Source organism: Myodes glareolus, chromosome 26 (assembly GCF_982192425.1).
Source record: "Myodes glareolus chromosome 26, mMyoGla1.1, whole genome shotgun sequence".
Lineage (NCBI taxonomy): Eukaryota > Metazoa > Chordata > Mammalia > Rodentia > Cricetidae > Myodes > Myodes glareolus.
In genome coordinates this window covers 675,715-964,072 of record NC_142051.1, presented here as the reverse complement: position 1 = coordinate 964,072, position 288,358 = coordinate 675,715, and the positions used below count along the sequence as shown (strand labels likewise).

Genomic DNA, 288,358 nt, shown 5'->3' with positions numbered 1-288,358 from the left:
GAAGTGAATGGAGTGTTGCTTCACTTTCTAAATGCTGTACTTTCAGAAATAATCACTTTCCTTTGAAAGTGCCTTAAGCTACTTACAAGCATTCACCAGCAACTCACATGAGTTTCTCTGAAAGAGAAGCAGTCTGTTCCAACACTTCAATTCACTGTGTGAAGTGAATGGAGTGTTGCTTCACTTTCTAAATCCTGTCTTTTCAGAGAAAATCACTTTCCTTTGAAAGTGCTTTAAGCAACTTACAGATATTCACCAGCAACACACATGATTTCTCTGAAAGGGAAGCAGTCTGTTCCAACAATTCTATTCACTGTGCGAAATGAAAGGAGTGTTGCTTCACTTTCTAAATGCTGTACTTTCATAGAAAAGTCACTTTCCTTTGAAAGTGCCTTAAGCTACTAACAAGCATTCACCAGAAACTCACATGCATTTCTCTGAAAGAAAAGCAGTCTGTTCCAACACTTCAATTCACTGTGCGAAGTGATTGAAGTGTTACTTCACTTTCTAAATGCTATACTTTCAGAGAAAATCACTTTCCTTTGAAAATGCCTTAAGCTACTTACAAGCATTCACCAGCAACTCACATGAGTTTCTCTGAAAGAGAAGCAGTCTGTTCCAACACTTCAATTCACTGTGCAAAGTGAATGGAGTGTTGCTTCATTTTCTAAATCCTGTAGTAAGAGAGAAAATCACTTTTTTTTGAAACTGCCTTAAGCTACTTACTAGCACTCACAAGAAACTCGAATGTGTTACTCTGAAAGAGAAGCAATCAATTGCAACACTTCAATTCACTGTGCGAAGTGAATGGAGTTTTACTTCACTTTCTAAATGCTGTAGTTCCAGAGAAAATCACTTTCCTTTGAAAGTGCCTTAAGCTACTTACAACCATTCACCAGCCACTCACATGCATTTCTCTGAAAGAGAAACAGTCTGTTCCAACACTTCAATTCCCTGTTCGAAGTGAATGGAGTGTTGCTTCACTTTCTAAATGCTGTACTTTCAGAGAAAATCACTTTCCTTTGAAAGTGCCTTAAGCTACTTACAAGCATTCACCAGCAACTCACATGCGTTTCTCTGAAAGAGAAGCAGTCTGTTCCAACATTTGAATTCACTGTCCGAAGAGAATGGAGTGTTGCTTCACTTTCTAAATGCTGTACTTTCAGAGAAATTCACTTTCCTTTGAAAGTGCCTTTAGCTACTTACAAGCATTCACAAGAAACACACATGAGTTTCTCTGAAAGAGTAGCAGTCTGTTCCAACACTTCAATTCACTGTGCGAAGTGAGTGGAGCGTTGCTTCACTTTCTAAATTCTGTAGTTACAGAGATAATCACTTTCTTTTGAAACTGCCTTAAGCTACTTACAAGCATTCACCAGCAAATCACATGTGTTTCTCTGAAAGAGAAGCAGTCTGTTCCAACACTTCAATTCACTGTGCGAAGTGAATGGAGTGTTGCGTCACTTTTTAAATGCTCTACTTTCAGAGAAAGTCATTTTCCTTTGACAGTGCCTTAAGCTACTTACAAACCTTAACAAGCATCTCACATGAGCTTCTCTGAAAGAGAACCAGTCTGTTCCAACACTTCAATTCACTTTGCGAAGTAAATGGAGTGTTCCTTCACTTTCTAAATGCTGTACTTTCAGAGAAAATCACTTTCCTTAGAAAGTGCCTTACGCTATTTACAAGAAAACACAAGAAACTCACATGCATTTCTCTGAAAGAGAAGCAGTCTGTTCCAACGCTTCCATTCACTGTGCGAAGTGAATGGAGTGTTGCTTCATTTTCTAAATGCTGTAGTTGCAGAGATAATCACTTTCTTTTGAAACTGCTTAAGCTACTTACAAGCCTTAACCAGCAACTCACATGAGTTTCTCTGAAAGAGAAGCAGTCTGTTCCAACACTTCAATTCAATGTGCTAAGTGAATGGAGTGTTGCTTCACTTTCTAAATGCTGTATTTTCAGAGATAATGACTTTCTTTTGAAACTGCTTGAAGCTACTTACAAGCATTCAAAAGAAACTCACATGCATTTCTCTGAAAGAGAACCAGTCTGTTCCAACACTTCAATTCACTGTGCGAAGTTCAAGGAGTTTTACTTCACTTTCTAAATGCTGTATATTCAGAGAAAATCATTTTCCTTTGAAAGTGCCTTACGCTAATTACAAGAAAACACAAGAAACTCACATGCATTTCTCTGAAAGAGAAGCAGTCTGTTCCAACTCTTCAATTCATTGTGCGAAGTGAATGGAGTGTTGCTTCTCTTTCTAAATGCTGTAGTTGCAGAGATCACTTTCTTTTGAAACTGCCTTAAGCTACTTACAAGCCTTAACCAGCAACTCACATGAGTTTCTCTGAAAGAGAAGCAGTCTGTTCCAACACTTCAATTCAATGTGCGAAGTGAATGGAGTGTTTCTTCACTTTCTAAATGCTGTACTTTCAGAGAAAATCACTTTCCTTTGAAAGTGCCTTAAGATAATTACAAGAAAACACAAGAAACTCACATGCATTTCTCTGAAAGAGAAGCAGTCTGTTCCAACACATCAATTCACTGTGCGAAGTGAATGAAGTGTTGCTTCACTTTCTAACTGCTGCAATTTCAGAAAAAATCACTTTCCTTTGAAAGTGCCTTAAGCTACTTACAACCATTCACCAGCAACTCACATGAGTTTCTCTGAAAGAGAAGCAGTCTGTTCCAACACTTGAATTCACTGTGCGAAGTGAGTGGAGTGTACTTCACTTTCTAAATGCTGTAGTTACAGAGAAAATCACTTTCCTTTGAAAGTGTCTTAAGCTACTTACAAGCATTCACCAGTAACACACTTGAATTTCTCTGAAAGGGAAGCATCTGTTACAACACATCAATTCACTGTGCGAAGTGAATGAAGTGTTGCTTCACTTTCTAACTGCTGCATTTTCAGAAAAAGTCACTTTCCTTTGAAAGTGCCTTAAGTTCTTACAAGCATTCACAAGAAACTCGCATGCGTTTCTCTGAAAGAGAAGCAGTCTTCCAACACGTCAATTCACTGTGCGAAGTGAATGGAGTGTATTTCACTTTCTAAATGCTGTAATTACAGAGAAAATCACTTTCCTTTGAAAGGTCCTTAAGCTTCTTACAAGCATTCACCAGCAAATCACATGAGCTTTCTGAAAGAGAAGCAGTCTGTTCCAACACTTCAATTCACTGTGCGAAGTGAATGGAATGTTGCTTCACTTTCTAAATGCTGTACTTTAAGAAAAAATCACTTTCCTTTGAAAGTGCCTTAAGCTACTTGCAAGTATTAACCAGCAATTAACATGAGTTTCTCTGAAAGAGTAGCAGTCTGTTCCAACACTTCAATTCAATGTGCGAAATGAATGGAGTGTTGCTTCACTTTCTAAATGCTGTTCTTTCAGAGAAAATCACTTTCCTTTGAGATTGCCTTAAGCAACCTACAAGCATTCACCAACAACTCACATGAGTTTCTCTGAAAGAGAAGCAGTCTGTTCCAACACTTCAATTCACTGTGCGAAGTGAATGGAGTGTTGCTTCACTTTCTAAATGCTTTACTTTCAGAGAAAATCACTTTCCTTTGAAATTGCCTTAAGCTACTTACAAGCATTCACCAGCAACTCACATGAGTTTCTCTGAAAGAGAGGCAGTCTGTTCCAACACTTAAATTCACTGTGCGAAGTGAATGGAGTGTTGCTTCACTTTCTAAATGCTGTATTTTCAGAAATAATCACTTTCCTTTGAAAGTGCCTTAAGCTACTTACAACTATTAACCAGCAATTCACATGAGTTTCTCTGAAAGAGTAGCAGTATGTTCCAACACTTCAATTCAATGTGCGAAATGAATGGAGTGTTGCTTCATTTTCTAAATGTTGTACTTTCAGAGAAAATCTCTTTCTTTGAAAGTGCCTTAAGCAACTTACAAGCATTCACCAGCAACTCACATGAGTTTCTCTGAAAGAGAAGCAGTCTGTTCCAACAGCTAAATTCACTGTGCGAAGTGAATGGAGTGTTGCTTCCCTTTCTAAATGCTGTATTTTCAGAAATAATCACTTTCTTTTGAAAGTGCCTTAAGCTACTTACAAGCATTCACCAGCAACTCACATGAGTTTCTATGAAAGAGAAGCAGTCTGTTCCAACACTTCAATTCACTGTGTGAAGTGAATGGAGTGTTGCTTCACTTTCTAAATGCTGTCTTTTCAGTGAAAATCACTTTCCTTTGAAAGTGCTTTAAGCAACTTACAAATATTCACCAGCAACACACATGCATTTCTCTGAAAGGGAAGCAGTCTGTTCCAACAATTCTATTCACTGTGCGAAATGAAAGGAGTGTTGCTTCACTTTCTAAATGCTGTACTTTCATAGAAAAATCACTTTCCTTTGAAACTGCCTTAAGCTACTAACAAGCATTCACCAGCAACTCACATGCATTTCTCTGAAAGAGAAGCAGTCTGTTCCAACACTTCAATTCACTGTGCGAAGTGATTGAAGTGTTACTTCACTTTCTAAATGCTATATTTTAAGAGAAAATCACTTTCCTTTGAAAATGCCTTAAGCTACTTACAAGCATTCACCAGCAACTCACATGAGTTTCTCTGAAAGAGAAGCAGTCTGTTCCAACACTTCAATTCACTGTGCAAAGTGAATGGAGTGTTGCTTCACTTTCTAAATCCTGTAGTAAGAGAGAAAATCACTTTTTTTTTGAAACTGCCTTAAGCTACTTACTAGCATTCACAAGAAACTCGAATGTGTTACTCTGAAAGAGAAGCAATCAATTGCAACACTTCAATTCACTGTGCGAAGTGAATGGAGTTTTACTTCACTTTCTAAATGCTGTAGTTCCAGAGAAAATCACTTTCCTTTGAAAGTGCCTTAAGCTACTTACAACCATTCACCAGCCACTCACATGCATTTCTCTGAAAGAGAAACAGTCTGTTCCAACACTTCAATTCCCTGTGTGAAGTGAATGGAGTGTTGATTCACTTTCTAAATGCTGTACTTTCAGAGAAAATCACTTTCCTTTGAAAGTGCCTTAAGCTACTTACAAGCATTCACCTGGAACTCACATGAGTTTCTCTGAGAGAAGCAGTCGGTTCCAACGCTTCAATTCAATGTGCGAAGTGAATGGAGCGTTGCTTCACTTTCTAAATGCTCTACTTTCAGAGAAAATCACATTCCTCTGAAAGTGCCTTAAGCTACTTACATGCATTCACCAGCAACTCACATGAGTTTCTCTCAAAGTGAAGCAGTCTTTTCCAACACTTCAATTCACTGTGCGAAGTGAATGGAATGTTGCTTCACTTTCTAAATGCTGTACTTTCAGAGAAAATCACTTTCCTTTGAAAGTGCCTTAAGCTACTTACAACAATTCACCAGCAACTCACATGAGTTTCTCTGAAAGAGAAGCAGTCTGTTCCGATATTTGAATTCACTGTCCGAAGAGAATGGAGTGTTGCTTCACTTTCTAAATGCTCTACTTTCAGAGAAAATTACTTTCCTTTAAAAGTGCCTTAAGCTACTTACATGCATTCACCAGCAACTCACATGCATTTCTCTGAAAGAGAAGCAGTCTGTTCCAAAATTTGAATTCACTGTCCGAAGTGAATGGAGTGTTTCTTCACTTTCTAAATGCTGTACTTTAAGAAAAAATCACTTTCCTTTGAAAGTGCCTCAAGCTAATTACAAGAAAACACAAGAAACTCACATGCATTTCTCTGAAAGAGAAGCAGTCTGTTCCAACACTTCAATTCACTGTGCGAAGTGAATGGAGTGTTGCTTAACTTTATAAATGCTGTAGTTACAGAGATAATCACTTTCTTTTGAAACTGCCTGAAGCTACTTCCAAGCGTTCACCAGCAAATCACATGTGTTTCTCTGAAAGAAAAGCAGTCTCTTCCAACACTTCAATTTGCTGCGCGAAATGAATGGAGTGTTGCTTCACTTTCAAAATGCTGTACTTTCAGAGAATATCACTTGCCTTTGAAAGTGCCTTAAGCTACTTACAAGCATTCACCAGCAACTCACATGAGATTCTCTGAAAAATAAGCAGTCTGTTCCTATTCTACAATTCACTTTGCGAAGTTAATGGAGTGTTGTTTCATTTTCTAAATGCTGTAATTTCAGAGAAAATCACTTTACTTTGAAAGTGCCTTAAGCTACTTACACACATTCACAAGAAACTCACGAGTTTCTGTGAAAGAGAGCAGTCTGTTCCAACACTTGAATTCACTGTGCGAAGTGAGTGGAGTGTACTTCACTTTCTAAATGCTGTAGTTACAGAGAAAATCACTTTCCTTTGAAAGTGTCTTAAGCTACTTACAAGCATTCACCAGTAACACACTTGCATTTCTCTGAAAGAGAAGCAGTCTGTTACAACACATCAATTCACTGTGCGTAGTGAATGAAGTGTTGCTTCACTTTCTAACTGCTGCAATTTCAGAAAAAGTCACTTTCCTTTGAAAGTGCCTTAAGTTCTTACAAGCATTCACAAGAAACTCACATGCGTTTCTCTGAAAGAGAAGCAGTCTTCCAACACGTCAATTCAGGGTGCGAAGTGAATAGAGTGTATTTCACTTTCTAAATGATGTAATTACAGAGAAAATCACTTTCCTTTGAAAGGTCCTTAAGATTCTTACAAGCATTCACCAGCAAATTACATGAGCTTTCTGAAAGAGAAGCAGTCTGTTCCAACACTTCAATTCACTGTGCGAAGTGAATGGAATGTTGCTTCACTTTCTAAATGCTGTACTTTCAGAGAAAATCACTTTCCTTTGAGATTGCCTTAAGCAACCTACAAGCATTCACCAGCAACTCACATGAGTTTCTCTGAAAGAGAAGCAGTCTGTTCCAACACTTCAATTCACTGTGCGAAGTGAATGGAGTGTATTTCACTTTCTAAATGCTTTACTTTCAGAGAAAATCACTTTCCTTTGAAAGTGCCTTAAGCTACTTACAAGCATTCACCAGCAACTCACATGAGTTTTCTGAAAGAGAAGCAGTCTGTTCCAAAACTTTAATTCACTGAGCGAAGTGAATGGAATGTTGCTTCACTTTTTAAATTTTGTACTTTAAGAAAAAATTACTTGCCTTTGAAAGTGCCTTAAGCTACTTACAACTATTAACCAGCAATTCACATGAGTTTCTCTGAAAGAGTAGCAGTCTGTTCCAACACTTCAATTCAATGTGCGAAATGAATGGAGTGTTGCTTCACTTTCTATATGTTGTACTTTCAGAGAAAATCACTTTCCTTAGAAAGTGCCTTACGCTATTTACAAGAAAACACAAGAAACTCACATGCATTTCTCTGAAAGAGAAGCAGTCTGTTCCAACACAACTATTCACTGTGCGAAGTGAATGGAGTGTTGCTTCATTTTCTAAATGCTGTAGTTGCAGAGATAATCACATTCTTTTGAAACTGCCTTAAGCTACTTACAAGCCTGAACCAGCAACTCACATGAGTTTCTCTGAAAGAGAAGCAGTCTGTTCCAACACTTCAATTCAATGTGCTAAGTGAATGGAGTGTTGCTTCACTTTCTAAATGCTGTATTTTCAGAGATAATGACTTTCTTTTGAAACTGCTTGAAGCTACTTACAAGCATTCAAAAGAAACTCACATGCATTTCTCTGAAAGAGAAGCAGTCTGTTCCAACACTTCAATTCACTGTGCGAAGTACAAGGAGTTTTGCTTCACTTTCTAAATGCTGTACTTTCAGAGAAAATCATTTTCCTTTGAAAGTGCCTTTCGCTAATTACAAGAAAACACAAGAAACTCACATGCATTTCTCTGAAAGAGAAGCAGTCTGTTCCAACTATTCAATTCACTGTGCGAAGTGAATGGAGTGTTGCTTCTCTTTCTAAATGCTGTAGTTGCAGAGATAATCACTTTCTTTTGAAACTGCCTTAAGCTACTTACAAGCCTTAACCAGCAACTCACATGAGTTTCTCTGAAAGAGAAGCAGTCTGTTCCAACACTTCAATTCAATGTGCGAAGTGAATGGAGTGTTTCTTCACTTTCTAAATGCTGTACTTTCAGAAAAAATCACTTTCCTTTGAAAGTACCTTAAGATAATTACAAGAAAACACAAGAAACTCACATGCATTTCTCAGAAAGAGAAGCAGTCTGTTCCAACACTTCAATTTACTGTGCGAAGTGAATGGAGTGTTGCGTCACTTTTTAAATGCTCTACTTTCAGAGAAAGTCATTTTCCTTTGAAAGTGCCTTAAGCTACTTACAAGCCATTACAAGCAACTCACATGAGTTTCTCTGAAAGAGAACCAGTCTGTTCCAACACTTCAATTCACTTTGCGAAGTAAATGGAGTGTTGCTTCACTTTCTAAATGCTGTACTTTCAGAGAAAATCACTTTCATTTGATAGTGACTTAAGCTACTTACAAGCATTCACCAGCAACTCACATGAGTTTCTCTGAAATATAAGCAGTCTCTTCAAGCACTTCAATTCACTGTACAAAGTGATTGGAGTGTTGCTTCACTTTCTTAATGCTGTACTTTCAGAGATAATCACTTTCCTTTGAGATTGCCTTAAGCAACCTACAAGCATTCACCAGCAACTCACATGAGTTTCTCTGAAAGAGAAGCAGTCGGTTCCAACACTTCAATTCACTGTGCGAAGTGAATGGAGTGTTGCTTCACTTTCTAAATGCTTTACTTTCAGAGAAAATCACTTTCCTTTGAAAGTGCCTTAAGCTACTTACAAGCATTCACCAGCAACTCACATGAGTTTTCTGAAAGAGAAGCAGTCTGTTCCAAAACTTCAATTCACTGTGCGAAGTGAATGGAATGTTGCTTCACTTTCTAAATTTTGTACTTTAAGAAAAAATTACTTTCCTTTGAAAGTGCCTTAAGCTACTTACAACTATTAACCAGCAATTCACATGAGTTTCTCTGAAAGAGTAGCAGTCTGTTCCAACAGTTCAATTTAATGTGCGAAATGAATGGAGTGTTGCTTCATTTTCTAAATGTTGTACTTTCAGAGAAAATCTCTTTCCTTTGAAAGTGCCTTAAGCAACTTACAAGCATTCACCAGCAACTCACATGAGTTTCTCTGAAAGAGAAGCAGTCTGTTCCAACAGTTAAATTCACTGTGCGAAGTGAATGGAGTGTTGCTTCCCTTTCTAAATGCTGTATTTTCAGAAATAATCACTTTCTTTTGAAAGTGCCTTAAGCTACTTACAAGCATTCACCAGCAACTCACATGAGTTTCTATGAAAGAGAAGCAGTCTGTTCCAACACTTCAATTCACTGTGTGAAGTGAATGGAGTGTTGCTTCACTTTCTAAATGCTGTCTTTTCAGTGAAAATCACTTTCCTTTGAAAGTGCTTTAAGCAACTTACAAATATTCACCAGCAACACACATGCATTTCTCTGAAAGGGAAGCAGTCTGTTCCAACAATTCTATTCACTGTACGAAATGAAAGGAGTGTTGCTTCACTTTCTAAATGCTGTACTTTCATAGAAAAATCACTTTTCTTTGAAAGTGCCTTAAGCTACTAACAAGCATTCACCAGCAACTCACATGCATTTCTCTGAAAGAGAAGCAGTCTGTTCCAACACTTCAATTCACTGTGCGAAGTGATTGAAGTGTTACTTCACTTTCTAAATGCTATACTTTCAGAGAAAATCACTTTCCTTTGAAAATGCCTTAAGCTACTTACAAGCATTCACCAGCAACTCACATGAGTTTCTCTGAAAGAGAAGCAGTCTGTTCCAACACTTCAATTCACTGTGCAAAGTGAATGGAGTGTTGCTTCACTTTCTAAATCCTGTAGTAAGAGAGAAAATCACTTTTTTTTGAAACTGCCTTAAGCTACTTACTAGCATTCACAAGAAACTCGAATGTGTTACTCTGAAAGAGAAGCAATCAATTGCAACACTTCAATTCACTGTGCGAAGTGAATGGAGTTTTACTTCACTTTCTAAATGCTGTAGTTCCAGAGAAAATCACTTTCCTTTGAAAGTGCCTTAAGCTACTTACAACCATTCACCAGCCACTCACATGCATTTCTCTGAAAGAGAAACAGTCTGTTCCAACACTTCAATTCCCTGTGCGAAGTGAATGGAGTGTTGCTTCACTTTCTAAATGCTGTACTTTCAGAGAAAATCACTTTCCTTTGAAAGTGCCTTAAGCTACTTACAAGCATTCACCTGCAACTCACATGAGTTTCTCTGAGAGATGCAGTCGGTTCCAACACTTCAATTCACTGTGCGAAGTGAATGGAGTGTTGCTTCACTTTCTAAATGCTGTAATTTCAGAGAAAATCACTTTCCTTTGAAAGTGCCTTAAGCTACTTACATGCATTCACCAGCAACTCACATGAGTTTCTCTCAAAGAGAAGCAGTCTTTTCCAACACTTCAATTCACTGTGCGAAGTGAATGGAGTGTTGCTTCACTTTCTAAATGCTGTAATTTCAGAGAAAATCACTTTCCTTTGAAAGTGCCTTAAGCTACTTACAACAATTCACCAGCAACTCACATGCATTTCTCTGAAAGAGAAGCAGTCTGTTCCAACATTTGAATTCACTGTCCGAAGTGAATGGAGTGTTTCTTCACTTTCTAAATGCTGTACTTTAAGAAAAAATCACTTTCCTTTGAAAGTGCCTCAAGCTAATTACAAGAAAACACAATAAACTCACATGCATTTCTCTGAAAGAGAAGCAGTCTGTTCCAACACTTCAATTCACTGTGCGAAGTGAATGGAGTGTTGCTTAACTTTATAAATGCTGTAGTTACAGAGATAATCACTTTCTTTAGAAACTGCCTGAAGCTACTTCCAAGCGTTCACCAGCAAATCACATGTGTTTCTCTGAAAGAAAAGCAGTCTCTTCCAACACTTCAATTCGCTGCGCGAAATGAATGGAGTGTTGCTTCACTTTCAAAGTGCTGTACTTTCAGAGAATATCACTTGCCTTTGAAAGTGCCTTAAGCTACTTACAAGCATTCACCAGCAACTCACATGAGATTCTCTGAAAAATAAGCAGTCTGTTTCTATTCTACAATTCACTTTGCGAAGTTAATGGAGTGTTGTTTCATTTTCTAAATGCTGTAATTTCAGAGAAAATCACTTTACTTTGAAAGTGCCTTAAGCTACTTACACACATTCACAAGAAACTCACGAGTTTCTCTGAAAGAGAGCAGTCTGTTTTAACACTTCAGTTCACTGTGCGAAGTGAATGGAGTGTTGCTTCACTTTCTAAATGATGTACTTTAGGAGAAAATCACTTTCCTTTGAAAGTGCCTTAAGCTACTTACAACCATTCACCAGCAACTCACATGAGTTTCTCTGAAAGAGAAGCAGTCTGTTCCAACACTTGAATTCACTGTGCGAAGTGAGTGGAGTGTACTTCACTTTCTAAATGCTGTAGTTACAGAGAAAATCACTTTCCTTTGAAAGTGTCTTAAGCTACTTACAAGCATTCACCAGTAACACACTTGCATTTCTCTGAAAGAGAAGCAGTGTGTTACAACACATCAATTCACTGTGCGAAGTGAATGAAGTGTTGCTTCACTTTCTAACTGCTGCAATTTCAGAAAAAACCACTTTCCTTTGAAAGTGCCTTAAGTTCTTACAAGCATTCACAAGAAACTCACATGCGTTTCTCTGAAAGAGAAGCAGTCTTCCAACACGTCAATTCAGTGTGCGAAGTGAATAGAGTGTATTTCACTTTCTAAATGATGTAATTACAGAGAAAATCACTTTCCTTTGAAAGGTCCTTAAGCTTCTTACAAGCATCCACCAGCAAATCACATGAGCTTTCTGAAAGAGAAGCAGTCTGTTCCAACACTTCAATTCACTGTGCGAAGTTAATGGAATGTTGCTTCACTTTCTAAATGCTGTACTTTAAGAAAAAATCACTTTCCTTTGAAAGTGCCTTAAGCTACTTGCAAGTATTAACCAGCAATTAACATGAGTTTCTCTGAAAGAGTAGCAGTCTGTTCCAACACTTCAATTCAATGTGCGAAATGAATGGAGTGTTGCTTCACTTTCTAAATGCTGTACTTTCAGAGAAAATCACTTTCCTTTGAGATTGCCTTAAGCAACCTACAAGCATTCACCAGCAACTCACATGAGTTTCTCTGAAAGAGAAGCAGTCTGTTCCAACACTTCAATTCACCGTGCGAAGTGAATGGAGTGTTGCTTCACTTTCTAAATGCTTTACTTTCAGAGAAAATCACTTTCCTTTGAAAGTGCCTTAAGCTACTTACAAGCATTCACCAGCAACTCACATGAGTTTTCTGAAAGAGAAGCAGTCTGTTCCAAAACTTTAATTCACTGTGCGAAGTGAATGGAATGTTGCTTCACTTTCTAAATTTTGTACTTTAAGAAAAAATTACTTTCCTTTGAATGTGCCTTAAGCTACTTACAACTATTAACCAGCAATTCACATGAGTTTCTCTGAAAGAGTAGCAGTCTGTTCCAACACTTCAATTCAATGTGCGAAATGAATGGAGTGTTGCTTCACTTTCTAAATGCTCTACTTTCAGAGAAAATCACATTCCTCTGAAAGTGCCTTAAGCTACTTACATGTATTCACCAGCAACTCACATGAGTTTCTCTCAAAGAGAAGCAGTCTGTTCCAACACATCTATTCACTGTGCGAAGTGAATGGAGTGTTGCTTCATTTTCTAAATGCTGAGGTTGCAGAGATAATCAAATTCTTTTGAAACTGCCTAAAGCTACTTACAAGCCTGAACCAGCAACTCACATGAGTTTCTCTGAAAGAGAAGCAGTCTGTTCCAACACTTCAATTCAATGTGCTAAGTGAATGGAGTGTTGCTTCACTTTCTAAATGCTGTATTTTCAGAGATAATGACTTTCTTTTAAAACTGCTTGAAGCTACTTACAAGCATTCAAAAGAAACTCACATGCATTTCTCTGAAAGAGAAGCAGTCTGTTCCAACACTTCAATTCACTGTGCGAAGTTCAAGGAGTTTTGCTTCACTTTCTAAATGCTGTACTTTCAGAGAAAATCATTTTCCTTTGAAAGTGCCTTTCGCTAATTACAAGAAAACACAAGAAACTCACATGCATTTCTCTGAAACAGAAGCAGTCTGTTCGAACTCTTCAGTTCACTGTGCGAAGTGAATGGAGTGTTGCTTCTCTTTCTAAATGCTGTAGTTGCAGAGATAATCACTTTCTTTTCAAACTGCCTTAAGCTACTTACAAGCCTTAACCAGCAACTCACATGAGTTTCTCTGAAAGAGAAGCAGTCTGTTCCAACACTTCAATTCAATGTGCGAAGTGAATGGAGTGTTTCTTCACTTTCTAAATGCTGTACTTTCAGAGAAAATCACTTTCCTTTGAAAGTACCTTAAGATAATTACAAGAAAACACAAGAAACTCACATGCATTTCTCTGAAAGAGAAGCAGTCTGTTCCAACACTTCAATTTACTGTGCGAAGTGAATGGAGTGTTGGGTCACTTTTTAAATGCTCTACTTTCAGAGAAAGTCATTTTCCTTTGAAAGTGCCTTAAGCTACTTACAAGCCATTACAAGCAACTCACATGAGTTTCTCTGAAAGAGAACCAGTCTGTTCCAACACTTCAATTCACTTTGCGAAGTAAATGGAGTGTTGCTTCACTTTCTAAATGCTGTACTTTCAGAGAAAATCACTTTTATTTGAAAGTGAATAAGCTACTTACAAGCATTCACCAGCAACTCACATGAGTTTCTCTGAAATATAAGCAGTCTCTTCAATCACTTCAATTCACTGTACAAAGTGATTGGAGTGTTGCTTCACTTTCTTAATGCTGTACTTTCAGAGAAAATCACTTTCCTTTGAAAGTGCCTTAAGCTACTTACAAGCATTCACCAGCAACTCACATGAGTTTCTCTGAGAGAAGCAGTCGGTTCCAACACTTCAATTCAATGTGCGAATTGAATGGAGCGTTGCTTCACTTTCTAAATGCTCTACTTTCAGAGAAAATCACATTCCTCTGAAAGTGCCTTAAGCTACTTACATGTATTCACCAGCAACTCACATGAGTTTCTCTCAAAGAGAAGCAGTCTTTTCCAACACTTCAATTCACTGTGCGAAGTGAATGGAATGTTGCTTCACTTTCTAAATGCTGTACTTTCAGAGAAAATCACTTTCCTTTGAATGTGCCTTAAGCTACTTACAACAATTCACCTGCAACTCACATGAGTTTCTCTGAAAGAGAAGCAGTCTGTTCCGATATTTGAATTCACTGTCCGAAGAGAATGGAGTGTTGCTTCACTTTCTAAATGCTCTACTTTCAGAGAAAATCACTTTCCTTTAAAAGTGCCTTAAGCTACTTACATGCATTCACCAGCAACTCACATGCATTTCTCTGAAAGAGAAGCAGTCTGTTCCAACATTTGAATTCACTGTCCGAAGTGAATGGAGTGTTTCTTCACTTTCTAAATGCTGTACTTTAAGAAAAAATCACTTTCCTTTGAAAGTGCCTCAAGCTAATTACAAGAAAACACAATAAACTCACATGCATTTCTCTGAAAGAGAAGCAGTCTGTTCCAACACTTCAATTCACTGTGCGAAGTGAATGGAGTGTTGCTTAACTTTATAAATGCTGTAGTTACAGAGATAATCACTTTCTTTTGAAACTGCCTGAAGCTACTTCCAAGCGTTCACCAGCAAATCACATGCGTTTCTCTGAAAGAAAAGCAGTCTCTTCCAACACTTCAATTCACTGCGCGAAATGAATGGAGTGTTGCTTCACTTTCAAAATGCTGTACTTTCAGAGAATATCACTTGCCTTTGAAAGTGCCTTAAGCTACTTACAAGCATTCACCAGCAACTCACATGAGATTCTCTGAAAAATAAGCAGTCTGTTCCTATTCTGCAATTCACTTTGCGAAGTTAATGGAGTGTTGTTTCATTTTCTAAATGCTGTAATTTCAGAGAAAATCACTTTACTTTGAAAGTGCCTTAAGCTACTTGCAAGTATTAACCAGCAATTAACATGAGTTTCTCTGAAAGAGTAGCAGTCTGTTCCAACACTTCAATTCAATGTGCGAAATGAATGGAGTGTTGCTTCTCTTTCTAAATGCTATACTTTCAGAGAAAATCACTTTCCTTTGAGAGTGCCTTAAGCAACCTACAAGCATTCACCAGCAATTCACATGAGTTTCTCTGAAAGAGAAGCAGTCTGTTCCAACACTTCAATTCACTGTGCGAAGTGAATGGAGTGTTGCTTCACTTTCTAAATGCTTTACTTTCAGAGAAAATCACTTTCCTTTGAAAGTGCCTTAAGCTACTTACAAGCATTCATCAGCAACTCACATGAGTTTCTCTGAAAGAGAAGCAGTCTGTTCCAACACTTCAATTCACTGTGCGAAGTGAATGGAGTGTTGCTTCACTTTCTAAATGCATTACTTTAGGTGAAAATCACTTTCCTTTGAAAGTGCCTTAAGCTACTTAGAAGCATTCACAAGAAACTCACATGTGTTTCTCAGAAAGAGAAGCAGAATACTCCAACACGTCAATTCACTGTGCGGAGTGAATGGAGTGTAACTTCACTTTCTAAATGCTGTACTTTCAGAGAAAATCACTTTCCTTTGAAAGTGCCTTAAGCTACTTACAAGTATTCACCAGCAACTCACATGAGTTTCTCTGAAAGGGAAGCAGTCTCTTCCAACACTTCTATTCACTGTGCGAAGTGAAAGGAGTGTTGCTTCATTTTCTAAATGCTGTACTTTCAGAGAAAAATCACTTTCCTTTGAAAGTGCCTTAAGCTACTACCAAGCATTCACCAGCAACTCACATGCATTTCTCTGAAAGAGAAGCAGTCTGTTCCAACACTTCTATTCATTCTCTGAAGTGAATGGAGTGTTGCTTCACTTTCTAAATGCTATACTTTCAGAGAAAATCACTTTCCTTTGAAAGTGCCTTAAGCTACTTACAAGCATTCACAAGAAACTCGAATGTGTTTCTCTGAAAGAGAAGCAATCAGTCCCAACACTTCAATTTACTGTGCGAAGTGAATGGAGTTTTACTTCACTTTCTAAATGCTGTAGTTCCAGAGAAAATCACTTTCCTTTGAAAGTGCCTTAAGCTACTTACAACCATTCACCAGCCGCTCACATGCATTTCTCTTAAAAGGAAGCAGTCTGTTCCAACATTTCAATTCACTGTGCGAAGTGAATTGAGTGTTGCTTCACTTTCTAAATGCTGTAGTTATAGAGAAAATCACTTTTTTTTGAAACTGCCTTAAGCTACTTAAAAGCATTCAAAAGAAACTCACACGCGTTTCTCTGAAAGAGAAGCAGTTTGTCCCAACATTTCAATTCACTGTGCGAAGTGAATGGAGTGTTGCTTCACTTTCTAAATGCTGTACTTTCAGAGAAAATCACTTTCCTTTGAAAGTGCCTTAAGGTACTTACAAGCATTCACCAGCAACTCACATGCATTTCTCATAAAAGGAAGCAGTCTGTTCCAACATTTCAATTCACTGTGCGAAGTGATTGGAGTGTTGCTTCACTTTTAAATGCTGTAGTTAGAGACAAAATCACTTTTTTTTGAAAGTGCCTTAAGGTACTTACAAGCATTCACAAGAAACTTGAATGCGTTTCTCTGAAAGAGAAGCAGTCTGTCCTAACACTTCAATTCATTGTGCGAAGTGAATGGAGTGTTGCTTCACTTTCTAAATACCGTAGTTACAGAGAAATTCACTTTCCTTTGAAAGTGCCTTAAGCTACTTAGAAGCATTCACCAGCAACTCACATGAGTTTCTGTAAAACAGAAGCAGTCTGTTCCAACACTTCAATTCACTGTGCGAAGTGAATGGAGTGTTGCTTCACTTTCTAAATGCTCTATTTTCAGAAAAAATCACTTTCCTTTGAAAGTGCCTTGAGCTACTTACAAGCATTCACCAGCAACTCACATGAGTTTCTCTGAAAGAGAAGCAGTCTGTCAAACACTTCAATTCACTGTGCGAAGTGAATGGAGTGTTGCTTCACTTTCTAAATGCTGTACTTTCAGAAATAATCACTTTCCTTTGAAAGTGCTTAAGCTACTCACAAGCATTCACCAGCAGCTCACATGAGTTTCTATGAAAGAGAAGCATTCTTTTCCGATACTTCAATTCACTGTGCGAAGTGAATGGAGTGTTGCTTCACTTTCTAAATGCTGTACTTTCAGAGAAAATCACTTTCCTTTGAAAGTGCCTTAAGCTACTTACAAGTATTCACCAGCAACACACATGCATTTCTCTGAAAGGGAAGCAGTCTGTTCCAAAAATTCTATTCACAGTTCAAATTGAAAGGAGTGTTGCTTCACTTTCTAAATGCTGTAGTTAGAGAGAAAATCACTTTTTTTGAAACTGCCTTAGGCTACTTACAAGCATTCACAAGAAACTCGAATGCGTTTCTCTGAAAGAGAAGCAATCAGTCCCAACACTTCAATTCACTGTGCGAAGTGAATGTAGTTTTACTTCAATTTCTAAATGCTGTAGTTCCAGAGAAAATCACTTTCCTTTGCAAGTGCCTTAAGCTACTTACAAGCATTCACCATCCACTCACATGCATTTCTCTGAAAGAGAAGCAGTCTGTTACAACGCTTCAATTCACTGTGCGAAGTGAATGGAGTGTTGCTTCACTTTCTAAATGCTATAATTTCAGAGAAAATCAGTTTCCTTTCAAAGTGCCATAAGCTACATTCAAGCATTCACCAGCAACTCACATGGATTTCTCTGAAAGAGAAGCAGTCTGTTCCAACATTTCAATTCACTGTGCGAAGTGAATGGAGTGTTACTTCACTTTCTAAATGCTGTAGTTAGAGACAAAATCACTTTTTTTTGAAAGTGCCTTAAGGTACTTACAAGCATTCACAAGAAACTTGAATGCGTTTCTCTGAAGGAGAAGCAGTCTGTCCTAACACTTCAATTCATTGTGCGAAGTTAATGGAGTGTTGCTTCTTTTCTAAATGCTGTAGTTACAGAGAAAATCACTTTCCTTTGAACGTGCCTTAAGCTACTTAGAAGCATTCACCAGCAACTCACATGAGTTTCTCTGAAACAGAAGCAGTCTGTTCCAACACTTCAATTCACTGTGCGAAGTGAATGGAGTTTTGCTTAACTTTCTAACTGCTGTAATTTCAGAGAAAATCACTTTCCTTTGAACGTTCCTTAAGCTACTTACAAGCATTCACCAGCAACTCACATGAGTTTCTCTGAAACAGAAGCAGTCTGTTCCAACACTTCAATTCACTGTGCGAAGTGAATGGAGTTTTGCTTCACTTTCTAAATGCTGTAGTTTCAGAGAAAATCACTTTCCTTTGAAAGTGCCTTAAGCTACTATAAGCATTCACCAGCAAATCACATGAGTTTCTCTGAAAGAGAAGCAGTCTGTCAAACACTTCAATTCACTGTGCGAAGTGAATGGAGTGTTGCTTCACTTTCTAAATGCTGTACTTTCAGAGAAAATCACTTTCCTTTGAAAGTGCCTTAAGCTACTTACAAGCATTCACAAGAAACTCACATGCATTTCTCTGAAAGGGAAGCAGTCTGTTCCAACACTTCTATTTACTGTGCGAAGTGAAAGGAGTGTTGCTTCACTTTCTAAATGCTGTATTTTCAGAAATAATCACTTTCCTTTGAAAGTGCTTAAGCTACTTACAAGCATTCACCAGCAATTCACATGCATTTCTCTTAAAAGGAAGCAGTCTGCTCCAACATTTCAATTCACTGTGCAAAGTGAATGGAGTGTTGCTTCACTTTCTAAATGCAGTAGTTATAGAGAAAATCACTTTTTTTGGATACTGCCTTAAGCTACTTACAAGCATTCAAAAGAAACTCACATTCGTTTTTCTGAAAGAGAAGCAGTCTGTCCAACACTTCAATTCATTGTGCGAAGTGAATGGGGTGTTGCTTCACTTTCTAAATGCTGTACTTTCAGAGAAAATCAGTTTCCTTTGAAAGTGCCTTAAGCTACTACAAGCATTCACCAGCAACTCACATGAGTTTCTCTGAAAGAGAAGCAGTCTGTTACAACACTTCAATTCACTGTGCGAAGTGAATGGAGTGTTGCTTCACTTTCTAAATGCTGTATTTTCAGAAATAATCACTTTCCTTTGAAAGTGCCTTAGGCTACTTGCAAGCATTCACCAGCAACTCACATGAGTTTTTCTGAAAGAGAAGCAGTCTGTCCAACACTTCAATTCATTGTGCGAAGTGAATGGAGTGTTGCAACACTTTCTAAATGCTGTATTTTCAGAAATAATCACTTTCCATTGAAAGTGCCTTAAGCTACATACAGCCAATCACCTGAAACTCACATGAGTTTTCTGAAAGAGAAGCACTCTGTTGCAACACTTCATTTCACTGTGCGAAGCGAATGGAGTGTTGCTTCACTTTCTAAATGCTGTGCTTTCAGAGAAAATCACTTTCCTTTGAAAGTGTCTTAAGCTACTTACAAGCATTCACAGGAAACTCAAATGTGTTTCTATGAAAGAGAAGCAGTCAGTTCCAACATTTCAATTCACTGTGCGAAGTGAATGGAGTGTTGCTTCACTTTCTAAATGCTGTAGTTAGGGAGAAAATCACTTTTTTTGAAACTGCCTTAAGCTACTTACAAGCATTCAAAAGAAATTCACATGCATTTCTCTGAAAGAGAAGCAGTCTGTCTCAACACGTCAATTCACTGTGCGAAGTGAATGGAGTGTTGATTCACTTTCTAAATGCTGTAGTTACAGATAAAATCACGTTCCTTTGAAAGTGCCTTAAGCTATTTTCAACCATTCACCAGCCACTCACATGCATTTCTCTGAAAGAGAAACAGTCTCTTCCAACACTTCAATTCACAGTGCGAAGTGAATGGAGTGTTGCTTCACTTTCTAAAAGCTGTAGTTATAGAGAAAATCACTTTTTTTGGAAACTGCCTTAAGCTACTTACAAGCATTCAAAAGAAACTTACACGCGTTTCTCTGAAAGAGAAGCAGTCTGTCCCAACATTTCAATTCACTGTACGAAGTGAATGGAGTGTTGCTTCACTTTCTAAATGCTGTAGTTACAGAGAAAATCACTTTCCTTTGAAAGTGCCTTAAGCTACTTACAGCCTTTCACCAGCCACCCACATGCATTTCTCTGAAAGAGAAGCAGTCTGTTCCAATACTTCAATTCACTGTAAAAAGTGAATGGAGTGTTGCTTCACTTTCTAAATGCTGTACTTTCAGAGAAAATCACTTTCCTTTGAAAGTGCCTTAAGCTACTTACAAGCATTCACCATGAACTCACATGCATTTCTCATAAAAGGAATCAGTCTGTTCCAACATTTCAATTCACTGTGCAAAGTGAATGGAGTATTGCTTCACTTTGTAAATGCTGTACTTTCATAGAAAATCACTTTCCTTTGAAAGTGCCTTAAGCTACTTACAAGTATTCACCAGCAACTCACATGCATTTCTCTGTAAGGGAAGCAGTCTGTTCCAACATTTCTATTCCCTGTGCAAAGTGAAAGGAGTGTTGCTTCACTTTTTAAATGCTGTACTTTCAGAGAAAATCACTTTCCTTTGAAAGTGCTTAAGCTACTTACAAGCATTCACCAGCAATTCACATGCATTTCTCTTAAAAGGAAGCAGTCTGTTCCAACATTTCAATTCACTGTGCGAAGTGAATGGAGTGTTGCTTCACTTTCTAAATGCGGTAGTTATAGAGAAAATCACTTTTTTTGGATACTGCCTTAAGCTACTTACAAGCATTCAAAAGAAACTCACATTCGTTTTTCTGAAAGAGAAGCAGTCTGTCCAACACTTCAATTCATTGTGCGAAGTGAATGGGGTGTTGCTTCACTTTCTAAATGCTGTACTTTCAGAGAAAATCACTTTCCTTTGAAAGTGCCTTAAGCTACTACAAGCATTCACCAGCAACTCACATGAGTTTCTCTGAAAGAGAAGCAGTCTGTTCCAACACTTCTATTTAATGTGCGAAGTGAAAGGAGTGTTGCTTCACTTCGTAAATGCTGTACTTTCAGAGAAAATCACTTTCCTTTGAAAGTGCGTTAAGCTACTTACAAGCATTCACCAGCAATTCACATGCATTTCTCTTAAAAGGAAGCAGTCTGCTCCAACATTTCAATTCACTGTGCGAAGTGAATGGAGTGTTGCTTCACTATCTAAATGCAGTAGTTATAGAGAAAATCACTTTTTTTGGATACTGCCTTAAGCTACTTACAAGCATTCAAAAGAAACTCACATTCGTTTTTCTGAAAGAGAAGCAGTCTGTCCAACACTTCAATTCATTGTGCGAAGTGAATGGGGTGTTGCTTCACTTTCTAAATGCTGTACTTTCAGAGAAAATCACTTTCCTTTGAAAGTGCCTTAAGCTACTACAAGCATTCACCAGCAACTCACATGAGTTTCTCTGAAAGAGAAGCAGTCTGTTCCAACACTTCAATTCACTGTGCGAAGTGAATGGAGTGTTGCTTCACTTTCTAAATGCTGTATTTTCAGAAATAATCACTTTCCTTTGAAAGTGCCTTAGGCTACTTGCAAGCATTCACCAGCAACTCACATGAGTTTTTCTGAAAGAGAAGCAGTCTGTCCAACACTTCAATTCATTGTGCGAAGTGAATGGAGTGTTGCATCACTTTCTAAATGCTGTATTTTCAGAAATAATCACTTTCCATTGAAAGTGCCTTAACCTACATACAGCCAATCACCTGAAACTCACATGAGTTTTCTGAAAGAGAAGCACTCTGTTCCAACACTTCAATTCACTGTGCGAAGCGAATGGAGTGTTGCTTCACTTTCTAAATGCTGTGCTTTCAGAGAAAATCACTTTCCTTTGAAAGTGTCTTAAGCTACTTACAAGCATTCACAGGAAACTCAAATGTGTTTCTATGAAAGAGAAGCAGTCAGTTCCAACACTTCAATTCACTGTGCGAAGTGAATGGAGTGTTGCTTCACTTTCTAAATGCTGTAGTTAGGGAGAAAATCACTTTTTTTGAAACTGCCTTAAGCTACTTACAAGCATTCAAAAGAAATTCACATGCGTTTCTCTGAAAGAGAAGCAGTCTGTCTCAACACGTCAATTCACTGTGCGAAGTGAATGGAGTGTTGCTTCACTTTCTAAATGCTGTAGTTACAGAGAAAATCACTTTCCTTTGAAAGTGCCTTAAGCTACTTACAGCCATTCACCAGCCACTCACATGCATTTCTCTGAAAGAGAAGCAGTCTGTTCCAATACTTCAATTCACTGTAAAAAGTGAATGGAGTGTTGCTTCACTTTCTAAATGCTGTACTTTCAGAGAAAATCACTTTCCTTTGAAAGTGCCTTAAGCTACTTACAAGCATTCACCAGGAACTCACATGCATTTCTCATAAAAGGAATCAGTCTGTTCCAACATTTCAATTCACTGTGCAAAGTGAATGGAGTATTGCTTCACTTTGTAAATGCTGTACTTTCATAGAAAATCACTTTCCTTTGAAAGTGCCTTAAGCTACTTACAAGTATTCACCAGCAACTCACATGCATTTCTCTGTAAGGGAAGCAGTCTGTTCCAACATTTCTATTCCCTGTGCAAAGTGAAAGGAGTGTTACTTCACTTTTTAAATGCTGTACTTTCAGAGAAAATCACTTTCCTTTGAAAGTGCGTTAAGCTACTTATAAGCATTCACCAGCAATTCACATGCATTTCTCTTAAAAGGAAGCCGTCTGTTCCAACATTTCAATTCACTGTGCGAAGTGAATGGAGTGTTGCTTCACTTTCTAAATGCGGTAGTTATAGAGAAAATCACTTTTTATGGATACTGCCTTAAGCTACTTACAAGCATTCAAAAGAAACTCACATTCGTTTTTCTGAAAGAGAAGCAGTCTGTCCAACACTTCAATTCATTGTGCGAAGTGAATGGGGTGTTGCTTCACTTTCTACATGCTGTACTTTTAGAGAAAATCACTTTCCTTTGAAAGTGCCTTAAGCTACTACAAGCATTCACCAGCAATTCACATGAGTTTCTCTGAAAGAGAAGCAGTCTGTTCCAACACTTCAATTCACTGTGCGAAGTGAATGGAGTGTTGCTTCACTTTCTAAATGCTGTATTTTCAGAAATAATCACTTTCCTTTGAAAGTGCCTTAAGCTACTTACAAGCATTCACCAGCAACTCACATGAGTTTCTCTGAAAGAGAAGCAGTCTGTCAAACACTTCAATTCATTGTGCGAAGTGAATGGGGTGTTGCTTAACTTTCTAAATGCTGTACTTTCAGAGAAAATCACTTTCCTTTGAAAGTGCCTTAAGTTACTTACAAGCATTCACACGAAACTCACATGCATTTCTCTGAAAGGGAATCAGTCTGTTCCAACACTTCTATTTACTGTGCGAAGTGAAAGGAATGTTGCTTCACTTTGTAAATGCTGTACTTTCAGAGAAAAATCACTTTCCTTTGAAAGTGCCTTAAGCTACTACCAAGCATTCACCAGGAACTCACATGCATTTCTCTGAAAGAGAAGCAGTCTGTTCCAACACTTCAATTCACTCTGCGAAGTGGATGGAGTGCTGCTTCACTTTCTAAATGCTGTAGTTATAGAGAAAATCACTTTTTTTTGAAACTGCCTTAAGCTACTTACAAGCATTCAAAGGAAACTCAAATGCGTTTCTCTGAAAGAGAAGCAGTCTGTCCCAACACTTCAATTCACTGTGCGAAGTGAATGGAGTGTTGCTTCACTTTCTAAATGCTGTAGTAACAGAGAAAATCACTTTCCTTTGAAAGTGCCTTAAGCTACTTACAACCATTCACCAGCCACTCACACGCATTTCTCTGAAAGAGAAGCAGTCTGTTCCAACACTTCAATTCACTGTGCGAAGTGAATGGAGTGTTGCTTCCCTTTCTAAATGCTGTACTTTGGAGAAAATCACTTTCCTTTGAACGTGCTTTAAGCTAATTACAAGCATTCACAAGAAACTCACATGCATTTCTCTGAAAGAGAAGCAGTTTGTTCCAACACGTCAATTCACTGTACGAAGTGAATGGAGTGTTGCTCCACTTTCTAAATGCTGTAGTTATAGAGAAAATCACTTTTTTTGAAACTGCCTTAAGCTACTTACAAGCATTCAAAAGAAATTCACATGCGTTTCTCTGAAAGAGAAGCAGTCTGTCTCAACACGTGAATTCACTGTGCGAAGTGAATGGAGTGTTGATTCACTTTCTAAATGCTGTAGTTACAGATAAAATCATGTTCCTTTGAAAGTGCCTTAAGCTATTTTCAACCATTCACCAGCCACTCACATGCATTTCTCTGAAAGAGAAACAGTCTCTTCCAACACTTCAATTCACAGTGCGAAGTGAATGGAGTGCTGCTTCACTTTCTAAATGCTGTAGTTATAGAGAAAATCACTTTTTTTTGAAACTGCCTTAAGATACTTACAAGCATTCAAAAGAAACTTACACGCGTTTCTCTGAAAGAGAAGCAGTCTGTCCCAACATTTCCATTCACTGTACGAAGTGAATGGAGTGTTGCTTCACTTTCTAAATGCTGTAGTTACAGAGAAAATCACTTTCCTTTGAAAGTGCCTTAAGCTTCTTACAGCCATTCACCAGCCACTCACATGCATTTCTCTGAAAGAGAAGCAGTCTGTTCCAATACTTCAATTCACTGTACAAAGTGAATGGAGTGTTGCTTCACTTTCTAAATGCTGTACTTTCAGAGAAAATCACTTTCCTTTGAAAGTGCCTTAAGCTACTTACAAGCATTCACCAGGAACTCACATGCATTTCTCATAAAAGGAATCAGTCTGTTCCAACATTTCAATTCACTGTACGAAGTGAATGGAGTGTTGCTCCACTTTCTAAATGCTGTAGTTATAGAGAAAATCACTTTTTTTGAAACTGCCTTAAGCTACTTACAAGCATTCAAAAGAAATTCACATGCGTTTCTCTGAAAGAGAAGCAGTCTGTCTCAACACGTGAATTCACTGTGCGAAGTGAATGGAGTGTTGATTCACTTTCTAAATGCTGTAGTTACAGATAAAATCATGTTCCTTTGAAAGTGCCTTAAGCTATTTTCAACCATTCACCAGCCACTCACATGCATTTCTCTGAAAGAGAAACAGTCTCTTCCAACACTTCAATTCACAGTGCGAAGTGAATGGAGTGCTGCTTCACTTTCTAAATGCTGTAGTTATAGAGAAAATCACTTTTTTTTGAAACTGCCTTAAGATACTTACAAGCATTCAAAAGAAACTTACACGCGTTTCTCTGAAAGAGAAGCAGTCTGTCCCAACATTTCCATTCACTGTACGAAGTGAATGGAGTGTTGCTTCACTTTCTAAATGCTGTAGTTACAGAGAAAATCACTTTCCTTTGAAAGTGCCTTAAGCTTCTTACAGCCATTCACCAGCCACTCACATGCATTTCTCTGAAAGAGAAGCAGTCTGTTCCAATACTTCAATTCACTGTACAAAGTGAATGGAGTGTTGCTTCACTTTCTAAATGCTGTACTTTCAGAGAAAATCACTTTCCTTTGAAAGTGCCTTAAGCTACTTACAAGCATTCACCAGGAACTCACATGCATTTCTCATAAAAGGAATCAGTCTGTTCCAACATTTCAATTCACTGTGCAAAGTGAATGGAGTATTGTTTCACTTTGTAAATGCTGTACTTTCAGAGAAAATCACTTTCCTTTGAAAGTGCCGTAAGCTACTTACAAGTATTCACCAGCAACTCACATGCATTACTCTGTAAGGGAAGCAGTCTGTTCCAACATTTCTATTCCCTGTGCAAAGTGAAAGGAGTGTTTATTCACTTTTTAAATGCTGTACTTTCAGAGAAAATCACTTTCCTTTGAAAGTGCGTTAAGCTACTTACAAGCATTCACCAGCAACTCACATGCATTTCTCTTAAAAGGAAGCAGTCTGTTCCAACATTTCAATTCACTGTGCGAGGTGAATGGAGTGTTGATTCACTTTCTAAATGCTGTAGTTAGAGAGAAAATCACTTTTTTTTAAAGTGCCTTAAGGTAATTACAAGCATTCAAAAGAAACTCAAATGCGTTTCTCTGAAAGAGAAGCAGTCTGTCCTAACACTTCAATTCACTGTGCGAAGTGAATGAAGTGTTGCTTCACTTTCTAAATGATGTACTTTCAGAGTAAATCACTTTAATTTCAAAGGGCTTATGCTACTTACAAGCATTCACCAGCAAGTCACAAGAGTTTCTCTGAAAGAGAGGCAGTCTGTTCCAACACTTCAATTCACTGTGCAAAGTGAATGAAGTGTTGCTTCCCTTTCTAAATGCTGTACTTTCAGAGAAAATCACTTTCCTTTGAAAGTGCCTTAAGCTACTTACAACCATTCACCAGCCACTCACATACATTTCTCTGAAGAGAAGCATTCTGTTGCAACACTTCAATTCACTGTTCGAAGTGAATAGAGTGTTGCTTCACTTTCTAAATGCTGTACTTTAGGAGAAAATCACTTTCCTTTGAAAGTGCCTTAAGCTACTTACAACCATTCACCAGCCACTCACATGCATTTCTCTGAAAGAGAAGCAGTCTCTTCCAACACTTCAGTTCACTGTGCGAAGTGAAAGGAGTGTTGCTTCACTTTCTAAATGCTGTACTTTCAGAGAAAAATCACTTTCCTTTGAAAGTGCCTGAAGCTACTACCAAGCATTCACCAGCAACTCACATGCATTTCTCTGAAAGAGAAGCAGTCTGTTCCAACACTTCAATTCACTCTGCGAAGTGAATGGAGTGTTGCTTCACTTTCTAAATGCTATACTTTCAGAGAAAATCACTTTCCTTTGAAGGTGCCCTAAGCTACTTACAAGCAACCACCTGCAACTCACGTGAGTTTTCTGAATGAGAAGCAGTCTGTTCCAAGACTTCAATTCACTAAGAGAAGTGAATGGAGTGTTTCTTCACTTTCTAAATGCTGTACTTTGGAGAAAATCACTTTCCTTTGAAAGTAATTTAAGCTAATTACAAGCATTCACAAGAAACTCACATGCATTTCTCTGAAAGAGAAGCAGTCTGTTCCAACACTTCAATTCACTGTACGTAGTGAATGGAGTGTTTCTTCACTTTCTAAATGCTGTAGTTACAGAGAGAATCAATTTCCTTTGAAAGTGCCTTAAGCTACTTACAGCCATTCACCAGCCACTCACATGCATTTCTCTGAAAGAGAAGCAGTCTGTTCCAATACTTCAATTCACTGTACAAAGTGAATGGAGTGTTGCTTCACTTTCTAAATGCTGTACTTTCAGAGAAAATCACTTTCCTTTGAATGTGCCTTAAGCTACTTACAAGCATTCACCAGGAACTCACATGTATTTCTCATAAAAGGAATCAGTCTGTTCCAACATTTCAATTCGCTGTGCGAAGTGAATGGAGTATTGCTTCACTTTCTAAATGCTGTACTTTCAGCGAAAATCACTTTCCTTTGAACGTGCCTTAAGCTAATTACAAGCATTCCTAAGAAAATCACATGCATTTCTCTGAAAGAGAAGCAGTCTGTTCCAACACTTCAATTCACTCTGCGAAGTGGATGGAGTGCTGCTTCACTTTCTAAATGCTGTAGTTATAGAGAAAATCACTTTTTTTTGAAACTGCCTTAAGCTACTTACAAGCATTCAAAGGAAACTCAAATGCGTTTCTCTGAAAGAGAAGCAGTCTGTCCCAACACTTCAATTCACTGTGCGAAGTGAATGGAGTGTTGCTTCACTTTCTAAATGCTGTAGTAACAGAGAAAATCACTTTCCTTTGAAAGTGCCTTAAGCTACTTACAACCATTCACCAGCCACTCACATGCATTTCTCTGAAAGAGAAGCAGTCTGTTCCAACACTTCAATTCACTGTGCGAAGTGAATGGAGTGTTGCTTCCCTTTCTAAATGCTGTACTTTGGAGAAAATCACTTTCCTTTGAACGTGCTTTAAGCTAATTACAAGCATTCACAAGAAACTCACATGCATTTCTCTGAAAGAGAAGCAGTTTGTTCCAACACGTCAATTCACTGTACGAAGTGAATGGAGTGTTGCTCCACTTTCTAAATGCTGTAGTTATAGAGAAAATCACTTTTTTTGAAACTGCCTTAAGCTACTTACAAGCATTCAAAAGAAATTCACATGCGTTTCTCTGAAAGAGAAGCAGTCTGTCCAAACACTTCAATTCACTGTGCGAAGTGAATGGAGTGTTGCTTCACTTTCTAAATGCTGTAGTTACAGAGAAAATCACTTTCCTTTGAAAGTGCCTTAAGCTACTATCAAGCATTCACCAGCAACTCACATGAGTTTTCTGAAAGAGAAGCAGTCTGTTCCAACATTTCAATTCACTGTTCAAAGTGAATGGAGTGTTGCTTCACTTTCTAAATGCTGTACTTTCAGCGAAAATCACTTTCCTTTGAACGTGCCTTAAGCTAATTACAAGCATTCACAAGAAAATCACATGCATTTCTCTGAAAGAGAAGCAGTCTGTTCCAACACTTCAATTCACTGTGCGAAGTGAATGGAGTGTTGCTTCACTTTCTAAATGCTGTAGTGATAGAGAAAATCACTTTTTTTTGAAACTGCCTTAAGCTACTTACAAGCATTCAAAGGAAACTCAAATGCGTTTCTCTGAAAGAGAAGCAGTCTGTCCCAATACTTCAATTCACTGTGCGAAGTGAATGGAGTGTTGCTTCACTTTCTAAATGCTGTAGTTACAGAGAAAATCACTTTCCTTTGAAAGTGCCTTAAGCTACTTACAACCATTCACCAGCCACTCACACGCATTTCTCTGAAAGAGAAGCATTCTGTTCCAACATTTCAATTCACTGTGCGAAGTGAATGGAGTTTTGCTTCACTTTCTAAATGCTTTACTTTCAGAGAAAATCACTTTCCTTTGAAAGTGTCTTAAGCTACTTACAAGCATTCATCAGCAACTCACATGCGTTTCTCTGAAAGAGAAGCAGTCTGTTCCAACACTTCAATTCACTGTGCTAAGTGAATGGAGTGTTGCTTCACTTTCTAAATGCTGTACTTTAGGAGAAAATCACTTTCTTTTGAAAGTGCCTTAAGCTACTTAGAAGCATTCACAAGAAACTCACATGTGTTTCTCTGAAAGAGAAGCAGTCTACTCCAACACGTCAATTCACTGTGCGAAGTGAAGGGAGTCTTGGTTCACTTTCTAAATGCTGTCCTTTCAGAGAAAATCACTTTCCTTTGAACGTGCCTTAAGCTACTTACAAGCATTCAAAAGAAACTCACACGCGTTTCTCTGAAAGAGAAGCAGTCTGTCCCAACATTTCAATTCACTCTGCGAAGTGAATGGAGTGTTGCGTCACTTTCTAAATGCTGTAGTTACAGAGAAAATCACTTTCCTTTGAAAGTGCCTTAAGGTACTTACAAGCATTCACCAGCAACTCACATGCATTTCTCATAAAAGGAAGCAGTCTGTTCCAACATTTCAATTCACTGTGCGAAGTGATTGGAGTGTTGCTTCACTTTTAAATGCTGTAGTTAGAGACAAAATCACTTTTTTTTGAAAGTGCCTTAAGGTACTTACAAGCATTCACAAGAAACTTGAATGCGTTTCTCTGAAAGAGAAGCAGTCTGTCCTAACACTTCAATTCATTGTGCGAAGTGAATGGAGTGTTGCTTCACTTTCTAAATACCGTAGTTACAGAGAAATTCACTTTCCTTTGAAAGTGCCTTAAGCTACTTAGAAGCATTCACCAGCAACTCACATGAGTTTCTGTAAAACAGAAGCAGTCTGTTCCAACACTTCAATTCACTGTGCGAAGTGAATGGAGTGTTGCTTCACTTTCTAAATGCTGTACTTTAGGAGAAAATCACTTTCTTTTGAAAGTGCCTTAAGCTTCTTAGAAGCATTCACAAGAAACTCACATGCATTTCTCTGAAAGAGAAGCAGTCTATTCCAACACGTCAATTCACTGTACGAAGTGAATGGAGTGTTGCTCCACTTTCTAAATGCTGTAGTTATAGAGAAAATCACTTTTTTTGAAACTCCCTTAAGCTACTTACAAGCATTCAAAAGAAATTCACATGCGTTTCTCTGAAAGAGAAGCAGTCTGTCCAAACACTTCAATTCACTGTGCGAAGTGAATGGAGTGTTGCTTCACTTTCTAAATGCTGTAGTTACAGAGAAAATCACTTTCCTTTGAAAGTGCCTTAAGCTACTATCAAGCATTCACCAGCAACTCACATGAGCTATCTGAAAGAGAAGCAGTCTGTTCCAACATTTCAATTCACTGTTCAAAGTGAATGGAGTGTTGCTTCACTTTCTAAATGCTGTACTTTCTGCGAAAATCACTTTCCTTTGAACGTGCCTTAAGCTAATTACAAGCATTCACAAGAAAATCACATGCATTTCTCTGAAAGAGAAGCAGTCTGTTCCAACACTTCAATTCACTGTGCGAAGTGAATGGAGTGTTGCTTCACTTTCTAAATGCTGTAGTTATAGAGAAAATCACTTTTTTTTGAAACTGCCTTAAGCTACTTACAAGCATTCAAAGGAAACTCAAATGCGTTTCTCTGAAAGAGAAGCAGTCTGTCCCAACACTTCAATTCACTGTGCGAAGTGAATGGAGTGTTGCTTCACTTTCTAAATGCTGTAGTTACAGAGAAAATCACTTTCCTTTGAAAGTGCCTTAAGCTACTTACAACCATTCACCAGCCACTCACACACATTTCTCTGAAAGAGAAGCATTCTGTTCCAACATTTCAATTCACTGTGCGAAGTGAATGGAGTGTTGCTTCACTTCCTAAATGCTTTACTTTCAGATAAAATCACTTTCCTTTGAAAGTGTCTTAAGCTACTTACAAGCATTCATCAGCAACTCACATGAGTTTCTCTGAAAGAGAAGCAGTCTGTTCCAACACTTCAATTCACTGTGCGAAGTGAATGGAGTGTTGCTTCACTTTCTAAATGCTGTACTTTAGGAGAAAATCACTTTCGTTTGAAAGTGCCTTAAGCTACTTAGAAGCATTCACAAGAAACTCACATGTGTTTCTCTGAAAGAGAAGCAGTCTACTCCAACACGTCAATTCACTGTGCGAAGTGAATGGAGTGTTGGTTCACTTTCTAAATGCTGTCCTTTCAGAGAAAATCACTTTCCTTTGAACGTGCCTTAAGCTAATTACAAGCATTCACAAGAAAATCACATGCATTTCTCTGAAAGAGAAGCAGTCTGTTCCAACACTTCAATTCACTGTGCGAAGTGAATGGAGTGTTGCTTCACTTTCTAAATGTTGTAGTTATAGCGAAAATCACTTTTTTTTTGAAACTGCCTTAAGCTACTTACAAGCAATCACCTGCAACTCACATGAGTTTTCTGAAAGAGAAGCAGTCTGTTCCAACACTTCAATTCACTGTGAGAAGTGAATGGAGTGTTGCTTCACTTTCTAAATGCTGTACTTTCAGAGAAAATCACTCTCCTTTGAAAGTGCCTTAAGCTAATTACAAGCATTCACAAGAAACTCACATGCATTTCTCTGAAAGAGAAGCAGTCTGTTCCAACACTTCAATTCACTGTACGAAGTGAATGGAGTGTTGCTTCACTTTCTAAATGCTGTAGTTATAGAGAAAATCACTTTTTTTGAAACTGCCTTAAGCTGAAGGGTCAGAGAAGCAGAGTGGCCAGACATTAGAACGTTCTTACTTCTACCAATGCTGAAAACCAAATGGGTGATCCTGTCCTCAAACTGACTGCCTCAGATTGCACTGTTCCTCAGGCTTTGTCGAGCTCCTGTCTTACAGTCTTGTCTCCACCCAGTCATATTCAACCCTCTCTCCACCTCACTAGTGCTGGGGTTAAAGGCCTGTGACCCTCAAGTGCTGGGATTAGTCAAGTGCTGGGATTACCTTTGTGTTACTTTGTGTGACATTTATACTGGATCGATTTTGTGCAACCCAGGGTAGCCTTGAACTAGCAGGGATCCATTTGTTGCCCCAAGTTCTAAGATTAAAGGTGTGTGACACCTAAGGCTCTAGTGGCTTAGGTCTGTACTCAGATCATCAGGCAAGCTTTCTTTCTTTTTTTTTGAAAATAATTTTATTAAATTTTAAAAGTTTCCATTTCCGCCCCTCTTCCCAACACCCTCCCACTCCCCCCACTCCCTCTATTCCACCCTCTCCGTCCCTTAGGGCAGTCAGGGTTTCCTGCCCTGTGGGAAGTTCAAGTTCCTCCCCCCTCCCTCCAGGTCCAGGAAGGTGAGTATCCAAACAGACTGGATCCCCAAAATCCAGTATATGCAGAGGAAACAAGTCCCAGTGTCATAGTCAATGGCTTTTCAGAAAGACTTCGGACCAGCCACATTCAGAGAATTCAGCCAAATTCCGAGAATCTGGTTAGATCACGTCCTCGTTCAGTCCCAGTCCAACTGGCCTTGGTAAACTCTCATTAGATCAGTCCCCTTGTATCAGTGGGTAATAGCATCCCTCGCAGTTCTGATTTCCTTTTTCATGTTCTTCCTCCTTCTGCTCCTCATTTGGACCTTGGGGGGCTCAGTCCAATGTGGGTCTCCGTCTGTATCGCCATCCATCGTCGGATAAAGGTTCCCTCTGATTTTGCCTTCCTTGCTCACGTTCTCTTTCCTTCTGCTCCTCATTTGGACCTTGCGGGGCTCAGTCCGTGCTCCAATGTGGGTCTCCGTCTGTATCGCCGTCCTTCGCCAGATGAAGGATCTATGGTGATAAGCAAAATATTCATCAGTATGGTTATGGGCCAAGGACGGTTCAGGCACCCTCTCCTCTGTCCAGAGAACAATCTGGGGGATCTCTTCTTGGACCTGGGATCCCATATATAATCAAGTCTCCTGTAAGCCCTAAAATGACTCCCTTAGTTGAAATATATTCTTCCCTGATCCCATATTCATCCTTCCTCCCTCCCCCCCCATCCCAGGCCACCGAGCTTTCCCCATTCCTCCCCTACTCCCTTCTCTCTAACCCTCTCCCCTTCCAACAACCCTCCCACCCCACCATGCACCCGAGGTTACCTGGGACTCTTGTCTACTTCCTACCTCCTGGCGGATAGCTAAATAATCTTCATCAGGTTCATGTTCTTATTTAGTTTCTCTAGGATCACGAATACTAGGCTCAAAGACCTTTAATTATGGTTAGAATCCACTTATGAGTGAATACATACCGTGTTCCTCTTTTTGGGTCTGGCTTACCTCACTCAGTAAAGCGTTTTCTATTTCCATCCATTTGCATGCAAAATTCAAGATGTCATTGTTTTTTACCGCTGAGTAAAACTCTAATGTGTATAGGTTCCACACCTTTTTTAACCATTCTTCTATTGAGGGGCACCTAGGCTGTTTCCAGGTTCTGGCTATTACAAATATTGCTGCTATGAACATAGTAGAACAAATGCTTTTGTAATATGTTAGGGAATCTCTAGGGTATATTCCCAAGAGTGGAATTGCTGGGTCATGAGAGAGGTTGACTCCCAGTTTCCTGAGAAACTGCCACACTGATTTCCACAGTGGCTGCACAAGTTTGCATTCCCACCAACAACGGATGAGTGTTCCCCTCACCCCACATCCTCTCCAGCATAGGCTATCATTGGTGTTTTTGAGTTTAGCTATTCTGACAGGTGTAAGATGGTATCTCAAAGTGGTTTTGATTTGCATTTTCCTGATCGCTAAGGAGGTTGAGCATGACCTTAAGTGTCTTCTCGCCATTCGAAGTTCATCTGTTGTGAATTCTCTGTTCAGTTCAGTACCCCATTTTTTAATTGGGTCAATTAGAGTTTTAGTGTCTAGATTCTTGAGTTCTTTGTGTATTTTGGAGATCACACCTTTGTCTGATGAGGGGTTGGTGAGGATCTTCTCCCAGTCAGAAGGCAGCCTTTTTGTCTTACTGACAGTGTCCTTTGCTTTACAGAAGCTTCTCAGTTTCAGTAGATCCCATTTATTCATTGTTTCTCTTATTGTCTGTGCTACTGGGGTCCTACTTGGGAAGAGGCCTCCTGTGCCTATATCTTGTAGACTACTTCCCACTTTCTCTTCTATCAGGTTCAAAGTGGACAGATTAATGTTGATGTCTTTAATCCATTTGGACTTGAGTTTTGTGCATGGTGATAGATATGAATCTACTTTCATTCTTTTACAGGTTGACATCCAGTTATGCCAGCACCATTTGTTAAAGATGCTTTCCTTCTTCCATTGTATACCTTTAGCTCCCTTGTCGAAAATTAGGTGTTCATAGGTTTTTGCATTAATATCTGGGTCTTCTATTCGATTCCATAGGTCGACTTCTCTGTTCTTATGCCAATACCAAGGTGTTTTCAATACTGTAGCTCTATAATAGAGTTTGAAGTCAGGGATGGTAATGCCTCCAGAAGTTCTTTTATTGTATAAGATTGTTTTGGCTATCCTGGGTTTTTTGTTTTGCCATATAAACTTGATTATTGTTCTCTCAAAGTCTGTGAAGAAGTTTGATGGGATTTTGATGAGGATTGCATTGAATCTATAGATTGCTTTTGGTAGAATTGCCATTTTTACTATGTTGAGTCTCCCAATCCAAGAGCAGGGGAGGTCTTTCCATTTTCTGGTATCCTCCTAATTTCTTTCTTCAAAGACTTAAAGTTCTTGTCAAATAGGTCTTTCACTTCCTTGGTTAGAGTAACCCCAAGATATTTTATGCTATTTGTGGCTATCATGAAAGGTGATGTTTCTCTGATTTCCCTCTCTGCTTATTTATCCTTTGTGTATAGGAGGGCCACTGATTTTTTGGAGTTGATCTTGTATCCTGCCACATTACTAAAGGTGTTTATCAGCTGTAGGAGTTCTTTGGTAGAGTTTTTGGGGTCACTTACGTATACTATCATATCGTCTGCAAATAACGAAAGTTTAACTTCATCCTTTCCAATACGAATCCCCTTGATCCCCTTATGTTGTCTTATTGCTATTGCTAGAACTTCAAGCACTATATTGAAGAGGTATGAAGAGAGTGGACAGACTTGTCGCATTCCTGATTTTAGTGGAAAGGCTTTGAGTTTCTCTCCATTCAGTTTGATGTTAGCTGTCGGCTTGCTGTATATTGCTTTTATTATATTTAGGTATGATCCTTGTATCCCCAGTCTCTCCAACACCTTTATCATAAATGGGTGTTGTATTTTGTCAAACGCTTTTTCAGAATCTAGTGAGATGATCATATGGTTTTTTCTTTCACTTTATTTATATGATGGATTGCATTGATATATTTGTGTATGTTGAACCAGCCCTGCATCTCTGGAATGAAGCCGACTTGATCATAATGGATAATTTTTCTAATGTGTTCTTGCATTCGGTTTGCCAGTATTTTATTGAGAATTTGCGCGTCGATGTTCATGAGCGAGATTGGCCTGTAATTCTGTTTCTTGGTTGTGCCTTTGTGTGGTTTTGGTATTAGGGTAACTGTAGCTTCATAAAAGGAGTTAGGCAATGACTCTTCTGTTTCTATATTGTGGAATACGTTAAGGAGTATAGGTATTAGCTCTTCCTGGAAGTTCTGGTAGGATTCTGCATTGAAGCCATCTGGTCCTGGGCTTTTTTTGGTAGGGAGATTTTTGATAACAGCTTCTAATTCTTCACGACTAACAGGTCTATTTAGATTGTTCACCTGTTCTTGTTTAAACTTTGGTATATGGTACTTATCTAAAAAAATGTCCATTTCTTTTACATTTTCCAACTTTGTGGCATATAAACTTTCATAGTAAGATCTAATGATTCTATGAATGTCCTCTGTGTCTGTGCTTAAGTCTCCCTTTTCATTTCTGATCTTATTAATTTGCATGTTCTCTCTCTGCCGTTTGATTAATTTGAATAGGGGTTTGTCAATCTTGTTGATTTTCTCCAAGAACCAGCTTTTTGATACAGTGATTCTTTGGATTGTTTTCTCTGTTTCTATTTTGTTTATTTCAGCTCTCAGTTTGATTATTTCCAGTCTTCTAGACCTCCTGGGTGAATCAGCTTCTTTTTTGTCTAGAGCTTTCAAGTGCACTGTTAAGTCTCCAATGTGTGCTTTCTCCACTTTCTTTAATTGGGCACTTAGTGCTATGAACTTTCCTCTTAGCACTGCTTTCATAGTGTCCCAAAGGTTTGAGTATGTTGTGTCTTTATTTTCATTAAATTCAAGGAAGAGTTTAATTTCTTTCTGTATTTCTTCCTTGACCCAGGGGTGATTTAGTAGTTGACTGTTCAACTTCCATGAGTTTGTTGGCTTCCTAGGGGAAGCATTGTTGTTGAATTCTAATTTTAGTCCCTGGTGATCTGACAAGACACAGGTGGTTATTAATATTTTTTTGTATCTGTGGAAGTTTGCTTTGTTACCGAGTATGTGGTCAATTTTCCAGAAGGTTCCATGAGCTGCAGAGAAAAAGGTATATTCTTTCCTATTTGGGTGGAGTGTTCTATAGATGTCTGTTAAGTCCATTTGATTCAATACCTCCAATAAATCTCTTAATTCTCTGTTTGGTTTCTGTCTGAATGACCTGTCCATTGGTGAGAGAGGAATGTTGAAGTCTCCTACTATTAGTGTGTGTGGTTTGATGACTGCCTTGAGTTCTAGAAGAGTTTCTTTAAATATGTGGGTGCCTTTATATTAGGAGCATAGATATTCAGGATTGAGACTTCCTCCTGATGAATTGTTCCAGTTATGAGTATGAAATGTCCATCTCCATTTCTTCTGATTGATTTTAGTTTGAAGTCGATTTTGTTAGATATTAGAATGGCCACACCCGCTTGTATCTTAGGTCCATTTGCTTGGAAAACCTTTTCCCAACCCTTTACTCTGAGTAGGTGTCTGTCTTTGTGGTTGAGGTGTGTTTCTTGTAAACAGCAGAATGTTGGATCCTGTTTTCGTATCCAATCTCTAAGTCTGTGCCTCTTTATAGGTGAATTGAGTCCATTGATATTAAGTGATATTAATGACCAGTGGTTGTTGACTCCGGTCATTTTTTTTTTTAGGTAGTAGAGTGTATGTGTTTTCCTTCTTTGATTTGTGCTTGTGAATGGTCGCTAGATGTTTGAGTTATTGTAGGCAGTGTTGGGAATGTTGGATTCCATTGATAGTGATTTTCCTTCTAATATTCTCTGTAAGGCTGGATTAGTAGCTACGTATTGTTTAAATTTGTTTTCATCCTGGAAATTTTGTTTTCTCCGTTGATAGTGAACGATAGCTTGGCTGGGTATAGTAGTCTGGGTTTGCATCCATGGTCTCTTAGTTTCTGCATTACCTCTATCCAGGATCTTCTGGCTTTCATGGTTTCCATAGAGAAGTCCAGTGTTAGCCTGATAGGTTTACCTTTATAAGTTACTTGACCTTTTTCCTTTGCAGCTCTTAAAATTTTTTCTTTAATCTGCATGTTTTGTGTTTTGATTATTATATGGCGAGGGGATTTTTTTTTCTGATCCAGTGTATTTGGTGTTCTGTATGCTTCTTGAACCTTCATAGGAATATCATTCTTTAGGTTGGGAAAGTTTTCTTCTATTATTTTGTTGAATATATTTTCTGGGCCTTTTATCTGCAGTTCTTCTCCTTCTTCAATCCCTATTATTCTTAGATTTGGTTTTTTTATTGTGTCCCAGATTTCCTGAATGTTTTGTGAAGAGAATTTGTTGGATTTGCCGTTTTCTTTGACCAGAGCATTTATTTTCTCTATGGTATCTTCAGAATCTGAGATTCGTTCTTCTATCTCTTGTATTCTATTGGTTATGCTTGATTCTGTAGTCTCTGTTCATTTACCTAGGTTTTCTATATCCAGCCGGTTCTCGGTTTGTGTTTTCTTCATTGCCTCCATTTCAGTTTTCAATTCTTGAACTGTTTCCTTTACTTGTTTGATTGGTTTTTCTTGGTTTCTCAGGGTCTCATTCACTGATTTACTTATTTTTTCAAACTTTTTGTTATATTTCTCATCGATTTCTGTACTCATTTCTTCAAACTTTTTGTTATATTTCTCATCCAATTCTTTAAGGGAGTTATTCATATCCTGTTTAAGGGACTCTATTGCTTTCATAATGGCACTTTTTTCCACTTCTTCTGGGTTAAGGTGTTCAAGTCCTTCTATTGTAGGGTCCTTGGTATCTGGTGTTTTCATGTTGTTTTTCAGATTGTTGGATGAGGTCTTGCCTTGGTGTCTGCCTATCTCTTACTTCAAATGCTCTCTATTGGAACTTCTGGTACCGGGTCAAGTTCCCTTCTTGGGCAGGGACTTCACTGACAGAATGCCCACCTTTCCTCAGGCAGGCTATTGAAGCACAGGCACTCCCTCTTTCCAGGATGCGCTTATAATGCAGGCTCAGCTTGCAAGGCAGCTGAGCTGGGGAAATTTTATGGCCCCAGGGGTAAGAGAGAGATATAGGAATTCGTACCTGGATTGGAGCTGGGATGGCAGGCGGGAGGGGGGAGCCAGTACTGCAGGGTGACCTGGGCGTCTATGGGGTCGGGGAAAGCCCAAGCTCCTCCTCACCGGGACCCTGCCACAGCCCAAAGGAAACTCACCCCTCCGATGGCCCTCTGCTAGAAGTCAGGGCCCCTGCTGGTCAGGAATGTGGCTGAGGTGGCACCTGGTCCACCTGTCCTCAGGGAGGCCTTTAAGACCCAGGAACTGCCTCCAACCGGGATGCGCCTACAGCCCAGGCCCAGCTCCCAAGGCAGCTGAGCTGGGGAAGTTTTATGGCCCCAGGGGGAAGGGAGAACTATAGGAATTCTTACCTGGATGGGAGCTGGGATGGCAGGCGGGAGGGGGTAGCCAGCACTGCAGGGCGACCTGGGCATCTATGGGGTTGGGGAACGCCCAAGCTCCTCCTCACCGGGACCCTGCCATGGCCCGAAACAAACTCACCCCTCCAATGGCCCTCTGCTCCAAGCTTTCTTTTTTTAAAAACACACACAAAATATCATGACACATCCATGCAAATTTTATTTCATTTTTTTCTTACAGCTAAAGAGTATTCCATTGTGTGTACATATCACTTGCAGTTCCTTATTCATCTGTTGACAGGACCTTCCAGACATTCTTAGAAATATGTGTGTATCATAGAATGTCATAAATTGTTCAGAAACAAGATGTGTGCCAAAAATGACTTCTCCAACGTGAAATAGTTCTCAGATACGTTACTGACACTGTGTAGACAACTATGACTTAGCCATGTTTTAAAAATTAACTTTTTTAACAACTAGGTATAAAGAATAGCAGTATAATTTAAAAAAATATATATATAGTATAATATCATTATGAATCAAGATTTAACTTGATTTCTTAAGCAAAATGTAGAAATCTTAAATTATGCTAGGCTATATGAGATTATAAGTAATAGACATTTTACAGAAAATAAAAAGTGAGAACTTTATTTCTAAGAATGCATAGCTAACTTTAATTTCAAACTAATATAAATGAAAAACACTGATAAAATTCACTATAGAAGATTGGTAATTTTGTTTGTAATTATATACAAAAGGAGAGACAAGTTGTAAATTGCAAGTATTTATTTGCTATACATGTATTAATAAAGTTGATGACTATCAAGAATGTATAAACAGTATTAATAAAGGATGAACTTTCAGTAGAAAATGGCAAAGACTGACACAGAAAGAGCACTCTAAGTGGTCAGTCTCCATGTGTACAGAGGACCTCATTGATGATAATGGGATAGCATATTTAATTCACAACTAGATATTTTTTCACCTTCACTAGACAAACACTCTAACTCAAAACCAATAATGGTATCACTTCCTGTGCATTGGAAACTGAAGAAAGAGGATTGCATGTTTGAGGCCAGCCAGGCCTATATAGTGAGACCTTGTCTCAAACAAAACAAAAAAAATGAAACAAACAAAAAGTCCACAGAAAGGAAAATCTAAAAATTCCAATATAACCAAATTCAACCAAGAGAAAAATGTATCCAAACAATGTATTTTTCAGTAAGATAGAAACTCACTATCAGTGTTGTATAGTTTACTAACACAACTACATCCTGTAAGAAGATGAAAGAAGTGTCTACTTTATGTGATTACATGAACAGTTATGTAAAACATAATGATGAATCAAAGATATCTCAGGAGATATAAAGTTCTGATTTAGTTTATGTAAACTTGAAATATCAATCAAAATAAAGCTACATGTTATTTAATAGAACACGGGGTGTGAAACTGACCACTCCCCCAAAGCAGAGGGTGTTAATAAAGCAAACCTGTATAGTCATATTAGCCCAGAAAATAGTATATTGAGAGAGAAAGTGGAATATATAGAAGGGTAGAACACCCAGGGATGTCTCTACTCAGCGACCTATGCACAGGTGCATGCTTTTATTATCCTCTCTTCTTCATGCATTTTATTAAAATAACTGTCACTGAAGAGACTGTATTTAAGTTGTTAGTTAAGTGGTCACAATTATGAAGATCTAAACATGAATTTCTGAAAGCTTAAATAACCCAATCAATTTTTAGTGGTTTATTTAGTTAAGACCCAAAAGACAACCTTGAAACAGAAATCATGGAATACTTGGAATCTTTATACAAATTGGCCAAAGAGAAGATGGTACTTTGTACCCTGCTATCTTTGGGAACACAGAAATTTCAGACCTTCTACTTCCAAATTTCTGACTGCTTAATCTAAATCAAGTTTTTGTTTCAGTGAATCATATGAAAAAACTAAGTAGCCCAGAAAATAGTATATATATAGTGCTATAGTACAGATGAGTATGGACGTGAGGGTGGACTGAGGACAAGTGTGAAGCCACCTATATGCAATACTACCCATTCTGTCTCTCTTCCTCTACTGGAATGGTTCAGAAAGCCAAAATGTTGCTTCTTGAGATTTCAAGAGCTTAGAGATAACCAGGGCTTGGAGGATTACATGGTCAGGAGAAGTGAGCAGATATGAGATCCAGCTTTCATTCAAGAATTGATCAGGGTGAACTTAGAAAATTCTTTCATCTTCACTAGATAGGTTTTAGTTTCTTTGTCACTGGATGGAATATTATTCCCATGCTTTTAGAATTTGGAACATCTTAATTAGTGTCATATGTCCTATAGACAGGATGGCAAGATTAAAACCATTTTCATGAAGCTGCTATTGAGATTTCCTGCAGACAGATCTTGTCCCATACTGTTCAAATATCTTGCATCATATAGATTGCTAAAGTAAAGCTGTATTTTACTGTAATCCTTTGTCATGTGCTCCATATAATTGAAAATGCAAAGTTATATTCTCACATTTCTCTCCCCTTTTGGGAAAGAGCAGGTTTTGAGAGAGACTAAAACACACTATCCTATTGCTTGCCACCAATCAAGGCACAACATGCTATTTCTGGGAAATATCTCTTCTGTTGTAAACTGGTGCGGGAGAATTATCTGTATTCTGTCAATCATATTTTAATAAAATGCTGATTGGCCAGGCAGGCAGTATAGGCAGGAAAGCCAGACAGGAAGTAGGGGTGGAACAAAGAGACTGGGAGTATTCTGGGAAAACAGGAAGCTCCCTCCACCAGTTCTGCCCAGACCACGGGAGAGGAAAGATGTAAGCTGCCTCGCTGGAAAAGGTACTGAGCCATGTGCTAACGTAGATAAGGATAATGGGGTAACATAAGTTATAAGTGCTAATAAGTAGCCAGACCTAATGGGCCAATCAGCTTTATAACTTACAGAGATCTCTGTGTGTTTGATTCTCTGGAACTTGCCAGTTGTGGGGTACCGGGCAGGGACAGATATCCCAACAAGCCGGCCCTCATATTATATATGGTTCCCAGATGTGGATAACTGAATCCACAGAAAGCTTGAGAAAGCTTGGAATAGAATAGAGTAAAGCATGTTTTCTTGGTAGCAGCAATTTCTTGGGTCTGCTCTGCTTGCTAGAGGCAAGCAAGGCTCTCATCTAAGAGAGGCTTCCTGACTCAGCTTTAGCTGCAAAACCCTGCAGCTCTTTTAAGAGGTCCTGCCACAAAACACTTAAATAGTGTTGATGAAAAGCTGAACTCATGCTTTTCGGTTGTCAATCGTAGCAGGAAAAAAGCTGTACCATTTTAAAATGCTGGCTTTCTGGGCTGTCCTGCCAGGGCAATCTCTGACTCATTCAGGCAGGCAGTCCAACTGAGTGTGGTCTGTGAACAGAATGCTGCAGCTTGCTTGCTGGCAAGGACCTTGAAACGCCATAGAGTTGTGGCAAGAAAAATGGCTGCAGCCGGTACCTCAGCCACGAGGCTGGAAAGCTAAAGAATGGGCTGGATCCAGCCATCAAAGCCACGGCTTTAATTCTTTCCTTAAAGGCTCATGTGGTCAGAAAAAAGGAGAGAGATACAGTAAAGAGAGATTCAAAGACAAAAAAGCCTATAAATTGTTTACTATGTGTTAAAAATATATGCAGGCTGAAGGTTAAAAGTTCCTAAAAGTAAAAAAGAAAAAAGGGAGTAGTTGGATGTGGTGGTACACACCTTTAATTGCAACACAAGGGAGGCAGAGGTAGATTGACCTCTGTGACTTCAAGGGGCAGAGGTAGATTGACCTCTGTGACCTCAAGGTGTGGTAGTACACGCCTTTAATCCCAATGCCTGGGAGTCAGAGACAGATCTCTGTGAGTTCAAGGTGTGGTAGCATGTTCCTTTAATCCCAGCACTGGGGAGGTAGAGACAGATGGATCTCTTTGAGTTCAAGGACAGACTGGTCTACAGAGTTATTCCAGGACAAAGATATACAGAGAACATGTCTGTAAAAGTAAAAATAAAAGAAATAGAGGTTGAAATAAAGATGGAAAATATACAGAGAATCTTGATACTGTATACTATTTTGCTCTCTTTGAATTGTTTGAATGCTGAGCAAGGAGCAATGTTAGCTTCCGCACTTTTCTGTGGATGCCCAGGCCTAATCCAGGAGCGCACTTTCCTGAACCAGGGCCACGAGAATGGATGACTGTCCTAAGGGTTTAAGCAGACAAAGACACAAGAGACCTGCTTGCTTGCTAGAGAGTAAAAAAGCCGCTGTTTATTAGACTCAGGTCTGGTATATATGCCAGGAGGCAAGAGGGTTCAAAAGGGCATGGCCCCCTCCCATCAGGAGCAGTAGAATAGACTGATACATTCCCAGAGCCTCAGGCAGGATCAGCTATGGGGGAGGCAGGCGTGGGAGGCGTGTAGGGCCCGCAGCTGCAACCTTGTTTACAGGTGAAATTACCATAACAAAAACAGCCTTGTTCTTTCTAAGCTACCCTCAAGCCAGTGCTAGTGCAGAATCTCCAGGGGCCAGAGGTCAAACAGCCCTGCGAAATGCCAAGGAAGAAAAGGGAAAAAGACCTGGGTACCTACAGAGCAACAGCTGCTAAAAGATATTTGCTTATAAATGCTGCTGAATTAATCCAAGATAGATATTTTGAAAATACCTTGGCTTCAAAACTGAAGTCAAAAGGTATGTTACTTTGGAGAAGAGATTTTGCTTTTGTTTCCACAGAAAATGAGAGACTGTGGATTCATTCTGAGTTAAGAAAAATCAGGTTTGAAAAAGGAAGACCACCTGAGAAATCTCCGATAGGAACAGATGGCCCAGATGACAGAGTTCTACATCCAGAACAGATTCAAGACTACTGCCTGAGATGATCAAGACTCACAGGATATTCCAGTCAGGACTTGATTATAACTCTAAATTTTCTTTAGGTCCCCATAAGATCATCAGCGCCCCCAACCAGCAGGAAGTAGCCTGAAATACTATTCCCACATTCCCAACAAATGAACTATGGGTATTTTCCTTTGTTTAAAAAAAAAAGAGGGAAATGATGCGAGAGAATTATCTGTATTCTGTCAATCATATTTTAATAAAATGTTGATTGGCCAGGCAGGCAGTATAGGCAGGAAAACCAGACAGGAAGTAGGGGTGGAGCAAAGAGACTGGGAATATTCTGGGAAAACAGGAAGCTCCCTCCACCAGTTCTGCCCAGACCACGGGAGAGGAAAGATGTAAGCTGCCTCGCTGGAAAAGGTACTGAGCCATGTGCTAACGTAGATAAGGATAATGGGGTAACATAAGTTATAAGTGCTAATAAGTAGCCAGACCTAATGGGCCAATCAGCTTTATAACTTACAGAGATCTCTGTGTGTTTGATTCTCTGGGACTTGCCGGTTGTGGGGTACCGGGCAGGGACAGATATCCCAACAAGCCAGCCCTCATATTACAGTAAACAAGTGTCTAAAAACTGATATCATAAACTGTAGATTGTAGTTTAAAATTTTGTTGTTTGGAGGAGCTACTTGTTTGTCCTGGCCACCCGGTTAGTTTAGCCCCAAAATAATCACACCGAAACTGTATTAATTAAATCACTGCTTATCCCATTAGCTCTAGCTACTTATTGGCTAACTCTTGTATCTTAATTCAATCCATTTCTTTAAATCTGTATATCACCACAAGGTCGTAGCCTACCAGCAAAGTTTCAGCACATCTATATCCGGCAGTGGATCCATGGTGTCCTTCCTCTAACTCTGCTCTTCTTCCTCCCAGCATACAGGCCAGTCTTCTCTGCATACCTAAGTTCCACCTAGCTATAGTTTGAAAGAAGTTTCTTTATTCATGAATGGTAATCACAGCACACAGAGGGGACTTCCATATCAAAATTTAAAATTCATCCATTACCTCAAATATAGACCCAGACTAAAAACAATTAGTTACTTCCCATTCTTTGTCTTAGTGAAATACTTAGATAGAAATTTTTGTGATTTATTTTTATTCTCAGGAAGTAAATAAACCTATTATTAGAATCATTTAGTAGATAATTATGACAATTGAAGGTTTATAAATTGTAAACATTAAATATCATCAAATTGGAATCTGTTGTTTGATTTAAAGTTCAGCCAAAAGACTTCTTGAATTTTTATTCTATTTAAGATCATATCTTTTAGTCATGCCATTGTTTATGAGGCTTGAGGAAAACCACTTTAGTAACTAACTACAGGCCAGTATGTTCACAACCATAGAACCCTCTGTTACAGAAAGATGCAGAGACAATATAATATGTCAGCACAAATTTCTACTTTAGCCCTAACTTGCTTTCCCCAAACACAATGAATGTGTCTCCCACAGGCATTCTGTGATGTGTCAGCAGACCCCTGTTCATGTGAAATAAAAGTAAAGTCTGAATAAGAAGAAATAAATAATGAACAACCTAGTAACTTTGTTCCATTGTGGAATTACATTATATCATACTACAGTTCTATCAATGAACAGTAACCTTTACCTCCGGACACCGTCACCTACAAATTTTCTAGGCCCCAATGTGCTGATGACCATAGTGCAGAAGGCCAAATTCAGTCTTAAAAATGGTCTACTACATAGTCTCAGGAAAACATAAGACCCACTTTTATGTACACATCATCTACAGTGGAAATCACAGTATTTTTCGCATGCAACTTGAATTAGAACAGATATTAGGACTTAAAAGTAAGGTCAACAAATGCAAATTCTAGGAAAGATGAGATCAACCTGAGTCTCAAAACAAAACAAAAGAAGACTTATATTTTATAATTGGGAAAAATTTTGAGAGTGAGTTTTATTTTTTTGACCTTCTAAAGCATTAAAATTATGAGTATTACAAGTGGGTTATCGAGGTTTATTTTGGGGTGAAGCCTATTAAACCTTTCAAGGTCCATAAAGGTTCCCTATGACAGGCAAACACCGGCTGTGGGAAAGGATTTGAGTGATAGAAAAAAATGACTGACTGGACTATATTCTTCCTACATGTTTCTTTATTCCTTGGGGAAGGAAGTAAAGAAGAAGTGAAGATGGGAAGGAAAAAAAGAGCCATTCTCCACAAAGTTTTCAGTTTATTTAGGCACACAGACAAGTTAGCAATTCCATAGGTGGTAACAATAGTATCGAGCATGCATTTTCACAGACAAAAAAAAAAGGTCGATCAGACTGGAGGTGCCTTACATCTCAGAGTGGGCGTGGCTGTGGAGCTCCCCAATGGCTGGGAATACATTGGCAAACACAGTGTCCTAAGGACTTGATTTGCATTAGCATTTAGCTGGTTGAGTTAATGAAAATCTCTTTTGCGAACTTTGCTTTTGGCTCCAGCAGGGTGCCCAAGTGAGAACTTTTCGCTCTGAAGCTAGTTTTAGCAACTCAGACCTTTTTCCTGTATTAGACAGTTAATTTCCTGGGCTATGATCTTATGCTAACTGAAACTAAGGAGAAAGGTAATACAGAATATTAGTAGCTTGTTGGGTTAGAGCAAAGACCAGTAGATTACACCTTTTAGATTACACCTTTAGAAAAGACAGTATATTTCCTCCTGTTAGGGGCTCCCTTCTCGTCAGGGAATGCTGTCAGTAAAGAAAGTTGCTGGGGATTTTGTGTTTATGCAAATTTTCTTTATGTGAATTTTGGCTATGGGAGCAAAGGTTTGATTGAGTGAGTGCTTTCAGTCCAGGGCTTCATGGTGTGGTATTCACTTGTCTTACAGGAAAAGTCAGGTTTATACAATGTTGGGATACTATAGAAGTGATAAATGACATGATTTCACAAGATTTCTACAGAACTGACAGTGGTGCCACTACAAAAGAGCATGACCTTGCTGCCTTCTCAGAAATACCAGTGTGGCAATACTCCACACATAAGAATGTCCTGATGTGAAATTTGTGATCTAGAAGAAGGGTGATATTTTCCATTGATGTCAAGGATTAAAGAAAGCCATGTTGGGGAGGCAGACTGTTGTCCTCAGTGACAGGCCTGGTGAATGCACATTCACTGCATAACAGACAGTGGCAGGGCAATCTGTCTCTAGCCAAGTTTGATGAAGTTCCTGAAAGTAAAATCTCTCTGGAGTCCTGAAGAAACCAGGTAAGAGATATGCCGATCCAGACCTGTCTGTGAATAAGTGTAACCTATAGCCCAGTTAACAAACTCAGCTGTGTCTTAGCCTTGGTACCTGACAAGAGTCATATTCACTTGTGCTTCCAATTTCAAGCAAGTAAGGTTTAAGTCCAGCTGGATAATGGAAACAACCCAAAAGGCTGTTCTAGCCCTACTCAGGCATAGCTCAGAGATAGTGCTGTCTTCCAAGTAAATGGTCAGAAAAATATTCTAGATGAATGTAATGATAACCTAAATGGAAGAAGAAAGATAATCTCATACAATATAGGTATTAAGTCAAATTCTATCAGAGTAGTCCAAGGAGGTAGCTACATAATGGTAAAGCCTAAAATCAAAAGCAGTATTCATACACTATTGAAACACCTTAATATAGAAAATAAACTTTCACAGATCTAAAGAGAACAATAAGTAGATATACAAAATAAATAATAAATAAAGAGATATCTAAAAATAAATAGCAATACAAAAAAGTAGGAAGTGTCAACACTTTCCTTAACTATAATGGATTGTTTATCCAAACAAAACAATGAAAATTGTAATTATAGTTTATCATTACCATACACAAACTGGTCATGAAGGAATTGTACTGAACACCCTTTCAGTGAGGCTGAATATTCATCTTTAATTATAGGAAACGTCTAGGACAGAGTATATACAAGATTACAGAGCAAATCTTAACAAACGTAAGATTAAATAATAGCAAGTATTCTTATTAATTAACAATTGAATAAAATTATAAATCAGTAATACATGGGAGGATTCAGAAATACTCAAAAATTATGCTCACACGCATACAATTATTCTTGATAGTTTTCAGCTTATGTTAATTATCAACAGGACAGTAGTTGATGGGCCTGTTGGGACTGTCTTGATGATTTTAACATATGTGGGAAGACCCAGTTTAATTCTGGGCAAGGCTGTTCCCTGAACTGAAATCCTGAACTCAATAGGATACGCAAAGCAAGCTGTGTACTGCATCATTGCTTTCCGTTTTCTGCTGCTGTGGATTCCCCATCATGGTGGACTAGAATTCTAAACAGGGAATCAAAATGAATCATGTCTCCCTCAAGATTATTTTGCCAAAGTATTTTCTTACAGGAATAAAAATATAAGTTAAGTCATTATCAAATTCAAAATAAAAATACAGTTTAGAAAAAAAAATCTCAGGACAAAAGAAATGAGAGTGAATAGATGTATTGAGACTTACGTGACTAGGCAAAACAATGCTAAGAGAGTAATTTACATCAACAAATACTGTAAATGAGACAAGGTAAAATGAGACCAACACAAGAATTCCCCCTTACCGTTTCATTCAGTGTAATTTTGTAAATCCTAGGCAGAACAATTAAGCAAGGGAAGGAAATCAAAGTCACAAGAATAAGAAACTGAATTGTCCTTGATTGCAGATGGAGTGATTTCACACAGACTTTGGGGGACAAAAAGCTATGCTAAATAGATTCAGTCAAGTTTCAGGACACAAAGTTAGCACAAAAATATCAATCCATTTCTAAACAGGAAGAATCATCTATTAAAAACTAAGAAGATATTCCTATTGAAAGTGCAATACTTAGAAGAAAATTTGGGCAAAATAACTTTACTCCCTAAGCCCAAGTTAAAAAACATCATGAAAGACACTTCAAGGAAACCATAAATGAAAGGGACTTCTTTATTCATGGACTATGATTAATATTAAAATATTTGTATGTCCCAAAACAATTTTCAAACTCCTGGTTATATTTATGTAAGTAGGAAAAAGTAAAAAAAAAAATATTATAATGTAAAAGGACCCAAAAGAGATAGTACTGGACCCATCATATAACCTTATCTCAAAACAAATTTTTTTAAGTAATTTTATTAAATTATAACAGTTTCCATTTCCGCCCCTCCTCCCACCACCCTCCCACTACCCCCACTCCCTCTCCTCCTCCCTCTCCATCCCTAAGAGCAGTCAGGGTTTCCTGCCCAGTGGGAAGTTCAAGTTCCTCCCACCTCCCTCCAGGTCCAGTAAGGTGAGTGTCCAGACGGACTGGATCCGCAAAATCCAGTATATGCAGAGGAAACAAGTCCCAGTGTCATTGTCAATGGCTTCTCAGAAAGACTCCGGGCCAGCCACATTCAGAGAATCCGGCCACATTCAGAGAATCTGGTTGGATTGTGTCCTCATTCAGTCCCAGTCCAACTGGCCTTGGTAAACTCTCATTCGATCAGTCCCCTTGTATCAGTGGGTGATCGCATCCCTCACAGTCCTTATTTCCTTTTTCAATTTCTTCCTCCTTCTGCTCCTCATTTGGACCTTGGGGGGGCTCAGTCCGGTGCTCCAATGTGGGTCTCCGTCTGTATCGCCATCCATCGTCGGATGAAGGTTCTCTTTGATCTTGCCTTCTTTGCTCATGTTCTCTTTCCTTCTGCTTCTCGTTTGGACCTAGGGAGTTAAGTCCAGTGTTCCGATGTGGGTCTCTGTCTCTATTTGGACAGAAGAGAGGGTGCCTGAAACGGCCTAGGCCCATAACCATACTGATGAATATTTTGCTTATCACCATAGAACCTTCATATGGCGATGGATGGAGATAGAGTCAAAACAAATTTTATAGCTGTCTAACATTGTACAAAAAAGGCATATAGATCAATGAAATAGAATTAAAGACCCAAAAATAAAAATATCTATGTATGTTCAACCATTTTCATATAGGATGTCAATATCAAGAATTGAAAAAAGAAAATAAAATTCCACTTTTAAGGAATAATACAAAAATTAAGCATGCAAGCAGACACCATATTTATAAAAGGCCACACACAAAACCCAACTTAAAATGCATTGGGTATGGGCAAACAAAAGAAAAGCCCTTAAGACAACAAAAGGGTTTGCTTCCATCCACTGGCTCATGTAATGATTTTGTAGGTCTATGCTAATTCAGAGACAAGGAGAACAAGGTAGACTACATCACACTGAAAGGTTTCGCATTGCAAAGAATTCTAATGGCAAAGTAAACTTTGCAGATGAAATACATTTTGAAAGACTAATATACTGTGTGTATGAATACATATGTAAATGACCTAAATAACTGTTGGCACGGAGCCTTAGCAGACATACTTTTAAGGAAGAAAGACTCAACAATCACAAGCAAGTATAAGAAAAGATGCTCAGTGTCTGGAATCAACACAATGATCACTGTTCATAACACTTATTTGAAGTTATTTCCCCTAGCTCTGTTTTTTTTTATGGATGACTTTGTGAAATAGTTTTCATAAACCATTGAATTTTGAAGAATTAAGCCATGGGACCATCTGGTTCTGGCCCTTTCCTTCTTGGAAGATTTTTATTTATTGTCAACTCTGTTAGTAATTTATTCACACATTCTGTTTCTTTTTGACTCAATTTTAGTATGTTATCATTTTCTAGGGATTATTTATTTCCTCTAGTTTATTGAATTTATTTATGTCATCATTCCTAATATTTCTTAATGATGCTTTTAATTTCCAGTGTGTCTCTACAATATCTCTACTCTTGATTCTGATTTTATTTGGATTTTTTTCTTTCTCTTCTCCATGTTTTGATTAAGAGTTTGTGAATTCTTACAAATAACTGTTTTTTTCTTCTCTGCCTTTAATTTAATGTATTTCTGTTCAGATAATTACTATTTCATTCCTTGTCATTAAATTTAGTTTTAGTTTGTTCTTTCTCCCAGTCTTTGAGCATAAAATTAGGTCATTTGTTCAGAATCCTTTTCTTTAAGGTAGGCAGGCATTTATTCTCTCTGTCTCTGTCTCTTTCTCTGTCTTTCTCTTTCCTATTCCTTGTCACTCTATGTGTTTAAAAATGACTTGACAAATATGTATGATATTTGTGCACTGGTGTGTGTGTGTGTGTGTGTGTGCTTGTGTACATGCGTGAATATTTGTGAAGAGGCCATGCAATGATGAGCAGTGTTCTCAGTTACTTTTAAATTTACTTTTTGTGACAATGTCTCTCATTTTATCTAGAGCTAACATATTCAAATAAACTGACTGCAACAAGAGCTTAAGGGATCATTCCCAGCTCCAGGGCTGCACACTATTACACTCACTCTTGACTTCTTACATGTGTTCCATAGATAGAACTGAGGTCTTCATGCTTGCACGGCAGGCTCTTTACTGACTGTGACATCATCCGAGACCCAATATAGGCATATCTTTTAGACTTTACTTTTAGAACTAATTTATATCACAATTATTAAAGAAGCCTATTTCCATTATATTTTGTCTTAAGATACTTCTTAATTTCTTCTTGTCTTTTGCTAGTTACAGGACCTACTAGTCTTCTCCCATTGTTATATATTTGTAAATTTTCCAACATGTCTCCAATCATGTTCTATGCTTCTTATCATTATGATTAGAAAAATTACTAGATATAGTGTCAGTAATTTTTAATGCAATAAATATTTTTGGTCTCGCATCATATCTTGATTGGAAAATTTCCATGTGCACGGGAGCACAGAGTATACATTACACTGTGGAGTGGAAAACTATGTTTTATAAGTGTAGTATATTTACAGTACAATCCAACTCTCTATATCTTCAGTTTTCTATATAGTTGGTCTATCCATTGCTCAAAATTGGCATTCTCTTATTGTACTTGTCCATGCACTCTTACTGTACATGTACTCTTATTGTACATGTCCATTAATGTTTTACATATCTATAAGTTTATTCACATATATTGGGTATCTGTGTTAGCAGCATAAATATTTACAATTGAGATTGCTTGTTTTGTCACCCCAGGGTGACAAAATGTTTTCTGTCTCTCCCAGGGATCTTGTTTTGAAGCCTGTTTCAGAACAAGACATACTGGAAATCTGACTACAAAGAGAAGAGGCACTGTGTAATGTGAACAAACATACTAGTGTCCTTTGAATCAAGCTCTGGAAACCTGGAAACAAAATGAGGAGGGACTCAAGAACTGAAAAGAAAATAGCAACAGAAAGGAATTTGTGAAGGCCCACAGAAGCGATTCTGTTCCACCTTGACTAAAGGTCAGAGAGTTCAGACTATTCTTGCTAGTTCAAGGTTATATGATAGGAAACTTGATCTAAGTTATGGCTATAAAGTATCTTGCCTAGAAAAAAGATATTTTGATCTAGGGTGTGGTTACTTGATATTTTAAGATGTGAGGAGGTAATTATATTTGTTTATTTGTTTGTTCTTTATATCATGGTAGAGAAGTCTTTGGTCTTTCCCTTTTTTAATTTGGATGTATAAGAACTTTGAGAAATAAACTTAGGGCAGATCACAGTTTTCACTGAATGGCCTCCCAATTTTATCCATTGTCTCTTGTCTATTTCTTTTCTTAATCCTCATTCTTCCCTCCAAGTATGGACAAATAAAGTGGATGGGACCTAACAGGAGGTTTTTGTTTTGTTGGTAATAAATCTATTAATATTTAGTCTTTGATGATTAGTCTTTTTCCTGTTGAATATGCCATTAAAGTATTCAATTTGAAAACTACTCTCTTTTCCCCAAAATCTTTATGCATTTTCATTTAAAATTCATACAGTGTTTTATTTTTCTCATCACATTAAAACAAAATACAAACAAAGGTTAGTCCATTAGATAGATTTCTGATATAGGCCAACATTCTCTTCCTTACCTTCCAAAACTCTGTGGAAGGCACTTAGACAGATTAAAGTGAGAAAATATTCAGAGTTAGGGTTAGGGACTTGTTGTAGGTCCTATTTATTATTGGCACTTAAACATTTATTATTTATCATGACTTATAGGTTAAGAATCAGGCAGGAAATTCTAAGTATGGTATGCTGTTATTATTCAGACATAATGCCCTCCCCTGTAATTTGGCAGTACCCTGACGAGCCTAAAGTATTAGTCTGTATGCAGGTGAAAAGGTCTCTTTGAGAGACAAGCAATGCCTACTCCTTCTCTCTGTTTTTGGTCTCTTTCCTCCCTCTCTCTCTTCCCTCTCTCTCTCTTCTCTTCCATTATCTCCCTTCCTTTTCCCCACTCCTTTTCCTTCCTCAATAAAATTCCTCACTTAAGCTCTGTTTTCATTGCATATTCTTTCACCCTCTGCAGTTTAAGTCTCACCTTCCATGGGACTTACACAAATGTCTCTCTCATGCAACACTTACCCATCATGGGACCTGCCAGGGTCTTACTCATGTCATAAACAGCAACATATGCCTCTTTTCCACTTGGTGTTTTGGAATTGGGGAGTTGTTACACTAATAGGTCATTGTTCGCATACTTGAACCTTTAGTGTCATGTGACCCAGGTAGAATTGCTTCAGACAAACCCTGAGTGTTCACCACTGAAGGTACAAGCATGATATTTTGTGATCATGCCCAAAGTAGGTCAAGATTTTAAAGGGTTTTGGCTGAAGGAGCAACTCCCCTTTTCTCTAAATAAGAGAGTTCTAAGCCTAATATAAAACTATATACAATAAGAACAAATATCAAGTATAAAAATTAGAATTATAACCAACATAAACATTATTAAGCAAAAAACATATGTTCAATGTTTCAATAGTTATCTTATTCTAAGGAGTCTAAGTCTTGTGTTAGAAATAACTTGGCTAAGTAATGAGAGGAAAGTAACTATGACTATGTAGTTTTCAACCCCATCGAAGTCCTAAGAAGGGAAATAATATTACTTGAATAAACAGGAAACACAATCAAGCAACTTCCAAAGAATGCAATAAATGAAAGACACAACCGGCTACCTGTACAATAACCCAAAGTCTCCCTTGCGATGTTGGGGCAACCAACTCTGCCTGAGGCCTAAAGTAACTGACAGAACATTTTCAGGGTCAGGAAAAAGTTGAAAACCATCTTACCCTGTCTTGTCAAGGTTTGCCTGTCTTTTTTCTTGTATCCTGCTTGCCCAATTCAGATACTGTGCATTTTTTCAGTGGTCAAGGCATGGGCAGTTGGGTTTTTTTTTTTGGTTTGTTTGTTTGTTTGTTTTGTTTGTTTTGCACAAAGGCCAGTTTTGCCAAAAAGAAAACAAGTGTAGTGTTTTCAGTGACCAATATTCTCTTGGGATTAGATCATGCTGCCAGGAACAATTGTGTCTAATATTAAGAGAAACTTAAGTTATTTGAATGCCATATTCCACAGTTTTTTGAAGTGGTTAAAAATTACCAATCTATGTGGAATACCATCTCTATGCATCTGAAGAACCTGATTAGTCTAACTATATGTATGACAAACATGGATAACTATTGACATAAAATTTTTAATATCTATATAGCTTAAAGACTAAGCCTTCATATTAGAACGCTTAAAAATCTTTTAAGAACTATGCAGCAAACAAGGACAATGACCTCTAAATCTAAACAATATATAAGTATCTCAATCACAGGTAGAAATGTATAGTACCATATGATAAATATATCCTAACATAGCATCAATATACAAAATATCTTAAACAGAACAAGAAACATGTATGCATAACTTTCTGTAGGTGTACAAACATTGTAAACAGAAATATAAGCATATTCACTATAACAAATATAATGTGAATTTGTATCAATATACAACAATGTACCATATCTATAAATAATAGTTCACAAGTATTCACTCTATTACTCCCTATTATTATTAGTGTGAGTAAGCTGACACTAATCTACATATTATTCCATCCAATTTCTTTTTTTCATTTAAATGAGATCCCTGAGCCTATATAACTTAGACCCCAATCCCAGTGTTATATGAGGAATAATCAAGTCCTAATAGATGTCCATAGCCCTGAGGAGAAACTTTATTGGAAGAAGGGAAGTCATCATCTAGTATTACATCCAGCTGTCATAGAGTGATGTTATTTCTATGGGATCAGTAAACACTAAAATGATGGTTAAGTTTCAAGATTACTGTCTGGTATAATTGCAAATAGTCTCTGAGTATTTGGTAGTGTTTTTCTGAAGTACTTTTTTTTCTTTCTTTTTAAATTTATATAACTATTAAAATTTCCACCTCCTGCCCTGCCTCTTTTCTTTCTATTCCCTCCAATTCTCCTCTCCCTCCCTCTCCAGTCCTAAGAAAAGTCAGGTTGCCCTGCCCTGTGGGAAGTCCAAGGCCCTCCTCGCTCCATCGAGGTCTAGGAAGGTGTGCATCCAAACAGACTAGTATCCCACAAAGCCAGTACATGCAGTAGAATCAAAACCCAGTACCACTATCATTGACTTCTCAGTCAGCCCCCATTGTTATATACATTCAGAGAGTCCAGTCTGATCACTTGCTCGTTCATTCCCAGTCCAGCTGGCCTTGGTGAGCTCTCATTAGATCACTCCCAACGTCTCTGTGGGTGGACACACCCCTCGCAGTCCTGACTTCCTTGCTCATGTTCTCCCTGCTTCTGCTCTCCATCTCGACCTTGGGACATGAGTCCAGTGCCATATAAATGTTCTATGGCGATATTCAAGATATTCATCAGTGTGGCTATGGGATAAGGCCAGTTCAGGCACCCTCTCCTCTGCTGCCCAAGGACCTAGCTGGGGACATCTCCTTGGACACCTGGGAACCCCTGTAGAGTCAAGTCTCTTGTCAACACTGAAATGGCTCCCTTGATTAAGATATATCCTTCCCTGCTCCCATATCCACCTTTCCTCTATCTCAACCATCACATTCCCCCAAGGTCTCCACAATCTTACCCTTCTCCCTTCTCTCTCCCCATCTCCCATTCCTCCCACCCCACCCCCACCCCCGTGCTCAAACTTTTGCCCGGCGATCTTGTATACTTCAAATATCCAGGAGGAAAAATATAAGTTTTTCTGTGGATTTACCTTCTTATTTAGCTTCTCTAGGATCACGAATTATAGGCTCAATGTCCTTTGTTTATGGCTAGAATCCACTTATGAGTGAGTACATACCACATTCATCTTTTTGGGTCTGGGTTATCTCACTCACTAAAGTGTTTTCAATTTCCATCCATTTGCATGCAAAATTCAAGATGTCATTGTTCTTTACCACTGAGTAGAGCTCTAAAGTGTATATGTGTCACACCTTCTTTATCCATTCTTCTATTGACAGGCACCTAGGTTGTATCCAGGTTCTAGCTATTACAAATAGTGCTGCTATGAACATAGTTGAACAAATGCTTTTGTAATATGATAGGGTATCTCTTGGGTATATTTCCAAGAGTGTAATTGCTGGGTCCTGAGGGAGGTTGATTCCCAGTTTCCTGAGAAACCACCACACTGATTTCCAAATTTTTTGCACAAGTTTGCATTCTGACCAGCAATGGATGAGTATTCCCCTTTCTCCACTTCCTATCCAGCATATGGTATCATTGGTGTTTTTCATTTTATCCATTCTGACAGGTGTAAGATGGTATCTCAAAGTTCTTTTGATTTGTATTTTCCTGATCACTAAGGAGGTTGAGCATGACCTTAAAAGTCTTTTGGCCATTTGAACTTCTTCTGTTAAGAATTCTTTGTTCAGTTCAGTACTCCATTTTTTAAATTGGATTAATTAGAGTTTTAATATCTAGTTTCTTGAGTTCTTATATATTTTGAAGAACAGACTTTTGTCTGACGCAGGGTTGGTGAAGATCTTCTCACATTCAGTAGGTTGCCTTTTTGTCTTAATGACAATGTCCTTTGCATTACAGAAGCTTCTCAGTTTCAGGATGTCCCATTTGTTCACTGTTTCTCTTGTTGTCTGTGCTACTGGGATTCTACATAGGAAGAGGTTTCCAGTGCCCATGTCTTGTAGACTACTTCCCACTTTCTCTTCTATCAGATTCAGTGTGGTCAGCTTAATATTGATGTCTTTAATCCATTTGGACTTGAGTTTTGTGCATGGTGATAGATATGGATCTATTGTCATTCATCTACTGGTTGACATCCAGTTATGCCAGCACCATTTGTTAAAGATGTTTTATTTCTTCCATTGCATAATTTTAGCTCCTTTGTCAAAAATCAGGTGTTCAGAAGTTTGTGGATTAATATCTGGGTCCTCGATTTGATTTCATTGGTCAACATCCCTGTTTGTATGCCAATACCAAGCAGTTTTCATTACTGTAGCTTTGTAATAGAGTTTGAAGTCAGTGATGGTAATGCCTCTGGAAGTACTTTTATTCTATGGGATTGTTTTGGCTATCCTGATTTTTTTGTTTTTCCATATAAAGTTTGATTATTGTTCTCTCAAGGTCTGTAAAGAATTTTGTTGGGATTTTGATGGGGATTGCATTGTATCTGTATTTTACTTTTGGGAGAATTGCCATTTTTCTACATTTATCCTCCCAATTCAAGAGCATGGGAGATCCTTCCATTTTCTGGTATCCTCTTCAATTTCTTTCTTCAAAGACTTAAAGTTCTTTTCAAATAGATCTTTCACTTCCTTCGTTAGAGTTACTCCAAGATGACTATATGCTATTTGTGGCTATCGTAAAAGGTGATGTTTCTCTGATTTCCCTCTCTGCTTCTTGTTCTTTGTGTATGGGAGGGCAACTGATTTTTTTTTGAGTTAATCTTGTATCCTGCGACATTGTTTAAGGTGTTTATCAGCTGTAGGAGTTCTTTGGTAGAGTTTTGGGGTCGCTTATGTACACTATCATATAACCTGTAAATAAGGTAAGTTTGATTTCTTCCTTTCCAATTCTAACCCCCTTGATCTCCTTATGTTGTCTTATCACTATTGCTACAACCTCAAGCACCATATTGAAAAGGTATGGAGAGAGTGGACAGACTTGTCTTGTTCCTAATTTTAGTGGAACGCCTTAATTTTCTCTCTATTTAATTTGATGTTAGCTGTTGGCTTGTTGTATATTGCTTTTATTATATTTGGGTATGAACTTTGCATCCCTAATGTCTCCAAGACCTTTATCATAAAGAGGTGTTGAATTTTGTCAAATGCTTTTTCAAAACCTAATGAAATGATCTTATGGGTTTTTTCATTCAGTTTATTTATTGATGGATTACATTGAGAGATTTCTGTATGTTTAACTAGCCATTCCTCTCTGGGATGAAGCCTAATTGATCATAATTGATAATATTTTGGATGTGTTCTTGGATTCAGTTTGCCAATATTTTATTGAGAATTTTTACATCGATTTTCATGAGTGAGATTTGTCTATTATTCTCTTTCTTGGTTGAGTCTTTGTGTAGATTTGGTATCATGGTAACTGTAGCTTCATAAAAGGAGTTTGACAATGACCGTTCTGTTTCTATTTTGTTAAATACATTAAGGAGAATAGTTATTAGCTCTTCTTGGAAGCTCTGTTAGAATTCTACATTGAAACCATCTGGTCCTGGGCTATTTTAGGTAGGGAGATTTTTGATGACAGCTTCTAATTACTCGCAACTTACAGGTCTCTTTAAATTGTTCACCTGATCTTTATTTAATTTTGGTATATGCTATTTATCTAAAAAAATATCCATTTCTTTCATATTTTTCAATTTTGTTGCATACAGGCTTTTGAAGTAAGATCTAATGATTCTCCAAATTTCCTCTATGTCGGTGGTTATGTCCCCCTTTTCATATCAGATTTTGTTAATTTGTGTGCTCTCTGTCTGCCATTTGATTAGTTTGGATAGGAGTTTGTCAATCTTGTTGATTTTCTCCAAGAACCAGCATTTGTTTCACTGATTTTTTTAGATTGTTTTCTGTGTTTCTATTTTGTTGATTTCAGCCCTCAGTTTGATTATTTCCAATTTTCTACTTCTCCTGAGTGAGTCTACTTTTTTTTTCTAGATCTTTCAGGTGTGTTGATAAAAATCTAATGTGAGCTTTCTCCATTTTCTTTATGTAGGCATTTAGTGCTATAACTTTCCTTTTAATATCACTTTCAAAGTTACCCACAGGTTTGGGTATGTTGTGTTTTTATTTTCATTGAATTCAAGGAAGACTTTAATTTCTTTCTTTATTTCTTCCTTGACCCAGGGGTGGTTCAGTAGCTGACTGTTCAGTTTCCCTGAGTTTGTAAGCTTCCTCGGGGTAGAATTGTTGTTGAATTCTAACTTTATTCCGTGGTGACCCGAGAGTACACAAGTGGTTCTGCAGTGAGTAGCTTCAGGCAGGCCTGCTTTTCATCCCACCTGGCTCCCGCACAGCTATCTTAGCCCCAGAAATAACAACAAACAAATTGTATTCATTTAAACACTGCCTGGCCCATTATCTCTAGAGAGTTAGTTACTAGCTAACTCTCACATCTTGATTAACCCATTTCTAATATCTGTGTAGCACCACAAGGTTTGTGGCTTACCAGGAAAGATTCAGCATATCTGACCTGGTGGCTGGCTCCATGGAGTCTGCCTCATTGCCCTCTTCCCAGCATTCTGTTCTGTTTACTCCACCTACCTAATTTTCTGTCCTATCAAAGGGCCAAGGCAGTCTCTTTATTAACCAATGAAAATAACACATAGACAGAAGGCCCACCTACCTCATGGTTCATACAATTTCTTTGTATCTGTGAATATTTGCTTTGTTACCCATTATGTGATCAATTTTTGAGAAGGTTCCATGAGATGCTGAGAAGAAGGTATATTCTTTTCTGATTGGGTGCAATGTTCTATATATATATCTGTTAAGTACATTTGGTTCATTACATCTGATAGTTTTCTTATTTCTCTGTTCAGTTTCTGTCTGGTTGATCTGTCCATTCACCAATGAGAGGTGTGTTGAAATCACCCTCTATTAGGGTGTGGGGTTTGATGTATGTTTTGACTTCTAGTAATATTTCTTTTACAAATGTGGGTGCTTTTATATTAGGGGCAGAGATATTCTGGATTGAGAATTCCTCATGATGAATTGTTCCTGTGATGAGTATAAAGTGACCTTCTCCATCTCTTCTGATTGATTTTAGTTTGAAATCTATTTTGTTCGATATTAGTATAGCCACACCTGCTTTTTTCTTTCGTTCACTTGATTGGAAAACCTTTTCCCAACCTTTTACTCTGAGGTAGTGTCTGTCTTTGAGGTTGAGGTATGTTTCATGTAAACAGCAGAATGTTGGATCCTGTTTTCATATCCATTCTCTTAACCTGTGCCTTTTTATAGGTGAATTGAGTTGATTGATATTAAGTGATATTAATGAAGAGTGGTTGTCAACTCTGGTTATTTTTATGGTGGTAGTGTTTGTGTGTTCCCCTTCTTTGAGTTGTGCTTGTGGGAGGCTTTCAGATCCTTGTGTTACTATGGGTGTTTTTGCCTTCCTTGGATTGTGTTTTTTCTTCTAGTATTTTCTGTAAGACTGGGTTTGTAGCTACATATTGCTTTTATCTAGTTTTGTTATGGAAAATCTTGTTTCTCCATCAATAGTGAATTCAAGCTTTGCTGGGTATAGTAGTCTGGGCTTGCATCCATGGTCTCTTAGAGTACAAACCATTGAACCATAGCACTAGAGAAATACTCTATCTGCTAACTTATTATGACTTTTTAACAGATTTTAATTATGTGAAACCTTTTAGATAATTTCTTAGTACTCTTTTTTTTCAAAGTTTATTAAATTAGGAAAGTTTCTATTTCTGCCCCTCCTCCCAACTCCCTCCCACTCCCTCCTCCCCCTCCTCCTTCCTCTCCATCCCTAAGAGCAGTCAGGGCTTCCAGCCCTGTGGGAAGTTCAAGTTCCTTCCCCCTTCCTCCAGGTCCAGGAAGGTGAGTATCCAAACAGACTGGATCCAAAAAATCCAGTATATGCAGAGGAAACAAGTCCCAGTGTCATTGTCAATGGCTTTTCAGAAAGGCTCTGGGCCAGCCACATTCAGAGAATCCGGCCACATTCAGAAAATCTGGTTGGATCACATGCTAATTCAGTCCCAGTCCAACTGGCCTTGGTGAACTCTCATTAGATCGATCCCCTTGTATCAGTGGGTGATCGCACCCCTCGTGGTCCTGAGTTTTTTTTTTCATGTTCTTCCTCCTTCTGCTCCTCATTTGGACCATGGGGGACTCAGTCTGGTGCTTCAATGTGGGTTTCCGTCTGTATCGCCATCCATCGTCGGATGAAGGATCTATGGTGATAAGCAAAATCTTCAACAGTATGGTTATAGGCCAAGACCGGTTCAGGCACCCTCTCTCTTCTGTCCAGAAAACAATCTGGGGATCTCTCGTCGGACCTGGGAACCCCTCTAGAATCAAGTCTCTTGTAAACCCTAAAATGACTCCCTTAGGTGAGATATATTCTTCCCTGATCCCATATCCATCCTTCCTCCCTCCCCCCATCTCAGTTCCCCGAGTTTTCCTTATTCCTCCCCCCATCTCAGTTCCCCGAGTTTTCCTTATTCCTCCCCTACTCCCTTCTCTCTAACCCTCTCCCCTTCCAACAACCCTCCCACCCACCCCCCATGCATCCGAGGTTACCTGGGACTCTTGTCTATTTCCAATCTCCAGGAGGATAAGTACATGATTTTCTTCAGGTTCACCTTCTTATTTAGCTTCTCTAGGATCTCGAATAATAGGCTCAAAGACCTTTAATTATGGCTAGAATCCACTTATGAGTGAATACATACCATATTCCTCTTTTGGGTCTGGCTTACCTCACTCAGTAAAGCATTTTCTATGTCCATCCATTTGCATGCAAAATTCAAGATGTCATTGTTTTTTACCGCTGAGTAAAACTCTAATGTATATATGTTCCACACCTTCTTTAACCATTCTTCTATTGAGGGGCGCCTAGGTTGTTTCCAGGTTCTGGCTATTACAAATAGTGCTGCTATGAACATAGCTGAACACATGCTTTTGTGGTATGATAGGGCATCTCTTGGGTATATTCCCAAGAGTGGAATTGCTGGGTCTTGAGGGAGATTGACTCCCAGTTTCCTGAGAAACCGCCACACTGATTTCCACAGTGGCTGCACAAGTTTGCATTCCCACCAACAATGGATGAGTGTTTCCCTCTCTTCACACCCTCTCCAGCATAGATTATCATTGGTGTTTTTGACTTTAGCTAATCTGACCGGTGTAAAATGGTATCTCATAGTTGTTTTGATTTGCATTTTCCTGATCACTAAGGATGTTGAGCATGACCTTAAGTGTCTTTTGGCCATTCGGAGTTCTTCTTTTGAGAATTCTCTGTTCAGATCAGCACCCCATTTTTTAATTGGGTTAATTAGAGTTTTGGTGTCTAGTTTCTTGAGTTCTTTGTATATTTTGGAGTTCAGGTCTTTATCTGATGAGGGGTTGGTGAAGATCTTCTCCCAGTCAGAAGGTTTGCTTGGAAAACCTTTTCCCAACCCTTTACTCTGAGTAGATGTCTATCTTTGTGTTTGAGGTGTGTTTTTTGTAAACAGTAGAATGTTGGATCCTGTTTTCGTATCTAATCTCTTAGTCTGTGCCTTTTTATAGGTGATTTGAGTCCATTAATATTAAGTGATATTAATGACCAGTGGTTGTTGATTCCAGTTATTACTTTGTGTGTGTGTGTGTGTGTGTGTGTGTGTGTGTGTGTAGTAGAGTTTGTGTGTTTCTCTTCTTTGAGTTGTGGTTGTGAAGGGTCGCTAAATGTCTGGGTTATTGTAGGTAGTGATGGCAATGTTGGATTTCTTGGGTTGTGATTTTCCTTCTATTACTTTCTGTAAGGCTGGATTTGATTATTATATGGTAAGGGGATAGTTATTTTTTTGATCCAGTCTATTTTGTGTGCTACAAGCTTATTGTACCTTCATAGAAATATCCTTCTTTAGATTGGGAAAGTTTTCTTCTATAATTTTGTTGAATATATTTTCTGGGCCTTTGATCTGCCGTTCTTCTCCTTCTTCAATCCCTATTATTCTTAGATTTGGTTTTTTTATTGTGTCCCACAATTCCTGAATGTTTTGTGATGAGAATTTGTTGGATTTGCTGTTTTTTTTGGTCAGAGCGTTTAATTTCTCTATGGTGTCCTCAGAGTCTGAGATTCTTTCTTCTATCTCTTGTATTCTGTTGGTTATGCTTGTTTCTGAAGTCTCTGTTCATTTACCTAGATTTTCCATAGCCAGCCGGCCCTCGATTTGTGATTTCTTCATTGACTCCATTTCAGTTTTCAAATCTTGAACTGTTTCCATTTCCTGTTTGATTGTTTTTTCTTGGTTTCCCAGAATTTCATTTACGGATTTACTCATTTCTTCAAACTTTTTGGTATATTTCTCTTCCATTTCTTCACTCATTTCCTCAATCTTTTTGTTATACTTATCTTCCATTTCTTTATGGCAGGTTTTCACCTCTTGTTTAAGTTCCTCTATTATTTTCATAGAGATCCGCTTAGAGTCGATTTCTTCTATTTCTTCTGGAGTAGGGTGTTCAATTCTTCTCATTTCATACTCCCTGGATTCTGGAGATATCATGTTGCCTTTCAGGTTGTTGGAGGAATTCTTGCATTGGCACCTGCCCATCTCCACCTCTCTGGATGAAACTCCTCCGCACTCTCTGGATAGAACTCCTCAGCAGTCTCTGGATAGAGCTCCTCAGCACTGCAGCTGGGATAGCTGGCCTTCCCAGGGCCCAGGAGACAAGAGTGCAGCGGCAGTGAGGGCAGGGAGGGGTCCGGTGAAACACAGAAGACCCTGCCTCAGAAGCTGAGGGGGGAGGGGCTGTGCTCTCTTCCCGGCTGGCCGCCCAGGCTAGCTCCCACTCACCTCTCCAGGTAGAACTCCTCGGCACTGCTACAGGGGTAGCTGGTCTTCCCAGGGCCCAGGGGACAAGAGTGCAGGCCAGTGGGGGCAGGGAGGGATCCGGTGAAACAAGGAAGACCCTGCTGCAGAAGGTGAGGGGGGAGGGGCTGTGCTCTCTTCCCGGGCTGGCTGCCCAGGCTAGCTCCCACTCACCTTTCCAGGTAGAACTCCTCCTTCTTAGTACTCTTTTGAAAAAATTTATAACCCATTGAAATGGATTATTTTTTCTGTAAAATTAATGTTATCCTTTTCAATGGTATTAAGTTTATCAGCCAACTTTTGATTTTCAATGGTATAAGCTTTTTTCAGCTATCTTTTCATATTAGTCTGTAAAGACTGTATTATTTCTAAAAGTATCTCATTCTCAACTCTGCTATCAAACCATTTCTTTAAGGATATAACATGAAGAATAAAACTAAGTCCCAGGATCATAGTAGAAACCCTATAAAATCCATGCAGAATTCCACCCATAGTTGAAATTCAAAGGTTATTAAATTCCTAGGTGGCCATACTTTCTTCCATTATAAACTTTTCAAATTTATTTATTTATTTATTTATTTATCAAATTAGCTTACCTCCATTGTAAGTTTTCAGCAAATTGTTGTAGGTACAATAATCTTTGTTGGCAAATAGATGTTGCAGATGCAAGTGTGAGACATGAAGATGCCACCAGAAGCCAATCAAACAGTCCCGCTTGGTTCCCCAGTGGCAGCAACTTAAATACTATCAAATATACTAACAAATTGAGAGCAATTAAATAAAAACCATACACAGAGAGGGTTCTTTAGTGGCCAGAACATCTAAGAACCCACAGCTCATAAGGCACAAACCAAAGTGGTAGGTTGGGAAAACTGCATGGGCAGGTGTGCTGTGGGAAATAACCGAGACACCACTGACTACAGCCAAAATATTTTCAGCTACGTGCCAAAAATGGAGCTCAGCTGCAGAGTGTTTTAAAGCCACATGGGCAGGGGTAGGAGAAGGCTGCAGATCTTTTGAGCTAGTCCCAGACTCATGCTCTACTGTATGTGGGCACTACTCTACTAATGATTATAATAAAATAAAATAATACCACACTAGCACAGAGTTGAATATGAAGAAGGTTTCTTTATTTATGGGTAGACTCACAGATCAGCACTCGTATGTGTGAGTGGAGAAAAGAAATGGAATACAGCAGACAAGGGACCACATAAACTTTTATATCATTATATATATCACATGTGACCACACTCAAAGTGGGCCCGTATCCTAAAGGCTATTTGCTGAAGGAGTTATCGGGGCATTGTTTGACCTACTTTCTAGTCCTAACTATAACTTACTTATCATTTAATGTTCTTATACTCTTATGTTTAAAGGTGATTTCTACAAAAGTAGTCGTGGATGGCCAGAATAATTAATGAAATGAGTTTCTTTTACCATAAAGAAAAAAATCTTCATAAAATTGCAAAGCTGTTAGATATAGATGACTGAGTATAGCCTTTGTATCTGATTTTCTACTGGAAAATAGTTCTTGAAATGCTCATATTTCCTGTTTACAATCTTATGCATAAAAGTATTTGATAAAATTACAAGTCAAGCTTTTGTGATCTGTGGTTACTATTAACATGTAAAGTAAAGTGTGTTGTATAGAAAAACAGTAACATCTTAATCAAAGAAGCTTGTTAGAGTCTCTTAGTACTCATATATGATAAATTCAGACTTATTTTTATTGTTTAGCAGAAACTGTTAGCACCCAGAAATACCTTGGCCCTGCCCCTTGGGAACCTGACACAGTGTGTCACCTCTCTGTACATGGCAATAAGTTTCCTGAGTGCATGCAGGTGCAAAGGTCCCTTTAAAAGGCAAGCACAACCCATTCCTTATTTCTCTTTCTTGCTGCTCTTCCCTGAAGGGACAGGCAGGAATTTTCCTATCTCTTCTTCTCTCTCTTTGTCCCTCATTCTTTCTTTAATCTTTCCCTCTTTGCCTTCCCATCCTCTAATGCCTTCCCTTCCTCCAATAAAACTTCTTGCTTAAGCTCTATCTTCCTGGCCATGTTTGTCCCTCAACCATTGTGGGATACCTTGCCAGGGTTCCACTTGTATTTGATTATGTGTATAAGTGATCAGCAGTCATTAGACTTCCACTTCTTTTCTCTAGGAAACTTCCTCCACATGATGTAAAAATGACAGACACTCTGCTAATATGTAAGGGATTGCAGGTGATATTTTTTCAATAATATAAATATTAATTATTTGACAATTCTATATAAATCAGGACAATTATGCATTGACTTAACAGTTGCTTCTCTAATATATCTTAATCACTTTCCCAGTCTGATTCAAATTGCTTTCAACACATTTTGAAAAAAAATTAACAAATATTGTAGACAGAGGCTGCTTGTTCGTTCCCAGCTTACCAGACCCAAAATAATCACACACAAGCTGTATTATTACAACACTGGTTTGCCTATTAGCTTAAGTTTCTTATTAACTATCTCTTATATCTTGAATTAACCCTTTTCTATTAATCTGTGCATCACCATGAGGTTGTGACCTTCCAAAAAGTTTCCAACAGTCTCTGTTGGCTGTCTTTCTTTTCTAGCAGTTATATGACATCTCCTTGACTTTGCCTACTTTCTCCCAGCATTCATCTTAGTTTTTCCACCTAGCTCTTGTCTATCCTGCTATAGAAACATAACAGCTTTTTTCATTAACAAAACACATTCATAGCATACAGAGGGGAATTACACATTAAACTATTAAGAAAAATAAAAAACAGAGTATTAAGTTAAAAAATATGGAAATATCTTAAACCAGTCTAAAGTATTTTCCAGACTAATATCATTGTTTTACTCACTGTCCTATTGCTGTTAAGAGATACCATGATCAAGACAACCCTTATAAAGTAAAATATTTAATTAATTAAAGTTCCAGATGTTTAGTCCATTATTATTATAACATGAAGAATATAAGCATGACACTAGATCACTAGCCAAAAGCTTTATAAAGTTTATTTACCTTATTCATAAAAAAGGCTAAGATACTGAGAGTAGGCCTGGAATGGATTTTTTGAAACTTAAGTCCATCTTCAGTAACACATGTACTCCACTGAGGCCACACCTACTCAAACAAAAGCATATCTCCTAATTTTTTTATCTGCAATTGACCAATTGGGAACCAGCCATTCAAATATATGAGACTATAGGGTCATTCTCATTTAAAACACCACAGTCATCATCTGAAATCTGATCTTTCAACATTTTTTGTCTTGATAGACAGTCTACATTTAACACATAAGGATTTCTAACATTGGGTAGAGGTCCTATCAACGATTCAGATTCAACATGCTAACTGGAATCTTACCTTAGAAACATGGAGTCTCTTCATCATTAATATGAGGACATAAGAGTTAAAGCAATAAAAAAAACAACTTTTAAATTTTCTCATCTTAACGAAAACATAATATTCCAAAGAGATTGAAACAAATACTTTAGTATATAAAAGTTAGAGAGTTTTAATCCAGTGAATTACTAGAAATTATTTAATACAACTGTATGTTTCTAACAATGTTATCTATTCAGGTACAAGTTATACAGAGACTTGGGAAAATTATGACACAAAGAGCAGAATGCAGGACTTTAAATCAACTTTAATTTATATCTGTCTCACTCAAGTGTCTTCTGCTACAACTAATGTATAATAAATCAATGATATCTAAGAATCAATTTGACTGAATAACTTAATGTTTAAATACTTTGTTCCTTCATAAAAGCCAGAGAAGTTGAGATGCATTTTACTATTTTTTTTTTTAAATTCTGGTTTGGGTTTTGGACTTTCAGCTTTTGTAATTACTTTATGATGACTGGTAGTGCTACCTAGGTTGTATTTCACATTTCTTTAAAGTACATTTCAGAATGATGAATATTTGAATGTGGGGAGTTTAAATAAAACATTCAAAAATAATTTAGTATAAACATATAATCCACCTTCAAAAATGACATTTAGTATGAAGAACTCAAGAAATTGGTCATCAAAAAACAAATAATCCAATTAGAAATGGAGTAGAGACCTAAACAGAGAACTCTCAACAGAGGAATCTAAAATGACTAAAAAACACTTAAGGAAATGCTCAATATCCTTAGTCATCAGAGAAATTCTAATCAAAACAACTCTGAGATTCCATATTAAACCTGTGAGAATGGCCAAGATCAAAAATACTGATCAAAAACTTATGCTGGAGAGGCTGTGGGGGTAAAAAGAACACTTCTGCATTGTTGTTGGGAATCCAAGCTGGTACAGCCCTTTTGGATGTCAGTGTGACAATTTCTCAGAAAATTTGGAAACAACCTTCCTCAAGACCCAGCAATAACACTTTTGGATATATATCAATCATACCACAAAGACATGTGCTCAACTATGTTCATAGCAGCATTGTTTTTCATAGCCAAACTGGAAACAACTTAAATGCGCCTCAACCAAAGAATGGATAAGGAAAATATGACACATTTACACTACGGAGTACTACACAGCAGAAAAATTAACAATATCTTGAATTTTGCAGGCAAATGAATGGAGCTAGAAAACATCGTTTTGAGTGAGGTAGACCTAGAAAGACAATGACCACATGTACTCACTCATAAGTGGTTTTCTTAAACATAAAGCAAAGAAAAACAGCCCAAAAATCACAATCCCAGAGAACCTCGACAATAAAGAGGAACCTAAAAGAGACACACATAGAACTAATCGATATGGGTACTAGAAAAAGATAAGATCTCCTGAGTAAATTGAGAGCATGGGAACCTAGGGAGAAGGCTGAAGGGGAAAGGAGAGGTAGGGAGGAGAGCAGAGAAAAAATGTAGAGCTCAATAACAAATTTTAAAAGAAAATGGAAAAATTAAATATGGGATGAACAACTTAAAAATGGCATTTAATTGCAAGCATGCCGATTTTTATTTAGCTACTTCATTATTCACGATTATTTTTATTTTTCAAAAGATCTGCTATGTAATTGCTTAACATGTGTGAAATATATATATATGATACATAAATGCCCAGAGAGGGTACTCACCCTAAATTAATTCATTTATTTAATTTAATGAGCTTTGTGGGTGGATGGCATCCTAATATTCTAACAAATACAGATTGCAGTATTATTGTATTGGTTCTGCTGTTGAAAATCACAATGATGATATTGATGCTCCTGCTGATTATGATGATGGTAATATTGATGTTGCTGCGAGTAATCATGGTGGCAGTGGTACTATGATGATGGTGATAATGATCTAATGTCAGTTCATCATCTCCTGACATAAAGTGAATTGTTTACATTTTTTCTGGAAAAATTTTAACTCATTTCTCACACAAATTACCATTTTAATTCAACTCCAATTAAGTCTGCTGGTATGGCCAATTTTATACAGAACTGGAACTGTGAATTTTAAAAATACATAAAATATGAACAAATACCCAAAGTGTCTTAGAGAAACACATATTATTTTTAATTAAAAATACAGAATCAGTTTCCCCACAAATTAAGAGACATTTATATGGCAGAACATTGAAAATGAATGTTAAGAGCCTCCTGAATGCCATTTAGAATGCATGTACAGAAATCACCATATTTAAAATCTGGATCTCTGAAAAATAATAGCAGATTGGTGCTTATGGGCATGGAAACATAGTAATGGATAAAATGACCATAAATCTTTTTTTCATGTTCTACATGTTCAGTGACACAGTTGTGAATACAGTATAGCTGTGTACTTCAGTTAAACTATTAGGAAAAAAATAAATATGAATCACCTGTAATTTAAGCTATCTTATTCCTAATCTTTTAATCAAATGATCTTATTTGATATTGATTATTATTATATCTTTCAAATATTGTACAATGTGGGCAATATAATTAAAGAAGACAAGCAGGCAGATGTTGCATATTTGGAGATTTTTTAAGTTATTTTATTTTTAACCACAAGATGAATATTTTCAAGAATACAGGTTTCAGGTTTATTTCTTCAAGAATTAATTCATTTGTTTGATACTTATGTATTACTTTTGAAAGAGATAATATTTTTTCACATTCCTTTTTTAAATTGCATGATTTTTATTGGGCTAACAGAAAGAAAATTACTTTTGGTTTAAATCTGAAATGAAACTCGACTCAAATAGCATACACTTGAGTCTGATTCCTAAAGAGTGGCTCACAGAACAGACAGCTAATGTGGGATTCCCCTTTGTATGCTATTAATACCATTGGTGAATAAACTGCCTTGGCCTGTTGTTAGGGCAAATGAGAACTAGGCAGGGAAAATTATACTGAAGGCTGGGAGAAAGGAGACAGAGTTGAAGAGAAGCCATGAAACCCTGTCAGAGACAGACATTGGATGAAACCTTGCCAGTAAGCCACATCCATGTGGTGATATGTGGGGGTGGCCGTTCCACGCCACCCACCTCCGACAAGTTCCATATTGTCCTAGGGGTTAAAACACAGGACACACACACACAGATACAGAGTTCAAGTCATCCTCAAGAAGAGAATGCCCAATTTATTCCACTTAATCCAGGGTTAAATAGTTTTGGCCCCAGTAAAGAAAAACTCCTCCCACCCAGAGGGGGCTGGGGAAACTGGCATTTGTGGGAGCTTCTCCCCAGGCAGGTGGTCCAGGGTTCAAGGCAATGTCAGACAGGTTAGATGGGCCTTGGTGCCTTGAGTTTCTTTCAGGCAGGTTGAGAAATTACCATTTTAAAGTAAAATAGACCCCTCAGGCTAATGTACCAGGCTGTAGCAGAAGCAAGCAAGAACTTAGCAGGAAGCTCAGCTGGTTAGCATAAACATTACTTGCATCCTGTGTTTTGGCCTCAAGGAACAGGGAGTACAGGGCCTCACAGTGATAAACAGATTAATAGTAATGAGTTAAATTGAGATGAAAGAAGTTAGAGCTAATGGGCCAAGCAGTGATTTAATTAATACAGTTTCTATGTGGTATATTTTGGGGTCTGAGTGACCAGTAACAAATGAGCAGCCCCCATTACAGATGACTAAAGAGTCAATTATAATTTAAAGGGTTTTTGTGATTCCATGCACTTTGGCAATGATACTTTAAATTCTTATTCTGTAGTAGAATCTCAGAGTATAATATGAGTTACGCTATTTAATTCTTCAGAGCACTAGCTCTGCAGTTTCAGTGATTATCTTCTTCATCTGTAGAGCTTGTTAAAGCAGATAATTCCACACCAGACATAGATTTTTCAGATTCATTTTCTCTGGGATGCAGTTCAAGAACCTGAGCTGTTAAACCTTTCCTGAGTGATATCCATACAACTAACACAGGGTCAAAAGACCAAAGTCTACCAACTGCAATGTAAAAATTTTCTTAAGTTTATACCTCACTATTTTGTGTTGTTATACCCCTGTAAAAAGTAGTTAAACACTACTAGTTTATTTTCTAATTGCTGATAGTAAAATACAGAAATATAATTTAATTTTCCACCTAAGCTTTGTACCAATTGGCTTTTCTAATTTTCACTTATATAATAATAATACAGTTTTTCCAAATAAGTAGTCATGACACATCTGAATAGAGTTTTTTCCCTTATTCTTTGTTTTGTGTATCATTGATGCCTCGTGGTTTTTCCCCATACACCTTAGCATGTCTTTTGTTATCCTTGCTCAGCTCACACTTAATTAGTCACATAGGAAAGAAACACAACTGGAGATCTCAAGAATGAGAGTAGAATCAATGCTTAAAAGCAGTAATATTTTTTAAAAAACTCTATTGTTTATTATTTTCAAGCTGACATTTATTATTTCAAAGTAAATAAATTGTGTTTTCAGGTAAAATAAACGGTCTTCAAGCTGAAGAGTAATAGCAACAGATAAAGCTGGAACATAAAAAGAAAAATAAAAACTTCAGGAAAGAGAAATATTTAGGAAAATATTAAATATTATTACTAAGTATGGACATAGTTTTCAATTTCACTTAAAAGTAGACACTGTTAAGAGCCTAACAACTTTAGGGCTTATAACATTTACTGAGTTAAAAATTTAAAAACTAAGTATAGATAGGCCTAATCTACCATAAGTATTTATAATTACTGTAAGAAAACTTATTAGTTGAAGGTGGACTTGATGAATAGAGAAAACATTTTATTTCCTTAAAGAAACCACAAAAAGGACTGAAGAGATGACTCAGAGTTTAAAGCACTGACTGCACGTGCACACACACAAATAACATAAAGGATGTTAGGTAAAAGATAACAAAAGACAACACAGTATGTTAAGAACATATGATTCACTTAAAAGGTAAGAGCTGGAATATGATATGGTAGATGCATAAAGCCAAAAATCAGAATGAAAGACTTAAAACTTAAAATAGCAATAATATATTGAAAATGGATTAATACATACTCTAACTCCTATATAAGACAGAAATGGTGTAACTATTAAAAGAAGGGATCCTTTCAGATATGCAGTGTAGGCAAAACTATTTTAAATTATAAGATATACAAATTGAAAATAAGAAGACAGAATGTAGTGAAGGACCCCAACTTCATTGGGGTCACAGTTAAAACTGTGGTTTTAACTTTAACCACAGTTATAATGCTCTGCAAAGGTTTTCAGATAGCAAGCTTCATTAAAGGCCGGGATGCTGAGCAAAGACACCTGAGCAAAGACAGCCTTATCTGGCTGTGAGACAGGAGATTTATGGATTGGTCATAGGAACAAAGAAAGAGAAGATTGCGAGGCCTGAGTCACGTAGAAAGCGAGGCTCGTCACGAGTTAGGGGCTGTGCGATCAGACATCTAGTCGCCAGCCAAGCTAGGAAGGCAGGAAGAGATAAGAAAAACAGGTAGGACAACCCCCTCTTTGGTATCCAGGTGGGTCTGGACAACCCCCTCCTTGGTATTTAGGTAAAAGGTCAGGAATGTGCCACTCAGCTTAGCCTTATTTGAACTGACCAATGAAATGAAAGCTTTTCTGCTTCTGTACCCGTGCTTTTGCTCCCCTATAAAAACCCCTCATCCCCAACCTGCAGGCGCGCAAATCCTCCGAGAGACTTTGCCGCCCACAGGTGCCTGTGTATCTCCAATAAACCTCTTGCAGTTTGCATCCGGCTGCGTGTTTTCGACTGATCTTTGGGGCGCAGGGGCCTCTCCCGAGGGAAGACGCCCCAGGGGAGTCTTTCATTTGGTGCATTGGCCGGGAAGTTGAGGCCCCTATCCCAGAGACCGCCGAATCACTGCTGGGAGGTGAGGTGAGCTGGCCAGAATTCTATGTTCTATGTTTTATGTTCTATGTTGTATGTCCTGCGTCGTTTGCGTCTGATTGTTGCGCTGCGAATTTGAATTTGTACGATTCAGCTGGGTCGATTTGTATTTGGCGGGCCTTGGAGAGGAGCTGACGAGCTCAGACTTTCCCCCCCGCACCCCGGGAGACGTCCCGCGGGAATTTGGGAGCTCGAATTTTCGGGCTCATTTGTCTGAACCCACGACCAGAGTTGGACTTTTGTCTGAGGTATGAGGTTCATTTGTCTGAACCCACGACCAGAGTCGGACTTTTGTCCGAGGTACGAGGTTCGTTTGGGGGGCCGAGGTGTCCGGAGCCTCTTTGTAATAGCCTCCGTTTGAGCAGTGTGTTTGATTGTCAGTCTGTTCTATTGTGCAGCATATGGTTTGTCTGTTTGTTTAAAGAATCAAAGTTAAGGTATCTGGAAGAAGGTACAAAAAGCAACGGGGAAGAAAAATCCCTTAAGTTCAGCGCAGGAGGAATTTGAAAAAACAGCAGGAAAAAATGAGGTAACTGAAGGCGGGTCTATGAGGACGATGGGGTACGGGAAACCGCGGCTTCCGTCCCCTCTGACAACTGCCTTCCCTGTTCTTAAAGAGCCACAGAGTTTTTGAGGTGATTCTCGCCTAATTTTGATGGGAGAGCTCTATGCCTGGCTCTCATATGTATGTTTGAAATACTGGGCAACCGTTGCAGTGGCTAACTGACATGGAGTTGGGCCAGGCGCGGTGGCGCACGCCTATGGTCCCGGCTGCTCGGGAGGGAGGTGCAGAACAGCACCGGAGAGTGCTGGCTCGTCCGGGAGGCGTGGCCATGCTAACCAGATGCTGGCGGGAATTTGCTGGAGTCCGCAGAGGCGTCTACAGAAAGCCAGGTCGCTGTGGCGGCTTGGGCGGGCTAAAGTGACTGACATCAGAGGCTATGTGTCCCGGCCTTCTGGCAGGGTTGCGGTTTTCGGAGGACCTTTTCTGCACCTGAGCACGGGCTGTGCGGAAAGCCGCGTTTCCATAGCAACATGGGCGGGCTCATTCAGGGTGCACAGATCGCTGGCGGAAACGAGCAAGGCCCGGGCGGGGCCATGCCTTTGTTTGAGCGCGCCACAGTGGGCCGTGCCTCAGAGGCGGAGCTGTCGAAGCCGCCGCCTTCTGCTGCTGGTTACCCGTATCCTAGGTAACAGAGGCGGACTTATCCTCAGGCAACGGATAAGATAAGATAAACAATGCTAGACTTAGAGGCTTTTTTTCATCTGAATAGCAGAGCTGAAGAGATGGCTCAGAGGTTAAGAGCACTGCCTTCCCTTCCAGAGGTTGTAAGTTCGATTCCCAGTGACTGTGTTATCTTAGGACTCCAGGCTGGGAACAGGAAAGCGGTTTTCTCATATTTTTAGAGCAATAATCTCATCTGTGCCAGATTTAAAACGGTTTAATTCTAAGGCCTGCTTTTATGGCACGGGCAAACAAGATTTGCTCTTTGAAACAGAGACTTATAGGTCTCTAAGTTCAAAACCAGCCTACTTCCAGTACTGATTGTGCTGAATTTTTACACTGAGATTTTTAATACTCTTAAATATTAATTTGGGAGGAGAGTTTTGTTTATGTTTTTCTAGGAATGCTGACATACATTTGGGTGCCAGCAAGACTGACAAGAGGAAAAAAAAAAAAAAGATGACCCAGTAGATGCTGAATGTCCTGCTTTGGAAGATTCATATGGAGGCAGCAGAGATGACCTTCAACCTCTTATCTCTTACTCTATTTTGCCTTTTCCTTCCTTAGGAATGGGTGGGAACAGAGATATTCTTGGCATGCTGTGTCTAGGTGGAAGTGCTGTATGTCTTTGATTGGTGTGCTACATGCCAGCTCAAATGAGGAGGGACAAGGTCTTTATGGCACAGGCCTTGACAGCCTTGAAATGTGTATCCTCACCCCAAGTTAGGCTCTCAGCCTTAAAGAGCTCTTTCAGATCCTATGGGTTATAACTATTATAAATATCTGTCATCATTTATAGGGGCTGGTTACAAATTATTGTCGGTTAATGTTAAAAAAAATTGCTGGTCTCAAATGTTTCGTACTGGTATGTGCTGTTCTTGTTTAAAAATTATCATTGGTTAATGTTTTATTTTTTTTAAAAAAAGAGCCTATCGCTGATCTCAAATGTTTCACACTGGTATAGGATTTTATATGCTGTTCTTGTATGCTGTTCTAGTTTAAAACATAGCCATATATCCCCACTGAGAAAAACCACAAGAAAGACTTTGGTAAGAGTTTTTATGTTGTCTAAAAGCAAGAGAAATTTTTGCTATGTTGTCTAAAAGCAAGGAAAAATTTTGGTTAAAAAAATATATAAACAGATGGGCCTTATCTAGGTCCCCATGTATAACTTAAAGCAGGTGGGGAGCAGCTGACAGTCCATCACCGCAGGGCTCTGCCATCTATGTTTCTTGAGCATTTAAAGGAGGCTTACAGGCATTATACTCCCCATTGACCCTCAGAGGTTGTCATGGCAGAAGGAGGTCAATGGTACCTATGGCCTTTATAGGACAGTCAGCATCAGATATTATGGTTAAAAAGAGTTACAGGATTTAATTAAGGAGGCAGAGAAAATGTTTCATAAGCGAAAAACTGAGAAAGAGAGAGAGAGATGGAGGCAGAAGAAAGAGGACTGGAGGGATCATAGACAAAAGGGAATTTTGGCCGCAGTGGTAGGAGAGAAAGGAAAGATAGGAACTAGACAGATAGGGAACCTGGGCAACAGAAGATCAAAGATGAACATGGACAGGCACCCCTTGGACAAAGGACGATGTGCTTATTGCAAAGAAGAAAGGAAGGGACTCTAAGGTACTGGCCCTAGAAGAAGATGATTGGAGGGGACTGGGCTCAGACACCCTCCCCTGCGCCTAGGGTAACCCTGACTATGGAGGGGACCCTTATGGATTTTCTAATGAACATAGGGGCTGAGCACTCTGTGCTATGACAACCATTGGGAAAGCTAAAGAATAGAAAGACTATAGTAATTGGAGCAACTGGACAGAAACAATATCTGTGGACCACCTTACGAACTGTAGATTTGGGGAGAGGACAAGTGACTCATTCCTTCCTGGCTATCCCCGAGCGTCCTATCTCTATTAGAAAGAGACTTGCTAACAAAGCTGAAGGCCCAACCGGGTTTACTCAAACCAGGCTGGAGATGATTAAAGCCTTTTGTTGACTGAACCAGTGACCTTCGCTCCCCCTGCTGTCCTCCATCCCGCTACCCTACTGCCTGAGACTGATGACATCTCGTCTACTCATCAATGCACTGAGAAGCTGGCACCAGAAATGATCTGAAGGATCAGCCGTGGCCTGAAAGTCCGAGCTGGTGTACGGATGACAGCTGTTTCATGATCGAAGGTAAGCGGAAGGCGGGGACAGCAGTGGTGGATGGGAAGCAAATGGCCTGGGCATAGCCTCCCTGAAGGACGTTGGCACAAAAAGCCGGACTTGCTGCTTGGATACGAATGACAGAGGGAGAAGTCTCAGCATCTACACTGGCAGCAGGTATGCTTTTGCCACTGCTCATATTCATGGAGCAATATACAGACGAAGAGGACTGTTAACATCTGCAGGAAAAGACATATACTTGTCCAAGACACCAAAAAGCTTGAGATGCTGTGGCTGAAAGAAAATCAGACGACAGACTCTCTGTCTTGGCAGAAGAAGTAGTCAAAAACTGCAAGGACTGTGCTATGATTAATGCAGGACACTCCATATATGCTCCTGGGAAGAGGCTCAGGGGCGATTGGCCTGGAGCCTATTGGAAAGTATATTTTGCAGAAATTAAGCCAGCCAGATATGGCAACAAGTACTTATTAGTTTTTATAGATACCTTTTCAGGCTGGGTAGAAGCTTTTCCTACCAGGACTGAGACAGCCAATGCGGTGGCTAAGAAGATCAAAGAAGAAATCTTCCCAAGGTTTGGGATACCCAAGGTAATTGGATCTGATAATGGACCTGCATTTGTTGCCCAGGTAAGTCAGGGACTGGCCGCCCAATTGGGGATCTATTGGAAATTACATTGTGCTTACCGACCCCAGAGTCAGGACAGATAGAAAGGATAAATAGAATTCTAAAAGAGACCTGCGGAAATGACTGGACAGCCCTCCTTCCCTTTTGCCCTGTTCCAGGTTTGGAATACCCCAGGGGCGATTTAAACTCATCCCCTATGAGATCCTATGTGGAGAACTACCACTGCTCACTGAGTTGGATAAAATGTGTAATCCTGATGTTATTCTTTCTAGACCTTTATTTTCCCTGTCTAAAGGCCCTTGAAATGGAGAGACACCAGATCTGAAAACCACTGAAAGAAGTACGCGTCTCTGCCTGGATCCACACCTCCCACATGAAGCGAGCTCCTGAACTACCCAAACTACAGTATCCGAGGCTTTTGACAACGCTACCAGTCAAAAGACTTGGGTTTAGGGGATTAATCATAGACGGACTCTTACTGAGGTTATGTAATGAGACTCTAAGGGCCCTAAGACTCCTGACACCTGGTACTTGGTTCCTGGTTTAGATAGATGATGGGTTTATAGTACAGGTTTGATGCCTTGCATGTCAATGTTAATTTTTGATGATACCAAAGATTACTGTGTGTTTGCACAACTGGTATGAATTTGATAGAGAACCCATTTCTCTGACACTAGCAGTAATCCTGGGCCTTAGAGAAGCTGCCGATGTTGGGGCAGGTACTGCTGCCCTAATACAGGCCCCTCAGTACTTCAATGTATTAAGATTTGAGGGCTTTAGAACAATCTGGTTCCAAACTCGAAGAGTCATTGACTTCCCTCTCAAAATGGTCTTACAGAAGGGGTTTAGATTTGTTATTCTTAAAGGATGGAGGATTATGCGAATAGATCTCCCTGGATGACTACTTTGATATCCTCCCTTATGGGACCACTCCTAATTTTGCTTCTGCTACTGATGTTACCTTTATTAGAAAAAGAACAAGTGCTGTTCAGATTTTGATGTTACACCCCCAATACAGTGCTTTAAGGTCAAGAAGATACTGAAATCTAGTTCTATGATTAGAACTAGGCACTAGAAAAAATGGGGGAATGAAGGACCCCAACTTCATTGGGGTCACAGTTAAAACTGTGGTTTTAACTTTAACCACAGTTATAATGCTCTGCAAAGGTTTTCAGATAGCAAGCTTCATTAAAGGCCGGGATGCTGAGCAAAGACACCTGAGCAAAGACAGCCTTATCTGGCTGTGAGACAGGAGATTTATGGATTGGTCATAGGAACAAAGAAAGAGAAGATTGCGAGGCCTGAGTCACGTAGAAAGCGAGGCTCGTCACGAGTTAGGGGCTGTGCGATCAGACATCTAGTCGCCAGCCAAGCTAGGAAGGCAGGAAGAGATAAGAAAAACAGGTAGGACAACCCCCTCTTTGGTATCCAGGTGGGTCTGGACAACCCCCTCCTTGGTATTTAGGTAAAAGGTCAGGAATGTGCCACTCAGCTTAGCCTTATTTGAACTGACCAATGAAATGAAAGCTTTTCTGCTTCTGTACCCGTGCTTTTGCTCCCCTATAAAAACCCCTCATCCCCAACCTGCAGGCGCGCAAATCCTCCGAGAGACTTTGCCGCCCACAGGTGCCTGTGTATCTCCAATAAACCTCTTGCAGTTTGCATCCGGCTGCGTGTTTTCGACTGATCTTTGGGGCGCAGGGGCCTCTCCCGAGGGAAGACGCCCCAGGGGAGTCTTTCAGTAGTATTAATACAAGAAGTGGTCATTAGTAAGCTATATTCTTTTCTGAATATTGAAAATGCAAAGAAAATTATGTATCTCTTACAATGACACATTTCATAATAAAACACCAATTCATTACAAAGATGCAGCAATAAATTTTTTTCTGTGTGTATCTGACAACATAATTTCAAAGTAAGAGAAGCAAAGTTGAAAATGAACAAATTACAAACTGCAGTTCATATTTAATTTGTTTATTTGGAAAATATAGATCAGTATGTTGTAGCACAAATTCTCATTATTCTCATTAATTAAAACCCAGTGTCAGATGTAGGGGTTAATCCTGAATATTAGGGAAGCAGAACAGCTAGCTACGAGAGAGTTCTTACCTCTACCAATACTTAGACCAAAGGAACAATTCTGTCCTCAGACTGCATCCTCATACTCCTTTATACTCATTGCCTCAGACTTCACTGTTCCTCACACTGCAATGATCTTCAATCTCTTCCCATCTTATAGCCCTCTCTCTGTCCAGCCATATCACTCCTATCTCCATCTCCCCAATGCTGAGATTACAGATGTGTAATCCTAAATGCTGATATCACCTTTTGTGAGAGCTCTGTTTCTCTTTTACCCTGGGTCAATTTTGTATAGCCCATGGTGGGCTTGAACTAACTGAGATCTGTCTGTCCCTTTAGTCCTGGGACTAAAGGTGTGTGCCACCACTATATGGCCTCTAGTGACCTAGACCTACACTCTAAACTTCTGTCAAGTTTTGTTTGCTAAAACACAAACAAAATATCACCACATTTCTCCTTTTGACTAAAATAACAATAGAAAAACTATAGCTAATATTAAAAAATATATACTATCAGTACAATAACTATATACAGGCAATAAATATATCAATAATATCTAGTACATTTGCAATTGACAATTTCAGAGAAAATACTCCATTATCTATCCTATCTTGGTGAGTCCAAAGTGTTGTACCTAATTCATTTCTCTTCAAACTTTCATTACCAACTAAAAATTATCTTTTTATGTCCCTCAAACTTATACAACTTACATTTCTTAAGTGAATTTCTTTTCTGAGTCTGGTAAATAAGGAAGACTATAACTATATAGTCTTTAACTCCCTCAAAGACCCAAGAAGGTAATTTTATTAACTGAATAAACAGGAAGTGCAAGTAAGCAATTTAAAAAAAAATGTGAGAAATGACTAAAACAGCTCACTTCTTGGACAGTTACCCAAAGTTCCTCTGCAGTATTGGGGCATCCATCTTCAGCCTATAAGACTAGAATATTCTACAGACATTTTCATGAAACAGGGTTTATGAAAAACTGTCCTTTCTTGTCTTTGCATTTTTTAATAATCACTTTCATTTGTACTGTGCTTGTCCAATTTGGACAGCATACCATCAATAATTGAGACAAGACACTTTTGTGTACAATAGTTTACTTTTGTCACAAAGAAAGTAAACTCTGTGTGGAGTTTCTTCAATGCCTGTTATCTTCTCTGTAGTAGATTGATGCTACCAGGAATAGACATGTCTCATTGTTAAAAAAAAGAACGTGAAAATATTTGAAGACAATCTGACTATCTAAAATATATCTCTCTATGACCTTGTAAACATACCTAATATGACTACAAATTTGATTGTAATAGATATCTAATTACTAACCTGTTTTTCTTAATATCCTAAATAGTTGGTAATAATAACTTTCAAAGAGTAGAAATTTGCAATACATTTTTAAATAAGCTGTATAAGTACAATACCTTGAAAAAGAGTAGAAATGTATGTACAGTATGTTCTAACAAAAATAGTCTCAACTTTGTTTCAATATACAAAAATTGTATACATTGTACAAAAATCCAATCAAATGTAAAATATTTAAAATTAGTACTTGCTTTTTAAAAGTAGATTCAATAATCTACCTTTTCATCTTCTCATATCCTTATCCTTTTTTTTTCCTCAGAGTATATTAAATAATATACCTATCACATATGTAACCCACTTTTTACTTTTCAAAATAAGAACCCTGAATCTAATCTCCTTCTTTCAGCATTTTTTCTGACCAGTACCAATAAAAACTTATAACCGATCCTCCTAACCAAAGGCAAATATCCATAAACCTAAAGATTAAAATCCACCCACCCCTGTGCTCTAAAAGTTTTTAGAAATCTAGCAAGTACCTGTTTGGTTCCTTCATGGTGTTATACCTGAAAGCTAACAAAGCTAATAGAAGGGATGTTTCTCTACAGCATTTATTTTTTATAAGTTCCACACTCCCTTGAGAGAGAGAGGGGGGATGAGGAAAGGGATAAAGATGAATGAATGCTTCCTTGACTCCTATACAACTGTATCAAACTCCATATATTAATTATCCCTGCAACTCTAAAGTTGTCTTTAAATGTTTTAAATTTAAAATTAAACTCAAATGTACTAAACATTAAAAATCTCACTCATGCTAGCTCTTGGGACTATGGGGATTGTGTTATTAAATTTACTTTATGCTGTCTGGGGCAACAACATCTCTAGGAGATCCTGAAAAGGAAAATTTGGGTTAATTGTCAAGTCCCAGGTGAAGTAACTGTATCATTTGTTGTTTAGTCTCTGCATAATGGGAAAGTGTAGGGCTGCCTAAAGTACTAGCTAGAGTAGTCTGTGAAGCTGGATCATCTCACTTAGCCACCTTGAAATTGGTCTAAGCAGTTTGTAGTCCAAAACTGATTTTTGGTGGTGTTTGTCAGCTTAGTATTTTTTATTACTTTAAAAATAATACCAATCAAAATTCCCACTTCCTCTCCTTCTCCCACTTCCCTTCCGCTCCCTCCCACACCCTCCACCTACCTTCTCCAGTCCTCAGAGAAGGCAAGGCACCCTACCTTGTGGAATGTCCAAGGCCCTCCCTCACAACATCCAGACTTAGGAAGGTATGCATCCAAATAGAATAGGATCCTAAGAAGCCAGTACTTCCAGTAGAGACAAATTCCCGTACCATTATCATTGGCTCCTGAGTCTGCCCCAATTGTCAACCACATTGAGAGGGTCCAGTTTGATCCCATGCTCCTTCATTCCCAGTCCAACTGGAGTTGGTGAGCTCCCATTAGCTCAGGCACACTGTCTCAGTAGGTAAACCATTGTTGGGAGCTGTGAACCCCTGATCCTGAATTTCTTGTAAACAAATTGTTTTCCCCTAATCTGAGTGCCTACAGCATCTCTGAGCATGAGACCTTCAAGAGTTCCCAATGGCAAAATAATGGTTTCTGGTGCATTTGGTTGAGGCATGGCTATCCCTATATAAGATGCTCCTCGACACAATAAAGGGAGCATTCTTGGGGCATTCCTGTTTCAAGGATGACCCCTGTCTCTGTGTCTCTGTCTATGTGTCTTTGTGTGTTTCAATTTCTATTCCCTTGCCCAGTTCCTGAAGTGTAAGGCAGTACATAGAGCACAGAGGGGCATGGTGCACCACAGTGGAGGTTCCACTGAGATCTGGAAGTAAAGAACTCTGAGAGGTTGCCCTTGGGAATGGTGAAGGTGAATTGGGGAGTGGAATGTGTTTTTCCATACCCAGCGACACTCTGTTGGATGCCTTTTTAAACAGGAGGCAGGAAGGTGAAGTGAAAAAACTCAAAAAGGAAAAGAATAAAAAAGAGTACAAAAAAGAGTAAAAAGAGTACAAAAAGAATAAAAGAAAAAAAGAGTAAGGTTAAAAGAGAAAAGAGTATGAGTTTTCATCCCCAGAGATGCTCTGAGGGACACCGTCTGGATAAAGAGGAGGTGGGAGTGTTGACAAATTAGGTCAGTATGATAAATAACCAGACCAGCTCAAGAAGAACAGTTATATTTTAAAAGTTGAAAAGGGGAAACTAACGCTACAAGAGTAGGAGGTCCGAAAACCAATTGGTCTAGTAGGCACCATGCAGAGAGAGAACATACCTGAATCTCCTGGTTCTTCTACCTAGGCTCCAGGTAGCCACACCCTAACTAGATGTGATTGGTTGATAGTTTCCCCATTATCTTGCCCTTTTGTCTAAACCCAATACAACTATATACAATAGGAACAAATACCAAATATAAAATTACAAACAGTAAACAATATTAAGCAAGGAACACATAACAAAAGTTTTACTAAACATTCTATTTCAAGGAGTCTAAATAATGTATTTAAATTAAGCTGGGCTAAATCATAAGGAAGGTAACTACAGTTATCTAATCTTCAACTCCATCAAATATATGAGAAGGGAAGCAATATTGCTTTAGTAAACAAGAAGTGAAATCGAGAAACTTTCAAATTGTGCACCAAATGACAGAGACAACTGACTACCTGTACAATCACCCAAAGTCTCATTTATAATGTTGAAGCAACCAACTTTGACTAAGGCCTAACATAATTGATATACCATTTTTAAAGGCAAGAAACTATTCAAAACTATCTTACCCTGTCTTGACAGGATATGGTAGTCCTGTTTTATCCATTTACGGATATTCTGTATCTCTGTCAGTGGTTGAGGTATGGACATTTCTTTGCCCAAAGGCCAATTCTTCCAAAAAGAAAGGCTCCAGGTGGAGTGTCTTTGGTGCACAACATTCTCTCTGGAATCAATCAGTGTTGCCTGGAGTGATTGTGTCTCACTACCACAGAATTCTAAGTTAGATTAAAGGCCATTTTCTACATCTAGTTGAAGAGGTTGAAAGTTATCTATCTATACTGAATATAATCTCTATATATCTAAAGAACCTGATTAGCCTAAATACAACTATGACAAACATTGATGACTATTGATCTGTAATTCTCAATACCTAGATAACTTAAAGACTAAGACAATAAACAACTCTGCAATAAATGAGAACAATGACCTTCAAATGTAAACAATGTAGAAGTATCTTGATCAGACGTAGTAATGTATACTGTAATATGATATATATATATATGTCAATACATAAACAATGTTTTAAACAGAGGTAGAAGCATACATGCATACAATATTCAATAAATTTAATTTTGTATCAATATACAAGAATCTATACTAATATAATTGTCTAAAAACAATAACTCACAAATACCAGTCTATTATCCCATCATCCAATTATTCTCCCCATTTATTTAAAAGAAGATCCCCAAGCCTAAAAAATTTCTCCCCTATTCCTCAACCATATACCAATTATAGTCAACCCATAAATGATGTCCCTGAGCCTGAGGGCAAACTTTGCTAGGAGATAGGAGATAGGACATTTTCCTCTAAAATTGCTACCAGCTATCTTAATGGCAAAAGTCTTACTCGGGAATCCTGTGAAAGTAGATGATGGTTAAATTCCAAGATTAATATTTGGTCTGGTAAAATTGCAAATAGTCTCTGAGTATTTTGTAGAGGTCTGGCCAGAATGTTGTAAAAGATGTGCACCATTTCATCTAACCAAATTGGAACCATCTTGTGCAGATGGTACCCAAAACAGGTCTCATAGTAGTGCTATCAGCCTCATGATGTCATATTAACCAGGTGAAGTTGTTGTTGTGGGGTGGCAGAGGAGGATCTGGGAAGTGGCCCGCAGTGGAGGGAGGGGATCTGGGCTAGATACAAGCATGCAGGTTGGAGGGAAGCCGAAGTGCATAACAGCAGGGTGCAGAACAGGGAGTGCCCTGAGACGCGGCTATCTATGCCCAAATGAATGCGGCATGGCCCCAACTGGCCAGAGTTATAAAGGGCTCTAAAAGCCCCACGTTGGGTGCCAAGTGTTGACGAATTAGGTCAGTACGATAAATAACCAGACCAGCTCAAGAAGAACAGTTATATTTTAATAGTTGAAAAGGGGAAACTCACACTACAAGAGTGGGAGGTCCAAAAACCAATTGGTCTGGTGGGCACCATGCAGAGAGAGAGCACACCTTGATCTCCTGGTTTTTCTACCTGGGCTCCAGGAAGTCATACACTAACTAGATGTTATTGGTTGATAGTTTCCCCATCATCAGAGGGTGAATTGAATGCCTCCAAAAGAGAGAAGGTATATAGCTCAAACAGATAAAATGTGGATGTTGTCTTTTGTGTTTGGGACTGAAAAAGACATTTGACTCTGAGAATTGCTAAAAAAGGTATTGTGAAGGATTTGATGTGAAATGTTGATGTAATATAATTATTTGATTTTATATCTCCATTTTCCAGACATCATTTTAACAGCAAATAAAGGAGAATTTGCTGAATATCTAGTGGTTTCTGTCCCAACTGTTTTAAAACCTAAAATTTATCTATTTTTAAAGATGACTTTTCAACCCATACAGGATTCTCTGTCAGTCATTTTAAAGTTAGGGCTGTTAGTGCTTTTGAAAGATCAGCAGCTGTTGTTCTCTGTCCTTTTACAACTTGAATGGTCAGTGAATGTTCTGTATAATGTCTTCTAATATTATCCCCAGAAAAATATGTTAATGTGTGGTTTGCTTCTGAGATTGGAGGAATATTAATCTGAGTATTTCATTGCTGTAACAAATCACATCCCTACAAATCCATTGCTATGTTAGACATATACAGCTTTAATTTTTCTCTTTGTCCTTTCTGACCTATACTTTCGACCCATCTCATGTTCTGTTTTACCCAAGATAAAGTTCTTATCCCTAAAACCTGAACATTAACCTCCTGAAGAAGTCAATTTGGATGACAAGATTCTGTTGCAATTATTTTTATATATCCACCTTCAATGATGCCATTTATTTGTGTTTTTAATTTTGGTCTTTGTTAATTTATAGAACCTAGACAAAATATTCACTTGATGGTTTTTTCTGAAATTTTTGTTCTGTCTTCTATAGTTGTTCTTTAATCTAGAACAGTATCTTACAATAGGCATGAGGTTCTTTAATTAATCTGGGAAGCAGTTTTCTCCACAATGACAGGAAACAACTAAACCAGATTTGGTAGGGGGCCCTGTGAGAGGCCCCTCAAGGAGTTTTCTGATGGCATAGTTTACCTTGAATATTCTTTGTTGACCCACATTTTTTAATCCAATGCCTGTCTTTGCCACACCTTCTATATAATCTAGAAGGAAGGGCTGTTTTGTTTGGACTATTCTTAGAAAAAAAAGACATTGTTTCTAGGAATACCCTGTTTATAATCTCTTTTAAGGTGACATTATTTGCCACAATAAAAATACTTGACATTTCAATTTTTCTTCAAACCTCTGAAAATAAACTCTTCTATTCAAGCATCAGCAATCATGAAATTCAATATTGACTGTGTCTTCATTAATTTTTCAAAGGTGCTCATCTTGTCTTTAATGGCCTAATTATTCAGTTGCATTGAGAGTTAGCATTTTCAAAAGTCAGAGATTAAATTATTATTTGTTTTAATTTGGTGTTATTCTATTTACTACTGAAGTCAAGATATCTTTAAAATATATACATTAGTTTAGCTTAGCAGCATTCAGAATCAAATGTCTCTCTGCAGTTGAAAATTTTAAAGAAATCACAATAATATACATAATCTAGACTCTGTGTCTAGATTCTTTCTTTACATGATTTATTTTTCTTTACTCTTTTAATCTATGATGCTGTACTCTTTTATATTGCTTTTATTGTCTCTTTAAAAACTTTGCTTTATTTTTTAAAAATGATTTACTTCTTTTTTTAAATTTTATATACTGTTTTTCTTTTCTCTCCCAAACCTATATACATTTTTAAACACACTGTGCCTCATTTAGGGGTCTTTTATGTTTGAATATGTCCTACTGTATACATATCTGAAATCATTTTCTGCTGCAAAGCATTATAAAATGGTAAGCAGTATGGTAGCAGTGGCCCTGGATACTGACTCTACCTCTGTCAGCTTTTCAATACAGCAGAGGTACCTTTACTGCCAGCTCTGGGACCACTGTGTAGGAGCCCATCCCATTACCTCAACTCTGGGAATCAGCTAGCCCATTCTGTCACCAAGTAACTTGCCGCATGTTGCCTACAAACCCCATTCAAGTGCTTGGATTTCTGAAAAAGCTTGAACTGTTCATGTAACTAGCATAAACCAGGAAACATTCCTAAGAGAGATACACAATTTTTATTGCTACTGATGATTCAGGAAGCATTCTCTTAAAAGAGTCATGACTCTGCTTGCTTCTAACAAACACAGCCCACCCAAAAATTGTTGCTATCAAAAACCATGATTACCTTTGAAGGTGTAAGCCATAAAATAATCCCACACCAGTTTGGAATTATGATTAATAAAAGGGTTATTTATTTAAGGGGAAAAACTTACAGATCAGCATCCCAGACAACAGCCCTCTGCATGATCAGGAACAAAGTTTAACAGCCAGAAGCCAGAAGCATGAGAGAGAGGGCACAGCTACTGCTGCTTTTTAAAGCAAAAGAGACCATGCCAAAGTGGGCTGGTATCTTAAAATCTATTGGCTGAAGGAGAGGAAGGAGCCCCCACTACATACGTCTGTTCTTTTGTGTCTATAATTCCATCACAAGCTCTCTCAGGTTTTATGTGAATGTTGTTACCCCTTGTTGGTGTGCCATTTTGTAGTCAAAGTCTACTCGTTCATTTCCTCACCACTCAGACCCAAATAATTACACAGAAACTATATTAACTACAACACTGCTTGTTCAATACCTTAGGCATATTCTTGGCTAATTCTTTTATCTTAAATTAACCCATTTCTATTAATCTGTGCTTCCGCATGAGGATGTGGCTTCTTGGTAAGGATCTGGAATCTCCCTGACTTCACCTTCTTTTCTCTTCCATCTCTGCTTGAAATTGCTGTCTTGCTCTTTTCTGCCCTGCCATAGGCCCAAAACAGTTTGTTTATTAAGCAATGGTAATAAAACATATTCACAGCATACAGAGGGGAATCCCACATCACCTTCCTACTGCTGGAATTAAAGACATGTAATCTCAAGTGCTGGAATCACCTTTTGTTTGAGCTCTGATTCTTCTTTAGACTGGATCAATTTTGTGTAGCTCAGTGTGGTTTTAAACTAAGATCTATATAATCCCTGAGGCCTGGGATTAAAGGTGTGTGCCAACACTCTCTGGACTCTAGTGGCTTAGGTATGCACTCTGATCTTCAGGCAAGTTTTATTTGTTAAACACAAGCAAAATGTCATAAAGCATTGCTATAATATAAGGATGATTCAGTAAAGTGGAATAGCATTTTCTATTTTTAATTGAAAATAGATTCTTTTACAATATATTCTGATTACAGTTTCTGACCCCAACTGCTCCAAGATACCCTTTCTATATAAGCCAACATCCTTCCTTTTGCCTTAGAAAAAAATAGGCATGTAAAATAAAACAGTAAAATGAAACAAAATAAGATAAACAATGAACACAAGCAGACCAGAATAGGACAACACAAAAACTGAATCCCACAAAAAAGAAAAAAGCAATATATATTTAGATGCATACACAGACACACACACACACACACACATACACACACACACACACACACATTAGTACTCACAGAATCTTAAAAAGAGACAAAACTGAAAACCATGATATATAAGGAGAAGACTTATAGGGTAAAAAACAAAAACTCAAAAAATTATGAAACTAAAAAAACAAACAAAAATGTTAGAAAGCCATTGGATTTATTTTGGTTGAACATGGGGCTTGCCCTTGATTTTTTTTATAGAAATTGGTTTATATAACCAATAAGACTCCATTAGAGAAAACATTTTATTCCTTTGTGAATGGCTATCAATTACTTTTGAATTAGAGTTGTGTCCATTTTTCCCTTTAGCAAGGAATTCCACCTCTCCCAGACCAGAAGGCCCGATGCATATTTCATACAACCTCTGTGAACTTATGTGTATATCAGTCCTATTGTGTTTAGAAGGCCTTTCTTCCTTGGTGCTTTCCAAGCACTCTGGCTTTTAGAATCTTTTTGTCTCCTCTTCCACAGAGTTCTCTGATCCTTGAAGAAAGACAAGATTTAATGGAGACATCCAATTTATGACTGAGTATTTAATGGTCTTCTACTCTCTTCATATTGTCCAGTGGGTCTTTGTGATTGTTCCCCATGTATTGAAGTAGAAAGATACTCTGATGATAGCTGAGCAATTCACCAGCTTATGACTATAGCAGAATAGTGTGAAAAGTCATTTTCCTGCTGCTACATCCACGGCTGTCACGCCAGTGTAGCAGAAATGCTGACTGGACGGACTGTTGGGGTAGGATTGAGGCTTATGCTTCACGGAGTTATTGCCCCAGACTGTCCCTTGGCAATCAGTTGTGGTCATGATGCCACCTGAAGTTGCTACCTGCACTGACTCGACCTCACTGTCCTTGGCGCCAATATGGCTGTCTTTTTCTTGTCTTTGTGATTCTTGCATATTGCCAACAGATCAGACTATTCCAGGCAGTTGCGGATACAAACAAGACTGCTGAGGACATTTTTGAGCTCTGCCCCACTATTCATTAAGCCTTTAAGGAAATAGCTAGTTCTGGAAATTGGGAGGTCATCGTTAAAATAATTCCTTAATGATGTGGAGCAAACGGAGTTGCTCTTATCAGGAGAAACCTTAGAAGCCTTCTGTAGGAAAACAGCTGCAGCAACCCCCACTAGACATTTGCCTGAAGGATACGTGCAGTTTAACAGGAGGCCTATGAAGCCTTCCTTATGGCCAGAAAAAACCTAGGCTGATTACAACATCTGACCCTGAGAGTCGGGGAGGGAGGAGAGTTGAGATTAATGGTATGAGATGAGTTTCAGACAAGTTTGAGATCATGTCTTTAAAAATTTCCTAGCAGAAAGTTTTCCCAGGAAGATAGTGGCCTTCTCCTCTCACACTCCAAGATATTCTGAACACAAGGTCACTTAGCCCAGCCAGCTGCCTTATACAAACTGAACAAAAGTCCTGTACCCAAGTCAAAGCATTTTCAAAGATTCTCTTTGTAAACTGTTTTATGCTGTTCTTTTTTTTTAATGGTCTGATGATGTATGTTTTTGCCAAGTTTTTGATTGTAAAAGAATATAAATCTTACACTGAAAAAAGTAAAGTTACAGCAGCATATTCAACCACATTGAATGTGTCTGTCTGTCATTTCCCTCGCCGATTCCTGAAATCTTCTGAGCCTTCGCCCTGATTCTCCCACGGTCTGAGTGGCTCCCCGGTCCGTGCCATACTGCTATGTTCTTTAAACAGAACAGTATAATTTGGGTTTTCTTCTAGTTCCTTGACCTATCTAGTCTCAGATTCTTGGCCAACTGAGCAGTGTCAGGTATCAATTCCAACTCATGGAGTAGTCTTTAAATCCAATCAGATATTGGTTGATTATAAACTTTTATCCTTTTTTGATGCTGGCATATTTTACAAGAAGGTTACCATTATAGATTGAAGAGTTTGTAGCTGGATAGGTGTTTACTTTGCTCCTTTGGTAGCTTGCAAAGTACATTACAGTACAAAAGACCACAGTGCATATGTGTAGGCCACTCTATGTAGGCACCAGCTTGATTTCTCTATGCTCAGTGAATTTGACAATAAGATCTTATCATCAGTTTGTCAAGATAAACCAATAGCCTTGGTAATAGCCTGAGTTGTTTAGGAGGTTTAACAAGGGGGATATTTACTCAAAAGGGAGAGAGATGAGAGAATTACTGAAGATTTAATTTTTGTGCCAGTGAAGAAACTGGATTAGTTACTAGGATAGATTATTCATTTGTAGGATCTGGTTTATAATAAGAGGAGAGAAACTGGTTGCCAGTATAATATCTGTCAGCATCACAGCAATATTTCTTTTCTATTATAATTTTGGCTATATCACATGGATATAATTTTGAGTATTATATCCCTCATAATTATTGGGAAATAATCTATCAATGGGGATTTATGTAATATTTGGAATTGAAAAGTTAAATCAAGTAAATAAAGTTAAACTAAGAAAATAGGCTTGTGGCTTCCTTGTATATTAGGGGACATACATTTCCAATTCTTCCTGAAAATTACTCACTTGACCATTGATGGACACTTGGCTTTTTTATAGTAGTTTCTAGTATTTCCCTTATTTTCCAATTTTTAAGTCATAACAGAAGTTTCCCTAACCTTCACTCAGTCAGTCCTTTTAAAACTATGCTCTGAATTGTTATCTTCTGGAAACATTTAAGGCAGATTATGTATAAACTACTATACAGAAGCCTGTCTAGCTTTTAGATGATTGAATTTGGATGGTAAATCTACAGATATATGCTGTAGATGGCTGCTATTTTCTCAACAGCTGTGCATACAAGTCGGTAAGAAAAAAAGACCATGGACTGTAGCACCTTAAACAATACTCTGGGGTTCTTTCCCATTGACTTAAAGTAAAATCTGCAAATTTGATTTTATAGATTTTTTCAGCCATACATGCCTCACAGGCAAAAATCTATGAGACAATTAGCTGTAAGGTTCAAAGAAATAAATTTTCAATATTATGTAGTCCTTCAACTTTGGAGGCATTTTAAAATTACCATTTTTTTCCTCTCTCCCTCACTTACACTCTTTGTCCCTCTCCTCCCAGAGGTCCTGATTTAATTGTTCTAGAGTGCAACCTAGCCATTTGAAAAGTTAAAGCTCTTAGACAGTGATATTTATTATAGACTTTGAGCATTCCTGAATTAAGAATCTGGCTTATTTTTGTTTCTATTCTCTTTTGTTTCTATTCTATTGTGTTTCTCATAATCTAGGTAACTAAAATATTATCTAGAGGAAACAATAAATAATGAGAAAAGCAGGTGTTGATGGATGTTTTTATCTCATTGATTTTATTTAATGGTTTCTGGAGAACTATTTTAGTGATTTAGAGTCTAAGGCAGATTAAATTTTCAGCTATGTGATTCCTTATACCTCCTTCAGAAAATGACCAGCTTATATCTCAAAGACTAAAAAAATCTTGTGAGGTGAGATCTGCCATATTAGTCAAATGTCATCTTTTGCCTTACACAGGTAAGTAGATCTACTTACACAGGTAAGTAGATCAGACTAGTTTTGTTAAATGACTAGTGATCTCCCTTATCTTCCTAAGTACAAAACCCTACTGCATTTTATTTTTCTTTCTTACAGGAAAACAAACATGTAAGAGGAGTCTCATCAATAAATGGATACTCACAGGCACTATCGCTCCTTCCTTTCTCATTGGCTTATAGTAGGGAAAAAGGTGAAGAGAATATGCTATAAAGCTGCTGAATGACAGAATAATTCTAAAGTTTTGAATCACCACTTCTCTTCAGTAGTAGCTGTTTTTAACAGTTTAAGTGACCCTTATTGTGGAGCATTATGAGTTTTTATTGGTTATGTTGTATTAAGTGGAATATTTGTACTTAGGTAAATTGTATCTATATAATTACATATTCTACCTGATTGGACTGTTATTGCTGCTAAAGGATATGATTTCATTTCGAATTTTATTTTGAAATTACAAACTAAACAAGAAAAATTATGAGGTATATCCTAGGCTATAGGTGATATCATGGTCTAGTAAGGCTCAAGATCATGGGCCCCATAATGATGCTTCTCTAGTCAAAAGTGAATATTTGAATTATTTGAAATAACATTCCAACTTAACTTTCAATAACCTCTTTTTTGTACTTTTTATGTTTTCATGCCTAGGGGAGTTTTTTTTTTCTGGTTCTGTCTATATAGTGTTATGCATGCTCCTTGCACCTTAATGGACATCTGTTTCTTTATATAGAGGAAAATTTCCCTTATGATTTTGTTAAGAAATATTGTCTGTGCTGTTGACATTAGTTTTATCTTCTTACTCTAGATCTAGTCTTCAAAGGTTTATTTCTTCATAGTGTTCCAGATATTTTGGATTATTTGTTTCTGGACATTTTTTTAATTCATTATTTCCTTTGATTGAGCTATCAATTTCTTCTACGTTGTCTTCAAGACCAAAAATTTCCCTTCCACTTAATTCATTTGTTGGTGAGGCTTTTTGTTTCACCTCCTGAATTTTACATTTTGAGTTTGATTTCAGTTTGGCTTTTCTTTTTCAATTGCATTTCTTTTTTAAATTCTGTATTTATATCTTGAATTGTTTCATTCAGCTGTGTGTATGAATGTGCATGTGTTCTCACATTACTAAGTCCTTTTTATGATCCTTGAACATATTCATCATTATTATTTTGACAATGTTTTATTGTGCTTTCAGTTAGATACATTTCTCAGGGCCTATTGTAACAGACAGGTAGGTTTCTGGAAGAAGTATATAATCTATTTGGCTCATGTCTGTATTTTTAAAATGGGATCTAAATATCTGGAGTTAAGATACTGTATTGTTCCCTTATTTAAATATTGTTATATTATCTCACCCTTATTATTATTGTTTCTTTATATTTTTGAGAATACAATATAATTGTATAATTTTTACCTTCACTATTCTCTCTATATATCCTCCAATATATACCTCCTTGCCTCTTTTAAATTCATGGTCTCTTTTTTTCAAAAAAGTTTGTTATATATGTGTATAAATATATAAATTTCTAAATACAACTGGCTCAGACAATATAATGTCACTTGTATATATGTTTTCAGGACTGATTATTTGCTGTTGTAATTGGCAACCTTTTCCAGTTTATTAGGAATGAACTTGATATTTACTTGAAATTCTTGTGTACTAGAAGGTAGAAAAGAAAACATTTTTGCATGTAAATATAAGCAAGGAATCACCTCATTTCAAGTGGGAACGCTTTTTCTCAGTCTCAGCATTCCTTAGTTGTTTTTACTTTTTTGTGAAGGTTTGAGGCCTCTGACTTTGTTAGGTGGGTTTTGGTCCTTTGATTGATATAATACCTGTTTGTGAAACTAGCAAAATGATGTTTGGTTTTCAGTCTGGAGGATACACTGGGTTGCTGATTTCAGACATGACTCATTGTCAGTACTGAAATATCAGTTGAAAATCTGTGTTCAGATTTCAAACAGTCCAACACCAGTGCTGTGGATGTGATGTCTGATATGTGGTGAGCAAGTGTCTGCTGACTATTAATTGTTGGGTTAAAATTAAACATATTGACACTAGTAAGTCACCTAAGTTACTTTAAGTGTTACTTGGAAGCTATCAAAACTAAAGTGAAATTGTAAGTGGTGTTTCTGTGACACACCATAAGAGAATAATAAATGTAAACTTAATTTTACATCCTAAGCCTGTAGTGCAACTTAACTTATGAGTTCTAGGACCCATTACACTTTGATGAAAATTTTAATACAAAGAGTTATATGGTGGAAACTTCTTGAATTTTTTATTTCTCAAGTAACCCAGTTTATAATTGTTTATGACTTTTATAATAGAAGATAAATAGTGAAGGATATTGATCTTACTTTGTGGGTGTACATGTAGTTATATGCATATATATATATGCATTCCTTATATAAAATGATTTCTAAAACTGCCCAATCCTTGTCTTTACAGCCTTTAAATATGTTACCTAACATGTGCAAAGATAATTTGTAGAGAAGATGAATTTAGAGGGTTTTATGATTTAAAAAACATGCTTAAATATCCAGGTGTATATAATGTAATCACAAATAGTCTTAAAAGTAGAGAAACTAACTGGAGAGATGATTCTGTAGGTAAAAGCCTTACAACAGAAGACTAAGGATCAAAATTTAAATCACCAGAACAAACATATTATTTGAATGCATAGTACAAGTGTGGGTAATTCATGCTGTCCTACAGGGAGGTAAATGGGAAGTAGAGATAGGAAAGTTCACAGGAGCTGAATTGAGACCAGGACATACAAACACAAAAGGAAAATTTTACCATAAATGAGGTAGAAGTTAAGGTCAAACACTTGAGCTTCTCTGACCTCCATCTCCATGCCATGGAATGTGCATGCACACATTCATATAGAGATTGCATAAATATACATGAATATACATCATACAAATATACATATACATGTATCATATATATTATCTATATGATGAGTATAATTTTTTAAGACAAGAACAAATATTTTTGTAAATGTTCCTTAAAATGATATATTCTTGCTCTCTTTAATAACTAATTTCAGGAATATTGTGTTCTTATTTTAATCTAATAGAACAGTTTATAGATTTGGATAAGTCTACATTTGCCTGTTTTGATTTTGTTATTGCTATTACTTAGAAATCTAACAATTATAGGGATTGGATGTCAAGTTGATAAGGGGTCAACTTTTGATTGGTTATTTTGGTTGTTGATGTGATCAGATCTGGAGTCAACTTGTAGAATGGACAATTTAAAGAAATCCCACACTATCTCAGAATTGAGAAATAGATGGCTATTTATTTAGGGGTAAACTCACAAATCAGAATTCTCTGCTTGAACAGAGAAAAAGAGATTGAATCCAACAATCCAGCAATCTGAAAGATCAGCCAGGAGGAAAGAAGAAGGGGTGGATGTATGCTCTGCATCAGCATATATGGTAAAAGCGACCATACCCTAGTAGGTGGGTAACCACAAACTGCAAGACTTCCTACAGCATCTCTGCCTTTTGTTTAAATAAGAGAGCTTTAAGCCTAATAAAAAATTATATACAATAAGAATAAATATCCTATCCTAACAGTTTAAGTCTTGTAAAATAAATAACTTGGCCAAGTCATGAGGAGAAAGTAATTACAACTATCTAGTCTTCAACCCCATTGAAAATCCGAAAAGGGAAATGAAATAATATTACTTGAGTAAGCAGGAAGTGCAATCAAGCCACTTCCAAAATGTGCAACAAATGACAGAAACAACTGGCTACCTAGGCAATCATCCAAAGTCTCATTTGTAATGTTGAAGCAACCAACTTTGGCAAAGACCTAGAATAAGTGATAGACCATTTTCAAAGGCAAGAAAAATTTCAAAACCATCTTACCCTGTCTTGGCAAGATTTGGCAGTCCTGCTTATCCATTTCAGGATACTATGTATCTTGTCAGTGTTTTATGCATGGGCACTTCGTTGCCCAATGGCCAGTTTTGCCAAGAAGAAAACAAGCTCCAAGTGGAGTGTCCTTGGTGCTCAACATTCTCTCTTGAATAAATCAGTGCTGCCAGGAGCAATTGTGTCTCACTTCAACAGAACCCTACGTTATTTAAATGCCATTTTCTACAGCTCTTGGAAGTAGGTGAAGATTATCTATCTATGCAGAATATAATCTCTATGTATCTAAAGAACCTGATTAATCTAACTATAAGTATGACAAACATAAATGAATATTGATCTATAATTCTTAATACCTATATGACTTAAAGACTAAGACAATAAACAACTGTACAATAAATGAGGACAATGACCTTCAAATTTAAACAAAGTATGAGTATCTTGATCAGAGGTAGAAATGTACATCGCAATATAATAAATATTTGTCAATATATAAAGAATGTTTTAAACAGAGGTGAAAACATGCATGCATGCAATATTCAGTATAATTTAACTTTGTATCGATATACAAACATCACAAGTATTCACGCTCTTACTCACTATTATTATTAGTGTGAGTAAGCTCATACCAATCTATTATCACATCCAATTTCTCCATTTTTAACAAAAGATATCCCTGAGCCTATAAAATTGCTCCCTCAACCCCCAACCCTATACCAATTATAATCAACCCCTAAATGATGTCCCTAACCTTGAGGACAAACTTTGTTAGGAGAGGGGAGATCATTTTCTAGAATTACTTCCAGCTGTCATGGGGGGTGGTGTTTTTTCTATTGGATCCTGTGAAAGTAAAGTGATGGTTAAGTTCCAAGATTTATGTCTGGTATAATTGCAAATAGTTTCTGTTCTGAGTATTTGGTGGAGGTCTGGCCAGAATATTGTAAAAAAAAAAATTCACCATTTTAGCTAACAAAGTTGGAATCATCTTGACCTGCTGGTATCCAAAACAGGTCTTATGAGCAGGGGCACTGACTTCTAGCAGAGGACCATCGGTGGGGTGAGTTTGCTTCGGGCCGTGGCAGGGCCCCGGTGAGGAGGAGCTTGGGTGTTCCCCGACCCCATAGACGCCCAGGTCGCCCTGCAGTGCTGGCTACCCCCTCCCGCCTGCCATCCCAGCTCCCATCCAGCAGGGGCCCTGACTTCTAGCAGAGGACCATCGGTGGGGCTTCGGGCCGTGGCACGGTCCTGGTGAGGAGGAGTTTGGGTGTTCCCCGACCCCATAGACGCCCAGGTCGCCCTGCAGTGCTGGCTGCCCCCTCCCGCCTGCCATCCTAACTCCCATACAGGTACGAATTCCTATATTTCTCCCTTCCCCCTGGGTCCATAAAATTTCCCCAGCTCAGCTGCCTTGCGAGCTGGGCCTGGGCTGTAGGTGCAGCTCGGCTCGAGGCAGTTCCTGGGTCTTAAAGGCCTCCTTGAGGACAGGTGGACCAGGTGCCAGCTCAGCCACATTCCTGACCAGCAGGGGCCCTGACTTCTAGCAGAGGGCCATCGGAGGAGTGAGTTTGCTTCGGGCCTTGACAGGGTCCTGGTGAGGAGGAGCTTTGGCGTTCCCCGACTCCACAGTCGCCCAGGTCGCCCTGCAGTGCTGGCTACCCCCTCCCGCCTGCCATCCCAGCTCCCATCCATGTACAAATTCCTATATTTCTCCCTTCCCCCTGGGGCCATAAAATTTTCCCCAGCTCAGCTGCCTTGCAAGCTGAGCCTGCATTGTAAGCGCATCCCAGAAAGAGGAAGTGCCTTGCTTCAATAGGCTGCCTGAGGAAAGGTGGGCATTCTGTCAGTGAAGTCCCTGCCCAAGAAGGGAACCTGACCCGGTAACAGAAGTTCCAATAAAGAACATTTGAAGTAAGACATGGGCAGACGCCAAGGCAAGACCTCATCCAACAATCTGAAAAACAACATGAAAACACCAGATCCCAAGGACCCTACAACAGAAGGACTTGAACACCTTAACCCAGAAGAAGTGGAAAAAAGTGCCATTATAAAAGCAATAGAGTCCCTTAAACAGGATATGAATAACTCCCTTAAAGAATTGGATGAGAAATATAACAAAAAGTTTGAAGAAATAAGTAAATCCGTGAATGAGACCCTGAGAAACTAAGAAAAAACAATCAAACAAGTAAAGGAAACAGTGCAAGAATTGAAAACTGAAATGGAGGCAATGAAGAAAACACAAACCGAGAACCGGCTGGACATGGAAAACCTAGGTAAACAAACGGAGACTACAGAATCAAGCATAACCAATAGAATACAAGAGATAGAAGAACGAATCTCAGATTATGAAGATACCATAGAGAAAATAAATGTGCTGGTCAAAGAAAACGGCAAATCCAACAAATTCTCTTCACAAAACATTCAGAAAATCTGGGACACAATAAAAAAACCAAATCTAAGAATAATAGGGATTGAAGAAGGAGAAGAACTGCAGATCAAAGGGCCAGAAAATATATTCAACAAAATTATAGAAGAAAACTTTCCCAACCTAAAGAACGATATTCCTATGAAGGTTCAAGAAGCATACAGAACACCAAATACACTGGATCAGAAAAAAAAAATCCCCTCGCCATATAATAATCAAAACACAAAACATACATATTAAAGAAAAAAATTTAAGAGCTGCAAAGGAAAAAGGTCAAGTAACTTATAAAGGTAAACCTATCAGGTTTACACCGGATTTCTCTATGGAAACCATGAAAGCCAGAAGATCCTGGATAGAGGTACTACAGAAACTAAGAGACCATGGATGCAAACCCAGACTACTATACCCAGCCAAGCTATTGTTCACTATCAACGGAGAAAACAAAATATTCCAGGATAAAAACAAATTTAAACAATACGTAGCTACTAATCCAGCCGTACAGAGAATATTAGAAGGAAAATCACTACCGAAGGAATCCAACATTCCCAACATGGCCTACAATAACTCGAACATCTAGCAACCATTCACAAGCACAAATCAAAGAAGAAAAACACATACACTCTACTACCTAAAAAAAAAAAAATGACCGGAGTCAACAACCACTGGTCATTAATATCACTTAATATCAATGGACTCAATTCACCTATAAAGAGGCACAGACTTAGAGATTGGATACGAAAACAGGATCCAACATTCTGCTGTTTACAAGAAACACACCTCAACCACAAAGACAGACACCTACTCAGAGTAAAGGGTTGGGAAAAGGTTTTCCAAGCAAATGGACCTAAGAAACAAGCGGGTGTGGCCATTCTAATATCTAACAAAATCGACTTCAAACTAAAATCAATCAGAAGAAATGGAGATGGACATTTCATACTCATAACTGGAACAATTCATCAGGAGGAAGTCTCAATCCTGAATATCTATGCTCCTAATATAAAGGCACCCACATATGTAAAAGAAACTCTTCTAGAACTCAAGGCAGTCATCAATCCACACACACTAATAGTAGGAGACTTCAACACTCCTCTCTCACCAATGGACAGGTCAATCAGACAGAAACCAAACAGAGAATTGAGAGATTTATTGGAGGTATTGAATCAAATGGACTTAACAGACATCTATAGAACACTCCACCCAAATAGGAAAGAATGTACCTTTTTCTCTGCAGGTCATGGAACCTTCTCAAAAATTGACCACATACTCGGTAACAAAGCAAACTTCCACAGATACAAAAAAATATTAGTAACTACCTGTGTCTTGTCAGATCACCATGGACTAAAATTAGAATTCAACAACAATGCTTCCCCCAGGAAGCCAACAAACTCATGGAAACTGAACAGTCAACTACTAAATCACCCCTGGGTCAAGGAAGAAATAAAGAAAGAAATTAAACTCTTCCTTGAATTTAATGAAAACAAAGACACAGCATACTCAAACCTATGGGACACTATGAAAGCAGTGCTAAGAGGAAAGTTCATAGCACTAAGTGCCCAATTAAAGAAAGTGGAGAAAGCACACATTGGAGACTTAACAGCACACTTGAAAGATCTAGAAAAAAAAGAAGCTGATTCACCCAGGAGGTCTAGAAGACTGGAAATAATCAAACTGAGGGCTGAAATCAACAAAATAGAAACAGAGAAAACAATCCAAAGAATCAATGAATCAAAAAGCTGGTTCTTGGAGAAAATCAACAAGATTGACAAACCCCTATTCAAATTAATCAAATGGCAGAGAGAGAACATGCAAATTAATAAGATCAGAAATGAAAAGGGGGACATAACCACAGACACAGAGGAAATTCAGAGAATCATTAGATCTTACTATGAAAGTTTATATGCCACAAAGTTGGAAAATGTAAAAGAAATGGACATTTTTTTAGATAAGTACCATATACCAAAGTTTAACCAAGAACAGGTGAACAATATAAATAGACCTGTTAGTCGCGAAGAATTAGAAGCTGTTATCAAAAATCTCCCTACCAAAAAAAGCCCAGGACCAGATGGTTTCAATGCAGAATTCTACCAGAACTTCCAGGAAGAGCTAATACCTATACTCCTTAACGTATTCCACAATATAGAAACAGAAGAGTCATTGCCTAACTCCTTTTATGAAGCTACAGTTACCCTAATAACAAAACCACACAAAGACACAACCAAGAAACAGAATTACAGGCCAATCTCACTCATGAACATCGATGCGAAAATTCTCAATAAAATACTGGCAAACCGAATCCAAGAGCACATTAGAAAAATTATCCATTATGATCAAGTTGGCTTCATTCCAGAGATGCAGGGCTGGTTCAACATACGCAAATCTATCAATGTAATTCATCATATAAATAAACTGAAAGAAAAAAACCATATGATCATCTCACTAGATGCGGAAAAAGCATTTGACAAAATTCAACACTCATTTATGATAAAGATGTTGGAGAGACTGGGGATACAAGGATCATACCTAAATATAATAAAAGCAATATACAGCAAGCCGACAGCTAACATCAAACTGAATGGAGAGAAACTCAAAGCCTTTCCACTAAAATCAGGAACGCGACAAGGCTGTCCACTCTCTCCATACCTCTTCAATATAGTGCTTGAAGTTCTAGCAATAGCAATAAGACAACATAAGGAGATCAAGGGGATTCGTATTGGAAAGGATGAAGTTAAACTTTCGTTATTTGCTGACGATATGATAGTTTACATAACTGACCCCAAAAACTCTACCAAAGAACTCCTACAGCTGATAAACACTTTTAGTAAAGTGGCAGGATACAAGATCAACTCCAAAAAATCAGTGGCCCTCCTATACACAAAGGATAAAGAAGCAGAGAGGGAAATCAGAGAAACATCACCTTTCATGATAGCCACAAATAGCATAAAATATCTTGGGGTTACTCTAACCAAGGAAGTGAAAGACCTATTTGACAAAAACTTTAAGTCTTTGAAGAAAGAAATTGAGGAGGATACCAGAAAATGGAAAGACCTCCCCTGCTCTTGGATTGGGAGAATCAACATAGTAAAAATGGCAATTCTACCAAAAGCAATCTATAGATTCAATGCAAACCTCATCAAAATCCCATCAAACTTCTTCACAGACCTTGAGAGAACAATAATCAAGTTTATATGGAAAAACAAAAAACCCAGGATAGCCAAAACAATCTTATACAATAAAAGAACTTCTGGAGACATTACCATCCCTGACTTCAAACTCTATTATAGAGCTACAGTATTGAAAACACCTTGGTATTGGCATAAGAACAGAGAAGTCGACCTATGGAATCGAATAGAAGACCCAGATATTAACCCACAAACTTATGAACACCTAATTTTTGACAAGGGAGCTAAAGGTATACAATGGAAGAAGGAAAGCATCTTTAACAAATGGTGCTGGTTTAACTGGATGTCAACCTGAAAAAAAATGAAAGTAGATCCATATCTATCACCATGCACAAAAATCAAGTCCAAATGGATTAAAGACATCAACATTAATCCGTCCACTTTGAACCTGATAGAAGAGAAAGTGGGAAGTAGTCTACAAGATATAGGCACAGGAGGCCTCTTCCTAAGTAGGACCCCAGTAGCACAGACAATAAGAGAAACAATGAATAAATGGGACCTCCTGAAACTGAGAAGCTTCTGTAAAGCAAAGGACACTGTCAGTAGGACAAAAAGCCTGCATTCTGACTGGGAGAAGATCTTCACCAACCCCTCATCAGACAAAGGTCTGATCTCCAAAATATACAAAGAACTCAAGAAACTAGACACTAAAACTCTAATTAACCCAATTAAAAAATCGGGTACTGAACTTAACAGAGAATTCACAACAGATGAACTTCGAATGGCGAGAAGACACTTAAGGTCATGCTCAACCTCCTTAGCGATCAGGGAAATGCAAATCAAAACCACTTTGAGATACCATCTTACACCTGTCAGAATAGCTAAAGTCAAAAACACCAACGATAGTCTATGCTGGAGAGGATGTGGGGTGAGGGGAACACTCATCCATTGTTGGTGGGAATGCAAACTCGTACAGCCACTGTGGAAATCAGTGTGGCGGTTTCTCAGGAAACTGGGAGTCAACCTCCCTCAGGACCCAGCAATTCCACTCTTGGGAATATCCCCTAGAGATTCCCTAACACACTACAAAAGCATTTGTTCAACTATGTTCATAGCAGCACTATTTGTAATAGCCAGAACCTGGAAACAGCCTAGGTGCCCCTCAATAGAAGAATGGTTAAAAAAGGTGTGGAACATATACACATTAGGGTTTTACTCAGCGGTAAAAAACAATGACATTTTGAATTTTCCATGCAAATGGATGGAAATAGAAAACGCTTTACTGAGTGAGGTAAGCCAGACCCAAAAAGAGGAACACGGTATGTATTCACTCATAAGTGGATTCTAACCATAATTAAAGGTCTTTGAGCCTATTATTCGTGATCCTAGAGAAGCTAAATAAGAAGATGAACCTGATGAAGATTATTTAGCTATCCACCAGGAGGTAGGAAATAGACAAGAGTCCCAGGTAACCTCAGGTGCATGGGGGGGGGGGTGGGAGGGTTGATGGAAGGGGAGAGGGTTAGAGAGAAGGGAGTAGGGGAGGAATGGGGAAAGCTCGGTGGCCTGGGATGGGGGGGGAGGGAGGAAGGATGAATATGGGATCAGGGAAGAATATATTTCAACTAAGGGAGTCATTTTAGGGTTTACAGGAGACTTGATTATATATGGGAGCCCATGTCCAAGGAGAGATCCCCCAGATTGTTCTCTGGACAGAGGAGAGGGTGCCTGAATAGGCCGTGGCCCATAACTATACTGATGTATATTTTGCTTATCACCATAGATCCTTCATCTGGCGAAGGACGGCGATACAAACAGAGACCCACATTGGAGCACCGGACTGAGCCCCCTGAGGTCCAAATGAGGAGCAGAAGGAGGAAGAACATGAAAAACGAAATCAGTACTGCGAGGGATGCTATCACCCACTGATACAAGGGAACGGATCTAATGAGAGTTTACCATGGCCAGTTGGACTGGGACTGAACGAGGACGTGATCTAACCAGATTCTCGGAATTTGGCCGGATTCTCTGAATGTGGCTGGCCCGAAGTCTTTCTGAAAAGCCATTGACTATGATACTGGGACTTGTTTCCTCTGCATATACTGGATTTTGGGGATCCAGTCTGTTTGGATACTTACCTTCCTGGACCTGGAGGGACGGGGGAGGAACTTGAACTTCCCACAGGGCAGGAAACCCTGACTGCCCTAAGGGACGAAGAAGGAGTAGGAGAGGGAGTGGGGGGAGTCGGAGGGTGTTGGGAAGAGGGGCGGAAATGGAAACTTTTATAATTTAATAAAATTTACTTTTTAGAAAAAAAAACAGGTCTTATAGTAGTACTATCAGCATCATGATATCATATCAATTAGGTGGAGTTGTTGTTGTGGGGACTTATCTTCTTCCTTGAAACTTTAAAGATTACTGCATGAAAACTCATTGTTCATTGTGGGTAAACATTATTTATATAGACATATACAGACATATACATTCAATGAAAGTATGATAAAGAAAAAATAAATATTGAAAAAATTACATTTTTTTCTAAAATCTTTCTTCTTTTTGTCCCATATCAGATGGCTCTTGACATGAGACAGAAACTCTGAATTCTTCTTTTTACAACATGCTTGAATTTAAAGGACAGAGCCATTGTCCAACTTCAAAACCAGCTCTCTCTCTCTCTCTCTCTCTCTCTCCCTCTCTCTCTCTCTCTCTCTCTCTCTCTCTCTCTCTCTCTCTCTATATATATATATATATATATATATATATATATATATATATATATATATACTGTCATTTGTACTTAGAAACTTATTTGATTTTCTAGATGATACTTATTGGGTAGTTATTTTTCCATCTGTCATCATTCAAACATTCTGAGTTTCTGAAAGTTTTGAAGATGAGTATTTTTCCCGAAAAGGCATGAACAGAACCCTGTCCCCACCCTTTATACTTTCCTTACCACCTGTATGGTTATCACCATTGTGGATGAATTGTCATTTCTCCTTTTCAAGAGGTTTCTTCTTTTCAAACTGAATCTTTATTAGTTTTGATGCTGCTTTGCACCTTGTTGCTTTCATAGTCAAATTATTTGAAATGACAGACCCGTTGTGAATGTAGGCAGCACATTCTTGTGGGAGCCCAGATAAAGGAAAAGATGACATTTTTTTCCTTTTCTTCTTTCATACTCAAAGACAAATTCATCTACTGTGTTACTGCCCTTGCTACATTCTTCTGCTATAATAAGGTCCAAGTTTGTGCTTCCAAGTGAAATAACAAACCAGTGACTCTCTAGGAATCTTTCCAGTTCTTGATGCCAGATTGGAACAGTTGAAACATCAAGCATCTTGAGTTGAGACTCTGCTGAATTTTTGACTTCTCTGGTGTGAGACAGTCATCACTGTACTACCTAGATTGTATTTTCTAAGCCTATCTAATTGGTTTTTGATATATATATCCATTCTATTGGTTTTATTCCTGGAGAGACTCAGTGCAACATTTTAGGTGATAGAAACAGAAACAAAAACAATCTTTCAAGAATGTCTATGAAAAGTATCTAAACTATGGATCCTAATTTCTGTAGATAGCCTATTGTTTGGTATCTAATCTTGAACTGAGAATGTTTTCTTCTAGGTAAAGTTAAATGTTTCAATGAGTACCATGACAGCAACAATGTCAGAAATGACATAATCAGAAAGTCTAGAAACTAAGGAAACTGATTCACTTCTATTTTTGGGATTCAAGAAGGATAGACTCTGGGTCAATATAAACATGAGCTACAGTATATGAGAGATAAAGGAGTTAAAATTACAACACACAAGTTTCACCATATTGTAAATAATAGGTATAAACTGTTCCATTCAATATTTTTAATTGTTTTTATTCATAATATACTTTTATACAGTATATTCTAATTACAGTTGGCCCACCCCAGATTTTCTAAGATCCTTCCCACCTTCTTTCTCTTCTGTCTGTTCTTACCAAGCAAACAGGCACCTAAAGAATAATACTTTAAAGCAGAAACAAACTGCTCAGAATAGTACAAAAGAACAAGCAGAAAGAGAAGCAAAAGTCCCCCCAAAATGAAATAAAATAAAGCACAAGAAATGCTTATAAATACAGAGACACACATTCATACACACAGGAGTTCCATTGAAAAACACAAAACAGAAGCCATAATATATATGCAAATACTCTATAAGAAAACACAAAAATATATTTAAAGTCCTAGCAAAACCTTATGAGACAAAGAAACTTCTAAAGATGCCATTAAATTCAATTAGTGATGGCTCTCTTTTGCCAGATATGGAGACTACCACTAAAAGTGATTTTTATCTCCAGTGACACTCTATTGGGAGGAACTAATTTTCATTTACAATTGGTTATCAATTGAAGGCCAACCTGGACTGTAGTAATCACAAAGGAATGCAGCAAGAAATCTTTTATATTTCATGTCCCTTTTTGATTTTGCTATCTATTTTTCTCTCAAATATCTCCATGGTTCATTTGGTAGCATCTATAAAAGTTTCCCTCTTTCAATCATATAAAGAACTAAAAAGACTGGAAATTATAAAATAAAATAAGAAATGGGTTACAGATCTAAATAGAAAATTATCAAAAATGGAAACACTAATGGCAAGAAAGCTCTTAAAGAACTGTTTAACATCTCTAGTCATTAAGGAAATGCAAATCAAAACTGCTTTGAGATTACCTCTTACAAGTCTGAAAGGCCAAGATCAATAAAACAAATGACATCTTACAGTGTCAAGGATGCAGAGTAAAGAGGACAAGACCCTCATGCATTGCTAATGGTAGTGCAAATTTATACAGCCATTTTGGAGTGTGGTGATATCTCAGAAAGTTGGCAAAAGATCTTCCTAAAGGCCTGATTTACTATACTTACGCTTCATTCTACTACAGGGACATTTTCTTAACCTTTTTCTTTGCTGTGTTTTACATAATTGCCAGAAATTGGAAAGAGCCTAGATATCCATCAAGGAATGAATGGATAAAGAAAATGAGGTAGATATACACACTGGAATATAATACTCATCACAAAAACCATGAAATTTACAGTTAAATTGATGAACCCAGTAGGAATGTGAAATTCTTTTGTGGTGGAAATGTTATACACATGATTTTCATAGAGTTGTTTATATTGTTTATTGTGTGAGAAGGCCAGAGAGAAAGAGCTTATGTTTCAGTTATAACACCAGATGAAAAACTAAATAGAGTCCTGATATAGGAGGGTAATCTGTCCATGTGTTACTTTCATTAGTTAATAAAGAAACTGCCCTGGCTTGATAGGCCAGAACACAGGTGGGTGGAGTAGCCAGAACAGAATGCTGGGAGAAAGAATTAGAGTCAGGCAGATGCCATGAAGCCCTGGCCCAAGATGGACACAGGTTAGAATCTTCCTGGTAAGCCACTACCTCGTTAATCATGATGTGAGAGTTAGCCAGTAAGAGGCTAGAGCTAAAGGGCCAGGCAGTGTTTAAATGAATACAATCTGTGTGTTGTTATTTTGGGTGTAAAACTAGCCACACGGGAACCAGGCAGGACAAAAAGCAGGCCTGCTTGCCTTATCACTACAGAGTCCAAGGGCTCAGGTAGGAAGTGATGAGGTGAAGGTTAAACCAGAAAAACAATAATTAAATGTACATATCAGTACTCAGACAAGGAATCAATCCTTTGTTCATAGCTTTAAGTTTATTATACGTAGATCTTTCCAATAACAGTTTCAATTTTATCTCCTTGAAAGAAATTCATAAAAATTTTTGGCTGCTTAAAAATCTTTTTGCAAATTGCATACATTTTATGGTAGGTTATTATTTAAGAAAAGTATGATATGGAATTTCCCTGAGTATGCTGTGAATACCATTGGTTAATAAAGAAGCTGTCTTAGGCCTGATCAGGGCAGAATAGAGCTAGGCAGGGAAAACTAACTGAATGCTGGGAAAAAGAGGACAGAGTCAAGGAGAAACCATGTATCCTCCACCAGAGATAGATGCACCAGAACTTTACCTAGTAAGCCACAGCCATGTGGTGATATACAGAATAATGGAGATCAGTTAGTTTAGGATATAAGAGTTAGGTAAAAAACAAATTCTTAAACTATTGGCCAAACAGTATTGCAAAGAATAAGCTTTCTGAGTGATTATTTCATTTTCTGGGTAGCCAGGAATGAACAACTGGCCTCCTATTGCAAATTGCCACCCAACAGGGTCGACTGCAGCCATGTAAAACCAGAAATAGCTTAAAAAGAAACTCTAGACACAAAAGAGCAGACATGGCTTTTTGGTAAAAACATTTTCTCAGGTGGGTTCTGTTTGCTAGAAGCAAACAGAGGCATGATTCTTTTAGGGGAAGGCTTCCTAACTCAGATGTAGCAGTAAAAACTGTATGGTTCCTTTAAAAAGGCTTTCTGGTCCAAGCTGATGACATGAACTCTGGCTCTTTTGCGGGACTGGACATTTAAATGGGGTTTGTGAACAGTGTGTTTCAAACTGCTTAATGGCTCAACATCACCACCTGTAGGCATAAGTCACAAAAGCAATCCCACACCACTTTAGAACTATGAGTAATAAAGGGGGTTATTTATTTAAGGGAAAAATATTTACAGATCACTGTCCAAGACAACAGTTCTATGAGCAAACAGGAACAGAGCTCTAGCAAACCAGAACCAGGAGCCAGAAGCAAGAAGAAAGGGGCATATGATAACTACTGCTTTTACAGTATAAGAGACCAAGCCCAAGTAAGATGGTATCTTAAAGGCTATTGGCTGAAAGAGAAGAATGCTCCCACAGAACCTCTCCCTTTTGTTTAATAAGATAGTTCCAAACCCAATACAAAACTATATACCCTAGGAACAGATATCAAGCATAATTAGAATTACAACCAGCATAAACAATATTAAGCAAGGAACATATGCTAAATGTTTTAATAAACATTCTATTCTATATAGTCTAAGTCTTTATCAGAAATGGCTTGACTAGATCATAAGAGTACAGTAACTACAATTAACTAATCTTCAACTGCATCGAAGGCCTAAGAAGGAAGGTAGTATTACTTGAGCAGGCAGGAAGTACAATCAAGTAGCTTCCAATGCAAGCAATATATGACACAGACAATTAGCTAACTGAGCAATCACTCAAAGTCTAATTTTGCAACATTGAAGCCACCAACTTTGGCTAAGGCCTAGCATAACTGGCAGACCATTTTCAGAGGCAAGGAATTTTTCAAAACCATCTTACCCTGTCTTGGCAAGATATGACAGTCCTGGGTTTCCATTTCCAGATAGTATAAAATTTGTCAGTGGTTGAGGCATAATCAATTTCTTGCCCAAAGGCCAGTTTTGCCCAGAAGAAAATGAGTTCCAAGTGGAGTATCTTTGATGCTCAACATTCTCTCAGGACTAGATTGGTGCTGTCAGAAACAATCATGTCTCTTGTCAACAAAACCTTAAGGTATATAAATGCCATGTTCCACAGATCCTTGAAGTGAATGAAGATTACCTGTCTAGACAGGATACCAAAGACTACAAAATATGGCATTTAAAAAATTTTAAGAACTAAGGACTTTTCATGACAATGAGACACATCTGCTCCTGGCAGTAACAATCTACTTAAAGAAGATTATGGGTATCAATGAAGCTTCTCATGGAGTTTGTTAGCCATTTGGACAAGAAACTTCTCTTGCCTAAACTGTTTGATGTTACACTGTATGAACTGGACTTGCAGGACTCACAGAAAAAGATTACTGCTGAAGATACCTAAAGATTGGGATTCCTGCTTCATAAAAAAGTCTGCCAAACAATCTGAAGGACAGGGAAGAAAGTGACTGCAAACTGCCAATATAGGTGGAACTGTCTTTGATATTTCCTGCTTCATGGAGAATTCTGGCAGATTCTATGAGCCTGTAAACTGAAGATGAGTACCCCAATATTAAATAAAATCTTTGAGTGACTTTCCAGGCAGTGAGATGTTTCTGTCATCTCTAGAGTTTTGGAAGTTGCTTACAATGCATTTTCTGTTAACTTAGGTATTATAATATCCTTCTAGTGTCTTTGATGGAGCTGAAGACAAGATAGTTATAGTTATTTTTATAGTTTTCCTAAGTTATGATAAAAGACAAAGTAGATATAAGTATTGTAACTGTAATTCTTCCTTAACAGCTGTTTTCTTATATGCTATCTTGGTATGTTAAAGTTTAAACTTTTCATTTTATTTAGACAGAAAAGGGGAGGTGATGTGGGATTCTCCTCTGTATGCTCTGAATATCATTGGTCTTGTGACTGCACAAGGCAGAAGAGAGCTAGATGGGGAAAACTAACCTGAATTCTGGAAGAAAGAAGACAGAGTCAGGTAGAAGCCATGTAGCCTTCACCATGGACACATGCACCAGAACTTTACCTGGTAAGCTACGGTGATGTGGCAATATACACCTTAATGGAGATGAGTTTGTTTAGGATATAAGAGTTAGCTAGAAATATGCTTCAGCTATTGGACAAACAGTAATGCAAATAATATGGTTTCTGAGTGATTATTTTGTGGTCTGAGAAGCAGGGAATGAACAAGCAGCCTCCTACTACACAAGTGCAATGTCCTTATTAAAATATTACTTAAATATAATTTTATAACAATGTTTTAATATTAATTTTGTTGCTAAAATATGATTCTGATTTTAAAATTAATTTGTTAGTAAAGCAGTCATCTTAGAAAATTTGATGCCTTTTTGAAATGTGTTTGTATTATACCTAGTTAATTGTTATTGAAAGTGTTGTTGGGAAGATTCAACAATGAAATCTTTGTATGTTAAATGGAAATGTGTCTAAACTTTATGTTCAATAAGTATCTCGGTGGTACAGTCTTTGTCAGACAAATTTAGGGTTCAAGTATTGGTCCATATCTATGTATCTATCTATCCATCTTTTTATCTATTACACATATATAGTAGATTTTTGTTATTCATAACATTCTATCTAATCTTTTAATGCTATATTCCTTTCTGCATATTGCTAGATTAAAAGTCTGTTTTAGTAATATTATGGACATATAAACTTTCACAGACCATTTTCAGTTATTCATTCACCAAGTTTGTCATCAACTGCCCTTTACAGTTCCATTGTGTTTTCTTCCAGAGGTGGACAAGAGAAGATCCAGGTCCATACAGTGTTTTCAATAATCTCCAGCAACTTAATAGAATGAACAATTTATTTTCTGCCTTGAAATTTTTTTACACAAAAGTTTTATTGGCCATAAAAGTAGCATAAATTCTGTTTGATATATTTGTTAACAAGGTTATAAATTCATATATGTATAGACATACCAAATTCTCTCTTTTTTATATGTTTGAAATTTTTATTTCAATACAGTTAAAGTAGCCTCAGTTATAAATATGTAAAGAGTAAATTATTGTCATTAGTACATTTTGAAAAAATTAAAATAAAGAAGAATCTAGAAAGATAGGGAAAAACTTGAGAAAGGAAATAGAAAAGTCACAGAATGATAATGGCAGTTGAAATAAATTGGGAACATGGCCTACTGCTACTAGTTCTAAGGGCTCAAAAAAGGCATCACAAACTGACAAATATGGGTTCCCTTGAGAAATTCCACAGTCAGAACAATAAATTTTCTCCTCCACTCTCTAGATGGAAAAACTTCTAATATACATAAAAATAAAACAGCAAATTTGTGTTGTTTTTAGTCACTAACTCTGCTATTTATAGCAAAATGTAACAAATATAGTAAATTACCAGATAATCTTTATAAGATGATAGAGTGGCTAATAATAATATTGCTTTGTCAATGCTCTGTGACCCTGACTCTGTGAGTAGTAAGGTGATTAAGTAATAACTGCCAGTTAGACATTTATGGCAGATACACTACTAAACAAATGTCTAAGCTGTAAAATATATTCTGCAATTAAAAATTATTGTGGCCTCAAAGAAGCCAAGCTACATTCCCTAAATAATAAATCTAAATAGAAGACTAGTAAAAATAACACCAAATGCTTCCTTCTACCTCTGAATGTTAGAATGCGTTAGGTTTAGAACCTAGAACCATACTGTCATCAGGGTTGTGTTCATTGTGGAGACCACAGAGTACCCATTCCTCACTATTTCCATTATATAAGACTGATCTGGAAGTCTTATATTATTCCCTTCTATTTTCAAAACCAGATATTCCTGTAGGTATTCATTTTGTTTCTCTTTGTGGATGCTAGCTCTTACCTATTTTACATTGTGCCTAGGATCATAAAATAGGTATTCTGAAAAGTCAGCTTCTCAAATATCTATATTTCAAAACATAAAGATATAAATATCTTCAGTAAATATGAATTTAAATGTAAATATAAGTTTCAAAATCTGCTTATATCTTTTTATGTACATTAAAAGAATAAAAATCATTGCAGACAAATTAGATATCAGAACTATTTCACAAAAACAGAAATACCAATCAAGCAACAATTAGAACAGACAAGGTGTAGGGTCCACTACATGATAGGTGGCACAGAAATGAAGAAGGCTTTTTGCTGGTTACATGTCAGGCAGTTTACTAACTTGAACACAATGTGATCAAGTATGTCTGATGCAGAACATTTCAAACGGGGGGAATGTGAATCAAATGATGCCAAGATAACTGAATAGAGTGTTCTAAGGTTTTTCTTTATAAAAGGAAACTCACACATCACAGTGAGGAAATAGGAATGGGGTCCAACATCTAGGTGCAGGTCACAGGAAGAAGAGATTTGAGCAGGACGGGACTATGGCTTTTTGGTACTCTAAGTCACACACAAACGTGGTTCAGCATTTTAAAGGTCATTGGCTGGAGGAGGTTCCCTATCACCTCCCCCTTTTGCCTAAATAAGAACATTCCAAACCCAGTAGAACTATATATACTAAGAAGAGACACCAAGTATAAAAATAAGAATTACAACCAACATAAACAGTTTTAAGCAAGGAGCATATACTAAATGTCTTAATAGTCATTTTATCCTAAGGGGTCTAAGTTGTGTATTAGAAATGGCTTGACTAGATCATAAGAGGAAGGTAACTCCAACTATCTAATCTTCAACCCCATCAAAGCGCTGAGAAGAAAGATAATATTACTTGCCTAGGCAAGAAGTGCAATCAAACAGCTTCCAAATGTGCAATATATGACAGAGACAATTGACTACCCAAAATTTCATTTATATTGTTGAAGCAACCAATTTTGGCTAAGGCCTAGAGTAACTGACAGATCTTTGTAAGAGCCAGGAAAAATTTCAAAACTCTCTTAACCTGTCTTGTCAAGGTTTGGCAGCCTTTTCTTTTCTTTCTTTCTTTCTTTCTTTCTTTTTTTTTTGTATCCTGCTTGTCCAGTCCAGACACTGTGCAGTTTGTCTGTGGTTGAGGCATAGGATGTGCCTTGTCCAAACGCCAATTATGTCAAAAAGAAAATAGCTTCAAATGCCTTGTCTTCAGTGCTCAGCATTTTCTCAGGAATAGATCAGTGCTGCCAGGATCAATTGAGTCTCTTGTCCAGAACACTCAGTTATTTAAATGCCATGTTTTACATATTCGAAGTAGTTGAAGATTACCTATCTATGCAGAATACCATCTCTATGTATCTAAAGCACCTAATTAGACTGACTGTAAGTATGACAAACATGAATGACTATTGACCTATAATACTTAATAGCTATATAACTTAAAGACTAAGACATCATATCAGAATATTAAACAGTCTTTAAACAATAGTCCAGTAAATGAGGACAATGACCTCAAAATGTAAACAATATATAAGAATCTTGATCAGAAGTAGAAGTATATAATGCAATATAATAAATATATCCTAAAACTGTATCAATATGCAAAATATTTTAAACAGATGTAAAAACAAGGATGCATACAATCTGACAAAATAATTTTGCATAGGTGTACAAATATTGCAAACATAAATAGAAGCATATTTAGTATAACAAATAGAATTTGAACTTGTATCAATATGCAAAAATCTATACCAATGTAAATTGTCCATAAATGATAGCTTACAAGTGCTCAATTTATTAATCACTATTATTATTATTATTATTATTATTATAAGCTCACATTAATCTACCTATTATCTCATTCAATTCCCCCCTCTTTATTCAAGGAGATCTCTGGGCCTACAGAACTTCCACCCCAACTCCCAACTAATAATTAATCCCTAAATGCTGTACCTAGTCATGAGGACAAACTTTGATAAGAGAGGGGACATCCATTTCTTGAATTACTTCCATCTGTCTTGGGAGTGATATTATTTCTATGGGATACAGTAAAAGTAAAATGATGATTATGTTTCAAGATTGCTGTCTGGCATACATGCAAATGGTCTCTAGTGGATAGGGTTTTTTAAGTTCTTTTTTTTTTTAAGAGACAGGGTTTCTCTGTACCTTTCTAGCCTGTCCTGGAACTAGCTCTTGTAGACCAGACTGGCCTTGAACTCACAGAGATCCACCTACCTCTGCCCTCTGCTTCCAGTGTGTGTGTGTGTGTGTGTAAATATATATATATATATGCATATATATATATATATATATATATATATATATATAATGAATTTTTACCCTCAGATTACCTGCCCTCATAAGTCATATTCCTCTTTACTTGGTAATCCTTTCTGAAGAGTTATTTTTTCTCTTTAGGCATCCAGATGTTCAGAGTCTCTTGACTTTTTGAAGATGATAATTTTCCTGCAAAGAAAAGAACAGAACCCTGTCCACACCTTTATGAGTTTATCACCTACATGGTTGTCACCCCTATAGATGAGCTGTTATTTCTCTTTCTCAAGAGGTTTCTCTCTTTCAAATCAAATCTTTGTTAACTTTGATGATATCTATAGCTTTTCTTCTCCTGTAGGAACAAGAGTGAGACACCTTCTTCAATGAAGCACATCTTGTGGATTTCATTCTGAGGTCAACACACCTTTGAAATGCACCAGGTGATTTAGTTCAGAAGTTTTTTTTTCTATTATCCAATGTCTCTTTGCTGCCATTTTTCCTTTCTCATTAGTCTTAAGAAAATTCAAGGTTAATAAAGTATTACACAATCTAATTTGGAGGGTATTATCCATCTATTTCTGTTTGTTTAGCATATTCTTTATAGTTCTATTTGGCCTTTCTATAACTGTTTGACATGTAGAATTGTTTGGTTTAAGCTGTACTATGCTTTATATTATAATAAACAAAAAACTGTTTAATTTTCTTAGATACATATGCGATTATTGTTTGTCTTTACTTGTGCAGTTATTCCCATGATGACCATAACTTCTGATAAATACGTGAATACCAAATGAGCCACTTCTGAGCTCAAGGCAGTTGCCTTGAAAACCTGAATGTGTGTCAATGGTATGGTGTACATATTTTAATTTTCTAAATTCTGTAATGTGAAACACATCCATCTGCCAGATTTTATTCCTTTGAGTACCCTTTTGGTTGTTTCCTGCAAGTAATAGTATTTGGTTAGAGAAAGAGCAAATAAGACATCTCTTTATAATCTCATTAGCTTATTGCCATGTAATAGGAAATTCCTTCTTTAAACATTTGCTATTGACATGATGTCTTTTTATGAAATTCTGAGGCCTTCAGCACACTTCAAATCAATAATCAGTCAATTCCTGCCTTATCTTGTGCAAAAGGACCTGGCAGACCCATATGGTGTCAGAGGTGAGTTATGTATATGGGACAAAGCCTATTGCTGACCATATCTTGAGGCTGAGTGAATAATGAAGAAAATCCTGTATCATCTGGTATAAATTCAGTGCCTTCAATATGCATAATGCAAATCAGCACGTATATTGAGAGATACTTTAAAATCCTTTAGTACCATGAAAATAGCATAAAATTCTTCCTTTTGGACAGAATTACAAGGACTTTGATAAAGCTTCTTAAATCTTCTGATTTGTAACCTGCCTTACCTGATTTATTTTCATCATTATAAAATGTACGAACTTTAGTTATTGGTGTATCATGTACAATTCGGTGAATAATCCAATTAGTTCACTTTATAAGGTTCATTCTATCACTTTTGGCATAATTGCTATTAAATTTCTCCCCCAAAATTAGCACAAGCTAATGGTTCACTGTCTTCCCATATTTTTGTTATTTCATCAGGCACTATAATCTCTGCTGGGTTCATACCTGTTAATTGACAAAGTCTCAATTTGCATTTTATATTCAATTCAGAGACTTTTTCCATATAAGTTTTGTTGAATACTAAAATTTATTTTTTATTTTTTATTATTATTATTAATTTATAAAAATTTCCACTTCCGCACCTCCTTCCAATACCCTCCCACTCCCCCCACTTCCTCTCCTCCTCCCTCTCCAGTCCTAAGAGCATTCAGGGTTTCCTGCCCTGTGGGAAGTTCAAGTTCCTACCCCTCCCTCCAGGTCTAGGAAGGTGAGCATTCAAACAGACTAGGATCCCAAAAAGCCAGTACATGCAGACGAAACAAGTCCCAGAGCCATTATCAATTGTTTCTCAGCCAGCCCTCATGTCAGCCACATTCCCAGAATCCGGTTTGATCACATGCTCGTTCAGTCACAGTCCCGCTGGACTTGGTGAACCCTCATTAGATCATTCCCCTTGTAACAGTGGGTGACCGCACCCCTCGCGGTCCTGACTTCCTTTTTCATGTTCTCACTCCTTCTGCTCCTCATTTGGACCTTGGGGGCTCAGTCCAGTGCTCTAATGTGGGTCTGTGTCTCAATATCCATCCATCGTCGGTTGAAGGTTCCCACTGATCCTGACTTCCTGGCTCACGTTCTCCCTCCTTCTGCTTCTCATTTGGACCTAGGGAGTTAAGTCCAGTGTTCCAATGTGGGTCTCTTTCTCTGTCTCCATCCATCGCCAGATGAAGGTTCTTTTAGGGTTTGCAAGAGGCTTGATTCTAGAGGGGTTCCCATGCCCAAGGAGAGGTCCCCAGATTGCTCCCTGGGCAGCAGAGGAGAGGGTGCCTGAACTGGCCTTGGCCCATAACCATACTGATGAATATTTTGCATATCTCCGTATAAGTTTTTAAATATTTATTTGGTTCATGTGGTAAAAACGATCCATTCTAAGATAATATTATCCCTTTGCATTAAAATTCCTATAGGGGAAATTCTAGAAGGCAATATGACTAGATTGCAATTAAGATTTGGATTCACTCTATCCACATGTGCCTCCTGTAATTTCTCCTCAACAATAGTCAAGTCTTTCTCAGCTTCAGTTGTTCATTCTCTGGGACTATGTAAGTCCTTGTTACCATCTAAGGTTTTGTTTAAATAAATTATTTCATTAGGTGTTATCCCGGCAGTGGGTCATATATTAGAAATGTCTCTTAAAAATATTTGAAAGTCATTATAATCCACAGTCAATCTCTTGTAATTTGTGCCTTTTGTGTTCTACTTTACTGTAAACCTATTTTGTAACATAGGTAACTGACAGAATGTCCTCTTTATATTTTTTCAGGAGTAAATTTTAATCCCCATTTAGGCAAGGCATTCTTTACTTCTTCAAACATTCTTTCTAAAGTATCTGTATTTGAAACAGGTAACAAAATGTCATTCATGTAATGTAAAATTAGATATTTAGGACATTGCTTATATATTATTTTCAATGGCTGGCTGACAAATAATTGCACAGGGTGGGGGTATTGAACATTTCCTGTTGAGGACAGTCTGCTGGTATCTCCAAGTAGGCTGAGAATTGTTATAAATGAGCACTGTGAAGGCAAATTTTTCTCTGTCCTTTTCTTGTAAAGGTATAGTGAAGAAACAATCTTTTAAAGCAATAACTATAAGAGGCGATGCATTTTGTAATAGAGAAGGAAGAAGAATTGCAAATTGTAGAGGGCCTATAAGTTGAATTATCTTGTTGATAGCTTTTAGATGTGTCCCTATTCTCCATTTTCCAGACTTCTTTTTAACAACAAATACAGGAGAATTCCAAGGGCCAGGTGATTCTTCAATATGTTAAGCATCGAGTTGCTCCTGTATGAGCTGTTCTAAAGCCAGCAGTTTGTCATCTGTTAAAGGCCATTGTTTAACCCAAATTGTTTTCTCAGTTAACCATTTTAAAAGCAGGTCATTAATACCTCTAAACTTTTGCTAGTTGCTTTGTGTTCTTACACAGCCTGAATGGCTGGTGACATTTTTTAATAATACCTTATAATATCTTTTTTATCTATGACTGTCTGTACTTTTTCTCTTTAAAGACTTTGTTTTCATAATTTACTTCTTTTCCAATTCTATATACTCTTTTCTTTTCTCTCCCAAGCCTACATACATTTATCCAACACTGTAACTCATCTAGATTTGGCTTTATTGGATAACTGTAATTCTTTATTGTCCATGAGCGCTTTTTAAAATGTGAAGCACTTCTTAAAACTTAAGGTGTGCCATTATTATGATATATACAGTACTTAATGCTCACTCAGCAGTACAGCATGGTGGAGCTGCTTGTGCCTCTGAGAGACACGCACAATGCCCCAAATATAGGCACCGAGTCAGTTCATGCTGCCCTTAAGCAAGCTTCAGCAATCTGCTCACAAAACCCACTCACTCTCCTGAAAGAGCCAGAGATGGCACTAGCAACATAACCCAGGAAGCTAGAATTTTAAAATGGCTATGACTTTTTTCCTACTAAAGCTGATTCAGAAAAATCTCTCTTAAAGGAACTACAACAAGCCGCCAGCAAACAGCAAGAAACTATGTTAAATTCTGTATTTTTTTAATAGAATTCCTTTTCAAACCTTCTCATGTTTTACATGGATTTAGTTGGCCACATGGGTGCCAGTGTGTAGGAGGAGGGCCCAGTTGCTCATCCCTCCCACCCAACTAGTTTACACCCAAAATAAATACACAGAAACTGTATTAATTAATAACTGTTAATTATTAACAGTTATTAATAACATGTAGTTAAGAAAATAATTCAGTGTATCTGTGTCATGTCAAGAGCTGTCTGGTATAGGATAGAAAAAAGAAAGAATTTAGAAAAAAAATTTTCTTTCCTTCATACCTATTTTTGTGTCTATCATACCTTTCATCAACTATATATGTCTGTATATGTCTATATAAGTAATGTTTAAGTTTTCCACAATGAGCAATGAATTTTTCTGTGGTAATCTTTGAAGTTTCTAGAAAAAAGATGGGGCCCCACAACTGCAACTTCACCTGGCTGATATGACATCATAATGTTGATAGTGCTACTATAAGACCTGTTTGGGTACCAGCTTCTCAAGATGGTTTCAACTTGGTTAGCTAGGGTGGTGTACATTTTTACAATGTTCTGGCCAGAACTCAAAATATGAATCTCAGAAAAACCCTACTGAATTCTCAGAAACTATTTATAATTATACCAGACAATAATCTTAGAATTTAACCATCGTTTTACTTTCACAGGATCCCATAGAAAGAATATTGCCCCCATGACAGCTGGAAGGAATTCTAGAAGATGACGTCCTCTCTCCCAATAAAGTTGCTCCTCAGGATTAGGAGCATTATTAAGGGATTGATTATACTTATATCAATACACAAAAATCTATAGCAATGTAAATTGCCTGTAAATAATAGCTCACAAGTAATTACTCTAATACTCCCTATTATTATTAGTGTGAGTAAGCTCACAGTAACCTATTATCCCATCCAACTCCCCCCTTTTTTGAAAAAGATCCTTGATCTTAAGTAATTTTCATCCCATCCCCAAAACCTATACTTAAATTATATTGAATATATTTCTATTTACATTTACAATATTTGTATTCATAGGAAATTTATTTTGTCATAATGTGTACATGCATGCATCTACTTTTGTTTAAGACATATTATGTATTGATATAATATAGGATATATTTAGTATATTGCAATATACATTTTTACTTCTGATCAAGATACTTTTACATTGTTTACATTTTGAGGTCATTGTCCTCATTTGTTGAGCAGTTACTTAAAGACTGTTTAATATTCTAATATGAAGTCTTAGTCTTTAAGTTATATAGCTATTCAACTGGCCTTGGTGAACTCTCATTAGATCAGTCGCTTTGTATCAGTGGGTGATCGCTCCCCTTGCAGTTCTGATTTCCTTTTTCAGGTTCTTCCTCCTTCTGCTTCTCCTTTGGACCTTGAGGGGCTCAGTTCGGTGCTCCAATGTGGGTCTCCGTCTGTATCGCCATCCATCGCCGGATGAAGGTTCCCTCTGATCTTGCCCTCCCTGCTCAAGTTCTTCTTTCTTCTGCTTTTCAGTTGGACCTAGAGAGTTAAGTCCAGTGCTCCAACGTGGGTCCCCGTCTCTATCTCCATTTATTGCCAGATGAAGGATCTATGGTGATAAGCAAAATATTCATCAGTATGATTATGGGCCAAGGCCAGTTCATGGATTTTTGGGGATCCAGTCTGATTGGATACTCACCTTCCTGGTCCTGGAGGGAGCAGGGAGGAACTTGAACTACCCACAGGGCAGGAAACCCTGACTGCTCTTAGGGATGGAGATGGAAGAGAAGAGGGAGTGGGGGGAGTGGGAGGGTGTTGGGAGGAGGGGCAAAAATGGAAACTTTTATATTTTAATAAACTTTAAAAAAATTTAAAAAAAGTTATATGGCTATTAAGAATTATAGGTCAATAGTCATCCATGTTTGTCATAATTAGACTAATCAGGTTTTTTAGATACATAAAGATTGTATTCTGTACAGATAGGTAATCTTCTACCAGTTCAAAGAGCTGTAGAATATGACATTTAAGTAACCTAGGGTTCTGCTGATGTGAGATATGATTGCTCCTGGCAGCACTGATCTATTTCCTGAGAGAATGTTGAACACTGAAGACACTCCCCTTGCAGCTTGTTTTTTTCTTGGCCAAACTGGCCTTCAGGCAAGTTACTGCCTATTCATCAACCACTAATCAAATGTACAATGTCTGGACAGGACAAGTAAAAAATTCAAGATACAAAAAAAAAAAAAAAAAAGACTGTCAAATCTTGCGAAGACAGGGTAAAACAGTTTGGAAAATTTTCCTGCCTCTGAAAATGGTCTGTCAGTTACTCTAGGCCTTAGCTAAAGTTGGCTGCTCAAACATTGAAAATAAAAATTTGGGTGATTGTCCAGGTAGCCAGTTGTCCCTGTCATTTATTGCATGTTTTGTAAGTTGCTTTATTGCACTTTCTGCTTACTCAAGTAAGACTCTTCTTAGGTCTTCATTGGAATGGAAGACTAGATAGCTGTAGTTACTTTCCTCTCATGACTTGGCCAAGTTATTTATTACACAAGATTTAATCTCATTAGGATAGGATAATTATTGAAACATTTATTAGATGTTTCTTGCTTTATATTGTTTATGCTGGTTGTAATTCTAATTTTTATACCTGATATTTGTTCTTATTGTATATAATTTTGCATTAGGCTTAGAACTCTCTTATTTAAACAAAGGAGGGAAGTGCTGTAGGAATTTCTACTGCCGGCAGTCTTTAAGTCACCTATCAACTTAGGTGTGGCCTCTTATACTATATATGCTGATGTAAAGCATGCATCTGGCCTCTTTTCTGACTGTGGGATTCGGTTGATGTTCCCTGTTCCAGTAGAGGATTGTGATCTCTGAGTCTACAACTAAATAAATAACCCTCTATTATACTCTATTCTGAGCTAGTATGGAATTTCTTTTAAGCATCCTTCTTCACTCCAGGTCAGCATTAAGCAGTTTGACAACCCAACGTTTTCATTCCTGCCCTACCTGGTAACTCTGACCTTTTTATAATAAACAAAAGGGGAAAATGTTGGCATTCAGGCACCATGCTGACTTGCTCTTTCAGGACCTGGCAGGTTGCTCATTCCTATGCACATGTGCTTGCCAATACTCAGACAGTACTTTTGTCTGTTTAGGGTCTTGACAATATCACTTGCTATGTCACTACAGTGCATGTGCTAGGTCCCCTCATAAAAGTTGGGCCTACCCACCTCTTCTCTCTCTTCTTATCTGCTACTCCTGTCTATAAAGACTGGTCTTTCCCCTTCCTCCCACTCCCTTCACCAGTAAAATACTCCATATGAGCTCTGTCACATGGCACCTTTCTCTCTTCCACCACTTTAAACTATTAAATTGTCACCTTTGGACCTAGTTCCAAATCTCAATATTAAAATTAGCAGTTATGTGTGTACAAACCAATTATTCAACTATTATGACTCTTCTTTCCTCATCTGTTGGACTGTGCTAATATCTATCCTATAGAAGAGTTGTGCATCTTAAATAGAATTCTGTTGGATTCTGCAATCAGCACAGACAAGCACTGACTGAAAGTCCTTGAGATTTCATCTTGAACATGTAATATTGCCTGAAGATTACTGATCTAAAGAGAAACATGCATAATCAATGTTTCATTAAAAACATATTTCTTCACAGATTCATAACAAATACACTTGCAGTCAGAGAATTTTATTTATTTTTGCTTTACAATTTTGACCAAGATTGTGAAACAAGAAGGCCAAAGGATTTATTCCTTTATAAATCCATTAACATATCTCAGACTTTCTCTAAATGCTACATAGTCTATTTATATTTATCTCTTATTGATATGTTTCTAACTAAAATTATCATAAAAGCTCATATAAACTGAAAAGTGATATGAGATATAGTCATATATTCTCAATTATTAAAATATGAAGGAAATTTTACCTTAATCAGAATAGTTGAAAAGCTGAAAGAAACAAATAAGAAATGTTTCATATTTTTGCTGAAATTTAAAGGAAAGAGTAAATATAGAGATGAATGCTTTGTGTAAGACCTTTACAAATCCAGTTATTTCATTCACAAAGAAAGAAACCAGTGATAACCAAGACAAAACCTGGGGTTGGTTCATGTCTCTTATGTTAAGGTCCATTCTCAGTGAACAAGAGAAACAAGTGAACAAGAGAACATTAATAAACTAGAACACAGCTGAAATAATTTAGGCTTTTCAGTAGATTCCAAAGCCAATCAGGTGCCATTTGGGGTAATATGAAACTACTGCTAAATTCAGTAAGATTGTAAAGGATATTTTTATGTAGGTTAGTGTAAAATTTTCATTTTGTAGAAAAGGAAATTGAAGTCTGATGATTTGTGCTGTGATACATTTGTGAGTCACTCAAAATTAAAAGATTTAATATTTAGATGTCTAACCTTCTTTTCATCTGTTGGGGTATTATTCAATTTTATCATCATCTCACCCTACAGGCTCAATAAAAAATGACTCTTGATGATTTTTTCAGAATGCAGTCCACATTCAAAACAGTTTTCTCCTAAAATTTTTCAAGAAATGTGTTTCAAGGTTTGGAAAGTAAATAAGAATAATCATTATTTTCTAAGTCAAGTTAGTATTTTCTTGAACAACACTGCCTAGTAATCTATTTTTGTTAGAAACCTTTGAAAAGTAAAAATAAACAGGTGAGGAAATTTGAATGATTTATTTAGGCCAGCAAATCAAGGATTTATTCATCTGAACCTATAATTCCTGATACAAATTATTAGGCTTTTTACGTTCTGATTTTGATAATATCTTCGCCACCCAACATGAATTTTTATACTGAAATATATTTCAAATTGGATTCAACATATTTCAAATGCTTATTAGTTGTGAATTGTGTCCTCCATATTAGCCACCACAGAGCTAAAGCTAACTATTGATTACTCAAATTTTAAATAAAAATTAAATTTTTGGAGCTATATATAAATAAGAATTACTGAATGATTATTTAATAGGCAATGTTGAATTCCTGAAATATTTAAAAAATACCACTGAACATGTTTGATCAAGTGTTTCTATGGTAGGATGAAGCATCTTTGCCTATATGCCTGTGGTATAGCTAGATTATGTGTTAGAACTATTTCCATCTTCCTTATGAACCAGTAAAATGTTTTCTATAGTGACTAGATGAGTTTGTCCATCTTAAGCAATGAATAAATATTGCCCATACATCACATCTTTGGCAGCTTAAGCTCTCATTTCTTTTATTCATCATGGTTAGTCTGGCTGGTTTAAGATAAAATGTCAAAGTAATTTTAATTTTCATTTTCTCAAATGACTGAACATTTAAGTCCTTGCCATTTGAGTTTCCTTTTTTGAAATTTCTCTGTCTATATTTTAAAATAGGGTTATTTGTTTTTGATTTCCAAGGTTTTTTTTAATTCTTTATATATTTTGGAAGGCAGTTATGCTTATCACTGTAACACCAACATATCTTGGATATTAGCCTTCTATAAAATGTATAGCAGGTATAAAAATTTTCCCATTGTGTGTTTCCACTTTTTTCAAATAATATTGTACTTTACATTCAGAAGTTTTCAGTTTCAAGGTATCCCATTTATTTTTACTTTTATTAATTAATTAATTAATAACTAACTAATTTTGATTTAGGGTTTTTATGTGTAACAGATACTGACTGTCCTCGAACTCATTTTGTCATAGAACCAGTTTGGCTTTGAACTCAAAGAGATCACTTTCCTCTCCTTCCCAAGTGTTGGAATTAAAGGCATGCATCACCACCACTCATCTTAAGAGATCCCACTAATTAATCATTTATCTTAGTGACTGTGAAAACAGTGTTCTGTTCATAAAATTTTCTCCTGTGTCAATGAGTTCAATGGCATTGTCTTATATTAAGATTTTTTATCTACTTAGAGTTAAATTTTCTGTAGGGTGATAAATATGAATCTATTTCTATTTTCCAACACACAGCCTTCTAATTTTTCTAACTTCATTGTTGAAGATGCTGTCTTTTCTCCATAGTGAATTTTTTTCCTTCTTCACTGAAAATCAGATGTCTATAGGACTATGGATTTCTGTCTAGGTTTCCAATTTGATTTTGTGGATTAATGTGGGGTTTTTTTGTCAATAGCATGTTTTTTTTTTTTACATACCTTTCTAGTACCCCCTGACATAGAGCATGGTAATACCACCTGCATTTCTTTTATTGTTCAGGATTGTTTTAGTTTAGTAATCCTTAGTGTGTGTGTGTGTGTGTGTGTATGTGTGTGTGTGTGTGTGTGTGTGTGTGTGTGTGTGTGTGTGTGAAGCAGAAAGGTTTTCTTTCAAGATTTGTGAAGAATCATGTTGGGAGGATTTTTTTTTAATGGGGATTGCATTGAATCTGTAGATTGCTTTTGGAAAGAGGGCCATTTTTGTTGTATTAATTCTATCAGTACACAAATGTCAAAAATCTTTTAATCTTCTGATATTTTCTTCATTATTCATTCAGTGTCTTAGAGTTTTTATCATATAAGTCTTTCCGTTTTCTGTTTAGAGTTATTCTATGAGATTTTATATTTTTGAAGCTATTGTGAAGGGTATTGGTTTCTTGATTTCTTTCTCATTCTATCTGTATACAGGAAGGGTACAGACTTTTGTGAGTTAATTCTATATTCTGTTACTTTCTTGAAAGTGTTAATTAAATGTAGGAGTTTACTGATAGAATTATTAGGATCACTTATATATACTATCATATCATCTGAATATAAAGATACTTTCACTTCATTGTTTTCTATTTGTTTCCTCTTGGTCTCTTTAAGTTGCCTTATTGCTTTAGTTAAGATGTCAAGAAGTGAGTTCCTGCTCCTGCACTGAGGCTATCCACTCAAAGGGGTGATTGTCTGCCCACCTGGCTGGAAGGTCCTTGGAAGGGAGTACAGGACACTTTCAGCTACTTCTTCAGGGGCTTCTTTGTTCCACATGATCCTGCCCCCTCCAAGTTTGCCCTTTTGTCTGTGGGGTCCTTGAACTACTAAAAGTCCCTGTTCCTGTGCTGAGGAGATCCATCCAGATGGGTGAGTGTGTGTCACCCCAGGGCAGATGGTCCAGGAATGGAGCAAAGGGCCTCTCCAGCTACTGCTGCAGGGGCTTCTTTGTTCCACATGACCCTGCCTCCCCAAAGCCTGCCATACAGTCTGTGAGGTCCTTTGCCCAGGAACAGTTCCTGCTCCTGCACTGAGGAGATCAACCCAGAGAGCCAGTCACAGCAAAGATTGGACCAAGATGCCAAGATTTTAATGGGTGCATTTGAAGGAAGAGATGGGCAGGCACCAATGCAGGAATTCCTCCAACAACCTGGAAGGCAACATGACAATACCAAAATCCAAGGATCACGCATCAAGAAGACCTGAACACCTTATTCCAGAAGAAGTAGAAGAAATCCACCTTAAATGTAACATTATGAAAATAATAGAGAACCTTAATCAGAATGTGGAAACAAAACTGCTTTAAAGAAATGGAGAAGATGAACAAAAAGGTAGAAGAAAATAATAACTCTCCCAAAGATAACCAAGAAAACCAAAAAAAAGGAATCAAACAGATAATGGAAACAGGTCAAGACTTTAAAAACGAAATGGAGGTAATGAAGAAAACACAAATCGAGGGAAAGCCGGATAAGAAAAATCTTTGTAAACAAACAGAAACTATAGAAAGAAATATAGCCAAGAGCATACAAGAGAAAGAAGAAAAAAATCTCAGGCACTGAAGATATTATAGAGGAAATAAACTCATTGATTAAAGAAAATCACAAATCCAACAAATTCTTAACAGAAAACATCTAGGAAATCTGGGACAGCATGAAAAGACTAAACCTAAGAATAAGAGGGGTAGAAGCAGGAGAATTACAGCTCAAAGGCCCAGAAAATATATTCAACAAAATTATAGAAGAAAATGTCCCCAACCTAAAGAAGGATATTCCTATGAAGGTACAACAAGTGTATGGAACACCAAATAGACTGGATCAAAAAAAAAAATCCCCCTCACCATATAATCAAACCACAAAACATTCGGAATAAAGCAAGAATATTAAGAGCTGCAAGGGAAAAATGTCAAGTAATATACAAAGAGAAACCTATCAGAATTACACCTGACTTCTCAATGGAAACCATGAAAGCCAAAAGGATTTGGATAGGTGTGCTGCAGAAACTAAGAGACCATGGATGAAAACCCAGACTACTATACACAGAAAAGCTTGCATTTACCATTGATGGAGAAAGCAATATATTTCAGAACAAAACCAGATTTAAACAATATGTAGCCACAAACTCAGCATTACAGAAAATACTAAAAAGAAAACCACAAACCAAGAAAGGCAACAACACCCATAGTAACACAAGGATCTGAAAACCCTCCATCACACAACTCAAAGAAGGGAAACACACAAACACTATTACCAGAAGAAATAATCGGAGTTAACAATCACTGGTCATTAATATCACTTAATATCAATGGACTCAATTCACCTATAAAAAGGCACAGGTTAAGTGAATGGATATGAAAACAGAATCCAACATTCTGCTGTTTATAAGAAACACACCTCACCTCAAAGACAGACACTACCTCAGAATAAAGGGTTGGAAAAAAGTTTTCCAATCAAATGGAACAAAGAAACAAGCAGGTGTGGCTATACTAATATCTATCAAAATTGATTTCAAACTAAACTCAATCAGAAGAGATTGAGAAGGACACTTTATACTCAAAACAGGAACAATTCATCAGGAGGAATTCTCAATCCTGAATATCTATGCTCCTAATATAAAAGCACCCACATATGTAAAAGAAACATTACTAGAACTCAAAGCACGCATTAAACCCCACACTCTAATAAATAGTATGAGATATCAACACTCCTCTCTCCCCAAAGTACAGGTCAACCAGACAGAAACTGAACAGAGAAATATGAGAACTAACAGATGTAATAAACCAAACGGACATAATAGACATCGATAGAACATTCCACCCAAACAGAAAAGAATATACCTTCTTCTCAGCATCTCATGGAACCTGCTCAAAAATTGATCACATAATCGGTAAGAAAGCAAACATCCACAAATACAAAAAAAAAATTAGTAACCACCTGTATACTATCATATCATCATGGAATATAGTTAGAATTCACCAACAATTCTACCCCCAGAAAGCCTATAATCTCACAGAAACTGAAATTTCAACTACTGAATCACTCCTGGGTCAAGGAAGAAATGAAGAAAGAAATTAAAGTCTTTCTTGAATTCAATGAAAATAAAGACACAACATACCCTAACCTATGGGACACTATGAAAGCAGTGCTAAGAGGAAAGATCATAGCACTATGTACCCACATAAAGAAAATGAAGAAGTATTCCGATGGGGCGGTTTCCCCCAGCTAAACCCTCTCTCCTCCTACCCCATCCCCGCTTTCAGCCAGAAACCCTTTCCCTTCCTCTCTCCCTTTTTCGGGGCATAAAATCCTCCAACTCAGCCTATGTGGGTGCCACCGGGAGGGGGCGGTGACTGCAAACGGGAGGGAGTTCCTTTGTTTTAATAGCCTGCCTGCAGCAAGGTAAGACTGGAGGCAGGAAGATTTCTGACCAGCAAGTGGCACTGATCCTGTAGCAGAAGATACAACGGAGGGGTATGTGTGCTCCTGACCCGTCACACAAGCCTGGTAAGGGAACACACAACTTTCTCACCATCCTTATCTCCCCGGGTATTCTGAAGGGGCGGCTTCCCCCAGCTAAACCCTCTCTCCTTCTACCCCATCCCCGCTTTCAGCCAGGAAACCCTTCCCTTCCTCTCTCCCTTTTTCAGGGCATAAAATCCTCCAACTCAGCCAGTGTGGGCGCCACAGGGACAGGGCTGTGAGTGAAAATGGAATGGAGTTACTTTGTTTTAATAGCCTGCCTGCAGCAAGGTAGGACTACAGGCAAAGTGATTCCTGGCCAGCAAGGGGCACTAATACTGTAGCAGATGGCCCAGACCCAGTGGAGGGAAGAGCCATTGGAGAGCATCTGAAGGAAAGGATGGGCAGGCGCCAAGACAAGAATTTCTCCAACAATCTGAAAAAGAACATGAAAACACCAGATCCCAGCGATCTTACTACAGAAGGACTTGAACACATTATTCCAGAAGAAGTGGAAAACGGTGTCATTATGAAAGAAATAGAGTGCCTTAAACAGGGTATGAATAACTCACTTAAAGAAATAGAAGAGAAAAATAACAAAAATATTGAAGAAATGAGTAAAGAAATGGAAGAGAAATATAACAAAAAGTTTGAAGACATGAGTAACTTCGTAAACGACACCCTGGGAAACCAAGAGAAAACAATCAAACAGGTAATGGAATCAGTTCAAGAATTGAAAACTTAAATGGAGGCAATGAAGAAAACACAAACCAAGGGCCGGCTGGATATGGAAAATCTGGGTAAACAAACAGAGACTTCAGGAACAAGCATAACAAATAGAATGCAAGAGATAGAAGAACGAATCTCAGATTATGAAGACACCATAGAGAAAATAAACGCTCTGACTAAAGAAAACAGCAAATCCAACAAATTCTCATGACAAAACATTCAGGAAATCTGGAACATAACAAAAAAACCAAATCTAAGAATAATAGGGGTAGAAGAAGGAGAATTGCAGATCAAAGGTCCAGAAAATATATTCAAAAAATTATAGAAGAAAACTTTCCCAACCTAAAGACTGATATTCCTATGAAGGTTCAAGAAGCATACAGAACACCGAATAGACTGAATCAGAAAAAAAATCCCCTTGCCGTATAGTAATCAAAACACAAAGCATTCAGATTAAAGAAAGGATATTAAGAGCTGCAAATGAAAAAGGTCAAGTAACTTATAAAGGTAAACCTATCAGACTTACACCAGACTTCTCTATGGAAACCATAAAAGCCAGAAGGTCCTGGATAGAGGTACTGCAGAAACTAAGAGACCATGGATGCAAACCCAGACTACTATACCCAGCCAAGATCTTGTTCACTATTAACGGAGAAAACAAAATTTCCAGGATAAAAAAAATTTAAACAATACGTAGCTACAAATCCAGCCTTACAGAAAATATTAGAAGGAAAATCGCAACCCAAGGAATCCAATATTCCCAACACTGCCTACAATAACTCAGACATCTAGTGACCCTTCACAAGCACAACTCAAAGAAGGAAAACACATACATTCTACTACCAAAAAAAAAATGACTGGAGTCAACAACCACTGGTCCTTAATATCACTTAGTATCAATGGACTCAATTCACCGATAAAAAGGCACAGACTTAGAGATTGGATACAAAAAGAGAATTCAACATTCTGCTGTTTACAAGAAACACACCTCAACCACAAAGACAGACACCTACTCAGAGTAAAGGGTTGGGAAAAGGTTTTCCAAGCAAATGGACTTAAGAAACAAGCAGGTGTGGCCATTCTAATATCTAACAAACCAACTTCAAACTAAAATCAATCAGAAGAGATGGAGATGGACATTTCATATTCATAACAGGAACAATTCATCAGGAAGAAGTCTCAATCCTGAATATCTATGCCTCTAATATAAAGACACCCACATATGTAAAAGAAACTCTTCTAGAACCCAAGGCAGTCATCAAACCACACACACTAATAGTAGGAGACTTCAACACTCCTCTCTCACCAATGGAAAGGTCAATCAGACAGAAACTTAACAGAGAAATAAGAGAATTATTGGAGGTATTGAATCAAATGGACTTAACAGACATCTATAGGACACTTCACCCAAATGGGAAAGAATATACCTTCTTCTCTGCAGCTCATGGAACCTTCTCAAAAATTGACCACATACTCGGTAACAAAGCAAACTTCCACAGATACAAAAAAATATTAGTAATCACCTGTGTCTTGTCAGATCACCATGGATTGAAGTTAGAATTCAACAACAGTGCTACCTCCAGGACGTGAACAAACTCATGAAAGTTGAACAGTCAACTACAAAATCACCACAAATCAACAAACTCATGGAAGTTGAACAGTCAACTACCAAATCACAGTATGGAAAGAGAAGAGTCATTGCCAAACTCCTTTTATAAAGAAATAAAGAAAGAAATTAAAGTCTTCTTTGAATTTAGTGAAAATAAAGATACACCATACTCAAACCTATGGGACACTATGAAAGCAGTGCTAAGAGGAAAGTTCACAGCACTAAGTGCCCAATTAAAGAAAATGGAGAAAGCACACATTGGAGAAATAGCAGCACACTTGAAAGCTCTAGAAAAGAAGCTGATTCACCCAGGAGGAGTAGAAGACTGGAAATAATCAAACTGAGGGCTGAAATCAACAAAATCGAAACATAGAAAACAATCCAAGGAATCAATGAATCAAAAAGCTCGTTCTTGGAGAAAATCAACAAGATCGAAAAAACCCATATCCAAACTAATCAAACAGCAGGGAGAGAACATGAAAATTAATAAGATTAGAAATGAAAAGGGGGACATAACCACAGACACAGAGGATATTCAGAGTATCATTAGATCTTACTACAAAAGTTTATATGCCACAAAGTTGGAAAATGTAAAAGAAATGGACATTTTTTTAGATAAGTACCATATACCAAAGTTGAACTAAGAACAGGTGAACAATCTAAATAGATCTGTTAATCACGAAGAATTAGAAGCTGTTATCAAAAATCTCGTACCAAAAAAAGCCCAGGACCAGATGGATTCAATACAGAATTCTACCAGAACTTCCAAGAAGAGCTGATACCTATACTCCTTAAAGTGTTCCACAGTATAGAAAGAGAAGAGTCATTGCCAAACTTCTTTTATGAAGCTAGAGTTACTCTGATAGCAAAACCACACAAAGACACACCAAGAAAGAGAATTACAGGCCAATCTCACTCATGAACATCGACACAAAATTTCTCAATAAAATCCTGGCAAACTGCATCCAAGAACACATTAGAAAAATTATCCATTATGATCAAGTAGGCTTCATACAAGAGATGCAGGTCTGGTTCAACATACGCAAATCTATCAATGTAATCCATCATATAAATAAACTGAAAGAAAAAAACCATATGATCATTTCATTGGATGCTGAAAAAGCATTTGACAAAATTCAACACCCATTTATGATAAAGGTGTTGGAGAGACTGGGGATACAAGGATCATACATAAATATAATATAAGCAATATATAGCAAGCCGACAGCTAACATCAAATTGAATGGAGAGAAACTCAAAGCCTTTCCACTAAAATCAGCAACACGATAAGGTTGTCCACTCTCTCCATACCTCTTCAATATAGTGCTTGAAGTTCTAGCAATGGCAATAAGACAACATAAGGGGATCAAGAGGATTTGAATTGGAAAGGATGAAGTTAAACTTTCGTTATTTTAGACGATATGTTAGTATCCATAAGTGACCCCAAAACCTCCACCAAAGAGCTCCTACAGCTGATAAACACCTTTAGTAACGTGGCAGGATACAAAATCAACTCCAAAAAATCAGTGGCCCTCCTATACACAAAGGATAAAGAAGCAGAGAGGGAAATCAGAGAAACATCACCTTTCATGATAGCCACAAATAGCATAAAATATCTTGGGGTTACTCTAACCAAGGAAGTGAAAGACATATTTGACAAGAACTTTAAGTCTTTGATGAAAGAAATTGAGGAGGATACCAGAAAATGGAAAGACCTTCCCTGCTCTTGGATTGGGAGAATCAACATAGTAAAAATGACAATTCTACCAAAAGCAATCTATAGATTCAATGCAATCCCCATCAAAATCCCATCAAACTTCTTCAAAGACCTTGAGAGAACAATAATCAAGTTTATATGGCAAAACAAAAACCCAGGATAGCCAAAACAATCTTATACAATAAAAGAACTTCTGGAGGTATTACCATCCCTGACTTCAAACTCTATTACAGAGCAACAGTGTTGAAAACAGCTTGGTGTTGGCATAAGAACAGAGAAGTCGACCTATGGAATCGAATAGAAGACCCAGATATTAACCCACAAACCTATGAACACCTAATTTTCGACAAGGGAGCTAAAAGTATACAATGGAAGAAGAAAAGCATCTTTAACAAATGGTGCTGGCAGAACCTGTAGAAGAATGAAAGTAGATCTATATTTATCAACATACACAAGACTCAAGTCCAAATGGATTAAAGACATCAACATTAATCTGTCCACTTTGAACCTGATAGAAGAGAAAGTGGGAAGTAGTCTGGAAGTTATAGGCATAGGAGACCACTTCCTAATTAGAACCCCAGTAGCACAGATTTTAAGAGAATCAATGGATAAATGGGACCTCCTGAAACTGAGAAGCTTCTGTAAAGCAAAGGACACTGTCAGTAAGACAAAAAGGCTACCTTCTGACTGGGAGAAGATCTTCACCAACCCCTCATCAGACAAAGGTCTGATCTCCAAAATATACAAAGAATTCAAGACACTAGACACTAAAACTCTAATTAGCCCAATTAAAAAAAAGGGGTACTTTACTGAACAGAGAATTCACAACAGATAAACTTCGAATGGCCAAAAGGCACTTAAGGTCATGCTCAACCTCCTTACGGATCAGTGAAATGCAAATCAAAACCACTTTGAGATACCATCCTACACCTGTCAGAATAGCTAAACTCAAAAACACCCATGATAGCCTATGCTGGAAAGGATTTGGAGTGAGGGGAACACTCATCCATTGTTGGTGGGAATGCATACTTGTGCAGCCACTGTGGAAATCAGTGTGGCGGTTTCTCAGGAAACTGGGAGTCAACCTCCCTCAAGACCCAGCAATTCCACTCTTGGGAATATACCCAAGAGATGCCCTATCATGCTACAAAAATATTTATTCTACTATGTTCATAGCTGCACTGTTTGTAATAGCAAGAACATGGAAACAACCTAGGTGCCCCTCAATTGAAGAATGATTAAAAAATGTGTGGAACATATACACATTAGAGTTTTACTCAGCGGTTAAAAACAATGACATCTTGAATTTTGCATGCAAATGCATGGAAATAGAAAACGCTTTACTGAGTGAGGTTACCCAGACCCAAAAAGAGGAATATGATATGTATTCATAAGTGGATTCTAGCCTTAATTAAAGGTCTCTGTGCCTATAATTCGTGATCCTAGAGAAGCTAAATAAGAAGGTGAACCTAAAGAAAGTCATATAGTTATTCTCCTGGATACTGGAAGTAGACAAGATTGCCAGGCAAACTTGGGTACATGGGGGTGGGGGGGTGGTAAGGAGAGATGGTTAGGGAGAGGGGAGAGGGAAGGATTGGGGATGACTTGGGGGAATGGGAGGTGGGATGGAGGAAGGATGGTTATGGGATTAGGGAAGTTTATATCTCAACTAAGGGAGTCATTTTAGGGTTTGCAAAAGACTTGATTCTGGAGGGGTTCCCAGGCCCAAGGAGAGGTCCCCAGATTGTTCCCTGGGCAGCAGAGGAGAGGGTGCCTGAACTGGCCTTGGCCCATAACCATACTGATGAATATTTTCCGTTTCACCACAGAACCTTCATATGGCGAAGGATGGAGATAGAGACAGAGACACATATTGGTACACTGGACTTAACTCCCTAGGTCCAAATGAGAAGCAGAGGGAGGGAGATCATGAGAAAGGAAAGCAGAACCAGAGGGATCCTTCATTCGACGATGGACGGAGATAGAGACGGAGACCCACATTGGAGCACTGGACTGAGCCCCCAAGGTCCAAATGAGGAGCAGAAGGAGTGAGAACATTTAAAAGGAAGTCAGGACCACGAAGGGTGAGATCACCCACTGATACAAGGGGACTGATCGAATGAAAGCTCACCAAGGTCAGCTGCACTGGGACTGAACGAGCATGTGATCAAACTGGATTCTCTGAATGTGGCTGACATGGGGGCTGACTGAGAAGCCATTGACAATGGCACTGGGTCTTGTTTCGTCTGCATGGACTGGCTTTCGGGATCCTGGTCTTTTTGGATGCTCACCTTCCTGGACCTGGAGGGAGGGGCGAGGAACTTGGACTTCCCATAGGGCAGGAAACCCTGAATGCTTTTGGGAATGGTGAGGAAGGAGGAGAGGGAGTAGGGGAGCGGGAGGGTATTGGGAGGAGGTGAGGAAGTGGAAAGTCTTTAAATAAATAAATATGGAAAAAAAGTAGGATAATTATTGAAACATTTATCACATTTTTCTTGCTTGATATATTTGTTCTTATTGTATATAACTTTGTATTAGGCTTAGAACTCTCTTATTTAAACAAAAGGGAGAGCTGATATAGGAATTCTACTGCCAGTAGCCTTTAAATTACCCAACCCACTTGGGCATGGCCTCTTATACTATTTTTGCCCATGTAAAGTCTGTTTCCGGTCTCTTTTCAGGCTGTGGGATTTGGTTGCTATTCTCCATTCCAGCAGGGGATTGTGATTTGCGAGTCTACCTCTAAATAAATAACCCTCTATTATTCTCAAAAAAAAAAAAAGAAAATGAAGAAAGCTCACATTAGAGACTTAACAGCACATCTGAAAGCTTAGGAAAAAAAGAGTAGAAAACTGGAAATAATCAAACTGAGGGCTGAAATCAACAAAATAGAAACACAGAAAACAATCCAAAGTATTAATGAAACAAAAAGCTAGTTCTTGGAGAAAATCAAAAAGATTGACAAACTCCTACCCAAACTTATCAAACAGCAGACAGAGAACATAGAAATTAACAATATCAGAAATGAAAAGGGGTACATTACAACAGACACAAAGGAAATTCTGAGAATCATTAGATCTTACTACAAAACCTGTATGCCATAAAATTGGAACGTGTGAAAGAAATGGAGATTTTTTAGATAAGTACCAACTACCAAAATTACATCAAGACCAGATTAACAATTTAAATATACCTGTAAGTTGAGAGTAATTAGAAGCTGTCATCAAAAACCTATCTACCAAAAAAGTTCAGGACCAGATGGTTTCAATGTAGAATTCTAACAGAACATCAACAAGGATCTAAGACCTATACTCATAAATTTGTTTCACAAAATAGAAAAAGACGGGTCATTGCCAACCTCCTTTTATGAAGCTACAGTTACCCTGATACCAAATCCACACAAAGACTCAACCAAGAAAGGGAATTACATATTAATCTCACTCATGATCATCCACACAAAAATTCTCAAAAAAATACTGGCAAACCAAATCCAAGAACAGATCCAAAAATTTACCATTATGATAAAGTAGGCTTCATCCCAGAGCTGCAGGGCTGGTTCAACATAGAAAAATCTATCACTGAAATCCATCATACAAATAAACTGAAAAAAAATATGATCATATCATTAGATGTTGTAAAAGAATTTGACAAAATTCAACACCCCTTTATGATAAAGGTCTTGGAGAGATTGAGGATACAAGGTTCACAGCTAAATATAATAAAAGCAATATACAGCAAGCCGACAGCTAACATCAAAATAAATGGAGAGAATCTCAAAGCCATTCCACTAAAATCAGAAACAAGACAAGGCTGTCCAATCCCTCCATACCTCTTCAATATAGTGACTGAAGTTCTAGCAATAGCAGTAAGACAACATAAGGATATCAAGGATATTCAAAGTGGAAAGGAAGAAATAAAACTTTCAATGCAATCCCTATTAAAATCCAATCAAAATTCTTCACATCCTTGAGAGAACAATAATCAACATTATATGGAAAACAAAAAACCGAGGATAGCCAAAACAATCTTATATAATAAAGGAACTTCTGGAGGCATTACCATCCCTGACTTCAAACTCTATTACAGAGCTACGGTATTGAAAACAGCTTGGTATTCGCATAAAAACAGAGAAGTTGACTTATGGAATTGAATAGAAGATGTGGATATTAACCCACAAACCTATTAACACCTGATTTTCAACAAGAGAGCTAAAAGTATACAATGAAAGAAAGACAGCATCTTTAACACATGGTGCTGGCATAACTGGATGTCAACCTGTAGAAAAATGAAAGTAGATCTGTATTTATCACCATGCATAAAACTCAAGTCTGAATGGATTAAAGACCTCAATATTAATCTGACCACATTGAACCTGACAAAAGAGAAAGTGGGAAGTAGCCTACAAGACATGGGCACAGGAGATGACTTCCTAGTCGCACAGACAATAAGAGCAACAAAGAATAAATGGAACCTCCTGAAACTGAGAAGCTTTTAAAAAGCAAAGGACATTGTCACTAAGGCAAAAAAGCTCTGAACTGAACAAAAATTTTCAACAGAATAAGTTCAAATGGCCAAAAGACACTTAAGGTGAAGCTCAACCTCCTTAGTGATCAGGGAAATGCAAATCAAAACAACTTTGAGATACCATCTTACACCAGTCAGATTAGCTAAAATCAAAAACACCCATGATAGCCTATGCTGGAGAGGTTGTGGAGTGAGGGGAACACTCATCCATTGTTGGTGAGAATGCAAACTTGTACAGCCACTTTGGAAATCAGTGCGGTGGTTTCTCAGGAAACTGGGAGTCAACCTACCTCAGGATCCAGCAATTCCACTATTGGGAATATACCCAAAAGATACCCTATCATACTACAAAAGCATTTGTTCAACTATGTTCATAGCAGCACTATTTGTAATAGCCAGAACCTGGAAACAATCTAGGTGCCCCTAAATAAAAAAATGGTTAAAAATGGTGTGGAACATATACACATTAGAGTTTTACTCAGCGGTAAAAAACAATGATATCTTGAATTTTCCATGCAAATGGATGGAAAGAGAAAACGCTTTACTGAGTGAGGTAATCCAGACCCCAAAAGATGAATATGGTATGTATTCACTCATAAGTGGATTCTAGCAATAATTAAAGGATATTGATCCTATAATTCGTGATCTTAGAGAAGCTAAATAAAAACGTGAACCTAAAGAAAATCACATAGTTATCCTCCTGGATATTGGAAGTAGACAAGAATGCAAGGCACAAGTTGTGTGCACGGGGGTGTGGGGGGGATGTAAGGGGAGATGGGTAGAGAGAAAGGAGAAGGGAAGGATTCGGGAAAGCTTGGGGGAATGGGATGGGTGGGATGGAGAAAGAGTGGAAATGGGAGCAGGGAAGTAAATATCTTAATTTAGGGAGCCATTTTAGGGTTGGTAAGAGATTTGATTCTAGAGGGTTCCCAGGTCCAAGGAGAGGTTCCCAGATTGTTCCTTGGGCTGCAGAGGAGAGGGTGTCTGAACTGGCCTTGTCCTATGGCCACACTGAAGAATATCTTGCATATCACCATAGAACCTTCATCTGGCGATGGATGGAGATAGAGACAGAGACCCACACTGGAGCTCTGGACTGAGCTCCCAAGGTCAAAATGAGGAACAGAAGGAGCGAGAACATGAGTAGGAAGTCAGGACCACGAGGGGTGTGTCCACCCACTGAGACACTGGGACTGATCTAATGGGAACTCACCAAGGCCAGTTGGACTGGGACTGATGGAGCATGTGATCTAACCAGACTCTCTGAATGTGGCTGGCGATGAAGGCTTACTAGGCAGCCAAGGACAAAGGCACTGGGTTTTGATTCTACTGTATTGACTGACTTTGTGGGAGCCTGGTTTGTTTGGATGCTCACCTTTATAGACCTGAATGGAAGATGGAGGACTTTGGACTTCCCATGGGGCAGGGACCCTGACTACTCTTAGGACTAGAGAGGGAGGGGGAGGTGGGGAGGAGGACAAAAAATGGAGGTGTGGAGGAGGTAGAAATTTTTAATGAATAAAGAAAGAATGAATGAAAGAGAAAAAGTATCTTGGGCTAACTCTAACCAATGAAGTGAAAGATCTATTTGAAAAGAACCTTAAGTCTTTGAAGAAAGAAATTAAAGAGGATACCAGAAAATGGAAGGGTCTCACATGCTCTTGGATTGGGAGGATCAACATAGTAAAAATAGCAATTCTACAAAAAAACAATCTACAGATTCAATGCAATCCCCATCAAAATCCAGCAAAATTCTTCACAGACCTTGAGAGAACAATAATCAACTTTATATGGAAAAACAAAAAACACAGGATAGACAAAATAATGCTATACAATAAAAGTACTTCCAGAGGTATTACCATCCCTGACTTCAAACTCTATTACAGAGTTACAGTAATGAAAACAACTTGGTATTGGCATAAAAACTGAAATGTTGACCAATGGAATCAAATTAAAGACCCAGATATTAATCCACAAACCTATGAAAACCTGATTTTTCACAAAGGAGCTACCATTATACAATGGAAGAAAGAAAGCATCTTTAACAAATGGTGCTTGCATAACTGGATGTCAACCTATAGAAGAATGAAAATAGATCCTTATCTATCACCATGCACAAAACTCAAGTCCAAATGGATTAAAGACATCAACATTAATTTGTCCACTTTGAACCTGATAGAAGAGAAAGTGGGAAGTAGTCTGCAAGATATAGGCACAGGAGACCACTTCCTACATATAACCCCAGTAGCACAAACAATAATAGTAATAGTGAATAAGTGGGACCTCCTGAAACTGAGAAGCTTCTGTAATGTAAAGGACATTGTCACTAAGACAAAAAAGCAACCTGCAGAATGGGAGAAGATCTTCACCAACCCCGCATCAGAGAAAGGTCTGATGTCCAATATATATAAATAACTCAATAAACTAGACTTTAAAACTCTATTTAACACAGTTAAAAAATGGGGTACTGAACTGAACAGAGAATCTCAACAGAAGAAGTTCAAATTATCAAAGGACACTTAAGGTCATGCTAATCCTCCTTAGCGATCAGGAAAATGCAAATCAGAACAACTTTGAGATATCATGTTACACCTGTCAGAATAGCTAAAATCAAAAACACACATGATAGCGTATGTTAGAGAGGATGTAGAATAAAGGGAACACTCATCCATTGTTGGTGGGAATGCAAACTTGTGCAACCACTTTTGAAATCAGTGTGGGGGTTTCTTAGGTGTCAACCTACCTCAGGATCCAGCAATTCTACTCTTAGGAATATACCCAAGAGATGCCCAATTATACTACGAAAACATTTCTTCAACTATGTTCATTATAGCACTATTTATAGTAGCCTGAACCTGGAAACAACTTAGCTGCCCCTCAATGAAAGAGGGTAAAAAACAATGACATCTTGAATTTTCCATGCAAATGGTTGGAAATAGAAAACACTATACTGAGTGAGATAACTCAGAACCAAAGAGATGAGTATGGTATGGTCTCTACCATAAGTGCATTCTAGGTATAAACAAAGGACACTGAGCCTATAATTCATGATCCTAGAGAAGCTAAATAAGAAGGTGAACCCAAAGAAAAACAGATATTTATCCTCCTGGATATTGGAAGTAGTCAATATCGCCAGGCAAAAGTTGGGAGCATGGGGGTGTGGGTTGGGTTGTGGAATGGGAGATGGGGAGAGAGAAGGGAGAAGCGGGGGGCATTGGGGAGAGCTTGGGGGAATGGTATGGTTGAGATGGAGGAAGGGTAGATATGGAAGCAGGGGAGAATATATCTTAATTAAGGGAGCCAATTTAGGGTTGACAAAGAGTTCCCCTAGAGAGGTTCCCAGGTGCACAAGGGATGTCCCCAGCTAGGTCCTTTGGCAGCTGAGGAGAGGATGCCTGAACTGGTCTTGTCCCATAGCCACACTGATGAATATCTTGAATATCACCATAGAACCTTCATCCGACGATGGATGGAGATAGAGACAGGGACCTACGTTGGAGCACTGGACTGAGCTCCCAAGGTCCATATAACGAGCAGAAGGAGGGAGAACATGAGCAAGGAAGTTAGGACCGCAAGGAGTACGTCCACCCATGGAGACAGTGGAACTGATCTAATGAGAGCTCACCAAGTCCAGCTGGACTGGGACTGAACGAGCATGTGGTCAGACCAGATTCTCTGAATGTCGATGACAATGAGGACTGACTGAGAAGCCAATGATAATGGCACTGGGTTTTGATTCCACTGCATGTACCAGCTTTTTGGGAGCCTAGTCTGTTTGCATGCACACCTTTCTAGACCTCGTTGGAGCAGGGAGGGCCTTGGACTTCCCACAGGGCAGGGCACCCTGACTTCTCTTGGGACTGGAGATGGGGGAGGAGGAGTTTGGGGAGTGGGATGGAAATGGGAGGAGAGGATGAGGTGGAAATTTTTAATAAGTAAATAAAAAAAGATGTCAAGAAGCACATTAAACATTTATATACAAAAGTGACACTACTGTCTTTTTTTCTATTTTGAGGTGAATTGCTTGAATTTCTCTCAATTTAAGTTGAAGTTGACAATAACCTTACTGTAATTGACCCCTATTATGTTGAGGTATGTCCCTTGTATCCCTAGTCTCTCCAGCACTTTTTCAGGAAGAGGTATTGAATTTTTTAGACATTTTCTGCATCTAATAAAATAATTATGTGGTGTTTGTCTTTCAATTCATTTTTGTGGTAGATTACATTTACCAGTTTATGTAAACTGGGAATGAAGACTACTTAATCATTGTGAGTGATCATGATGTGCTCTGGATTTGTTTGTAAGTATGTTACTGAGAATTTTTGCACATCTATAGCCATAGGGTAATTGGTGTGTAATTCTCTTTCTTTGTTGGATCTTTATATGCTTACGTATCAGGTTAACTGTGCTCTCATAAAATGAATTGGCAATATTCCTTCTGTTTCTATTTTGTGATATACTTTGTACAGTGTTAATATGGGACTCTTCTTTGAAAATCTGGTTGAATTCTGCACTAAAACTCTCTGGATTTTTTGCAGTGGTAGTCTTTAAATCACTGCTTCATTTTTAATACAGGTTTTATGTCAGTTTGAATTGTTTATATGTTTTTGGTTCAATTTTGGTGGGTGGTACATAAAAAAGTATTTGTACACTGATAAACCTCTTCATTGATGCAATAATCCAAATCAGATCAAATCAAACCTAACTTAATAAGGCCCAGTTTTAATGGATACTAATTCTCCCCAGTGGCCTTCCAGGTCCTCAGAAAGAGGAAAGGGAAGGAACACCGAGAAATCATGTGTTTTTTCTCTGGGGTGGATAATTTAAATACCTTGTGGGAGTGGTCTTTAGCATCTCTGGGAGGGGTCATTTTTTGGCAGGTTGTCTTGTGGTGGAGTCTGGACTGAGGCAACTCCCAGGCTAGAGGGCTTGTGATAGAACTTCCCACTCAAACATTCCAGACTTTTGGAATATATGAAAATCATGGCTGAAGTGAAGCCTTAACTGAAGCTTTCCAAACTCTTTGGATATTGGGGTTCCATTGGCTGGGGTAAAGCCTTAACCCAAATATGTATCAAAAAAACCTATTCATTTATTTTAGATTTTCTAATTTCGTGGAGTATAGATTTTTAAAGTATGCTTTATGATTTTCCAAACTTCCTTGGTGTTTGTTGTTATGAGCACCCTTTTATTTCTAATTTTGCTAATTTGCTTTTTCTCTCTCTGTCATTTATTTAAATTGGGTAAGGATTTGTTACTCTTATTGACTTTTCTGAAAAAATCAACTCGCTGTTTGATTGATTCTTTGTATAGTTTTTAAAACCTATTTTGTTAATTTCTTCCCAGGTTCTGCTGTCTACACCTTTTGGTTGTGATTCATAAATGACAAAGGGAATTTCTTTTCTGGGACATTCTATTTGATGTTCTTTATGCTTCTTGTATCTTGATAGGCATATCTTTCTTTAGCTTAGGGGCGTTTTCTTCTATGATTTCATTTTCTGTGCCCTTTACCTTGATTTCTTCTTCTTCATCTTTTTCTATTAATCCTACTTAACCTTCTGGTGTTTTCTGCATACTGAGAAATATCAACCAGCTGAGTTCAATAATATCAGTATTTAGTTTTTATACTGTCTCAGATTCCCTGAATTTTGTTTGCTTGTTTGTTTTTTTATTTGGCCTGGAGTATTTTTAGCAAGGGTATTAAGTATTTCTCCAGAATCTTCAATATTTGGGAGCTTCTTTTCTATCTCTTATATTTGGCTGGTAAGTCTTGTCTCTGAGGTTCCTGTTTGAGTTCCTATTTTTTTATTTTTAGAATTCCTCTAGTTTTTTATTACTTTCTAGATTTTATTTCCACTTTCAGGTCTTGAATTGTCTTATTCATTCTTTCTACCCTTTGTGTTTTCATAGATTTATTTAATTAATTAATCCATTTCCTCTTTAAGGACTCTAATCATATCCAGCCTGCCTGTTTAAAGTGCTTCAGCTATGTTGCATTTCTCTGAGTCCACTGTGGTAGATTGCAAATGATACAGAGACCACTGGGGCTCTCTGAATAAAAGCCACTAACACTGACTTGCTTCTTCAGCAAGACAAAAATTTCTAATGAGTAATGAAGAATTCTCTTTTAACTTTCTTCATAAAGAATATATAACCAATCTTGTTATGTGTATGTTAATGCAGAAAACCAAAACTTTCAACCTTGAAGTGTACTTAATACACAATTCTGCTTTATCTATTCTCATATGTTATTTACTCTATTCTTGCAGACAAATTCCTCTTACTGAACTCAGATATAGGAAAGTGAACTAAAGCAATTCAATTATATCTTTGTATATTAAAGAGCTTTTTAAAGTCTTGAGGAATATATGTTTAAAATCTGTGGTGGCTTTGCTTTATACTGACTTTTGTATGTGTAGACAGAAGTTTCTGTCTCACCCAGTTCTGCAACCATTCAGTCCCAATGGAACACATGGAGGCTTATATTAATTATAAACTCTTTGGGCTATTAGCTCATGCTGATTGTTAACTAGCTTTAAGTACCAATAAAACTAGTAATGGGAATAAAAATCTTTTCTCAGATTCTAAAGAAAGATAATTTAAAGAAGGGAGAAAGGTAACTTAAAAAATACTTTGTGCCTTTTGACAATATACTGTGGTGATTTCATTTGGAGAATTTGAAATAAATTTCCTGAGATTATAAACCAAGTGTATGTTGCATTGGAAGCATTGCTGAACTGGTTGGATCTGAAGTTTCCATATTAGAAACTTTTCCTGCAGTGTCTCCAATGGACACAGCAAAGCTAAATAACAAAGCATGTTCAATTAGACTCAAATTATTCAACATTATAGATCCAGGCACCAAATGACAGACCTGAATCTGTAGATTCTATATGTATTATGTGGGAGAAATGTAAGTATAAGGGAAGTTAAGGTATAGTAGAGGTACAATTATTTGGGAACTGGTTGTTTCTGAGTTTTTTTAGAACTTGTTAATAACCTTTGTGTAAAAAAAATACTTTATTAAAAGTGCTTTTATGTATGAAATCATATAGCTTTTACTTAATGATGAAGTTATTTTAGTTAGTATATACTAGCCCAAACAAAAGAAGTTTATGCTGTATAACTATATTTACTTTTAACATATCATAGACCAAATTCTATCGTAGGATCTCCAAAACTCCAAAATTGTCAATATTGATAAGGTAATACACATTAAAACATACTTTTATTTGTGCAAAATTATGTTAATTTTAACAAACTCATCATAGTTTAACAGCTATAGTATATTTCAGACATTTCTGTGACCGTCCATGTCTCATCTATTAAATCTATGTATCCTTCTTACATCTTACCAAGAATTCCTTGCTGTTCTTTCTAGATTTTATGACTTTATTTTTTCAGAATGTCATAAAATTGGAATCATACAGCATATAGATTTTTTCTTCAGATTTTATTATTATTATTATGATTATTATTAAAACTTTTCACTTCCTTCCCTCCTCTCATGTCCCTTCCCCTCCCTCCGTTCCCCCTCCCAATCCCTCTATACCTCAAAGAGCAGTTAGGGGGAAGTCCAAGGTCCTCCCCCCATCCAGTTCTAGAAAGGTGAGCATCCAAACAGACCAGGTTCTCCCAAAGCCAGTACATGCAGTAGAACCAAAACCCAGTGCCATTGTCCTTGGCTTCAGTCATCCCTCCTTGTCAACCACGTTCAGAGAGTCCGGTTTGATCACGTGCTCCATCAGTCCCAGTCCAGCTGGCCTTGGTGAGTTCCCATTAGATCAGTCCCACCATCACAGTGGTTGGGCACACCCCTTGTGGTCCTGACTTCCTTGCTCATGTTTTCTCTCCTTCTGTTCCTCATAAGGACCTTGGGAGCTAAGTCCAGTACTCCAATGTGGGTCTCTGTCTCTATCTCCATCCATCGCCAGATGAGGGTTCTATGGTGATATGAAAGATACTGATCAGTGTGGCTATAGGATAGGGCCAGTGCAGGTACCCTCTCCTCAGCTGCTCAACGAACAAGCTGGGGACATCTCCTTGGATACCTGGGAACCCCTCTAGAATCCAGACTCTTGTCAACCCTAAAATGGCCCCCTTAATTAAGATTTATACTTCCCTGCTCCCATATCCAATCTTCCTCCACCACAGTCATCCAATTCCCCCAAGCTCTCCCCATCCTCCCCTTCTCACTTCTCTCTACCCATCTCCCCTTACCCCTACCCCACCCCACCCCCAAGGTTCTCAATTTTTGACTAGTAATCTTGTCTACTTCCAATATTCAGGAGGACAACTGCATGTGTTTCTTTGGATTCACCTTCTTATTTAGCTTTTCTAGGATCACGAATTATAATCTCAATGTCCTTTATTAATGTCTATATTTATCTTTTTGGGTCTAGGTTACCTCTCTCAGGATAGTGTTTTCTATTTCCATTCATTTGCATGCAAAATTCATGATGCCACTGATTTTTTTTAACTGCTGAGTAGTACTCTAATGCATATACATTGCACACTTTCTTTTCCCATTCTTCCATTGAGGGGCACCTAAGTTTTTTCCAGGTTCTGGCTATTACAAGTAGTGCTGCTATGAACATAGTTGAACAAATGCTTTTGTAGTATGATAGGGTATTTCTTGGGTTTATTCCCAAGAGTGGTATTGCGTATCCTGGGGTAGGTTGATCCCAAATTTCCTGAGAAACCACCAAACTGATTTCCAAAGGGGTTGCACATGTTTGCATTCCCACCAGCAATGGATGAGTATTCCCCTTACTCCACATCCTCTCCAGCAAAGACTATCATTGATGATTTTGATTTTAGCCATTCTGACAGGTGTAAGATGATATCTCAAAGTTGTTTTGATTTGCATTTCCCTGATTGCTAAGGAGGTTGAGTGTGACCTTAAGTGTCTTTTGGCCATTTGAACTTATTCTGTTGAGAATTCTCTGTTCAGTTCAGAACTCCATTTTTAATTGGGTTAATTAGCATTTTAAAATCTAGTTACTTGAGTTCCTTATATATTTGGGAGATCAGACCATTGTCTGTTGCAGGGTTGGTGAAGATCTTCTCCCAATCAGTAGGTTCTCTTTTTTTTCTTAATGACAGTGTTTTTTGCTTTACAGAAGCTTCTCAGTTTTAGGAGGTCCCATTTACTCAATGTTGCCCTTATTGTCTGTGTTTCTGGGGTTATATGTAGGAAGAGGTCTCTTGTGCCCACATGTTGTAGACTGCTTCTCACTTTTTCTTCTATCAGGTTCAGTGTGTTCAGATTGATATTGAGGTCTTTAATCCATTTGGACTTGAGTTTTGTGCATGGTGATAGATATGGATCTATTTTCATTCTTCTACAGGTTGACATCCAGTTATGCCAAAACCATTTGTTGAAGATGCTTTCTTTCTTCCATTGTATACTTTTAGCTCTTTTGTAGAAAATCAGGTGTTCATAGATTTGTGGGTTATTATCTAAGTCTTCTATTTGATTCCATTGGTTGACTTCTCTGTTTTTATGCCAATACCAAGCTGTTTTCATTAATGTAGCTCTGCAATAGAGTTTGAAGTCAGGGATGGTAATGTCTCCAGAAGTTCCTTTATTGTATAAGATTGTTTTGTCTATCCTGTGTTTTCTGTTTTTCCATATGATGTTGATTATTTTTCCCTCAAGGTCTGTGAAGAATTTTGTTGGCATTTTAATTGGGATTGCGTTGAATTTATAGATTGCCTTTGGTAGAATTGTCATTTTTACTACGTTGTTCCTACCCATCCAAGAGCATGGAAGGTATTTCCATTTTCTTGTGTCCTCTTCAATTTCTTTCTTCAATGCCTCAAAGTTCTTGTCATATAGATCTTTCACTTCCTTGGTTAGAGTTATCCCAAGATACTTTATGCTATTTGTGGCTATTGTAAAAGGTGAAGTTTCTCTGATTTCCCTCTCTGCTTCTCTATCCTTTGTGTATAGGAGGGCTACTGTTTTTTTTTAATTGATCTTGTAACCTGCCACTTCACAGAAGTTATTTATCAGCTGTAGGAGTTCTTTGGTAGAGGTTTGGGGGTCACTAATGTACACTATCATATCATCTGCAAATAACAAAAGTTTGATTTCTTCCTTTCTCATTCAAATCCCTTGATTTCCTGATATTGTCTTATTGCAATTGCTAGAGCATCAAAAACTATATTGAAGAGATAAGGTGAGAGTGGATAACCTTGTCTTGTTCCTGATTTTAGTGGAATGGTTTGAGATTCTCTCCATTTAATTTGATATTAGCTATTGGCTTGCTATATATTGCTTTTATTATATTTAGGTATGATCCTTGTATCCCTAACCTCTCCAAAACCTTTATCTTACAGGGGTGTGCAATTTTGTCAAATGCTTTTTCTGCAGCTAATGAAATGATCATGTGTTTTTTTTCTTTCAATTTATTTATATGATGGATTACATTGATAGATTTTAGTACATTGAACCAGCCTTGCATCTCAGGGATGAAGTCTACTTGATCATGATGGAAAATTTTTGTAATGTGTTATTGGATTCTCTTTGTCAGAATTTTATTGAGAATTTCTGCATCGATGTGCATAAGTGAGATTGGTCTCTAATTCTCTTTCTTTGTTGGGTCTTTGTGTGGTTTTGGAATCAGGGTGACTGTAGCTTCACAAAACAAGTTTGGCAATGATTCTTCTGATTCTATTAAGTGAAACACATTTAGGAGTATAGAAGAGTATCAGCTCTTCTTGGAAGTTCTTCATTAAAACCATCAGGTCCTTGGCTTATTTTGGTTGAGTTTTTTTTATGACAGCGTTTATTTCCTCATGACTTATAGGTCTATTTAAATTGTTCACCTGGTCTTGATTTAATTTTGGTAAATTGTACTTATCTAAAAACAAGTCCATTTCTTTTACCTTTTCCAACTTTGTGGCATATAAGCTTTTGTAGTAAGACCTAATAATTCTCTGAATTTCCTCCGTGTCTGTTGTTATATTTCTGATCTTGTTAATTTGCATGTTCTCTCTCTGACTTTTGATTAACTTCAATAAATGTTTGTCAATCTTGTTGAACCAGCTCTTTGTTTCAATGATTTTATTGTATTCAGTGTTTCTATTTTGTATTCTGTATTTCTGTGTTCTGTGTGTAATACCAATGTATTCTGTGTTTCTATTTTATTGATTTCAGCCTTCAGTTTGATTATTTCCAGTCTTCTACTCCTCCTGGGTGAGTCTGCTTCTTTTTTTCCCAGAGCTTTCAGGTTTGCTGTTAAGTCTCTAATGCGAGCTTTCTCCGTTTTCTTTTTAATTTTTTATTTATTTATTTATTTTTTAATGTGGGCACTTAGAGCTATGAACTTTCCTTTTAGCACTGCTTTCATAGTGTCCCATAGGTCTGGGTATGTTGCATCTTTATTTTCCTTGAATTCAATGAAGACTTTAATTTCTTTCTTTATGTCTTCCCTTACCCAGGGGAGGTTCAGTAGTTGACTGTTCAGCTTCCATGAGTTTGTAGGCTTTCTGGGGATAGAATTATTGTTAAATTCTAACTTTATTCCATGGTGATCCAATAAGACACAGGAGGTTATTAATATTTTTTTGTATCTGTGGAAGTTTGCTCTGTTACCGAGTATGTTGTCAATTTTCGAAAAGGTTCCATGAGATGCTGAGAAGAATGTATATTTTTTCCTATTTGAGTGGAATGTTCTATAGATATCTGTTAAGTACATTTGATTCGTTACCTCCATTAATTCTCTTATTTCTCTGTTAGGTTTCTGTCTGATTAACCTGTTCATTAGTGAGAGAGGAGTGTTGAAGTCTCCTACTATTAGAGTGCGTGATTTGATGTGTGCCTTGAGTTCTAGCAATGTTTCTTTTACATATGTAGGTGCTTTTATATTAGGGGCATAGATATTCAGGACTGAGACTTCCTCCTGATGAACTGTTCCTGTTATGAGTATAAAATGTCCATCTCCATCTCTTCTGATTGATTTTAGTTTGAAGTCAATTTTGTTAGAAATTAGTATGGCCACTTGTTTCTTAGGTACATTTGCTTGATAAACCTTTTCCCAACCCTTTACTCTGAGTGGGTGTCTGTCTTTGAGGTTGAGGTGTGTTTCATGTAAACAGCAGAATGTTGAATTCTCTTTTTGTATCCAATCTCTTAGCCTGTGCCTTTTTATAGGTGAATTGAGTCCATTAATATTAAGTTATATTAATGACCAGTCATTGTTAACTCTGGTTATTTTATATTTTTTTAGTAGATTTTGTGTGTTTTCCTTCCTTGAGTTGTGGTTGTGAAGGGTCGCCAGATGTCTGAGTTATTGTGGGGATTGTTGGATTCCTTGGGTTGTGATTTTCCTTCTATTACTTTTTGTAAGGCTGGTTTTGTGGCTACATATTGTTTAAATTAGTTTTTATCCTGAAATATTTTGTTTTTTCCATTGATAGTGAATGAAAGCTTGGCTGGGTATAGTAGTCTTGACTTGCATCCATGGTTTCTTAGCTTCTGAAGTACATCTATCCAGGACCTTCTGGCTTTCATGGTTTCCATAGAGAAGTCAGGTGTAAGTCTTATAGGTTTACCTTTATAAGTTACTTGACCTTTTTCATTTGCAGCTCTTAATATTCTTTCTTTATTCTGTGTGTTTTGTGTTTTGATTATTAAAGTTGAGGGGATTTTTTTTGATCCAGTCTATTCTGTGTTCTGCTTCTTGGACCTTCATAGGAACATCTTTCTTTAGGTTGGGAAAGTTTTCTTCAATTATTTTGTTGAATATATTTTCTTATCCATTGAGCTATAATTCTTCTCCTTCTTCTTCCCCTATTATTCTTAGGTTTGGTCTTTTTATTGTGTCCCAGATTTCCGGAATGTTTTGTGATGAGAATTTGTTGGATTTGCTGTTTTCCTTGATCAGTGCGTTTATTTTCTCTACGGTGTCTTCAGCATCTAAGATTCTTCTTTCTATCTCTTGTATTCTGTTCGTTAAGCTTGTCTCTGTTGTCTGTAATCATTTACCTAGATTTTCCATATCCAGCCGGCCCTCAGTTTTTATTTTCTTCCTTGCCTCCATTTCAGTTTTCAAGTCTTGAACTCTTTCCATTACCTGTTTGATTGTTTTTTCTTGGTTTCCTAAGGAATCTTTTACAGATTTACTCATTTCTTCAAACTTTTTGTTATTCTTCTCATCCATTTGAGTTTTTCACCTCCTGTTTAAGGGATTCTATCACTTTCATAATATCAGTTTTTTCTATTTCTTTTAGATTAGGGTGTTCATGTACTCCTCTTGTAAGTTCACTGGGTTCTGTTGTTTTCATGTTGCTTTTCAGATTGTTGGGGGAATTCTTGAATTGGCGCCTGCTCATCTCTTCCTTCAAATGCTCTCCAATGGATCTTTTGACACAGGATCAGGTCCCCTTGCTGGCCAGGGACCTCGTAGACAAAAGGCTTACCTTGCTGCAGGCAGGCTATTGAAACAAAGGAACTCCCGGCTGGTTGCACTCACCAAATCCCAGCGCCAAACAAGCTGAGCTGGGGGATCTTATGACCCTGAAGAAGGGAGGAAGAAGGGAGGGGGAACCTGGGTACAAGCTGGAATGAGATAAGAAGAGAGAGGCAGTAGCAGGGGAGACAAGCCCCTGCAGACTCACCTGGAAATTTACCGGGTTGAGGAATGTCTGTGCTCCAATTCCTGGGCTACTGCCACCGATCAGGAACACACTCACCCCTCCGATGGATCTTCTGGTACAGGCTCAGGTCCCCCAAGCATATAGATTTTCTGACTGACTTCATTCAATCAGGATATCTTTTGCCTCACCAACTATAGGATTTAATTTTGATTGTCAACTTGACAGTGCTTTGGGTGCCCAAATAGTGTACCTATTATTCTGAATATGTCAATTAAAATATTTGGTGAAAATATTAAAATTTAAATCAATATACCAAGTAAAGAAGATTTTACCTCCAGAATTGGGTTATGAAGTTACTGAAGTCCATGACAAATTTGAAAGTCTAACCCTATCATCAATAAGAAAAGAGAAAATAAGGCCTACTTCCTGGTCCTGGCCCTCCCCAGAGGAATGAACTCCCCACTGGCCTGCAGCCTGACATACCACTGGGTCCCTCAGTTTTCAGTGGTTCCCTCCCCAGGCATGAAACAGTGTCTCAGTACTCTATGTCAGCAGCAAGACACAACACCCTTGACTTTAAAAAAGTTGACAATGAAGCCATTCTGAAAGGCCTTCAGCCCATTTTTCAGGAGCAGTAGATGGCAGATTCAGTGCACACCTGGCAGGGTAATGTCTACTTAACAACTTACACAAACAAAAATGGCAACTTTGCTAATTTGAGGATTTATCCCCATGGATTGGTATTGGTGAACTTTAAGAGTTATGACGATGAAGCAAAAAGCAAATAAGAACCTGACAGCCTTTTGAACAAAATAAAAGAAAAAAATGAAATAAATGAGTCAGGACAGTACTGGGCAGGTGAAGTGATTACCACCCATAGTTTGAGGAGGGGCCATTGACAGATACTGGGCTTTTGCTGATGGGTACCTGGTTGAGTACAACATAAATTTAGTGGTGTATGATGAAGTGGTGTATAATGTTCTCACCTTATAAGGACATTAAAATTCTATACTCAAAGCAGTTTGGGAATACTCTCATCCTCAGTGGTGATGTTAATTTGGCAGAGAGTAATGTTGCATATACCTGAGCCAACATGGCAATGGTAAATAAGATTACACTGGCAAAGATGTGCTGATTCTTGGAGACAGAGGTGGATGCATGATATGTTAAATTGTAAAAATTGAAACCAAAGATGGTCACCATGGTAGAGACTGACCAAATTGTAATTCACATGTGTAAGAAATACATGTGAAGAGCATGTACAGCTGTATTAGACAATCTTAAAGGAGAATGATAGCAGGTTCTCATAGAATACTGTATTTCAGTACTGAAGAGGCACACCAAAGAAAAGAGAGTTTGATTATGTGAGTCATGATTTGACAGCTCTCCCCTTCTCTACATTTCCAGAAGAAGATTCCACATGAAAGTTTCTCAGACTGATTTTTGACCTGTAAATGAAAGTTCTGAAATAAAATGAGAAATATTTCACACAGGGGAAATGGGCCAATTTGACTGAAGCCCTATCATCTATGAATAACTGCAGTTCTTATATGAATCTGTGGACTTCTCAAAGGATATTGTTTTTGTCCCTTTATATTTGGAATTGTGGGTATGTTATACTTTTTAGAAGAAAACTCAGCCTTAAAGATGAGAACCCCCTGAATGTTTACTGATATTTTGACAACACAACTCTTGCACCTATGACTCAGGAATCATTGCAGAAGAAATGGAAAGATTTATAAATTAGAGGAAAAAGAAATTTGCTGTAAAATGTGTCTCCTAGAAAAGTCAGAAGCTACACCCATGAAGTCTCACCATCAAGGTTTCCAAAACATGACCTGAACAAGAATAGTACCAATAGATACACCAACATTAATGGACGAAAGTTCATGAGGTCTCAAGCATACATAAACTGTGGGTAGTTAAGAAATACTGACAATAAAAAAGTCTTTCCCAGAGAAGAACACAGCAATTGATTACCAAATATCAAAATACATGAAAATGTATATAGGCAAATAACATTACACAGACTGAGTAGGTTGTAGTTATGCATTTAGGAGTGTGTGTATGTGTGTGTGTGTGTGTGTGTGTGTGTGTGTGTGTGTGTGTGTGTTTAGTGTAAACAGTTAAAAAAGAAGTCTTGAATTTGAACAAGAGAAAAAAGGGGTTTCTGGGAAGGTTTGGAGAGAACAAAGAGAAAGGGAAATTATGTGATCAGATTATTCTCAAAAAATTTTGAATAAGAATTCTGGGCAAATACCAGCATTGAGACTTCTTGGTTTCTTTCTGGTATTTTTTTATATTCTATGATGTTAAAAATCATTCCATCAAGTACACAAGTTATTATGGTTTAACTAAAATGCTCTGGTTCCCTGAGGAGCCCACAGGCAATGACAGCCAGTGGGTCACCAACAGGAAGGCACACAGCAGGTGAGAGACAGAGATGGATAGGCCTACCATGCAGAGTGGAGTTTGACATTTATTTAGTGGGTTATGGAATGGAAGCAGAAAGTAGAGAGGGAGAGAGAAGGGGAAGGAGGAGAGAGAAGCAGAGAGAGAAAGATACAGACAGACAGAGACAGAGAGAGACAGAGAGAATCAAAAGGGGAGGGAAGAAAGGGGAGAAGGGAGAGAGGCAGAAGCTGTCTCTTTTGGAGAGAGACAAAAAAGGAAGGAGCTCAGGCTGGAAGCTGAAGAAAGATCACCTTGCCTCACTGGATGGGAGAGGGAGTGGGTGAGCCTTGTTTCTTAAAGGGACATGACAGATCATTATGTTCCCATCTCTTTTTTATAGTAAAAAGGCTGGAGGTTAGGCACAAAAGGTTAAAGGAATTGGAGTGACAGATTCTCTAAACTGCTTTCTGCTTATTTGTGAGCATCATCTGGGGTGGAACCTGAGAAAGCTGGGTGCCGGTCACATCCTGCGGTAGCTGGTCTCTTTGATCCTGTCTGATGTTTGTGGTATGCAAATATCTGGTATCTCTTACACCTGTTTAACGTATTGGCAGAACAGAGGTCAAAGTTAAGTTTAGAAAAAAAAATTAGGACCAGGAAATTGATAGAGGTGTATCTAACCTTTTTAAGGTGAATCTTTCGTTTCAGCTCCCTGGAACTCACAAGAATTTTTTGGGTTTGTGAAAAAATAAATTTTCAACAGCAGCAGAATGACTATGACAGATTCTTTTGCATAATGAAAATATTTTTAAGACCGTGAAAGATAGTGTAAAAGTGAATATCTTATCGAAATTTGTTTGATGAGGCTGTCTCTTTCAATGACAAAACCTCTCAGCTGTCAAACTGCACCAGAGATCTTTGAGACGAATAAAATTTTACTTGAGTATTGATTTAAAAATGATAGAGAACTCCTCAGGGTCCTCAATGATTGCTGAGGGTCATATTTATCTTTTGCTGATTAGTACAGGGCCTGCCAGGCTTCATAAGATCCTGTGTGCTAATAAATCTGTAGGAAGACAAGCCTACCTTGACATGATAAGCTAAGCTGTCAATTGCAGTGATTCTGTCCAACTGTCTGGTGATCTTCAGTTTAGATAACAGGCAGGTTTTCCCACTGCTCAGCAGTTGGTAGTTGAAATGAATTGTGGATAGATGTTGTTTTGTTCTCATTTGTCTTCTGTCTTCTTTGGAATAAAAAGAGTGCTGCTGCTATGAGAGAACCTATCTCTTTTTGTTATGAAATTTTTTAATAATTAAGCATTCAAGTGCCATATTTCCCAGATCTCTGAGCAGATGAGGGCCTTTTACTGGGTATGGATAAGTTAAAGATTCTGCCTGGAGAGCTAGGTCTGAGCTTCACTGTACTGACTCTCAATTTAACAGGTAAAAAGTACATTGGTAAAAAGATAGAAAGAAGAAAAACCTGCTTGCAATAAAAGGTTAATGACAGAACTGACAATATTAGAGAACAACTTAATATATTTTATACCATATTTTTGTTAGAGACTTAAAAGTACATACCAATTTAAAACATGAGACTTATTGTTTTATAGTCTGAAATACTGAGATACAATGAACAGAAAATTATAATATTTGACAAGAAACATAGGTGCACTTAAGTTACATGTATGCACACAAACACAGAGTGAACAGGAATTGGGCAAAGTGGATATTCTTATTGGGCCCCACCAAAGGCAAAGGCACAAAACACAAGTATAACAGAGTCAGCAAGAGGAATTTTGAGACAAAAACATAAGTAAACCAGGGACCAGGCAAGGTATACCTCAGGAAAGATTATGAGACTTGGTCATTTGACATGGCTGTCAATTAAGATGACAGTGAGTTTCACAGACCTCAGTTAAGATGGTGGTAAGGTCACCTGATCTCAGTCAAAATGGTGGTGGTCATGTGTTGTAGGGAGAAGTCACGTTTTATGAGCCACATGAATTTTAAATATAATAACATGAGAGACATAGAGATGTGACCTGCCCTGTCACTGCACCACAAGCCGTAATCGGGGCACAAAGGCTGGAATTCTGGAATTGAAAACAGCTGCTTCACAGATTTGACTAATCTTAGTTTTGACTAAGATTTGACTAATCTTAGTTTCCACATGATCAGTGGTAGTGGTGGCAGGGATAGTTTGAGTAAAAGCAGAGCCACTGGGTTACGAGCAGAGCATTCACAGGAGATTAGCTGATTGTTTGAGGGTTTATATTCCATAACTAAAAATGCAAAAACTTGGGAAAACAGCCAATTAATACCACAAGGCCTATAGGAGGACGTCTCCTCTTTACAAGCAGGGTATTAATGAAACAGCAACACCACAATGTCTTTTCTCTACAGGCAGGGTATGAATGCAGCCTGCTTGGATCCAGGTTTGGGTGACTTGGAAGCCAGAGGCTAGAGACTGCTCTGAGTGGACTTTCATGTCAGAGACTACTTATGGGTGATCCAAAAGGAAAGAAAAGAAAATCCCAAGAGACCCCAGCTCCCAAATTAAATGCAGCACACATTATGTGCAGTGCTATCATGGGAGAACCAACTCTGGGTAGTCTAACCACATTTTTAGCTATGGAAAGCAACCAGAGATGAATGTCAGTAAAGGGCTCAACAGTAGCCATGAATTCTGTGGTTGGGGGCTGAAAAGGAAAAACTTACCACCGAAACCACAAAGGTGCATAGATATCAGCTTTCAGGCATATAGAACACAGAGCTGTTGTAGAGAAACCTGGTGCCTGAACTCAGACAGAGTTCAATGCATCCTCAGCCAGCCTGCCTGTGGGCCTGAAGGAACATGGAGAGAGCCTGGCCTAGTCTCAATCACCAAATGTTAAAGTAAAAACAAAATGGCACTGTTCCCCAAGGCACCAAATGTTATGGTAAAACTAAAATACTGTGGTTCCCCAATTTACCTGCAGGCCACAAGGGCCAGTGGGTCTCAGGCAAGGAGTGATGGGGTGGGTGAGAGACAGAGACAGATAGGATATAAACCTGTCTTCTCTGGCCTTCTATTAAAGTTATATCAAAATCTCCAGGAGTAAACATATCTATATAGCAGCAATATGTAAGTCAAAGTTAGAGACACTCTAAATAATTTTCTACATTGTATGAATGGTACTTTTTTTTAAAAAAATTACATCTATTTATTCATTCTGGGGATATGAGTTCCATATGCCATAGAGTGCTTAAGAAAACCAGAGGACAAGTTCTGGTAATTAGTTCTTTTCTTTGCCATGTGGGTAATAGGTATCAAACTTGCTTCTTCAGGCTGGGCAACAACTACCTCTAACAATCTTGCTGATCTAAAACACATATTTTTAGATAGATACATATGGTGTGGGACAATGGTGTATATTCTGTTCATTATATTTAAAATAAATGCTGATTGGCCAGTAGCCAGGCAGGAAGTATAGGTGGGACAACCAGACAGGAAGTAGAAGCAGGTCAGTGAGAACAGGAATATTTTGGAAAGAAGGACGTCCTAGTCTGCAGTCCTGATTCAGTCACAGAACAATCAAGACGTGACTGCCTTGGCAAAAATGGTACCAAGCCATATGGCTAACATAGACAAAAATAATAGGCTAATATTAGTTCTGAGAGTTAATAAGAAGTCTGAACTAACGGGTCATACAGTTTATAACTAATGTAGACATCTGTGTGATTTCTTTGGGACTTTACTGTGGGAACCGGGCAGGACAGAAACCTTAGACAACATACATACCTTTTGTATATTTTTCAAAGGTCTTCAGTGTTTACAAAGCAAAATGACATAAATATTTTCATTAAAGGGTGGTTCAATATATTTGGAAATGGAATCTAAAAATGTCTAAGAATATACATCTCTTTCCAGTCATGAATGCCTGTCATACATGAAAGATTTAGACTCTCAGTTGTCCACCAAAGGCCTTATGTTGAAGATTTGCTCTTCTCTATGGTACTCCAGAAAGGTGTTGAAGCACTGAGGTGGCAGAGACTGGAAAAAGTTAATCCCTTTGTGTTGTGTTAGAAGGAGTGGACTGCTTTCCAACTGCCTGACCCATTGTATATAGCCTCTTCTTCGTTAACTCTCACATCTTATTTAACCCATTTCTATTAATTTGTATATCACCATGAGCTTGTGGCTTACTCAGATGAGTCTAACCTACACCCATCTCAGAGAGGAGAGCCATGGCATCTGCCTCACTGCCTTCTTCCTCCCAGAATTCTGATCTGTCTACTTCACCCACTTAAGGGCTGGCCTATCAAAAGGCCAAGACAGCTTCTTTATTTAACCAATGAAAGTAACACATAGACAGAATATCCTCCTACACCATTTCCCCTTTTTCTGTTTAAACAAAAATAAGGCTTTAACTTTAACATAGTAAAATAACATCTAACAAAACAGTTATCAAGCAAAATTTACAGTTACAATATTTATATATCGATTTTATCTTTTATCATAACTAAGGAAAACTATAACTATCTATCCATTCTTCAACTCCATCAAAGACTTCAGAAGGATATAATATTACCTAAGTAAACAAGAAGTAAGAAACTTCCAAAACTCTAGAAATGACAGAAACATCTCACCACTTGGAAAGTCACCCAAAGTTCCTCTCTACTGTTGGAGCATCCATTAGCCTACAGGCCCATAGTATCCAGCAGACATTTCCATGAAGTAGGAAATTTCAAAGACAGTTCATTCACTATCTGCTGTGTCCTGCAGAATGTCTCGCAGAGTCTTTCATGAAACAGGAACCCCAAAGAATCATCTCACCTCTAGGCAAGTTAGCAGTCCTCTCTCTGCAGGTTATTCATGTCCAGTTTATGCAACAGTCCAGGAAAAAGCAGTTTCTTGCCCAAATGGCTAACCAACACCATAAGGAGCTTCTTTGATTCTCATCTTCCTCTTAAAGTAGAATGGTGCTGCCAAAAGCAGATGTGTCTCATTGTCATGAAAAGCCCTAAGTTATTAAAACATTAAATTCCATATTCAGTAGTCTTTGAGACATAAGAAGAAATAAATCTATGTACATCTAGAAAGTCTAACTAATATGACTACAAACGACTATTATAGATGATTATCTATTAACATATATTTTTAATTGTACATGACATTTTTAAATGAACTACACAATCACAACACCTTAATCAAGATCAGAAATGCATATACATATAACAAAATTGACCTTAAATTTCTATCAATAAGGCAAGATTTATACCAATGGAAATTATTCATATCTATATCATACGTCCCTTTAAATGTAAAAGAACATTTATAAACAATATTTGGGAATGTAGACACAGTTTTTTTCTCTCCAAATTTCTTCCTGATATATGAGGGCACTGTTAATCAGGTATTTTATGGTATATACTGTGAATTAGGTTCCTCTCAGTCAGCAATTGAGCAATGTAATTTTTTGAGGGTATTCACAGCAACCTTTCAGGAAGGCATGGTTTATCATACCATATTGGGATAGAAGCAATCCACAGGGTCTTATCCTCTGTGAAAACAAAAGAAGAACCTCTTTTCCAAAGCATCATATCCTTAGATCCAAATTCTGAAGTCTTTATTCCTATTGAACATATATGTTGGTTTAGTATGGCAGCCAATATAATGAAATGGTTTTTTTGTCCTTAGCTCCTTCACGGTCAAAAACATTCAAAGAAAACACAGTAAACATAATCGAGATTTTCTGTGTAGTTTCCATCTTTACATGGCTAATTTTTCTCTACTTCTTTTAATCTATAACTATCTGTCCTCTGTCTCCTTGAAGACTTTACCCTATTTTTAAGGCATTAATTTTATTCTCTATATTCTTTTTCTTCTCTCTCCCGAGCCTACATATGTCTAACACTATGACCCATTTATAGGTCTTTTATTTCTGAATCTGTCCTATTGCATTGTTTGTAACTCTTTGCTGTCCAAGAACATTTTTGCTTTGCGATTTTAAATCGCTAAGCACTTAAGAATCTAAGCCGTGACATTCCTAGGTCAAAAACAGGTACTGCAGGCTTGCCCTGCCCAGTCCAACATGACGGAACCACTTGTGCTAAGAGCCATTTGGTGACTCTGATCTGCGCACAGGTACAGGCACAGAGCGAGTCCACATTGCCATCAAGCAAGTCTTAGCACATTACTCACAAGACCCCATTCAAATACTCTGTCTCCCACAGAAGCCAGAGGTTGTGATGGTGGCACAGCCCAGAAACTAGTATTTCCAAACTGATACTTTCTAGTAGACCTGATCCTACTACCTACCCAGGCAGGAAGAGCTGACCCATAGGCATAGTTTCAGCTACTTCATTCCTGACACCGATTGGGCCCAGAAATGCTACATAGCCAGGAGATTGCACCAATAGCAGGGCCCAGAAGCCTTGTTTTAAAATGGTGCAGCTTTTTTTTTCTTTAAAAGGCTGCTGAGTCAGGAAATTCTCTCTGTGGCACACCACCCACGAACAGCAAAAAGCTGTGTTAAACTCTCTCTCTCTCTCTCCTTTATAAGCCCTCTCAGATTTTACATGGAGTTAATAGACCTCGTTGGACAGCCACTCTGTTGTATTGAGGAGTTGTGGGCTGCATTCCCTGCAACTGGCCGCCCAGCCACCTGGCTAGGTTACACCCAAAATAATTACACAGAAACTGTATTCATTTAAATTGCTGTCTGATCCATTATCTCTAGCCTCTTATTGGCCAACTCTCACATCTTGATTTTAATTTAATCTATGTTCACCATGAGGTCATGGCTTACTGGGAAAGATTATGCATGTCTGATCTGGCAGCTTCATGGTGGGCAGCTTTCTGCCTCTGCCTTCTTTCTCCCAGGATTTAGTCCTGTCTTCCCTGACTCTAACTTCTGCTTTATCAAATGGCATAGGCAGTTTCTGATTTGACCAATGAAAGTAACACATAGACAAAAGGCCCTCCTACTCCGTCCATTTGTAGCTTACTCTTCATGGCAGTATTGAGACTCTGGTTTTCCTTTCTATTTCAGGACAAACTTGAAAATACTGCATCTCTAACATGTGTTTTCATTATGGTGTACTGCAACAGATTGAAGCAGAAAACTCTTTTCTTAGAATGTGTTTACCAAATAACATTTTATTACATGGCTTTACTGAATCTGATCAAGCTATGATAGTGCCAATACCAGAACCTTAACTCAAAACCTTAATCTTATCATTTTTGGAGATTCTAAAATACATGTGGAAGAGGTGCTGTAGGAAGGCTTGCAGCTTGTGGTTACCTGCCTACTAGGGCGTGTCCTCTTATACTATATATGTGAATGCAGAGCCAGCATCTGGCCCTTTTCCCTCCTTTTGGCCAGCTACTCATTTGAATTGTTGGATTACTGTATTCGTCTATGTCCACTGTTCAATTAGAGAATTCTGATTTGTGAGTTTAGCCCTAAATAAATAACTATATATTTCTCATTTTTGGGAAAGTGTGGGATTTCTTTCAAGTATCTGTTCATCATTTGGTTGATTCATTAGTTGGCACCCTCGTGGATTTAAACTTCACAACCACTGGGTGGACAGCCTAGACATTCCATGGCCCAGACAGGCTTGCTTTTGCCTAAGCGGTTTTTTTGTAGAATCCCCATGACAACATAGTTTGCTGCATGTGGCTACTTGGAAATTTCCCAAGTGCATGTAAACATGACCACTACATTCCCCAGGGTGTGGTGATTCCTTGCCACATGGCGACTTGTGCAGTTCCCAGTTTTCTGCTCCCCACCCCTAGATTCTGGGTTTCTTGCTCCATGTATGGAATTGTTTAAATTACCTTTAATTTGTCAAACAATGCATATTTCTCAGTATTTAACCAGTACCAAGGCAGAAACTAAAGCAGTCCAGGACCATTTTATCACTGGTTGCATTGCTTCCAGTCGCAACTCTTCAATCATGCCTTCTCCTGGACAATAAAGATTGCTGTTTACCAGATTGCATAACAGGTAATATGACAGAATTCATTACCAATGCAACTTTTAGTAACTTATTTGCTAATACTATGGATTGTATTATGTGAGGCTTATATGACTATGGGTATACCTCAATTAATTGGTTATTAGGTTTCAGTTTTCTTCTCCATATTCTATCATTAAGGAAGAATATGGCACTCTTAGGAAGGATACCATTTTTACAGAGTAATAATGAACAGTTAGTCTACAGGATTAATATTATTAAATCAAAATATTATAAAATCAAAATATTAGCAGAAAAAGTTAATACAATTATTAGACAAAATTAAATCCATATCTATTGGTACAAAGAAGTTGTCTGAAAGAATTTATACTGTTGAATTTGACAATTATAACTTGCCAAGAAGTTATGATAAAATAACAGGAATAAATGTATCTCCAGGATGGCAATCATCATGATATTTAAGTAAAGTCAAGGAGGAGATGTTATCTTTAAAGGAGAAAATTCAAACCTTGGAATCACAAGTACAGAATGAGGACCAGAAACCAAGTGCATCAATGAAATCACTAGAAATATATACAGGCCAGAAGATTCAGGCTTTACAAAAGACAATAATAAAAAGATTTGAAATGATTAAGGAAATTATTGGAGTTGATAAACAGGAAAAGAAGGCATGAGAACAGGATGCAACATCATGAGTTGCTCTCAGAAATGAATTACCCAGGGGTTTAGCCTCCTACCCTGTAATTTACTCTGACAAAACATCAACTTCTAAAGGAGCAAAAGGATCCAAAGAAGGTAGATGGATACCTATAGGAATGAATGATCTAAAAGAAATTAAGTAAGGTGTTGTAACTTATGGCTTGTATTCCACATTTGTTAAGGAGATGGGTTTCTAAAGTCAGGACAACCCTTCATTACTTTTTTCAGTTAGTTTCATCAGTACTGGATGATGGACCTTTATTGATGTTTAGAAATTATTTCAGAGAGGAGCCCCAAAATTTGGAACAACAGGAAAAAGCAAAAGATCAAATTCTTAGTGAAGGCCCTTATGCTGACCCACAGGTCCAAGCTCTTTACAATGAAGAAATCTTGTACATATGCCACAAAGCAGCCTTTAATGCTTGAGACAGGATTCAAGAACTTGGAAAAATGATTAAATCAAATACCAGGGTTAGACAGGGAAAGAGAGAAGGCTTTACTGACTTTTACAAAGATTAAGTAATGTTGTACAAATAGGAATAACAGACCCAGATGTTAGATGTGTAATTTTTGAATCTCTAGCTTTATAAAATGCAAACTTAGAAAGCAAAAAGATAATTGGGCCTTTAAAGGTTAAATCAGCACCTCTGGAGAAATGGATTCTGCATACAATGAATGTTAAGACATTTTACTCTAATAGTGAATCTTGAGTAGGAGAAGCAATTTTCAAAGTAATGAGGAGACATCAAATTTCCAAATGCATTAATTGTGGTAGAATAGGACATCTGAGAATGGATTGTAGACAAGGAATTTTTAGGAATAATATCTCCTCTGGGAATGGCAAAAATAGGAGACCTCAGCATCCAGGTATATGTAGAAGGCATGGCAAATACTGACATTGGACCAATGAATGTAGATCAACAACAGACAGACAAGGCAATTTGATACCATCGGGAAACTCCTTGAGAGGCATCTCACAGGCCCCCAAGCCAAAAGTGGCCCAGTCATCCCCATTAACTCTAGATGACATGTCACACCAGGAAAATTAAAAGATCCAGAGCCTTCTATGCAAGATCATACTGTTCTAAATGATGGCATAAACATGGAAGATAAGTCAAAAATTCAAATAGGAAATAAGAAATGTATATTTTGGCAAACTTCTATAAATGATCAAAATTTGATCAAAATGACCAAAGATTATAGTGCATATAAATGGAATTGTAATTGTTGGTTTGATAGACACAGGTGGGGATATGAGTACTATTATTGTAGAATTGTGGAATCACGACATCCAGATTGGCCTCTTTAAGAGGCAGATGTTCAATTAATAGGTATTGGAACCATATCTCAAGTTAAACATGTGATAATTGTCTTTCTAGGTCTGGGTTGCCTCACTCAAAATGATGTTTTTTTGTTCCATTCATTGGCCTGCAAAATTCAAGATGTCATTTTTTTTCTGCTGTGTAGTACTCCATTGTATAAATGTACCACATTTTCCTTATCCATTCTTCAGTTAAGAGACATTTTGGTTGTTTGCAGTTTCTGGCTATAACAAACAATGCTGCTATGAATATAGTTGAGTATGTGCTTTGTGGCACAGTTGTTACATACACAAAAGTGGTATTACTGGATCTTGACGAAGGTTCTTTCCTAATTTTCTGAGAAATTGCACCACTGATATCCAAAGGGGATGTACCAACTTGGATTCCCAACAGCAATGCAGAAGTGTTCCTTTTACCCTATGACATCTCCAGCATAAGTTGTCATCATTGTTTTTGATCTTGGCCATTCTTACAGGTTTAAGATGGAATCTCAGAGTTGTTTTGATTTGCATTTCTCTGATGACTAAGAATATTGGGCATTTCCTTATGTATTGTTCTGCCATTTTTTTAATTCCTCTGTTGGGAGTTCTTTGTTTAGGTCTGTACTCTATTTTATGTTATTAGATTATTTGTTCTTTTGATGAAGAATTTTTTGAGTTCTTTGTATATTTTGGAGGTCAGACCTCTGATGTGGGCTTAGTGATGATCTTTTCCCATTCTATAGACTGTCATTTTGAATTGTTGACCATGTCCTTTGCTTTAAAGAACCTTTTCAGTTTCAGAAGGTCTCATTTATTAACTGTTTCTCACAGTATCTGTGCTACTAGCGTTATATTTAGAAAGTGGCAACTTGTACCTATGTATTCGAGTGTACTTTCCAATTTTTCTTCTGTAAGTTTTAATGGAGTTTATGTTGAGGTCTTTGATCCACTTGGACTTGAGTTTTGTGCATGGTGATAGATATGGATCTATTTGTATTCTTCTACATGTTAATATCCAGTTATGCCCACACCACTTGTTAATATGCTTTCTTTTTTTTCAATTTGATATTTGTTGCTTCTTTGTCAAAAATCAGGTGTTTAAAGGTGTGCTGATTAACATCTGCTTCTTCGATTTGGTTCCATTGGTCCTCCTGTCTGCTCTTATGCCAATACCAGGCTGTTTTCAGTGGTGTAGCTCTGTAGTAGAGTTTGAAGTTAGGGAGTTGTTTTATTGTACAGGATTGTTTTGGCTGTCCTGTGGGGGTTTTCTTGGGTTTTTTTTACGATTGTTTGTTTGTTTGTTTGCTTGCTTGCTTGCTTTTCCATATGAAGTTGAATGCCATTCGTTTGAAGTTTATGAAAAATTTTGTTCGGATTTTGATGGGCATTTGCATTGAATTTACAATTGCTTTTGGTAACATTGCCATTTTAGCTATGTTATTTCCACCTACAGAAGAGCATGGGAGATCTTTCCACTTTCTGGTGTCTTCTTCAATTTCTTTCTTAAAAGATTTAATGTTCTTGTTACACAGTTCTTCCATTTCTTTAGTTAGAGTTACTCTGAAATATTTTATGCTATTTCTTCCTATTGTGAAGGGTGATGTTTCTCTGATTTTCTTCTGAGTCCATTTATCATCTGTATAAAGGAGGGCTGATCAACTAAATTTTTTTAGTTGATCTTTTATCCTGCTACATTACTGAAGGTGTTTATGAGTTATAGGAATTCCTTGGAAAAATTTTTGAGGCCACTTATGTAAACTATCATATTATCAGCAAATAATGAGGTTTGACTTCTTCTTTTCTAATTTATATCCCCTTGGTCTCCTTTTGTTGTTCATAGTGCATATGTTTAAAACATAAAATATGAAACATTCAAATGGGAAAACAAAATTAGACTTTTATTTTTTTATCCTTTATATTTCATTTGAAGGACATTAAATTTGCCTGTAGTTATGGAATTCATTATGGAATATATATCACTTCCAAACTTTCAAATAACTACATGCATATACATGCCCTTTAGCATTTGCTTTTGTGTGTCTGTGTGTACATGTGTGGTGAGAATATTCCCATCAACAAACTTAGATTAGTAGAAGATGAGATATTTTATGTATTTCTTTGATTCACAAATTGAGCATGCTTTATGTTTCTAGATGTGATTCTCAATCTTATAAATAAAGGGAAAGATTAATTAGTGCATATACAAAAGTAAACCCTTTATATTACATTTCTTTTTCATCTAATTGGAAATTTTGTAGCATTCTTTCTTTGTCTTTTTTTCTTTTATAAATAACAGGTTTTAGTGTCAACTTTGAAATGGTATTTATCATATTTGTCAGTCATCTGACAAATGATGACTAATTGATGACTAATGAAGACATCTGAGATGCTAAACCATCTCTTTTTGGGTTCATAAAGAATTAAATCAGATGGAAGTGACTCACTGGGTATTTTGAAGTACTTCAGAATATATCATTTCACAGATAATGTAACATAATCATAAAATTTAGTTAATTAATATTTTATAACAACCATTATTTGAAATAAAAAACTTTAGAGTCACCATTGATGTCTTAAGGCTATTATAGGGTTAAAAACTAAATTATTATTGCTTGAATTTTTGAAGTATGCATAAGTTTTAGTTCAATAATAAGAAATGAACATTCCCTTTCTTAAAGATAAGTGGCCAAAGTCTGTTTATAAAATTGATATTATCAGGTGGTTAAAATAAACCCATATTTTAAGGGAGAATGTAAGCAATTTTATCATAAAAAACTAATAACATGTCTTTAGGAGTTTGAGCTGTGTTATATTATTATAGATTTCTGCACAATTAACAAAATCTCAGAGATAGATATTGAGTTTGAACCTGAAGTTCAGAAAAGAAAACAGCCAGCCACTGGCTCTTACCTCTACCTCAGTCTGAAATTATTATCCTGCCTCCAGGAATCTCAAAATAATACTGTGTGTGAGAGCTGTTTTCTCCCATCTTATATTCCTCTCTAAGGCTTGGATTAAAGGCCTGCACCACTACTGCCTGGTTTTTATGGCAAAATACTGTGGCTGCTGGGCTTAAAGGTTTATGTCACCACTGCCTGTTCTGTAAGGATGACCAGTGGAGCTGTTAAAATCTCTCTGATCGTCATGCCAGTTTTATTTAATGAAATACCACTAGTAATGATGTAAATCACAAAATAATTCCACACCAGTTCAAAATTATGAATAATAAAAGCGTTATTTATTTAAGAAAAAACCTTACAAATCACTGTCATAGATAATAGTCCTCTGTGCGAACAGGAACAGAGTCTAGGAGCCAGAACTGGGAGCCAGAAGCAAGAGAACAGGAATTTGTTTACCACTGCTTTTACAACATCAGAGACCATGTCTAAGTGGGCTGTTATCTTAAAGGCTATTGACTGAAGGAGCAGAATATGCTCCCACAGCACTTCCACCTTTTGTTCAAAACCCAATAAAATTCTATATACACTAGGAACAGATATAAAGTATAATTAGAATTACAACCAGCATAAATGATATTAAGCAAGGAACATATGCTAAATGTTTTAATAAACATTCTATCTTAAGGAGTCTAAGTCTTGTATAGGAAATTGCCTGGCTAGTTTAGTAGATAGAGCATGACACTCTTAATCTCAGGGTCATGGGTTCTAGTATCACATTGGGTGCCAATCTGTATGAGAATGGCTCACTTGTTTGTCCTGGCTGCCCGGAACAAAAATAATCACACAGAAACCATACTGATTAAAACATTCCTTGGACCATTAGCTCTAGCTTCTTATTGGCAAACTCTTATATCAATTTAACTCATTTCTATTAATCTGTATATCACTAAATGGCAGTGGCTTACAGGGTAAAATTCCCAGCATCTGTCTCCAGCAGTTCTATGGTTTCTCACCCTCCATCTTACTTCTCCCAGCATTAAGTTCCATTTTCACTGCCTACTTAACTACTGCCCTATCAGTAGGCCAAGGCAATTTCTTTATTAACCAATAAAAGCAACACATAGACAGAAGGACCTCCTACACCATTTCCCCCTTTTTTTGTTTAAACAAAAGAAAGGCTTTACTTTAACATAGCAAAACTACATATAACAAAACAGGTTGCAAGCAAGAATTACAGTTACAATATTTCTATTTACTTCATTTTTATAATTAAGGATAAGTATAACTATAACTATAAATTCTTCAACTCTATCAAAAACTCCAGAAGGATATATTATCTTTATAAACAGAAAGTGCATTTGAAGTAACTTCCAAAACTCTAGAAATGACAGAGACATCTTGCTGCTTGGATAGTTACCCAAAGTTCTTCTGTACCTTTAGACATCCATCTTTGGCCTACAGGCCCATAGTATCCAGCAGACTTTTCCACAAAGCAGGAAATTTCAAGGACAGGTCTGCCTATATTGGCAGTTTGCCATTCACTTTTTTCTGGAGCTTGCAGAATGTCTCCTAGACTCTCTCATGAAGTAGGAATCCCAAAGGATCATCTCACCTTTAGGCAAGTTCAGCAGTCATTTCTCTGTGGGTCCTGCATTTTCAGTTAAATAGCCCAGACAAAAGCAGTTTCTTGCCCAAATGTCTAACCAACTCCTTAAGCAGCCTCTTCAAGGCCCATCATCCTCTTGAAGTAGCTTAGTACTGCTAGGAGCAGATGTGTCTCACTGTCATGAAAAGTCTTAAGTTTTTAAACATTTTAAATGCCATATTCTGAAGGTCTCTGAAAGATTTGAAGAATACCTATCTAACTGAAATATATATCTATACATCTAGAAAATCTAACTAACATAACTACAAACTTGACTATTATAGATGATTATCTATTGACTTATATTTCTTAATTATATGCTACATTTTTAAATAAGCTACACATGCACAATACATATTTGTTATATTGCATCCATGCAGGCTTCTAGTCATTGTGGGACTAAATGAAGGAACTAGTTATGGTCTTCATTTCTTGGAACTAAAAGATTAATGCAGAATGTGAAAAATGTCACCATAATGAAATAGGTAAAGCATCAGAACAATGTAGAGAGAGAATTACTTCCAAATGTAGGAAGTCTCTGTGAGTTAAGGTTTGAGAGGAAAACTTGTAGTTAAATGAGTAAATAGAAACAGCTAGAGGTTTTGAGAAAGTTCTATTAGGAAGTAGCAACTCATTGAGTTCAGGAAATGCAATCAAGGTAGTTAGTGATGGGATGCAGATGCTTGGTTGATTTATAGCACAGAATAAACAAATCGGTCACAGGGAATGTCTGGGTAAAGCAAATCAGGACTCAAATTTAGGAGACCTAAAATAGCACAGGTCATGTTGTTCTGTAATTTGAGGAGTTAATTAATAGCTAAGCTTTAAGATATATAATAAATTTAGCTGACTGCTTTCCTTGAAAAGATAAGAAATTATACCTGAAAGAATTAGACAATTTAATTAAATAAAATCATTGGTGAGGGAGTGTTATTTTCAGATGATGTTCAAATATCAGTGCTTCTCATGCCCCAACTGTAAAGCTTTTGGAATATTTTCATGGCTCTTAATTCTATTTTCCTATTTCTCTTAATTTGCTAAAATAGGATTGTATTACTTATGATTATTAGACAGTTATTCGCCTGTAGAAACAATTTTTTATACTTTTTTATAGGTATGCCATCCTCCAGCAGCACAGGACTCAAAGAGTAATCCATGGAGTTGACATACATTAGACTTTTTTTTCTGAAAAGGTAAGCGAAAAAGACATTTACACACTCTCTTTATGATTTCTTTCTTTATTCTTTTATAATATTAATTTTGTGTTCTATGTTTTCTTTTCTTGTCTCTAGCCAGAAATGTCCTTTCTGTCTCATTTGATGTCTTCCTTCTCCTTCTAAATTTCTTGAGGTTCTCCTCCTTTTTTGTTAAGATAATTTTAATATAATCTTTTCCCATTTTACATAAATGTCCACTTTCCAATTCCAACCCCTCCTCCCACTCCACCCTTTTCTCTTCCTCTCCCCCCATCCTCACCTTAGAAAGCATAAGGCTTCTAATGCAGAATCAACAAATCTTACACTTCACTTAGAGGCAAGGCCGAGGTAATCTCCCCATATGTAGGCTGAGCAAAGTATCCGTCCAAAGATAATGTGCTCATAGATGCCAGTTCAAGCATTAGTAATAAACCCTGGTCCCACATTCTGTGACCTCACAGACTTCCAATACCTCACAATTGTAGCCCACTTTGAGTGGATCTAGTTTTCTACCATGCAGTTTACCCACTTTCAGTTCAGCAAAAGTTACCTCTCTTTAGCTTAGGTCAACTGTTTCTGTGGGTATCACCATCATAATCTTGGTTCCTTTGCTCATATTATCAGTCCACCCTCTCTGGAGCTGGTCTACAGTAGCTCAACACAGTGCTTTGCTGTAGATCTCTATATCTGTTTCCATCATTTGCTGGTTGAAGTGTCTATGATGACAATCAAGGTAGTCATCAATCTGATTATAGGGGAAGGGCAGTTTAAGCATCCTCTCAACTGTTACTTAGAAACTGAGAATCTTCTGTAAGGCAAAAACACACAGTCACTAAGAAATAATGGCAGTCCACTATATGGAAAAATCCTTCATTGGACAAAGGATGGATCTCTAAACTATATTTTAAAAAAATCAAGAAACTATACATCAAATTACCAAATAATCCAATCAAAAGTGGAGTATAGATCTAAATAGAGAATTCTCAAGAGAAGAATTATAAATGGCTAAAAAAAAATCTACAGAATTTCTCAGAATCCTTAGCCATTAGGGAAAAGGAAATCAAAATTACTCTGAGATATAATCTTACATTGGTCAGAATGACTAAAACAAAAACATCAATGATAGCTTAGGTTGGAGAAGATGTGAAGTAAGGGGAGCAATACACCATTGCAAGTAGGAGTGTAAATTTCTACACCTACATTGGAAATCAGTGTGACAGTTTCTCAGAAAATTGAGAATCAGTCTACCTCAAGATACAACAATATCATTTTGGGACATATACCCAAAGAATGCACACTCATAACACAAGGTCATTGGCTCAACTGTGTTCATAGAAACATTATTCATAATAACCAGAATTTGCAAACAACCTAGATGTCCCTCAACTCAAGAATGGATAGGAAAATGTGGTACATTTACCCAAAGGAGTACTAGAAAAGTGGAAAAAAAACCAATGAGACCTTGAAATTTGCATGCAAATGAATGGAACTAGAAACTAACAATCCTGAGTGAGGTATCCCAGATCCAGATAGACAAACATGGTATGTACTCACTCATAAGTGGATATTAGACATAAATCAAAAGATAATCATCCTATTGTCCATGATCCCAGAGAAGCTAGGTAACAAGGAGAACCCTAAGAGAGACATACATGGATTCTCTTGAGAAGAGGAAACAGACATGTCCTTAAGAGAAATTAGGAGGGGAGAGAAACATATGTGAAAGGGAAGAGGGAAGGAAAAAGGAGAAGAAGGAAGAGAACATGAGGGAATGGAATGCTCAAAAATGGGAAGGAAAGTCAGGGAGAGAAAGACAAGGGAAATCTTGAGGGAGCCATTAAAGCATTAGTGAAAAAACAGGCACTAGGAAAATTCCCATGAGTACATGAGATTCTCCTCCTAATCCTATTATTCTTGATATTTTCCTTCAAACTCTCTCATTCTTGACATTTTCCTTCTAACACATTTTAACTCTATTTTTATTTTTTCCTTACATTTTATAAACCTCAAAAATATTTTCAGGGAAAATAAACATTACAATGTGGTTATATTCTGTTTTTCAAGAGAATGAGTACAAGGGAAAAACAGTAAGTTTACCATATTCCTTAACTGATTAAACATTTTACATATTATTGATGAAAAACAAGTTATCCCAAAAAGCCACCATAGCCAAGCAATTTGTCATAAATTAGCAGTGTAGGCAAGCAAGTTTTTGTTCTCAGTCAGTGTTGTAGGAGGAATGATGGGCTGCCTCCAGCCATCTGGCTAGCTTAACCCCTGAAATAACCACACCAAAATTGTATTAAATTACTGCCTGGCCCATTAGTTCTAGCCTTTTATTGGATAACTCTCACATCTTGATTAACTCATTTCTATTAAATCTGTGTATCGCCACATGTCTGTGGCTTACTGGCAAGATTCTAAACTACGTCCATCTCAGGCTTGAGATTCATGGTATCTGCAACACTTCCCTTCTTCCCAGCATTCTGTTATGTCTACTCCACGCACTTAAGGGCTGCCCTATCAAAAGGCCAAGTCAGTTTCTTTATTCAACTAATGAAAGCAACACACAAACAGAAGAACCTCCTACACAACGTCAGCTCCTTTACTAGTAGGTTGCATTGTATAGTTATAAAGAAAGAGCCAATCACTTGAAATCATCTTGAAGAGTAATCTTAAAGAGAATCTTAAAGAAATCACAAACCAAAACTTTTATACATGAAAATGAATCAGTCAATTCTTTTATAGCCACTCAGCAACAGTTTTTTTAATTGCAGGAGATTTTGGGCAAAATGGATACAAGGAATTAGTCATCACCCTTGATAACAAATCAATCTGAGCAAGGAAAGTATATCAGCTATTAATCGTTAGGCTGCTTTGTATTTATTTCCTGACCTTAATGAGTTCCTTATTCAACTATGAGCCTTTCTAAAAATTTAGATTATCTTTTGGGGATTTTTACCTCAAAATAATTTGGTTAAACCTAATAATCTAATTGTAAGTCATTTTCAACACTTTGTGTCAGGATTGACACACTCCAAAACCAATGAACACATCTCCCATCATTAAGATTAGAATAATTTAAACTAACTGGACTACTGGGACTCAGTTATTTTTCTTAACTATTAATGTAAGCCACGGTCCATACAGCTCCTCAGTGTAAACTCATGTGTTCTGTGTAACATTTCTTATTTTTATCATCAAACTTTATGTAAACTAATGTTATCATCAATAAGACAGTATATCTTAGAAATATATCATCTTTATAATAATCCACAGGTAAAAACAGCTAATAGAATAAGATTTTTCCATGAGATAAACAAACTATATTACAGGTAGTGGGGATCTCCTCACACCCATTCATACCATACCAGATACCAAAGAAAGATAACAGTGGCAAATGTGTAATTACAGAAGAGAAGCAAAAGACATTCTGCAGTCTGTGGTCTTGGAGCCTCAACTATGCAAGATTCATCCATTAAGAATTTTTCTCCTGATGGGCTGTTACCCTGAAGTCAAATGTCATCTGCTGCTCCTCTTACATGGCCACTGACAATATAATGATCATCACATTTTCACAAAAAATGTTCAACCATCATTATAAATATTTAATTTATTATTCAAATTATCCAGAACACAGTGATGAACTGATTAAAATGAAAAATTTTCTTTAATTTACACAATTTATTATAAGCATATTATTACTGTGAAAATTTTAAACATAAAAAATGAAATTTAGGGGATTGCATTTTTTGTTTTTAATTGTTTAGCATATTAACAGAGATAAAATTCAAACAGAAAATACTTTTATGACAAATAAGAGTGATTAATCAAGGACAAAATTGATTAGAAGTGCAGTAAATTCAATATCTGATTCATCTTGTCTCAAAAATGCTTTCAATGATATTAGCATATATATTCCTTTTCAGTTATTCATTTCATTTGAATTTTCCTAATAGTGATATAGACACAATTTATTTTTATGCATGTTTTCCATGAAGCATGTTTTATTCTTTTACATTTATCAAGATTAAAGGCTAGAAACTACATAACATGTTCAGTTATGTACATGGAGCATAGTGGACACATTCAAAATACTTAGCAACCACTGTGTCATGATGATATGGGATTCCCCTCTTTATACTACAGAAATGTTTTATTGTCATTGGTTAATAAAGAAGCTGTTTTGGGCCATTGTCTTAACAGAATATAGCCAGGCTGGAAATATATATAGAGAGAGAATAAGCAGAAACAGAGAGAAGCCATGTAGCCCAGCTGGAGACAGATACTGGATGGAACCTTGTCAGTAAGCCACAGCCATGTAGCAATATACAGATTAATAGAAATGGGTTAATGTAAGATATAAGAGTAAGCCAGAAATACACTTAAGCTATTAGCCAAACAGTATTTCAATAATACAGTTTTGTATAGTTATTTCAGGTTTGGGCAGCCAGGAACAAGCAAGTAGTCCCCCACCTACAATTTGGCATACCAACATGGTTGACTGCATGTTCACATCAAACCTGAGAAAGCTTAAAAATGAATTTTAGACATAGAAGAATAGAGTTAAGCGTGATTTTTTGGTAGCAGCATTTTCTCAGGTGGGCTCTGTTTGCTAGAAGCAAGCAGTGGCACAATTCTTTTAAGAAAAGGCTTCCTGACTCAGCTGTAGCAGCAAAAACTGCATAAATCTTTTAAGAAGGCTTTCACCTTCACCAGCATGAATGGCTCTGACTCTTTCAGGAGGTCTGGCTATGGGGCATTTAAATGGGGTCTGTGAGTAGAGTTCTACAACTTGCTTAATGGAAACATAGACCCAATGTGTGCCTAAAAATGGGGCAATGTACATGGCTCTTAGAGCCTCTGTCATGTTGGACTGGGTGGAACTAGTAAGCAGGGCCATGTTGGCCTTAGCTATACCTGCTTAGCATTAGAAAAAAGATGGTTCTTGTCAAAAAATAATTAGAAATAAATAATAAGGATAGATTCAGTTAAAAAAAAAGAATGATCTCTAAATGGGTCACGTGTTGTTTGATGTAAAGGGGCTTGAGAGAGAGAAAAAAAAGATTATAGACAATATAAAAAGAAGTAAATGGTTTTTTAAAAAATAAAATCTTTAAAGAAACAGCATAAACTTGTAGAAAAAGTAAAGTAATAATGAAAAATAAGCCATGTAAAGATGGGATATACACAAATAGTCTAGATTATGTATAGTATTGTGTTTTCTTTTAATTTTTTGACTGTGAAGGAACTAAGTCCAGAGGGACATTTCATTGTAGGGGTTGCACACTAAACCAATATACATATTTTAAAGAAATTATGACTTCAGAATTTGGGTCAAAGAATATGTCGCATTGGAAAAGAGGTTCTTCTTTTATTTCCACAGAGAATGAGAACCTGAGGAATTCTTCCACACTGATGTGGTTTGATGGAGCAAGGCACTCTGAAAGGTCACCATGAACACTGCCAAAAATTACTTCATCCAACAAAATGCAGGAAGCAGTTTGGAGAAAACTATGCCCAAATTTCTTAAATGATCATTTATAAATGTTTGTTTGCATTTAAAGGGGAAATGCTATAGAGATTTACATTGGTATGAATATTGGTTTATTGATATAAATTTAAGATCAATTTTGTTATATATATATTTCTGCTCTTGACTAAGGTATTGTTTTTGTGCAGCTCATTTAAAAATATAATGCATAATTAAGAAATACAGAATACCTCTCTCGCCAGGCGTCCTCGTTAGAATGACATCGTCTTTAAACCCTGCGTGGCAATCCCTGACAAACCGCCGTGATGCCCAGGGAAGACAGGGCGACCTGGAAGTCCAACTACTTCCTTAAGATCATCCAACTTTTGGATGATTATCCAAAATGCTTCATTGTGGGAGCAGACAATGTGGGCTCCAAGCAGATGCAGCAGATCCGCATGTCCCTGCGAGGGAAGGCTGTGGTGCTGATGGGCAAGAACACCATGATGCGGAAGGCCATCCGGGGGCACCTGGAGAACAACCCAGCTCTGGAGAAACTGCTGCCTCATATCCGGAGGAATGTGGGCTTTGTGTTCACCAAGGAGGACCTCACTGAGATTCGGGACATGCTGCTGGCCAATAACGTGCCCGCTGCTGCCCGTGCTGGTGCCATCGCCCCATGCGAGGTCACTGTGCCAGCCCAGAACACTGGTCTGGGGCCCGAGAAGACCTCTTTCTTCCAGGCTTTAGGCATCACCACTAAAATCTCCAGGGGCACCATTGAAATTCTGAGTGATGTGCAGCTGATAAAAACTGGAGACAAAGTGGGAGCCAGTGAAGCCACGCTGCTGAACATGCTGAACATCTCCCCCTTCTCCTTTGGGCTGATCATCCAGCAGGTGTTTGACAATGGCAGCATTTACAACCCCAAAGTGTTTGACATCACAGAGCAGGCTCTGCACTCTCGCTTCCTAGAGGGTGTCCGGAATGCTGCCAGTGTTTGTCTGCAGATCGGCTACCCGACAGTTGCCTCAGTGCCACACTCTATCATCAATGGGTACAAGCGGGTTCTGGCTCTGTCTGTGGAGACTGAGTACACCTTCCCACTTGCTGAAAAGGTCAAGGCCTTCTTGGCTGATCCATCTGCATTTGTGGCTGCTGCCCCTGTGGCTGCCGCCACCACTGCTGCTCCTGCTGCTGCTGCTGCAGCCCCAGCGAAGGCTGAAGCCAAGGAAGAGTCGGAGGAATCAGATGAAGATATGGGATTTGGTCTCTTTGACTAACCTTCTCAAGGCAACCAATTCAGACAACTTAGTCCAAGAAACATGGAAATAAAAGCTTACTTCTGTTAAAAAAAAAAAGAAATACAGAATAACATATAGTCATCTATAATAGCCAAACTTATAGTCATGTTAGTTAGGCTTTATAGATATATAGAGATATATTTCAGTTAGATAATCTTCAAACCTTTCAAAAACTTAGGAAATATGGCATTTAAAATGTTTTAATAGTTTAAGACATTTCATGACAATGAGACACAGCTACTCCTGGCAGCACCAATCTACTTCAAGAGGATAATGGGCATCAAAGAGACTCCTTATGGAGTTTGTTAGCCATTTGGGCAAGAAAGTGCTCTGGTCTGGACTGCTTGATGTATGAACTGGACTTGCAGGACCCACAGAAAAATGATTGCTAAAATTGTCTAAAGGTAGGACAGTCTTTCTATGTTCTTGCTTCAGGAAAGAGTCTGCCAAACATTCTGCAGTACACAGAAGAAAGAGATTGCAAACTGCCAATATAGGTGAAATTGTCTTTGAAATTTCCTACTTCTTGGAAAAATGTGCCAGATACTATGGGCCAATAGGCTGAAGATGGGTCCTGTAGCATTATAGAAGAATTTTCAGTGACTGTCCATGCAGCGAATGACAAATGTCTCTGTCAATTTTAGAGTTCTGGAAGTTGCTCGCAATGCACTTCCTGTTTACTTATATAGTATTACTTCCTTTTGGAATCTTTTATGGAGTTGAAGAAGAGATAGTTATAGTTTTCCTTAGTTGTAATAAAAGATAAATTAGGAATCCCATCCCAGCCCTCATCCAGGTACACCTCCCTCTCTTTCTCCCCTCCCCCTGGGGCCACAAGATCTCCCCAGAGCTGCTCCCTGGCACTCTGAGCCTGGGCTGTGGGCTCAGCCAGCCAGGGGCAGTTCCTGTGCTCTGAGAGCCTGCCTGACAGGCAGGCCCTGCATCACCTCAGCCACATTCCTGGCCAGCAAGAGACAGTGATCTTCTAGCAGACATCCACTGAAGGAGGGGTGAGTTGCTCCTGGCCTGAGGACTTCGGCTAGGAGGAATTCAGACTTTCTCCACCTCCCTCGACTTTCTGGTTGCCCTGCAGTAGTGGCTATACCCTGCTGAGCTCTCCCAAATCCCATCCCAGCCCTCATCCAGGTACACCTCCCTCTCTTTCTCCCCTTCCCCTGGGGCCACAAGATCTCCCCACAGCTGCTCCCTTGCGTGCTGGGACGGGGCTGTGAGTGCAACACGGCATGAGGGAGTGCCTGTGTTTCAATAGCCTGCCTGAAGAAAGGTAGACATTCTGTCAGTGAAGTCCCTGCTCAACAAGGGAACCTGACCTGGTACCAGAAGATCCAATATAGAGCAGTTGAAGGAAAAGATGGGCAGACGCCAAGGCAAGAACTCCTCCAACAATCTAAAAAACAACATGAAATCACCAGAACCCAACGACCCTACAATAGAAGGACTTGAACCTCTTAATTCAGAAGAATTGGGAAAAAATGCCATGATGAAAGCAATAGAGTCCCTTAAACAGGATATAAATAATTCCCTTAAAGAACTGGATGAGAAGTACAACAAAAGGATTGAAGAAATGAGTAAAGAAATGGATGAGAAATATAACAAAAAGTTTGAAGAAATGAGTAAATCCGTGAATGATACACTGGGAAACCAAGAAAATACAATCGAACAGGTAATGGAAACAGTTCAAGAATTGAAAACTGAAATGGAGGCAATGAAGAAAACACAAAACGAGGGCCGGCTGGATATGGAAAATCTAGGTAAATGAACAGAGACTACAGAATCAAGCATAACCAATAGGATACAAGAGATGGAAGAACAAATCTCAGAGTCTGAAGATACCATAGAGAAAATAAATGCTCAGATCGAAGAAATCAGCAAATCCAACAAATTCTCATCACAAAACATTCAAGATTCTGGGACACAATAAAAAAAACCAAATCTAAGAATAATAGGGATTGAAGAAGGAGAAGAACTGCAGATCAAAGGTCCAGAAAATATATTCAACAAAATTATAGAAGAAGACTTTCCCAACCTAAAGAATGATATTCCTATGAAGGTTCAAGAAGCATACAGAACACCGAATAGACTTGATCAAAAAAAAATCCCCTCGCCATATAATAATCAAAACACAAAACATACAGATTAAAGAAAGAATATTAAGAGCTGCAAAGGAAAAAGGTCAAGTAACTTATAAAGGTAAACCGATCAGACTTACACGAGACTTCTCTATGGAAACCATGAAAGCCAGAAGGTTCTGGATAGAGGTACTGCAGAAACTAAGAGACCATGGATACAAACCCAGACTACTATACCCAGCCAAGCTATCATTCACTGTCAATGGAGAAAACAAAATATTCCTGGATAAGAACAAATTTAAACAATTCGTAGCCACAAACCCAGCCTTACGGAAAGTAATAGAAGGAAAATCGCAACCCAAGGAATCCAACATCGCCAACACTGCCTACAATAACTCAGACATCTAGCGACCCTTCACGAGCTTAACTCAAAGAAGGGACACATACAAACTCTATTAAACAAACAAACAAAAAATCATAACTGGAGTCAACAACCACTGGTCATTAAAATCACTTAATATCAATGGACTCAATTCACCTATAAAAAGGCACAGACTAAGATTGGATACGAAAACAGGATCCAACATTCTGCTGTTTACAAGAAACACACCTCAACCACAAAGACAGACATCTACTCAGAGTAAAGGGTTGGGAAAGGATTTTAAAGCAAACGGACCTAAGAAACAAGCTGGTGTAGCCATTCTAATTTCCAACAAAATTGACTTCAAACTAAATCAATCAGAAGATGGAGACAGACATTTTATACTCATAACAGGAACAATTCACCAGGAGGAAGTCTCAATCCTGAATATCTGTGCCCCTAATATAAAGCCTCCTACTTATGTAAAAGAAAGACTTCTAGAACTCAAGGCAGTCATCAATCCACAGACACTAATAGTAGGAGACTTCAACACTCCTCTCTCACCAATGGACAGGTCAATCAGACAGAAACCCAGCAAAGAATTAAGAGAATTATTAGAGGTATTGAATCAAATGGACTTAACAGACATCTATAGAACATTCCACCCAAATAGGAAAGAATATACCTTCTTCTCTGCAGCTCATGGAACCTTCTCGAAAATTAACCACATACTCAGTAACAAAGCAAACTTCCACAGATACAAAAGAATATTAGTAACCACCTGTGTCTTATCAGACCACCATGGTTTAAAGTTAGAATTCAACAACAGTGCTACCCCCAGATGCCAACAAATTCATGGAAGTTGAACAGTCAACTACTGAATCACCCCTGGGTCAAGGAAGAAATAAAGAAAGAAATTAAAGTCTTCCTTGAATTTAATGAAAATAAAGACACAACAGACTCAAATCTATGGGACACTATGAAAGCAGTGCTAAGAAGAAAGTTCATAGCACTAAATGCCCAATTAAAGAAAACGGAGAAAGCACACATTGGAGACTTAACAGCACACTTGAAAGCTCTAGAAAAAAAAAGAAGCTGATAAACCCAGGAGGTCTAGAAGACTGGAAATAATCAAACTGAGGGCTGAAATCAACAAAATAGAAACACAGAAAACAATCCAAAGAATCAATGAATCAGAAAGCTGGTTCTTGGAGAAAATTAACAAGATTGACAAACCCTTATCTAAACTAATCAAACGGCTGAGAGAGAACTTGCAAATTAATAAGGTCAGAAATGAAAAGGGGGACATAACCACAGACACAGAGGAAATTCAGAGAATCATTAGATCTTACTATGAAAGTTTATATGCCACAAAGTTGGAAAATGTAAAAGAAATGGACATTTTTTTAGATAAGTACCATATACCAAAGTTGAACCAAGACCAGCTGAACAATCTAAATAGACCTGTCAGTCGTGAAGAATTAGAAGCTGTTATCAAAAATCTCCCTACCAAAAAACGTACTGGACCAGATGGTTTCAATGCAGAATTCTACCAGAACTTCCAGGAAGAGCTAATACCTATACTCCTTAATGTATTTCACAATATAGAAACAGAAGAGTCATTGCCTAACTCCTTTTATGAAGCTACAGTTACCCTAATACCAAAACCACACAAAGACACAACCAAGAAAGAGAATTACAGGCCAATCTCACTCATGAACATCGACGCGAAAATTCTCAATAAAATACTGGCAAACCGAATCCAAGAGCACATTAGAAAAATTATCCATTATGATCAAGTCGACTTCATTCCAGAGATGCAGGGCTGGTTCAACATACGCAAATCTATCAATGTAATCCATCATATAAATAAACTGAAAGAAGAAAACCATATGATCATCTCACTAGATGCTGAAAAAGCATTTGACAAAATTCAACACCCATTTATGATAAAGGTGTTGGAGAGACTGGGGATACAAGGATCATACCTAAATATAATAAAAGCAATATACAGCAAGCCGACAGCTAACATCAAAATGAATGGAGAGAAACTCAAAGCCTTTCCACTAAAATCAGGAACGCGACAAGGCTGTCCACTCTCTCCATACTTCTTCAATATAGTGCTTGAAGTTCTAGCAATAGCAATAAGACAACATAAGGAGATCAAGGGGATTCGTATTGGAAAGGATGAAGTTAAACTTTCGTTATTTGCTGACGATATGATAGTTTACATAAGTGACCCCAAAAACTCTACCAAAGAACTCCTACAGTTAATAAACACCTTTAGTAACGTGGCAGGATACAAGATCAACTCCAAAAAATCAGTGGCCCTCCTATACAAAAAGGATAAAGAAGCAGAGAGGGAAATCAGAGAAACATCACCTTTCATGATAGCCACAAATAGCATAAAATATCTTGAGGTTACTCTAACCAAGGAAGTGAAAGACCTATTTGACAAAAACTTTAAGTCTTTGAAGAAAGAAATTGAGGAGGATACCAGAAAATGGAAAGACCTCCCCTGCTCTTGGATTGGGAGAATCAACATAGTAAAAATGGCAATTCTACCAAAAGCAATCTATAGATTCAATGCAATCCCCATCAAAATCCCATCAAACTTCTTCACAGACCTTGAGAGAACAATAATCAAGTTTATATGGCAAAACAAAAAACCCAGGATAGCCAAAACAATCTTATACAATAAAAGAACTTCTGGAGACATTACCATCCCTGACTTTAAACTCTATTATAGAGCTACAGTATTGAAAACAGCTTGGTATTGGCATAAGAACAGAGAAGTCGACCTATGGAATCGAATAGAAGACCCAGATATTAACCCACAAACTTATGAACACCTAATTTTCAACAAGGGAGCTAAAGGTATACAATGGAAGAAGGAAAGCATCTTTAACAAATGGTGCTGGCATAACTGGATGTCAACCTGTAAAAAAATGAAAGTAGATCCATATCTATCACCATGCACAAAAAGCAAGTCCAAATGGATTAAAGACATCAACATTAATCTGTCCACTTTGAACCTGATAGAAGAGAAAGTGGGAAGTAGTCTACAAGAAATAGGCACAGGAGGCCTCTTCCTAAGTAGGACCCCAGCAGCACAGACAATAAGAGAAACAATGAATAAATGGGATCTACTGAAACTGAGAAGCTTCTGTAAAGCAAAGGACACTGTCAGTAGGACAAAAAGGCTGCCTTCTGACTGGGAGAAGATCTTCACCAACCCCTCATCAGACAAAGGTCTGATCTCCAAAATATAAAAAGAACTCAAGAAACTAGGCACTAAAACTCTAATTAACCCAATTAAAAAATGGGGTACTGAACTTAACAGAGAATTCACAATAGATGAACTTCGAATGGCCAGAAGACACTTAAGGTCATGCTCAACCTCCTTAGCGATCAGGGAAATGCAAATCAAAACCACTTTGAGATACCATCTTACACCTGTCAGAATAGCTAAAGTCAAAAACACCAATGATAGCCTATGCTGGAGAGGATGTGGGGTGAGGGGAACACTCATCCATTGTTGGTGGGAATGCAAACTCGTACAGCCACTGTGGAAATCAGTGTGGCGGTTTCTCAGGAAACTGGGAGTCAACCTCCCTCAGGACCCAGCAATTCCACTCTTGGGAATATACCCTAAAGATTCTCTAACATACTACAAAAGCATTTGTTCTACTATGTTCATAGCAGCACTATTTGTAATAGCCAGAACCTGGAAACAGCCTAGGTGCCCCTCAATAGAAGAATGGTTTAAAAAGGTGTGGAACATATACACATTAGAGTTTTACTCAGCGGTAAAAAACAATGACATCTTGAATTTTGCATGCAAATGGATGGAAATAGAAAACGCTTTACTGAGTGAGGTAAGCCAGACCCAAAAAGAGGAACACGGTATGTATTCACTCATAAGTGGATTCTAACCATAATTAAAGGTCTTTGAGCCTATTATTCGTGATCCTAGAGAAGCTAAATAAGAAGATGAACCTGATGAAGATTATTTAGCTATCCACCAGGAGGTAGGAAATAGACAAGAGTCCCAGGTAACCTCGGGTGCATGGGGGGGTGGGAGGGTCGATGGAAGGGGAGAGGGTTAGAGAGAAGGGAGTAGGGGAGGAATGGGGAAAGCTCGGTGGCCTGGGATGGGGGGGGGGAGGAAGGATGAATATGGGATCAGGGAAGAATATATTTCAACTAAGGGAGTCATTTTAGGGTTTACAGGAGACTTGATTATATATGGGAGCCCAGGTCCAAGGAGAGATCCCCCAGATTGTTCTCTGAACAGAGGAGAGGGTGCCTGAATCGGCCGTGGCCCATAACCATACTGATGTATATTTTGCTTATCACCATAGATCCTTCATCTGGCGAAGGACGGCGATACAGTCGGAGACCCACATTGGAGCACCGGATTGAGCCCCCCGAGGTCCAAATGAGGAGCAGAAGGAGGAAGAACATGAAAAACGAAATCAGTACTGCGAGGGATGCTATCACCCACTGATACAAGGGAACGGATCTAATGAGAGTTTACCAAGGCCAGTTGGACTGGGACTGAAAGAGGAGGTGATCTAACCAGATTCTCGGAATTTGGCCGGATTCTCTGACTGTGGCTGGCCCGAAGTCTTTCTGAAAAGCCATTGACTATGATACTGGGACCTGTTTCCTCTGCATATACTGGGTTTTGGGGATCCAGTCTGTTTGGACACTCACCTTCCTGGACCTGGAGGGAGGGGGAAGGAACTGGAACTTCCCACAGGGCAGGAAACCCTGACTGCCCTAAGGGACGAAGAGGGAGGAGGAGAGGGAGTGGGGCGAGTGGGAGGGTGTTGGGAAGAGGGGCGTAAATGGAAACTTTTATAATTTAATAAAATTTACTTTAAAAAAATAAAATAAAAAAAATATCTTTCCTCTTTAAATTATCATTCCCCAAGGCATCACTATTAGTGGATTTATCTTTATACTCATACACACCTGTGACTTCAAGTGACTTCTCTCTATTTTCCCTCTATACTGTGTATACTTCTATGAAACATACTCTTTATTTTTTTCTCTCTGCTATTGACCTCATCCAAAATATTACAACAAATTAAAACAAGTTAGTTTTCCTCCTGTTTCATATTTTTGCAGATTGGTATGAACACTATATCTTGCCATTAAAATCTGAATCATAATGTTTATGAAAGAAATTGAAAGTTAATGATCATTTTGTCCATTGAATTTTTAAAGAATCCATTAATAGAACATGCCAATGATGTAATGGCTCAATATTTCACTGAAAAAGAGTCAAGATCTTTGAGCTGAAGCAAACTTTGAGTCACCAGCAGTTTGGGTGATTTTAGAAAGAAGAATATTCCCTTTCTATTATTTTGTTTGTTATTTTTATTGACCTCTCTACCTTATGAAATATTTGATTGCTATTTAAGAATTAGCAATATGAGCATGAAGTGTTTGAGGGCATACTTGGCTTTTGCAAGGAGCAAAAAACTAACATAGAATCATGATTTCCTAGACAACAGAAAGAAACTAATTGTCGATACACATAATGGGACAGAGTGATTATGTGCACAAACAGAATTCTTTTAGTATGCACTAAGGAAGAATATTTAATGTCTTTCTAAGTATTAAATGTAGTATGCAATAAAAAATCTGAAATAATGTCAAGAGAAAATAAACTGTGTGAATTATACTTTGAAGTACTACTATTTTCTAAAGTGTCTGTAACCTGGTTATTTCTCTCTGTATTGTTATAAAAATATCATGATCAGTGTGTTCTCATTGCCAAGAATGTTGGAAGAGCTCAATGAGAGTGAAGGGAATAAAATGATTAATGAAATGTTTACTGTGCAAATCTCAGCTCAACAAATAATGCATTGTTTTTACTAATTTATATTTTATGAGGACTATTTTTAAATGTCGTCTTTCATTTTTATTGACTTTGTTTATATTTATTTGAGTCTTAAACACTCAGAAAACATTTGTACTTTTTTGTCTCATCCAACTTACTAATTTAATTAGTAGAATATGTCTTACTTATCTTTACCTACTTCCTGAATATGAAGTAAGATTATCTTGATATTTGTTGCTTACCTCAATTGCATTTATGATAGAATTTGTAGTTGCTAGTGAAGGATGGGGTCATTCTCACCCATTTTTGAAATAAAGATGACTTTAATTAAACACTTGTTGGAAAGAGAATGCACTCTTAAATACTGTTTGCACTGAGGTAAATTTCTGTTTAGCTAATATCATAGCAACCCACTTTTCCATTTCTAGTAAAACAATTTATATTTTATTTATAAAACCAAATTTTTCCACTTTCATTTTGTGTGGTGTCTTTTGAACTGAAGTATGCCCCAGCTCATGGTTTACAGTACTTGAATTTTTATATCATTTTTAATGTGTATACATATGTAAAAACATGCTCATGTGTGTTAGTGCAAGTGTGTGTGCATATAAATGTATATACGTGTGTGTGTGTGTGTGTGAAGTCTGCTTTGGCCTACAAGTTCTGAACCAGCTTGGACTATGAAATTCCATCTCAAAATAAAATAAAACAAACAACCCAGGCACTAGTTTACAACCCTTTTGTAATATCTACTTCAGGATGAATCACCACTTATGATCACTCTGTTCTCTTCCCAAGAACCTAGGTTAAGATCCCAGCATCCAAATGGTAATGACAATCATCCGTGGCTGCATTTCCAAAATGTTAGGAATATTTTCCTAACCGAGCCACACCACCAATGCAAAATAATCCCAATCAAGCAAATCAGACCAGAATAAAAGTTATCCAGGATTAATTAGACACCTCCATTCCCAGAGGACCCCAAGGGAATTAGGAAGCCACCAACATTACCACCAGAGAGGAAAAGGGAAAAACACTTGTTTATTTTCTGGGGGGCATTTTAAATAGCCTATGGGAATGGTCTTAACCTTTTATAGGGGGGTTTACCTTGACTCTTCTTGGGGAGGGGTCAAGGTTTTATGGTTTACCTTGACTCTTCTTGGGGAGGAGTCAAGGTTCAAGGAGCAAGGGGGTGGGACCTCCAAAGATGAAGGCTAAATCTTGGATTACATTCCAGACTGCTTGTATAAAAGATGACAAGAAGCTGAGATGATATTTATGACCAACATTTTAGGCTATCTTTGGAAAATGGGGTGTCGACTCAAGTCTGGCTAATTACTGTGGGCATGGGGCAATGTGGGTGAGGGGAGAGCTAGTTGTTGGTGGGTTTATGCTCAGTGAGAGGTGTGACTGGAGAGGCATATTATTTACAGTCATCTGGGAGATACCAGGCATCTCTTTCTTGAGGGAGATAAGAAGGCATATTTCTAGAAAAAAAATGTTATTACCCATCTTGTTTGTATCGCCAGAGATGAGTGTGCCAGGGTAAGGAGCAGGTAGTCCCTTCATTGTGGTGAAAGACCCCCGAAGAGAGTCTTCCTTCTGGAGAGACCCTTCCCAAGGATCAGCGAGAACACCGTTGCGGATGCAAAAAGCAAGAGGTTTATTTTCAGATACACAGGCGCCTGGGGCGGCAGAGTCTCTCGGAAGACTTGCACGCCCTCAGGCTGTGGTAAGGGGTTTTTATAAGGGCAGAGAGCAAAAAGCGCGGTTACAGAAGCAGATGCCTTGGTTACAGGGATTTCATTGGACAGCTTAATTTAGCCAGGTTAAATTGGGGAGAAATTCCCCCTTGATACATGGACCCTGGTTAGGGCTGAGTTGGCCCTTTCATAACTGGCACTTCCCGTTCTTGCCTTGCCTCCACGGCTGACCACAGATATCCTGTTCTGCTACAGACAGTCTGTAATCCTGTTTTGCAATGTATGACTGTCCTCTGTCTGAATTCCCCAAAAGTACAAGCCTTGCATAAAATGGCATTATTTTTAGCTGCGGCAGCAATTTGAGCAATTTGGGTTGGGGTCTTTCATTCCCCCATATCTCTTGTTAATTGGAATGGAATCTTTCATTCCTTTGGAGGGGTTGCAGTCAGAAGTCTGAATATATTGGTTCAGTTGGCTGATATTGCAGGGTCAATATGAATGCCTGCATCACTGCCAGTCTGTCTTTTATAAACTGTACTAGCCGGTTTAAAATGCAAGGGCCAAACAAGAAAATTAAAAGAATGATAATCATGGGGCCCATAATTGTGGAGATCAGGGTGGTGAACCAGGGAGACCTGTTGTACCATCCCTCGAACCATCCCTGTTGGGATTCAACTATTTGCTGTCTATTTATGAGTCTTTCTCTTAGCTTGGTCATACTGTCTCTTACTAATCCAGGATGGTCTGCATAAAAGCAACATTCCTCTTTAAGGGCCGCACATAATCCTCCTTCTTTTAAGAATAGGATATCTAGCCCCCTTCTGTTTTGTAAGACAACCTCCGAGAGGGACGTTAAGGATTTTTCAAGGGCACTTATGGACTCTTCCAAGGCCTGGATGTCCGTATTCATGGTTAGTTGTAGTTGTCTGAATTGTCTGGTCTCAGTTAAAGCTATTGCCCCCGTCCCTATTCCAGCAGCCATTCCCCCTACAGTAATTCCTCCTAGTAAAAGGGCCACAGTTATGGACACCGGTTCCCTATGATATCTGGGCCTCCTTTCGTAGTGGCTGTAAAAGTCTTCAGATGTATGATAAATTACCTTAGGCCATAATTCTATCAAAACACAGTAATCATTAAATTTATCAAGTACTGTGGCTGAAATACATGGTGTTAGCCCGGTGCTACATGCCCAATATGTCCCAGTAGGGGCTACCAAATAATAAAATCCTGTGGAGGTTAATTTATCTATTTTTCTGCATAACCTTTGATGGCTGGGGGGAACAGCCCCTATACAATATCCTTCCCCTGAAACTTCTGATAAGGTCAGTCTATGCTGGGGTATAGAGGTACATTGGGAGGGGGCCTTGGTGTGGTTGGTATAGTTGCCCATGATAGCTATCCCTTCATAATATGGGGGCCCTGAGACCAAACAAAGCCAGCAATCTTGTGTCTTGTCAGGATTAGTGTAATTGAGGGCTAAGTAGGTTCCCTCCATTAGATTTAATAGGCGGTCTCTCGTCCCTTCCTGAATTAAGGCAGCTGTGGGGATTGGAGTTGAGCCATGAGTCCTAGGTGGACTGGGCATAACAGGTGGTGCATTGTGATCAATTGACAGTTCCTTATTTTCCTGTACAGATGGGAGCCGCTGATTTGTCAAAACTTGATTAGGGTCGATAGGTATGGCCGCTGTCTTTACCTTAAGTTGTATTTTGAATATCACCCCTTTATCTGTCCCTGACATATGCCAGCGGAGCCCCCAGGTATAGCCTTTTTGCCATTCCAGGGATTGTTTACCCTTGTCAGTAAATGTAATGTTAAGGGCAGCGAAGTGGTTCCTGCCCTATTTTTAACCCAGCCTCTCTTGACAATAATTTTGTCCCAGGAGGAGGAGGGATTCCAGTAGGCATCCCCAGTGGTTTCGCATGTCCACTGAGCACAAAAATATTCTTCATACCCGCCACAAGCATATGCTTTGTCTCTGCTTCTATCATCCTTTGGACATACATAGAAATCCAATGAAGCTAGCCTGTCTTTAGCCCAATTGTCCCTGCATCCGGGGGAAGTTTGTATAGGCCCTCCTGATGAGCTGACCTCTGTGGCCGCACGCTTAGCGCGTGGCAGGTTGTCCTCAGAGTTGGTAGGGTCCTTGATGGGGACATCCCAGGTGTCTAAACCGGCTGCTAATTGACAAAAATCTGGGGTCAGGGGCGGCCACCAGGTATTGGGGGCATATTGGCCAGTTTTTTTCCAGACCGTCTCGCCGGTCTGGGAGATGACCTGCCAGGTTAATAAGTAGACAGTGTGGGGGCCCTCTCCCTGTGTCCCCATAGGTCCTAGGATTAATAGGAAAAACCCGATCATCTTAAACATTAGTTGCAAACCAGTCTTATCTTTAGGGGATTTTGGGTACGCTGAACCTTCCATTTCTTTTCCTGATCTGGTGTCTGCTGTCCCGGGCTGGCGGCTTTTACATGTGAAGCATGTATCCAGGCTGCTATCCCGTCGACTTTAAGCGCCGTAGGGGTGGTCAATAGTACGGTATAGGGTCCCTTCCAGCGGGGCTCGAGGTTCTTGGTTTGGTGTCTGCGAACCCAGACAGAGTCCCCGATCTGGAACGGGTGGGGGATCGCAGGTCTGTCCAGCTGTTCTTGGTAGGCAGCGGCCGGTGGTTTTCAAATTTCCTTCTGGACAAGCTGGAGTGCCTGTAAGTGGGCTTCAAGAGAAGGGCTATTAGCATAATCAGCAATGGTGTCATCAAAGAAATTAATCATTGGTGGTGGTGCCCCATAGATTATTTCAAATGGGGTTAATCCATGGGGGCCCGGAGTGTTCCGGACCCTGTATAAGGCCAGGGGCAGTAGGAGTACCCAGTCTCTAGAGCCAGTTGCGAGCGTCAATTTGGACAAAGTCTCCTTTATTGTTCTATTTGTACGTTCTACTTGACCTGAGCTCTGGGGTCTGTAAGCACAATGTAATTTCCAATCAATCCCCAATAGCTTAGCCACCAGCTGACTTACCTGGGAGACGAAAGCAGGCCCATTATCTGACCCCAAGACTTGGGGCATCCCATATCTGGGGAAGATCTCTTCCAGCAATTTCTTGGTGACTATTTTGGCTGTCTCATGTTTGGTAGGGAAAGCTTCCACCCATCCGGAAAAGGTATCTATGAATACTAGCAAGTATTTATAGCCATATAGTCCTGGCTTTATTTCTGTAAAGTCAATTTCCCAGTGAATACCTGGTCGGTGTCCCCGCATGCGGACTCCGATTCCAACCTTTGCCCTTCCGGCATTTACCTGTGCACAGGCCTTGCAAGAATCGGTTACTTGTTGTAAGATGACATCCTTTCCAAGCAGGTGGTAAATGTTTTCTTCCCTATCCAAGAGAGCTTTCATTTTTCGGCGACTGAGGTGGGTCAATTTATGCAAGTAGGATATTAATTCAAAAGTCTGTCCGATGGGCATTACTGGCTTTCCTGCATAGACCCAGCGTCCTTTTGCGGAGTCAAAGGATGCCCCCAAGGTTTTTAGTAAATCAGTGTCCTCCTTAGTGTATCGGAACAAGCCATGGCTTGGAGTTTCAGGGGAGGCTTCTGCCTCTGGTTGGAGGGGAAAGGCTTGGGAGGCCATCGAGGTCAGGCCTTTTGCAGCCTCCCGGGCTGCTGTATCTGCTAGTCTATTTCCCCTTGTCTCTGGGGCATCTCCTTTTTGATGCCCCGGGCAATGAATGATGCTCAGTTTTCGGGGCAAAAATAAGGCCTTAAGTAAGGTCAAAATCTCAGCTTTGTTTTTAATTTCCCTCCCCTCTGAGGTGAGCAGTCCTCTTCTCCGATAGATATCCCCATGAATATGGGCAGTGGCGAAAGCATATCGGCTGTCTGTATAGACATTTAGTCTCTTGTCTTTCGCCATCTGGAGTGCCTGGGTCAAAGCAATAAGTTCAGCCCTTTGAGCTGAGGTCCCTGGTGGGAGGGCCTCTGCCCAAATTACCTCGTTTTCGGTGGTCACCGCCGCCCCCGCCTTTCTGGCTCCATTCTCCATGAAGCTGCTCCCGTCTGTGTACCAGGTGAAGTCCGCATCTGAGAGGGGCTGGTCCATGAGGTCTGGCCTGGTTTCATGCGCTTCCGCCAGGATCTGCAGACAGTCATGTTGGTCTGGTCCTTCCGGCAGTGGAAGCAGGGTGGCGGGGTTGAGTGCCAATGTTGGGCCGAACCGCACTCGGTCAGTGTCTAGGAGCATTGCCTGATAGTGGGTCATGCGTGCGTTGGACAGCCAGCGGTCCGGAGGCTTTTTAATCAGAGCCTCTACTGCATGGGGTGCCAGGATAGTCAGTGGCTGTCCCAAGGTCAGTTTACCAGCATCCTTTGTTAGGACCGCTATGGCTGCCACCATGCGGAGACAAGGGGGCCATCCTGAGGCCACAGGGTCCAACTTTTTGGAGAGGTATGCTATAGGCCGTCTCCAGGGTCCCAGTCTTTGGACTAGGACTCCTTTGACGTAGCCCCGACTCTCATCCACAAACAATTCGAACGGTTTGGTCAGGTCTGGGAGGCCCAAAGCCGGTGAGGCCAACAAAGTTTTCTTAATGTTCATATAGGCTTCTTGTTGGGCCTCCCCCCAGGTAAAGAGTGTCCCTTGTTTGGTAAGCGGGTAAAGGGGGGCTGCTAATTCTGCGAACCCGGGGATCCAAAGGCAACAGTATCCAGCGGTCCCCAGGAATTCCCGCAGCTGACGGGGTCCCTTGGGGACGGGGATGCTCAGGATGGCCTGCTTACGTGCCTCAGTCAGCCATCTCTGTCCCTCCTGGAGTCGATACCCTAGGTATATGACTTGTTGTTGACAAATCTGGGATTTCTTTGCAGAGGCCCGATAACCAAGAGTTCCTAAGGTTCTTAGTAAAGCAGAGGTCCCCTCCCTGCATTCAGCTTCTGTTTTTGCTGCCAACAATAAGTCATCAACATATTGTAGCAGGATCAAGTCCGGGTGCTGAATTCTGAAGTCAGCCAGATCCCTGTGTAGGGCCTCATCAAAGAGGGTGGGGCTGTTTTTAAACCCCTGTGGGAGCCTGGTCCATGTCAATTGCCCAGAAAGCCCCATTTCTGGGTCCTTCCATTCGAAGTCAAAGATGGGCTGGCTACCTGGGTGTAATCTTAAGCAAAAGAAAGCATCCTTGAGATCCAGTACCGTGTACCAGCTATGGGAGGGTGGAAGTCCACTCAGTAGATTGTAGGGGTTGGGGACCGTGGGGTGAATGTCTTCCACCCACCTATTGACCTCTCTCAAGTCCTGCACTGGCCGATAATCGCCTGTGCCGGGTTTCTTGACAGGGAGGAGAGGGGTGTTCCATGGTGACCGGCAAGGAATCAGAACCCCTTGATCCAGGAGTCTTTTAATGTGTGGCCTAATTCCTTGGTAGGCTTCTTGGGACATGGGATATTGCTTAATTGACACGGGGGTAGCCGTGGTCTTTAAAGCGATGATCAAAGGGGGTTGCCGAATTGCCAAGCCCATGCCCCCGGTTTCGGCCCAAGCCTGGGGAAATTCTTTTAGCCAAAACGTGGTGGTCAATTTTTGGGGTTCCTCATGTTCTCCTGGCTCATATAGCTTGTATTCATCTTCCAAATTGAGGGTTAGGACATGGAGGGGCTCCCCTTGGGGGCCTGTAACGTGAGCCCCTGCTTCCTCAAAATGTATTTGTGCTCTCAATTTAGTGAGAAGATCTCTGCCCAATAGCGGGTAGGGGCAATCAGGCACATGCAAAAAGGAATGAGTCACCTTACCAGTAGCCAGTAGCACTTTCCGGTCCGTAGTCCATCGGTAACGTTTTCCTCCGGTGGCTCCCTGGACCCAAGCTGACCGGTCACTCAGTGGCCCTGTAGGCTGGGCCAACACTGAGTGTTGAGCGCCGGTGTCCACGAGGAAGGTGACCGGATGCCCCCCAACATCAAGGGTTATCCTGGGTTCGGGGGGGGGGGGCTCCTGACCCCGACTTCCCTAGTCTTCTTCCAGGGACAAGAGGGAGGCCTGAGGCCGGGGTTTGCGGGGTCCTTTAGGGCGCTTTGGGCAATCTCTGGCCCAATGGCCTTTTTCTTTGCAATATGCGCATTGATCGCGGTCCAATCTGGGCCCCTTTTTGTCTCCCTCCTGTCTATCCTGCCACTGTCCTGAGACTACGGTGGCTAGCAACCTGCTCATTTCCTTATTCCTCTTAAGGTCCCTAATATCTTCTCTTTTCTCTGCTTCCTTTCTAAGTCTCTCGTCTCTCTCTTCTTGAGTCTCCCTCTTGTTAAATATCCGCTCTGCTTCCTTAAGTAAGTCCTGCAAGGTGCTTTCCTTGAGGTTGTCCATCCTTTCTAATTTCTTTCTAATATCTGGTGCTGATTGCCAAATAAAAGACATGGCAAGGTTACATCCAGGATCCTCGGGATCATAGGGAGTATATATACGGTAAGCTTCCTTGAGTCGCTCTAGGAAGGCGGAGGGGGACTCCTCAAAACCCTGAATGACCTGCTTTACCTGAGGCAAATTGGTGGGTCGTCTGGCAGCCCCATGGAGACCCGCTATGAGCAACTGGCGATAGAGACGTAGGTGGTTCCTACCTTCAAGCGTGGTGAAATCCCAATTTGGGCGTTCCAAGGGGAAAGCAGCATCGATTTCATTCGGCAGCTGCGTGGGATGGCCATTGTCACCCGGCACCCTCTTATGAGCCTCCAGAAAGGCTCGCTGCTTTTCCTCGCTGGTTAATAAAGCCTGTAATAATTGCTGGCAATCATCCCAGGTGGGCTGGTGAGTGACCAAAATAGATTCAATAAGAGAGGTTAGCATGGTGGGGTCCTTGGAAAAGGGAGGGTTATTATGTTTCCAGTTATAAAGATCGGAAGCTGAGAATGGCCAGTATTGAGGTTGGCCATTTGGCCCTATCCGGAGGGGGAAAGCCTGTGAGGTGGAATCTGGGGGAGGTTCCCGGCGTCCGCGCAGTCGTCCAGCCATTGGGGACGTGGCTGGGGGTGCGGGGTCCGGGGCCGCCGCAGTCGGGGCGGCTTCCTCTGGTGGAGCAGGTCCTTGGTATGGCGGGGGTTGTTCGTCCAATAGGTCCATTAATAATTCATCTCCAAGAGGCAGGACCGTCCTTGCCATTGGGGTCCTTTTGTTTTTCCCTCCAGGCTGCAAAGGCTTGGTGTGAACCGGGTAAAGAGAAGATTGAGTATGTGGTTTAGCCGGGGTCGGGAGGAGGGGAGGAGGAAGGGTAGGGGCAGAAGGTTCTTTCAAGAATGGCTTAGGGAGAACAAAAGGTTTGACCCAAGGAGGTGGGTCATAGGCCAAGGCTTCCCAGGTCACAATGTAGACCACCTGATCGGGGTGCCCATGTGGGCCTGGGTTCATCACCTTGGCTTTTACCTGTAAAATAACATCAAGGTTAAAGGTTCCATCTCGTGGCCATCCGACGTTGAAAGTTGGCCATTCAGAGGAACAGAAAATGACCCATTTCTTTTTATGGACCTCCACGGACTGGTTATTAGCCGTGTCCTGAACATCTCTCCAGTGCTGTAAGGTGAGACTCAAGGGGGTAGTTATGGATTGCCCCATAATTTCCAATGAAATTGCCGTAGACATGAAACAGACAAAAAGGACGCAGAGACAAACACAGACAATTTTTGCAGCGCGGCTCCGGCGCAAAACCGAAAGCAAAAACTCAGATGGAGACGTAGATGAGGGTCCGGATCCCTTGCCTCCCAGAAGGATCACGTACCCCTCAGACAAAGGTGGGGCTCCAAAGAGTCCAATCCGGGGTACGGATTCCAACAGATGGGCCCTGGAATATCGGGCCCCAGACACCCTTGGAACGTCTTCCAGGGTTGCGGGGGAGAAGTCCGAGTTCGTCAACTCCTTCTCTATCCCGCCAAATACAAGACACCCAGCTGAGGTATACAGAACGCAGCACAGTCGACACACAGACAATCAGACGTGACAAAAATAAAAGGCTGGCCAGCTTACCTCCCGAAGGTGGGTCGGTGGTCCCTGGGTGGGGGTCTCCAGGTCCCCGTACGGGCCACCAAATGAAAGACCCCCGAAGAGAGTCTTCCTTCTGGAGAGACCCTTCCCAAGGATCAGCGAGAACACCGTTGCGGATGCAAACAGCAAGAGGTTTATTTTCAGATACACAGGTGCCTGGGGCAGCAGAGTCTCTCGGAAGACTTGCGCACCCTCAGGCTGTGGTAAGGGGTTTTTATAAGGGCAGAGAGCAAAAAGCGCGGTTACAGAAGCAGATGCCTTGGTTACAGGGATTTCATTGGACAGCTTAATTTAGCCAGGTTAAATTGGGGAGAAATTCCCCCTTGATACATGGACCCCGGTTAGGGCTGAGTTGGCCCTTTCATAACTGGCACTTCCCGTTCTTGCCTTGCCTCCACGGCTGACCACAGATATCCTGTTCTGCTACAGACAGTCTGTAATCCTGTTTTGCAATGTATGACTGTCCTCTGTCTGAATTCCCCAAAAGTACAAGCCTTGCATAAAATGGCATTATTTTTAGCTGCGGCAGCAATTTGAGCAATTTGGGTTGGGGTCTTTCAGTGGCATCTTGAAAAACTATAGTGTGGAATTTCTAACTATTTGACAGAGCAAGTGTCCTGAGTAGGTGCCCGCTTGAGCCTGGAGAGATGGTACTAGTATGGATGTCCCAAGAGCTTGGCAGCCGAGGGGGTGGTGAGGTCCTGTTTATCTATATTCAAGAGACCTAGGAGTTTGCTGCGGGAGTACTTTCCGCTACTTCAGCCAATAGTTGCTGAAGCACGAGCCCATAGTGCTGCAGGAGCGCCTTCCACTCTGTCACCCAATAGCTGCTGAAATACCAGCCCACTGTGGCATGGTATATTTCTCTTTTAAAAGAAGAGCGGCACAGCTTGGCTCGGCCTCTTGGTTCTGGCTCTTGGTTCCGGCTCCTGCTCCCGGCTCCTGCTCCAGCAACTAAGCTCCCTTCCTGACAGTTTATGGTGCATGTAAGTTTTATCCCCCAAAATAAATACCCCTTTAAAACATAACTGGTGTGGGATTGATTCACCATTATCTGGTGACCAAAGTGAATAACTGAATCCACAGAAAGCTTGAGAAAGCTTGGGAAAGACTAGAGTAAAGCATTTTGGTTTTCAGCCATGGCAGGAAAAAAGCTGCACTGTTTTAAAATGCTGGCTTTCTGGGCCTTCCTGCCAGGGAAAACTCTTGACTTTCAAGCAGGCAGTCTGGACACAATGTTGCAGCTTGCTTCCTGGCAAGGAACTTGAAATGCCACAGGAGCTTTTGAGTGTTGTCTTCTCCATATTCCTTAGCAAATTAAAGACCCACATGGTCAGAAAAAGAGAGATATACAGTAAAGAGAGATTCAAAGAGTAAGAAAACCTCTAAATGGTTTACATTGTGTTAAAAATATATACAGGCTAAAGGTTAAAGTTCTCAGAGTATAAAGAAAAAAAAAGAAAGAAAGAACAAGTAGCCTGGGAGGCAGGGACAGACGGATCTCTGGGAGTTCAAAGATAGCCTGGTCTACAGAGGGAATTCCAGGACAAAGATATGCAGAGAACCTGTCTCAAAAAGCCAAAAGTTAAAAGTAAAAATACAAGAAATAGGGGTTAAAATAAAGCCATATAAAGATGGAAAATACACAGAGAATCTTAATACTCTTTAAATTATTTGAATACTGAGGAAGGAGCAACAGTCACCAAAAGACATTTACTTATAAATGCTGCAGAATTAATCCAAGATAGGTATTTTGAAAATACCTTGGCTTCAAAATTGAAGTCAAAAGGTATGTTTCTTTGGAGAAGAGATTTTGCTTTTGTTTCCACAGGAAATGAGAGGCTGTGGATTCATTCTAAGTTAAGAAAAATCAGATTTGAACAAGGAAGACCACCCGAGAAATCTCCGATAGGAACAGACGGCCCGGATGCCTGAATTCTACATCCAGAACAGATTGAAGACTGCTGCCTGAGATGATCAAGACTCCCAGGATACTTCAGTCGGGATTTAATTATAACTCTAAATTTTCTTTAGGTCCCCATAAGATCATCAGCGCCCCCAACCAGCAGGAAGTAGCCTGAAATACTATGCCCACATTCCCAACAAATGGACTATGGGTATTTTCCTTTGTTTAAAAAAAGAGGGAAATGGTGTGGGAGAATTGTCTGTATTCTGTCAATCATATTTTAATAAAATGCTGATTGGCCAGGCAGGCAGTATAGGTGGGAAAGCCAGACAGGAAGTAGAGGTGCAGCAAAGAGACTGGGAGTATTCTGGAAAGCAGGAAGCTACCTCCCCAGTTCTGCCCAGGACACCAGAGAGGAAAGATGTAAGCTGCCCCACTGGAAAGGGTACTGAGCCATGTGCTAATGTAGATAAGGATAATGGGGTAACATAAGTTGTAAGAGTTAATAAGTAGCCTGACCTAATGGGCCAATCAGTTTATAACCTAATGTAGACTCCATGTGATTTTCTTTGGGTCTTTCCGACTGTGGGGTACCAGGCGGGAACAGATACCCCAGCAAGCCGGCACTCATGTTACAGGAGTTAGCTGCTTGAGGAGTACTTTTTCCCCTGGGGAAAGTGCGTCAGGTTTAGGAGCATTGAGGTTCACTTGTATGTGGGTAGGTAGACAACTATCAGCATGTGAATGGAGAAGGGGCTTCAGAAGGGAGAGGTATGGTAGGTAGCCCACCAGTGGAAGAGTTTGGACTGGGAGGTGATGGTTCAGAAAAAAAAGAGCCTGCCATAAAGCATCTCAAAAAGGCTCAGACCCATAGAAAAATGTGACCCTGAGTTGAATAAGGGCAATGGGGAGAAGGGAAGGCCAAGATAACCTGAGTTTAATGGAAAGCATGATTAACTGTTGTTTGATGAGTCCATTGGCCCCCTCCACCTTTCTCAATGATTGTGAATGGTAAGGGATGCAGAATTTTCAGAAGATGTTGAGATCTTCTGACACAAGCTCCATGATCCTAGAAGTGAAGGCTGACCCATTGTCTGTCTGGGTGGTCTGTGGGATGACAAACCAAGGAATAATATAGTGCAGGAGGACCCCACATCTGCTCTTTCCCTGGAAGCAAAAAACACTTCTATCCGTCTTGTAAGAATGTCCACAAGTGTTATGAGATAACAAAGTTTTATATGAGTAGGTGTATGGGTGAAATCAGCCAGCTGATCTTTGCCCTGTTGGTGTCTATGAAGCTGGCATAGAGACTGATGTATGTGGAGAGCCCTCTATGGGTTGGCCCAGGCACACATCTGGCAGGAGGTATGAACCTGTGAATTATTATCTCAGAGCTGGGTGGGGTCAAAGAGGGGCTCCAAGAAGCAGATCAAAGATTTGGGGCATATGTGCAAGGTCTAGTAGGTGTCTGAAATGATTAAGAATGTCTGATTTTGAGGAAGGATGAAACAGTTATTTAAATAGAACCATTGATCCTTTATTTTGTGCCCCCTTTTCATAAGCTTGTCCCTTTATTTTGGTTGGTTACAGGGTTGATATGAGGAAGCTAAAAACAAAATATGTTCTGTGGAATCCAAGGAGCTAGAGGCAAGCCCCTGGGTCATTGAGTCAGCCTTGGCATTACCTAAGTCCATTGGGTCCTTGGAGGACTGCTATCCCCAACAGTGAATGATTGCTACTTCTGCAGGGAGCTGGAGGGCCTCCAAAAGTTTGGAGGAGTCCGTTAACTATGGGCAAGGCCTTGGTAGTAAGGAAGCCTCTTTCATTCCAGAGTGCAGAATGAGTATGGGCTATTAAGAAGGCATATTTAGAGTCAGTATAAATATTAGCTTGTTGGCTCTGAGCTTTTTGGAGAGCCCTAGTCAAGGCAATTAATTCAGCCTTCTGTAGGGAGATTACCATTGGCAGACAGGTCGCTTCAACTGTGTTAGTGGAAGAGACCACTGCATATGCTATCCAGCAGTTTCCTGATTTATCTTTAAGGGAACTTCCATCAACAAACTGGGTGAGTTGGAGATCTGTAAGTGGTTGGTCTAGAAGATCTGGCTGGAGGGAGGTAAAAGCCTCTACAGCCTCTGGGCAAGAGTGAGAGAGCATACCAGAGAAAGAGAAAACAGGAAGGAGAGTTGTGGGATTTAGGGGAGGAATGGAAGCCAAAGTAATTTGGGGATTTTCTAAAAACAATAAGTGAAAAGCCTGGACTCATGAATGCCCAAAGAAAGAAAGAAAGAGAGAGAGATGAGTGTCTCACAATGTCTAAGAGTTGGTGCGAGGAATATACTGTAATTGGCCTGGACAAGGTAATCTTAAGAGCCTCCAGAGTGAGTTCATCTGCTGCTGCCATGTCTCTTAGGCATGGTTTCCATCCACAAATGGTGAGGTTCAGCTATTTGGATAAAATGGAGACAGCCCAATTCATAGGCCCAGCCTATTGAGTTAAAACTCCCATGGCCACCCCTGTCCATTCATCTGTATAGAGATGGTAAGTCTTCATGCAGTCAAAAAGAGCAAAAGCAAGGCCTGTTAGAAGGGCACTTTGCAGTAGAGAGAAATGGTAGCAGATGATGGCCAAGTGGGTAAGAGGCCCCATGGGTGTCTCTCTGGCTGCCTAATGCAGAGGTTTGGCTGTAATATCTAGGTTAGGGATCCAATGGCAAAAGAACTTTAGCAGACCCAAAAATGAGAGAATTTGATCCCCTGTGGTTAGAGGCTGTAAATCTCACACAGCCTGGACCCTGTCAGAGGTGAGAGGGTCTTAGACCCTGGGCTAAGTTCAACACCCAGATATAGCACTGTAGGAGAGCACAGCTGAGCCTTAGTTGGTGAGACTTGATATCCAAGGCATCTGAGGAAGCTCAGAAGTGCAGTGGGGGGGCTGTTGGGACAGAGACAATGTAGGACAGCAGAGAAGCAGGTCATGAACTTACTAGAGGAGTGTTCTAGATCCTGTGTCAAAGTTTGAGAGATCTCAAGCCAGAGCCTGGCCCAAGAAATAAGGGCTTTCCCAAAAACCCTGAGGGAGAACAGTCCATGTAAGCTATCTGGAGGACCAGGAAACAGGGTCCTCCCAGATGAATGTAAAAAGGAAATTGAGTCAGGATGTAAAAGGACAGTAAAGAAAACATCTTTTAGGCCCAGAATAGTAAAGTAGGAGATGGTAGGAGGGATGTTAGAGGGAGATAATATGGTTTGTTAATCAGTGGGTGAACTGGAAGAACTGCCTCATTTATGAACCAGAGGTCTTGAACCAAGTAAGCACCAGAGGGCTTGGTCATGGAAAGTGTTAGATGATTGCAATGTGAGTCAATAGAAATTAAAAGTTTTTGAAATAGGAGACAGTGATAATAGGCTTAAGGCCTCAGTGGTGGGTTTCAGAAATAGGAAACTGGCATATGGGAGGGAAGGATGAAGGGTCTTTAAGGCAAACTAGAACTGGCTGGTGGTGAGTAGCAATCACAGAAGTAGAAGGGTCCCATACTTGAGGATCTATTGGAACAGGGAGAGTAGGGACAGAACAGTCTGGGGAAGGAACCTGTGAAGCCACTAAAGTGGGAAAAAAGTGTGGAATGTGGGGGGTGCCAAGTGAGTGTGGTCCCAAAGCAGCTGAGAATATCTTGATCCAGTAGAAGTGCAGGGCAAGGAAGTATCACAAGGAAAGATTGAGAGACTAGTTGCTCTGCAGGAATGGAGGGCAGTGGCAAAGTTTTAAATGGGAAGGAAGGGATCCCATCTACCCCCATAACTGAAATTGGTTAGGAAAATGTAAGGTCTGAATAAGATGTTAAAACAGAGTAAGTGGCTCCCTTGTCCAAAAGAAATGCAATGCACTTACCCTTTACCTGTAGTATTACCCTAGGTTTGGGATAGATTATGGGATTCACCAAGTATGGGCTGTATCAATCCTCTGCAAGACTGAGAAGTTTAAAGGCTGGCAGTCTCACTTGCTGATGTTGGTGAGTCCGGATCTCCATGGTATGGCATAGAGCATGAAGTCCCCACAAGGGCATTGTGATTTCCAGTGTCTAGGTTGCTGACAGACAGGACATGGCCTCATAGGAGGCCCAGGGCATATGCCAAATGGACATTTAGACTACATTTAAAGCAGCCTACCAGCAAGGTTGACTTAGGCTGTGCTTTGGTGAGATGGCACCTCATGGATGACTTCCCTTGTACTCCTTTGGAGTCCCAGTGGCCTTAGGGCAGCTGCTAAGACTTGAGGCTGGATTGTTGCCACCTGTTATAGTCTTGTCTTTTGGTAAGAATCAGTTGTCTCTTCTCAGGCATTAAAACTTAAAAGGCCATTTTCACAAATTCTTGTATAAGAGTTGAGGGACATTCCTCAGCCTTTTAAAATTTGTTTTAATATCTGGTGCTGACTGAGAAATAAAATGGGTAACCAGGTCCATGACTCCTATTGGAGAGGTTGGATCCTGCCTGGTTTGTTGGACCATGGTCTCTTGTAATCAATTTTTAAAAAATGGCTGGGTTTTCATCAGCTAGCTGTGTGATCTCTTGAAGTTTTTCAAAATTAACTGCATTTTCTGAGACCATATCCATACCATGAAGGAGACAACGAACCATGATGTCCCACCAGTGTCAGCCACGTTGTTCAGGTCAGTATTCCCAGTGTGGTTCTGTAGCCAGCACAGCCACTTCTTCCACAGGGACTGCACTGTCTGCCAGATGAGTTTGCTCTGAATATTGTCTAACTGCTGACTGAATTCTACTTCGCTCCTCAGGAGTGAAAGTAGAAGCTTGGATGGCATAAAAGTCATGTCAGATTAGATTATGTGCCTGGGATAGATAGCTAAACTCTTTCATATAAACAGAAGGATTAGCAGAAATAAAACCCAGCCACTTTTCTAATGGAGAAAGATCTGAAAGAGAAAATGGAAAATGGACTTTAAGAATGCCATCAGCTCCTGCTACTTCCCAGAGAGAGCAGAGAAATGAAGGGTTATGGTGGGATCTGGTTTGGGAGGAGATGGGGGATGATTGGGAGGGGTTAACCCAGTGCATAGAGGGGGTTCAAGGGTAGGAGATGCGGTGGGGGTGTAGAGAAGGAAGGTGGGTAAGGGGAAAGTTGACCTTGAACTTCCTGTTTTGCTGGGGTGGGTAGGTGAGAGTGGGTAAAGAGAGAAATGTGGAGAATGTTGCTCCACAGGATGAGGTTAAGTAGTGAGGGTTCCAGGGAACAGGGGAGGGTTCAGTGCCTCTAACTGCATGGTCAAGGCTAAACTATCTGGATCCCAATTCCCAAATGGCCAAGAATCTGGGGGCACCATGATCCTAATGATCAAAACCAGTGCAGCTAGACACTGGATACTAAGAGAGGGGCAAGAGCACAATGCCCCCAAATCATGAACATATGAGAGTTCTGTCCATTTGTCCCCATGGCGACAAAAATTTTCTAGGTCTTGGAGGACAATAAACTCAAGGCATCTCTCTGGTGACTACTGCATCCCATTATCCAATATTCTTTTCTTGACTCCATGGGACCTACATATGTGCAGCAAATGTATGTCTTCAAAGAAAACACTCATACACAAAATAAAAACAATTGGTTAAACAAATAAATTGTGACATTCCAAACACCATAAGATACCCAAAACTTTTCCTCACCTTTCCAGCTCTTTTTCAGTATGGCTTCATAGCCTCTTAACTTGTAGAAATCAGTCAACAGATGACATACTACAGGTAAGCTAAATTTGAGTATGAGCGTGAGTCCTCTGTGTCTATCTTTTCCCAGAGATTTTGAAGTGTAAAATCATTGCTGCTTTTGTAAACTTAAATTTCAGGTTTGGGCTATAAGACTGCAAAAAATATGTTTTTATCTTTTCAATATCACATTGATTTCCCTGTTTCCAGGTTTTTTCATACCACAATAGTGAAGAATGTAAGAGGCAACATGTAGGGCCCAGTCTACCCTTGCTCCTTGGGGTGAATAATTGAGGACAGTTTCTGGCCAGCCGCTAAACATCCTGTTTGCTCCTGTGCTCCCTCTTCCCTAGCCCTGTGATTAGCTCAAGGGCATTGTTTCATCTTTGGTATGGTAATTTCCCACCTGCCTGGGAGGAAATCCTTGCAGCAGCCAGATTTTCCCCCTACCTGGGAGGTAATCCTTTTGCAGCAGCCAAAGTATATTAGTTTTGCAAAAAGCTGAATAGTGGCATTAGGCTGACCTACTTTCGAATGACCCAGGTCTCTTCTGTGTTTCTTTCAATCTCCAGGCCCTTGCCCAACTCGTGATCGGTACAGAGGCACGTGAACTGTACTGAAAGGGTAATGCAGAATCGGGTGTTACATCAACATTTTAAAGGAATTGCTATTAGAAAAAATATCAGTGAAAAAAAAATTTTTTAAAAAAATACAATGAATAGCAGTGAAATACATTTGGAATAATCAAGAGGAGAGACTTTTCAAATACAATGAGAAAAAGAAAACATAGCTCACAGACAACAGTTCTGTAAACAACTCTGCTTTTAAATTTACCATATTATGTGAAATTAAACATCTCCTTGAAAGACAAAAAAATGCTACAGACTCAAAAATGATGCACTAAGTCACCTGAGTAGATTTATATCTATTAAATAAATTTAACAATAATTAGCAACTTTTCATATGCACACAAGAGCCACCAGCTCACTGAAATTTATCAAGAACTTTAAAAAAAACACCTATTCTCCACAATATTTGAAAAAATAGAGTCAGAAGACTACTTTCTAAATCATATAAATAGGACCAATAAGACTTTTACTCAAGCCAGAAAAAAATAATAAGTAAAAAAATCATATTTTCTTATGAACATAGATTAAGACACATAATAAAATATTAGCAAATCAAGTACAAGATTATCACAAAAATGTACATATTTCACCAGTGTGCAAATATTGGAATGATTATGATCTATCCAATATATATAATTTGATTTTATATATTGATATATATAATATATTATATATATAATATATTATATATTGATATATATAATATATTGATATATATATTATATATATCAATATATATATTTGATTATATAATATATAATAATGATTATGATCTATCCAATACTATACAATCATATATAGTATATATATGATTATATACTATTTTAATATATCCCAAAACTTTAATATCCCCAAAACTTAAATACTGAGGGTCTACTGAAAGACCCCCGATTCGGGGAGACTCTCACTCGAGCCTCAGGATGACGCGAACCCCCCCCAGTAACTCACGAGAGACCATCCTTGCTGCAATCACATGAGGTTTAATGACAAGATGACAAGACAAGATGGGAACCAGTGCACTGGGGCCGAGACTCATAACCCACACAGGGGAAGAGTTCGACCTCGAGTGACCAGGAGAAGTAATTTTTATAGGAAGAAACCACACAGTCCAGTAATCTGAAAAGGGGGGCAGGGAGAGTGTCCAGTGATGATTACAAAGGGGCAACTCCCTGCCTCTCAAGATCATTAATCAGCTAGTTCCTGATCTAGTGATAATTACTAGGGGGTGATAACTACTAGGGGGAATTTCTTTGTCTCTCAAGTTTACTCTCAAGATTACAATCTACCTTTATCTTCAGCTAGTTCCTGAAACCCTGGAACTGACTAATCCTAGATTTCTGATTCTTCTCTTCCCACTAGATTTTTAGCTCTATTTTCCTGCTAGGGGGATCTGGATTTATCCAGGTCTTTCATCTCCCCACTTCTTCTAGTGTCTAGTTCTAATCATAGAACTAGATTTTAGTATCTTTTTGACCTTATAAAGCATTATATTGGTGGTGTAACAACAAAATCTGAACCGCATTTATTTCTCTAATGAAGGTAATTAGTTTATTTAGTATAAATGGACCTAAAATCAGTAGCAGAAGCAAAATTAGGAGCGGTCCCATAAGGGAGGATATCAAAGTAGTCATCCAGGGAGATCTATTAAACCAGCTCTCAAACCATCCCTGATGTACTTCTCTGTCCCTTTGTCTTTTGTCTAATCTTTCTCTAAGTTTGCTTATGGAATCTTTAATTACTCCTGAATGGTCCACATAGAAGCAACATTCCTTTTTGAGAGTAGAGCATAATCCTCCATCCTTTAAGAATAACAAATCTAATCCCCTTCTATTCTGTAAGACCACTTCTGAGAGGGAAGTCAATGACTCTTCGAGTTTGGAAACAGATTGTTCTAAAGCCCTTAAATCTTTATCCATGGCTATTTTTAATTCATTGAAGTACTGAGGGCCCTGTATTAGGGCAGCAGTACCTGTCCCAACATCGGTAGCTACTCCAAGGCCCAGGATTACTGCTAATGTCAGAGAAATAGGTTCTCGTCGAAAGTGAGTTGGGTGCCTGTCAAACTCATACCAGTCGTACAAGCACACAGTAATCTTTGGTATCATCAAAAATTAACATTGACATGCAAGGCATCAAGCCTGTACTACAAGCCCATCATCTACCTAAATCAGGAACCAAGTACCTGGTGTCAGGTGTCTTAGGGCTCTTTAGAGTCTCATTACATAACCTCAATAAGAGTCCATCTATGATTAGTCCTCCAAACACAAGCCTCTTGACTGGTAGTGTTGTCAAAAACCCCAGATACTGCAATTCGGGTAGTTCAGGAGCTCGCTTCATGTGGGAGGCGTGGATCCAGGCAGAGATGCATACTTCTTTCAGTTGTTCCCAGATCTGGCATCTTACCACTTCAAGGACCTTTAGATGGGGAAAATAAAGGTCTAGAAAGAATAGCATCAGGATTATACATTCCACCCAACTCAGTGAGCAGTGGCGGTTCTCCACATAGGATCTCATAAGTTTAAATCGCCCTGGGGTATTCCAAACCTGGAACAGGGCAAAGGGAAGGAGGGCTGTCCAGTCATTTCCGCGGGTCTTTTTTAGAATTTTATTCATCCTTTCTACCTGTCCTGACTCTGGGGTCGGTGAGCACAATGTAATTTTTAACTGATCCCCAATTGGGCGGCCAGTCCCTGACTTACCTGGGCAACAAAGGCAGGTCCATTATCAGACCCAATTACCTTGGGTATCCCAAACCTTGGGAAGATTTCTTCTATGGTCTTCTTAGCCACTGCATTGGCTGTCTCAGTCCTGGCAGGAAAAGCTTCTACCCAGCCTGAAAAGGTATCTATAAAAACTAATAAGTACTTGTTGCCATATCTGGCTGGCTTAATTTCTGAAAAATATACTTCCCAGTAGGCTCCAGGCCGATCGCCCCTGAGTCTCTTCCCAGGAGTATATATGGAGTGTCCTACATTAATCATAGCACAGGTCTTGTGGCTTTTGACTGCTTCTTCTGCCAAGTCAGAGAGTCATATAACATAATAGCCAGAGGACCTAGCCACATCTTTTAGTTTTTTGGCCCCCAAGTGGGTCAAGCCATGTAAGTTGGTAACACATTTGTGCCCTTCTTTTTGTGGGAGGACTAGTTTTCCTCCTTCTGTCTCTACTGCCCCCTATGGGGTTCTTTACAAGTCCTAATTTGCCCATAACTTGATAGTCCTCGGGGGTGTATCTAAAGTTGGTTTCACTGTCATCATGATAATCTTTAGGCTCTTGGACTGCCAGAATCATTGCTCCCTTGGCCACTTGTTTAGCAGTTAGGTCTGCCATCTGATCTCCTTTAGCCAGAGCATCTCAAGCTTTTTGGTGTCTTGGACAAGTCTATGTCTTTTCTTGCAGATGTTAACAGTCCTCTTTGTCTGTATATTGCTCTGTGAATATGGGCAGTGGCAAAAGCATACCTGCCGTCAGTGTAGATGCTGAGACTTTTCCCTCTGCCATTCGTAGAGCTGGTATCAAAACCACAAGGTTGGCTTTCTGTGCCAACATCCTTCAGGGAGGCTATGCCCAGACTACTTGCTTCCCATCCACCACTGCCATCCCCGCCTTCTGTTTACCTTCAACCATGAAACAGCTGCCACCTGTATACCAGCTCGGACTCCCAAGCTAAGGCTGATCCTTCAGATCATTTCAGGTACCAGCTTTCTCTGCCAAAATGTCAGTGCAGTGATGAGTAGATGAGGTGTCATCAGTCTCAGGCAGTAGGGTAGCGGGACTGAGGACAGCAGGGGGAGCGAAGGTCACTGGTTCAGTCAACAAAAGGCTTTAATCACCTCCAGCCTGGTTTGAGTAAACCTGATCTGGGCCTTTAACTTTGTTAATAAGTCTCTTTTTAATTAAGACACAGGACACTTGGGGATAACCAGGAAGGAATGAGTCACTTGTCCTCTCCCCAAATCTACAGTTCGTAAGGTGGTCCACAGATATTGTTTTTGTCCAGTTGCTCCAATTACTATAGTCTTTTTATTCTTTAGCTTTTCCAATGGTTGTTACAGCACAGAGTGCTCAGCCCCTAATTCCACTAGAAAATCCATAGGGGTCCCCTCCATAGTCAGGGTTACCCTAGGCGTAGGGGAGGGGGTCTGAGCCCCATCCCCTCTAATCATCTTCTTCTAGGGCCAGTACGTTGGAGGCCCTTCCTTTCTTCGTTGGGCATTCTCTTGCCCAATGTCCTTTTTCTTTGCAATAAGCACATCATTTTTTGTCCAAGGGGTGCCTCTGCCCATTTTCACTCATCTTTGGTCTTTTGTTGCCCAGGTTCCCTATCTTTCTAGGTCCTAGCTTCCCTTTCTCTCCTACCACTGTGGCCAAAATTTTATCAAATTTCTCTTTTGTCTATGATCCCTCCAGTCCTCTTTCTTCTGTCTTCCACCTCTCTCTCTCTCTCTCTCCCTTTTCTTCCTCAGTTTCTTGCTTATGAAACACTTTTTCTGCCTCCTTAACCAAATCCTGCAAGATATAATCCTGCAACCCTTTTAACCATTGTAACTTTTCTTAATATCTGATGCTGACTGTCCTATAAAGGCCATAGCTACCACTGACCCTTAGAGGTTGGGTCAAAGGGAGTATAATGCCTGTAAGCCTCCTTTAATTGCTCAAGAAATACAGATGGCAGAGTCCTGCGGTGATAGACTGTCAGCTGCTCCCTACCTGCTTTAAATTTGACCTTGAAAACAAACACTGGGAACTAGATAAGGCCCGTATCTGTTTATACATTTTTTAACCAAAATTTCTCTTGCTTTTTAGACAACACACCAAAAATTTCTCTTGCTTTTTAGACAACACACCAAAAATTTCTCTTGCTTTTTAGACAACACACCAAAAATTTCTCTTGCTTTTTAGACAACACACCAAAAATTTCTCTTGCTTTTTAGACAACATAAAAACTCTTACCAAAGTCTTTTTTGTGGTTTTTCTCAGTGGGGATATATGGCTATATTTCAAACAAGAACAGCATATAAAATCCTATACCAGTGTGAAACATTTGAGAACAATAGGCTCTCTTTTTTAAAAAAAATTAACCAATGATAATTTTTAAACAAGAACAGCACATAAAATCCTGTACCAGTGTGAAATATGAGATCAACAGTAGTTTTTTTTAAACATTAACCAACAATAATTTGTAACCAGCCTCTATAAATGATGACAGATACTTATAATACTTATAACCCATAGGATCTGAAAGAGTTCTTCACAGGTGGAGTTAAGCCTTGGTCAGCTTTGACCAAAGGTTTGAGGCGCACAGCTCCCAGGGCAGACAGAGGGAACTCATTCATCAGCATGGGGGGGGGCAGGGTGGTACACAGCACTGAGGAAAAAAGATTGTTAACCTCTTTAGGTCATAGCGATTACCCTCAGATCTTTTGTTTGGTGTTTGAAATCCGATTGGGATACATCCACCTTCTACAAATGTGTCTGGCAGCCTCAATACCTTGTAACAGCAAAGCTGAATGGCCCAGCCATTCATACAAGCATGCTGCTCCGCAGCCATGTGCTTGGGGCTGAGACTGACTCGTTTTTTTTTTTTTTAATGAAATATACCCCTATGCTTATGGCCCTATCTCTAAAGTCTTGCAAGTGGTCGCAATATCAAAATCAAAGAAGTTATTATTTGAGTAGTCAGTGTCAGTCTAAGTCAGGACAAAAGCACATTACACAGACATACAGGACAAAGGCACCAAACAAACCAAAGACTTTAAGCTGCTTTGTGGGTGTGACCAGCCCCGCTTTTGAAATGAGACCACTATCCATGCAGTCTCTACAGAGAACTGACCATACCATTCATGTATCATACCACAGAACTGAGAAACGCCACCCACGTATCTCAGAGAACTGAACACGCTACCTGCATGTAAGACAAAACAGAGACTGAAGATACACAAAGGCTAACAAAACTTTAGAAAGACAAAACCACTGATTTAAGAGTCAATGTCACAGTCTGTCCCAATCATCAAAGTCACAAGTAAGACAAAACAAAAGGCACACAAGACACGCAAACAGATGTCCGTCTCCACTGAGACAGACAAATCCATTCCAGAAATACAGACGGCTGAGAGGACATAGTTCCTCCTATCCAGGAGAACTTCCATATCCTCACCAGCACCCAGATGGGAATCTCCCAGGTGTCCCTGGGTCCCTTCTCTCCTCCCAGGACGTCTCCCAGGGCAGCAGTCAGTGATCTAGTATGCCTACTGATCACCCTCTCTGTCTCCTCCCGAGACACGGGTGACTGCAAAACCAAAAACACAGAACCTGAATTCAACTGGCACAGAAACACAAAGGCATGACTGTAAACACGAATGTACAGAAACTGAACCTGAATTCAGCTGGCAAAAAACACAAAGACACAGACACAGACATGACTGCAAACCCAAAAGTACAGAACCTGAACGGCACGGAAACACAAGGACACAACTGTAGCCTCTAACGTACAAACTTGAACCTGAATTCAGCCAGCACACAAAAACACAAAGAACCTGCCTGCACACAAAGACAAAGATACATAGACAATGTCTCACCTCCAAGTGGGTCTTCGGAGATGAGGGTGGTCGCTAATCCAGGCACGAGCCCCCATAATGAAAGACCCCTGATTCGGAGAGACTCTCACTCGAGCCTCAGGATGATGCGAACCCCCCCAGTAACTCACGAGAGACCTTCCTTGCTGCAATCACATGAGGTTTAATGACAAGACGACAAGACAAGACGGGAACCAGTGCACTGGGGCCGAGACTCATAACCCACACAGGGGAAGAGTTCAACCTTGAGTGACCAGGAGAAGTAGTTTTTATAGGAAGAAACCACACACTCCAGTAATCCGGAAAGGGGGGCAGGGAGGGTGTCCAGTGATGATTACAAAGGGGCAACTCCCTGCCTCTCAAGATCATTAATCAGCTAGTTCCTGATCTAGTGATAATTACTAGGGGGTGATAATTACTAGGGGGAATTTCTTTGTCTCTCAAGATTACTCTCAAGATTACAATCTACCTTTATCTTCAGCTAGTTCCTGAAACCCTGGAACTGGCTAATCCTAGATTTCTGATTCTTCTCTTCCCACTAGATTTTTAGCTCTATTTTTCTGCTAGGGGGATCTGGATTTATCCAGGTCTTTCACTACCAGTAGTTGAGTATATAATCAAGGTAAAGAGACATTTTGTAAGATATTATAGAAAAAGGAGATTAGTGATATATAAATATATTCAGCAATATGGATATAAATCACAGCATCAAGTTAAGAAAAAGAAGCAATATTCTCTATTATTATATCAATATAAAATACAATACTTACAAAGTATGATATTATAATTTGGATCCTGGTCAATAGAATAGGTAGTGAAAAGAAACATACTTGAGAACTTAGACTATTAGTCTGATGATAGTTACACAAATAAGGTCACTTTGAAAATGCCATTACACTTCAGTAAACTTTTAAAATACATTTTATAATTCCTTCAAAACAAAATACTGAGACACTATTCTGCAAATAATGAAAATGTTAGTAATCAGGTATCAGAATTTACACTTCCTAAATTTAAAACTGAGCTTCCAAATTGATTGTTAATATACTACCAGCTATCACAAGGAGTAAAAGTCAAAAGGCATCGATATAACAAGTCCATAATTACTAATTTGATACCTATTATTGGTTTCAGATTTCTTTGTAAGAATAACCAGTATAGAGAAATAAGTGATATAGTATCTATTTTTGATTGCTTTTTAAATTCTTAATCCAGAGAATAATTATCTTAAGCACATGATCCCAAGAGATCATGTGCTTGTGAACAAGTGTCATATTCAATGACTACCACATAAATGTAAGAAAAAAAAATTTGTCTCCACATGATGTGTCAAGGACTGGCCTCAACAGAAATACCTCTTGTCAGGGTAGGGAAGTGGAAATTAAGAAATATAAATAAAGAATATGGAAATCCATAAAATTAATAAGACAGAAGCCATAGAAAATGACAGGAGGGCATTAACTAAAATCACCTGCATTTATTTTCCCATAGCCTTTATATCCAATGTAAATAGGAGGGAAAATGTTTTTAAAAAAAGACTTTATTAACATGATACAAGTGATAACTCAGCCAATTGTTTTAACACTTCAACATATCACTTCATTAGCATTCTGTTGTTTAGACAGTGTAGCTGATTTTGACCACATTTCCTGAAGGCAACCACTCACCAAGTGACATCATAGTTACAAAAGTATGAGCAGAAGTACATTTGCATCTCCTAGTCAGCAATCTGGATGGCATGGACCTACTTGAATGAGCTTTTTTAAAGGTAAAATAATCAAGAAATAACACCCTGAGTTGGGATGTGCAATATGCTTGTCAACCCTTTGAGCAACCTTCAACTCTGTCCATCAGACAAGGTTGAAATGAGCCCACATATCTATGATCATTTCTCTTAAGCCTCATATAAAGATCCTCCTCAATGTGATGGGACTATATCTCTAAATTTTCTTAAAAAACTACTTAAAATAAGTAAAATGTGCAACAAATATACATAATTTACCGAGAAGTATTGTTGAGCAACATTATGTACTACATAATATTGACTCTTTGTCCTTATGACCATATGGCCAAAAGAGATTTTGCTCATGCAGTAGTCTAGCATCTTTACTGAATATCAAATCTACCACTTATCATTATTATAAGAAAAGATAAAAATTTAAAGTGTGCTTTCCACTTTGTGTATATCACTTTCATATCTTCATAAAGTAAGATAATGTTAAAACATTGTAAGCCGAGGTTCATGTGTGTGTGTGTGTGTGTGTAAATATTACTTCTTAGTGTAAATATTTATTCTAAATAAAATCTTAAGGATTCCCAAAAAGTTGTTCTAATGAAAGAGACAAACATTTATTTCTTCCAAAATATCATATAAAATTCAAGAGAATATAGAAAGTGAAAATAGATAGGAAACAATTTTCTCAACTTATTCTATCATGGTGTTGCAGAAAGTCATGATTCAGTCATCTCTTATCAACAAAGTATCCCCAAACAGGCAAGTTACAAAGCATTCATTCATTCCATTTAATAAATTAATATTTCCTTAAGATTGCTATTATCTATAATCTTTCACTGGTTTGAATAAAAAAGAAATTATTTCCTGGATAGCTTCTCTTGACACTGATTGAGGAAAAGTGTTCTAATTTCATATGATCTGTTTTTAAGCCTGTCCCTTCACAGTTCATAACACCCTTTCATTTCCTCTCAACCACTGAGATAACTCAATATTTTCCAAATCTCTTATTTTGACAATCATGCTTAAAACTTCCCTCATATATAACTTCATCAACTTAGTCCAGAAATGTATTTAGAGATCATATTTTGACAATTTCAGAGGAAACACTTTTTCAGTGCTTTCTCAATCTTGAGAAATCCAATCTTCCCTATCTTCTCAACACATGTTAAATCCCACTCATTGTTTTCTTCTATCTAAATAAAGACTCTTGTTGTTTTTGTTTTTATTTTTATTTTTTGATTTTATCAGTGTAAACCACACTTCAGTCACACTTTGTTTTCACACAGCAGGAAAAAGAAGTTACCTTACATTCTTTGTCTTGAAGATCCTAAAATGAAATAAGGAAGCAGAATAGCTTCTTAATCCATTTAGACATGAACATCAGAACTGACTCCAGCTTTTAACTATTATTTCTGATGGGCTGTTTCTTCTCATTCCAAGGGGTTTTTAAAAATGGTAGGTACAGAATGACAGCAGATATATAACCATTAGAAGAAGAGAGGCAGACTGGGAAGCACAAGGCACTTGACATTTCCTTGACATGATTATACTTGAAACAGATAAGAGAACTTTGAAAAATCTTCTGATTAACAAATAGGTGTGAAACTCTATAGACAACATATCTCCAGGGTACCAGGTAGGCCTCAAACAGTACAGCGACTCTTACATATCTCGAGGGTATCACATAGGTCTCTACTGTGGAATAATCTTCGTGTATAATGTAATGATGTGTCACTCAATATCCAGGAGGAAAACTATATGATTTTCCTTAGGTTCACCTAAGGAAATAATAATAATAATAATAATAATAATAATAATAATAATAATAATAAAAATAATAATAATAATAATAATAAGCTTTTATTTAGCTTCTCTAGGATCACAAATTATAGGCTCAATGTTCTTTAATTATGGCTAGAATCCACTTATGAGTGAGTACATACCATATTCCTCTTTTTGGGTCTGGGTTACCTCACTCAGTAAAGCATTTTCTATTTCCATCCATTTGCATGCAAAATTCAAGATGTCATTTTTTTTACCACTGAGTAAAACTCTAATGTGTATATGTTCCACACCTTCTTTAACCATTCTTCTATTGAGGGGAACCTAGGTTGTTTCCATGTTCTGGCTATTACATAGTTGAACAAATGCTTTTGTTGTATGATAGGGCATTTCTTGAGTATATTCCCAAGAGTGGAATTGCTGGGTCCTGAGGTAGGTTGACTCCCAGTTTCCAGAGAAACCATCACACTGATTTCAAAAGTGGCTGAACAAATTTGCATTTCCACCAACAGTGGATGAGTGTTCCCTTTACTCCACATCCTCTCCAGCATAGGCTATCATTGGTGTTTTTTTTTTTATTTTAGCTATTCTGACAGTTGTAAGATATTGGAAGTAGACAAGATTTCCAGGCAAAACTTGGGTGCATGGGAGTGTGGGGGTAGATGTAAGGGGAGATGGATAGAGAGAAGGGAGATGGGGAGGATTCAGGAGAGCTTGGGGGAATGGGATGGGTGGGATGGAGGAAGGGTAGATATGGGAGAAGGGAAGTAAATATCATAATTAAGGGAGCCATTTTAGGATTTGCAAGAGACTTGAATCTAGAGGTGTAAAAGGAGTGGCAGGCCGCTTCCCACCACCCGCCCGGCTAGCTTTACTTGAAATAATTTCATGGAAACTGTGTTTTTTAAAACACTGCCTGACCCGTTATCTCCATCCTCTTATTGGCTAACTCACACATCTTGACTAATCCATATCTAATAATCTGTATGCCACCATGAGGTTGTGGTTTACCGGGAAGAGTCTAACCCACGTTCATCTTGGAGAGGAGAGTCATGGCGTCTGCCTGCCTCTGCTTTCTTTCTCCCACAATTCTGTTCTGTCTTCTCTACCTACCTATGTTCTGACCTATCAGGCCAAGCAGTTTTCTTTATTAATTAACCTATGAAAGCAACAGATAGATAGAATACTCTCCTACATCATTTCCCCTTTTTCACTTTAACATAATAAAATTACATATAACAAAATAGTTATAAAGCAAGAATTATAGTTACAATATTTATGTCTATTCTATCTTTTTTCATAATTAAGGAAAACTATAACTCTCTATTCTTCAACTCCATCAAAGACTCCAGAAGGGTATAATATTACCTAATTAAACAAGAAATAAGTAACTTCTAAGTTATAGAAATGACAGAGACATCTCACTGCCTGTACAGTCACCCAAAGTTCTTTTGTACCATTGGGGCATCTATCTTTAGCCTACATGCCCATAGTATCCAGCAGACTTTTCCATGAAACAGGAAATTTCAAAGACAGTTCAGTCACTATCTGCTGTGTCCTGCAGAATGTCTCACAGACTCTATCATGAATCAGGAACCCCGAAAGACCATCTCACATTCAGACAAGTTCAGCAGTCCTCTCTCTGTGGGTTCTTTGGGTCCAGTTTATGCATCAGTCCAGGCAAGAGCAGTTTCTTGCCCAAATGGCTAACCAACTCCATAAGGGGCCTCTTCCATGCCCATCTTCCTCTTGAAGTAGATTGGTGCTGCCAGGAGCAGATGTGTCTCATTGTCATGAAAAACCCGAAGTTATTAAAACATTTAAAATGCCATATTTTGTAGTCTTTGAAAGATATGAAGAATGCCTATCAAACTGAAATATATCTCTATATATCTAGAAAATCTAACATGAATTAGATAACATGAATAAGCTTGATTATTATCAATGAATATTCATTAACAACCTATATTTTCTAATTATACATTACATTTTTAAATGAACTACACAATCACAATAGCTTTAACAAGAGCAGAAATACATATACATATAACAAAATTGACCTTAAATTTCTATCAATAAGGCAAAATTTATACCAATGTAAATTATTCATATTTATATCATATCCCCCTTTAAATGTAAAAGAACATTTATAAGCAATATTTGGGAATATATGAGAAGTTATTTCTCTCCAAACTGCTTTGTGCTGAATGGGGGCCCTGTTATTCAGGTCTTTCATGGTATAACCTGTGTGCTAGATTCATCTCAGTTGGCAGTTGAGCAAAGTAATTTCTTGAGGATGTTCACAGCAACCTTTCGAGAGGACATGGTCTATCATACCATATTGGGATAGAAGCAATCCACAGGGTTTCATCCTCTGTGAAAACAAAAGAAGTACCTCCTTTCCAAAGCATTATATTCTTAGACCTAAATTCTGAAGTCATTCTACCCTTATGATATCCATTTTGGTTTAGCTTAGCAGCCCATATAATGAAATGTCTCTCTGTACTTAACTCCTTAACAATCAAAAATTTTAAGGAAAACACAATGTACATAATCCAGACTCTCTGTGAATTTTCCATTTTTATGTGGCTTATTTTTCTTTATTTATTTTAATCTATAACTATCTATACTCTTGTCTCTTTAAAGGCTACCCTTTTTCTTTAAGGCAATAACTTTATTCTCTATATTCTTTTTCTTTTCTCTCCCAAGCCTACGTACAGTCATCCAACACTGTGACCCATTTAGAGGTCTTTTATGTCTGAATTTGTCCTATTCTGAATCTGTAATTCTTTACTGTCCAGGAGCAGTTCTTAAAAAGCTAAGCACTTCTTAAAAACTTTAGCTTGTGCCACATAGGGGTAATATGGTACCGCCTGTTTCCTGTCCAGTATAAACCTTAACTGCGCTGTTATTATGGTAATTATGATAGATCCTGGGATCTATCACAGTTCATCGTGGCTGAGCTGAGCCAGAGGTGTTCCTGCCTTAGCCATTTGGTGCCCCTGAGCCGAGCACAGTTCCAGGGACACAGCAAGTCCACATTGCCATCAAACAAGCAAGCATTTTAATCACAAAAACCATATCCAAGTTCTCTGTCTCCTGCAATAGACAGAGGTCGCAGTAGGAAAACAGCCCAGAAAGCCAGCATTTTAAACGGCTTTTTTTTCTGCTTTCAGGTATGAGCTACACTCAGCACTTTTAACTCTGAGAATGAGCTTTTTATCTCAGTTACTGCCTAATCTGCCAGGCAGATCACTACGCAGCCTGGAAACATCTCTGTGTGTGGTAGGAATCTGCCATGCTCTCCCGCTTCCCTAAGCCTGATTCCACAGTCTGCCCAGGTGCAGATGGAGAGCAAGCCATTGGCATGGTCTCAGAGTACTTTCTTCCTGATCCTGAGTGGGCACACAAACATCCAGTCTCATAAAAGCCATTGAAATGCCTTAAAGCCAGAGCTTGCACTGGCAGCACAGTCCAGGAGGCCGTGTTTTAAAACGGCACAGGTTTTTTTTCCTGCTGAGGCTGCTGAGTCAGGAAAATTTCTCTGCAGCACACCCTAGCAAACAGCAAAAAGCTGTGTTAAACTCTCTATTTGTGTCTAGAATTCCTTTTAAAGACCTCTTAGGTTTTACGTGGCATTTGTTACCATGTTGGAGCGCTACTCTGTAAAAGGAGTGGCAGGCCGCTTCCTACCACCTGCCTGGCTAGCTTTACCCAAAATAATTACATGAAAACTGTATTTTTTTTAAACACTGCCTGACCCGTTATCTCCATCCTCTTATTGGCTAACTCACACATCTTGACTAACCCATATCTAATCTGTATGCCACCACAAGGTTGTGGTTTACCGGGAAGAGTCTAATCCTGAAGTCCCCCCAATACTTGAAAGACCCCCATGTCCAAATACTATGTTAAACTCTGCTGAAACTTAACTGAGCCATAGAGAAAAAAAAAAGCCCCTAGGCTCAGCTAATGACTCTGTGAAATTTAGCTGGGCCATAGAAGGAAAGTCCCCCTGGCCCAACCGATGCTAAAGCAGGATGTCTATGAGTTGCAGACTCACTGATTAGGCTGAGGAGAGGGAGTACCCCACCCCCAAGGCATTCTATAGAAACTGTCAACTTGCTGCAGGGTTCTCTATCTAGTTTTGTGGTTTTTCGGGGAAATTCGGGAATAGACATGGGGCCATTCCTGGGGTGAGCTAAGCCCACCAATTTGAGAACCAATTAAATGCTTGTTGCTATGCAGCCTCTTATGTAACTCTTAAATCCCTATAAATACATAATGTGCCTTCAGCCCCACATGCTCAGTAACTTGGTTGCTATAGCGTCCACAGGCACCTGTGTATCCATTAAACTGCCTCTTGTTCTTGCATCCAGTGGACTGGTTCTTGGGCAGCGGGTTCTAAGTGAGACTCCCTTGACTTTTGGGGTCTTTCAACCCATGTTCATCTTGAAGAGGAGAGCCATGGCATGTGCCTGCCTCTGCTTTCTTTCTCCCACAATTCTGTTCTGTCTTACCTGCCTACATATGTTCTGACCTATCAGGCCAAGAAGTTTGCTTTATTAATTAACCAATGAAAGCAACAGATAGATAGAATACTCTCCTACATCATAGAGGGGTTCCCAGGTCCAAGGCAAGGTCCCCAGATTGTTCATTGGGCAGCAGAGGAGAGGGTGCCTGAACTGGCCTTGTCACATAGCCACACTGGTGAATATCTTGCATATCACCACAGAACCTTCATTTGGTGATTGATGGAGATAAAGACAGAGACCCACATTGGAGCACTGGACTTAGCTCCCAAGGTCCAAATGAGGAGCAGAAGGAGGGATAACATGAGCAAGGAAGTCAGGACCACAAGTGGTGTGTTCACCCACTGAGATGGTGGGACTGATCTAATGGGAGCTCACCAAGGCCACCTGGACTGGGAGTGATGGAGCATGTGATCAAACTGGACACTCTGAATGTGGCTGGCAATGAAGGCTGACTGAGAAGCCAAGGACGATGGCATTGGGTTTTGATTCTACTGCATGGACGGACTTTGTGGCAGCCTGGTTTGTTTGGATGCTCACCTTTATATACCTGGATGGAGGGCGGAGGACCTTGTACTTCTCAAGGGGCAGGGAACCCTGACCACTTTTAGGACTAGAGAGGGATGGGGAGGTAAAGACAGGGAGGGAAAAGGGAGACGGGGAGGATGTGGAAATTTTTAATAAATAAATAAAATCAAAAAAAAGATGTGTCACTCAAATTTGGTGTGGGAGAATTGTCTGTATTCTGTCAATCATATTTTAATAAAACGCTGATTGGCCAGGCAGGCAGTATAGGCAGGAAAGCCAGACAGGAAGTAGAGGTGGAGCAAAGAGACTGGGAGTATTCTAGGAAGCTCCCTCTGCCAGTTCTGCCCAGACCACCGGAGAGGAAAGATGTAAGCTGCCCCGCTGGAAAAGGTACTGAGCCATGTGCTAATGTAGATAAGGATAATGGGGTAACATAAGTTATAAGAGCTAATAAGTAGCCTGACCTAATGGGCCAATCAGCTGTATAACTTATAGAGATCTCTGTGTGGTTGATTTTCTCTGGGACTTGCCAGCTGTGGGGTACCGGGCAGGAGCAGATACCCCAACAAGTCGGTCCGTCATGTTACACAAACTGGTTTAATAAAATACTGACTGATCAGTAGCCTGGCAGTGATTATATGTAGGACAATGAGACTAGGAGAATGCTGGGAAGAAGGACAGAGTCAGGAATCACCATTCAGCTATGTAGAAAATGAGGTAGCAAGTCATGACCCACATGGCAAAGCAGAGATAAAAATATAAATTAATTTAAGTGTAAGAGTTAGGTAGGAATAGGCCTGAGCTATTGGGCAATTATTTAAAATTTATATTAAGCCTCAATGTGAAAGACCCAGATAAACCCAAACCCTTCTAGTAGAAAGAATAGGGCCATAAATCTAACAGGAAAAATAGAGCCAAAAATCTAGCAGGTAGAGAAGAACCAAAAATCTAGGTTAGCCAGTTCAGTGACTCTATTCCAGGAACTAGCTGACCATAAAGTTAGATTATAATCTTGAGAATAATCTTGAGAAATTGGGAGTTATTCCCTTGTGATTATCACTGATATTTTCAGAATTTTCCAATAATCAATGGTATTTTTGGAATTTTCCAATGATTTCCTCCCTACCCCTTTGGGCTGTGGTTTCTTCCTCTAAATACCCCCCTCCCAGCTACTCAGGGTCAAATGCCTCTACCCCTATGTGGGATAAATCTTTAACCCAACACACTGGTTTCTGTCAATAAACTTTGTGTGACTGCAGCAAGGATGGTCTCTTGTAAGTTCCTGGGGGGGCTGTGTTAATTTGAAATCTGCTGGTATAGGAGATATAAATAGAAACAGACCATCCAAAGGAAGTTCTTTAAATCCAACCATTATCACCTGTCAGAGTAGAACTCAGCCATTGATAAGTTTAATGGAGGCCTGAGTCTCAGTAGTTTACCCTGAAGCAATACCCAGTTGCAGGAAGAACCACAAACTGAGATTACCTGAGCACCACCCAAGAACAGGCCATCCAAAGGAAATGCCTAACATCCCAAACATTATAAATGGCATCATCTGCTAGCATACTCATCGGGACACCCCTAGACAAATGTCAATGAATCAGGGGTCCTGAATCACAGAAATCCCTCACCCCCACCTTTACTACTATAAAAATCCAACTCTAATTGAGCTTGGGGCTCTTCCATTATTCCAATACATTGGACATATGAAGAAACCAAGTTTGCAAACATGTATAAAATAAAGGCTCTTTGCTTTTACATATGGGACTTATTCTTTTTATTGATTTTTTTGGGGGAATTTGTGGATCAGGGCATAACACTGGCAGAACAGAAACTTCCACTCATATATGATGTTTAAACATTTAGCAAGAAATTCCACATAAAAACAGAGAAAGCTTAAAAAAACAGGATTTTAAACACAGACACACACACAAAGAAAGAGAATCAAACACAGCTTCTTGGTAGTAGCACTATCTTGGGTGAGCTAGCTCCTTTAAGAAATAGCTTTCTGATTCAGTGCTAACAACAAAAACTGCATGGTTCTTTTCAGAGGTCCTGCTACTAAACATTCAGATGGGATTTATAAGCAGCAGGTGTCATGCTACTCACTAGTGGCAAGGACCCAGAAACTTTTCAGAGTTGGAGCAGCACACATGGCTCACAGAACTGGACGTAAACATATTTTCTATGAGACTCAGCTCTCAGGAAACTAAGGAGTGGGATGGAGTCAGCTGACAAAGCCACTTCCTTTGTCTTATCTATGTCCTTTATCAGTTTAAAGGCTCATGTGATCAGAAAAAGATATAGATATGAATTAAAGACATTCTCAGACCAAAAAAAATAATCTAAATGTTTAACAGTGTGCTTTTAAAAAATGTTAAAAAGGCTTGGGAGAGACAAGAGAAAGAGTATATAGAGTCTTAGATTAAAAGATTTAGTTTTAAAATCATAAAGTATTTAAAATCGAGTAAAGTAATATAAACAAGTCACATAAAGATGAAAGATAAACAGAGAGTCTGGATACTTTATGTTATTGTGTTGACTTTGAAGTTTTTGGCTCCTAAGAGACACTGGATTATAAAAAGTACTATTTCAACTAACCTATGTACTTTAAAATTTTCTTGAGTTCAAAATATAAATCAAAAGATACATTACTTTCAGGAAGAGTAATGTTTTTTGTCTTTATTTCCACAGAAAATGAGAGGCTGTTTGAAATGTCTGATGCAAGTGAGAAGACGTGAGATGCAAACAAACTCTACTTAGGAGGTTATTAGAAGAGGGGGGTGCTCACAGGCCTCAGGAAATGTATACAGAGAGGGAGAGGGAGAGAGTAAAGATTGCAGGTCCAGCTTTTAAAGGCTTCCAAGCTCATGCCAAAGGTGGGGAGGGGTCAGAGAGAGAGATGTGCCTACATCAGACACTGATGATTGGTGACCCTATGCCTTGCACATGTGCACAGGGGTTTTGGGTGAGTACGTCAAACGCTAATGATGCACGACCCATGCCTTGCACATCTGCACAGGGGTTTTGCCCGAGTGCTTTGTACGCTGATAACACAGATGGCAGGCAACCCACAAAAGCAAAAAAGGGCTTTCGTTGAGCCACACGTGGAGGTAACTACGCATGTGTGTACATGGGTCATGCGGGCCCTTTATTCCCAAGGGTCCACCCACATGTGCCTACCTTTAGGACCCAGAAGTTCAATCTTATGGGTGACTGAATAATTACATTCTACCTTTTTGTATATTATAAAAGTTTGGAGTGTTTGAGGATCTTAATGAGTGGGAATAGGGTGCTGCAAGGTCTCTCATGACTGCATCATGCTGACTTTGTGAGCGTCGAGGAGTTTGGGATGTATGACCACATCCTGGGGTGGCTGATTATGGCTGTGTTTTCCTGACTCTGAGGAACTGGTTGGCTGGGAGCTTAGACCTCACAAGATGCTGGAAAGATAAAAGTTATGTTTGGGAGAAAAAAATTACATTCTAGTGATTAATAGAGGTGAGATTTAAGATGAAAGATAGAGGTTGGGTTTAGGGACTCCTGAGACCAGGAATCACAAGGAAAGAATTAAATGATACTTATTCTGGGTAAGTCTGGTCCATTTAGGTAGGTCAAATTGGCTCCCTGGAGCTTATAAAAAAATGTTTGAAAAGAAATAAATTTTAGACATATTAACAGTTTACGACATATAGCAGTAGAATGGAAAATTGTGAGAGGTGGAAGAAGGAGGAAATTATTGAAAAGGATAATTATTAGACTTTAATGTTTTACCTGAAGTAAATTTTTGCATCATGGCATTACCTTAACATTCAGGAGACACTGCAGCAGTCAGTGGTAAACTGTTATGTTAAAGTTTGCTTTGTGAGTTTTTATTTTTTTAGTTTGGGGCTATAAATTTATTATTGTTTCTTACCACCTGGACTTTTGACAGTCCTTGTATCTCTGACTCTATGTTTAATGATGGTTCCTGTAATAACAGCTGAATTGTTAATTGGAAATTTAAGCACAACATTGGAGGTATATTAAGAAGTTGCATTCAGAGAAAAAAGAGGAAAAAGGAGAGTATATTGACACAAGAGAGTTGAATAAGGATGGGACTTTTATTTTTTTTGAGACTGGAGCAAGAGGGTCTGATCTTGGTGTCCTTTGGAACCTAAGGGAACAGGGTGCTGTTTGAGTTACTGTGTATGAGGGGTCATCTTGAGCTGGAAGAGTAAACAATTTAAGATGTGACAGGTGAATCCAATGAGGAAATCCCTTGAGCTTGGCAGCTGTGGGGGTTACAAGAATTACTCTACGGGACTCTGCCATTTAGGGGAAAGGAGTGAGGGACATTGGTCTGGGGGAGAATACCTGATCCCCTATTTTAATCAGTGGTGGGCATGAGTTAGCACATGTTTGAGGTAATGAGTGGTCAGTAAAATCCCATAATAGGGAGTGTAGATGAGTTAATAGGGGAGTAAGCCTATTACTTGACCAGGAAGAGGAAAGGTTTTAGGTGAGAGGCCAGGGGTTAAAACTGGCCACCCATACATGAGTTTAAAGGGTAAGATAAAAAGGGAGCTTTAGGGGAGAGTCCTAAGCCTAAGGAGGGCCAGAGGTGTAACATGAAGGCTGGGCCTGCTTGTTTGTGTTTCTGTCCTGCCTGTCCCCCCCACAGCTGTTTAGTCCCAGAGAAAAATCACACAAAGGACTCTGTAAGTTATAAAGCTGATTGCCCATTAGGTCAGGCTTCTTATTAACTAACTCTTACATCTTGATTACCCATTTTTTTTGATCTATGTTAGCCATGTGGCTCAGTACCTTTTTCAGTGGGGCAGCTCACATCCTGTTTCTTCAGCACTCTGGGCAGGATTGAGAGGAATCAGCTTCCTCCTTCCCAGAATTCTCCTGCTCTCCTTGCATCATTTCCACTTCCTGTCTGGTTTCCCTGCCTACACCTCCTGCCTGGCCAATCAGCATTTATTTGTGGGACAGAAACACAAACAAGCAGGCCCAGCCTTCTTGTTACAGAATGGTGCCCACGTGGATAACTGCATCCTCAGAAAATCTGAGAAAGCTTGGGAAAGACTAGAATAAAGCATTTCAGTTTTCAGCCGTGGCAAGAAAAAAGCTCTTCTGTTATAAAATGCCGGCTTTCTGGGCTGTCCTGCCAGGAAAAACTCTGACTCTTTCAAGCAGGCAGTCCCGACTGTGGACACAATGTTGCAGCTTGCTCCCTGGCAAGGACCTTGAAATGCCTTAAGAGCTTTTGAGTGTTGTTTTTTCCATATTTCTTAGCAAATTAAAGACTCATGTGGTCATAAAAAGAGAGATATACAGTAAAGAGAGATTCAAAGAGTAAGAAAACCTCTAAATGGTTTACAGTGTGTTAAAAATATATGCAGGCTTATAAATAAAAGGTTTAAAACCTTAAAATAAAAAAAAAAGAAAGAGAGTAGTTGGGTGTGGTGGTACACAGCTTTAATCCCAGCACTGGGGAGGCAGAGACTCTTCTGACCATGGGCATATGAGCTGCCAGTCAGTTCCTGGAAGGGAGCCCCTGGCCTGGTAAGTGGGAAAAGGAAAGCTATAGTATTTGGTCTTGGGATCTGACTTTGACAGATTGGACAAGAAGTAGTGATAGCTTTTAAGATTTAAGTCTTCAGGGGTGGGTTGGAGGTGAGCCTTAACAAAATAAAACAGAGCTTTGCTATTAGGATGAAAGAGTTGATGTAGGTAGGACAGAATTTGCTGGTGTCAGGGGGTGTCTGTGAGAGTGTGGGTTGTACTGTATGAACCTCCTGAGGTGATTGAGGTAGGTTTGGGCTTTGGAATGCTGTTGTTTTAGCTGCTCGGTCAGCCCGATTATTTCCCTTGGAAATAATGGAACTGTCAGTCTGATGATACTGACAGTGAATAACTCCTATAGCTTTGGGGAGATGGGAAGCTTTTAACATATCCATAAGGTATGCTGACCTAGTTATGGATCCTCCTTTCATTGTAAGAAGCCCACACTCCTTCCAGATAGCCATGTGGGACAGGAGGATATGAAAGGCATATTTAGAGTCTGTGTAAACATTTAAACATTGTCCCTTTGCTAACTGGAAGGTACAGTTAAGAGCTATCAACTCAGCCTGTTGGTTAGTGGTATGGGCAGGGGTTGCCCGTACCTCCACTATCTCAGTTTCTTTTTCTATGGCATAGCCTGCTCTATAGGTCCCATCACATAAAAAGGAGCTGCCATCTGTGTATTAGGTATCAGTGGCCTGGTACAGTTTGCCCTTATGTGAGGGATGGGGCAGTAGATTTTCTAAGATCTCTATGCAGGAGTGAGATGGGGAATCATTAACATTAGGTTGAAGTCGGAGATTTGAGATATTAAGGTGTGGGCAGCATTGGAAAGTGAGTGTGGCATCTTCTATTCGTGCCACCTGGAGAGAAAGAACTCGAGAAGGGGGTAAGGTTTGTAAGCCTTTGTAAGTTAAGCGGTGGGACAGATTATGGTGGGAGAAGACAGTAGTGAGTGACCCAAAGGTTAGTTATTTTGACTCACGAATAAGAAACTCAGCAGCTGCTGTAGCACGTATGCAGTGTTCCCAGCTCCTAGTGGTAAGGTCCATCTTCTTTGACAGGTATGCTTCAGGTGCTAAAAAAAGGTCCCAGTTGCTGTCCTAGGACCCCAAGGGCATATCCCTTCTTCTCTGCTACATAAAGCGAAAAGGGGCAAATTAAATCAGAAAGAGAAAGAGCTGGGGCCTGGATAAGGGCTTGCTGGAGTCTCTGGAAGTGTTTAGTAACAGGATGGTGAAGGGGCTCATGCAGAAAGTTGAGAGAAGTGGGTGAGGAGAGAAAAAGGGATCCAAGAATGCAGGAAGCCAGCTACTCCTAGGAATGATAAAACCTCTTCTTTTGTGGAAGGAACTGAAGGAGACTGAATTAGTTTTTTTTTTTCTGTCTAGAGTAAATAGTCTTTTGGATTGGGGTTATAGTTAATCCCAAATAAATGACCTGAGAAGCAGACAGTTGGGCCTTAGAAGGTGACACTCTATAGTCCCTTTTGGCCAGGGAATTTAAAAGAGCAGAGGTATCAGTTTTGCTGATCTCCAATGATGGGCTGCAAAGTAAAATGTCATCCACATACTGTATGAGCTTAGATTTAGAGAGAGACAGTGAGAGTAGGTCAGAAGCTAAAGCCTGGCCAAACAAGTGTGAGCTGTCCCTGAATCCCTGGTGAAGGACAGTCCAGGTGAGCTGTGTGAAGAAGTGACTGTCAGAATCAGTCCAGGTGAAGGCAAAGATGTTTTGAGATTGAGGGCTGAGAGGAATAGAGAAAAAAGCACCTTTGAGGTCTAGAACTGAGAAGTGGGAGGTTTCTGGGGGAATATTGGACAGAAGGGTGAGAGGATTAGGGACTACTGGGTGGAGAGAGACCACTGCAGAGTTAATGAGCCAGAGGTTTTGAACCAGATAAGAGGTTCCATTGGATTTTTTAACAGCAAGTATAGTGGTGTTAAAGGGAGAAGAGGTGGGGCAAAATAGCTTTTTCCTTGAAAGGTCAGATATCATAGGCTTAAGGCTCTGGAGAGAGAGGGGATACTGAGCTTGGGTAATGTACTTAGTAGGGTCCTGTAATTGGATAACAATGGGGGAAGGTTGTTTAACAATGGAGGGGTTTTGGGTGTCCCAGACTGGGAGGCTGATAGAGGAAAAGACACATTAGGTTGGAAGGTTGGGAGGCTAGGAGAAGGAGGAGTGGAGCTACTGGCGAGTCTGGGGTAAGATAAATGGGAGGAGCAAAAGAAATGCAGGCTCCTACCTTTGTTAAAAAAAATCCCTTCCCATGAGAGGTACTGGGCAGATTGGCATAACTAAAAATGAATGAGTGAGATAAATACACAGTTAAGTGGTGGGGACTGAGCAGGTTGATAAGACTGTTCCCCTACCCCAATAATAGGAAAACTAGAAAGAGAAGTAGGCCCCTAGAATTCCCTCAGTACTGAGTATGTGGCTCCTGTGTCCAAGAGAAAGGAGATGGACCATCCTGATACCATGATGATTTCCCGTGGCTCCTCATTACAGATGACGATTGTGGTCAGGTTAAAGGAGCCTGGGCAGCCTCACTCATCTATGGCCAGACCTAAAACATCAACTTGTGAATTTCCTGGGTCCGATGTCTCCATGCCACTATGTGCACAAGGACAATGTACTGCACAATGACCTTCCCTATGACACCTCAGACAAAGTCTCCTGGGACTAAGATGAGGATTAGGGCATGCTCAGACCCAGTGACCAGTTTTACAACATTTGAAACATGGACCTGGCGGTTCTCAAGCCCAGGGAGGGAGAAGCAGGTGAGCAGCACAGACAGCACAGATCGGGTGGTCTGTCAACTTGGCTGATCAGAAGGCCATGGTTAACATGTAACAATGATTGTGGGCTTTGTCATTTCTCGCATGGTACACCTTAAAAGCCAACTCTAGGACTTCTGCCTGTGGGGTCAAGGGACCTTTCTCCAAAAGTCTAAGATTAGCCCTAATGTCAGAGTAGCACTGATTTTTAAAGTGGGCCATGAGTAACTGCCTGCCTTCTATAGTTTCTGGATCTAAGTTAGTATACTGTAACAGAGCTTTCTAAGTTAGAGAAAATCAGGTTTGATCAAGGAAGACACCCCTGAAATCCTGACTGCAGACATAAAAAAACTAAACTTAAAAGAACAAGACACATGATGTATATTTTACATGCTAAAACATATAACAAAAAATCATCTTTAACTGACTTATGTACAATACACAGTTAATATTTGTATAAATACAAAAATGTATATTATCTTTTATATGTTAATATGTCTTCAGGGTAAGGGGACCAGACACCAATAAAAATGTTGACCCAGGTGATTCAGTATGCAGAACAGCTTCCAGACTGCTGACTGAAATGACACAGCCTCATAGAATACTTCAACCAAGACTTAACCATTATTCTAAATTATCTCAGTGTCCAAAGATTACCAGAATCCCCAATCAATAGAAAGTAGTCTAGAGAAGTATGCCCACATTCACAAAGAAATAAGTTATTGGAATTTATTATCATGAAAGGGGATTGATTACAAATTGCTATTGTTCATAGTCAGAAAAAAAAGCTAAATAGAAGAGTTAAAGTCAAAGATCTCTTTCTAGAGGGAAAAGGGGGATAGGATACAGAAATGGTAAGATGAAAGGCTAGATTATCAAATTTACTTTTAAACCAAAAAGGCAACTACTAGTCTTACATATTTACATTGCTATGGACTTTTCTATATTGATACAAATTTAAGGTTAATTTTGTTATACCATGTGCACATTTCTACTCTTGTTTGAGTTATTTTGCTTATGCAACTCATTTAAAAATATAATGTATAATTAAAAAATACAGATTAATAATGATATATAGCATTCAAACATATTCATGTTAGGTATGCTATGAAGATCTTACAAAGAAATATTTAGATAGATGGATGATATGTAAACACTTCAGATACCTACAGAATATATCATTTAATATGATAATAACCTAAGACTTTTTGTGACAGTAAGACACTTCTGCTCCTGGCAACACTAATCTACTTCAGAGAAGATAATGGGCGTTGATGAAATTCCATATGGGGTTGTTTTCTTTATGTCTAAGCTAGCCATGTAGGCAAAGAAACTATCCATGCATCAACTGCTGACAATATACTGTCCAAAGTGTATGAGCAGGACAGAAAAGAATGCAACTTTTAAACTTTGCCAAGTTGAGGTAGGACAATCCCTCAAAATTCCCTGTGAAAATTTGAAACTTACTTCCTGAAGAGCTATTGGATTCTCCCTTGTAGCCCAAGCAACTCTACAGGAAAACTATCATGGGCTTCTCTTATACCAATTCCTATCCTTGTGAATACTTCACAGATATCTTGATATACTTTCAATAATAACAGTTGACTTCCCCAGCTTCTGGAGGTACAACTTAAGCTAGGGCCATTTGAAGCAGTTTGTATTAGACATTTTGTTCCCATATGCTTAGATGAACTATGGACTACTGAACAATCATTTCTACCACTTACCCCCATGGTCTAATGAGGTCCCTGGTGCACCTGGCACAACTGAGAAGCAGAGCTTTAAATTGGTTTAGAATACATGCTTCAATGACTGTGATTGATGCTAGGAGGCAAGACTGTTATTAGTCTTAAACTATTTTCAGGTCATATAAGTAGTCCTTTCTGTACTTACTCAGCTGACTTGGAGAAACTCTTTTGTGATACCTTCAATGGTGTTACAGAATTATACTCAATAAAATGTTTCTTTCAAGTAGTATTTTTGGGGGACTGCTTTTAGATTGAGTTGGTAAGACAATTAAATAACTGAGACAGCACAGAATGACAGTTGTAACAGAGGAAAGAGTAAATAAATAATGTGATTAATGACACTGAAGACTCTTCAATAAGTTAGCAAAGCAATTAACTCCTTTGTTACTAAAGATTCAGTCCTCTTGTCAGGAGTCCTGGTGGCAATCCCAGTGGCTCCAGAGTATTCTAGTAACCGAAATGCAATGCTCATGCCCTGATTCTGAAGTGTGCTCATTGGGTATCCCAAAAAGACCCAGGAGAGGTAGGCATCCCAGGTAATTTCATTCACCAAGTTGTGGGTGAGTTCGTAGGTAAAAAAGCATTTCAACAATTCAATAACAGTCAGAGCAGAAAGAAGGTAGGTGGCAAAAGAGGAGGCAGACAGAAACAGAGATTGAGGAAGGGAGGGATGGAAAGAGAGAAAAAAGAAAGAGGGAGCATGAACTGAGAGGCAAGATTGAAATGTAACAAAAAGAAGATAAATAAAAGAGAATTTACAGGTCCTGACATCTAGAATAGTTCCATAGAGCTAATTTGTGTTCGGGGTTCATGTTCTTAGACCCACTCTGACATCTGTGACACCAGTAGAAACTTGTAATAACAACACTCAGGTCTTCTTTGATGGTCTGGAAGATTAGTTGGTGCCACTTGCTGACACTTCTGTCATTCTACAGCTGAAGCTTACTGCTTCTAGGAACTGAGGAAAAACTGCTACTCACAATATTTATCTGAATAGAACAAAGGAAGCCCCAGAAAACTAGTTGATGGTATCAGTGGGATTACAAACTATGCAAAACACAGAAAAATTATTTTAAATATATACAAAGGTCTAAATATATATTCTAAAGAGACTAAAATTATATACAGCTTTTATCTTTGAAATGGGTGCCTAATTTCAAATAAGAATATTGCTAAATTATTTTCTCAAATTATTTGAAAATAATTTTATTATGTCAAAAATATAGGTGGGCAATGGTAGCACACACCTTTAATCCCAGCACTCTGGAGGCACAGGAAGGAAAGTGAGTTTGAGGCCAGCCTGTTCTACAAGAGGTAGTTCCAGGACAGGTTCCAAAGCTACAGAGAAATCCTGTCTTAAAAAACAAAACAAACAAACAAACAATCCAAATTATAATACCTGAAGTTCCAACTTTTTATAGTTATGCTATGCTTCTATTATTTACAGCTTTTCTTTTTATATTTGCAGCTTTAGCAATAAATGCTTGTTTGAAAAATTATATTTATTTAAGCTGTACAATGTGGCGATTTGACAAATATCTACATTGTGATTTCATTCCCAAAATTATGGTAGTTATCATATCCATCACAGTTTTTATATATAGCTCATTCAAGGTGAACACTCAAGAAACTTCAAAAATTATACAAAATTATTAACAGTAGTTATCATCCTATGTAATTACATTATAATTCCAGAATTTTTTCAGTATCCTTAATCAACATTCTCTCATTTCATAAATCTGCTAGTCCCTCACAGCTACCATTTTCTTTGTATTCAGTCATGTTAGTTTTCACATACTAGTGACACCAAGTGTATTTTTGTATATGTGTGTGTGTGTGTGTGTGTGTGTGTGTGTGTGTGTGTGTGTCTGGTTTATTTGTCTTAGCATCATGTCTTCTATGAACATCCTTGCTGTCCCAAATAAAAGATTTCCTTCTTTTTGCAGCTGAACATATTCACTTTTCTCTAAGTGGCTACAGTAGAAGACACTTTTTTTTTTTGATTGTGCACCTGTTTCTTTTTCCTCCAGTTGCATCACCTGGATTTTCAGTTGGAAAATTATTTGTTTTCCATTGTTCATTTATGTGTTATGGGTGAAGTAATTATTCCACACTGCAAGGGCAAGCAGGCACATGACCAATGTGTCCACATCCTGAGTCAGAAAGAATTCAGACAAAAATAAGTATTACACATAAAACCACACATACACGTGCATGCACATGTACATGCATATATATATATATATATATATATATACACACACAATCATCATCATCTGCAAAAAATATTGTATATTTGTGCTTCTAATGTTATTTTTTCTCACTAATTATTCTAAATATAAATTCTGACAATACACATTGCAAAGAAGTAGTAAAGGTGAACATTTTGAACTATATTGAATCTTAGAAAGTTCATGTTTTAAGGATCAGTGTCTCTTTCAAAATTCATTGACTTTGAATTCCAAGGGCAATGAGATGTTTCACCTTTGAGAGGCAATTGTTATAAAGCATCTTAAAAGTTGAACTAAGTCATTTATTGGTCAAAGAGAGTGTCCTCTTGTGTTTCTGTTCCTTCCACCATGTGAATGTGTACAATGTACAATGAGACACCTTCACAAAAAAATATCATTTTATATCTTTCTGAGTCTGGCATATTTTGCTTAAAATGTTAGTCTCTAGATCCATTTTCATTGAAATGATACTAATTTATCCTGTATGACTGAATAAAACTTATTGTATACTATCAAGCTAAGCTAAATACCTTTTACAAGGTAAACTTTGAGGCAATGTGTTGCTATGTTGCACAGGCTGACATGAATTTCACCTATATAAATCAGATAATCTTAAACTGGTATTTCTGTTTCTGTCTCCATATTCGGAGACTATAGATTTACATTATGGTTGTTGGTGACCATCCTCAACAGAAATACCTCTTGCCAGGCAAGGGGAATGGGGATCAGAAACATAGAAAAGAGGATGATGACATGAATAAAAATAATAAAGCAGAAAGCATAAGTTAGTATCAGCAGGGAGTTCAAATGAATACTGAAATCACCTGCATTTAATTTTCCACATACTTTTATATCCCAGTCCAAAAGGGGGAAGAAGATAACAAAAGACTTCTTTAACATGATACAAAGAACAACTCAAAGCAACACTTTGAGATATCAAGTCATTAGTATTCTGTTGTTTAGGCAGTGAAGACACCCTAGACCAAATATCCTGAAGGCAGCCACTCCCCAGGTTAAACCTCCAGTTACAAAATAAGGAGCAGAAGTATGTTTGCATATCCTGACCATCTGCCAGGATGGAGTGGATCTATCAGTATGTGCTATTTTAATTTCAAAAGAACCAAGTAACCACACTCTGGGCCAAGATGTGTAGCCCTGGTTGTTGTATAAAATTTTGAACAACCTCCAAACTCTCTGACCATCTGACTAGGCAGAAATAAGCTTACACTTTGGGGCCTCCATAATTCCTCCCTTTTTACTAATTTTAATAAAGCCAGTGCTTCTGCAACAGGACAGATGATCATATATATATTTTTTTATCCATTCACCCATTTATTTATATGTAATTCTGTCTGTGTGCATGCCCAAAGGCCAGAAGAGGGCACCAGACCTCACCACAGATGGCTGTGAGCCACCATGTGATTGCTGGGAAACGAACTCAGGACCTATGGAAGAGCAGGCAATGCCCCTAACCACTGAGCCATCTCTCCAGCCCCATGATCATATTTTTTTAGGTGAACACTTTCCCATTTTTCCAGACTTACCCACTTTTGGTACACGCATTTTAGTCATATGCTAGGTCTTAAGTGCCTGGAGGGAGTGGGGATCAAACCCAGCCTCCACAATGGTCTCTGGCTGACTGACATTTTCAAAATTCTCTTTTCACTTCCTGTATGATTTTTCAAACGTGTATTTAGTAGCTATGCATTTATTCTCCCCATTTCTATGCTGTTATTGATTTACTGTTGGCATTGATATCATTCCATTGTGGTCAGCTAAATAAATGGAATATTTTTGATCTTATATATGTAAGACTTTTTTTAAAAAACCTGAAATGTGATCTATTTGGGAGAATATTCTGTGAGCTCTTATTTGCTGATGAGAGGAAGGTTCTGAACCTGTCTTTTGGTCTATTTTTTTCCTTATCAATTTTTAGTCTGCTCTTTACTTTCCAACTTTGTGGGTGGATTATCTATTATTAAATATGTGTTATTGAAATATTCTAATATTATTATATAGTTGTCAATTTGCCCATTGAGTTCTAGAAATGTTTGCTTTGTATACTTATATATTTAAGAGCTGACTACACACACATACATATATACATATACACACACACATACACAGTATTCTTCTGTCAAATTGATTATTTATCACTGCATGACTATGCAAAGGCTTTTTTGTCTCCCAATAAAATTTGACCTTGACTATTTCATTTGATATAATTATAATCATGCATCTCTATTTATTCACTATTTGCACAGAGTGGTTTTTTTTACTTCTCTTTTAACTTGTATTTGCTTTTAAAAGTAAAGTTAAGCCCTTATATATGGTGGATTGTCTTATTTGTAAATAATTTACCTCTTCATGTCTTTTGATCAGGGATTTTCATCTATTTATAATTATAGCAATTGATTACTTTTAGTATTCTTCTGTCTTTCTTAATTTTTTTGTAACTTATATCTTGATCATATTTTCAATTTACGATATTCTCCAAGCCTTCCTACCCACCTAACTCTATTCTCTCTCTCTCAAACAAAAAGCAAAGAAATATAAGAAAAAACAAAGAAAAGAAAACCAAAGTGACTAAAAAAAAAGCCAAAATGAAAGAAAAACTATGTGTGCGCGCGCGCACACACACACACACACACACACACACACACACACACTAAACAATGACAACAACAAAAAAACATGGTGTTCATTTTGTGTTTACCAAGGACTTTTTTGGGGGTGACTGTACTGCAGTGTGATTGATATACTCAAGGTCATTACACTGGAGAAACCTAATTTTCCCTTGCCCAATTGTAAATAGCTTCTCGGTATAGTGTGGGACTTTGTACCTGCTTCTTCTCAGTGCTATAGTTTTATCTGGTTTGAACCTGCTCCTTTTTTATGCATATTATCACAAGACTATGAGTTCATATGTACATTAGTCCTGTTGTATCTGGAAGATGTTGTTACCTTTAAGTCATTCACACCTCTACCTCCTAGAATCTTTACTCCTGTTTTGGATAGATCCTGAGCAAGGAGAATAGAAGTTTAATAATAATAATAATAACAACAGCAGCATCCTATTTAAGGGTAACTGTTCCAAATTCTCTCATTTTCTGTACATTGTCCAGCTGTGGAACTCTATACTAGTTCCAACCTCTTGCAAGATAAAAGCTTCTATGATGAAGACCAAGCAAGGCACTGATATATGGGTATAGTAATATTTTATTATGATTCACTGTATTGCTATGTTCTTTTAGCAGATTAGTAATAAAAGGCTTTTCCCCTAAGTCCATGTCTTATACAGTCATAAGTTCTCGGTTAGTTTAACAGTATCAGGTATGGGTTCAATCTCATGGGCTTTAGAAACCAATTAATGTCATTGGTTGCTCCAATGACATTTGTACTGTAGTATTAGTATATCAAAAAGTATAAACTGCAGATCTCTGTTAGAGGTCCCAGAGATTATACTTGAGCAATATTTATGTTTACCTTTCTTTTTTTTCAAAGTTTATTAAATTATGAAAGTTTCCATTTCCGACCCTCCTCCCAACACCCTCCCACTCCCCACCTCCCCCTCCTCCTCCCTCTCCATCCCTAAGAGCAGTCAGGGCTTCCAGCACTGTGGGAAGTTCAAGTTCCTCCCCCTCCCTCCAGGTCCAGGAAGGTGAGTATCCAAACAGACTGGATCCCAAAAATCCAGTATATGCAGAGGAAACAAGTCCCAGTGTCATTGTCAGTGGCTTTTCAGAAAGGCTCCAGGCCAGCCACATTCAGAGAATCCGGCCACATTCAGAAAATCTGGTTGGATCACATGCTCGTTCAGTCCCAGTCCAACTGGCCTTGGTGAACTCTCTTTAGATCAGTCCCCTTTTATCAGTGGGTGATCACACCCCTCGCGGTCCTGAGTTTTTTTTCATGTTCTTCCTCCTTCTGCCCCTCATTTGGACCATGGGGGGCTCAGTCCGGTGTTCCAATGTGGGTCTCCGTCTGTATCGCCATTCATCGTCGGATGAAGGATCTAAGGTGATAAGCAAAATCTTCATCAGTATGGTTATAGGCCAAGGCCGGTTCAGGCACCCTCTCCTCTGTCCAGAGAACAATCTTATCTGGAAGTATGCAGAATAGCTTCCTTCACTGTGAAAACTGTCTTGATTTCTCCAAGTTCAATAACCTAAGTTTTATTTTCAGCTATAGGTTCTTACCGTTAGGTTATGCAGAATACACAATAGCCTTGGGAACTTTATATGATGCTTAGTCTGTAGACACCTTTGGCCAATGACTGAACAAGATGCATACCACTGAAGGATTTAATAAGAAGTCTAGTTAGAGCAGTCTCCCCCTTATATGGAGACTCTTATCTAGCTTCCTTTCACCCTTTAATACATGTATCTATTTTAAGTTTTTATAGCTGTAGATTTCCATTTGACTTCCCCAAATGGCTTTAGTATTGTCCATCTTCATGTTTCCTCCTTTATTCTGCCATCACAGTTCACTATTCTCTGTTTAATGAGATGATCAAGATTTTTTTCATTGTTTGTGTCTTTGTTTTGTCTTTTAGTCTGCTTACTTGCTGGACTTGTGTGTGTTTATGTGCATTTCTTGGATGAATTTCCCTTTCTGTAGGCAATCTCCCCAATCATTGGACTATTTCCTTTATTCAACCAAACATTTTCATTTTATAAAGCCAAATTTTTGGATGGTTGGCTTTATTTCCTGAATCCTACTCAAAAAGTCCTTCCTTAAAGCATTTTGAATTTGACTACACAGTGATCTTTGTTTTGCAGTAAGATAATTGCATATTTTTCTTATTAGTTTGCAGCCTTCCATTTCAACTGGATAGTTTTTCCCTAACATTTCTTAAAAAGGTGATCTAGTGTTCTTAAATTCCCCGAATTTTTATTTTAGGAAATTCTATCCTTTATTTTTAAAAACTTTAGGATTTTTTTAGAACTTTTGATCCATATAAATGTATATGTTAATATCTTGTAATCACCTCTACCAATGAGATTTTTTAAATTTTTTATTTGACTTTCTGTTTAATCTAGGGGCTATTACAAATGTATACTTGGTGTTCATTTTTTTCTTATTTTTCCTCATTTTTATTGTTGTGAATTATAGATTTTGCTCTATTTTGATAGGTATAGTAATCTTGCCTAGCATCTCTGGTTTCTCAGAGTCTGTACATCATCTGTCCAGGCCCTTATTCCTTTTACAATCTCACTGAAAAGTAAAGTGTAATTCTAAAAGGTCTACTTTTATATGTTATTTTTCTTTTCCCTTGAATCATTTAATAGTCTTTCTTTATATTGTACATTTAATATTTTGATTATTATGTGCCAAGTGGACTTTCTTTTCTGGGCCAGCTTATTTGGTGTTCTGTGAGTTATGTATACCTTAGTAAGCATATTCTTTTTCAGGTGAAAAAAATTTCTTCTGTGATTTTGTTTAAAATATTTTCTTTACCGTTGACCTGGATTTCTTCTCCTTCTTCTAATTCTATTTTTCTTAGGATTGCTGTTCTCATACCACCAGAGATTTTCTGGATGTTTTCTGCTGGGAGATTTTTAGATTTACCAATTTCTTTGACTGATGCATTCATTTCTTTTATCATGTCTTCAATGTCTGAGACTCTCCCTTCCATCTCTGTATTATGCTGGTGAAGTTTGCTTCCATGCCTGTTTGAATTTCTAAAGTTTTCATTTCCATATTTTCTCCAGTTTGGATTCTTTTATTGATTATATTTTCACCTTCAGATTTTGAACTGTTTTGTTAATTTTCTTTCACTGTATGTTTGTGTTTTCAAAAATTTTCTTATGGGATTTATTTCTTTCATCTTTGAAGTCCTCTATTTATATTAATAAAGACTTTTTGAGGTAGTTTTCTTTTGTTGCAATATGTTTACATACTAAGGGCCTGCTGTGGTAGGGTTCCTGGACTTTAGTGGAGACATACTGCCCTGACTGTAGTTGGTTGGTTTTAAAACACTGATATTTAGGCATCTGCGATTGGGAGGTTTTTAAATAAATCTAGGTGTAGATATCTGGTATTGTAGTTATTGGATATGTGCTTTGTTTTTTAGATTCTGTGGTCCTTTCTGATTCTTCGGAGAGTGTGGTAGCTGTGTTTTGTCTGACATGAAATTCTAGGGGCTAAGTGTGGCCCCTAGGGATTCTTGTAAAATGTATTCCTAGGTAGTGTTAGGTTGGGAGCTCAGGTCCCAGCACCCAGGTGTAGTCTCAACTTCAAATCCCAGCAGGCCAGGTCCTGACCCCTCCCTGTGTCAGGACCACTCCTGAGTGTACTTAAGTGATCCCCCAAAAGAAGAACACGTGGGGGCTGGAGAGATGGCTCAGTGGTTAACAGCACTGGCTGCTCTTCCAGAGGTCCTGAGTTCAATTCCCAGCAACCACATGATGGCTCACAACCATCTGTAATGAGATCTGGCGCTTTCCTCTGGCGTGCGGGCATACACGGAGGCAGAATGTTGTATACATAATAAATAAATCTTAAAAAAAAAAAGAAGAACACGTGGTCTCCCTTTCTTCCTCCCAAGTTCGTGGTTCCTGGGGCTACCCGGTTTCCCCCACAGAGCGCAGATCTCCCATCAAACCTGGATATTTCTTAATTTGGCTTCTTTTGATTTTGCTTGATTGGGAATTTTTGCATCATCAGGGAGCTAATATTAAGAAATATTCCTAACAGATAGTCGGAGCTAAAATTTAGGAATAGAGATGGACTGAGGAGGAGGGTGAGGTAATCCAAGGGAGGGAGCAAAACAGGATATTCTAACAGGATCTGGTTTGCAGTAAGAAAGCTGCTCATTCATCTGGGCCACCCCAAACCATAATAACCACACAGAAACTATATTACTTAAATCATTGCTTGGCCTATTAGCTCTAACTTCTTATCACCTATCTCTTACATTTTAATTTAACCCATTTCCATTAATCTGTGTCTGGCCACATGGCAGTGGTTTACCGGGTAAACTTCCCAGAGTCTGTCTCTGGCCACAGCTTCATGACTTTTCCCTGATTCATCTTTTTTTCTCCCAGAGTTTAGTTTTTTCCCACCCAGCTCTGTTCCCTTATAACTCTGCTATAGGCACAAAGCAGTTCCTTTATTAACCAAAGATATTCACAGCATACAGAGGGAAAATCCACATCAGGTTCTCTCTGGAATGGGGCAGAAATTGAGGAGAGGCCCTAAAAGAAAGTCTGCTACAGAGCTAGAATTGAGTCTGGATGTTTGGGTTTGATAGAACAGAGAGATAGACTGAAGATCTGCAGTTAGCCTATTTCCTTCCCTGCCAGGAGCAATTTGTGGGTTCCCAGGGAGTGCCTGCTGGAGCTGAGGAATGGGATTAAGCAAAGGAGATTAGGAGGGAAAGATCAGCATGATCCATGGATATAGGGGCAAGGAGAAAAGGGACACCTCAGCTGGTGGTCGTCTTCATAGCTGAGGTGAAACTGGAGTAACTGGATTTGGAGGACCTCAGGGAGAGAAGATCTGTTCTCTGTTTCCTTGGCTTGAGCCCTGAATGTGAATCAGCTTTTCATGGCAATCCTTCTAGGACATTTTTTCAGGGTCTGATTTCACATGTAACTCCTCACTAAAATGAGATGTTTATGTATGGGAAAGTTGAATAGAACAGTTCAGAAGAGATTTGTTTTAATCAGACTTGGATTTTATGTTATTGAGGATGTAGGAAGTAGAAGAAAATACTATTTTACTTTATAGCCCCATGGTACAAAAAATGAACAGAATGTCTGCTGTTTTCATTTACTCCCAACAACTGCAATTTGTATGTTTGCTGGACAGAAACGACTTCCTTTGAAATTTGTAAATCTTTGCAAATTCATCCTGCGCATGTGAGCTGATACAGTTGGAGCCTATTAACAGAGGAATAAACACTGCATATTACTGTATTTTCTTGTCACTAATAAACGAAAAAAGAATTTATATTGTTTAAATCCTTAAAATCCTTAAAATTTTCTCATTAAAATCATTTTAAAACATAAGATTAGTTTTCCTACCTTCTGATATAGGCATATTTTACATAAAATAGTTTTAATTCTCCGACATCCTTAATATATTGTGAACTAAATTTTAACAGTTTTTTGCAGCTATTGAGATATTTAGGAGTTCCCCATCAACATCAATTTACCCCAGACTACTGTACTTTATGGATTACCACTTCTATCATATGGTTTTTTCTAATTAGAGATTCATAAATGTATTATTACTTACAAATTGAAATATATACAGAGTAGAAAGACAAAATATTCCAAAGCACTACTTAAAGCACTGATAAAATTAATGTATGATTTATTGTAGAGTTCTTTATATGTGTTTTTCAAAAAATATTATGACACTTTGGTTTATTTATTTGATTTTAAAGTATCCACAACTATAAAAACTTTTAAAATTATAATTTTAATGACTGTCAATGATGTGTCTGGTAGCTTCATTACTTTTTATTTCACTATTATCCATTTTAATTTTTTTTAAGAATAATAATGTAATTAAAATTCCTATATGGAAATGTTTTATATCAACTAGAAAAAATTCAAAAGTTGGATTATTGACTCAAAAATGATAGGTTAGGTAATATTATTGCTAAATATATTTTAAAATATACCCATTTATTCTCATAGTATTTGTAAGAATTGTTGTTTCATTTCTTCTTAATAATGCTAATTGCTATCTTAGAATAAATGTTTCTGGTGCACTGGGATAACTAATTAATTGTAGGATTTGCTTACTATCTAGTCTAGAATCTTTAAACATTTTTAACTCCATTTGTTTGTGCTGAGCCCACAAGTATTATACAGTAAATGGACAGCTGACAGACCTATTGGACTAATCCATGGGAAGGGTATATGTACAAACCCACTTGGACCAACTTGTTTTTGCAGAGCTATGGGCACAGCTGTCTTTTTGATAAGTTACTGTCAATTCTGTAGAAATCTTGTGAAATTTTGACATTTCTCCCTTCTATTATATCCCAACAGTATATAAACCTGACTTTTCCCATAGGGCAACCAGATAACTTCTCCCTCCACAAAGAATCCGTGGTATGAAAAGAATTCACTCAGTCAAACATTTGTTCTCATAGCCAAAATCTACATAAAAGTAGTCCCCTCACAAACTTTCTTTATTGACAGTACTCATTGACAAGAAAGGAGCCTCATACATGAGGCAATGTGTCTGCTCTAACAGCAGACTCAGGAAGGTATAATCTACTGATCCTTTACTTTAACCTAACAAGCTACTAACATTCTGTATTTACCCTTCTCCTCGGTTTCAACTAACATACATAAGATAACCAGGAAATTAACTGTTTATAAAGAAAAAGGCCTGAGTCACTAAAACTAGCTTCAGAGAGAAAAATTCTAACTTGAGCACCCTTCAGGAGTCAAAAGGAAGGTCCCCAGGAGAGATTCCTTTTAATTCAACCAGCCAGATGCTAATGCAAATCAAGTCAGCAAGTTAGTTCCCAGAGACAGGGGAACTTCACAGCCACAGGCCCTCTGAAACACAAGGTGCCTCCTTGCCAGATTGACCGGATTTTGTAACTTTCTGAAAATGCATGCAAGATACTATTGTTACCACCTGTTTGTTATTATTTTAAGGTATAAAAATTACCTGTAATATTTTCTGAGAAATTGTTTCCATTCTTATTTTAATAGCTACTAGTGTAAGAAAAAAAGAAACAAATGCTTCATTTTTAAACTGTAATCTTTTTTCTTTATGTCTTCAAAATACTCAGTAAAAACAAGGAGAATCATCATGTGGATTTGTTGTCATAAGATTAAATGAATAAAGTCCAAATGAATAATGGTTTGAAAAGATGTTATTGTAATTACAACAGTTTGGATCCAAAAGGTATCCCCATTGGCCCCAGCTTAACATTAAATAGTGGGATCTTTCACAATCATAGCCCAGTTGAAGGTCTTGGGTTATGTGGAATGTGCCTTCCCCGCCCCGGTGGCTTATGAAACTTTCATCTCTTTTTTTTGGCCAAGGATTAGATAGGTTTTCTTTTCCATGTTCTCCCTCCCTTCTCTGCTGCCTCATAACAAGCCTCAAAGCAGCAACGCCTAGCAATCAGGGCTTCAAACTCCTAAAACTGTGAGAAGATATTTTTTCCTCTTTTTAAGTTGATTATCTCAGCTATTTGTTACAATGGCAGCAAACAATGACAGTGGATTTTTCCAGTCGCTTTTTATGTTTGTATACAAGGTATTTACAAGCATCTGCTCAGCAAGTTTTATGCCATCTTGAAATTAAACAAAGTGAAAGGAGCAATGGCAGATTGAGATATGCATGTCAGTCTCTGGACACACGGATGAGCCATGACAGAGACTTTTCTGGAAATAGAACTAGATAGACAACTGGTTTTTTTTTTGAGACCAAAATTCTGATTATAACTATAAATCATGCACTGAATAGTAAATAAATGAAAAGAAACTGTTAAATGCCTTCTTATGAACTACTGTTAAACAGACTACCAGCATTTACTTGGTAGTGTCTTCATACCTTCTATGATTTCTATTGTTTTTCCCATATCCTCACCTGCCTCTGACTCTTGAATGAGGGGATTAAAGGCATGCACTATCACTTCCTGATCTATATTTCTCTTTTTAATTCTATATTTTTTCCATCACATGCTTACAGTTCTGGTATTAGGAGTATTCACATTAGACAGCTGGCTATTGAGGTTCACCTGTGAGTGTTCATGTTTTGTAATTAGTTTGCTGTTCTATAAACTACTATGGCAGAAGGGAAAGGCTTGTTAAACAATATTTGTTATCTAGGAATATGAATATCCGGAATATGGGAGTAGCATCAGTGAGTCTTCCTTTGTGATCAGTATATATGATTGAGTATACAGTATTTAAATATCATAAATATTGCTATTTGAGAAATTCTGATAACTGGCTATTTGAGGGGACTATTTTGAGAAATGAAAAATAATATGACTTCAATAGTTATCAGTCAACATAAATATGTCAGTTGTGCTCTAAATATTACAATAAAGATTTATTAATGTTTAATAACTTGCAATCATTTTTTGATTTTATGTCAATTTAGAGGCATGTGATTCAAGTTTCAAAACTTGTGGAACAAACATATCAAAAAGCAATAAATGAGATTATAGAAGCAAAACTATGAAGCAAGTCCTGAGTTAAATGTTTAAAGGTGAAACTGACACTTCTGCTGCAGAATTAGGGCTTCTGTTTCCTCGACATTGCAGCTTCAAAAAAGAAAAAAATGAATATGTGGTGTTTTTGGGCAGAAGATACCCTCAAATTGTGGACTGTAACAGAACCCCCTTTATTTACGTTTTCTTTCACTTTATCTCTAACTAAAGAACTAGTTTCTGAGAAGGATGATTGGTGGATCTGTACCTCAGAACCCTCACCATTCTGAATTTCTTTGATGTAACATTTTGAGATGTTTTCCTTGGGCAAAATCGTTGAACATAAAACTGGTCAATTCATAGAATTTCCCTATATCTAGAATCCCAAACTGTATCACAGAAAGCAACAAAATTACACAAGCCGTGCTTGAACCTCTTCCATAATGATTCAGAGAAACTGAAGATAGTCAAAAGCAGTGATGTACTAGATAAAGCATTTTCTTTGTAAGTAAGTAATGCTTGTTTTCGAGTAGTACTTAAGTATATGTATCTCGAGTTTTCAGTCTTATTTTTTCAGTTCTTATCTTTCCCTATCTACAGGTTTTTTTTTTTTCAAAGTAAGAACACAGGATCTCTCTCATGCTGGGTCTGACTATGCATCTCAGAATGTGTGGGCACATGACTATCAAGGGAAGTGTGTCTCCAACTGACTGCTCCTTCCCCTCCTAGTACAAAAGGTACCAGGAAGTGATGGCAGAGAGTGGATTCTCTCTTTTAATGAACAAGCTTCAGCGTGGGCTCACTGGGACACAGGATTTTTTAAAAATAAGGGTCCCCTGGAATTTTTGTGTAAACAGCAGTCTGATTTCTCGCCATTCTGGTACACTTAGCTTTCTTTTGCTGTATATTCCCCAAGCGGAAGAAAATGCACGTGGAGGAAAGTTTTGCATAGAATGAGCCCACATTGACGTAGGCATTAGGCATAGCCACCTCTCCTGACTGGGTAGGACCAGGAGGAACGGAGTAGGGGAGATGCAAAAGTATAGAGTTTGGGACCCTGTTTTGGGTTCAGGGGCGGGGCGAGCAAGGGGTCAGCAAGAGTATTCTTCCAAGACCCACAAATACATTAGGATTTTTCTTCCTCCATCAGTCGCCTAAGCCCCAATGAGGTCATAGCTATGAGAGAGAATCAGATCAAAGAAGAGGACAACGACGGAGGGAAAAAAAAAAGACGGAGAGGCCATCAGACAAGGTCGCTTTTTCTAGCCACAAGCAAGTGCTAGAAATGTGGTGCTGAGTATAATCAACCTGCTCTGCCTGGAGACCTAGGAATTCACAGAAGCACTTTGCGCTGCCAGGAAAACAAAGAAGAGGAGGCGAGAGGACTGGCGGAGAGGGATTGTGAGCAGTCCCTTTATCTTTAGGAAACAAAGCTCGCTTCCTCTGCTGGGAAACAGAAGGAAGCCTGAGAGGTGCCGGGGAGCTCCTGGGAGCCGAGAAACCAGATGCAGCAGAACTCTGTACAGCGCCTTGTGAACTGCCTGGCTCTCCAGAGCCCAGCTCCCCAGTGTTGGCTTTTGGACTCCCACCCATCGCCGGCGGTTGCTGTGTGAACGTGCCAGGGGTTGGAGCAGCTCTTTCTGGCCTGGCCGCAAAAACGTTGTTTTTCTGGCTCTGGAAATCCAGACCTTGTGGATAATGTTTTGGTGGTGAAGAGAGAAAAGTTTGAAGATCTGGATTGTGGTAGGGGGTGGAAGGGGCTAAGGAGGACTTTGGAAGAAGGAAAGTGGATGATTGGCTTCCTTCTCTGAGCTGAAAGGAATGATGACCCAAGGAGGATGTGCACCAGCAGCCAGATCATTGGGAGCCTGTTAGTGCTCTCTGTGCTGGAGATAGGTCTGGGAGTGTCCAGCGTCGCCGTGGGGGCAGTCAGTTTCAGCCTGGCCCTCCGAGAGCACACACCGCAGCTTGGAGACTCGTCCCCGGTATGGAGCGGGGTGTGTGTACGTTGAGCCATTTCACTCTCTCTTTACCTCTTTTTGGGATGGTCAGTGTGCGTGCCTTAGTCACTGTCTCCTGGGGAATCAAATTATAATTCTCCTCTGCCTGTAGGTTCTCATTGACAAGCTCCACAGAATTATACGGCCATTTCTATGCGTTGGGAAAGCTTATTTCCTCTTACCCGGGCTTAAGACGCAATTGAATGGCTGGCTTTAAATCTTAGTGGAGGATCAGTATTTACTTGCTCATTCTGCAAAAGACTGACCAGTGTTAATCATTGCAAGGCCACACCTGCTAAGGGCAAACTCACTTGTTGTTTATATCTGTTACTGAAAATGTTACGCCATTTTATTGTATCAAGAGCAAGCAGGGGTACTTATCTGTTTACCTGTAGGGAGTATAATCAAGGTGCACTGATGCAACAGTAATAGGAACAAAGGAAAAAGTCAGTTTAGACTTTAGAAGATCTGAGAAGGGGTGAGCATCATTCCAGAAAGCTCTACTTTGAATTTGCCTTGCTACCTTTCTGTTATTCACATCGGAATAGTCTGTTGTTCTAGGCCATCAGTTATACAAAGGTAAGGAATGTAATATCATTCTAATTGTAGAGTAATTCACTTTAAAAACTGCCTACCTGTTCAGAAAATAATTTCATTTTCTTCAGGTCAGGGCGTAAGTACAAGCATCTTCTTTGGCCATATAGAATAAATTATAAGGAAGCAGATCCTTTGCTGCCACCAATAATTAATAAACTAATTACCTGATCATGAAAAAAGCCACCTCTCTTTGTCCATGCTTGTGCATGTCCTCTCTCTCTGTCTGTCTTTCTCTGTCATGTATGTCTCTCTGTGTGTGTATGTTCCATTTCCCTTCCTTTCCTCCTTCTCGCTTCTCAGATCTACCATTCCCATCTGTGTCTCTAGATCGATTGTATTTTCTGCATAATTCACTAGGAGGCAATTCTGTTGTCAACAATCCATTCTGTATTTACCAATAATAATTTCAACAATGAATTACTAAGAGAAAGACCATTACAGAGTTTAAGAAAATAGATTGAGAAGTCATTCATAAAAGATGCTCCGGCTCTCTGAGTACTGTGAAATTAGATTTTATACTTCACCCCTCAGGAGAAACACATGCTTATAAATTAGGTTTTATACTTCACCTCCCAGGTGAAATTTATATGTTTATAAATTGCAGAACTTAAAAGATTTAAAAATTCAATTGTAAAATTGAATTCCCCAAAAATCATTTTCCTTAAATTTCCATAAATTTGCATTAACCCCCATTAACTACCTTGTTCTGTATAGTGGGAATGTTGCTAATGTAGGTACTCAGTTTGAGTTTGAAAGAATAAGAGGCACATCTTAAATTTCACATCTAATGTGTTGCTGTAAATAATTGAGAGTTGTGTTTGTGTAATTATTAACATTTTTACTGGACAACTGTCAAAGAGCAATGCCAACACATAAGGAAAGGGGGAAATTTGATCTTCTGATGACTAGGGAAAGAGAAGCTTCACATACACAAGTGCCATCCCATTCCTTAAACATGAGAAATTGAGTGAATTGAAGCAAACTCTCTTTAAATAATATATTAAAATTATTTTATCTTTAATATCTTTGGGCAACTGTTAGTTTGTTATTTTAAAAACATAGTTAACTTTTACTCCCTCCAAAACAGGCTATTATATGAATGAGCTAATATATGCCATATGAAATAAAACTTTTGAACTGGCTCAGAGAAAAGAAAACAAGTCATTTATATTGATAGAGTCATTACTATGAACAATTACTTAAACTTCAGTTTTTTTACAGTATGCACAATTCACCAAAATTCCTGGAAGAATAGTTTTGAATACTATAATATGGTTCAGTAAATATCAAATTTTTAGTAAAAATCAATTGAATGAATTATTTTGAAACTAAAATGTTCAAACAGTTACTCAGTTATTTTAAGTTCAAAAAAGGCAAAAATACAAATGTGTAAAAAAATAAATTCCCAGTAGGAATTATCATGGTTTTCAAGTTTTAAATTTGCTAAGCATATTATTGAAATGGTTTCAAATGCTTTTGTGATATATTTGGAGAATCTTTTCATTCCTTCTTTGGTAAATCAATATAACCAATATTTACAGAGAGCTCACTATTTTGAGAAGCATTTTATTACTAAGAAGCTATAAAATATGAGTGAGAATACAGTCTTCAAAGGGTATCACCTGGCAAAGAAAATAAAATGGGTATATCACTAGCACTGGCAGAAGAAATTACCCAGTTACCTCAGAGAGAAATGGGATAAAAAAGGAAGAGAAAAGGGAAATACTCATGGAAGTACTAATGACATTTAAGGTTTCCTGGAGTTGATCTGATTTTAGTATGTCAAAGCATGGCATACTCATAAGGTAAGGTCTTAAGACAAACTAACTGGATGCAAATCCCAGAACTATGATTATGTAGTTGGGTGACTAACAAGTTTCCTCAAGCCAGAAAAAAAAAAAAAAGAGGGTTGGCAAATGAATCAATTAATAATGAGCAATCTCATAAGCATGAAGTAAATGGGAACAACTATTTCTGGATACCCTAGATTGCAGAGGTGGGTATAAGAATGGAGAACTCCTGGGACAACATGGATTGAGGCAATGAACTAGAATGGAATATGATAGAAAAACTCACTGGCTTTTCATAAGGTTTAGGTGTATGTAAAGAAAATAAAAATAGGAAAATTGATAGTGACAAGACAATGACATGCTGGGTACCAGGCGGAAGCAATAAATTTTCTCATGTTTCTCATAATCATCATCATAATAGCAATTCTTACATCACAAAGAAACTCTAGGAAGACAGAAGGGAGCTCAATATAAAAATCATTAATTTCTCTAAAAATTTATAAATTAAAAAATCTGTATTTTCATAAATATGAAGGAGATCTTCAATAATTAACCTGTCAGAATGTAGAGTCTAAATAAGTCTGTGTTTTGATTAGTGTATGAAGTTTGAATTCAAAACATTTATATCATTATTACAGATTTCTGAATTAAATTTACAGTCAGTGGAAATAAAGGTTGCAGTGTGGAGGATTATTTTTATAGAAAGAGACTGAAATCATATGTAGTATATGGACGTTTTAGGAAACTATATAATTATTTGGTCTCAAATATACTAAGGTTTCAATGGCTTAAAATAAAGTCACACAAAGGTAAAGGGCTTTGAGTATGTAACATACATGCTTACAGTGATGATTTTCTGGCACTATTTTACAATCAGAAAAAGGATATTCTACCCTCAATACTAAAAGTGAGCAAAATTAGAAGGAAAAAGATATAATTTCATTTAATGGAGAATAAAGGATACAGATTTCCATAGCATTTTTGTTCTTCCTTGATACTTCATTATAGCCAAGAAAATCATAGTTAAACCAAAAAACAATAATGCATAACTGTGAAGTTACAGTGAATGAACCATTGAGTAAGCTGCTTTGAAAAGACAGAGATGTGAGGCAGAATTAATTTGAAATACTTATTAAATGAAATTTATTGACATGGTTGTGTTTCTAAGTTGCTGTGTGTGTCACTAATCTTAGCCTACAGAGTATCTTTGATAATAGGGATGTATTTAGTAGTATGTAGGTTACTAAATGAATTATTCTAAGTTTTTAGTCTAACTTGGTGTTTAGAAGTCTAGAGATACAAATGGAAGCACTCAGAATACTTTAAGTCTGGATTATATTTGATTGATCGCATGCTGTATTTTTCGTCATATTCATCTGATATTCATTTTGTGGTGTTTAATTTCTTAAATTTTCTACTCTTTATTTTTCTGCATGTAAGCTATAAGACAATTTCTTTTGAAATTTTTAATACTTTGCTTATATAAATCATTAAGTTTGAGTAAGTTTATCTTTTATTTTTCTGAATCATATTTGGTGTTATAATTAACTGCATCTACTTAATAACTTTGGCACTTTGGCTGAATGAGATGGGGAGCATAATGAACACAGATACCTCTTCTGTAGACTCTCAGCTCTAGATGACAATTCAGCCCACTGTAAGACTTTTAAGACTTTATCTCAGCCAACAATAATACTTTTTTTAAAACTGTATTTCAAAGATGAGGTACAGTATGTAAGTGATAATTACATCAAAATATTAATTTTAATGTTTAAAGTTGTCAGTATTATTTAAAGAAAAACAAAACATTTTAGATTTCTTGGTGACTTTAAATTATATAACTCTGAAGCCGAGTCTATCTGTGTCCAAATGAATTATTTTTCTTCAGTGACAAAATTTCCTATCATGCAGTATAAATCCCTTCCATATCCTCACACAAAATTATAAATGTATATCTATGTTATGATTTTAAATTAATCTTAATTATATAAGTTACCATGAAGAGTCTTTTAAGATGTTGATTTAAAGAATTCAAAGTACTTTTTCGTATTCATCATCAATATCAGTCACCATCATCTTATTAAAATCTAAAGCACATATCTTCTTCAATAAAAAGCCAAGTTTTGAGTAATAGAATCCAGCTGTTATAAAGGTTCTAGGTATAATGAAGACTATTCAAGAATTATGTTAAAACCCTATCAGAAACTTCTATGTGGCTCACATTCTCATTTTCAAATGTGACTGGCTATTTACTGGTACTAGAAAATCTGAAAAGGTAGTCATGTTTAACTTCTAGAGAATGTGATTATTAGTCAAGGAAGTACACCATATTTCAAGAGAAACATAAGTATATATCATTTCTAATACTGAGTATAATGAGATGATGGAATATGAGTATAATGAGTATATGAGTATAATGAGATGATGAGTATAATGTTCTGGTCATTATCTTTTGAGATGTTCTTACATCTAAATAGTGTTCATTGTTAAGTGACATCTGTTAGAGTTTCCATCTAGTCTGTGACTGATTCAAAGGAGTAGTTTGCCTTGAAATCTTTGTTTAGGAAAAATAGGAAATGGAAATATTCACTTTTTAACATGATCTGAAGAAAATTAAATCTATTAGTTTGAAGGTTTTGCTAAAATAGTTGAGTTTATTTTTATAGTGACTCAGTTATATGCCAGTCCATCCAATATGCACTTCAACTACAATCAAGAGATAATATTTTTTTGCACAATTACTTACTTTGTTTTTTAAATAAAATCAATTCTATTCATATATAGGAGGCTTGCCTCAACCATTTAATTATAAGTGTTTATCTTCCTCACGAAAAACTACCATGTATTTTTGGTATGTACGTTTACATTTGTACATGTGCACACATAGCATATATACACACAACTAAAGGAGGAGACACTTTGGCAGTTTAATATCCAATTAATGTTATGTCAGAAGTGTCCTTTGAGTCACAAAATCTATAAAGAATTGTTACTTTATTTAAAAAACAGAAGTCTAGTGATATAGCCTAGTGGTGGAGTAATTTCCTAGCATGTTCAAGGTCATGAATTTCACCTCCATACCACACTTACACACAAAAATACTAGCATGTATGCGTGAACTCATGTGTACACACACATACACACACACAATAGGCTAGAAATGGTTCAGATTTTGTATTGTGTCAGATTTTATAATAGTTGTGTAAATACAGTGAGTTCATTTGAAGCATGAAACTCCATTTCTGAAATGAAACTTACTTTTGCTTAATTTGTAAAAACTACAGATAATTTTATGCAACATTTTGGTGTCTCTGCCTTTTGATTCCAAGGCATTACATGAGGTCAGCACTATACTTTTCTATTTATAGTGTTATATTATCACTCAAACAATTTTATATTTAAAGAAGTTCAGACTTCAGAATTTTATTTTATTACTGAACTTTGGTGTCAGAGTGTGTTTGGGTACATACCACACACAAACACCCACACATTTCACAGATAGTGTGTTTATACCAACTACAGTCCAAGCATTCAAATACATGAACTTATGGGGGCTATTCTCATTCAAACCATCACACTAAATAAAACAGAACAGCTTAGAAAGTGTCCTATAAGAATGGCAAGATGAATCTGTACTCTAATTCTGAGCTAGGCTTGGGAAGCTGTGCTAAGATAGAACTGGGTGCAGGTAAGACTGTTTCAGTAGAAACAGGTATTAATGTTCAAATTCATGACAGTCTCCAGTCATTGTCCCCAATAAATACATCTTGAAACTGGGTGGTTGTGGTACATGCCTTTAATACCAGCACTTGAGAGGCAGAGGTATGTATATCTCTGTGATTTTGGGCCAGGCTGGTCTACAAAAGTGAGTTCCAGGATAGGCTCCAAAGCTACAGAGAAACCCTGTTTCAAAATAAACAAACAAATAAAGATAAAAAACAGAAGAATGTCTTCAAGAAAATTATGAGATTCAGCGGAAGTATAAATATATGCCACAAATGCATTCATATCTGTGACTGCCCTTCCTGTTAATGGTATATTTATAAGCTCATACAGTTCTTGTATTCATTGTTTTCAAGCTTACTGCTATATGAAAATTAAGAATGTATATATTTTGTTAGAATTATCAGCAAACAACAAAGAAAGGATTGCATGCTGGGGAACTTGGGAAACTATTAAATTCTGGTCTCAAATTCAAGTGATAACATTTTTTGATTGCTTAAATGTAAAAACGTTACATTATCTCATTGAAACATTACTTAACTTTTCTACAAAATAACAAGCCTACTCATCTAAATCTCTTAAAATTAAATTGATATTTATATAAAATTAATAAATCTATTTCTTAGATTTTTAGCAATTTTATCTGCTCCACAACAATAGCTGTATGCTTCTCTTTTGTCCACATAATCCATAGTCTATATTTAGTTTTTGTATGCTATATATATTTCTAAAGATGATTTTATTATAATCCCATTGGAAACATTGAGCGCTGACTATAGATTTGCTAAAATTTAGGTTGTATTTTCCATTTTAAAAAGTGTATTACATTGATGGCCAGTTTTAGACTAGCAGTAATGGTTGTGATTTAATATACATGTTTCAGAATACAGAACAATTATTTTAGATAAATATTGAGATAAAGATGTATACTTTATGTAATTTATGTTTAATCTACCAAAGAGATAAATGTTTAATTTTTCTTCTCCATTTTCACTCGGACTCTTGGAAATACTAGATCATTTCTCTACTAGCCTCTTGATAATCATTTTTCTAGATGGTCTATTTTGGTGAAATAAGAAATGGTAACAATACTAAGATATTTGGAAATTTATATGTATAATATTCTACATTGCCTAAGAATTAGTACTTTTATTTTACTATTTATATCACAAAACAAAATTCTTAATGTAGGAGATGACAATGGTATCATCCAAGATCGTTAGAATTCAGTGAACTAAGAACAGTTAATTAGATGACTAATGAGAAAAAATAAAAGTCTAAGTCACATAAAGGTGTTATATGTGGCTATGAGATGCACACATTGGCATGGGACAAGTGATAGATAAGTAATTCTTCAAAGACGGTGCTAATTGCTACTTATATGGATTATATGCTGCATTTGGGTTGCTTGTATCCTGACAGGGTACAAGTTCACAACGTGCCCTTTGCTGCAGCTGCACTTTATTTCCATAACCAGCCAGCTTTCAGGAACTGTCACATATGCTTGATGGTCATCCATCTGTTGTTTTGACTATCCTTAGAAAGAGCATAATTTCTACCCCCTTGTTTCTTTTGGGGTAGACTTCACTGACTCCTTCAACACTAACAGAACAAGTGACAAATCAGACTCTAAGCTGGCATGTAGTCAAAGTAAAAATTGTTTTCTTTCCCCATCAATAATTTTGTTTAATACAGTTTAAAATGTTTTAGAGTTCCTTCATGTATTCAATTGTGGACCTTATATTTTACTGTCTTTCTAAAATATTCTAGTATCTAATTTAATGTTACTGATATCTGGCAAATGACACTTAAACAATAAATATAAAAAATCAAACAAATCGGGATAATATACATTGATACTTAAGTTACTTATGAATATACTTCTTAAACTGCTGTTGTGATTTAGAGAATATGAAAATTCTATATAATATTTAAAAAGCTTAATCTACCTTAATAAATTGAATATTGCAGATAGAAATATCAATATCTGATAACCAGTACTGATCACATGCCCTTACTTGCCTCCAGAAGTCATCTTTATCTTAAATGTTCATATTACTTAATTTTTAAAATAGTAAATCTTTGGTATTTCACTAAAATGATAATTTAGAATCAGAACATTTTCTATTTGTGTTTTTGCGACAGGTTTTGTTTTTTGTGAACACAAGTGAAAACAACTGTAAGATTTATGTGAATAAATGACATAAAAATATATCACAAACACAGGAATAAAATCATACGTTTAATTATAATTTCCCTAACCACATTTGGAACAGCAACAACTCCAAACCAACATACCTTGTTTACTTAGCATTCTCAAAATAGTCACTACATGTGTTAAGAAAAATGAACACACACAGAACAAAATTGGAACAGAATGGGATGCAGAACACCTTAAAAGCAAGAAATATCACATGATCCATGCAAGACATGTGATCATACATGGGTCTGAATGTACATCATTCGGAAAATCAAGAATCACTTTAGTTCTGCACCAGAAGTTCTGGGACCTGGTACAACAGGAGGTTTCAGCAATGGCTTTAGATATGGTTTTATTTGATAGTATTTGACTCTTATGCTATGTCTGATGATTTCCCAGTTTGTATGTGTGTATGCTCATCTTTCATTCAGTTGCCACACCATCTCCAAAAAGCATTTTTTAATATCGGCTGTATATTCCTCCAGATTTGTTGCTAGAATGTATTCTGTTTTTGTATTTTTTATATTTTCTTGGGTAGCAATTATTTCATCCAATCAACTACACTAAAGCACAGTCCATTGCTAATGAAGGACAACTTGTATCTACTAAACATTTTATCATCTTAGTATTTCATTTTTTAAGTACAATCAACTATATTTGTGAGAAATCTTGGCTCTGTTGATAAGTACATGTATTGATTTTTTTTCAGTTTGACTGATTGTGATTTTTGTGAACTGAAAGAAACTTACTACTCTGAGTTGTCAGTGCATCATTCTGTAACAGAAAATAAGAAATTAGTTTATACTTCAGGGTAAAAAGAACAATGTATAATTAACAAGGTTTTTTCATGGACTAAAAAAATCAGACAATATAAATAGGAAAGCAGAAAAGTGGTTCCTTTTAAAGATGAACGCTAATGAATATGCAGAAAAGCTGAGAATGGGTAAAATAAATGAAATTTTGGAGCTCCAGTAATGGTAGAGAGAGCCCAGCACAATAGATTGTGAGCGAATACAGCCCTACATCTTTGTAGGCTTACAAAGATGGAACAAGTCACTGTTCCAGCAAGAAGCAATGATATTTGATGGGCCTGAGTTCTGTTACCCAGGCTGACCTAAAGTGAGAGAAAAACTAATAGCAAGAACAGGAGTATAAAATACAAACTGAGTGGGAAGCCAAAAGGGATAATTCCTGTTTCCTTCTCCATGAGCTAGCCACTCACTATATTCAGTTTTCTTTCATATCCAATTTAGTCATTAAGTATTCAGTCCAGAGAAAACACATTTGATGTTCTGAGTTAAATCTAGAATGAATATAAAAAGCATAGTATTGTCTGATCTTCTGAGACTTAATTTATAAACTAATAAAAACAATGAATGAATAAAATATACATTCAAGCGACATATTGTGCCTTATGGAACGGCAACAGATATGAATTTCTGGATAAATGGATGGAGATAGAGACAGAGACCCATACTGGAGCACTGGACTTAGCTCCCTAGGTCCAAATGAGGAGTAGAAGGAGGGAGAACATGAGCAAGGAAGTCAGAATCACGAGGGGTGAGTCCACCCACTGAGACGGTGGGACTGATCTAATGGGAGCTCACCAAGACCAGCTGGACTGGGAGTGATGAAGCATGTGATCAAAATGGACACTCTGAACATGGCTGGCAATGAAGGCTGACTGAGAAGACAAGGACAAAGGCATTGGGTTTTTATTCAACTGTATGGACTGACTTTGTGCGAGCCTGGTTTGTTTGGATGCTCACCTTTATAGACCTGTATGGAGGGAGGAGGACCTTGGACTTCCCACGGGGCAGGGAACCCTAACTGCTCTTAAGACTAGAGAGGGAGGGGAGGAGGGGAGGGGGAGGGAAAATGGAGGCGAGGAAGAGGTAGAAATTTTTAATAAATAAATAAATAAATAAAAAAGAACCCTTTAACAAGAAGGAAATGAGAAAATATATCAGAAAAGAAACAACTTTTCTTAATGATAATGTGAAGATGCTTCTGTAACAAGGAGGGATAATATTGCTTAAAACTGGAAAACAATATGGGTGAATGTCTTGAGGTGAATTATTTATTTTTATTTTTTTCTAATAATATTTTATTACTTTATAAATAATACCATTCAAAATTTCCACTTCCTCCCCTCCTCCCACTTCTCTCCCACTCCCCCACTCGCCCTTCCTTCTCACCCTCCAGTTCTCAGAGAGGACAGGGTATCCTGCCCTGTGGGAAGTCCAAGGCCCTCCCTCCTACATCCAGGCTTAGGACAGTATGCATCCAAATAGAATAGAATCCCCAAAAGCAAGTTCATGGCAGTAGAGACAAATCCCAGTGCCATTATCATTGGCTTCTCAGTCTGCCTCAATTGTTAGCCACATTCAGAGGGTCCAATTTGATCACATGCTCATTCAGTTACAGTACAGCTGGATTTGGTGAGCTCCCATTAGATCAGGCACACTGTCTCTGTGGGTGGACCAACCCCTCGCTGTCCTAACTTCCTTTCTCATCTTCTCCTTCCTTCTGCTCCTCATTAGGACCTTGGGAGCTCAGTCCAGTGTTGCAATGTGGATTTCTGTCTCTATCTCCATCCATCACCAGATAAAGGTTCTATGGTCATATGCAAGATATTTATCAGTGTGCCTATGGGACAAGGCCAGTTCAGGCACCCTCTCCTCTATTGCCCAAGGAACAATCTGGGGACCTCTCCTTGGACCTGGGAACCCCTCTAGAGTCAAGCCTCTTGCCAACCCCACAATGCCTCCCTTAATTAAGATACCTTTTCCCCTGGTCCCATATCCATCCTTCCTCCATCTCAACCTTCCCACTCCCCCCCAAGCTCTCCCCCACCCTCCCCTTCTCCCTTCTCTCTTCCCCTCTCCCCTTCCCCCTATCCTACCTGTACCCCAGTGCTCCCAAATTTTGCCTGAGTTGAACTATTTTTCTGTATTTTCTGTATAATAGGGTTACTGAAGCATGATCAACAATGAGGAGAAAGAAGTGACAGAGCAAGAGATAAAACAGACAGGAAAAAGAACAAAAACTCACTTAATACTATATATGTATATCATGCTGATTTAATTTTGCTATAATTTTTGACTTGATTTTTTTTGTTGTTTTTTGTTTTGTTTTGACATGGAGTATTGTCATATAACCCTTATCATTTTCTTCAAAATGTTCATAAGATTGATCACATATGTGTGTGTGTGTGTATGTATATATATATGTGTGCATGTATATATATATATATATAATGCTAGTTCAGGAATTATGGAGAATTGTCTGAATTAAGATTACTACTACTGTGATAAAACAATATGACAAAAAGCAATTTGGGGAGGAATAGATTTATTTGACTTACAATCGCAATCCACTGAGAGGAACCAGGGCAGGAACTCAAACTGGGCAAAAACCTGGAGGGGAAACTGACACAGAGGCCATGGAGAGTTGTTCTTACTGGCTAGGGTACTTCCTTGTAGATCTTCATAAGTCTGATCACTAACAATCTTTGGCCCAGTCAATTCTGGGTTATCTTGAAATATCTCCTGCACCAGCGACATTAGCTCCAAACTCTTCAATTTTACCTCCAGCAGATTGTTTCTGTACAGGGCCAAAAGTCCTACAATTCTTTGCCAAAATATTACTGGAATTTACTGTAGTCCAGATAATGTTCTTCCTTTCTGAAGCCTCTTGAGCTGAGCTCCTATAGCCCATGTTGTCCTCGTCACGACCGTCTTCTGTGGTCCTACTCTCTTGGACCTTTAAGTCCCACTTTAAAGAGTTCAACCACTTTTCTAGTTCAAAATCCCAAAGTCTTCCAAACAGCACGATCAGGCCACCACATTAAAACTTTACTTAGTTCCTGGTACTGACTTTTTTCCTAGTTACTATTTTTGTGGTTACTATTGATATGAAGAGACGGCACAACCAAGGCAAGTCTTATAAAGAGAAAGCATCTAATAGCAGAAAACAGGTATGTATGGTTCTGGTATAGTAGCTGAAAGTTTACATCCTGATCGGTTAGTAGCAAACAGAAAGCAAGAGGGAGAATAGAGACTCAGCATGGTGTGGGTTTTTAAAATCTCAGAGTTCATCCAAAGTGACACATGCCCTCAACAAAGCCAAATATACAACAACAAGTCCACACCTCCTATTTCCCAAACATTCAAACAATGAGCCTATGGTGACCATGATCATTCAAGCAATCACAGACATTCATCACTATACCTAACCTGATTTTGCTCTAATTTTTAAAAGAACAATAGAAGCTTTAAAGAGGAAAGTGAGCAAAATTGTATTTGCACTGCAGTTAAGGAAACACTGGAGTCTAGCAGGTTAAGTCACAATTCCATATAGAAGGCTCCCAATAAAGATGCTATAATGGATCCTTGGATTAACTGCGGAAGTAAGAAAAATACAAAAATGCATAGGTATCTAAGATATAAAGTAGCTTAATTTTGTGATTCTGCATTAGCTTTCATAAATGCAGTTATAAAGGATGAACCCTAGACTGTGAGATCAATATTTAATTGCATAGATTTACCATGTTGTCTTTGAAATGTAGACTGTTAGAAAAGCCCTCTCTCTCTCTCTCTCTCTCTCTCTCTCTCTCTCTCTCTCTCTCTCTCTCTGTGTGTGTGTGTGTGTGTGTGTGTGTGTGTGCTTTAAGAGAGATGAAAACTCTACTTGTTTGATAGAGGTACTGTGAAATTTCAGTATGGGAGACTATGAAGACAGTAATTATAAACATCAGAAGAAATAGTTGTGATAATACAGAAATAATCTGTGATTGTGAGATGTCAAAACTACAAGATTAGTAGAGATCACCAAAATGAAGCCCTTTATTATTAGACTAATTATGAGCTTGATAATAATGAGGGGTAAGAACAGAAAGACTGATGTGATCAGGAAAGCATAATAACCTCAAACACATGGTATGAGAAAAGTCCAGAGAAGAGGCTTTCTTTGTAAGCGAGGACTGAAATGTGGTATTCAGTGTTGGCTTAGCAAAAGTCCATGATGGAAAACAAGAATGTAAGAAAACTAAAGTTAACTGAAGGGAAAAAAGAAGTAGCAGTGGAAAAATATAAGTATCCACTGCTAGGAAAGGAAGTTGGACAATGAAGAGAGAAAGAACAGTTGACATAAAAACACTTGAATTTTTGCTCTGAAGGGAAATTTGAAAATACTTTCTATGCCAACATGAAAGCTGTTGTTTTAATTTCTATCAAAGATAGTAGTTCCTACCTAGGAGTCAAAGGATAGGATTCTAGTATGAGCTACACAGACTATATTAAATTGCTTTATTTTCTGATGGATAATAATTATTATTAAGTCACACATTATAACATGGATAGAGACTAAATCAACAATAAAATATTTTAAAATCCATCATTTCATAGATAAATAACTTGAAGCTCAAAAATTAGCAAAAGTGACTAACTACTGGTCTAAAGAAGTCCAAATCATGTAACTCTTAGTCTGACACGATTTCTGCAGTTGTCTCAATATAGAGAATATCCTTAAATAGTCTTTCAGTGACAAGTGAGATGCTGAGTCTTACCGAAATTCAAAAGGGAATGATCCAAAATTACTGGCACAGCTAAGCGATGATGTAATATAATACAGATTTCAACAGATTTTAGGGGTTTTCAGATATCTGTAAGTTCCACAGAAACAACATTCTACAGAAATTTTGGCATGCCACCAATGGTGTCATTCTAAACCAAGTAGAAAACAGAAACTGATTTTTAATGGTTAGCTACTATTGTGAAATCCACAGAACTATTGATCAGTTTAGTTAGCAAATGAATGGCTTTTTAGAAAGGTTTAAGAGACAGATGCAAAAGATGATTTGTCAAGGTGAGAAAACTCAAATACATTGGACTGGAAATGTTAAGGTGCTATTGAGATTAATATTTGCTGTGTTCTCTTTTTTTTAATTCAAATATGAAGCAATGATAATTAGTAAGTTTACTACATGATTTATGCTAGGTGCTTAGGAAAATACTGTTTTACCTCCTATGGTCTTAAAATTAGAAAATTAACTTAAAAGGTAAATGTTTTTTAGTAGTGCTGTGTTAAGATGTGGGTAGAGTTTAATTTTGATCATGGCAATAGCTGTGTACTTTTTAATGCCTGGGTGGGCTTCATTTTCTACTGTGGAGGTAACACATTAAAATATCTTTATGAGAGAAGAGGTTTATTCATCACCTTTTTCTACCAATTACAATTAAAAGATTTTTTTCAAAGGAATACTTACTTTGGAGAAAGGGATATAACTCTGTTAGTTTTGCTGACAGATTTCAAGAACAGAAAGAGAGACATGTAGGTTTGATAAAATTGTAAGAAAGAGGAGGGAGTGATGACTCAATGGTTTTGGTACTTGCTGCACAAACATGAGGATTTGTCTGCATGCCTCAACACGCATGTGAAAGAAGAGGATAACCAAGTATGTATGTTTGTCATTCTACAGAGGCAGAGACAGGCAGATCCTTGGACATAGTTAATGTTACTCTAATGCAATTGAAAAACTGTGGTTTAGTGAGAGATTCTGTTTCAAAACAGTAAGAGCAATAAATAAAGACAAACAACATCAACCTCTGACTTCCACATGCACAGATATGCATACATGAACATACACACAGATACACACACACAGAAAAAGAAAAAGAATAAGTGAGGGAGAGAGAGAGAGAGAGAGAGAGAGAGAGAGAGAGAGAGAGAGAGATCAGTTGTAGCAAGACAAGAGTGTATTTCTTATGTTTTAAAGGCAGGAATTTGGAAAATATTATATAGTTGGTCATTAGGAAATTTGGTAGGTACACAACGAACCACATTTGCATCCCTTTCTCAAACACCTAAAATTAGTGAATTTAGGAATATACTGCTGTGGTGATAGGGAATTAGGAAGGAAGTTTGTTCATTTTGTCTTGAAATGTGATCATTATTTCAATTAGATGGCACAGAAGTATATAGTTGAATATAGTAGCCACTTGTCCCATATGATTGTTAAGCACTTTAAATGTGGATAACCTAGATTGAGATATATTGGAAGTATACCATGACCAGTAGGTCCCAAAGACTGAATATGGAAAGGGATGTAGAATATTCCTGTAAAATTTATTGCATGAATTATAATTATTTAACCAGTATCTTCTGTTGCTTTTGCAAAGTCTAATGTCATATGTAGTTTTCTAACTCTTTGGAATGTGTTTTTCTCTAATGCCAGAGTTGTTTAAGAGTCAATTGTATCTCAAGCTACTCACTCTATTCACTTGTGAGCACACACACACAAAATGATAAAGTCAGAGTTTATTTTTTCTACTATTGAGGAAGGACAACTGAGAGAGTTCTGGCTTGTACAGGGCCCACAACCAAGAATTACAAATTGGGAATTGAACCAGAAGAATTCAACATCATATACCATATTCTTAAAGATAAAAATATGAATTTTGATGCAAAATAATTCTGTTTTCCAAGATTAAAAAATAATTTATAGTATAAAAATAGTATTTTTATATATTTGCTCAATGAAACTCTACAATTAAAAATAATTTAACATTTTCCTTATCCTCCTTGCCAGGAGATACTTATGTATACGGTTTCTGTTAGGGCTGACACTCAATTTTTATTGCACACACCTTTAATTCCAGTACTCAGAAAGTAGAGGGAGTCCAATTTTTGCAAGTTTGAGGCCAGCCTGGTCAACAGAGGTAGTTCTAGGACAGCCAAGGCTATATAGAGAAACCCTGTCTCAGAAAACTAAACCCAAACAACAACCAAACAAAAAACAAAAACAAAGCTTTATGCATTCAGGGTACTATAATTCCCCAGAAAAATAAATTTGACAACTGGAGGAATACTTTGTTGAGAACTTGAAGATAGGTAACATGCTGGATTCTGCATCCAGATTGATGGTGCAAAAATAGGCAAAAATGTTAAGCATTTGGCACTGAGGTTCATCTAAGAGACTGATACCTACTGTTTTATTTATTATTTTATGTAATTATACAAGTTATACACTCATGCATCTAGCTAAGTAGGAAACAGAAAACAGTTTAACTACATGGACATGTTTCAAACCTCCTAACCTACGTCCAAAAAAGTCACTTTTAACCACTAAATTACATTGCTTCCTACTAAAGACAAATAAGTTAAGTTTGGTGATGGATGAAGGACATGCAAATCTGATATGGGAAATAACACCAGAAGGAAAGGATGTGCAAGCACAAGAAATTGCAGGAAAAATGAGGAAGGTATGTCATGTCAGTTTGGTGGAGGTATGGCTCATAAAGATTTGAGAATAGCAAAGAGAATGTTGGTGCTAGGGCATAGAAGGCACAGAAAATCAAAAGTAGTCTTGTTCTAACAATGATAACTTTATGATGACATTTGAATTATATATAAAATTGACATCATTAATCTATTCAATGAGTAACCACCAAGTAAGCTTGAAAAATTAGAACCAAAGGTATTATTTACAGTTTTAATACTATAATGATCAGAATGGAGTAAATGCCAGTGAAAATGGCAGTAAAAATAACACCTTTGAGAAATCTCATGGAGGCAGAGTCTTAAAAAATGTAGTGAGCATCAGGCTATGGATGGTGCTGATGGAAGAGTATGGAAATTGAGACTCGCATTCTGCCAGGGTTGTAGATATTGGTGATCTGAAAAGAAAACTAAAGGCCATTCCCATTTTAGACTTCACAAAATAAAAGACATCGACAATTAGATTTACTAAAAGGTGAAAATGTCTATTTTTGTTAATGGAAGAGATTGAATCTAAACTGGAAAAATAATCTTGTTAGGCAAGACATGCAAATACAATAGTGATGTTAAGATACTAATGCTTTCATAATTTATTAGCATCCTTGTTCCCACTCTAGCAGGTTGATCTTAACTCAAGTAAGCATAATTCTCTGACAGTTATTAATTCAAATTCCACTTATTTAAAATAAAACTTGAGGACAGTACAGAAAGGAGGTAAGTTGGAATATCAAAATATATAGTGGTTGTTAATGAATATTAGCATAAAACCAGCCTTAATCTTCCTTTCTATGGGAAGGAGTGAGCAACACCTTAATTTGTTTTGTTACGGTAATCATTTACTGTTTACAAAAATTGAGATTTCAATTTAAATAATCCCATAGGCCCTTATATTTGAATACTTCATCTCATGTTGGTGGAACTGTTTGCGAAAAAGTAGGAGGTGTGACCTTGTTGGAGGAGGTGTGTCATTTGGTGCAGACTTTGAGGCTTCCAAAGACTCTGTGTCTCTCTTGTTGCCTTGTGGTTATCTCAAGATGAAAGCTTCCAGCTACTGTTTTGGTTCCGTGTCTGACTACTGCCATGCTTCTATTTACCATGGTACTGAACAATCAGCCAGTGAAACCACACACCTCAAATTAAATGCTATATAAGTTCCCTTGGTTAAGGTACTTTATCTCATCAATGAAAATGTAATTAAGACAATACATAATCTACTATATCATTTGTGTATGAAAAATGTGTACAATTCAATATTTTTTCCTTTTTTTTAAAGTTCATTAATTTATAAAAGTTTCCATTTCCGCTCCTCCTCCCAACACCCTTCCACACCCCCCACTCAAACTGGATCCCAAAATTCCAGTATATGCAGAGGAAACAAGTCCCAGTGTCGTTGTCAATGACTTTTCAGAAAGACCCCGTTCCAGCCACATTCAGAGAATCCAGCCGAATTCAGAGAATCTGGTTGGATCACGTGCTCGTTCAGTCCCAGTCTAACTGGCCTTGGTGAACTCTCATTAGATCAGTCCCCTTGTATCAGTGGGTGAACGCACTCCTCACAGTCCTTTCATGTTCTCCCTCCTTCTGCCCCTCATTTACACCTTGGGGGCTCAGTCCAGTGCTCCAATGTGGGTCTCTGTCTCAATCTTCATCCATCAACGGGTGAAGGTTCCCTCTGATCTTGCCTTCTTTGCTCACGTTCTCTTTCCTTCTGCTTCTCGTTTGGACCTAGGGAGTTAAGTCCAGTGTTCCAATGTGGGTCTCTGTCTCAATCTCCATCCATCGGCAGATGAAGGTCCTATGGTGATATGCAAAATATTCATCAGTATGGTTATGGGCCAAGGCCAGTTCAGGCACCCTCTCCTCTGTCCAGAGAACAATCTGGGGATCTCTCCTTGGACCGGGGATCCCTTTATAATCAAGTCTCTTGTAAACCTCAAAATGACACCCGAGGTTGCCTAGCACTCTTGTCTACTTCCAATCTCCAGGAGGATAACTACATGATTTTCTTCAGGTTCACCTTCTTATATAGCTTCTCTAGGATCACAAATAATAGGCTCAAAGACCTTTAATTATGGCTAGAATCCACTTATGAGTGAGTAAATACCATATTCCTCTTTGTGGGTCTGGTTTACCTCACTCAGTAAAGCTTTTTCTATGTCCAACCACTTGCATGCAAAATTCAAGATGTCATTGTTTTTTACAGCTGTGTAAAACTCTAATGTATATATGCTCCACACCTTTTTTAACCATTCTTCTGTTGAGGGGCTCCTCGGTTGTTTCCAGGTTCTGGCTATTACAAATAGTACTGCTATGAACATAGTTGAACAAATACTTTTGTGGTATGATACGGCATCTCTTGGGTATATTCCCAAGAGTGGAATTGCTGGGTCTTGAGGGAGGTTGACTCCCAGTTTCCTGAGAAACAAATACACTGATTTCCACAGTGGCTGCACAAGTTTGCATTCCCACCAACAATGGATGAGTGTTCCCCTCTCTCCACATCCTCTTCAGCATAGGCTATCATTTGACTTTAGCTAATCTGACCGGTGTAAAATGGTATCTCATATTTGTTTTGATTTGCATTTCCCTGATCGCTAAGGATGTTGAGCATGACCTTAAGTGTCTTTTGGCCATTCGAAGTTCATCTGTTGAGAATTCTCTGTTCAGATCAGCACCCCATTTTTTAATTGGGTTAATGAGAATTTTAGTGTCTAGTTTTTTGAGTTCTTTGTATATTTTAAAGATCAGGCCTTTGTCTGATGAGGGGTTGGTGAAGATCTTCTCCCAGTCAGAAGGTAGCCTTTTTTGTCTTACTGATAGTGTCCTTTGCTTTACAGAAGCTTCTCAGTTTCAGGAGGTCCCATTTATTCATTGTTTCTCTTATTGTCTGTGCTACTGTGGTTCTACCAAGGAAGAGGTCTCCTGTGCCTATGTCCTGTAGACTACTTCCCATATTCTCTTCTATCTGGTTCATAGTGATCAGATTAGTGTTGATGTCTTTAATCCATTTGGACTTGAGTTTTGTGCATGGTGATAGATATGGATCTACTTTCATTCTTCTACAGGTTGGCATCCAGTTATGCCAACACCATTTGTTAAAGATGCTTTCCTTCTTCCATTGCATACCTTTAGCTCCCTTGTCGAAAATCAAGTGTTCATAGGTTTGTGGGTTAATATCTGGATCTTCTATTTGATTCCATAGGTCAACTTGGGAATGGTGAGGGAGGAGGAGAGGGAGTTGAGGGAGCAAGAGGGTATTGGGAGGAGAGGAGGAAGTGGAAATTCATTAAAGAAATAAATAAAAAAGGAAAAAAAAGCCCTGGGCCAGATGGTTTCAAAGCAGAATTCTACCAGAACTTCCAAGAAGAGATGATACCTATACTCCATAACGTATTTCAAAATATAGAAACAGAAGAGTCATTGCCAAACTCTTTTTATGAAATTACAGTTACCCTGATACCAAAACCACATAAAGACACAACCAAGAAAGAGAATTACAGGCCAATTTCACTCATGAACATTGGGACAAAAATTCTCAACAAAATCCTGGTAAACCGAATCCAAGAACATATTAGAAAAATTATCCATTTTGATCAAGTAGGCTTCATCCCAGAGATGTAGGGCTGGTTCAACATACGCAAATCTATCAATGTAATCCATCATATAAATAAACTGAAAGAAAAAAACATACGATCATTTCATTAGATGCTGAAAAAGCATTTGACAGAATTCAGCATCCCTTTATGATAAAGGTGTTGAAGAGATTGGGGAAACAAGGATCATACTTAATTATAACAAAAGCTATTTACAGCAAGCCGACAGCTAACATCAAACTGAATGGAGAGGAACTCAAAACCATTCCATTGAAATCAGGAACACAACAAGGCTGTCCACTCTCCCCACACCTCTTCAATACAGTGCTTGAAGTTCTAGCAATAGAAAGACGACAACATAAAGGGATCAAGGGGATTTGAATTGGAAAGGAAGAAGTTAAATTCTCGTTATTTGCAGACGATGTGATAGTACACATGAGTGACCCCAAAACTCTACCAAAGAACTCCTACAGCTGATAAACACCTTTAATAATGTGGCGGGATACAAGATCAACTCCAAAACATCAGTTGCCCTCCTATACACAAAGGATAAAGAAGGAGGGAGGGAAATCAGAGAAACTTCACCTTTCACGATAGCCACAAATAGCATAAAATATCTTGGGATAACTCTGACCAAGGAAGTGAAAGACCTATTTGACAAGAACTTTAAGTCTTTGAAGAAAGAAATTGAGGAGGATACCAGAAAATGGGAAGACCTTCCCTGCTCTTGGATTGGGAGAATCAACATAGTAAAAATGGCAATTCTACCAAAAGCAATCTATAGATTAAATACAATCCCCATCAAAATCCCATCAAACTTCTTCAGAGACTTTGAGAGAATAATAATCAATTTTAGATGGAAAAATAAAAAACCCAGGATAGCCAAAACAATCTTATATAATAAAGGAACTTCTGGAGGTATAACCATCCCTGACTTCAAACTCTATTACAGAGCTACAGTATTGAAAACAGCTTGGTGCTGGCATAATCCAGCCACATTCAGAGAATCCGGTTTGATCACATCCTCGTTCAGTCCCAGTCCAGCTGGCCTTGGTGAGCTCTCATTCAATCAATGCCCTTGTATCAGTGGGTGAACACACCCTTCGCAGTCCTGACTTCCTTTTTCATGTTCTCCTTCCTTCTGCTCTTCATTTGGACCTTGGGGGCTCAGTCCAGTGCTCCAATGCGGGTCTGCGTCTCTATCTCCATCCATTGTCAGATGAAGGCCCCCTCTGATTTTGCTTTCCTTGCTCATGATATCCCTCCCTCTGCTTCTCATTTGGACCTAGGGAGTTACGTCCAGTATTCCAATATGTGTTTCTGTCTCTATCTCCATCCATCGCTGATGAAGGTTCTGTGGTGACATGCAAAATATTCTCAGTATGGTTATAGGACAAGGCCAGTTCAGGCACCCTCTCCTCTGCTGCCTAGAGTACAATCTGGGGACCTCTCCTTGGGCCTGGGAACCCCTCCAGAATCAAGTCTCTAGCAAACCCTAAAATGGCTCCCTTAGTTGAGATATAAACTTCCCTGCTCTCATAACCATCTTTCCTCCCTCCCCCCTTCCCATTCCCCCAAGCCATCCCTAATCCTCACCCTCTCCCCTCTCCCTAACCATCTCCCTTTACTTCCACACCATCACCCCCGTGCACCCAAGTTTGCCTGGCAATCTTGTCTATTTCTAATATGCAGGAGTATAAGTATATAATTTTCTTCAGGTTCACCTTCTTATTTAGCTTCTCTAGGATCACGAATTATAGACTCAAAGACCTTTAACTATAGCTAGAATACACTTATAATTGAGTACATACCATATTCCACTTTTTGGGTCTGGATTACCTCACTCAGTAAAGCGTTTTCTATTTCCATCCATTTGCATGCAAAATTCAAGATGTCATTGTTTTTACCGCTCAGTAAAACTTTAATGTGTATATGTTCCACACCTTTTTATACCATTCTTCTATTGAGGGGCACCTAGGTTGTTTCCAGGTTCTGGCTATTACAAAGAGTGCAGCTATGAACATAGTTGAACAAATACTTTTGTAGTATGATAGGGCATCTCTTGGGTATATTCCCAAGAGTGGAATTGCTGGTTCTTGAGGGAGGTTGACTCCCAGTATCCAGAGAAACTGCCACACTGATTTCCACACTGGCTGCACAAGTTTGCATTCCCACCAACAATGGATGAGTGTTCCCCTCACTCCACATCCTCTCCAGCATAGGCTATCATTGGTGTTTTTGAATTTAGCTATTCTGACAGGTGTAAGATGGTAACTCAAAGTGGTATTGATTTGCATTTCCCTGATCCCTAAGGAGATTGAGCATGACCTTAAGTGTCTTTTGGCCATTTGAAGTTCATCTGTTGTGAATTCTCTGTTCAGTTCAGTACCCCATTTTTTAAATGGGTTAATTAAAGTTTTAGTGTCTAGTTTCTTGAGTTCTTTGTATATTTTGGAGATCAGACCTTTGTCTGATGCGGGGTTGGTGAAGATCTTCTCCCAGGCAGAAGGTAGTCTTTTTGTCTTACTGACAGTGTCCTTTGCTTTACAGAAGCTTCTCAGTTTCAGGAGGTCCCATTTATTCATTGTTTCTTTTATTGTCTGTGCTATTGGGGTTCTACTTAGGAAGTGTTCTCCTGTGCCTATATCTTGTAGAGTACTTCCCACTTTCTCTTCTATCAGGTTCAAAGTGGACAGATTAATGTTGATGTCTTTAATCCATTTGGACTTGAGTTTTTTGCATGGTGATAGATATGGATCTACTTTCATTCTTCTAGAGGTTGACATCCAGTTATGCCACCATCATTTGTTAAAGATGCTTTCCTTCTTCCATTGCATACCTTTAGCTCCCTTGTCGACAATTAGGTGCTCATAGGTTTGTGGGTTAATATCCGGGTCTTCTATTCGATTCCATAAGTCAACTTCTCTGTTCCTATGCCAATATCAAGCTGTTTTCAATACTGTTGCTCTGTAATAGAGTTTGAAGTCAGGGATGGTAATGCCTCCAGAAGTTCCTTTATTGTATAAGATTGTTTTGGCTATTCTGGGTTTTTTGTTTGCCATATAAAGTTGATTATTGTTCTCTCAAGATCTGTGAAGAAGTTTGATGGGATTTTGATGGGTATTGCATTGAATCTATAGATTGCTTTTGGTAGAATTGCCATTTTTACTATGTTGATTCTCCCAATCTAAGAGCAGGGGAGGTCTTTCCATTTTCTGGTATCCTCCTCAATTTCTTTCTTCAAAGACTTAAAGTTCTTGTCAAATAGGTCTTTCACTTCCTTGGTCAGAGTTATCCAAATATATTTTATGCTATTTGTGGCTATCGTGAAAGGTGATATTTCTCTGATTTCCATCTCTGCTTCTTTATCCTTTGTGTATAGGAGGGCAACCAATTATTTGGAGTTGATCTTGTATCCCGCCACATTATTAAAGGTGTTTATCAGCTGTAGGATTTTTTTGGTAGAGTTTTCGGGGTCGCTTATGTACATTATCATATCTTCTACAAATAACAATAATTTAACTTCATCCTTTACAATTCGAATCCCCTTGATTTCCTTATGTTTTCGTACTGCTACTGCTAGAACTTCAAGCACTATATTGAAGAGGTGTGGGGAGAGTGGACAGCCTTGGTGTGTTCCTGATTTTAATGGAATGGCTTTGGGTTTCTCTCCATTCAGTTTGATGTTAGCTGTCGGCTTGCTGTAAATAGCTTTTATTATATTTAGGTATGATCCTTATTTCCCCAATCTCTTCAACACCTTTATCATAAAGGGATGTTGAATTTTTCAAATCATTTTTCAGCATCTACTGAAATGATCATATGGTTTTTCTTTCAGTTTATTTATATCATGGATTACATTGATAGATTTTTTTCAAAGTTTATTAAATTACAAAAGTTTCCATTTCTGCACCCCTCCAAACACCCTCCTACTCCCCTCACTCCCTCTCCTCCTCCCTCTCCATCCCTAAGAGCAGTAATGGTTTCCTGCCCTGTGGGAAGTTCAAGTTCCTCCCTTCTCCCTCCAGGTCCAGGAAGGTGAGTATCCAAACAGACTGGATCCCAAAAAATCCAGTATATCCAGAGGAAATAAGTCCCAGTGTCATTGTCAATGGCTTTTCAGAAAGACTCCGGGCCAGCCACATTCAGAGAATCCGGCCACATTCAGAGAATCTGGTTGGATCACGTGCTCGTTCAGTCCCAGTCTAACTGGCCTTGGTGAACTATCATTAGATCAGTATTCTTGTATCAGTGGGTGATCGCACCCCTCATGGTCCTGATTTCCTTTTTCATGTTCTTCCTCCTTCTGCTCCTCATTTGGACCCTGGGGTGCTCAGTCCGGCGCTCCAATGTGGGTCTCCGTCTGTATTGCCATCCATCGATGGATGACGGTTCCCTCTGGTCTTGCCTTCTTTGCTCATGTTCTCTTTCCTTCTGCTTCTCTTTTGGACCTAAGGAGTTAAGTCCAGTGTTCCAATGTGGGTCTCTGTCTCTATCGCCATCCAGGAATTAAGTCCATTTTTCCAATGTGGGTCTCTGTCTCTATCTCCATCCATCGCCAGATGAAGGTTCTGGGACTCTTGTGTATTTCCAATCTCCAGGAGGATAACTACATGATTTTCTTCAGGTTCACCTTCTTATTTAGCTTCTCTAGGATCACAAATCATATGGTTTTTTTCTTTCAGTTTATTTATATGATGGATAACATTGATAGATTTGCGTATATTGAACCAGCCCTGCATCTTTGGGATGAAGCCTACTTGATCATAATGGGTAATTTTTCTAATGTGTTCTTGGATTAGGTTTGCCAAGATTTTGTTGAGAATTTTTGTGCCAATGTTCATGAGTGAGATTGGCCTGTAATTCTCTTTCTTGGTTGTGTCTTTATGTGGTTTTGGTATCAGGGTAACTGTAGCTTCATAAAAAGAGTTTGGCATTGACTCTTCTGTTTCTATATTGTGAAATAGGTTATGGAGTATAGGTATCAGCTCTTCTTGGAAGTTCTCGTAGAATTCTGCATTGAAACCGTCTGGCCCTGGGCATTTTATGGTCAGGAGGTTTTGATAACAACTTCTAATTCTTCACTACTAACAGGTCTATTTAGATTGTTCACCTGGTCTTGATTTGACTTTGGTATATGGTATTTATCTAAAAACCAAACCATTTCTTGTACATTTTCCAACTTTGTGGCATATAAACGTTTGTAATAAGATATAATGATTCTCTGAATTTCCCCTGTGTCTGTTGTTATGCTCCCCTTTTCATTTCTGATCTTATTAATTTGAGTGTTCTCTCTCTCCCGTTTGATTAGTTTGGCTAGGGGTTTGTCAATCTTGTTGATTTTCTCCAAGAACCAGCTTTTGTTTCGTTGATTCTTTGGATTGTTTTCTGTGTTTCTATTTTGTTGATTTCAGCCCTCATTTTGATTATTTCCAGTCTTCTCCTCCTCCTGGGTGAGTCTGCTTTTTTTTTTCCAGAGCTCTCAGGTGTGCTGTTAATTCTCCAATGTGTGCTTTCTCCGTTTTCTTTATGTGGGCACTTAGTGCTATGAACTTTCCTCTTAGCACTGCTTTTCATTGTGTCCCATAGGTTTGAGTATGTTGTGTCTTTGTTTCATTAAATTCAGGTAAGACTTTAATTTCTTTCTTTATTTCTTCCTTGACCCAGGGATTATTCAGTAGTTGACTGCTCAACTTCCACGTGTTTGTAGGCTTTCTAGTGTTCGAATTGTTATTGAATTCTAACTTTATTCCATGGTGATCCAACAAGACATAGGTGGTTACTAATATTTTTTTTTTTTTGTATCTGTGGAAGTTTGCTTTGTTACCGAGTATGTGGTCAATTTTTGAGAAGGTTCCATGAGCTGCAGAGAAGAAGGTATATTCTTTCCTATTTGGGTGGAATGTTCTATAGATATCTGTTAAACCCATTTGATTTGTTACCTTTATTAATTCTCTTATTTCTCTGTTGAGTTTCTGTCTGATTGACCTGTCCATTGGTGAGAGAGGTGTGTTGAAATCTCCTACTATTTGTGTGTGTGGTTTGATGACTGCCTTGAGTTCTAAAAGTTTTTCTTTTACATAAGTTGGTGCTTTTTTATTAGGGGCATAGATATTTAGGATTGAGACTTCCTCCTGTTGAATTGTTCCTGTTATGAGTATGAAATGTCCATCTCCATCTCTTCTGATTGATTTTAGTTTGAAGTCAATTTTGTTAGATATTAGAATGGCCACACCAGCTTGTTTCTTTGGTCCGTTTGCTTGGAAAACCTTTTCCCAGCCCTTTACTCTGATTAGATGTCTATCTTTGTGGTTGATCTGTGTTTCTTGTGAACAGCAGAATGTTGGTTCCTGTTTTCGTATCCATTCTTTTAGTCTGTGCCTTTTTATAGGTGAGTTGAGTCCATTAATATTAAGCGATATTAATGACCAGTGGTTGTTGATTCCGGTTATTATTCGTGTGTGTGTGTGTGTGTGTGTGTGTGTGTGTGTAGTAGAGTTTGTGTGTTTCTCTTCTTTGAGTTGTGGTTTTGAAGGGTCGCTAGATATCTGGGTTATTGTAGGCAATGTTGGCAATGTTGCATTCCTTGGGTTGCGATTTTCCTTCTATTACTTTCTGTGAGGCTGGATTTGTGGCTACGAATTGTTTAAATTTATTTTTATCCTGGAATATTTTGTTTTCTCCATTGATAGTGAACAATAGCTTGGCTGGGTGTAGTAGTCTGGATTTGCATCCATGGTCTCTTAGTTTCTGCAGTACCTCTATCCAGGACCTTCTGGCTTTCATGGTTTCCATAAAGAAGTCTGGTATGAGCCTGATAGGTTTAACTTTATAAGTTACTTGACCCTTTTCTTTAGCAGCTCTTAATATTCTTTCTTTAATCTGTATGTTTTGTGTTTTGAATATTATATGGCGAGGGGATGTTTTTTATTTTGATCCAGTCTATTCGGTGTTCTGTATGCTTCTTGACCCTTCATAGTAATATTGTTCTTTAGGTTGGGAAAGTTTTCTTCTATAATTTTGTTGAATATGTTTTCTGGGCCTTTGATCTGCAATTCTTCTCCTTCTTCAATCCCTATTATTCTTAAATTTGTTTTTTTTATTGTGTCCCAGATTTCTTGAATGTTTTGTGAAGAGAATTTGTGGGATTTGCTGTTTTCTTTGGTCAGAGCGTTTATTTTCTCTATGGTATCTTCAGAATCAGAGGTTTGTTCTTCTATCGCTTGTATCCTATTGGTTATGCTTGATTCTGTAGTCTCCGTTCATTTACCTAGGTTTTCCATATCCAGCAGGTTCTCAGTTTGTGTTTTCTTCATTGCCTCCATTTCAGTTTTCTATTCTTGAACTGTTTCTTTTACCTGTTTGATTGTTTTTTCTTGGTTTTCCAGGGTATCATTCATGGATTTACTCATTTCTTCAAACTTTTTGTTATACTTGTCATCCATTTTTTTACTCATTTTTTCAAACTTTTTGTTATACTTCTCCTCCAATTCTTCAAGGGAGTTATTCATATCCTGTTTAAGGGATTCTATTGCTTTCATAATCGCACTTTTTTCCCCTTCTTCTGGATTAAGGTGTCCAAGTCCTTGTATTTTAGGGTCGTTGGGATTTGGTGTTTTCATGTTGTTTTTCAGATTGTTGGAGGAGTTCTTGCCATGGCGTCTGCCCATCTCTTCCTTCAAACCTCCCTATTGGATCTTCTGGTACCGAGTCAGGTTCCCTTGTTGGGCAGGGACTTCACTGACAGAAGGCCTACCTTTTCTCAGGCAGGCTATTGAAACACAGGCACTCCCTCCTTCCGGGTTGCGCCTACAGCCCAGGCACAGTGCCCAAGGCTGCTGAGCTGGGAAAATTTTATGGCTCCAGGGGGAAGGGAGAAATATAGGAAGGTGTACCTGGATGGAAGCTGGGATGGCAGGCAGGAGAGCTTAGCAGGGTGGAGCCACCACTGCAGGGTGACCTGGGAGTCTAGGGGGTCGGGGAAAGTCTGACCTCTTCCTCACCGGGCTCCTGCCGTGGGCCAGAAGCAAACTCACCCCTCCGATGGCTGTCTGCTAGAAGTCAATGCCCCTTCCTGGTCAGGAATGTCGGTGAGCTGACACAGGGCCCACCTGTCCTCAGACGGGCTTTTAAAATACAGGAACTGCCTCCTGCTGGGATGCGCCTACAGCCCAGGCCCAGTGCACAAGGCAGCTGAGCTGGGGAAATTTTATGGCCGCAGCGGGAAGGGAGAAATATAGGAAGGTGTACATGGATGGAAGCTGGGATGGCAGGCAGGAGAACTTAGCAGGGTGGAGCCAACACTGCAGGTTGACCTGGGAGTCTATCGGGTCGGGGAAAGTCTGAACCCTTCCTCGCCAGGCTCCTTCCACGGACCAGAAGCAAACTCACCCCAATTCAATATATTTTTATGCAAAGGAGTAATAAAACAGAACTAGCCAGGACACTGAGCACAGCTAATATGCATATAAAGTAAAATGATGGAGTTTTCTCTATATAAATGTGTGTAAATCCCACACAAGTTCTAGGTCAAATTTTAAATGATTTTTTGGAGGATGTGTAATATTTGCTTTTTTTAGTTTGATAAATATGAATATAATCTTTGCAATACAGGAACACAATCACATAAATTCTTAATGATATTTTCAGGTTTTGTTAAAATTAGTCCTTTTGAATATATTTTAACTGATACATAAAATGGCAAAAATTATACATAATAGTTGATTACCAGGTGACATTTTGGCATATATATGTGTTGTATAATATTTAAATTATTTCAAACATATCTTCCCTGAAACATTTGTTATTTCTTCATAAATAAACATGTTTGATGTGCAGTACACAATTCATTAGTGCAGTCTCCTCTGTTTAATAACATAATTTCTTACATTTAAGTGTAACTTAGAGTTCCTGATCAGTCTCTGATAGCTGTAACCTTTCAACTTCTGTATGACTGTTTTATGTTACACATAAATGGGAGGTAGTGTGACGCTTACTTGTCTTTCTGTGCTTGGCCTATTTCAGTTAATGCAGGCATATTCAGGTCCATCCATGCTTTTGCAAATGATGAGAGTTCAGTCTCTTACAATGGCTAAATCACATTCCATTGTCTGTATATAATGCATCTTCTTTACCATCCCTTAGTTGATACTTCGATATTTTTCTAATTCCTGATTCTGTGAATACTACTGAAATAAACATGGGGATTCAGATGTTTCTTTCACCTACTGATTTCATTTCCTGAGGCTATATATCAAGCAAAGTGAGACTGATGGGACAGTCAGCTGCAAAATGGTTTTATTTAATGGGACATTTCATTCCTTAGTTATTATTTTTTGTTTTCCTGTCATAGAAGTTTTCTTTGATTGCAATAAAGTTTTAATTTTTTAATATAAAAAAGAATTTAGAAATGATAACAACATATTAAAGTCATAATGGTAAGAAACAAAATGGAGATAGAGACAAAGACCCACATTGGAACACTGGATTTAACTCCCTAGGTCCAAATGAGAAGCAGAAGGAAAGAGAGCATGAACAAGGAAGTCAGGATCAGAGGGAACCTTCATAAGATGATGAATGGAGATAGAGACAGAGACCCACATTGGAGCACTGGACTGAGCCCCTAAGGTCCAAATGAGGAGCAGAAGGAGGGAGAACATGAACAAGGAAGTTAGGACCGTGGGGGGTGCATTCACCCACTGATACAAGGGGACTGATTGAATGAGAACTCACCAAGGCCAGCTGGACTGGGACTGAACGAACATGTGATCAAAATGGATTCTCTGAATGTGGCTGACATGGGGGCTGCCTGAGAAGCCATTGACAATGACACTGGGTCTTGTTTCGTCTACATGTACTGGCTTTTTGGGATCCTAGTCTGTTTGGATGCTCACCTTCCTAGACCTGGAGGGAGGAGAGAGGAACTTGAACTACCCACAGGTCAGGAAACCTTGATTGCTCTTAGGACTGGAGAGGGAGGAGGAGAGGGAGTGGGGGGAGTGGGAGGGTATTGGGAGGAGGGGTGGAAGTGGAAATTTTTATAAATTAATAAAAAAAGCATTCAAAATCCTTAAAAAAATCCAAAACAAAATAGGATGGTGTATGCATGTAATCCTAACATCTGGGAGTGATAGAAATAGGATGATCCAGGGGATCAAGGTCATCTTTAGCTACATAAAAAGTTCAAGGCTACCCTGAGCTACATGGAACATTGTCTAAAGAAACAGAAAATAAGGAAGAAAGGAAGAGGAAAAGAGAAAATACATCAATAAATAATTTAAAAATTATCACTTGAACTTTACTTCTCATATTTTGAATCTATGATGCTCCATTTTGTATATTTCATGATCTCTCTCTTTCTCAATATATCAATCATTGTTACAATTCTTTCTTCATTCTAACCATATGAGTGGCTTACAGACTCTACTTACAATACTAGAGCATTCTGATTTTTGTATAATTAGTCTAATTTTTGTGTTTTAATAATTTCTACAATTTTTTTGTACTCATTTGTGTCTCCTTCTTGATGGTTAAAGGACTCCCTGTATGATTTCTTATAGGATAGTCATGATGAAGACATTCTCTTAGCTTCTATTTGTGAATGTCTTTATCTTGCTTTTGTTTTGAAAGGAAATCTTTGCTAAGTATATTCTTGGTTAAGAGAATTCTTTGTTGTTGCTTATTTGTTTAGTCTCTTTTGATACTCATGGAAATTGTGTGCTATTTTCTACTGGAATTTAAAGTTTCTGTTGAAATATTTGCTTAATATTAATTATAACACCTCTACATATTATTTGTTTATTTTTGCTTCCAACATTAATATTCTTCTTTTGATTGTTTTTCCTTGAATAATTAGATAATAAGATGGCTTGAAGTGAAATTGGTTTCCTGGAAGTGAATAGCTTGGTTCTGGAACACTGACTGGGAATGGCATCAAGAGAATAAAGAAAAGACAGACATTGAGTTGAGTTAATTTTAAATGGTGACCTTTGATCTCACAATGCCTACACATTTGCATCCTTCTCTAGTTAATTTTAAATGGTGACCTTTGACCTCACAATGCCTACATATTTGCATCCTTCTCTAGGTTTGGAAAGTCTATTATGTTCTATTTGAAGAAATTTCTACCCATTTAACATACACAAGTGTTCCCCCATGCTGTGTGGGAAGTCCTTCTGTATATGTGTTGCTTTAATGGGCTGCTTTTACTGTCTTGGGTCTACACATGGAAAAATAGAGATAGGTAGGGAAAACTAAACTCACTGATGGGGGAAAGGAGGAGGAGTTGGGAGAAGCCATGTAGCCCTGCAAGAGACAGATGCCAAATGGAACCTTACAGTAAGCCACAGGCAAGTGGCAATGCACAGATTAATAGAAATGAGTTAAATTAAGATGTAAGAGCTAGCCAATAAGAAGCTAGAGATAATAATAGTAAGCCAAGCAGTGATTTAATTAATACAGTTTCTGTGTGGGTATTTAGGGACTGAGAAGTCATCAACAAGTAAGTTACCTCCCACAACACCCATGGACCTCAATACCATCAATATTTCCTTTGTTTTTAATGCATTCTCAAAGGATTCATAGCTTTCTTTATTTCTGTTCAATCTTTGTTGTTTCTTCTTTGTGGTATTAAACATTGTTTCTCAATGAATGTATGGGACTTAGAATCACCTATTAGCTAAGCCTCACAGTGTGTTTGTGAACTTATTACCAGAGTGGTTTAACTAAACTAGTAAAGCACACCCTGGGTATAGAAAGTATCATCCAAAGGACTGGGCCTCAGACTGAGTAAAAGTGGGGAGGGGACAGCACGAACACCAGGTTTCATCTTTATCTGTTTCTAGACTTCAGCCACTGTGTACCTGTTATTACACTTCTGTCACTAGCCTGCGTATCATCATGAACTGCATCCCTTTTTCAACTCTGAGTCAAAATAAAACTTTGCTTCTTGACAGGGTTGTTTTGTCATAGCAACAAGAAAGATACTAATACATCAACTAAATGTGCATTTTCCAAAAGTCTGTCTTCCAGCCCACTAAGTTCCCTTCTGTTTGATTTGTTCTTCTATTGATGTCATCTATCATGTTTCAATTTCAGTTACTGTATTTTTAATTCAAAATTTTGTTTATCTTTTAAATTGCTACTGTCTCTCCATTAAGTTTCTCTATCATATTTAATAATTTCTCTATATTTTCCTGAAGAATATTGAGTTCTCTTAAAGCAAGTATTTTAAGGGACTGGAGAAATGATTAAGTTTTTGAGAACACATGTTTTGTTTTGGTTTGGTTTTTTTGCTTTTTTTGTTTGCTTTTTTTTGCAGAAGAGATGCAAATTGGGTTTCCAACACGTGTTGGTTCACAACCAACAGTTATTCCAGTCCCAGGGGATCAGGTACTATCTTCCAGTCTCTGTAGGCACTAGGTTTCCACATGCTGCACATGCATACACACAGGCAGAACACTCATACATATAAAATAAATCTTAAAAACTTCTCCATCTAATATTTACCCATATTAGTTACTTTATGTTCAGTGTCTGGTAAGTTATTTTGACTGATAGATAAGGTCCTCTTTCTAAAACGTCTTCACATTGCTGGTAAATAATTTGTCACTAGACCCATATCCCAGTTGCCATAGTACAGTTTATCTTTGCTTTCTCAGAAATTACAAATAGCCTATAACTTCTTCCTCACTATGATAGCACTGTGAGTTCGAGCTTGCCACAAGGTCCCTCTACTGCTTCATTGCTACTGTTTCAACACTAGATGAACCATTTTCAGGTCTGTCCCAAATCTATCATTGATGTGCTGTTCAACATTCTCTGGGGGAGTAAATAAAGCAGTATATTATACCTACAACCTTGTCCCTGGAAGTGGAGATAACACAAAGATCACAACCACGACACCATTCTCTGGCAGAACAGTATAGAATTTCCCTATCTCTGGGGTGAATCATCATACAGGTTCCACAGTACACTTGGTAACACCAATGTTGAATACTTTATCATATACTAGGCCTGAAGGCCCACACTGCCATGGGCTTCCTGCTATTGAGGGCCTTGTATCTTAAGGCCCACAGTTGGTAAAGTCAGTCACAAACGAGGTTGACAAAATACAAGTACAATTTCTTGGGCCTGCATACCTCCAGACCTTGAGGGACTGTTTGTGGACACTGATGTGCAAACAGGAGTTGTTGGGATCTGTCTATTGCTAAGTGTAACCCAGCAGTGAGTTTCACTTCAACACCTGCATTTACCACTCTGCCTAACCCCGAAAAGAAATGCAATCTTGCTATACATTGTGCTGTCCAAGGATGGTTTTGTGGAGAAGGAAACTCCTTACCCACTGATACTAAACTAAATTTGGCAGCATTTTAAGCTTGCAATTTTAAGAACCAGTGCAGTCTCCCAGTGTAGTCAGGAACTGAACATAGTGGAACTAGAGATGAAAGATGCAAAACCATGAATCCCTCCTACCAGAACAGTTTGCATGTATCCACAGACGGTCCAAAGACTCTGGCTGTGAGACTAGGCCTGTATATAGGAACATTTTGTTTTTTTACTGCTTTTTATTGTTGCTGAGTGTTTGTGCAATGGGCCTGACATCAAACTTCTGGACAAAATTCTATGCTATCTTTGGTGACCTGTTCCCAGGAAGTAAAATCTCATTACATCGTCTGCTCCCTGACGTTGGGAGAGAGACCTGGAAGAGTCTGTCATTTATCTGCCAGACTAAAGTACTTATAGTGTGTTGATGCTTGGACCTTCCTGTTGGCAAGATATTTGGAGCTCTGCTTACTTCTGGTTCTTAATTCTTGATTCTTAATTTTTTTATGGTGGGCCTGATACTGGGTTTCAAATCTAAAACTGTGAATTAAATTTTGTCTCTGCCAAGTGGGAAGCAGTTCTCTTCATTTTGATTGGTTCTTCTGGCAAGAGAAGAATGATGGGACAATGTTTTCATTCTGCCTTTGTCAATGCTACTTTTCTAACCATTCTACTAAAGTCAGGCAACGTGGATGCAGACTGCTATCTGGGTTCTCATCTCTTATGAAGGTGGCTGGCATGAACAGCTGTTACAAGTTATAAATCATTGAAGAGAATCTCTCTCACCTGCCACTTTTTCTTCCCTTGAAAATAGTCTTATAAGCATTTGACTGTGGCTGAACATATCATTAGAAAAATGTAGTTATTAATATTTCACTTTGGTCATTCTTTAGTTTGCTTCAGATAGTTCTAATCAAGTTAAACATTATACCTCATTTAAAAATAAAAAGATTTTTCTTAGCTGATTTTAGACAACTCCAAGTATCCATTTGTCTTAAAAGCTAAACATATTTTTACAATTCCATGTAAATGGAATGTAAACATATTCTTTACAATTCAATTCTTTCTCTTTATTTCTACATCATACAGTAAATCACCATTACCATATTTAGCCCATTTGAACATGAAAATTAGAATTATTTCCTGGATTTATAACTGTTCAATCACAGCAATAACCATTTCCATACAGGTAACATAAGACAATATAGAGTACAAATGCTTTAAGCCAGATAGTCCTGATTCAAATCTTGATTCTTCCATGTATGCTAAACAAATTTTTAATCTTATTTAAGATCAAAATTTCTTAAACTTTCCTGTACTTATTTCTTCCTATAAAATGTAGACTAATTGCATGAGCTGAGACATTGCTTGTTTTTCTTGATTGATGTAAACTCACAGTACCAATTTCATGTTTGAGTACAAGTTGCCATCCAAATGTAGTTTCTGAAGCCCTCATTCTTTCCAGTCCACATCACTACCTTTCTTTGCTATTTGCTCACATGATGAACATTTCTAAATATGGAAAGATTAATGAAAAAAATTTCATGTAAGGCTTTTGTTATAAAGGCAAATGCAAGCATCTTGAGAAGGGTAAGACATTGATGATTCCTAGAAGAACATGGATGCTATAGACAATAGGTTGTATATAATTATGCTCTATATCGATGAAAACCTAAATTTTCAAAAAAGGTTAGTCATTGATAAAACTAATCTATTTTTTGAAAAGTCATTCCCAGTTAGAGAGAAAATTTGTTACAAATTGAGATTCAGTGTGATAAATTAGTTGGTAGCTACTGCCACCAAGTGGTGGCAAAATATTTCTTCAGTGATTAACCCAATCAGCTTTAGAGGAAAATTGAGGGTTGCTTCCTATTCCATTAGGTCATACACATCCAAGATATGATCTTCAGAAAATGCTAAAGTGCTTTCAGTTTCTAAAACCACACCACCTTAAAATTATGCTATAAATGAGACTTAAGATTGTCAATTTCTTTCCCAGGAGGGTGCTCTAAAATAAAAGTTAGGGGGTATAATGCATTAAATACTGGTGTAATTAAGACAAAACCATAAAATTTTAAATTACTTCAGACTCAGGTTTCAAAGAATTTCTGTGTGTATATCATCACTGCTACATACTTTTTTGATAATGTGAACAGAAAACTATTTGAGACTTAACACTTCTAGGTTAAACTATAAAGATGAAATTAAATAATATGTACAAGGGTTAGCAAGAGCCTTTAGGTACTCAGGAAAAGTAGGCCTAATCTTTTATCATTTAGATGCTTATTTAAATATATTTCCATTTCTTTAAATCAAAGAAGAACTTATTGTCATTACTATTATTGCTGATATAGCAGCCTAACCCATAAAGAGATTCAAAAGGTCTACAGGAAACAGCTCTCTTAACCAGGACAGGGATAGTAGTGATTTTTTCTATTGTGATACAATGCCATGACCAGCAGCACCTTGAGGAGTCGTCTGTTTTGGCTTAGAACCGCAGAGGGCAAATGTTCACAACAGCAACAAAGAACCAGAGGAGGGATTGGCAAAACCACATATAAACTTAGAACCGCAGAGGGTAAATGTTCACAACAGCAACAAGTAACCAGAGGAGGGATTGGCAAAACCACACATAAACCACACACAGCAAGCAGAGAGTGAGAAACGGATGTAGGGGTGAGGTTACAAATCCTCAATGCCCACACTCAGTAATGTCCTCCATTATCTCTTCTAGAAAAAGTACCAGCAACATGAGACCAAATGTTTAAATATTTGAGAATTTGAGTAACATTTCTCACGTAAAACATAACAACAAGATTTTTTTTAGGACTTTTTTAGTCCCAAAAGGAAATGCACAGTGGGCAGACAGAACTAAAATATTTTATGATTGAAGTGTATGTTGGGCTACTAAGATTTCTTTTTGATAAGCTTCTAAGTAAGGCAATTGAGCCTGCATTTAGTTTTTGTAACTGAATTATAAAGAACATCAATTAATATTTGTGGACTGTGATCTAAAATATGAAATTTATATGTAGATGCAAATTATACAATCATACACAATAGAAAATATAAGAATTATTCTTTATAAATAATTTTTATGTAATTATTTAATTTTAAATAATGTTATGATCCTCAGTTTTGCTAAATCTGGCATTAGATAGTCAAAAGTCTTAATTGAGTCAAGAATTAACTGATAAATTCTTGACTAACATATCATAACAACAGCTGTCCCAGACACTTCAGGAACATAAAATACCATTTGTTTTATCAGATCTAAATTATACAGCACCACATGTAGATTTCTGACTCTAATTTTTTGAAATTTGAACATCCATCCATGGAGCAAACTGCAAACAAATAGAATGTCAATATATTTCATAGGATTTGATTCCAATTCCATGTCAGTGTTATTCCAGTTTCATCTTCCATATCCTAATCAGGGACCATTTATTCTTCCCTTAAACATTTCCAGTAAAATGAAATTGATGTACTGTAAGAGGGAGCTCAGGCTACAATATAGTCAAATCTAGTCATTAGAATGTATTAGAAATGAGTTCAACTCTCTCTATATGCAACTCTTCTCCATTGCTTTTGGATACAGTATTGAGATACAAAAACAACAGGTGACATTCTGGACCACCTCTTTTTCCTATATCAGTTGACTAATAGATTTTGGGTAGAACTCACTTCATTTAACAGCACAAAAATGCATAATTTCAACATAGACTATTATTTATAAGTATTTAATTTCTGTAGAATTTATTTTAATTAAGATATTCTGAGTCATTTGACTCTAAAATATCAAATCTGTATAAAAATCAGAAGGGATCAAAAGAGTCATCCTTGTGTTAAAAAAAAAGCACTTTACTGACCTCTAGCCTATTGTCTCCTAAGACTTGATAACATCTTGAGATCCTTCATACTGAATCCTCTGGCAGGATGTGGAATGGAAGCAGGGCCTGAATACTAGATGAATGTGTATCAGGAAGTAGATAGGTATTTCCTTCTGTTAATTTTTCTTGTATTTCCTCTTTTTTCCTGATAATTTTACTTTTAAATTAATTTATTAAGGAATCACTTGAAAGGTATTTATTTAATGTTCAGTTCAAATATACAAATCCAGGAAATATGACAGAAGGCTAGAGCTAAATGTGATATTGAATATGAGGGGAGAAGAGAAACATTCTGCAGGAAGTAGTTAACATCAAGGTGATAGGCATATTTGTATGACAGCCCTTGTCACAAGAGAAATACCCCTTCCAGCTTTATACCAGTATACATTATGTACTATCAAGGAATATCTTTTGACAAGATCATTGTCATGTTACCTCTGAATTGTTAAGAGGTAACATGAAATGGAGCAAGTGCACAGTGGGTGATAATGTGAGAATCTCAAACTTCAACTTCCATAAATGTTTGACAATGAGTTGCTATGTGATTTTTGGCATCTTTATTTCTCTACCCATAGCATTAAAATAGTAAAATATGTTTTTGTAGTTTTCTATAGTTGTTGAAATGAGAAATCAGTCAGTATTACAATCTTGAAAACCCAAATTATGGAAACTGGAGAATTCATTTAAAGGGAGAATCAAAATTATTACCCTTTGTGATGTTTTAATAGGAATTAGTAATAAAAGAACTGGATAATGAGGATAAAGTCCATATTCTGAGATATCTTGTATATTTTCTTTCTACAAAGCTAAACGATGGAGAAAAAAGTGTTTGGTTTTCTTTCCAAAGCCATGTCACATGCTTTATTATAACCCCTTTTAAATAGATTACCACATTATTATTTCTTTTTGTAACTTTTGTGGGTTTTTCATTAAATGCACAACTCAACTACAGGAAATAGGAAACCTATCACACTAAATAATTTTGGGTTCTGTGAGTCAACACCTATTATATAGCATGTTTCAGCTGTGAGTTATTTTTGAATGGCTGTATTATCTCCTCATAATACTGCTGAGTGACAAATGTATAACTTTACTGCAATGACTAAATTGATGAGTCATGAAGAAAGGCCCTGGTGAAAGGCTAGAAAAAAAGATTCAGATTTTGCAATGTTCCTCATCCAGAGGAAGTTAAAAGTGATCACATTAATAACACAGATCAATGAGGCCCTGAAAACCACCATTCAGAGGTGTTCTGAAACAACTCAGAAATTCAGCATCCTTGCTGCATCCTTAACTTCATAAATCATCTGCTTCTAATGTGTTTCAGTTAAATCATTTCCTTCAAGAATCCTGTTTGTAAACTCTCACTCTATAGATTTATTTCCCCAAAACTGCTAACTAGCAGAGTTTGGATCCTGTTTTTGTAAAATATTATTTCATAATTTTTTTCCTTATTTATTTATTTGAGGAATTTCCACTTCCTCCTCTCCTCCCAATACCCTCCCGCTCCCTCCACTCCCTCTCTTCCTCCCTCACCATTCCCAAGAGCAGTCAGGCTTTCCTGCCCTGTGGGAAATCCAAGTTCCTCCCTCCTCCCACCAGGTCCAGGAAGGTGAACATCCAAACAGGCCAGGATCCCAAAAAGCCAGTCCATGCAGACGAAACAAGACCCAGTGCCATTGTCAATGGCTTCTCAGTCAGTCCCCATGTAAGCCACATTCAGAGAATCCGGTTTGATCACATCCTCGTTCAGTCCCAGTTCAGCTGGCCTTAGTGAACTCTCATTCAATCAATGCCCTTGTATCAGTGGGTGAACGCACCCTTCGCAGTCCTGACTTCCTTTTTCATGTTCTCCTTCCTTCTGCTCTTCATTTGGACCTTGGAGGCTCAGTCCAGTGCTCCAATGTGGGTCTGCGTCTCTATCTCCATCCATTGTCAGATGAAGGCCCCCTCTGATTTTGCTTTCCTTGCTCATGATATCCCTCCCTCTGCTTCTCATTTGGACCTAGGGAGTTAAGTCCAGTGTTCCAATATGTGTTTCTGTCTCTATCTCCATCCATCGCTGATGAAGGTTCTGTGGTGACATGCAAAATATTCATCAGTATGGTTATGGGCCAAGGCCAGTTCAGGCACCCTCTCCTCTGCTGTCTAGAGTACAATCTGGGGACCTCTCCTTGGACCTGCGAACCCCTCCAGAATCAAGTCTCTAGCAAACCCTAAAATGGCTCCCTTAGTTGAGATATAAACTTCCCTGCTCCCATAACCATCCTTCCTACCTCCCCCTTCCCATTCCCCCAAGCCATACCCAATCCTCACCCTCTCTACTCTCCCTAACCATTTCCCCTTACTTCCAACCCCTCAACCCCTGTGCACCCAAGTTTGCCTGGCAATCTTGTCTACTTCTAATATCCAGGAGTATAACTATATGATTTTCTTCAGGTTCACCTTCTTTTTTTTTATGAGAAAGTAATTTTATTAAATTATAAAAGTTTCCATTTCCGCCCCTCCTCCCAACACCCTCCCACTTCCCCCACTCCTTCTCCTCCTCCCTCTCCATCCCTAAGGGTAGTCAGTGTTTCCTGCCCTGTGGGAAGTTCAAGTTCCTCCCCCTCCCTCCAGGTCCAGGAAGGTGAGTATCCAAACAGACTGGATCCCAAAAAAAACCAGTATATGCAGAGGAAACAAGTCCCAGTTTCATTGTCAATGGCTTTTCAGAAAGACTCCGGGCCAGCCACATTCAGAGAATCCGGCCACATTCAGAGAATCTGGTTGGATCACGTGCTCGTTCAGTCCCAGTCCAACTGGCCTTGGTGAACTCTCATTAGATTAGTCCCCTTGTATCAGTGGGTGATCGCATCCCTCGCAGTCCTGATTTACTTTTTCATTCTCTTCCTCCTTCTGCTCCTCATTTGGACCTTGGGGGTCTCAGTCCAGTGCTCCAATGTGGGTATCCGTCTGTATTGCCATCCATCATCGGATGAAGGTTCCCTCTGGTCTTGCCTTCTTTGCTCATGTTCTCTTTCCTTCTGCTTCTCGTTTGAACCTAGGGAGTTAAGTCCAGTGTTCCAATGTGGGTCTCTATCTCCATCTATTGCCAGATGAAGGATCTATGGTAATAAGCAAAATATTCATCAGTATGGTTATGGGCCAAGGCCGTTTCAGGCACCCTCTCCTCTGTACAGAGAACAATCTGGGAATCTCTCCTTGGACCTGGGATCCCATATAAAATCAAGTCTCCTGTAAACCCTAAAATGACTCCCTTAGTTGAAATATATTCTTCCCTGATCCCATATCCATCCTTCCTCCCTCCCCCCATCCCAGTCCACAGAGCTTTCCCCATTCCTCCCCTACTCCCTTCTCTCTAACCCTCTCCCCTTCCAACAACCCTCCCACCCCCCCATGCACCCGAGGTTACCTGGGACTCTTGTCTATTTCCTATCTCTTGGCGGATAGCTAAATAATCTTCATCAGGTTCACCTTCTTATTTAGCTTCTCTCGAATCACGAATTATAGACTCAAAGACCTTTAATTATGGCTAGAATCCACTTTTGAGTGAGTACATACCATATTCCTCTTTTTGTATCTGGGTTACCTCACTCAGTAAAGCGTTTTCTATTTCCTTCCATTTGCATGCAAAATTCAAGATATCATTGTTTTTTACCGGTAAGTAAAACTCTAATGTGTATATGTACCGCACCTTTTTTAACCATTCTTGTCTTGAGGGGCACCTAGGTTGTTTCCAGGTTCTGGCTATTACGAAGAGTGCAGCTATGAACATAGTTGAACAAATACTTTTGTAGTATGATAGGGCATCTCTTGGGTATATTCCCAAGAGTGGAACTGCTGAGTCCTGAGGGAGGTTGACTCCCAGTTTCCTGAGAAACCGCCACACTGATTTCCACAGTGGCTGCACAAGTTTGCATTACCACCAACAATGGATGAGAGTTCCCCTCACTCCACATCCTCTCCAGCATAGGCTATCATTGGTGTTTTTGAGTTTAGCTATTCTGACAAGTGTAAGATGGTATTTCAAAGTGGTTTTGATTTGCATTTCCCTGATTGCTAAGGAGGTTGAGCATGACCTTAAGTGTCTTTTGGCCATTCGAAGTTCATCTGTTTTGAATTCCCTGTTCAGTTCAGTACCCCACTTTTTAATTTGGTTAATTAAAGTTTTAGTGTCTAGCTTCTTGTGTTCTTTGTATGTTTTGGAAATCAGACCTTTTTCTGATGAGGGGTTGGTGAAGATCTTCTCCCAGTCCGAAGGTAGCCTTTTTGTCTTACTGACAGTGTCCTTTGCTTTACAGAAACTTCTCAGTTTCAAGAGGTCCCATTTATTTATTATTTCTCTTATTATCTGTGCTTCTGGGGATGTACTTAGGAAGTGTTCTCCTGTGCCTATATCTTGTAGAGTACTTCCCACTTTCTCTTCTATCAGGTTCAAAGTGGACAGATTAATGTTGATGTCTTTAATCCATTTGGACTTGAGTTTTTTGCATGGTGATAGATATGGATCTACTTTCATTCTTCTACAGGTTAACATCCACTTATGCCAGCAACATTTGTTAAAGATGTTTTCCTTCTTCCATTGTATACCTTTAGCTCCCTTTTCAAAAATTAGGTGTTCATAGGTTTGTGGGTTAATACCCGGGTCTTCTATTCGATTGCATAGGTGGACTTCTCTGTTCCTATTGCAATACCAAGCTGTTTTTAAAACTGTAGCTCTGTAATAGGGCTTGAAGTCAGGATGGCAATGCCCCCAGAAGTTCCTTTATTGTATAAGACTTTTTTGGCTATCCTGGATTTTTGTTTTGCCATATAAAATTGATTATTGTTCTCTCAAGGTCTGTGAAGAAGTTTGATGGGATTGTGATGGGGATTGCATTGAATCTATAGATTGCTTTTAGTAGAATTGCCATTTTTACTCTGTTGATTCTCCCAATCTAAGAGCAGGGGATATCTTTCCATTTTCTGGTATCCTCCTCAATTTCTTTCTTCAAAGACTTAAAGTTCTTGTCAAATAGGTCTTTCACTTCCTTGGTTAGAGTAACCCAAAGATATTTTATGCTATTTGTCGCTATCGTAAAAGGTGAAGTTTCTCTGATTTCCCTTTCTGCTTCTTTATCCTTTGTGTATAGGAGGGCAACCAATTTTTTTTGAGTTGATCTTGTATCCTGCCACATTATTAAAGGTGTTTATCAGCTGTAGGAGTTCTTTGGTAGAGTTTTTGGGGTCGCTTATGTACACTATCATATCATCTGCAAATAGCGAGAGTTTAACCCTTTCCTTTCCAATTCTTATCCCCTTGATCCCCTTATGTTGTCGTATTGCTATTGCTAGAACTTCAAGCACTATATTGAAGAGGTATGGAGAGAGTGGACAGCCTTGTAGTGTTCCTGATTTTAGTGGAAAGGCTTTGAGTTTCTCTCCATTCAATTTGATGTTAGCTGTCGGCTTGCTGTATATGGCTTTTATTATATTTAGGTATGATCCTAGTATCCCCAGTCTCTCCAACATCTTTATCATAAATGGGTGTTGAATTCTGTCAAATGCTTTTTCAGCATCCAATGAAATGATCATATGTTTTTTTTTTCTTTCAGTTTATTTATATGATGGATTACATTGATAGATTTGCTTATATTGAACCAGCCCTGCATCTCTGGCATGAAGCCTACTTGATCATAATGAATAATTTTTCTAAAGTGTTCTTGGATTCGGTTTGCCAGTATTTTATTGAGAATTTTTGTGTCGATGTTCATGAGTGAGATTGGCCTGTAATTCTCTTTCTTGGTTGTGTATTTGTGTGGTTTTGGTATCAGAGTAACTGTAGCTTCATAAAAGGAGCTTGGCAATGACGTTTCAGTTTCTATATTGTGGAATACATTAAGGAGTATAGGTATTAGCTCTTCCTGGAAGTTCTGGTAGAATTCTGCATTTAAACCATCTGGTCCTGGGCTTTTTTTGGTAGGGAGATTTTTGATAACAGCTTCTAATTCTTCGCGACTAACAGGTCTATTTAGATTCTTCACCTGTTCTTGGTTCAACTTTGGTATATGGTACTTATCTAAAATTGTCCGTTTCTTGTACATTTTCCAACTTTGTGGCATATAAACTTTCATAGTAAGATCTAATGATTCTCTGAATTTCCTCTGTGTCTGTGGTTATGTCCCCCTTTCCATTTCTGATCTTATTAATTTGCATGTTCTCTCTCTGCCGTTCGATTAGTTTGGATAGGGGTTTGTTGATCTTGTTGATTTTCTCGAAGAATCAGCTTTTTGTTTCATTGATTCTTTGGATTGTTTTCTGTGTTTCTATTTTGTTGATTTCAGCCCTCATTTTGAATATTTCCAGTCTTCTACTCCTCCTCGGTGAATCATCTTCTTTTTTTCTAGAGCTTTCAAGTGTGCTCTTAAGTCTCCAAAATGTGCTTTCTCCGTTTTCTTTAATTGGGCACTTAGTGCTATGAACTTTCCTCTTAGCACTGCTTTCATAGTGTCCCACAGGTTTGAGTATGTTTTGTCTTTATTTTCATTAAATTCAAGGAAGACTTTAATTTCTTTCTTTATTTCTTCCTTGACTCAGGGGTGAATTAGTAGTTGACTCTTCAGTTTCCATGAGTTTGTTGGCTTCCTGCGGGTAGCATTGTTGTTGAATTCTAACTTTAATCCATGGTGATCTGACAAGACACAGGTGGTTACTAATATTTTTTTGTATCTGTGGAAGTTTGCTTTGTTACCGAGTATGTGGTGAATTTTCGAGAAGGTTTCATGAGCTGCAGAGAAGAAGGTATATTCTTTCCTATTTGGGTGGAGTGTTCTAAAGATGTCTGTTAAGTCCATTTGATTCAATACCTCCAATAATTTTCTTATTTCTCTGTTAATTTTCTGTCTGATTGACCTGTCCATTGGTGAGAGAGGTGTGTTGAAGTCTCCTACTATTAGTGTGTGTGGTTTGATGACTGCCTTGATTTCTGGAAGAGTTTCTTTTACATATGTGGGTGCCTTTATATTAGGGGCATAGATATTTAGGATTGAGACTTCTTCCTGATGAGTTGTTCCTGTTATGAGTTTGAAATGTCCATCTCCATTTCTTCTGATTGATTTTAGTTTGAAGTCGATTTTGTTAGATATTAGAATGGCCACACCCGCTTGTTTCTTAGGTCCGTTTGCTTGGAAAACTTCTTCCCAGCCCTTTACTCTGAGTAGATGTCTGTCTTTGTGGTTGAGGTGTATTTCTTGTAAACAGCAGAATGTTGGATCCTGTTTTCGTATCCAATCTCTAAGCCTGTGCCTTTTTATAGATCAGTTGATTCCATTGATATTAAGTGATATTATTGACCAGTGGTTGTTGACTCCGGTCATTTTTTTTGGGGGGGGGTAGTAGAGTGTATGTGTTTTCCTTCTTCAGATGTGCTTGTAAAGGGTCACTAGATGACTTAGTTATTGTAGGCAATGTTGGGAATGTTGGATTCCTTGGGTTGTGATTTTCCTTCTAATATAATCTGTAAGGCTGGATTTGTAGCTATGTATTGTTTAAATTTGTTTTTATCCTGTTATATTTTGTTTTCTCTGGTGATAGTGAACAATAGCTTGGCTGGGTATAGTAGTCTGGGTTTGCATCCATGGTCTCTTAGTTTCCACAGTACCTCTATCCAGGTCCTTCTGGCTTTCATGGTTTCCATAGAGAAGTCTGGTGTAAGTCTGATAGGTTTACCTTTATAAGTTACTTGAACTTTTTCCTTTGCAGCTCTTAATATCCTTTCTTTAATCTGAATGTTTTGTGTTTTGATTATTATATGGCGAGGGAATGTTTTTTTTTTTTGATCCAGTCTATTTGGTCTTTTGTAAGCTTCTTGAACCTTCATAGGAATATCGTTCTTTAGATTGGGAAGGTTTTCTTCTATAATTTTGTTGAATATATTTTCTGAATCTGCAGTTCTTCTCCTTCTTCAATCCCTATTATTGTTAGATTTATGTTTTTTGTTGTGTCCCCGATTTCTTGAGTGTTTTGTGAAGAGAATTTGTTGGATTTGCTGTTTTCTTTGGTCAGAGCGTTTATTTTCTCTATGGTGTCTTCATAATCTGAGATTCATTCTTCTATCTCTTGTATTCTATTGGTTATGCTTGTTCCTGAAGTCTCTGTTTGTTTACCTAGATTTTCCATATCCAGCCAGCCCTCGGTTTGTGTTTTCTTCATTGCCTTCATTTCAGTTTTCAATTTTTGAACTGATTCCTTTACCTGTTTGATTGTTTTTTCTTGTTTTCCCAGGGTATTGTTTACGAATTTACTCATTTCTTCAAACTTTTTGTTATATTTCTCTTCCATTTATTTACTCATTTCTTCAATCTTTTTGTTATATTTTTCTTCAATTTCTTTAAGTGAGTTATTCATACCCTGTTTAAGCAACTCTATTGCTTTCATAATGGCACTGTTTTCCTCTTCTTCCGGAATAGTGTGTTCAAGTCCTTCTGTCATAAGATCGCTGGGATCTGGTGTTTCCATGTTGTTTTTCAGATTGTTGGATTAATTCTTGCCTTGGTGCCTGCCCATCTCTTCCTTCAGATGCTCTCTAATTGCTCTTCCCTCCGCTGGGTCTTCTGCTACAGAATTAGTGCCCCTTGCTGGCCAGGAATCACTTTACCTGCAGTCCTACCTTTCTGCAAGCTGTCTATTAAAACAAAGGAACTCCTTCCTGTTTGCACTCACTGCCCCGTCCCGGCAGCACCCACACAGGCTGAGTTGAAGGATTTTATGCCCCCTCCATTGTATCTTCTGCTACAGGATCAGTGGCACTTGCTGGTCAGAAATCTCCCTGCCTGCAGTCTTACCTTGCTGCAGGCAGGCTATTAAAACAAAGGAACTCCCTCCCATTTGCACTCACCGCCCCGTCCCAGCGGCACCCCACATAGGCTGAGTTGGAGGGTTTTATGCCCCGAAAAAGGGAGATAGGAAGGGTAAGGTTTCCTGGCTGAAAGCAGGGATGGAGTCTTGTTTTAGGATTTTTGTAGCAAGGAGAAAATTGTAATTTTTTTTAAAGGAAATACTATTCTCTTTTCAATTTTGTAATTCGTTATTGCACTATTTGAAATGTCCTCTTTCCCCTTTGAGATTCTTCCTTTTGAGATGCTCCTCATCACACTTTGTTGTCCTTTGAAATAAATTGATATGAAGAGGATAGATATATAGAATGAAGAGAAACTTTCCTTTGAGAAAACTCCTAACAAGTTTTATTAACAGTGCTCTGCAACTCTCTGTAGTTCCATGGAATTTGGAAATATCTCATTCCAAAACTATTTATTTTTTCAGTCCCTTAGATTGCCTAGTCCATTTTTCTATGGTGACAAGTTCTGTGTATGTATATATATATATATATATATATATATATATATATATATATATATATATATATGAGAAATTACAATTGTAGGTCTCATGCAAAATATGCATTATAAAATTGAAGCAATCTCAAGGAGCAAAACTTGAAACTTTCATGTAATAATTTCTCATGCCTATAATTATCTGTTTCAATGACATTTAAGAGAAGGAAGTTGAAAATGATAAAAATTGAGTTAAAAAATTCTTCTCTTTAAAAAACCATACTTTCTCTGCTCAGAAGTTCTGAGTAGAATATTGGGACCCATTTTTCCCTGAGTATTGGTGTCCTGAACCTCAAAAAATAATCCAACTTCATAGGGAGTTGGTCAGCAAATGAAGTATAAAAGAATTTAAAAGACTAACAATGCCATCAGTTCTTTGACAGAGGAAACCAGCAAGACAAATCACATAGAAAAATCTATTGAGGAAGAAGCAGCCCTACAACATATTGTGTTTTCTTTGAGGGTCCATTACTACCAGTACTGCCAGCTCTCTGTATTTCACAGGGCTCCAGCCTGGCCTGGCAGGATAAAGCATTCAAGCTACTGTTGAAGACAATGAAAAGTTGCATTATATATACAATCCATGTGTGTCCCACTAGCCACTAAC

At 38.3% G+C, this 288,358-nt stretch overlaps 2 pseudogenes; both read left to right on the top strand.

Moving 5' to 3' along the window:
* Positions 1-149,764: 149,764 nt before the first annotated feature.
* On the top strand, positions 149,765-150,864 carry LOC148117716 (spermine synthase-like; annotated as a pseudogene).
* Positions 150,865-173,078: 22,214 nt separating this feature from the next.
* On the top strand, positions 173,079-174,162 carry LOC148117715 (large ribosomal subunit protein uL10 pseudogene; annotated as a pseudogene).
* Positions 174,163-288,358: the final 114,196 nt, after the last annotated feature.